Genomic DNA, 229,056 nt, shown 5'->3' with positions numbered 1-229,056 from the left:
GACAATAATAACCTGACAATTTCATTCAGATGTGGATTACACATAACTAAGGCAAATAAAATAACAAAAGCAAAATAGATACCTATTTTGCTCTCTCAGAAACGAGGGAGACTGATACAGGGAAAGGAACAAGAGGAAAGGTGGGTGGAATGAGAGGTGTAAGCTGAGGGTCTTGGCTAGTGGGATGGTAGTGGGACTCTGGCAGTGATACATATGACACATATATCATATAAACAATTTTTTGTGGGGACATATCCAGCAGTGCTCAGAGGTTACTCCTGGCTCTGCACTCAGAAATAACTCCTGAAAGGTTCAGGGGGACAAATGGGATGCAAATGCACTACCCAATGAGCTCTGGCCCATCTGAACAATTTTTAATAGAAGAATTATTGGCTTAGAATCAAATATATAAATTGTTCCTATATGCAGAAACACATTTCACTATTGAAAAAAAAAGAGAGAGCACAAACAGCTTTCTGTATGAAAAAAAAAAAATAAATAAACCAGGGGCCAGAGTGGTGGTGCAAGTGGTAAGGAGTCTGCCTTGCATTGCACTAGCCTAGGTTCGATCCCCTGGGGTCCCATATGGTCCTCCAAGCCAGGAGCAATTTCTGAGCATGTAGTCAGGACTAACCAAAAAACAACCCACAAAACAAAAAACAAAACAAAACGAAACAAAAAAAGTTAAAATAAGATAAAAACACCAGGGGGCAGCATTTTACAGCAGTATAAAAGGAAAGCAAAGATTTGCAAAGGTACCATCCAAGAAACCCCAGAAATTCTAAGCATTGTGTGGACACCCCCAACAAGAATAAATTAGGAAAGGCTTAGAGCTTAACTAGATAAAATGAGAGCCTAACAAAGCATACCCACAAAACGTAGTTTATTTACTAGTCAGAGTTCTCCAGAACTACAGAACCAAAAGTTGTATATATAAACATGCTATTACAGAAGTATGCATGAGTATATGTTTATGTATGCTCTTGTTTGTATATGCAAATGACTATACTTTTGATTATTATGAGTGTTTGCCTACTACAAATTATTTTTGGATTTGAGGTTAGCAAACTCAAAATCTTCATGTTGGCCTGGCAGATGACAGACCCAGGAAGAGTCAATTTAGTTCAAAGGCAATTAGCAGAATCCTCTCTTTGCTCAGAGAAGGAGCCCTTAAGAACTTCAAGTTGGGGCCGGAGAGATAGCATGGAAGTAAGGCGTTTGTCTTGCATGCAGAAGGTCGGTGATTTGAATCCCAGCATCCCATAAAGGTCCCCTGAGCCTGCCAGGAGCAATTTCTGAGCTCAGAGCCAGTAGTAACCCCTGAGCCTGACGCTGCTGGGTGTGGCCCCAAACCCCCCCTCCCCCCAAAAAGAAGGAAAGTAAAGAACACCACTTAGATGAAAGTCTTATGTCTCTCTTACAGGAGGTTAAACCTAAGTGTGGATTGTATGGTAATGCATTGTCTTGATGTTTATTGTGGATTGGAATTCTCCTGGTCATTAATTTACTCTGAGACATTCTTATCTCTTTTCCAGTCTCTCTTTCCCAAGAATAGAGACCTTTGAGATTGGAGGTCACTTGATTCATTTAAATCTTGGAATGAAAAGAAAGTGGAAAATAATCCCTAACTCTTCACCATAGACAACATGAGGCAGAATAAAATCCTGTTGCTTGACTAGCCAGGGATGCTTATTAGGATAGGATAGCCTGTGGAGTTTAACCATTTCAATGCAAGCTAAAATACTGAGGTTTCGAATGCACACACGTGTGTCTGAATCAGGAGACAAAAATGGATCTCTGCATAGGATAATCAAAAATGTTGATAGTCTGAGATGGAGCTTGCACTTTTTCTTCTATCAGAACAAAGAATGGAAATAAAAAAAAAAAGAAGAGGGGCTGGAGTGATAGCACAGCAGTAGGGAGGTTGCCTTTCATGCTGCCTACCTGGGACAGACCTGGATTCAATCCCTGGAATCCCATATGGTCTCCTGAGCCTGCCAGGAGTGATTTCTGAGTGCAGAGCCAGTAATAATCCCTAAGCACTGCTGGCTGTGGCAAAAAAAAAAAAAATGAAAGAAGAAATCATGTAATGCATTGCACTCTTTTCAGAAATGAGGAAAAAACAGGCAAAAAGTGAAGCTGAAAGAGGTCAAATCATTTACCTGAGTCTCAGAGTGACCAGGAGAAGTTTAATCCACAATAAGCTTCAAGCTAAAGCTTTACCATAAAACCCACATGTAAATACTTTCAACACGATAAAGCCCCATAAAAATGCCAAGGGAGAGTATTATCAAGCAAGCAGGGAGAAGGTGGTGCAGAAGGACCGTGGCTCTGACACACTGGCTTTCAAATTTGCCTCTCCTGCTAATAGGCTGTGTGACCTTGAGATATGACTATGTCTTTGAATCTGTTTCTTTCTTTGTACAATGAGGGTAACTTGCTTATCTCATACTTTCAGATGTGTATATGAGAAAATGAACATCAAGTGCTTATCGCAGTGTCTGACCCCTATTAAGTGTTAATAAATTATTTGGGGGTAAATATAATATCAAGGAATTTCTTTTCTCTTTTAAATAAGTAAAAAAAAAACTTGAGATTAGAAAGTGTTAGGATTTATTGGTCAAATACAAAATTTCAATGCAGCACCAATAAAACTTAGGATTGATTCCTTTTTTGAGGTGGGGCTACGCTGGGCATGGTAGGAGGTTTAGGAAAAATCTGACATTTGGGCTGGGTAATGCTTTGTGATGGGATTCATAAGAAAGGGGTATTTTAGAACATATAGCCTTAAATATTGTCTCAATTCAGTAGAAGCTAATAGCACCTACTTGTAATAACCAAGGATATATCCAGACATTACGAGATGTCTCCTGGCAGTAAAGTCTCTTTCAATTTAAAAATCACTATTGCAGGCTAGAGAGGTGGCTCTCGCTGGAACAGGGGTCTTCAAACTTTTTAAAGTGGGGGCCGGATTACCATCCCTTAGAGAGCTGGAGGGCCGGACTATATGAGCTACTAATTCCTACTCACACTGCACATATCTTATATAAATAAAATGAAAACCATTTATAAATAAACAGATCATGCATCAGTATTTCAATGGGAACTGTGGGCCTGCTTTTTGGCTAAAGAGATGGTCAATGTCTGGTTCCATATTTGTCACTGCCAGCCGTAACAAGTGATGCATCAGTTAATCTTGATCTGGTTGGAGATTTCAGATGTTTCATTCTTGAAAAAGTCTGTTCACAGGCATAAGTGCTACCAAAGACAGTTACCATTTTGAGTGCATGGTTCCTGATATTTGGATATACACTGAGTGTATATGCTGGCAGGTATCTTGGCAACCAAACAGCGCTCACTGCTGGCAGGCCGGATCAGACTCCTCTGTGGGCTGCATGTGGCCCGCGGGCTGTAGTTTGAAGACCCCTGCGCTGGAACATGTGGAGCATATGCCCTGCATGTGCGAGGCATAGAATCAATGCATGGCCAAGATCCATGAGCACCACCACGAGCAAGCAGCCCCTGGCATGGAGCCATGAATATCCCCTGAGCATCACCAGGTGTGCCCCACATTCCTCCTCCCCCGAGAAATAAGAGGAGTGTTTAGATAGTTTCAATCACTTCTTCCTAGTAAACAACAAAAAACAAATATCAAAATTAGCCTTCTTGAAAAGTCTCCAAGCTTTACTATTCTACTTTATAAGTTTCTTGCTTAACCTCTACTTGTCCTCCTGGAATAAATACTTCATGAAGGTTCAGTTTCCATACTCTGTCCTCAGGCGGCACACCCACAATAGAGCAGAGTTTCAGTAAAATACTCAGATCAATAGATGGCAGTCCTTCCCCCTCTTCCCCACTTCCATTTCTTTGTACTACCTAGCTAAGAGTTCTGCAAGATACCTGAGCCTGGAGTGATAATATCATTAGTGTTCTTGCTTTGCAAGACTTGAGTTGGACTCCCTAATGTTTCCCAAGCCTGCCAGAATTGATTCCTGAGTACAGAGCCAGGAATAAGCCCTGAGCATCTAGGATTGTGGTAAGTCCATTTCTTGCTCCCATCATTTGGAAAGAAACTATTCTTCCCAAACAGCACCAACTTCCAAGCACAAGTTCTTGTTTGAGGGTGGGAATGGGCTGAAAACTGGTTTAAGCTAATTTAGCACACAGCGGATTCCTTTCTGGTCAAACTTACAGAAAAACAGGACCCAAAATAACTTCATGGGACTAGATCAATAATACAGCAGGTAGGGTACTTGTCTTGCATGCAGTCAACCAGGGTTCAATCCATTACACCCCATATGGTCTCACAAGCACTGCCAGGAGTAAGACCTGAGTGCAGAACCAGAAGTAAGCCCTGAACATCCCCTAGTGTGCCCCCACCCCCTCCAAACAAAACCACAAAATAACTTTCCAACTGTCTGCAGTCATTAAGGCATATCAAGAAGGTGGAGCTCTGACTTCAGCCAGTTCCTGCTATTCAGGGTTAGGGCCACTCCCCAGGAACAGGGCAGCCCTGACTCATGATGGATTTTGTTCTCAACTTCACTGTGTCCTTGTTAATTCTCACCTGTGGTGGTTGAATGAACCTGAAAGAAAAGGCTGCTCCCTTTCTTCTGTTTGAAAGCCATGCATTCCACTCAAGGACTTCACAGCCCTGACTCCAGACACAAGATTAACAAAGAACTGTTCTGTTCCTTCTAACCTCTTTTTGGATGCTTCCCAGGAAAACACAATTCTCCCCACCCCACCCCCAAAATCTCCTGGCAATCATGAATATTCTCTGGTAGGTTAAGCTTTCTCGGTTGAGTGGATTCTTATGATTCTTGCTGGTGATTTCAACCAGAGCTCCCATTCTGGCTTTCTTGTTTTCAACAGCTGGACCCAATCTCTGTCTGTGGTTTCTGGAGCCCCCCCAAATTTAAGCTTCGTGTCTACTCCCCTTTCCCAGTAGGTTTGGGGCCCACATTAATCATCTTCTACACACTTACATGCACATTTTCTCCCTTTGTCTTAAACAGAAATAATAGCCAATTTTGCCCTAACAAAGATGGTCTATTTGAAAGAACTTTTGGTCTCTCCAATAACCTATTGGTAAAGAAAGGATTCTCTGGATGACCCAATGAAAATGAGTAATAAATTGAAAACATCTTCTCAAAGGATGTCTAGATGGTCAATAAACCTGAAAATGTGCTTAGTAACATTGGTATTCAGCTATTTTTGTTCTTAGACTCATCTCACAATGTGAACCTTTCAGCATTGTCTCTAGTTTTACATGTTAGTTTTCTCTTCCTCTATAAAAGCTGTTGGCAAATATATCGTTCAACCCCATGGGGCCCCTCAGATCTTGCATCTTATCACTGACTTGCAGAATGTACCTCCAAAGGTTCAGGATGTAGTTAGGAAAGGCAGAGCTGGGGAGATAGAAGGCAGAGGTCATTGGTGCATGCTTAGCACGCCTAATCTCTGAGCTTGATTACCAGCATTGCATGAGCCCTGAACATTGCCACTTAGAGGCTCCCAGCTTTGATGAGTTGAAGCTTTGAACCTGATTGGCTGAATGGCCCCTGGGCTATCTGAGAACTGCTTGAGAGAGAAAGAGAGAGACAAAGAGAGAGAAGTCCACTTATCTTGACTCAGACAAACCCAATTAATTTCTAGTTCTGCCAACCAGTGTTACAAGTGTATACTTCTGAAACTATGCTTTAGTGCATAGTCCTAAAATTATGAACCTAGTAGCTTCCCAAAGTCTTTACTCACTGTCTTTACTTACACAATGATCAGTTCCATGATGGTGATTTTTCTAGAAGCAACTAGTTGTTTCCAAATATATATATATTTGGATTTTGAGTCACACCCGGCAGCTCTCAGGGGTTACTCCTGGCTCTACGCTCAGAAAAGCTCCTGGCAGGCTTGGGGGACCATATGGGATGCCAGGATTTGAACCACTGTCCTTCTGCATGCAAGGCAAATGCCCTACCTCCATGCTAGCTCTCCGGCCCCCAAATATATTTTCAACAATAGCAAATAAGCTCCCCGATCGTAGTTGCTTAAGCACTCACATCTTGGTTTCTGTTCCCTTCCCAACCCTATGTGAGTTCTCCCTCCATGAGGCAGGAACCCGATCCTTTCCATCAAGTTGCTTCTCCCTGGCAGAACACACCTCTTCCATATTGGGAGAATACGTGATTTCAGTGGAGAATTGATAGAGGTTTTAAAGCAATGTTCACAACTTCTCCCCAAACACCATTGGCCAGAACTGAGAGATGTTGTCTTGCCCAGATGCAAGGGAAGGGGCAGTTGAAAATATGGCTGTCCCCTAAACCCAGGAAGAGAAAGCAAGATAGGGGAATCAGTATGTAATGAGCCCTCCACATTCACACTATCCATCAAGATAGTGTTTATTAGGGGGAGAGAGAGAGAGAGAGAAAGAGAGATAGAGAGAGAGATAGTATAGCCAGTAGGATACTATTTGGTGCATGGTTGACCTGGGTTCTATGCCACAAGCATGACCATAAATGACTATAGAATCTGAGCCAGGAGAAAGCCCAAAGCACAACTGGTTATGGCCCAAACACATCTATCCAAATAGATATTGTATATTTATTGTAATAAGTAGAATGATATTAGGCATTTATTGGACAAGCATTTATTAAATTCTTGGACTAGGGACATAGCTCAAAGGGTATCTTTGGATATCCCAAGGGCTGATGTGATGCTTTGCATGAGGAACACCCAACTTCAATTCCCCACACTGTATGCGCCTCTGAACTGAATTACAAATAATAAAGTTATATACAAGGGATTCTGGGACATTCCAAGCTGAGACTGTTGCACTTATAAGAGAAACTAACTATACTGATTGAATTAATGGAAAGCAGGCAATTATAGAGGCATAAAGGTAAGTCAGCTTAAGTCGTGCTGAATTTAACTGGTTAATTTAGAAAGGGTTTGTTTGTTTGGTTGGTTGGTTGGTTGGTTTTTGGTTTTTGGGACACACCTGGTGGTGCTCAAGGGTTTTTGGTTTTGCCCTCAAAAATCACTCCTGATGGGGGCTGGAGAGATAGCATGGAGGTAGGGCATTTGCCTTGCATGCAGAAAGATGGTGTTTCGAATCCCGGCATCCCATATGGTCTCCCGAGCCTGCCAGGGGCAATTTCTCCTGAGTGCTGCCGGTGTGATACAAACCCCCCCCCAAATCACTCCTGATGATGCTCAGGGGACCATATGAAATGTCAGGAATTGAACCTGGGTATGTTCCGGGTCAGCAGCTTGCAAGGCAAGTGCCCTACCTCTGTGCTATCACTCCAGCCCCAGAACAGCATTTCTTTCTGAAATGTTCACATAGGCTTTTCCTTTTTTTTAATTAAGATCTTTATTTAAGCACCTTGATTACAAATATGATTGTAGGGGCCGGGCGGTGGTGCTGGAGGTAAGGTGCCTGCCTTGCCTGCGCTAGCCTAGGACGGACCGAGGTTCGATCCCCCGGCATTCCATATGGTCCCCCAAGAAGCCAGGAGCAACTTCTGAGCGCATAGCCATATGGTCCCCCAAGAAGCCAGGAGCAACTTCTGAGCGCATAGCCAGGAGTAACCCCTGAGCCTCACAGGGTGTGGCCCAAAAACCAAAAAAAAAAACAAAACAAACAAACAAACAAAAAAAAACAAATATGATTGTAGTTGGGTTTCAGTCATGTAAAGAACACCCCCCATCACTGGTGCAACATTCCCACCACCAATGTCCCAAATCTCCTTCCTCCCCACCCCACCCCCAACTGTACTCTAGACAGGCTTTTCACTTCCCTCATTCATTCACATTGTTATGATAGTTCTCAGTCACACAGACTTTTTCTAAGGTGCCCAGAGCAGACCTGAATTTCCTGGGAGAGGGGAGGTTCATTCCTAAGTGTGTTTGGGAGACAATACAGTAATTGTGATTGAACTTGGGCTTCCTGCATGTGCTCCAACCCTTTGGGCCTCTATCTGTCTTTTAGTGCATGTTTGCCTTTTTTTGTTTTGTTTTGTTTGGTTTTTGGGCCACACCCGGCAGTGCTCAGGGGTTACTCCTGGCTGTCTGCTCAGAAATAGCTCCTGGCAGGCACGGGGGGGGGGGGGGGGGCATATGGGACACCGGGATTCAAAACAACCACCTTTGGTCCTGGATTGGCTGCTTGCAAGGCAAACGCCGCTGTGCTATCTCTCCGGGCCCATGTTTGCCTTTTTTAAGGATGTAATTTTTGGCTTAATTCCCTTGTTCATATCCTACAACAGCCCTTGTCTCTTGGCATCTTTTTCTATTGCCTAGACACTACTCTTTGACCCTAGTTCTTTTCTTTCTTTTTGTTTGTTTTTTGTTTTTGGGTCACACCCGGCAGCACTCAGGGGTTACTCCTGGCTCTATGCTCAGAAATCATTCCTGGCAAGCTTGGGGGACCTAGGGGATGCCGGGATTTGAACCACCATCCTTCTGCACACAAGGTGCCTACCTGCACGCAAGCCCTACCTCCGTGCTATTTCTCCAGCCCTGACTCTAGTTCTTTTTGTCATCCTACACAACAAAACTGACAACAGATACATTCTCTTAGCAAGGGTTCCCCAGCATTCTATACCTACACCTTTGCCTGATAATCATTCAGGCCAACTGGTATCCCATAGATAAAGTTCAGTGTTCCAGTGCTAGAAGAAGCTGTGAGAAACTGATAAAGATAAATAACAAATTTCAAGTCAAAATGGGGAAGAAAAGAGTCAAAGAGAGGGGAAAGTCAGTTGGTGGTTAAGGGAGTGAAATGCTAAGGAGATCAAGGGAAATAACCTTGCACTGTAAATCTCTCCACCAGCATAAATTTGACAAAGAGAAGGGTTGCTTAAATTTAGTGGGGAGTCTAGACATTTATTGTAAAGAAAATTCAGCAGGAAAGGAGAGTAGTGAATGAGAAGCTCTGCAAAGGCTATTTTAATTTTTCTATAGTGGAATTCCTTGGGATTGTTGGTGTTAGAAGTATGTTAAGACTAGAGAGGGCAAATGAGAGATGGTCTCTGTTCTGTTCTGAGACTCTGACTTCACACAACTCTCCAATTGTCTCAGTCCACCAGACTTGTCGGACAAACCAATGCAGGCTTTGTTTCTTTATTTGCTCTTTTTCATATTAAAAGATTGATGTCATCCCAAGGCACCCACAACACAGTGGATGTGAACAGAGACCAATTGCGAGGAGTAAGAAAAGGGAATGTTAGTGAGTAATTGGGCATGGCTAAAGGCAGTAATGTGCATTCTGTTCCTTCTGCATATGTGGGGAGCTGAAGTCAGGAGACCCCACAAATATAGGCATTGTAGTAAGAAACTATCAAGATGCATAGCCATATTGAGCATTTCTTGTTTAGGGCACTATTAATCTTGGATTGTGAACAGCCATTTTTTTCCTCCTTATAAAGCTCTACAGTGGTCAGTAATTTAGCTTGGAGATTGAAGTTGCCCTTAAGATCCTTCAAATGGTGACTAGTATTTGAAATATGTTACTTAGCATAATGTACACAAGACCCTTAGTCTGTACATCCATCTAGTGGGCATTTGATATTTATCACTATTAGTGAGGGAAGAAACATTTTAGAGGCCTAGAATAATGAGGAGTTGCCTTGATTCCTTTGGTGTTAGGTCTGTTACCACAAACCTCTTCTTCTCACAGAAAGAGGTTTCTTTGGCTCTTCTCTATCCTGTCTGAAAGCTCATTTCTTCCCTCAAAGCACCATGGATAGAAAATCTTCTGTGTTCCAGTAGATGTCAGTCTGGCCTTGCTAGAGAATGTGGGCAAATGTAAGTCCTGGCCTACTTCCAGGAATGAATGAAAAGGAGGGCAGAATGTCTTTTATTAGTCATCCACAAAGGGAAATGGGAAAGAAAAGACATCAGTAAGACATTTCTGCTATTCTATTCTAGGCCCACTTCTATTTCAGCAAAGTGCATAGTAAATTTGGGGAGAGAGAAAGAGACAGAGACTAAGAGAAATTTAATTTAATGCACTGTGATGAAGAGGTTATTGCATGCTGATTTTCTTCTTAGAACCCTGGAGATGGAGAATTTTTTGGGATAGTTAATTCTTTTTTTTTTGTTTTGTTTTTTGTTTTCTGTTTTTTTTTGTTGTTGTTGTTTTGGGCCACACCTGTTTGATGCTCAGGGGTTACTCTTGGCTAAGTGCTCAGAAATTGTCCCTGGCTTGGGGGACCATATGGGACGTCGTGGGATCGAACCGCGGTCCTTCCTTGGCTAGCCCTTGCAAGGCAGACACCTTACCTCTAGCGCCACCTCACCAGCCCCTGGAATAGTTAATACTTAGCCTCAGATGACATGACTTTTTGGTTGCCCACCCAGGGGAGTAACTCTACTTACCATAGCAACAGCAGGCATTCAATATTATAAGTTGAATCAATGAAATTAAATGTATACATGGAAAAAAGGATTGGAGTGTTTGCTTCCATAAGGACATCTAAAAGGAAGCTGGAAAAATAACTACTAATTTACTTTGAAGCAAAGCAAACTTGAAGACTAAACCAAATGGCAGGGAATAATGTTCAGAAAAAGAAAAGAAGGGGAATCACCAACAACCACAGGAAGAAAGTGAGGATGTCAATGTAATTCCTACTTGAGAGGAAGGGCCTTAGAATGGAGCACCACTGCTTAAAAGGAGACACAAGTATGGCTTCTCCCCCAGCAGCATTAAAAGAAGAAAATTCTGACTCTAGAATGCTTCTCTGCCACTCTACGAATATGTGACTGCACATATAGGCAAACTGGATGTCACAGGAGAATTACTGTAGTGGTTTAAAAAAAAGTTCTGGGGCCAGAGAGATAGCATGAAGATAAGGCGTTTGCCTTTCATGCAGAAGGTCATTAGTTCAAATCTCGACACCCCACATGGTCCCCCAAGCCTGCCAGGAGCAATTTCTGAGCGTGGAGCCAGGAGTAACCCCTGAGCACAGGCGGGTGTGACCCCCCCCCCCCAAAAAAAAAAGTTCTAATCCCAAGATAAGTGGCATTGTGACACTGACCTGATCATGTTAGAGAGTTGGGTTCCTTGTCTCTAAAATGAGTTTTACTAAAACTATTTTTTTCTTCAGTGCCAGGGATCAAACCAGGGCTTCACTAATCAAGTCAAGTATATTCTCACAAACTACATCCCCAATTAGAACCTTATTCATGGAATTTTTTGAGGATCAAATAAAACCATTTACAAAAAATATTCATAGGAATAACTAGCAAATGCTCAGATAATAATACATATTAACTATTACTATTGTCATAATTATTCATTTTTTTCACAAGCCATAAACCATAAACAAGACATAGCAAACCAGTGGGTTTACAAAGTCACTTACAGATTAAAAATATGATTCTGCTCTCACGCCTTTGTTTTCATTTATGGAAAAGAATGGGAGTCTGTAACCTAAAACCTTAAAAACCATAAAGCCGGGCATGGAGGTAAGATGTTTGCCTTTCATGCAGAAGGTCATTAGTTCGAACCCCGGCATCCCATATGGTCCCCCGAGCCTGCCAGGAGCGATTTCTGAGCCTGGAGCCAGGAGTAACCCTTGAGCGCTGCCGAGTGTGACCCAAAAACAAAACCAAAATAAAACAAAACAAAAACCATAAAGCTTCTATTTAAGCAAAAAAGAAGGAAAGTAAAGCAAGTGATTGGTCATCAAGGGAGCAAAGACAAGAATGAGTAGACTATCTTGTGATTGTGGTAGAAAAATATACTCTCCAAGTATGAGGTATACCACTACCTCCACTCCTTCCATTTCAAGCAAGGAAAGCACAAGAAATGTTTTCCTCAGAAAAAGATTAGATAATCCCCAGTGGAAACAAACCCTAAGATATGATTAACAGAACTGGGACCTGAAAAGGTGAGGAAAGAGGGGGAAGTCAATATAGGACAATGGTGGTGAGATCTTAGAACAATGATGCAGAGATTGGTGTAGTGTTCTACAAATATATATAAAAAAATAACTAGCTTGATATTGCCAACTAGGATACCTCAATAAAGGAGAGAGTTCCTCACATCTGACTTAGCTCAGATTGACTGCAAGAAACCCTGGAAAAACCAAAACAGAACAACAGCATAATTTCATTGTGTAACAGACACTGGCAGATGTAGACTCTAACCTTTCTGTAGCTTTCTGTAGCTCACTTGCCATCCTTTTTTGTGATAAACCAGACCTGGGAGTTTCACTGCTTAATCATTAACTAACCTTGATGTTCCCCAAAGCCTGTGGTCCATGAGCTACCCAGGTTTGAAAGTCAGAAAAAATGTGCTGCTCCTTCACCTTTCATGGTCACAAAACTATACAGACCTTTTAAAATTGAGGCAGAAACCTAAGTAGTCATTTTCAAAGATGAGCTACAGAACAAATAAAATGTCTTCCTGCTCCTTCCTGTCTCCACACTGAACTGCTAACCTTAGATTGAACCTCATGAGTGCCATGCACCACCTTCAACAGAATCATATTCTGACTCAGCCTGGGTGGCTGCAGGTATTTCCAATCAGGTAGAAATGAGTTTAATATTTAACCCAAAGGGAGCAAAGGTCATTGAGAATAAGCTATGGTACCCTGAGAAGGCAAAAAAAGGAAAATCACATAGGCAGAAGGAAGAACTGTTGTTAAATCCCAGATTAAGAACACACGATGTGTTGGCCCGATTCTTTACAGATCACGTCTTTGCTTGCTCAGTACAGCACACAGGGCAGCCACAGCCTGAACTCCCACTTGGCCTGGAGCTGGTGCCAACCACAGGCTGGTGGTTTTGCTTACACAATTCCAGCACAAAAACGTCTAAACCTCTAAACTTTGGAAGCTATCCACAAAAGACAAGATGTCCCTATCGTGCTGAGCTCAGAAAAAGAACTACCTTTATTTCACTTTTGTTTGTTGGTTTTGGGGCCACACCCAACGGTGCTCAGAACTTATTTCTGGCTCTTCACTCAGGTAGGTATCACTCTTGGCAGGATTTGGGTCACCATATGAAACATCAAAGGTCATATCCAGGTTGACTCATGCAAGAAAAGAAACTTATTTGCTGTACTACCACTCCAGCCCCAAGAACCCCCTTTATAATCAAGATGAGGTAGTATACTACCCCCTGAGAAATATAGCATGCAAGACACAGGTGATTTGCTTTGTACTTATTTTTCCCATTAAAATTTTTAAATTAGTTTTATAAAACCTTGGAATTGAGCTTTCATTTGTCTCAGCAACTCCTCTTCTTGGAATATATACCAAGCCTCCACCCCCCCCCCCCGCCCCCTGCAATGTAGAAAGATACTTACATCTATGTTTCTTGTAGCCCTATCCACAACAGCCAAAATCTGGAAACAACCCAAGTGTCCAGGAATAGAAGATTAGATAATGTAACCATGGCACATGTACACATAAAATAATACATGAAAATAAAGTGTTGAATTAAATAATTAACGATGGGGCTGGATGGAGGTGGATGGCGATGGATTTCTCTCTGCCATCCCAGGCCACGTGGCTCCGCAACCCCATCCAGCCGGTGGGTCCCAGGCCCAGGTGAAAGGCGAAAACACTCACTCACAGGCAGGCATCAGGAAGCATTAACTTTATTCATGCCCTATTCACCACATGTGTGTGGCCTACTCATAACCTTTCAAGCACTAGTTATTCTTGGCCCTGCATCTAAACTCCTTTCAGCCATCTTCCCTTCGGGCTCCACGCTGGTCAAAGACCAGAACGCAGAGACCCAAAAGCCAGTGAGCGCAGCAGGGCAGAGACACCCCCTAATCCCCTGGCTCCAGGGTTTATCTACCTATTCCAAGACCCCTCCCAGGAATGGGCGGGGTCTAGCAGGTAAGGTCACACCTAATATTCAGTTCCCAAGACCCTCCTAGAAATGGGTGGGTCTCAGGTATCTACACCTAAATCCAGGGTCTCAGATAGGTACACCTACAATAAAGAATGAATGTAAGAAACTAGAATTCAGTAGTAAGCAAGCTGATTGAAGACCCCTGGGGATAGAAGGAGTGGAGTCTGGAACAGCTTATGGCTGAAGAAAGTGTTCGGTCAGGGTGTAATAAAAGGTGGTAAAATGTTATGTACAAAACAGTCACATCAAGAGTATTGTAAACCAGAGAGCAAAAGTCTATATACGTATTTTGTGAAAAGTACTTCTTGTAGAAGCTGAGTGGGAAGGGGGGAGGTAAATGGAATTGGCGGGGATTGATGGGGGAAGTGAGCGCTGGTATAGGGGTCAGTGTTGAAACATTGTATACTGAAACCCAATGATGAATAACTTTGTAATTTCAGTGATAATTAAAAATAATGTTATAGTATGGAAAGAAAATTTTTACTTGGGAGCTATAATTTATAAATGTGCTCCTAATAGTGTTTCAGGCATACATTGTTCCAACACTAATTCCACCTCCAGAATCCCCTTTGTTCCACCGATGTCCCCAGGTCTCCTCCCTCCCCAGTCTACCACCTCAAAAGGTACATTTGAAGTTTAATTATTGTGGGTTGGGTCTCATGCTTATATTATAGTATTGATGACCCTGTGGTTTAGATAGATAGATGGAAATCACTTCTACAGCACCAACGTGTCTGAGGCCCTTAGCTCTTTTACCTCTCACCCATTACTTCTTACTTTCACCTCCATTTCTCTCCTTCTGGCCATTTCATTTTTATAATCAAGGACCAATGTTGCTTTCTTTCTTCTTTCTTCTTTCTTTCTTTCTTTCTTTCTTTCTTTCTTTCTTTCTTTCTTTCTTTCTTTCTTTCTTTCTATCTTTCTTTCTTTCTTTCTTTCTTTCTTTCTTTCTTTCTTTCTTTCTTTCTTTCTTTCTTTCTTTCTTTCTTTCTCTCTCTCTCTCTCTCTCTCTCTCTCTCTTTCTTTCTTTCTTTCTTTCTTTCTTTCTTCTTTCTTTCTTTCTTCTTCCTTCCTTCCTTCCTTCCTTCCTTCCTTCCTTCCTTCCTTCCTTCCTTCCTTCCTTCCTTCCTTCTTTCTTTCTTTTCTTTTCTTTCTTTTTTTTTTTTTTGTTTTTGGTTGGTTTTCGGGTTACTTCTGGCTCTACGCTCAGAAATCACTCCCGGCAGGCTCTGAGGACCAAATGGGATGCTGGGATTCGAACCACCGTCCTTCTGCATGCTAGGCAAACACCCTACCTCCATGCTATGTCTCTGGTCTCACTTCCTTTTTTCTTTTAAATTAATATCTTTATGTAAGCACCATGATTACAAATATGTTTGTAGTTGGGTTTCAGTCATAAAAGGAATACACCCCCCCTTCACCAGTGCAACATTCCCACCACCAATGCTCCTCATCTCCCTCCTCCCCCCACAACCTGCCTGTGTTCCAGACAGGCATTCTACTTCTCTCACTCATTGACACTGTCATGATAGTTGTCAATGTAGTTGTTTCTCTAATTGCACTCACCACTCTTTGTGGTAAGCTTCATGTCATGGGCTGGTCCTTCCAGCCCTCATCTCTATTGTCTCTGGGTATTATTACAAGAATGTTTTTAATTTTTTTTAAATCCCATAGATGAGTGAGACTATTCTGAGGCTATCTCTCATCCTCTGACTTATTTCACTCAGCATAAGTTTCTATGTCCATTCATGTATAGGAAAATTTCATGACTTCATTTTTCCTAACAGCTACATATTATTCCATTGTGTATATGTACCAGTTTCTTTTTTTATATTTTATTTTTTACAGTTGCTTTTTAGATGTGAGCATGCATAAGTATATCACATATTTTTTACTTTTTTGTTGTTTTGTTTTGTTTTTGGGCCTCACCCGTTTGACACTCAGGGGTTACTCCTGGCTATGCGCTCAGAAATTGCCTCTGGCTTGGGGGGACCATATGGGACGCCGGGGGATCAAACTGCGGTCCATCCTACGCTAGCGCTTGCAAGGCAGACATCTTACCTCTAGCGCCACCTTCCCGGCCCCATTTTTATACATACAGATATACACAAATTCATACAAGTTGTGAGACTATTTGAGCATGAACATGAGATCATCTGGGATCAAATCTAGGTATTGACACAGAACCACATCTCTAGCTTCCTCCTCTTCTTTTCTTTTTTCTTCTCTTCTTTTTCTTCTTCCTCTTTCTCCTTTTCTTTTCTTCCTCTTCCTCTTCTTTTTATTCATCCTCCTCTTCTTCCTCCTCCTCTTCCCTTTCTTTCTATTCTTCTCCCCATTCTTTTCTCTTCTTCCTTTTTCCTTCTTTTACTTCTCACTCTTCTTCCAATTCCTCTTATCATTATTCTCTTTCTGGGACTTCAAGTATTCCTGTGTTGTTTCTGTTGAGTTTATCAAAGACTTCTATTTTCACCTGTTCACATTCTTTGAATTGTTTATCCATTGTCTGATCTTTGCTTTAATGTTCTCTTCCAATCTCTTCTGCTGTATGGAGTTGTTCTGCATCTTATTCTCTGGCTAACTGACCCTGTCTGCAGCTGCTGATACTCCATTGAAGAGGCTTTCCATAAAGATTTTCATTTCATCTACCGAGTTTTTCAGACCTATTATTTCAGTACGAAGTTTTCTGATTTCATCTTCATATCTTCTCGATAATCTTATTTATGTTCCATTAAAGTCTATCTATGCTTTCTTTGAGCTGCATGAACATCCTACATATTTTTTCTCTTTAGCACTTTATCTGAGAGTAGACCTAGTTGGTTGGTACTTTTTGGGTAATTAGGGCTGCCATCTTCATTTTATCTACATGGGGTTGTCCTGAATAGTTTCCGGACTTGCCACACTTGTAGTGTGGTTGTTAGTATGTGCTGTGGTGGTTTAAAAGATGCACGTGGCTCCACCGGGTTTGGGCTCTGGAGAGATTATGTTCTCTGGTGTCTTCTGTGCTGCCTCACCCGAATAGGAGGCAGGGATCAAGGCAGCATACCTATATAATGGCTCTCATGTGCCCAAACACAGCAGAAATTAGCTCCCACATTTATTGGGTGGGGGACATCTCACCAGGTTTGGGCTCTCGAGAGATCAAGTTTGCAGGTGTCTTCTGTGCTGATTCACCCAAAAAAAAGCCAATGCTACATTTTTTGTTTTATTTTGTTTTTGGGTCACACCAGCAAGGCTCAGGGGTTACTCCTGGCTCTACACTCTGAAATCGCTCCTGCCAGGCTCAGGGGACCATTAGGGATGCCGGGATTCGAACCACCGACCTTCTGCATGCAAGGCAAAATGCCTTACCTCCATGCTATCTCTCCGGCCCCATATGTTACTTTCTTAATGGGCTATAACACATCTAGAAGTCTGAGCATTTAATAAATATGTAATATAAAGGATTTTAATGGGATCATTAAATATGAATTCTTGAAAATCTTGAGTTTTAAAGATATCTGATAATATATGTATATGTATGTGTATATGCCTTAAAAAATAGGTATCTGAATAAGGGTCCCATGCAAAATTATTTTTTCTCTTTCCCAGTTTAAAGCCACAAATCCAGAATTACATTTTCTATTCTTTTTTTGTTTTGTTTGTTTGTTTGTTTTTGGTCACACCCAACAGTGCTCAGGGGTTACTCCTGACTCCAGGCTCAGAAATCGCTCTTGGCAGGCTTGGGAGACCATATGGGATGCCGGGATTCAAACATCCATCCTTCTGCATGCAAGGCAAATGCTTTACCTCCATGCTATCTCTCCGCCCTCTCCCCCTTTTTTTTGATTTTTGGCTATACTTGGCAGTGCTCAGGGATTACTCTTGGTTTAGCACCTTACCACTGTACTATCTCTCTGGCTCCCAGAGCTATATTTTTTAAACCCTTATGAATCTCTTTGCTCCTGAATATCTGATAACTCTGGTAGTTTTGATCTATTCCTTGAAATTTATATGTATACATTTTAAATATCTCATCTTAAAATTAAAAATGTATAGTGATGAAAATATATATGTCAAAGCACTCAGTCTTATAGATTTGGACTCTTCAAGGTGACAGATTATTAGCATGCTATTATTATTGCCGTATTAATAACAATCATCTTTTGGAGCTTTTTTAGTTTATGTATGTTTGTTTATAGGCCATTCCTGGTGATGCTCAAAGTTTATTTCTGGCAATATAATAATATGGAGCTGGGACAGAACTTGGGTTGATTGTATGTACTGTATTCTGACCCCTGATGGCTATTCTTAAATATGTTACCCTGACTCTTCCCCCCCCCCCCAGTAATCCTTGCTTCATCACAATTGGTGTAGAATAAAAACACATTGAACATCTGAAAGACTGCCATAATAAATTAAAATACAAATTGCTTCTTTGATTTTCTGTGCTTTAAAACAAATTAGGACTCAAGATATTGACCAAATAGATATTTATTTGACAAAAAATTAATGAGTCTCAGAATATCAACACTTGAAGAACATACTGATCAATATATTTCACTTTTGCATTCTAGATGGAATATGCATTGGTTTAAACATTGTGGAAACTTATTAGAAATAATGTCACAAAGTTAACTTGCACATTTCCTATCTCTCAGTAATTCTCCTAAGAAATTCTTTCATATGTTCCCAGGGGATGGCATGACAATATTATAATCACTTAACTTATGACAACAATGATAGACAAAAATATTCACTGATGAGAGAAAGGCTGAATAATTTGAGCTCTGGACATTTATAAAGCTGTGAGAAATTAGCTAATGGCAACCATAAAAATCTAGAATCTTAGTAATAAGATTGTAATACTGAATGAAAATCACATCTCTGAAGATTATATGAAATTTTATGCTCTTTTAACAAGTTAGTTAAAAAATAAAAACAATTATTAATAAGAGAATGGAACATATCCCTTCTCCATGTAGAAAAGACTTCTATGAGGCAGGCACAGATACTACTCCTAAAGGATGAGCTGGATTCAGGACCAGATATACTAAGTTTTAAATTCCCCTTCCAGTAGAGCAGAAGAAGAAAGTAATGAGGTTTCTGAATTGAATAAGAGAATAAATGAGAGAAAAATGTAGTTTAACGAGTTAATAGAGTCTAAATAATGAACCATCTCTGTACCTTGCTCCCTGTAGAGGGAGGGAGGGAGAGAGGGAGGGAGAGAGGGAGGGAGGGAGGGAGGAAGGAAGGAAGGAAGGAAGGAAGGAAGGAAGGAAGGAAGGAAGGAAGGAAGGAAGGAAGGAAGGAAGGAAGGAAGGAAGGAAGGAAGGAAGGAAGGAATTTGGCACAACATTGAGCAATACTGGACTGTGTAAGAACATGATTCCAAATAAATACAACACAGAAAAAGTCATCTAATGCTACTTTTTAGGCAGAAGAGATCCATAAAATAGCCATCATCATATAGTTTCTCATGTACTGCTTTAGTTATGACTCCCATTTTCTTTAGTTAGTTAGTAATAGATCAGCTGTACTGTGCAATCCTTTCTTAGATAGTTGAGACTCTAGTCATTGTCTAGGTGCTGGGGACTGAGCTCAGGGCCTCACACATGTCAAGCAAACACCAAGCACTACTCTTTAGTCTTTGTATTTTAATTTGGGGGGAGACACATCTGGCTGTACTCAAGGATTACTGCTGGCTATGTGTCCAAGAATCTCTCCTAGAAGCATAAAACCATCCATGCTGCTAGGGAATAAACTAAAATTGGCTGCAACAGGCAAGTGCCTAAACCACTGTGCCATCTCTTTGGCCATGTTTTGAAATGTTCAACATTTATTTCATATAATGCTATTTTTTTCATATAAATATTTTAGGTAGTATGCTATAATTTTTTTTTTTTGGTTTTTCGGGCCACACCCTTTTGATGCTCAAGGGTTACTCCTGGCTACGCGCTCAGAAATTGCCCCTGGCTTGGGAGGACCATATGGGGCGCCAGGGGATCAAACCGTGGTCCTTTCCTTGGCTAGCGCTTGCAAGGCAGACACCTTACCTCTAGCGCCACCTCGCCGGCCCCATATGCTATAATTTTTAATAAAGGGAGAAAATTAATTTTAACAAAACTTAAAAATAAGTATTTTAACTAATACTATTTAATTTATTGATACCATCTGCCAACTCTGACAATGAAATTAATATTTGTATACTGAAGATCTGTCCTGTAACTGAGCTGAAGAAAAATACATTATACCTATAATTCTGTTTTATAAAAATAAAACAATTAAAGACATTAAGACACCCTATTTAGAAAAACTAAAATTCCAAGTTTCTCTGATCACTTATAATAAAAATAAAACGAGATTGGTTTCTAAATTGTCAATTAAAAACAGATCTTAAAAGTGGAATATTTCACAACATAGTTTAGTGGAATGAGTGCTTGGAAATGTGATATTCAATTTGAACTGAAAGCAGCAGTTCTGAAATCATCAGTTGCTATCACTCCAAAGTATTTACCTCTATAAGAAACTATTGATAAAATCTAATCTATTCAGAAGTGAATGTCATCTTCATGTTATCCACCATTCCTAAACTGTCTCTTTAATCAGTTTATAAAATTACTTCACAGGAATTGCTAACAAACATCAGACAATAGAACCAATATAAATGTTACACATTTTTCCTCTCTAAGTCAATGAACAAACATGGTTTTTAATTTCTTTTTTTTTTTTATTTTTGGGCCACACCCGGTAATGCTCAGGGGTTACTCCTGGCTATGTGCTCAGAAGTTGCTCCTGGCTTGGGGGACCATATGGGACACCGGGGGATCGAACCGCGGTCCGTCCAAGGCTAGCGCAGGCAAGGCAGGCACCTTACCTTTAGCGCCACCGCCCGGCCCCGGTTTTTAATTTCTTACTAAATTTTTTTTACTACATTGTGTGCTAATGAAGAAACAAACCATTTCCATTTCTGTCACAGAAACATAAACACAAAAGCCAAGCCACTGAAAAATAAATGTGCTGTATGGAAACAAACCCATTTTGGGGATTCTCAAGAAGGGAAACTTCACTTCCAATCCACTATTACAGACATCTACACGACTATAAAGCAGGAGTTCTCAGAAAACAACACTTGCTGTTAATTTAGTATAATTCATGGTTTTGTACATAAGAATAGCATTTCAAACTAGTTCAATGGCTAAAATATGCAAAGAACTTTTTTAAGTGATATATATCAACCCAAGAACTCAATTAATTACAATTAACCTGCATAATGCCTGGATACTACTTGGTCTTTAATGAATAATTCAAAATAAAGGCCTTTTACTTTGCAGGAAGAAAAAGTATAGCCCAGGCTTTACTCCTAACAAGCCTAATGAAATCAGGTGCTCTGTCTGATGATTCCATACTTTAGTTTCCTTGTCCATAAAATGAGACTAAATTACTCACTGGGGCTGCAAGTGGTACTATAATTTTAGCATTTTTCTAAGTTTGAAGTTTTTGTTAGACATTGTTGTTTTTATTTTATTTTTTGGTTTTTGGGCCACACTGGCAGCACTCAGGGGTTATTCCTCTCTCTGCTCAGAGATTGCTCCTGGCAGGTATGGAGACTGTATGGGATGCTGGGATTCAAACCACCGTTGGTCCTGGGTTGGCCACTTGCAAGGCAAATGCCCTACCACTGTGCTATCTCTCCGGCCCCTAGATATTGGTTTTTAATCACAATGTAACACTATCCTACCAGAGACTGCTCAGTAATTAACATTGGAGAGCTGACGTCTTTTAATAATTTGGTAACTTGTTTCTTATCTAAAAAATTTTTTATTCTTGGTGGATTAAACTTGGTCACTAATTTTTACAGCTTCACGAACCAAAAGGTAAAGTCTGCTCCTTCATCTCTTGATTCTCGGCTACTTCTGTGATTTACTTTGGTCAATAAAACACCATTGAAAGTGACTGTAGTTTTTCCAAGTCAAGTCCACAAAATTCACAATAAAAAGTGCTATGATTTCTGGTCTTGTCCCATTTGATCTTGTGAAGCTTGGGTTAGGTCTGGGAAAAGGCCACAAGAATTGGATCTGGGACACTCTGGCCACCGTCAACCGAGATACATGCACGACTCCATCACAAACCCCATTCGGTCTGCTCACTGACCACACGTATTTGTCTAAGCCATAAAAGTACCACACTGTGCAGTAGTTGGCCATCTCGCAGAACTACGTCCAGCCTACAAGCCCCAAGAACACAAGCACACACAGAGTATTTATGAGGCAGAAATAGCTGGCACACTAATACTCTATATGAGGGAAAGGGGATACCCTGTGTATCAAGATAGTCCTTGAACTGCAGAGAATTAGGGGGTAGTCAGGGAGGAAGCATTGTAGAAAAATCTCAAAGTCAATGTGCTACAATCCAGAAGAATTTAGAGAAAGGTGGGGGCCAGAGCAATAGCACAGCAGGGAGGGTGTTTGCCTTGGACATGGCCAACCCAGATCTATCCTCAACATCCCACATGGTCCCCTTCCCCGAGCCTGTCAGGAGCGATTTCTGAACGCAGAGCGAGGAGTAAACTCTCCTCGCCACAGCAGGGCGTGCCCCCCCCCCAAACCAAACAACAACAACAAAATAATTTAGAGAAAGGGCATCAGTCTAGAACTAGAACACTGGCAATGGTTTCTCAGAGAAGTTGATATCTGAGTGGGATTTGGAAGAGATTATTTCCAGGCAACAAAAGAGAAAGACTATTCTAGGGAGGAAAAACTGGGATGACAAGAGTGGAGAACAGTAGATAGCCCCCCCCCCCAAGGGTAGGGGTGGAATATGAACACTCAGTTACAGCACTAGGTTGCCAGTATCCTCATCATCTGGAAGAGTGGCTGGCTCCAAAGTGACATTATTTTGACTGCTAAGTAAAATTCTTCACCACTGATTTTGAAACAGTGATGAGAAATGAGAACCAATGAAAGAAACCAGATCCTCTCACTCACTCCAGTCTTCTCTCCTTACCTTCTTTTCTTCATTCCAGTATTCAGATGGCAAAAACCAAAATGGCAGTCTCTGAATCAAAGAGATTTCACAGGCAAAGAGACTATATGGAACAGATACAGACAGACATCTCTCTGATGCTTATCATGGAAATGGGGGAGGTAATATTGTGCCAGGGTCTAAGTTGAGAGGCACTGAGTAAGAAGTAGCAGTAGTGGGTAAGAAGAGGCCTCTTTTTGTCAATTGTGAATGTCGAACAGAGGGAACACAGTGGATTCGTCTTTGAAAGATGTTTAAAAATATGTTTTAAAGTTGAATGGCATATGTGAAATATAAATAACCAAAGCAAACAAATTGGCAAAACACAGCAAAAATAACTCGCATACTGTGAAAACTATGGTGGTTAGCAGAGGGAAAGGGAAAAGGACAGGCAGAAATGGGTAGTGTGGTAGCACTATGACTCCAGGGAATAGTGTGGCAAGACATGCAAATACAGAGAAGTTAAACTGTTCTTCCCACATTTTACTGTGTTTTATACTTAGTAAACCAATACATTTTTTTTTTTAAGGAAGGACCAGGCCAAAGTGATAGTATAGTGGACATGGTTCTTGCTTTCCCCTTGACTGGCCAAACAGAGCTTAATACCCAATCAATACCACATATGATTCCCCTAGCACTGCAAGAAGTGATTCCTGAGTGTAGAGTCAGGAATAAGCCCTTACTCTACTGGGTGTGCCCCCCCACAGAAAACCCCAAAAAGTTAGAAAAGGATTATAAAGAAAATTCAGAAATACTTTTGGTTTTTAGTTTTGGTTTTTGGGTCACACCCGGCAACGCTCAGGGGCTACTCCCGGTTCTACACTCAGAAATCATCCCTGGCAGGCTCGGGGGGGGGGGGGGGGAGACGGGACGACCATATGGGATGCTGGGATTCGAACCACCATCCTTCTGTATGCAAGGCAAACACCCTATCACTGTGTTATCTCTCTGGCCACCAGAAATCTTTAAAAAAAAAAGTTGAATGATAAAGTTTCCTGCTTAATTGTGTGGCCTTAGGCATAAGACTTTTTCTAGTGTCAGAAACCTGTTAGAAAATGCGGACAATGACCATATTGACCTAACAGGCAAGATGCAGTTTTAACACAGCACCTATGTTTCAAAGAGTACAGAAAAAGCCCTTGAGAGAAAGTCCTTAAATGCAAAAAGACTGAGGTAGGGGGTTAGGGAGGAAGAGATTAATAAAGTTTGCATCTAGTTTCATTAATTCTGTCAGTGTTCTGAACTTAAGAGACCATTTTTGAGCTTGTTCAAGCTTAAGTTTCCACACCCCAAAAAGTGAGGTGACAGTCCTTCCTTTGCAGGACTATGTTCCACATTCTAGGTCACATATGTTAAATATCACAGTACAAAGCCTAGCCTATGGTAAAATGTATGTATACATTTGCATGCACACACATATACATGAAGACAATAGTATTTCTCAAAGCTAGAGCAAAGGTGTTAATGTGAGACCTTTCTATTACTTCAAAATCCTATTCTCCATCTAAATCTACACAGAAGAAAAGCTGAATTTCCAGATACATAGAGGGAAATATGAATTTATAATGTCTTTAACATGGTGTATCCATTCTGTCAGTATCGACTCATTAGAGAACTTATGAAAAATGATTGAGATACAGTATTAATCTTTTATTTTGCTATCACATAGTAGGAACTATAATTCAGAATGCATTGTATTAAATTAAGAAGAAAATAGCACTCCATAATTTGGCACTTTGAAGAGTTTCTGCTGTATAATAAGCCCCCAAATGCATTCTTTTATACACTAAAAAAGAAACATGCATATATACAAATGAATAGAAAAAAATCACAACATAAGACCATGTTTTGGGGAAAAATAATCCCATTAATTCAGCAGCATGTTATTTCCTCAGAATATGTTACACCAGAAAGTTAGCAAAATTTCAGGCCAGTAAGGCAATTTAGAGTTTCAAGTTTTATCACATACAGGTCAAGTCCTAGACTACTTCCCTTCAAAGTAAAATCTTACTAGAATGCTTGACTTTTAATTATGTCTATATACAAACTTCTATATTTTGACATTCAACATATTCAGGATTAATTCTAGAAAGCTGCTCACATGATTCATAGGGCAAAATAATTTCAGTTTAGAAAGAGAAATTACAACATTACTTGGTATCTCTCTAACTACTTTATCAATCCATATCATCGCAAAGCTTTGTTTCTGTTTTTTTAAACTAATGTCATAATTGAGGACATAAGTTAAAGGTTGATAGTAAAGGAAAAGATTAAGGGGAAAATCTTTTTTCCATGGCTGTTAAGCACTTACATGTACGAGAGCCTTCCCCTAAATGCTGGTAAACAGGGCCAAGCAGTTGTTTTAATCTGCAGCTCAGTGATTTTGAACTAAAAGTTTAAAACAACAACAACAACAACAACAACAAAACTATGGACTCCTAAGATTTTAGCACATTGACATTCAACAAGAAAAATATTGCAAATGAAAATATATGCAATATTATATTGCAAAGAAAAATATATGCAAATTTTGCAAACCAAAATTAACAACAAAAAAAAAGAGAAACATTGAATTCTAGAGAATTAGAACTACAAATAGAAATTGAGTAAGGCAGTTCTACCACATAAGAAAATTCTATTTCTCTATATCCTTTTCTACACTAAGAGAATCTGTGTGTTTCTTTTTTTTTTTTTTTTTTTGTGGTTTTTGGGTCACACCCGGCAGTGCTCAGGGGTTACTCCTGGCTCCATGCTCAGAAATTGCTCCTGGCAGGCACAGGGGACCATATGGGACGCCGGGATTCGAACCGATGACCTTCTGCATGAAAGGCAAACACCTTACCTCCATGCTATCTCTCCGGCCCCATGTTTCTTTTTTTTAAAGATGTGTCACCCGGCACATCCACATTCAAACCATGTTTGATACTTAAAATAAAAATGTGGGTGTGGGGCCCGGAGAGATAGCACAGCGGTGTTTGCCTTGCAAGCAGCCGATCCAGGACCTAAGGTGGTTGGTTCGAATCCCGGTGTCCCATATGGTCCCTCGTGCCTGCCAGGAGTAACCCCTGAGCACTGCCGGGTGTGACCCAAAAACCAAAAAAAAAAAAAAAATGTGGGTGTGTGGTTTATGAATTTCTATTTTGTCCAAAGCCATTATTTCCAACAGAAGTTATCGTTGTTTTGCTTTGTGCTCTCTAAACACGTGAAAGGCCAAAAAGCTTCCTCTTCAACATTCCAATTCCTCCATCACCTCCATGACAATTGTACGGGGCCCTGTCAGGATCAAGTTGCTCACGGTCCGGTAGTCAGCATGAAGTACATTGAGCCCATTTACAGAGACCACAAACTGGCAGACCTAGAAAAAAGACAGAGAACAGAGCAGTGAGAGTTCAGCCTCTACACAGACCTCACATCAAGACACTCCTAATCTTCAACAGGTCATATAGGTCTTTAAAGATCCAACTGTGCCAAGCTAACAATGCCAACTAAACACTTTCCAAGAAATGACACTTGGCTGCCAAAGTCATGCTCCTGGAAAAAGCAACTTTCAGCATTTTACCAAATTGGGTGTCAATCCAAACTTAGCAGTTGACTAGCTTCAGTTAGATAACTGAATTTATTGGCTTGATTTCCCTCAACTCTGAAACAGGAATGAGAAGTACAAATCAAATAATAATTAAATAAGGTAAGGCATAGAAAGCTTTCTGCTATTGTGCTCTGAACTTATGGTATTCAACATATTTCATGAAGAGACAGTTGCTATTATTCATTCAAACTCAATGTATGGGGATATCATGTGGTCTAATGTTCCCAGGATCATCCTTCTTTAAGCATAATATCACTGCATAATTATTAATAATGTCTCCCTTCACTTGTCAAGAGGTCCCAGTTGAGATGATAAATTCTACAACTCTTCTTCTTTCTCTCCTTATAAAAATGAACAAAGTAATAAAGGTCAGTTTTTATACCCAGAACAAATGAACCATGGTAGAGACAAATTCAAAACACTAAATACACCATTTAGTAATGAGTTCTCTTCTTCAGATATGTCAAAGTGAGATTGATTGTGACCCACAGCTACTTCCCCAAGTAAAGGTAGTTCATGTGAGATTCAGTGACCAGGATGCTGGCCACTTTCCACTGAGCTGCACGAATCACCAGATGGTATATTTGCTGTGATTTTAACTAGGCATACATTGGACACAACCAATATGTCACACCAATAGAAAAGCAGGAGCCACACAAATCTCCAACTATGCTTCTATTATTATTATTATTATTATTATTATTATTATTATTATTATTATTATTATTAATTATTATTATTATTTTTGTTTTCGGGCCAGACACAGTGGCACTCAGGGGTTACTCCTGGCTATGTGCTCAGAAACAGCTCCAGGCTTGGGGGACCATATGGGACGCTGAGGGATTGAACCGCAGTCCATCCTAGGTTAGCGCACACAAGGCAAACACCCTACTGCCTGCGCCACTGTTCTGGATTAATATTATTATATTATTTGGTTTTGGGGTCACACCCAGCGGTGCTCAGGGGTTACTCTGGGTTCTGCACTCAGAAATCACTCCTGGCAGGCTGAAGGGACCATATGGGATGCCGGGAATCGAACTACCATCAGTCCTGGGTTGGACGTGTGCAATGCAAATGCCCTACCACATGCTATCTATCCAGCCCCCAACTATGCTTCTAATTAGTAAATACACCCAGAGTATAAGTACATACAAAGTCTGGGAAATAGTGAGTAGCAAGGACAGCGTGGTGGTGCAAGAGGTAAGGTGTCCTGCCTTGCCAGCGCTAGCCTAGGATGGACCACGGTTCGATCTCCCAGCATCCCATATGGTCCCCCAAGCCAGGAGTGATTTCTGAGCGCATAGCCAGGAGTAACCCCTGAGCATCACTGGGTGTGGTCCAAAAACAAAAACAAAAACAAAAAAAATCCCAAAATACCCAAAATATCTGTGACTTAAACACCAGAACCTTCTAATAATGCTTGTTTACTTGGTAGTAAATTAAAATTGCAGGTGAAAGTGGCTTGCAGATAGATGTAAAATCACCCCATGCACCATATTTCCAACCTTGGGTGAATGAGTATGAATCACGGTCACACATGAAATAATGCAAACCAGGCTGAGGATGAAACACGTATAGTCTGGCAATCTTCTACCTCTTACAGATAGACACATGCTTGCCAGAACGGTCATTTGTATTGAGTGCAGAGATCACCCCCCATGTGGGAAAGTAAGAACAGAGTAAGGACAGATAGCTCAAGCTATCCTGAGCCAGTCCCACCCAGGTTTACATGTAAGACAATCTCTATTTTGGGATAAAACCAAGTTGTAAACAAATAGATGCAAAGGAACCAGGGATGATCTTTGTTTTGGGTGAAAGCTATAAACAACCAGATACAAAAAAACTAGGGATGGTCTTTGTTTTGGGTAGAATAAGGTATAATCTAATAAATAGGTTATTTTTTACATAGATGTTATCCTATATTAAACTTATGGGCCCAATGTAATCAAAAGAGCTTACATAAGAGGGAGATAAGAAAGTTGAGGGCAGTTGTAGAGATAAACCAGCATTTTTTGATAATAATAATTACTTTTATTTACATAAAAACAAAAAATATCATGCCATTGCAACATAAATAACTGGGGATTACTGCAACAAAAGTGTTCTAGGTCTTTAAATTTAAAGTACAAAAGGCAGAGATTACAAATAAAACTGACTTTATTATGCCATTTACCTATCAAAATAAAAAGTATTACCACCAAAAAAATGAATTAGATTAATTTCCTTTTTTTTAAAATTTTCTATGGAAACCATGTGATTTACAAAGTTCTTTATAAAACCAGCACTTTTTAAAAAATAAGTGAGGGCCAGAGAGATTGCTCAAAGGGCAGGAACACACATTTTTTCATGATGGAGACCCAGGATCCATCCCCTGCATTGTCCTCCAGCACATCAAGCGGCAACGGTCATGCAAAGAGCTGGGAGAAGCACCTGGACACCATCAGGTGTAGTCTCCAAAACAGAACCAAAACAAAACAAATGTTCAGTCATCTATTCTTGGATATTTGCTGCTGTGTGGATGGATTTAGAGAGTATCACATTGCATGAAATCAGTCAGAGGGAGAACAGGCTCAGAATGATCTCTCTCAGAAGTGGTATATAAAAGAAGGGGATATCAAATGTAATAACCAAAGAGCAGTAGAACTGTTCTTCAGTAGGAAACTGCCACTGGGGCAGGGATGAAGGTGGAGGATAAGTTAGGGAAGGGAACACTATTATAATCGGGCTTGGGCTCAGGAGGGAAACTGGGAACACTGGTGGAAGGACTGGTGCATGTCTGGACAATGTATGTCTGAATCTTGATCACAGCTATCCTTGTAGGTTTGCAATGCAATAAAAAAGAATAAATTTAAAAAAATTTAAATTAAAATAAATTAAACATAAATATTTACCTATATAAATCATATAATTTATGTATAAATACCATATTTGCCGGCGTATAAGACGACCCCCTAATTTTGCAGTTAAAACATAGGTTTAGGCCTATATTTGCTGTATCAGACAGAGCGTTCCTGTGCTGCAACTGTATGTACCACAGTGAGCCAATCACAACAAGGTTATATTGTAATTGACTTCCTCTCTGACTCTGGCCAATCTGAGCAGGCTTTTTACAGTGTAGATTGGGGCACAGAACATTGTCTAATTTGTATGCACAAAAAGCCTTCTTGGATTGGCTGAGTTAGAGAGGCAGTCCGAGCAGCCTTGCAGTGATTGGTGCAGGATCGAGTTGGAAAATTCGTTTTGTGGCAATAGTCAGACAATTTTCCTTTAGCAGCATATTGAAACATTTTTCGGGATATACTCAGCGTATAAGATGACCCCTGATTTTCAGTTGACTTTTTTTTGTTTCAAAAGTCGTCTTATATGCTGGAATATACAGTAGAAGAATTTCACTTTCTCCTGATTCTGAGTTAGATTCCAGATCTTTTCTATAGCCTTTTTGTGTTGCCTAATGAGAAGAAAGTAGATGGGAGGTGGGCTGACACTAAAATAACTCTTCAGAGATTCCCAAAATGAGAGTTTTTCTCTGAATCACCCAGGGATCACTTTGAGGCTGGCTTCTTCTTAAAGCATCAGGCAATACCTAAAATTTGGTCAGTTACAGATAACTATTTTCCGAAACTAATCCAATTACCTTACATATTTTATCAAAATTAATTTATCAATCATGTGATAATAACTGTTGGATTTGGGACAACCCATTGCCATTTTTTCCAAACCTTAAAAAATTGATATCCTGGGGCCGGGCGGTGGCGCTAAAGGTAAGGTGCCTGCCTTGCCTTCGCTAGCCTTGGACGGACCGCGGTTCGATCCCCCGGTGTCCCATATGGTCCCCCAAGCCAGGAGCAACTTCTGAGCGCATAGCCAGGAGTAACCCCTGAGCGTTACCGGGTGTGGCCCAAAAACCAAAAAAAAAAAAAAATTGATATCCTTTGCCAGTGCAATTGTCCCCTACTCTCTGAATCTGAGTAGGTCAGACAATGCTAATAAAGGTCCCCAGCTCTATCCATGGGTCATCTTTCTTATACACGGCAATAATATTCTCTATCCTAGAGCCCTGAATCTGAAACTGAGTAACCAGAAGAGAAAGTTCATTCACTCTGGCAATTACCTTATTTTTCATACCACAAGACACACTTTTTACCACCCCTAAGACAGGGGGAAATGTCTGTGCATCTTATGAAGCGAATACCACCTGGAGCATAAAAAATGTTTTTTATTTTCCGATGCCAAAAAGAAAGTTAGGTAAATGTATTTAACCAGGTGTGGACCAATGTATTGTATATATACTTAGGCCTCACAGGCTAGTTGTTCCTAGAAGCCATCTCGCATTGCATGATTTGCTTTAGAATATTTTTTTCTTGTTTTCCTCTTCTAAAAACTATGTGCGTCTTATGGTCAGGTGTGTCTTATACAGTGAAAAATACTGTAGATACTTATAGAGCGAAAAATACTGTAGACCTTCCCCAGTGCCTTTGCTTTGTCAAGGCTACCTCTCTAGACCTTCCTTTGTCTCTCTGACATTCTTGACATCCTTCCAATATATTTCTTGCTTTCTTAAGATAACTGTTTAATATTATGAGTAACCCATGATGGCCAAGTACAATCCTTAGGTACGAATTTCATTTCTGGGAGTTTAGGTTTTACTTGTCACACAACTAAGTGGCAAGACTGGAATTTAAACTCGATGACTCCACAGCCCTCCATAAATGCGATTTATCAAGTGCTCTCTTTTTATATATATTCAAGTTCTGAAGAATGCAGAGAATCGTGTAAGACAAACATCTTTATTTTTGCGTTAACTGTTAAACAATCTAGGGCTATTCAAACTAACCTTAGTGTTTAGAATTTTGTTTTCATTCTCAGAAGGGTTTTACTGAGTTGAAGTCAGGCTGCTTTTTGTGTCACTGAAAATCCTCAAAAATATGTAAGCTTAGATATTTTCAGAAAGTAAAAGAAGGAAGGAAGGAATGAAAGAGGGAGGCAGGTAAAAAGGGAGGGAGGGAGGGAAGGAATTAAGGAAAGAAGAAAGGAGGGAAGGAAAGAGAAAGGAAAGAAGAAAGGAAAGAAGGAATGAATGGAGGAAAGAAGGAAAATGGAAAGGGGAAGAAAGAGGATGGGAAGAAAGAAGAAAAAAGAAATTAAGAAAGAAAGGAAAGCTTTTCAGACATTTATCAAGCTTACACTCCAGATAGTATTTTTAGATTCAGGCTGTGAGGAAGAACGTCACCATTCCCTAAGTGGTCCCAACACTGCTGCAGATCCTGACAGATCCAACATCCTGTTACTAAAAATGTGCAAACTGATCTAGACATGCAGGTAAGACTACGTCATACTTTCAGTTATAATGAGCTTTGAATAAGCATCTATAGAACATTGTGTTCTGCAAATCAGCGCACATTATGAGTAACCACAGGAAAGCACACAGCCTGGGGGAAATAATTTCTCTGCTCTGTTGAAAGACATTTACAACCCAACATTAAGAACACCTAAATGGACATTGCTTAAGTTTCCTCCTCCTACCTGGGCCCAGAAAATTCAGATGCCACCTATCTACACCTACCACAAGGCCACAAGGGAAAGAGGAGATGCTTGTTTTCTGCTTGATTTTTATTTTAATATTCTTTTCAAAGATTTTAGCACTACCCTCATGTCCTCCATTCATAGAAAAGAGTTCAGTCATGAACAATTACTCTGAAGCCATCACTTACTGGAAAGCTTTATAAAGAAGGAAGTTGAAAGATACTCATTAATAAAAAGGAAGGACAAAATATTCACATCATAATGAGCCTCAGTAACTGATGTATGAGCAAAAGTATTGTGGAAAAAATTTTAAAAATAAAAATTTGGAGGTAGGAGAGATAGTACAAGATTTAAGACACTCGGGGCTGGAGCGGTGGTGCAAGCCTTGCACAAGCTAGCCTAGGATAGACCGCAGTTCGATCCCCCGGGGTCCCATATGGTCCCCCAAGCCAGGAATGATTTCTGAGTGCATAACCAGGAGTAACCCCTGAGTGTCACCAGGTGTGGCCAAAAAACCAAATAAGTAAATAAAAAAAAAAAGATTTAAGACACTTGATTTGCATATAGCCAAGCCAGCTTTGATCTGGCAACACACATGGTTCCCTGAGTTCTATCAGGAGTGACTTCTAAGCTAGAAGTAGTCCTTGAGTACTGTTGATTTTGATGATCATCCCCTGTCTTCCTCCCCCACCACGAACACAGAAATTGTCTGGTCAGAGTTAACAGGAAGAGGGAGGGAGGATTACTGCATTTTAAGGTGTGATCCGGCGAGAATAAATACCCTTCAGGGGTCTCAAACTCGCAGCCCTCGGTCAGCAAACGGCCCTCTGTACAATATTTTGTGGCCCTGCCCTAGAGAAATCTTTTTTTTTTGTTGTTTTGTTTTGTTTTAGTTGTTTGGGTCACACCCCCCAGTGTTCAAGGCTTACTACTGACTTTTCACTCAAGGATCACCTTGACTTTGCCTCCTGCGGTCCCCAGGTAAATTGAGTTTGAGACCCCTGCATAAACTGCAGCCTATTCTGAGAAGGGATCAGAGCACCTACAGAATTTTGTGTCTAAATCCTCTCCCTGCTCTAGTTCTGGAAGAGGTACAACAACCCTTCAGACAGACAGGGTGCCCAAGGAATTGTGCAACTGCACATTTGTTCCTGTATGTCTGGAGCTTGACAAACAATGATTCAATTGTTTCACCCAAAGGGGCAAGGAGACTGGGAGAAACACTACACCAATAATAGCCTAAGTGCTTTCTCACTGCCATGGAAATCTCTTTCCCAAGTCACCTGCATCCCTGTGTTCATGTAAATGGCATTATAGCTTTTCTTTCTATGTTTTCCTTTCTCATGTGAAGAAAACACTGGAAATAAAGATGCAGCAAACTTTCCTTGAAATGGACAAAAACACTTATTAAAGTAGAAACTAAGGGAAAGAGTGTCATATACAGAAGAAAAAAAAGAGAGAAAAAATGATCAGGAACAAGCTAGGTCTTGGTTAGTAGGACATGGAAGTTTAGTACACCAAGTGATACAGAAATGATTCAGAAAGCAGAACCATGAGGTTAAGAAGCAAGATATCCCTTAAATTCCTAATCAAATGTATTTTAGTGATCATACTAATGTCTGTTAAAAGTAAAAACTGGAGCCAGAGCGATAGCACAACGGGTAGGGCGATTGCCTTGCACATGGCTGACCAGGGTTGGACCCCCTGTATACCATATGGTCCCCCTGCCAGGAGTAATTTGAGTACAGAGCCAGAAGTGGTTCCTGAGTACTGATGGGTATGGCCCACAACCCCCTCCCCCGCCAAAGTAAAAACGGTGGTGGTGGTGGTGGTGGGTGTGTGTAGTTCCCAAACTACACTCAAGGGGCTCAGGCAGCACTCTTGGCTCCTGGGTGGTATTCAGAGACCTCCAGAGCTGAACAGTGATGGTAAAGGGACTATTTAGAGGTGGTAGAGCTTGACTTGGGGCCAGTCACTTGCAAGGTGTGTGCTATAATCCTTATGCTATCTCTCTGGTCTTAAAGTTTCCAGCTAATCAGATGCTTTGTAATGCAGGAGACCTGGGATCGATGCCCAGCTCCAGGTCTACTGAGTACCATTGGTACTGGCCACCATGCCCAAAGCTGGGGGTAGCCCCTGAGCATTGCTGGAGTATTGCCCCACCAGGAGAAATAAAGCTAATAAAAAGTAGGGGCTGGAGTGATAGCACAGCCCACCTTGCATGCAGCTGACCTGGGTTGGATCCCCAGCATCAATATGGTTTCCCAAGCCTGCCAGAGCAATTTCTGAGAGCAGAGCCAGGAGTAACTCCCGAGTGCCTCCGAGTGTGGCCCCCAAACAAAAACAAAAACAAACCAAAAAAAAAAAAAAAGTAACAGGCTTAAGTTACTGGAGTTAGTAAGCAGAGCAGCCAGGATTCTGACTTGTAACCCATCTACTTGCGCCCTAACCTATACTGCCTTCCAAGTAGCAAATAGTATACGACCCTAAATTGGTAATGGCAGTCCAAAAATAAAGGTCTCAATCTGGTATTTCTCACAATAAATTTTTTTCACAATAAATTTCTTGGAAAGTGTTGTATTTGATTTTTCCTTAGAAACAGAATAATATCTTCTAGATCATCATTATCACACCAACACCATCATCAAGGAAGAAAAGTAAGTGCAGCAGTAAAGAAGCATTTTCTCCTTTGTAAGAATGATTCAAGCTGATCTTTATAATTACGCCAGGGATACAAACTTATCTTTCTCCTTAACAAGTTCAAATAACTACTTTATACTTGAGAAGAAAGGAGCTCCCTCTTACTACAGGTTCCTTTCCTTAGCTAGAGTGGTGAAGATTAATGATAACTCCTGATGAACATTTTGTTTTATTTTATCTTATTACTTTTTTTGTTTTGGAGTCTGGCAGTGTTCAGGGATTATTGCAGATTGTGTACTTAGGGGTGATTCAGGATGGCGCTCAGGGGTTATAGGAGGTACCCAGGGATCAAACCAGATTCTCAGCACTCGAGACAAGCACCCTACCTTTTGTACTATGTATACTCCAGTCTCCCAAATGATCATTTAAATATCCAGAGGAGAAAATACATACTATGAATAAAGGATGTAACATTATCTTCTTTAAAAAAAAAACTGCATACTTTTTAGCCAAGTAAACTCCCTCAAACCACACTATATGTCATAGAGATTGCATTTCCTAAATTGGTCTTACTAATTTCACTCAAATTCCTTTTTTGTTGTTGCAATCTTGGCTTCACAACAGAAAAAGGACAACAGAAAATGCAATGTGCCATCTGTCTGCCGTAGGTGGGTGAGAATGTCAGCATCAGGTGATCCATACAGCATGGGTGGTTACAAAGCTCACAGGAGGCACTTGCCCAGAAAACCTGACTCATCCACAGCAAAAATGGATTTCCTAGTAAGTGTCTCTCCAGAGATACTCTCATTTGTTCCTTCCTCTGCCCTTCCAACACAGAGCAATGGAGAAAGCAGAAATTACCCACTGGGGGGTCAGAGTAAGTTCTAGTCTCAGCTCATCACCAACATGCTAAGTTCATGCTGAGCACACATTATTTTTATTATTTATTATTTTTATTTATATTTATAATTATTTATAATTTATAATATAATTATTTATATTTATTATTTTTTGCTATACTTTCTCCATTTTCTTTCTTTTTTAAAAATAATATATTTAAGCATCATGATTACAAACATATTTGAAGTTGGTTTTCAGTTCAGTCATAAAAAGTACACCCCCTTCACCAATGCAACCTTCCTGCCACCAATGCCCCCCCACAACTTCCTCCTCCTCCACTACTTTTAGTACTTCTCCAAGTACTAGATCTTTCTAAATTGCCTACAAAACAAAAATATGAAATTGGAACTTAAAATGACTACTTAGTGGGGCTGGAGAGATAGCACAGTGATAGGGCATTTGCCTGGCAAGCAGCTGATACAGACAGGATGGTGGTTTGAATCCCAGCCTCCTTGTGGTCCCCCGTGCCTCCCTGGAGTGATTTCTGAGCATAGAGCCAGGAGAAACCCCTGAGCCAGCGATGTAGCTGCTCAATTAATAGAATTCAGGCCTACTATGTTTGAGGCCCTGGGTTGGATCCTTCTATTATGGTAACAATATGATTAAAACACAAAAACTCCACAAGTAATCCTAAAACGTGAATACCCCAGTATTTCTTACTGTATTGTCCAGAGCTGTGTATAAATAATTTGCATATTTTCTATGTAGAGCAATAAAACAGTGTTAATTCTTATTTCTTCAATGTACTGTTTATGGACTAGTTACAAATTCTTTGTATTTTACCCATTTGTACAATGGAGACAAAGTTTATTTTTGAGGAACAAACCTGATTAAAAATTAAACCCAGTATGTAGTGCCAATAAGTATGAAATAAATAGTCGGTTTTCAGGGCTGAGTAGTGGTGCAAGCTGTAAGGTGTCTCCCTTGCCCGAGCTAGCCTAGGATGGACCATGGTTTGATCCACTGGCGCCCCATATGGTCCACCAAGCCAGGAGGGATTTCTGAGCACATAGCCAGGAGTAACCCCTGAGCATCACCTGGTGTGGCCCCAAAACAAACAAACAAAAAAAAATTGTGGGTTTTCCTTTTTTATTCCTCTTTTTGCATAATCTCTTCCCTGCAAACTGCCTAGAGCATGCAGGTTGTTGAAAGAAAGGCAATTCAGGGCCCGGAGAGATAGCACAGCAGCGTTTGCCTCGCAAGCAGCCGATCCAGGACCAAAGGTGGTTGGTTCGAATCCCGGTGTCCCATATGGTCCCCTGTGCCTGCCAGGAGCTATTTCTGAGCAGACAGCCAGGAGTAACCCCTGAGCACTGCCGGGTATGGCCCAAATAACAAAACCAAAAACAAAAAAAAGAAAGGCAATTCATTGCATGGGTCCATACTTACTGGAACCAGTTTGGGTTCCAGTGTAGAAAATGGAAACAGATGTCAGGTTGAGTTGTTCAGATAGATAAAAATGAAAATGAAAAGCAATAGAAGATAATAAGAGAAATTTTGCAATCCAGGACAATCTGATATGGTTAGAGAACCCCAAAACACTTTAATCAATCAGTGTCATACAAATAAATAATAGAAAAATTTGGTGGAAGAATCTCTTGGTCTAGTCCATAAGTAATTCACTAGAACAAAGTTATTTTCCACTGAAGTAGTCAATGCCATAAATACAAGTGAAATGGGGATCTATGAATGGTCCTTCAGAAAAATATAGATAATATAATACTCTGTCTCAGAGTAGTTGCTTTGGTTACAGGTTTGATCTCTGGCATTGATAAAACTATTTATCTATTTATATATGTATATATATATCTGTATCCATCTTCTATTATATATAAGCCAGAGATATAAATTGGGCCAAGATTTGTGGAGTATGTTACAATTCGAAGATATTATATTGATTGAAGTAAACCAGAAGAAAGATAATCACCGGATAATCCTACTTATATATTAGTATATAAAATAATTGTATTAGAAAATGCAATGTAGGGCCCGGAGAGATAGCACAGCGGTGTTTGCCTTGCAAGCAGCCGATCCAGGACCTAAGGTGGTTGGTTCGAATCTCGGTGTCCCATATGGTCCCGTGTGCCTTCCAGGAGCTATTTCTGAGCAGATAGCCAGGAGTAACCCCTGAGCACCACCAGGTGTGGCCCAAAAACCAAAAAAAAAAAAAAAAAAAGAAAGTGCAATGTAGGGGCCGGCAAGGTGGCGCTAGAGGTAAGGTGTCTGCCTTGCAAGTGCTAGCCAAGGAAGGTCCGAGGTTCGATCCCCCAGCGTCCCATATGGTCCCCCCAAGCCAGGGGCAATTTCTGAGCACTTAGCCAGGAGTAACCCCTGAGCATCAAACGGGTGTGGCCCGAAAACAAACAAACAAACAAACAAAATGCAATGTATGGGGCCGGAGAGATAGCATGGAGGTAGAGTGTTTGCCTTGCATGCAGAAAGATGGTGGTTCAAATTCTGGCACCCCATATAGTCCCCCGTGCCTGCTAGGGGCAATTTCGAAGCCTGGAGCCAGGAGTAACCCCTGAGCATTGCTGGGTGTGACCCAAAAACCAAAAAATAAAAAATAAAAAAAGAAAGAAAATGCAATGTAGGGCCGAAGAGATAACACAGCGGTAGGGCGATTGCCTTGCAAGCAGCAGATCCAGGATGGACAGTGGTTCAAATCCTGGCATCCCATATGGTCCCCTGTGCCTGCCAGGAATGATTTCTGAGCACAGAAATCTGTAACCCTGAGCGCCACTGAGTGTATCCAAACCAAAAAAAAAAAAAAAAAAAAAAGAAAGGAAAAAAGAAAATGCAATGTAGCAAAGTGAGGATCTTTAGATCACCCTTGACCCCAGAGTCCAGGCAGAAAAAGGACAAAGAAAAGAAATCAAGATAGGAAGGAAGAGCTTGAGAAAGGGAGGTAATGGGAAAACAGGAGTCTGAGCTTCAGTTATACTGGAGATGTGGGAGAGTAGTCAAGCATACATCCAAACTATGGACTCAATAACACTGAAAACATGGTTTGTAAGCTGAAACTACCAAAATTTGTAATGTGCCTGTCAAGATGGCAGGCAGGGGGTAAGGTATGTAGGTTGTGGGATTGAAGATGATGGTATATGGGAGCACTGGTGATGGGAACTGACACTGGTGGTGGGATTGGTACACAATTATCAATGACTTTGTAAACCACAGTGGTTTAATTAAATAAAAAATTAGAAATAAAGATTTGTTAGAGTAAATCTACAAGTAAAACTTCCTTGCATTTAGATTAAAACTTATTTTTACAAAATCTGCATTCAGCAAGGAATTTAAGAGTTTTTCATACCACTTTAATAAATTACCTGTGTGTGGCTGTGTTTAGGGCACAACAACAGAACCGTGATTTAAGCGGGGGAGAAATAAAAAGAAAATCTGCAGCTGTGTGTTTGGTCACATAAATCAGCAACTGGCTGATGAGCAACTAGGGCTGAGAGGAGGCAAAGATTTAGTTCTTGGACAAACACAAGACTCTTTCTCCAGAGAATGAGTCTTCCTCTAAACTCAATGTTTTTGTAACATACTATATGGTTTTGTGGTGTCCCCAAAGAACAGACAAAACAATTAGCCTTGAAGGAAAGCCAACTGTGAGGAAGAAAGACTTTACATTAAAACCACCACAACATGTAATCTTGAAAAATATGTTTCAGATCGAAAAATTCAAAGTGTCTCCTTGTTTTAAATAGAATCTCTCTCCTTCTGGCCAAAATTCAAACAATTCTGCTTCAGACCTGGGCTGTCCATTGTTCATTCTGCTCACATGAGTGGGTCCATGATAGGGAGTTTGTGCACTTGAAGAAGGGGGACATCTGGGGAACCCTATCTTGGTTCATAGAACTTGGACTCCCAAAGTTAAGAAGAGCCCTTTCTTGCTGGGAATTTGCTCCAGAGATATCGATTGGGTTGAATGGAAGATCAGCGGCTCCTTCCACTCTCCTCCAGGCAGCTCTTGGCTGCACTTGATCCTGACTCTTGAGTCAGTATGTGCCAAGGCAGATACTCTAAGCCTGATGGCTTTCCAAGGTCACAAAATGAGCTAATGCACCAAAGAGAAATAACAAATGCCTTCTCAGATCCAAGGTTTCAGGCTTCCCTCTATTGACAAGGGAACTGTCGCCTGGAGCCTTTCTATTGGACAACATGCCAATCCCCTACAGTCCAAAGTTGGCTACTTCTATGGATACAGAAAGTTCCTTAGTGTTCCCTAATTGAGAATTGGGGTTTCCAAAAGCAGGAGACACGTTCTCAGAATATGTATGAACTCCCACAAGAGTTTCTGAGAGGAAAAAGGTTTCCGAGATCATACTTTTGCCCTGACCCTAAATTCTTTCCTCCACAGAACCTTTGACCCAATTAGCTGTTTTCCCTTGGAATGTTTGTATGTAGGCACGTAGCACCCAGAAATCCTTGTACTTTTTTTTGGATGATTTTAAAAAGCAAAATTAAAATGCCAATTTTTTTTTAAAACAGGGGCACACCCAACAATGCTGGGAAAAGGGTATGGAGGTCTATTATCCCCAATAGAGCTTGTCAAAGAGCTGCCACAAGGCCATATCAATGGCAAGCCTGGACGGGCTTGTAGGGGATACCTCTACTGTTTTCAGGAGGCCATATAGTAGCAGAAGTCAAACTCAGGGTCTTGTATATGCTAGGCATGTGCTCTACCTCTAGTGCCATTTCCACTATCCCAAAGATTTTAAAAAAGCTCTATCTGGGCCCAGAGAGATAGCACAGTGGCGTTTGCCTTGCAAGCAGCCGATCCAGGACCAAAGGTGGTTGGTTCGAATTCCGGTGTCCCATATGGTTCCCTGTGCCTGCCAGGAGCTATTTCTGAGCAGATAGCCAGGAGTAACCCCTGAGCGCCGCCGGGTGTGGCCCAAAAACCAAAACCAAAACAAAACAAACAAAAAAAAAGCTCTATCTATATAAGATGGAATGTTAATTAGGGTTTTTCTTCATGCAGATAATTATACCATAATTTTGTGCAAGTGCAATAGATTATTATTTCCTTCACTGGAAACAACTTTATAAGTGTACTAGTGACATGAGTAGGATCAAAGAGGATCAAAGACTCATTGTTCAGGACCCAAGAGAGTATAGCAGTAGGGCATTTGCCTTGCACACAACAGATCCTGGTTTGATCCCTGGCATGGCAACTATAAGATCTCTTGAGCACCATCAGGAGTAACTGCTGTGTGCAAAGCCAGGGGTAACCTCAAACTTCAATGGGTATGCCTTCCCTGAAGACAAGAGGAGATAATATATATTCAACAACTAGGACACCACCCAGGAAAAGACCCAATATAAATGGATGTTGTGGGTTCAGTCTCCCCAAAAAAGGTTCAGATGGCTTTCCCCAAGCTACCCAGAAGAACTTTCCATGCACATAATTCATTGTCACACATAATTAATTAAAAGTCAGCTATAATCCCATAAGCCTCTGGAGAGACTATCCAGAGCCTTCCGAGAAGAAGATGATCTTTGCTCACTGTAAAACTGACATGACCAGAGGCTGGAGTGAAAGCACAGCGGTAGGGTGTTTGCCTTGCATGCAGCTGATGTGGGATGGATGTGGGTTCGATTCCAGACAACCCAGGAGTGATTTCTGAGTGAAGAGCCAGGAGTAAGTCCTGAGCGCCGCCAACAAAACAAAACAAAAAACAAACAAAAACACCTGGCATGACCAAACAAGGAATATGTGGAAGTAATGAAGCGTTGGTACAGAAGTAACATTAGGACAGTGGTAGAGGGTCATGGTATGTTTAGGGGGTTGCAGTAACTGTTGTACATCAGAATCATAAACATTGACATACTGTAAACAAGTTACCTAGACTATATTCTTTCATCTTTTCCTGGTTTTTGTTTTTGGGCCACACCCGATGGCGCTCAGGGTTTACTCCTGGCTCTGCACTCAGAAATCACTCCTTGCAAGCTTGTGGGGGGACCATATGGAATGCTGGAAATTGAACCTGGGTCCATCCTGGATCAGCAGCCTGCAAGGCAAATGCCCTACCACTGTACTATCACTTCAGCCCCCTTTTCCTTGATTTTTAAGTAGAAAGATTCCCTAGATTTAGAAATCTCTCTGAAATAATCTTATTATCTATCTGGACAATTCTTTTTTATCGGAGTGAGAGGGGTTTGTTTCCAGTTTGGGACCATGTCTAGCAGTACCAGGGTACAAATGGGCTTCAATGCTGGGTTCCTACCAGTGATGCTCCAGACACTGCGTGAGGCTCCCTCATGCAAATCATGTAGTTCATGCTTTGTCCTCTATTCCTAACATAAGACAGACTTCTAGAAGAAAGTCTATGTCATTTACAGTCAACCCCTCATCTTCAGTCACTTAACAAAATCCCTTTTTCTCTTTGATACTATAGTTTATTAGATCCAAGATCTGTTACTGTAGAAACTACTTCCATGTATATTGATAAAATTTGATTATTCTTTCCACTAATATGTTTTGTTCTATTCTGAGCACCCAGTTCTGGGTGCTCTGGGATCACTGCTGATAGGGACTGGAGGACCTTTTGCAATGCCAAGGATCAAATGGTAGTGTGCAAGCTCGTTACTTGGCCCTGGAATGCTAGTTATCTAGCCTGTAAGGCTTTGTTCTGTTTTGATTTGGGGGTGTTGATTTGTCTGTTGTTAAATCTTCTGTTGTTATTTGGTCTCAGAAGGAGCCAGAGGGGTGATGGAAATTTCTTCCCATGTCTCAACAGTTTCTTGCTACTCTCTCCACAGAACACAGAACAGATATGAATTGATATTAAGTGATTTTGACTCTAGGCTGGCTTCCATACCAGTGAATATTTACTTCTGACGCTAAACCACTAGATTCTAGCCAAGACCAATCTCCTTTGAGAAGTTCTTATGCAAGAAACGGATTAATTTATAGCCTAACTCTTGAAAATTGACTTCCATTTTGGGCATTTAAAAGTGTTTCCAGCAAAACTTTCTGACTGGTCATATCCTTCTGTCTTTTATAAAGTAGCCAAAATAAGCCAAGTTGTGCACACAAGTAGAGTTTGCTAGAATTAGCACTTTTTAAAAGTTGGAGAGTAAAGTCTGAACAGACAATTCCTATCTTAAACACTTTATTTCATTTAGGGGTCATTGTCCCAAGTAGTCTGAGAACAAAAAGGGATGGTTTCTGTTGACAGAGACAAGGTAAAAGCATGCTATGACTAATGCTAGTCATGCAAAACTAATGTAATACAATCCCATAGGTAGCAGCAAGAACTTGCCACAACAGTCAAGGAAAGGCCCATGCACCCGTTGTCAGTGCAAACTTATCTTTTTTTTTTTTTTTTTGGTTTTTGGGCCACACCTGGCGGTGCTCAGGGGTTACTCCTGGCTGTCTGCTCAGAAATAGCTCCTGGCAGGCACGGGGGACCATATGGGACAACGGGATTCGAACCAACCACCTTTGGTCCTGGATTAGCTGCTTGCAAGGCAAATGCCGCTGTGCTATCTCTCCGGGCCCAAACTTGTCTTTTTTGACTCTTATTTTCATTCTCCTAGTCCCTTTCTCATTTGTAATGAGGACATTTTGGTGATCAGTTATTAGGAGGAGGAACATGAATAAGAAGGTAAAGTTTTTGGAGATCAAATTGGTCAAATCAGAACTACATTTCCCAGACTCCTTCTCTGTCCAGCCCAGTTCCATATTCCAGTGCGCCACAGTAGAAATTATTATCTGCATGGTGAAAGTGAAGCAGTGAACAGCATCCTCTCTCAAGTCCCTCGAAAGTCCTACTAACCCATAGTGGCCAATGTGGTGAGAACAGTTTTTTTTTGTTGGTGGGGAGGGAGTAGGGTACACTCTGGGACCATACCAGACTTCTCAGGCATTGTTCCTGGCTCTATGTTCAGGGATTGCTACTGATGGTTCAAGGAACCAGGCATCAAATTAGAGTCAACTGCATGCAAACAAGTTCCTTTTTTCCTGTACTATATCTCTGGCTCATAGTCCTTTGGACATATTATTTCCCTTGGCTTCCCTTACTGTTCCATTCCAGAAACTTTACGGATGCAAATTAGGGCCACCTATTCAAAAATACAAGTTTTAGAACCGCAAATAACTTAGGTGGTTGTGATGGTCCAGGGAATATGAATGCAGCATAGAAAAGAAGTTATTAACAGATATTCAAGACCTTGTGGCCTTGAAGATGAGAGACAAAAGCAGAAAGGCTTATTGTTCTTGCTTTTCCACATCCAAGATAAAGTTCTCCATCTCAACTGTCTGCTCTATTTAAGAGAAGACATCTCCTGCTCACCACCATAAGATCTTAGATATGTATTCAAGAAAGACTGAGTATAACAGGGCTTGATAGTGGAGAGATAGTAAGTTGGACCTTTAGAGGTGCCTGACCCACGTTTAGCTTTCTTTGTCTGTTTGTCTGGTTTTGGGCCACAGCCAAAACAAACTCAGGTTTGTGGTGTTTAGGACATATTCTTGGCTCTGTGCTTAGGATCACTCCAGAACTGAAGCTGCATTCTTGTGTAAAAAAAAAGGAAGGTGTAAATATGAACCCAACTACTTAGACAGGGCTGTTAGGTCTGAGCCTAAAAGATGGAGATGAGCAGGAGAAGCAAATTTAGGGCAAAAGATGAACAGATTTGGCGATGTAGTTGTGCAGGTCCATGGACACTGTTTTCAAAGTAAGATGGGCCTTAAGTCACAACTGCAAAAGTGAAACAAATTATAGATCCCTTCTAGCTCCTTCCATATATATCCTATTTCCACAAGATCAAAAGCTCCTGAAAGAAACAACTTTGGTCTCTTTACTAAGTCTGCGATGGTCAGATCTGTCCTACTACTGGGCCATAGTATAAGATTCCAGCTGACCCAGACATAGGGTAAACAGAGTCCCCTGCATTCCCTGGCTGAGCCAAGGCAGAAGACAGCCAAGCACATCTGGGCCTCCAGAGATAATCTGTGCTTTGTCTTGATTTCACTGTCTCTGTGATGTGGAATTTAATTTTCTCAGTCCCAGCTGTGGGTACAAGCGAGACAGCAAAGGCAATGTGGGCTCATGGCAGGGGACAGCTGGTCACACAGGGCTGTGCCATGACAAAGGCAGTTTTCCTCAGAGAGCTGCAGAAGGATTCTGTGGGGTACCCCGTGCATGGACTGCACCCTTCCCCACTCCACTACTTTGCCCAAATCAGAAAGTGAGCCCCATTTAAAACTATGTTCCGTGAACTTTTCAACAGTCAGCACAAACTTCTGCCAAACAGAGGAGGCTACAGGTCGAAGTATGAAGAGGGAGGGACAAAATAAACATTTTTCTCCTTGGCAGAGAAACTTCTATAATTTACAAGGAGAGACACTCCCCCCTACCACCAGACTGGAATGTCAAAGAAATTGACCTGGTACTGCATAGTTCCCTCTGATTTTAAGAAAAAGTCCTTTACTTCTCTTAGGAGTAAAGTCCTTTACTTCTGATAAGGACCAAACAGGACCTTCCTATGGCACAAGCCCACAGCTGTTCCCTGGCAGCTTTATCACCAAATGGTGCAGAAAATCCACCCTGGAATTCCATCCTGAGTTAGGGACATGGTACAAGAGATGTGTTTACACTGCCCTTGAAGGGAGGCTGTGCTTCTGGAGTGCCGTGAGGCCTAGTTGTCTTGACTGAAAGAAACTAGGATGAGCCAGTGACCAAGACTGGCTTCTGGGCTGTGGTTCTGAAGTTTAGGGACTACTTCTTTGACTGTGCTAATTTTGACATCAAGAGCAGATAATGGGGGCCGGGCGGTGGCGCTAAAGGTAAGGTGCCTGCCTTGCCTGCGCTAGCCTCGGACGGACCCTGGTTCGATCCCCCGGCGTCCCATATGGTCCCCCAAGCCAGGAGCGACTTCTGAGCGCATAGCCAGGAGTAACCCCTGAGCGTCACCGGGTGTGGCCCAAAAACCAAAAAAAAAAAAAAAAAAAAAAAGAGCAGATAATGTCTTTCTAAAGATGCTAGTTAAGTGAAACATTACCAGGACATGCTCTAGTGTAAATTCATACTACCCAAGTGCCTGTCTCTTTCCCTCCATGTCTATCTCTTTCACACAGACACACGCGCGCACACACACACACACACCTAGCTTGTTTCCCTGGGAAGAGGGTCCATAGCTATCTGATTTTCATTTTTTCACACATACACATACACACACACACACCTAGCTTTTTTCCCTGGGTAGAGGGTCCATAGCTATCTGGATTTTCATTTTTTCATCTATAAAAAAAGCAGACAAAGCATATGTCCCAAGATTCTTTTACAATTGATAAAATAGCAATAATACACCTATCATGGTGCCTAGCATGTAATATTATTCAATAAATATTGCTGTAATTTATCTTTGTACAATTTTCACTATGTTTAGTCTATAGACAGAGAATAACCTGTGCCCAGACTATTATATGAAAAAATTACCTTTGGGTACAGGAGGTTTTCACATAAATTTTTTACTTGGTGTTGGTCTGCAATAGATTTTATATTTGTCCCTTTGTCTTTTGGGGTATATGTATTTGTGTAAATGTAAATAAAATGGATGACAGGATCTAAAGTACAAAGGTTTGTTATAAAACAGGCCTTGGAGGATAAAATATGACTATAGTTAATAATATAATACTGCATAGTTGAAGTTTAATAGAATAGTCATGAAAATTCTCATTATGAGAGCTAGAAAGATTGCTCAATGAGTGGAGGCATATACTTTGCAAGAGGGAGGCCTAAGTTACAAACCCTACCGCTTCCTGACTACTGCTAATAGTGACTCCAGAGTAGTCCCTGAGGACTACTAGGTTTGGTCCAACAGCAAAAAATAAAACTGTAATAGAGGGGCCAGGAAGGTGGTGCTAGAGGTAAGGTGTCTGCCTTACAAGCGCTAGCGTAGGACGGACCGAGGTTTGATCCCCTGGCATCCCATATGGTCCCCCTAAGCCAGGAGTCTGAGCAGATAGCCAGGAGTAACCCCTGAGTGTCAAATGGGTGTGGACCCCCCCCCAAAAAAAACCTGTAATAGAATGATGAGGAAAATTCTTAGATTTATTATGTTCATTTCACAATGCATGTAAATAGTGTATCATTAAGTTGTACTGGAAATTCATATATGTTACATGTGAATGAGCTGCCTCAGTAAAAATTCCACTAAATAATCACATCTCTAAGGTGGTGCTTTTATACAGTAATGAAGCTTCCAAGAATTTACTTAATCTGGGGCTGGAGTGATAGCACTGTGGTAAGGCCTTGCATGCGGCCAGCACAGGATGGATGTGGATCCTGGTTCGAATCCCCGTATCCCATATGGTCACCAGATCCTGCCAGGAGCAACTTCTGAGTGCAGAGCCAGGAGTAATCAACCCTGAGCACTGCAGGGTGTGACCTAAAAACAAAATGAAACAAGACAAACCAATAAAAAATACCAAAAAGAATTCACGTAATCTGAGAAATACATAGATGGCCAAAGGAGACAGTACAAATAGATAGGTTAAACTGGTGAAAGAGGGGTATCCTTTTTTTATCTAAGTTATTTCCATTGGTTAGGGGCAGTGTTTGGACCACACCTGGTGGTACACAGGATCTATTCCAGGCTCTCAATTTAGGTGTGGCCTCTGGCAGTGCTCAGGGGATTCCAAATATGGTCAGTAAGTCAACCCAATATTGTACTATCCTTGTACTATCTCTCTTTTTTTAATCAAAATATTTATTTATTTATCATTATAAACATGTCTGTAGTTGGGTTTCAGTAATAAAAAATGTATACCCCCCCATCACCAGTTTAATCTATCTACTTGTACTGTCTCCTTTGGCCATCTATGTATTTCTCAGATTAAGTAAATTCTCTTTGGTTTTGTTTGTTTGTTTGTCTTGTTTCATTTTGTTTTTAGGTCACACCCTGCAGTGCTCAGGGTTGATTACTCCTGGCTCTGCACTCAGAAGTTGCTCCTGGCAGGATCTGGTGACCATATGGGATACGGGGATTCGAACCAGGATCCACATCCATCCTGTGTTGGCCGCGTGCAAGGCCTTACCACAGTGCTATCACTCCAGCCACAGATTAAGTAAATTCTTGGAAGCTCCATTACTATATATTTAATAAATATTTTGATTTCCATGAAGTATGAGAGGTGTTAACATATGTGCTTGTGTGTGTGTGGTGCTGAGGATTGAATTCAGGTCATATGCATGCCTGGCATGAACTTTGCTGTTGAGTCACATCCCAATTCCTGGCTATCTGCAAAAAAAAATGATTTTATTTTTTTTTTTGGTTTTGGGTTTTTTGGCCACACTCGGTGATGCCCAAGGATTACTCCTGGCTATGTGCTCAGAAATCGCTCCTGGCTTGGGGGACCATATGGGATGCTGGGGATAGAACTGAGGTCCATTCTGGATCAGCCATGCATAAGACAAATGCCCTACTGATGCACTATCACTCCGGTCCTCAAAATGATTTTTTTAAATCTAGTGAAACAGAGTTAATGCCTAAATTAGTATGTCCACTGTCTTTAGTCACATAATAAACATTTATTGTGAAAATATTAAAAATAATTAGACAAAGTTTCTATATATGCAGAGTGTATGATCTAGAGGTGAGCTAGAAAAATATGTACATATTTATGCAAAAACAAATTGGGGGGACTAGAGAGAAGACAGAGGGTTCTGGCAAATATTGTAGAATTGATTTTCTAGGCACACACTGAATCTGAGCTTATGGGGATCATAGGATGGACCATAAGCCAAGGGAATGTAGTGGGACAAGTGGAAGAGAGGATGGCAACTAGCCAGGCACAGTCAGAGATGCCTGTGAGAAATTTCTGAAAGTGGGGCTCAGGGGTTGGTGGTAATAGGTTACAGGATGAGATGGGGGTATATGGGACCCTGTATCTCCAACACCAGTGAAGCAAGGCAGTGGCATTCCAGTGAGCTGATAGTATTAGGCAGAACAAAATGATGTAGGAATGGGAGGAGCAGGGTAAATTCTAGGTTCGCCAGGCTTGTATTGGAAAGGTGGGAAAGCAAGGTGTTGGATTACTGGTCCCACCCTAATCAATATTCATACTCAACCCTGGGGTGTGACCTGGTGATGGGATTATTGGATTATTCCCTACACTGTGTTCCTCTCCTACCCTAGTTCTGATTCTTGCTAATGAAAGCTGGGTTTCAGGAAGGCAAGAGCTCAATCTTTGGTCATCTTCCACTAAGCTGCTTTCTTCTTAGGAGCAGAAAGCTTGTGGTGGTTGGATCCCTTGCTTGCATGCTGGATTTCTTGAACCTGTTCTTGTACCTTTTCACTGTGTGAATTATTTCCCGAGTCAACATTTTCTCCCAGACCTGCTTCTCACCAAATCCGAGTTTTGGAGCTTGGGGATCCACTTATAGAAAGGGATTCAGCCTTCTTCCCAAACCTCCAGAAGGGGTCACATCTGCCTCATTTAACAAGAAAGAGGCCTAGAGAAACACAGCTATTTGCCAGATGTCACAAAGGCCTAAGGAGTGAAGCCAGAGTTCTGTCTGACTCATGAAAATTAAATTAATTTTTGGAGAGAGAAATCCTAACACTCTCCTCTAAGGAAGGGAATTGATTTGGAAAGGACACAATGAGGTAACTTTTTGGAGTCGTGGACATGTTCTGTGCTGATGGGCACATATACCAGTGTATACATTTGTCAAAAGTCATCAATATGGAAGTTTTGAATGTGTCATAGGAAGGTTATGGCGCTTTATAAAAGACAAGCTTGTGAGTTCTTGGAGCTTTCCTCCCTAAACTAAGGCATTCTCTTCAGGCATGCATTTACCCTCAAAAGGAAAAACATTGCCTCTTGGAGTACAAAACCTTTCTTTGTAATGTATAAGGCACAAAAATACATGCAGTACAATTAGGAATAGTTCATCTATGGACTCCAAGTTTCATAGGTATAGATAATTGGGTGAAATGCAAAAAAACTCCTCCTAGGGGACAGATAAATATGATGGTGAGGAGGGGGGGTTGCCTACCATGCGGCCAACTACAGTTAAATCTTTGGCACTTCATCTGGTCCCATTAGCTCTATCAGGAGTAGAGTAAGATCTGAGCATGACCACTAAGTGTGAACGCCCCTCCCCAAGCAAAACAACAACAAAATAAAAAACCTCCTAATAGGTGTGGTCATAAAATCAGCTGGCAAACACTGATTCAACTCATGGCTGTTCCCTCTCCAAAATTGTTTTGCAACATAAACACCCCTCTAGGACACCTCTGGTTTGTGATCCCTATGTGTTCACATGAATGTAGTTTCATACAGGTGAATCCATATGAGAGCATGTGCTTTGTCGAACTGTCATACTTCTTCAAGTCCTCTCTTCTTGATTCAGCCTTCGCAGCCATCTCTCACACTGACTTTCAACAATGAGAAACACAGGCCCTCCTGCTCCCAGTTCAATTGATCAGACCAGAGTATCTGATCAAGGTCAATTCCTCTCTAGACTCTCCCTCCCATGAAAGCTGAGCATAATGCCCAGCACACAATGGTTGGCTAATAAATACAGTTAGCAGAAAGAGTGGGGCAGAGCTGACCCTTTGTCCAGCGCTGGCATGAAAGATAATACTTTGCTAAAAGAAAGCTTGCAACAAAGAGAGACCTAAGGCACTTATCAATTAGTTCAGTAGGTAAGGTGTTTGCCTTGTAAGCAACTGACCTAGGCTCAATCCTTGGCATTCTGTATGGCTCCAGAAATACACCAGAAGTAATTCTTTTTTTTTATCTTTATTTAAACACCGTGATTACAAACATGATTATACTTGTATGATTACAGTCATGTAAAGAACACCCCCCTTCACCAGTGCAACATTCCCACCACCAATTTCCCAGATCTCCCTCCTTAGAAGTAATTCTTAGCAGAACCAAGAGTAGGAATCCCTGAGCAGCACTAGGTGTGGCCCAAAAATCAAACCAAAAGAGGTGAAAGCTGAGCAGAGGAACTAACACATCACAGACCACCTACCCATCCATTGATGGTAAGCAAAGGAACCTGAGTTCCATTACTTTTTCAATGAGCAAGAAACCCAAAGTTCAAAATTGAGATAGCTCTCAGGGCCACAAACAGCACCTTAACCCCACCCTGAGCTCAAGTAGAAAGAAAAGACCACAACCAGAAAGAAATGACTTTTAAAACATTCCCAAGTGTATTTTCTTGTCGTCATATTTGGTCCTTCCACAACCAGTGAATTCGTTCCATGTAGGGCACAGCCAGTCATGAGCATGTGGATGAGGATGAGCATGAGCAATGAGAATGAGGAGTACCAGGTCAGTGAAGAAGGAAAAATTCCATGCAATAGCCAGGTTTGCTCCATGGAGAGGGCAGATTAAAAAAAACAAAAAACAAAAACAAAAAACAAAAAGTTTAATGTTTTTCTTTCATCTGAAGAATAGGAATTTTGATGGGGGAAGGGAATCAAATGAGCATAAATCCTATACTCAGAGGCAGATAGTTCTGTTTCTATATAAATGGCCAGAAAACAAACAGATGCAGCAGAGAAGCCCAATGAGACCACATCCATCAATTGATCACAGCAGGAAACGAGAAGCTAGGAGTCTTGAAATGCCTCTGAAAGTTGGCACAGGTTGTTCAAAAATTTGAATACTGTTTCTCTCAAGATTTAATGATTCCCATCAGAAAAATAAACTATCAAGGGAAGAAAAAAAAGGCAGTGATAGCTTTTGTTACAGTGCTGAAGAATAGTTCAAATTCCTTCATAGCTTCAAGGCGGCAAGTTTTGTTCTGACGAGTGTTTCATTAAACTAATGAGAGTAAATATTTTGCATCTTTCTCGTGGACAACCCTACCAGATCTAGTCCTGGCTGAAGTGAGGGGCTGGTGCCATGAATAAGGCTTATTTATTTAATCTCCTTTGAGTTAACACAAAGGTGAATGTATTCTCAGAATACAATTCCAAATTCTCAGAAAACAAATTCTCTCTACAAAAAAGAACTGAAAGAAATCGAGCACCGGGGCCCGGAGAGATAGCACAGCGGTGTTTGCCTTGCAAGCGGCTGATCCAGGACCAAAGGTGGTTGGTTTGAATCCCGGTGTCCCATATGGTCCCCCGTGCCTGCCAGGAGCTATTTCTGAGCAGACAGCCAGGAGTAACCCCTGAGCACCGCTGGGTGTGGCCCCTCCACCAAAAAAAAAAAAAGAAAAAAGAAATTGAGCACCCAGGAGCAGATAAAAGGGGTTTAAGATCTTGACACAAATCTATCAACTGCTGGGCTCTCATGAACTTGAATTTATTTAACTTTTGGGGGCCACATCCTGGCTCTGTGCTTATAGCTCACTTCTGGCAGTGCTTTGAGGTCCAGGGATCAAACCCAAGTGCTGTGGAAAGCCAGAAATTGAACCTCAGTCAGCCACACGGAAGGCCAGTGCCTTACCAATTATACCTATTGCTCTGGCACACATTTTTTTTTAAAGTTAACTAAAAAGTGTTTGTGGTGGTTCAGAAAATCAAACATTGGTCCTCACACCTGGAAGGCTAATGTTCTACTGCCAAACTATTTCCTTAATCCATATTAGTTTTTCTTTTTCCCTTTTCCTTTTCTTTTTTTTCAAATAATGCAGAAAGAAGGAAGCATTATGGGGATTTGGGACAGAGAGGCTAGGTCTAAGTGTAGATCTGCTATTTACAAGCTATTGACCTTGGAAAGGCATTACAATGTCTCCATTTGCTCATTTACAAAGTTTGGAGAATACAACCCACTGGCCTCAAGAACTGTGAAAAGAGTAACAGAAATGAACATCCTGAATGTGTGAAAGAAACCACATGTGCTTGTTCAATTTATAAACAGGAGCAACAGTACATAGGCTCATTCAACAGATTTGTCTCCAGCACTTACTATATACCAGGAATTTTGCTGTGTACTAGGAAGAAAGTTGTTGAGACAGACAAGCTTCCTACATTTATGGAGCTACTGAAGACAGATAATAATAATAACAACATGTATGTAGTATTATCAGGTTCTGATTATTACGCTGGCTTGAAAAAATAAGACAGGGCAATATGATAAAGAGTGACTAGAAGAACACAAAAATGCATAGCAAGTCATTTAAAGGGGGCTTCCCTGAAAGACTGACTGGAATAATGACAGTGTAACCAGCCAGTCTCAAACAAGAAAGAATGCAGTATTTGGGAAGCAAGATTGATAAGTTCGAAATAGCACAGAAAATAATATAATCAGCCAGACCATGAAGTTTGTAACAAAGAAAGTATCTGGACATTTTTCCCATTGTAAAAGTGGGGAGCCCTTAGAGGATTTTAAATGCCAGTGTGACTTAATTAGACTTACTTGGGAGACAGCTACAGATGTAGTCATGACGCATTTGTGAACTATAAAAATTCTGTCTTGGGTAAAGGAGACAGTTCAGTAGTAGAATATATGCCAGGCATGTATGAAGCCCTGGGTTCCATCAACACCAGAGTAGACCAAATGGCTTGTGCTCATGATCCAGTGGTGCATAAAGACTTCCAGAGACACATGTCCTGGCTTCCTGCTCGCTCTTTCACTCAGGGATCACTCCTTGTGGGCTCATATGAGATGCCAGAGACTAAACTTAGGTTGGCAGCATGCAAGGCAAACCTCTACCTGCACTGTACTATTACTATGGTCACTTTTCTGGAATGCTTTCAGACTCTTCACAAAAGTATATTTGATCACATGCCTAAGTCAATCCTTTGCCATGGATTAAAGACTCATTCATGTTTAAATGAAGCAAATTTTTCTTCATTAGGTGAAAAACAAAAATGTTTACAGTAGAGAAGGAATCTCAGATTCCTCCACCTGGGGTCTATTCTATCATATATATCTTTGGGCCACAACTTCAAACTTCTTGATCCCCTTGATGGTAAAATAAAGTGAGAAATAGCAAAAACAACAATATTAAAAATGCTCTCTACTTAAGGGGCCAGAGTGGTGATGCAAGTGGTAAGCTGTTTGCCTTGCACACACTAGCCTAGTGTGGACTGCAGTTTGATTCCCTGGCATCCCATATGGTCCCCCAAGCCAGGAGCGATTTCTGAGCACATAGCCAGGAGTAAACCTGAGCATCACTTGCAAAAAAAATAACACTATGATTTGATCCTTAGCACCACATATGGTCAGCTGAGTCTGACTAGTAGTGTTTCTTGAGTGTTGGAATAATTTTAGTGTTGGAATGATGTGCTTTCATTCTATTCAGGATAATTTTTCTTTGTTGGTGCTTGTCACTCATTAGACTGGAAGTAACTTTGGATTGAAGTTCTCTTGGAATTGGTCCCTTACCTTACCTGTTCTCCACCCTAGGGGGGAGTGGGTCTTTTGTTTCCCAATAAAAACTTTGGGTCTTGGGCCAGAGAGATAGCATAGAGATAGAATATTTGCCTTGCATGCAGAAGGATGATTATTTGAATCCCGGCATCCCATATGGTCCCCCGAGCCTGCCAGGAGCTATTTCTAAGTGTAGAGCCAGGAGTAACCCCTGAGCACTGCTGGGTGTGACCCAAAAATCCAAAACAACAACAACAACAACAACAACAGAAAACCCTTGGGTCTCAGGGAGAAAAGTAGAAGCAAAGTAGAAGCTTCAGCCCCAACCCCAAGGAATTGGGGAAGATGCAGGTCTGGAAGCAACACCGAAATAGGAAATAATCCACACAGTTAGGGAGATAAAACAAGTTCAGGAACTTCCACCACAAGCTATTTGCCAGCTGACAACTTAGCTGTAGAAAAGAAACCTAAAGCAGTTTCTCCATGAAACCAGATGTCTTTATTGGGAAGCGAAAGACCAGCCCCTAGGATGGAGAATAGTTAAGGTAAGGGACCACTTTGATATCAGGCCTGAAACCATAAGGTATATAGAACAACATGTGGGCCGAACACTTTATGACATTGAGACTAAAGGCATCTTCAAGGAGAAAACAGCACTCTCCAAATAAGTGGAAGCAGAGATAAACATATGGGACTATATTAAGCTGAGAAGCTTCTGCACCTCAAAGGAAACTGTGCCTAAGATACAAGCACCACAGAATGGGAGAAAATATTCATCTACTACCTACCAGACAAGGGGCTAATATCAAAAGTATACAAGGTACTGACAGAACTTTACAAGAAAAAAAAAACATATAGCCCCATCAAAAAATGGGGAGAAGAAATGAACAGATACTTCATCAAAGAAGAAATACAAATGGCCAAAAGACACATAAAAAATGCTCCACACTACTAATCATCAGGGAGATGCAAATCAAAACAGCAATGAGGTACCATCTCACACCACAGAGACTGGCACACATAACAAAGAACAAGAACAATCAGTGTTGGCGGGGATGTGGAGAGAAAGGAACTCTTATTCACTGCTGGTGGGAATGCCTTCTAGTCCAGCCTTTATGGAAAACAATATGGAGATTCCTCAAAAAACAGGAAATCGAGCTCCCATATGATCCAGCTATACCACTCCTAGGGATATACCTTAGGGGCACAAAAATACAATTCAAAAATCCCTTCCTCACACCTATATTCATTGCAGTGCTATTTACAATAGCCAGACTCTGGAAACAACCAAGATGCCCTTCAACAGATTAATGGCTAAAGAAACTGTGGTATGGGGTTGGAGAGATAGCATGGAGGTAAGGCATTTACCTTTCATGCAGAAGGATAGTGGTTCGAACCCCAGCATTCCCTATGGTCCCCCGTGCCTGCCAGGGGCGATTTCTGAGCATAGAGCCAGGAGTAACCCCTGAGCGCTGCTAGATGTGACCCAAAAAGTAAAAAAAAAAAAAGAAAAGAAAAGAAAAGAAAGAAAAACTGTGGTACATATACACAATGGAATATTATGCAGCTGTTAGGAGAGATGAAGTCATGAAATTTTCCTATACATGGATATACATGGAATTTAATTATGCTGGGTGAAATAAGACAGAGGGTGAGAGATAGAAACAAAATAGTATCACTCATTATTTGTTTTAAGAAAAATAAAAACATTTGGGGCCGGAGATATCTCTCCGGTATGGAGATAAGGTATTTGGAGGTAAGGTGTTTGCCTTTCATGCAGGAGGTCATCAGTTCGAATCCGGCATCCCATATGGTCCCCGGTGCCTGCCAGGAGCAATTTCTGAGCGTGAAGCCAGGAATAACCCCTGAGCACTGCCGGGTGTGGCCCAAAAACCACAAAAAAAAAAATTGGGGGGGGGGGCCGGGTAGGTGGCGCTGGAGGTAAGGTGTCTGCCTTGCAAGCGCTAGCCAAGGAAGGACCGTGGTTCGATCCCCTGGCATCCCATATGGTCTCCCCAAGCCAGGGGCGATTTCTGAGCACATAGCCAGGAGTAACCCCTGAGTATCAAACGGGTGTGGCCCAAAAACCAAAAAAAAAAAAAAAAAACATTTTTGTAATAATTCTCAGAGACAATAAAGGTGAGGGCTGGAAGGTTCAACTCATGATATGAAGCTCACCACAAAGAGTGGTGAGTGCAGTTAGAGAAATAGCTACACTGACAACTATCATAACAATGTGAATGAATGAGGGAAGTAGAAAGCCTGTCTCAAATACAAGGTGGGGTGGGGAGGAGGGAGATTTAGGGCATTGGTGATGGGAATGTTGCACTGGTGAAGGTGGGTGTTCTTGATATGACTGAAACCCAACTACAATCATGTTTGTAATTAGGGTGTCTAAATAAAGATATAAAAAAGAAAAGGTGCTTCAGGGGCCAGAGAGATAGCACAGTGGAGTTTGCCTTGCAAGCAGCCAATCCAGGACCTAAGGTGGTTGGTTGGAATCCTGGCATCCAATATGGTCTCCCGTGCCTGCCAGGGGCTATTTCTGAGCAGATAGCCAGGAGTAACCCCTGAGCAGGTGTGGCCCAAAAACAAAAATAAGACAAAACCATAAGGTGCTTCAATCCAAAGGTACTTCCAGCCCAATAAGTGACAAGCACCAGTAAAGAAGAATTATCCTGTCTCTTATACATGGTGCCTGTCTCTCCTGAAAGATAAATAATAAAGGGCCCGGAGAGATAGCACAGTGGCGTTTGCCTTGCAAGCAGCCGATCCAGGACCAAAGGTGATTGGTTTGAATCCCGGTGTCCCATATGGTCCCCCGTGCCTGCCAGGAGCTATTTCTGAGCAGACAGCCAGGAGTAACCCCTGAGCACCGCCGGGTGTGACCCAAAAACCAAAAAAAAAAAAAAAAAAAAAGAATTATCCTGAATAGAATGAAAACTCCATTATCTCAACACTTGAGTATTTCAGGGTGTGATACCCCCTACACACATATACATAAATTATCCCTAATTGAACAAGTAAAGTCATGAAATGAAGCAGCTATATTAAAAGGTTAAAAACAACGCTTCAAGGACAGAAGCAATAGCACAGTGGTAGGGCATTTGCCTTACATGCGTCCGACCCAGGAGGAACTTGGGTTTGAAGCCAAGCATTCCATATAATCCCCCATGCCTGTCAGGGGCAATTTCTGAGCACAGAGTCAGGATAACCCCTGGGCACCGCTGGATGTGGCCCAAAAACCAAAACTAAAACAATGCTCAATTTTGAAAAAATAAAGAAGAAAATAATCCTTCTGAAGAGAAAAGTCTCAAGGCCCAGATATAAGGCCTGGACCCCACTAGAACTCAGGATAAAGTCAGGGCCAAAATCCTGACCTGGGTGCTGGGCTTGATGTTCTATGTTGAGTGACTGAGAGCAGAGCTTGGCCCCTCGGGGGGCCAATAAAGCCACTCAGGTACCCAAAGGAGATCACAACCAGCTGTAATCCAATCTTTTCTACTATCCAGACTAAGCAGGACAACTAAGGCACAAGCCCCTTAGAATCTTACTCTCAGGGAATAGTCCCTGGAAAAACACTAGTAGCAATCCTGGGCCCTTCCAGTGCCCAGTGCCCTGCAGTTCCTCTCTATACACAATGGCAGAGAAAGACAAGTGGTTGGGAAACAGCCTCTGGGACTATAATGTTAGGACCTGAGGGACACCATTTTGTAAAGACCACATGGTGTAAGTCACATGCTAGGTTTCCTCAAGCCTATTTCCACAGACACCACCCCAAGCTACTTGGCCATAGCAGGTAGCCTATCAGGAAAGGACAAGGGAGCAGTAGGAAGGTACCCCTAGATAAGAGCCAATCATTTTAAGAATTATCAGAAAGCTATATCCTTCCCCTATATAATCCTCCTCATGACCTTGGGTGGGGCTCATCTCCTTCAGAAGATGGCCCTGGCTGGCCAGTGTGGGGTCTTTTTTTGGCAGACAGATTAAAGTATTAAACTATTCCAGTTGTGTGATCTCGTCCTTCGACTCTGGACCCTAGCAACGGTAGTATAGGGATTCAGATTCTTGCCCTGCATGTGGCACCAGAATGTGGATGGACTCTGATTTATTCCTAGCGTTGCTTATAGTGCTCTGAGCCCCACCAGGAGTGATCCCAGAAAACAGAGCCAGAAGCAAGCCCAGAGCACCACTGGATATGGCTTCAATCCCAAATTTAAAAAAGAATAATGATAATACGCATGGAAAACAGGAAATCATTTTGTCAATGTTTTGAATAAGAAAATAATGCGGGGCCGGGCGGTGGCGCTAGAGGTAAGGTGCCTGCCTTGCCTGCGCTAGCCTTGGATGGACCGAGGTTCGATCCCCCGGTTTCCCATATGGTCCCCCAAGCCAGGAGCAACTTCTGAGCGCATAGCCAGGAGTAACCCCTGAGCGTCACAGGGTGTGGCCCAAAAACCAAAAAAAAAAAAAAAAGAAAAGAAAAAAATGCTGGGGCCGGAGTGATAGCATGGAGGTAAGGTGTTTGCCTTTCATGCAGAAGGTCGGTGGTTTGAATCCCGGCATCCCATATGGTCCCCTGAGTCTGCCAGGAGCAATTTCTGAGCATAGAGCCAGGAATAATCCCTGAGCGCTACCGCTGTGACCCAAAAACCAAAAACCAAAAGAGAAAAAAAAAAAGAAAAGAATGCTTAGGGGTTAGAGCAATAGCATAAAGGGTACGGTGTTTGTCTTGCATAGGCCAAGCTGGATTTGATCCTCCCATATAATCCCCTGAGTATGCCAGGATTAATTCTGAGTATAAAGCTAAGAGTAACCCCTGAACACCACCAAGTGTGACCCCCAAACAAAACAAAACAAAAGAGAAAATAATAGTCATTCATATGACTTTAATATGTAATAGCAATCTACATGTAAGGACATGTTATTTCCTGTAGTTTCCTATTTTAACCAATATTATGATCAAAACTTTATGTGTTAATTTCAATAAAGATTATAACAACAAGCATCTTCTTAAACTAAAGATAATAGGTAGGGAAAGGTATTTGCCTTAGCCTCAGCACCCTGAGCACAGAGCTGGAAGTAGGTATCCAAAAATAATTTAAAAAATAAACCAAGGGGTCACAGTGATAGTATACCAGGCTGGGTACTTGACTTGCAGATGGTCAATCTGGTTTCCAATCCCGGCATCCTATATGATCCCATGAACCCTGCTAAGAGTAATTCCTGCATGCAGAGTAAGAAATAACTCCTAAGCATTGATAGATGTGGTCCTAAAACAAAACAAAAATAAATAAACCAAAAGTAGCTTCCTATGAGTTTTAGTGTTGTATGGTAACAATCTTAGGATTCCATTTGAGTACTTCTATCCCATAATTATTGCTGTGTTGGAACATCTAAACAGGTTTATTTGCCTGAAGAAATTTCCAGAATATTTTAATATGCTAAATGTGCTTTGTGAATTTCCAAGAGAAGGATAAAGTGTACAGCAATTTAAAACTGCTTTGAACCTCAGGACAGGATGTTTAGCTGAGCCAGAGTGCTGTATAATGCAGTTTTAGAAATACTGCTCCAGTAAATTCTGTACTGTTCTTCAACTTAGGAAAAACCATGACACACTCCCTGAGAAATTAAGAATATAAACTCTGAGAAGTATTAGCTTGTGATGTTGAAAAAATACATAGATATAGGTAAATCAAGCTGGGCATGGTATGTAGCATGTGGTGGAGCTGACACTTAGCATGTGTGTTGTTCTGAGTTTGAGCTCAGGTACCAAAACAAAACATAAACTATCAGGATATGCTGTGTTGACTATCTAAACATCTATTTCCATGCAGGATTTAATCTATTAAGGAGTTAATTCATTAACCAATGGACAATGTCTAGACCATGCATTCATGTTAATCAATAAGGATGAGCTAACATCAATTTAATCCACTTTGCAAAGAAAAGCTTTCACCTATCACAAGACTACAACTTCTCCCTAGGGAAAGGGGCAAAGCCTCAGAACTGAACCTCTCTGCCAAAAATCACCTCTCCTTGGTCCTTTACTGCAGAAATAAAATCATAACCTTTTCTTACTGCCAAGAATTCCATTAGAAAATAAAAAATTTCATAGGCTGGAGTGATAGCACAGTGAGAAGCAGTGTGGCCAACTTGGGCATCACATATGGTCCGTTAAGCGGGCCAGAAGTGATCCCTGAATGCAGAGCCCAGCAGTAAGCCCTGAGCTGCTGGGTATGGCCTAGACTCACCTACCACCACCACCACCACCACCACCCAAAAAACAAACAACAACAAAAAAAAAACAAACAAAAATAAAAATTCAGCCTCTGCACAGATACAAATTCTTGTTCTTTCTGCTCCTGGCCAAGGTTCTTGTTTTGAACTGCAATGGTGCTATGCCCTCAGGGTGTTGAGGAGGGAGCAGAGCCCTCTCGACCATTCGGCTGCTGGCATCTTCCCAACACACACACACACACACACACACACACACTGGCATCTTCCCAACACACGCAAACACACACACACACACCCTCCCAATACAGGTGTACACCACACCCAGCACATTAATATCCCAAGTGTACACACATACACAAACACATGCACACCCTGGAACAATATACACACCACGATACAAACTAGCTAGCATACCCACAAACACACACAACACATCCAGCACACATGAAAACACTCCCCATTCAGAGCACACACACACATCCCACCAGGAGCCTGAGCAAGATGTTTAAGACAGGGGCAAAGCCAGGTCCAGTGCTGCCAGTGCTGGGCCCACCCTGGCCATGTCTGTGCCCTCTGTTTTCCTGAGCCTGTCTTTCCTGCTTACCTTTCTTTTCCAAGATTGCAAATCATAGTAGAAGGTACCTGAGAGAAGTCAGAAGGATTCAGAACTAAACCAGGCCTACTGCATTCCTGTGTTATGACTCTCCAGCAAGGATTGATGGAGGAGATGAAAGTTTTATAGAAATGAGGTGCGAATGATTAGCAGCTTCCAAGCCTTCTGGGTAGAGATGAGTGCCTTCTTTGCAACATTATGCAGATGATAAAACAAAGCAGTGCTTGATGGAGGTGTTTGGGAGCAAAAAAACTCTTTAATAGTTCTAGATTAATAGAATTCATAAATATAAAAAGTTTGAAAGGTTATAAGTCAGAATTTAAATGGTACTATACTTAATTGTGTGTGGGTGATACTTCAATAAGTCTGCTTTTAAAACACTGACAATGCAGGGCCGTAGAGAGAATACAGTGGTAGGGCACTTGCCTTGCATATGGTCGACCCAGGTTTCATCCTCCAGCATCCTATATGGTTTCCCCCAAACCCAACCAGGAGTGATCTGTGAGAGTGATCTTGGATCTTGTAGAACCAAAAATAACCTTTGAGCACTGCATGGTGCAGCCACAAAACAAAACTGACAAAAGCAAAATAAAACTAAACTAACAAGGGGCCGGAGAGATAGCATGGAGGTAAGGTGTTTGCCTTGCATGCAGAAGGTCGGTGGTTCGAATTCCAGCATCCCATATGGTCCCCTGAGCCTGCCAGGAGTGATTTCTGAGCATAGAGCCAGGAGTAACCCCTGAGTGCTGCCGGGTTTGACTCAAAAACCAAAAACCAAACAAAAACCAAACAAAAAAACTAAACTAACAAATATTGACTGCTTACTGCTGACCTGGGAAAGATCATAGATAATTAAAAAGTATCTGTCAGATGTAGATTGGAAGTGACATCACTGCAGTGATAGAAGGTCCTGAGCATGAGAGAGATGGTGATGGGGGGGTGGCAACTGGATAGTAAAACCATAAATGTGAACACTACTCACATTTATGTGTATTTATTTTTTAGGTTTTCTCTTGGCTGTATATGTCTTACTTTAGTACTAAATATATATGTATATACTTATATACATATAAACTTATTTTAGAGAATCCCATTTGTGTGTGTATTTATGTGTAGGGGAACCACAACCAGTAATGTTCAGGGGTTATTCCTGACTCTGCACTCAGGGATCACACCTGGCAGGGCTTAGAAGACCATATGAGATGCCAAGGATTAAACCCTGTTTGGTTGTATGCAAGAAAAGCATCTTAACCACTGTCTCTCCAGCTCCAATTCATTTTATTTTTTAATGCTCACTTAGTCTTTGTATTTTACAAGATTTTTCACATATTCTATCTATACAAAAGAAGGAAATACTATAATGTTTTAGAGAGGATGAAACAGGAAAAGAGATATAAAAGAAGTCATTTAAAGTCAAGAGCGTATAGCTAAAAGAACCAAATACACGAGTCCATGTCTTCCCTTCCAAATATCATGACTTGGGACCAGAGCAATAGCACAATGGTAGGACGTTTGCCTCGCTCACCCAGGACAGACCTGAGGTCAATCACCAGCATCCCATACAGTCTCCCAAGCCAGGAGTGATTTCTGAGTACATAGCCAGGAGTAACCCCTGAGTGTCACCAGGTGTGTTCCAAAAACAAACCAAATGCCATGACTCTTATTATCTTTTTCACTATTTGCTGATTCTTCAGGCCTAGCATGCTCTATGACTGTACAAACCAATAGAACTATATCTGATATAGACCAGAAACAATAGAGTTCATAAGGTACATAAAACACATAAAGTTAAAAAATAGAGCATATAAGAATAAAGCAGGGGCCAGAGAGATAGCACAGTGGTAGGGCATTTGCCTTGCAAGCGGCCAACCCAGGACCAAAGGTGGTTAGAATCCGGGCATTTCATATGGTCCCCCATGCCTGCCAGGAGCTATTTCTGAGCACAGAGCCAAGAGCAACTCCTGAGAGTTGGGCCAGGTGTGGCCCAAAACCCCCGCAAAAAAAAAAAAAAAAAAGAGTAAAGCAAACAGGTTGGAGTGATAGTACTATGGTAGGGTATTTTGCCTTGCATGCAGCCAACCTGGGAGTGACCCAGATTTGATCTGGTCTTTTGAGCCTGCCAGGAGTGATTTCTGAGCCCAGAGCCAGGAGTAAACCCCTGAGCACCTCTGGATATGGCCCAAAACAAAACAAACAAAAAGAGTAAAGCAAAAAGAAGTTTGTTTTCAAGCTCAGTACCAGGTAAGGAGAGAAATAGGAAACATCGGAAGAGGTGTGGGGACATCAGAGGGTATAGCCAGAGGCTAAGGGAAAACTTTTCCTTCTAGTTACAACATCATCACTCTTGGCTTCATTTCTATCCTATTCGAAAAGGGAAAGGAAACATTCACAAAATTGGGAGCTAAGCCTAGATCAGGCAGGAGGGTCAGACACTGCTCTGCAGGAAGTACCTTCATTCCAGCTGCAGCAGCAGGTCCACTGGGGTCCACGGCCTGGATGTGGCATGGCTTACTTCCTCGTACCACGAAGCCCCAGCCAACAGCATCGCCAACAATCTAGAGAGAAAAACCACAATTAGCAACCAGAGATAATGGGCCAACTTGCCCATCCTAAGGGAGAAAGAAGAGTAACTCAGGATCAAGCATGGACCATTTCTGATCTCAGTTTATGGCTGTGCCATTGGGGAATACAAAACTTTGCTTTTATTTCTGTGGAAAATGTAGTCAAGGACCACCTGTTTGACAGGAGAAGTTTCTGCTGTAAAATCTCTCTCAATCAATAACTGGCTGATTGCCTGTTCTCTTAGGCAGCTCTGCAATTTAATATCAGTCTCAAGTGTAAGGTCTAGCAGATTTTAAAATTAGGGTTGACTCCCCCGACTCTCTCCAGACCAATTCCTATTCCAATTGTGAGCTTTTCCCTTGAATCCAAATGACACTTTGCTAATGATCTTGCCATGTCACTGAAGTCTAGATTGCAATTTAAGTCACAACTGAAGAGAAATCTGAAAAGCCTTGGTTTTCTGGAAACAATTTTCTCTACCAAGAAAAGAAAATGAAAAGTACATCAAGCTCACAATTTGTAAGTAGATACTGGCCTACAAATTGTTTGGAACTGTGGGTGCATTTTGGGGGGAAGAATCATTAGAAATGGTGGCCCCCAGGGGAAACTGCTATATACATCCTTATTTCACATCCCACCTGAAACTGCAAAACACATGTTCTGAATCAATGACCAGCAATGTTGACATTTCTATTGGAAACCAAAAGAATTATGCATTTAAATAATAAAACTGAGGGCCATAATCATAGCACAGCTTGTAGGGCATTTACCTTGCAGGCTGACGACCCGGGTTCAATCCCCAGAATCCCATATATTACTTTGAGCCTTCCAGGAGTAATTTCTGAGCATGGAGCCAGGAGTGCCCCTGTGCATTGGTAGATTTGGCCCAAGAACCAAAAAAAAATGTGGTTGGACCCTGAGAGGTTAAGGCATTTGCCTTGCATGTATTGGACCTTGGTTTGATCCCTGGTACCACATAATGGTCTCTGGAGCACCAGAGGAAGTGATCCCTGATTACTAGGGAAAAGCAGGAAAGCAAATGGAAAGTTGGGTGGACAAGCCCACTCCCCATGAAGCCTAAAGGCTTCATTAAAATGCAGATCTTTGACTTTAGAATTATGCATTTATTTATTTATTTTTGTTTTGTGGGGGGCCACATCTGTGGTGCTCAGGGGTTACTCCTGGCTCTGCACTCAGAAACTGCTCCTGGCAGGCTTGGGGACCATGTGGGATGTTGGGGATTGAACCTGGGTCTATCCTGGATCAGCCACATGTAGGCAAGCATGCTACCACTGTACAATAGCTCTGGGCCACAGAATTATGCATTTATTTCACCTAATGTCACTCCCACACATGCCTGACCTTTTCACTGATATTGACATATTGCCAAAGCCTTTCTCAGATATGAGTCAACCCTTCCTAGTTTCACTCCTCAATGCTCAGCCCACAAATGTTGTCAGGTGAAAAGTTGTGGAAAACAGTTGTCCCCACTGAGGTCACAAAAAAAGGTCAACAGATAAGAAAGAGAAGTGTTCATTGAGGGTTGGGAGCACTGGGGACAGCTCAGTGGGCTCAGAGCACCCGCTTCCAAGAATGAGGAATGAATGAATGATTCCAAGAATGAGTTAGATTCCAGGCACTTCCCCAGATCCCCAGCAAAGCTCTCCTAGCCCTATTGTGAGGAATATCCTGTATACTCTAGCTTTGCACTATTGGTACTACTAAAAGCAGACAAACACTGAAACTAAAGCTCCTGTGTCCTGTGAACTGGAAGCTAACCTCCGGAAGCATGTGTGTAAACAGCACAACAGAAGGGTGCATAAATTCCAGTGTACATCATGGCTGAGTGAAGTTGTATGGAAGTACACAACTTCTGGCAAGTACTACACAAATACAATCATTTATGAGAATGACACAATCAAGGTTGCATGTCCCCTTGCTATCATGATATCAAATGGAAGCTGGGGACATAAAGAGGCTGTTGGGATTGATGTGAGGAGGCTGAAAGGAAGAGGTAGAGAAAGTTAATGGAGTGATTCCAAACAAGCACTTACTTTGTTGGGAAAGAATCATTGGGACCAGTGGAGTGAAAAGGCCAAAGAGCCCCCACCAAGACCCAGCAAACATCCACTCACAGGAATTCATGTTATCAAGTTAGGTGCCTGTACAGATCACCCTAGCCCCATCCCCATGTTAACATTGTCAGTAGCACCATTCTCTACGGTGGAATAATCAAGCCATAATTTTCTTTTTCAATTTTTTTTGGGTTTCTGGATGATGCTCAGGGGTTACTTCTGGCTCTGTGCTCAGAAATCGCTCCTGGCAGGCTCAGGTGACCATATGGAATGCTGGGAATCGAATCAAGGTTCGTTCCAGGTCAGCTGCTTGCAAGGCAAATGCCCTACCACTGTGCTATCTCTCCTGTCCCTTCTTTCTCAATCTTAAGATTACTAGGGCCAGAGAGATAGGACAATGGGTAAAGGCTTTGCTTTACATGTAGCTGACCCAGGCTTGATTTCGAGAACCTCATATTGTCCGGTGAGCTCTCCCTGAGTCCAGCCAGAGCCAGGAGTGAGCATCATTGGATGTGGCCCTCAAACCAAAATAAACAAAAACAACCCCCCCCAAAAAACCCAAATATTTTAAGATTTTAAAATTTTTCTAAACCAATTTTTCTTAAAACCAAAGATTTTAAGATTTTTCTGCTACCTTCAGTGTTTTTCAGTTTCATGTAGAAAGAATCATTGACTTTATTTGACTTGCAATCTATTATCTTATTAGAATAAGAGAATAATGGGCTTTGTTTTCAGGACATCTCAAAAGAAATTTAAAGTATAATATAGAAAAAAAATATATATACATACTAGAGTTGAATGATAGCATAGTGGTAAGGTGTTTGCATTGCATGTGGCCAACACTGGATAGATAGAGAATATTGGGCTTTGTTTTCAGGACACCTCAAAAGAAATTTAAAATATAATATAAAAAAATATACATATACACACACATACTAGAGTCGAATGATAGCATAGTGGTAAGGTGTTTGCATTGCATGTGGCCAACAGTGGATAGATACAGGTTCAATCTTCTGGCATCCCATATGGTCCCCTGAGCCTGCCAGGAGAAATTTCTAAGCTCAGAGCCAGGAGTAACCCCTGAACACCGCCAAGTGTGGCCCCAAAACCAGGAAAAAGTAATAATAAAAATAAAAATATTGTACTAGCATTCACTCTGGAATCATCTGAATCCCACCTTGGGGAGTGCAGTTCTTTCTTTCACTCCATGGGATACCCTCTTTCCCATATCTCTGAAACCATTTTATTTTCCACATAAGAATAATATTTAGAATCAGTAGTAATACATATTGCCCTTTTGTTCTAATGTCTTGTAGTGCTTGGGTGCAAGACTTGCTTGAATTCTATGTCACTATATACTTAAAAATTTTACTATAAATGACTTGTAATACACTTTTGTCAAAATAAAAATTATTATATATAAAAAAGTGGTAATATAAAAGAAAAAGACTTGCTTGAAATGGAGCGACAAAAGCGACATGTGGAGTTTTCAATTCCATCCCTAAACCACAAAGGGACACAGTGACATGTCCTGGCACAAAGAACAGCACAAAGGTGAACCCAAGTTGAGCCTACCGTGAATGTCTTCCTGGCATAAGGGGCCCCAGGGGTCAGAAGTTCCTCAGTAGTAACTGGTCTCTTCAGCACTGTAAGATAGACACCAAGTCAAAACATAGCTTCTCACATCCTTAGTTCATTCATTCAGCCCTGATCCACTGATTGTCTCATCTGTGAATGCCCATAAAGAACAACAAGGAAGAAAGTCCTTGACTCGGTTTATATTTGAGAGACAGAACAGCAGAAAACATAAAAAATCATGCCTTTCTGATGGGAGAGAAGTCCATGTGCAGGGGAAATGAAGTGAGCTAAACTGTTTCTATATATTTTTTAAAGATCACATTTTGTTTGTTTTTGGAGGGTTCACACCTGGCAGTGCTCAGGGGTTACTCCTGGCTCTATGCTCAGAAATCACTCCTGGCAGGCACAGGGGACCATATGGGATGCTGGGATTCAAACGATCGTTCTTCTGCATGCAAGGCAAATGCCCTACCTACAGGCTATCTCTCGGGCCTTGAGATCACATTTTTTTTAGAACACATTTCTTTATTCTTACATTCACTTCTTTTAAGTCCCAACATGTACTCAACATCTCAAAAGTAATAAACAACCTAATTCTGAGTGTTTGAGACACATTTCCAAGCCTCACAACCCCACCACACCTCTCCCCCATAACACACTTTACTATTTCTTCTTTCTCCTTTTTTCTCTTCTTGTTTTGATTTTTTTTTGGTCACACTGGTGTTGTTCAGAAATTACTCTGCCACTATGCTCAGAGATCACCCATAGCAGTGCTTAAAGGACCATATTTAGTGCTAAAGAATGAATCTTGGGACAGCTGGGTGCAATGCAAGTGCCTTACTCACTATACTATATCATCAGGTCCTATAATTTTCTTTTTAATATCACACACACCTATGGCCTTGGCCTGTGAAATAATACTGGCAAACTTTCTATCTGCTCCACTTTAGCTGGGCACTTTCAATCTGTTCCCTCATTTAATCACCACCAGAACTAATGAGCTAGCTTCATCTTTGTCCTTATTTTATGAGGGAGAAAAGAAGCTTAGAAAAGATAATAAAGTGTGTACCTAAGATTGCCCGCTAATGGGGAGCAGAACTAAGATCCAAGTCCAGCCACTGCACTATAGATCTCCTTCCAAACCCTGAGACAGAAAAGGGGTCAGAGGTTCTAGTCTGTGCCCTGGGTTATTATCCTAAAAGATTGGTCTTACACATAGCCTCTTAGTGCTGATGGCAAAAACATAGGCCAAATCTTGACTTACCAGCTGCCCCCAAATCTATCAGCCTGGAACTTCCTCATCCACCTCACACTCACTAAGAACTGGGGTGGTGCAGCTGTTCTGAGGACCCAATGGATTGGGGCCTGTATTGATGAACTTTGCAGAACTCATGAACTTGTATGCCGCAAAGAAATTAGAGGGACCTGGGACTAGAGTGATAGCACAGCAGTAGGGTGTTTGCCTTTCATGCGGCTGACCTGGACTGGACCTGGGTTCGATCCCTGGCATCCCATATGGTCCGCCGAGCCTGCCAGGAGTGATTTCTGAGTGCAGAGCCAGGATTAAACCCTAAGCACTGACAGGTGTTGCCCCAAAACAAAAAATACAAATATACTTAAAGAAATTGGAAAGACCAAACCAGGAGGAATGCCAGACTTCAGAAAACTTAGCTCATGGCACTCAGAGGTCAGATACCAGTCCTGGAACAGGTGTGTGACAGAGAAAGGAAAGGCATTATGGGGAGAGGCCTGGATGATCCATCAGACATGCTCCTTCTCCATTAAAGCCAATGAACTGCTTCTTGTTGAGCTGACAGGTGGCTGGGATTATTGCCTTTGCTTTCAGAAAGCTCTTTAAAAGGAAAATAAATTTATGTCCCAAACAAAAGGGAGTATTTCAGATGTGGAGGACAGAACCTCTTAACAGATGAATGGGAGGTAAGAAAGCAGGTGCTTAGTTAAAGACTGAGACATTTTTATTCCCTCTCAGAAAACTCCCTCCCATATTCCATAAATCCTCCCTAGCCTTATGGATTTGGACCTAAGAATAACACTAAACTTTATGATTTGGAGCAAAATTACCCATTTATTTCAATATGCTCTTCTTTGAGATAAAAACTACTGTGTTAGTTTGACATAAACAACATAGTCATACATATGTATTTGTTGTAAAATAGTCACCATAATAACCCTAGTCAGTACATAACACATAATTATAAATTTTTTGTGTGATGGGAACTTTTAAGATATTTCATCTTAGCAACTGTCAAATATATAATCCAATGTTAATGACTATAAGCTCACCACATGTTGTGGTTCAAGAATGATGATCTCTCTCAGTTTATCTTACTAGCAAAGCTCTATTAATGGAAAAACCCAGTAGTAATGAAGTTTCTATGATTTTCTGGTCAGTCAGTTTAGAGGCACATCACTTGATTTATTTGCCAAGTGCAACTTTATTCTTAGAGTTAACCACCCAGAAAAGAGAAGGGGAAAAGAAATGAAAAAAAGACTCACCTGCCTTGATAATAGCAATAGAAAAAGTTTTCTCTAGTATTCATTGTCACTAACACACATGCATTTCTTTCTAAAGAGATGGTGTGTTCATGAGCAAGGGACCAGGGTCTCTCATCTTTGCATCTATACTATCTTGAGATGAGGAAACAGCAAAAGGAGCAAAGTCTCTTCTTAGAGAGACACACTGGACAAAGCGCCCTAAACAAATGAGTTAAGGGTGTTTCTTGGTGGCTTTCTGTTTTGCTGTTTGGGGACCATACCCAGCTGTGCTCAGGGCTCATTCCTGGCTCTGTGCACAGAGATTGTGTAGGAATTGAACCTGAGTTACCTTACCCACTATACTATCTTTCCTGCTTCAAGATAAGGGCTTTTTTGAGGCCATGAGTATAGTGATGGGCCATGTGGTGCAAACCTAGAAAGGAGGTGGATAAGAAACAGTGAGAAATGTGTTACTCAAAATGGAAAAACAACAAAAACAACAACAACAACAACAACAACAAATTAGCTATGAACAAATGCCTAATTATGTGTTTATAAGATGTAATGTCAGCTCATTGACTCATTTTACTATCAAAAAAAAGATGTAAATCTAGCTGCTAAAAATCATGGGTATACCCGTCTCACAGCTGAAAACTGAGCCAGTGCCAGGAGGAGGTGTGGGCCAATTAACTGCCATATTGAAGCCTCAGCAGCTGCATCCACAATCCACAATCACAGATACACCAATGGCCCAACTTAACTGCTTTACCATTGATCTCTGCAGAGACACCTTGCTGACCAAAACTTCAGATATGCTGGTCTTTGGGCTGAGAGTGCTAGGATCTTCTTGGAGTGAATGTAGGCAACCTCACACTGCCTTTCTGAACTTACAAAAGCCCTAGCAGTCACAGACACATTCCATAATCACTTCCATGTCAACCAGAGAACTTGAGATTCTGGACAGAGCTGCCCAGCTGTGTGATAACTCCAAATTTTTCAATGCTTACACCACATTAGGAACATACAAAATTAGATGTCAAAGTAGCATTAAGTCATCTAAGCTTAACAAAAATAACAGAATGATCAACTAGCAACAAATAGCTTAGTAAACCTTTAGATAATGACTTATTGAGCCCATATGAGATATAACAACTACAAATTTTCTTTTGCTGAAGTTTTCTATTCTCAATTATTACATTAGCACTTGATTGTAAATAAGCAATATAATTAAATTATTTTGTACCTGACAAGGGGGCTTGCTTGGGGGTGTATAGGAATCTGGGATAATGGTGGAAAGAATGTTACACTGATGATAGGATTGGTGTTGGCACATGAAATGGCATAAATAACTGTATTATGAGCAATTTTGTAAACCATTGTGTGTAAATAAAGTAACAAAAATATTTAAGAAAACAAAAACAAAAACAAAAAAGGAACAGTGAGAGGCATTAGTGCCTGAGGGTCACAGGTTCTGTAAGGAAGAAGTTTCCAAGTTCAACAACAGTCTTTATACCTAAACACTCTTCTGGAATGTCACAGCCATGGAGGTTGGCCAGTGGTGATTGGCCTCAACCAGCACTCTTGAGTATGCAAAGATACACACTATTTCTTTAGGAGAGTAGGACTCTTAGAGATTTTCGCATCTACTGAATTCTGAGTTAAGTGTCATGCTCCCTACTACAGAAAATACTGAAGAGCTGCTCAAAACCTCCTCCAGGGTTAACAGTGTTTCTAGGACACTAATGACAAAAGACCCTCAGTTCTCTTGAGGGATCATCTTCCAGAAAGGAGACATCTTATCCACAGTCAAGGCCTTCTCCCAAGGCCTATCAACAGCTAACAGTGGATCGGCAAAAGGGCCTAATGGCCATGCCGTCCAGTCTCTTCAGAATAGCTCTGACAGCCTACATAACTCCAAAGTTCTCCAAACACTCTTGTCCAGTTCTTCCTCTTCCCCATGCTATGACTCAAGAGACCTCAAACCTATAAGCATGGTCTCCTCAGATTTCCAAACACTTGTCACCCCACTTGTCTCAGAGCATGTTGTTTCCAACAAGCTAGCCCAAACAACCATTTCTAGTTCTGACAACAGATAGGTTGAGGCCACTCACCAGACTTGGGGTTGCAGAGCACAGGGGGGCTGCTGCTCAGGGTGGGGCTGCTGCTGAAGTAGCCGCTGCTGCCACAGCTGCTCATGCTGCTCCTCCTCACAGCCGACACGATCTTGATCTCCTTGCTGGGGCTGACTGCATGGACAGAACACACAGTCACTTTGGAGACTGCCCTAGTCCCCCCAGAGCATGCAGCGGCCCACTGTGAGTATTTCAAGGGAATCAGTGCCAGGGAAAATGAAGCCAAAAAACAAGGATACGTGTGCAGCTCTACCATTCCCACAGCCCAAAGCAGGGCTATTCTCTCCAGTTCCTGGGCCTCACTTTCCCCAACTCTTTTTGTGTGTTTTGGGTTTTGGCCACACTTGGTGCTACTCTAGGGCTTTTCCTGGTTCTGCACTCAGGAATCACTCTAGGGTCAGAGGACCATAGGGGATGCTGGGGATCGAGCCTAGATCTACCACGTGCAACACAAATGCTCTACTCACAGTGCTATTGCTCTGTCCCCAGCTTCCCCAACTTTAGAGTGGAATTATGCAATCTCATATGTGTGGGTCAATATAATGTAGTGAAAGTCCTTGGCTATAGAAATAAAATTTCAAGTAGTACCAAGTCCATGCTGAGCAGCCCCTGAAAAGATGTAAAATAAGTGCTGACTAGACACTTAATGACTTAAAAGAAAGAGTCTGTTTAGTACATAGGATGCACAAAACAAATGCTAGACTGAGGTTCATGTGATTATGTAGATTTCTTCATATAACCAAGAATCTACTGTGCAACTTCAAAAACACACTGACCTCAGTACTAGTGAGAAAAGGAAGAGTTACTCTGTTTGCAGAAGACCAACTACAAAGGCAGGTTTGATGGAGGGATGCATGTGAGCATTGGCTTTGGCTCCAGGCCCTTGGCCCATGCTTACTGTCATAGAGCAGTGACAGTGACATAGAGCACTCTCTGTCAAGGACGTTTCTAAGAAACCAGCAAAAACCATTTTGGGAGCAGAAAGTATAACAAAGCATTGTCCTAAGACTGGCAGTGTAGGGGCTGAAGAGATAGCATGGAGGTAAGGCATTTGCCTTTCATGCAGAAGGACGGTGGTTCGAATCCCGGCATCCCATATGGTCCCCTGTGCCTGCCAGGGGCGATTTCTGAGCATAGAGCCAGGAGTAACCCCTGAGCACTGCCGGGTGTAACCCAAAACCCAAAAACAAACAAACAAAAAAAGACTGACAATGTGGTGAGCCAGAGAACAACAGCTCAAGTATTTCCTTTGCACACTGCCCACCCAGGTTTGCTCCCTGGCACCCAATGTTTTCCCTCAAGCATTTCCAGGAGTGATCCCTAAGTGCAGAGCCAGGAGTAATCCCTGATCACCAACAGGTGTGGCCCCCAAAACAATAACCACAACACAACAACAACTGGACTACTAATACTATCTAAGAACAGTCACATATGAAAAGTAATGTTGAACAGTCTATATATATTTAATAACTAATTTTAAACAACAACTATACAATACTATATAACAACTATTATAAATAAAGTTATATAAAGTTTTCTATATGTGTCTAGTTACTCATTTGGGAGAGCAGATCTCATGACATCTAGTTATATGCATGCTACTAGGATTTTTTCTTAGTAGGAGAGGCATTGTTTTTATTTATAATCAATAAAATTTTCACTGAGTGAAATTTCAAAATCAGGAATTGTCACTTTGCCGGATTTCAAGAGGCACATATCTGGGATGAAACACAGTGAGCAACCTGGCATACCTGACATGAAACTAGTGGATTTCCGGTTGTCATGGCTCTGCTTCCTCAGGCAGAAAGGGCTGTCATGAGTCTCCTGGGAGGTGGGCGACTTTTCATGGAGCAGCTCCATCAGCCGTCGCCTCCGACGGAAGTTCATTCGAAACAGGTAGAGAAGATTGCTGTCCACAAATGAGTGTTTGTTGGACACTGAGGAGAAGGAAGGACAGATGATGAGTGCCTGGCATCCTGTTCATTGAGCACTGAAGCCAACAAGGCCAAAGGTCTGAGGAATAAGCTTAGTTCCACAGCAGGCACAGGGACCTTGGAGACTGTGTAAGATATTCTTCTCACAGGCTAGGTACTTTAAATGTGCTCACAGGTGCTCTAGGGCACCTTAATCAACCTCATAATCTAAATGTGTCCCCTGTGCCCAAATGTGCTTGTCCCCTAGCAATATATCCATTCAGCCTTTAACTTTTTACTCTGAAACAAAAATGAACTCAGACTCACAGGGAGTTACAATAGTAACAGAGACCACTCAGTCTACAGTTCTACTCATGAAATAATCAGAACAAGAAAATCTATATATAGTGCAGGAATGGTAGAGGCCAGGGGCTAAGTTGGAGGGTGCAGTTGTTGTAGGGGGTTGGGAAGTGTTAGCTAAAGCACGGATCCCTTTGTAAGATGATAAAATGATCTAAAAATGTACCAAGGTGATAACTGCACATCTGTGAATATGCTAAACATTAAAGAATTCACTATATCTCAATATATCTCTTTAACACCTCAACTGCTAGGTTAGAGAGATAAGCGCACACTCTAAAAATGACAGGCCTGGGACGAGAGTTTCATCCCCAACATTGCATAGTCCCCCAGCACTGTACAGAACAACCACTGAGAACAGAGTTGGGAATAAGTCCCAGCAACACTGGGTGTGGACCCCAAATAAGCAACCAAACTTCAATAGCAGTAAAAAATAGCACACAGATAGACCTCCTATGTATCCTTGACACAGATTCCTTATTGTTACCATTTTATTTTTATTTTATTTACTATTTTATTTTGGTTTTTGAATCACACCCATAGTATTCAAGAACTACTCTTGGCTCTATACCCAGGTGTCACTACTGATGATTATCAGGAGACCCCAAGATAGCACGAAACCAAACATAGATTTTCTTGTGTGCAAAGATGCATTGAGCTTTGAGCTCTCTCAGCTCAAAGGTACCATTTTATATAAGAAATTTTAATGCAATATCACATCAGGATACTAAAATTAGTGCAGGTGACAGACCTAATTCATTTTCATCAGACTTTATGTGCTTTCATTTTGTATGGATGTACATAATTTCATGAAATTTCATCAAGGCACAGCACTCCATCGTGATAAAGGATGCTACTACTTTATAGACACTAATGCCTAGCAACTACAAATATATTCTTCCTCTCCATAATTTTCATATTTTGATAACATTAGCTATATAGAACCATACAACATGTAGCCAGTTACGATTAATGTCTAGTAAATTGATGATTATCAAATGGTAAAAACTGGTTAGCTCCTAAGAGAAAAAAAAATCTATGTTAGAGATTCAGTATATGGATATTTCACAATATTTTTGGTTATGGAAGATTTAACATGTAGATTTAACACAGGAGGTAATAGCACCACCAGATGGTATTGCAAGTGAAAATACTGATGTAACACTTACAGATGAGCACCTGAGTCCCTTTATAAAATGTAACGTATTTTCTTTTCCTTTTCTTTTTTTTTTTTTTTTTTTTGGTTTTTGAGTCACAACGGCAGCACTCAGGGATTACTCCTGGCTTTATGCTCGGAAATCACTCCTGGCAGGCTCGGGGGACCATATCGGGTGCCGGGATTCGAACCACCGACCTTCTGCATGCAAGGCAAATGCCCTACCTCCATGCTATCTATCCGGCCCCTTCTTTTCTTCTTTTAAGCCATAGTTCTTCAAATAGGAGACTGATTCACTGATCAATAGGGTTAATTCAGACTAGAGTGCCTTATAAATTCTTGGCACAAGGAACCGGAGATATAGCATGGAGGTGGGGTGTTTGCCTTGCATGCAGAAGGACCGTGGTTCGAATCCCAGCATCCTCCATATGGTCCCCCATGCCTGCTGGGGCAATTTCTGAGCACAGAACCAGGATTAACCCCTGAGTGCTGCCTGGTGTGATCTAAAAGAAAAAGAAAAAAAGAAAAAAAAAAAAGAACTGAGATTAGCGACCAAGACAAACAGAATTAATAACTATTCTGCATGTTCTTAGTAATTAGCACATTCTCGGATTCAGAAACTACTTCGTACATTCTGTATCAAGAGATAAGCCACTTACTCTTTGATATGGTATCTATCCTGTATGTAATCAAAGTTTTATTTAGTTTTGTTTGAGGCTACACCTGGCAATGTTCAGGGGCTCTTCCTAGCTATGCTCAGGAAAGAGCCCTAGCTATACCCAGGTGATTAAATGAATTATCAGCCAGAGATCAAACAATCAAGCATCAGCAGCATGTAAAGCAAGCATCTTACCGTTTCTACTAATCTCCAGCTCTTATATAGTCAATGCTATACTTAAATGTACCATATAACTATAATCACTAATATTGTCATAAAATGTAGTAGGTATGTTATTTATTTCTGGCAATTTTTTGATTATATATAGTCATTTATAAAATTTTCAAGTTGCACAGGGGCTGGAGAGATAACATGGAGTTAGGGCGTTTGCCTTGCATTCAGAAGGACTGTGGTTAGAATCCTGGCATCCCATATGGTCCCCGAGCCTGCCAGGAGCGATTTCTGAGCATAGAGCCAGAAGTAACCCCTGACGCTGCTGGACGTGACCCAAAAACCAAAAATAAAATAAAATAAAATAATAATAATAATAATAATAATAATTTTTTCAAGTTGCATCTAGTAGTCATATCTCAAACTGTAACATGACAATACTGACATAGCTCAGGGGTAGAACACACACAGTCACATAAAAAGGTTCACATAAAAAGGTTCTGCATTCAATCCTTGGCACCAAAAAGCATAAAAACACAGAAAACAAAAACACTCTTTATATTTATAAACACCTACTGTTTTTTCTTTGCCACTATTCATTACATAAAACTCTTGTTCTAATATAAATAAAACCAGAGAAGTACTCTAAACCCAAACTAATTCCATAACAAAATCACTTGAAAATCATATTAAATTGGGGTGTGAACTGACTGCTAATTCAGTCAAGTCTCAGCAGGATTCAACCACCAATTTAGAATTTAATTCACATTCAACTAAGTTAACAACTAATTGACACCTAATCCTCAGTCTTGACTTCCCTGATTCTCTATGTTTGTTGCTAAAACAGTATATAAGCTAAGTTAAAAACTGTTAGATTTAACTTGTCCTTAACCATCACAGTCCTAATGTCAATGACCTTAAATGTAACCAAGCCAGGGGCCGGGCGGTGGCGCTGGAGGTAAGGTGCCTGCCTTACCTGCGCTAGCCTAGGAGACGGACCGCGGTTCGATCCCCCGGCGTCCCATATGGTCCCCCAAGCCAGGAGCGACTTCTGAGCGCATAGCCAGGAGTAACCCCTGAGCGTTACCGGGTGTGGCCCAAAAACCAAAAAAAAAAAAAAAATGTAACCAAGCCAGGAATATGAGAATTGTATGAAATATTCCTTATGTCAAGGATGATGTCAAGTGAACTCAGTGTGTTGTACCATCGTTATCTTAGAACCACTGTTGTTTTCACTCTAACTGTCATTTACTGAAAATACACTGTTGGCTTACGGGAATTCAATTTCACAAGAATCTCTATTTAAGGTTCTTCTTCTATTTTCAAGAACTTATTTGAATTTTAGTGCCTCAGGAGAATTCATACTGTGAGCATCACCGTGTTTCAATCTTCCAGCTGTGGGAATGGCACAGGTGGAATCAAATTCTCCTTTCAGTATTTCTAGCACCACTTACACTGTTTTTTTTTTTTTTAATAAACTATTTTGCTTTTAAAAGTGTTCTTTTTCCTCCTCTCATTAAATGTTTAATTGCATGAACAGTGAGTTTCATTTTGTTTTGTTTGAGTATAGCCGTGGTATTTCAGTTAACAAAAGCTGAAAGTGCAGGCAGACAGCTCTAATATAAACTGTAGCAATCTATCACATGTGACTTCCATTCCTTTGCTCAGCAAACTGAGCACTAAAAGCATTGTACTGTCCAATTATCTATCTTTTTGGTGATTGGAATAGAATGCCTTCATCTGCTCCACCTGGCAAGCCTGCCAATACCCAAATCCATGAAAAGAAATACCATTTATATATGAACAAAACAAATTAAATTGGAACTTAATTGAAAACTTCATACTGCGTAATGAAATGCTAAGGCTATAGGATAGATGGTCCTCAAATTTTTGTGTGTTTTGGTTTGGTTTGGTTTCAGTTTGGGGGCCACATCCAACTCTGCAAGGGTTATTCCTGGTTTGGCATTTGCTGAGGATCCAACCAAAGCAACTGCCATATTTTTCACTCTATAAGACACACCTGACCATAAGACATAGTTTTTAGATGTTTTCCTCCCCTAAACTCAGTCTTTAGCTCCAGGCAGCATTCGTTCCAACAGACACAATTTTGGGGGGAAAAAAGTTGTCTTGTGGTATGGAAAATATGGTACCTGCAAGGCAAAACTCCTATCTACTATGCTATCTCTTCTAGCACAAGATAACCTCAGCTTTTACCTCTGCTCTGCCATCATTGGTGAATGAATTGGTAAACTTAAATGTTTTTTAAGCCTCACTTTATTTTGCTGTGAAGAAGAAATGTGAATACCTGTGTAGATTATGATCATATGGATAATCAATGGAGTTGTATCCATTGATTAGTATGTTATGGGTGAACTCTTAGAGGCTAAGTTCAGTGTTTGACCTTTTATTATTCTACACAGACCACATTTCATCTATTCTTTATGTGCTTCCTTTGAAGAAAAATTTCCTTAACTACCATGAATAGTTCTGTTACCTCTCTACACACACACACACACACACACACACACACACACACACACACACACACAAGCAAACAAACCTTAAACAGACCAAGTTTAGTAAAGTCTCCTGATAGTTATTTAAACCTCAGAAAACAAAAAAAAATTTGAAAACAGAAAAAATTAGATCAAGGTACAGAAAGGTTTTGAAAGTAACTAAAACGCGAAAGTAAAAGGTTTTTGTTGGTTTGTGTTTTAGTTTTGGCGTCACACCCAGGGATTATTCCTGGCTCTCCACTCAGGATTCACTCCTGGTAGTGCATGAGAGACCATACAGGATGCCAGAGATCAAACCCAGGGGAACCACATGCAAGGCAATAAATAGCCTTACTCAATGTGCTATTGCTCCAGACCCCAAAGACTTTTTTTTTATAGTTATATAGTTTTTTATAGTCATAAAGTACACATCAAGTCTCAAGAAATAATTGCCAGAGATATGACTTAGACTTTGTATTCCAGAGAGAAATGAATGAATTTTTCTGCATTAAAAAAAAAAAAAAACAATCGGGCCCGGAGAGATAGCACAGTGGCGTTTGCCTTGCAAGCAGCCGATCCAGGACCAAAGGTGGTTGGTTCGAATCCCGATGTCCCATATGGTCCCCCGTGCCTGCCAGGAACTATTTCTGAGCAGACAGCCAGGAGTGACCCCTGAGCATTGCCAGGTGTGGCCCAAAAACCAAAAAACAAACAAACAAAAAAGAAACAAACAAACAAAAAAACAATCCCCAAATTGCATGCAAAACTCAATTTAGTAAGCGATTTCTTTTCTTCTATTAATTCACTTGCATCCCACACACTGTCAGGGACCCAGTGGGGTTCTTCTGGTGATTCTCAGCCTGGCTATGCAGACTGGAGAATTCGGTGCTTGGCCTAACCATGCAGTGCTGCTTGGGCCCAGCAGTGCCAGTGCCCTTGTACAATGGCTACACCCTTCAGTACTCATAGACAAGCAGTGAAGGGAACTGAATTTGGGGTCTCATGCATGCCCAGGAACTACTCCTTTGAGCTCAAAACCCTTTGAGTTCTTTCTCTAGCACCAATTTTCTCTTATCTTAAGATAATTAGCGGGGACAGAGGGGATGGCAAATGAAAGAAAAGTAAACAAAAGCCAAGAAGAACAGTGATGTCTAATTCTGAGGTTGTTTCAGTTCTTCAGCTCTAGCTATCAAAGCTAGAGGACCTTTACATTCTAGTAAATATTGTGACATACAAAATCTAACAATTTTCATTCTTTGTGCCTTGAGAATATTAATGTCTCAACAGAAACAAATAAGAGGGGTCGGAGTGACAGCACAGCAGCAGGGCATTTGCCTTGCACAGGGCCGATCCCAAAGTGCCCAGGTTCAGTTCCAGGCATCCCATAAGGTTCCCCAAATCTGCCAGGAGCAATTTCTGAATGCACAGTCAGGAGTAACCCCTAAGCACCGCCAGGTGTGGCCCAAAAAACAAACAAACAAAAAAAAAAAAAAAAAGAGAAAGAGAAATCAGAAAAGACAATACTCAAAATTTAGGCTTACTAAGATTCCAGCAATTTCTTGTAATGAAAGCTATTAGTTTTTTTATGCTTTCAGTGTATCATTCAAGGGAGTTTCCAAGTTTAACCTTTCACTGGCAATTCTCTAAATGCATGGCTTGGCATGGTATTTAAATGGGACATAAAATAATAAGAAAAACAGCCAGAAAGCTGAAGCAATGTAAATTCTGATGGTCTTTTACTCCAAAAAGGAGGACTCCAGAAGCAAATCCATATTACTATTGCCATTTGATCAACAAAAGCCAATCCTTAAGGAACTATAGCTTTACTTTCCAAGAGCATAAAAGAAGCATCATGGAGCCTACCAAAAATAAAATAACATGGTTTACATATAGTTTCCTATTTGTAATAGTTTATTTTTTGATAAATTATTAAGATCATTTAAGAAATAAAAAGCCACTTATATAAGAGGGGGGAGACTGGCTTCTGCTCCTTTCACATACACAGCATAAGCTGTACAATGAAAACTTATTGTCTTTAGAGCCCTACAAATTGAGAAGAGCGTAAAAGACATTGTAAGTCATTTATCTAAATGGAGGGAGGCAGGTTCCAGATCTCCAGTCTTCCTTGGTATGTTTGTTGGCAAATGAGAGAACACAGGAGAGAAGTGGACAGACTTTAGAGGTCTGCCAACATCCCTTTGAATTCTGATAGAGGCCAAGGATGAATATGTGACAGATCTATTCTTCACATTAGGGTTTCTATAAAGCAACTTCCATGCTGCCTATGAAGATGTTGTAATTCCTTTCTACCAACAAGACAAAATCTTTCTCTTTTGCCCTCCTGCTCTTCCAATCAAATCCACACAGCTGATGCAATTTCTAACACAGAAACCATCAAGACCAAAAAATATCACTGTGATCATTAAGTCTGTGTTTGATGGAAAACATAGTGCTTCAAATCCAACAGAAGATTAAAGTTATTAAAATAAATAAAAGAGGAACAGTGAGTTATCTTTAAGGCCATATCTAACATCTCAAAGCATACATAAGAGATCTCTAGCTGTAGATAAAAGAGCCTTGTTTTCTAAAGCAGCCCAAGTCCTTGATTCAAGAACATCAGAGAATTGCATTTAAGTGTGGACACATCAGGACAATGGTTAGGTGCTTGGGATACAAATCTTTTCAAATGGCAGTAACAAGGGTGAGTCACAGAACTAAAATAATTACTTCCTGAGCACTAACAGCATTGCAAAGAGGATATGAAAGCAGGAAATTGACTTTTTGAAAAACAAAGTTGTATTAACAGATGCTACTTAGTTACAAAAGGACGTAGTTACTACTGCAGTCACAAAGTTAAAATATTAGTAATTATGCTTACTTAACTAAAGGGAGAAGAGGTCTAAGAAAATGGAAAAGAAAAAATGAGATTCAGTGTTGCACTGGTGAAGGGGGGTGTTCTTTACATGACTATAATCATACAACTATAATCATATTTGTAATCACGGTGTTTAAATAAAGATAATTATAAAAAAATGAGATTCAGTCACTCCAATGAAAATAGCAGGAAAGAAGAACTAATCTGAGCAGTACAATTACAGAAGTTTCTGCTGCTGCTGCTGCTTCTTCCTTGTCTTTCTGCCAAAAATGTAAAGGTAATAATCAGTGGAAATTCAAGTTATTTTTATTTATTTTTATTTTTTTTCTCTCTCTTCTTTTGGATCAGAAGAGAGCTCAGTGAGTAGAATCAATGGAAGGAAGGGAGGGAGGATGGAAAGGAGGGAGAAGAAAGGAAGGAACGAAGGGAGGGAGGGAGGGAGGGAGGGAGGGAGGGAGGAAAGAAGGAAGAAAGGAGGGAGGGAAGAAGAAAGGAAGGAAGGAGGAAGAAAGAAGGAAGAAAGGAGGGAGGGAAGAAGGAAGGAAGGAGGAAGAAAGAAGGAAGGAAGGGAAGGAGGGAGGAAGGAAAGAAGGGAGGGAGGGAGTTAGGAAAGAAAAGATAGAGGGAGGAAAGAAAGGAGAAAGGGAGGGGAGGGAAGGAATGGTGGAAGGAGGGAATGAAGGAAAGGAGGATGGAAGGAGGAAAGGGGAGGGAGGGAGAGAAGAATTCAAGTTATTTTTGTCTTCTCTATGCATCATTAAATAATAGCTGGGATCAGTCCAAAGACTAGAGCTTATTGCTGCTGATAACATTCAGGGGTGGAAGGACATGTTTTTCAGAGATAAAATAGTTTCTCAGTCTAAACTGGACTGGAGGTCTAAAACAAACTTATTTTTTCAGGTAAGTGGAACATCAGGCCTGCAATTCAAAGAAAGACATCTCTGACTCCCTTCTAGACCTTTTGGAATTTGGGGCATAAATTCAAAGGCCTAATTAAAACACTTGGGTGTTGATTTCATTAACAAGTATATACTTAGCACAGTTTGTATGACTACTATTTAAGAAGTGCTATGGATGAGGCCACTAAAGTTATATTAAGCTCTACCCAGCCAGGCATCTGATGAGTAGGATGCTGATGATAAGACCAATGATGATAATAATAATCAGAGAACATTTATTGAGTCACACTTTAGGCTGAGTACAATGCATGATGATGCCACTTCATTCTCATAACAGCACTGGGAACTATAATTATTCCCATTTCACAGATGTGGAGATGATATTATAATTCCTTAAAAGTGCAAGATGGGGGCGTGGTAGATAGATTATAAAGTGGATAAAGCACTTGCCTTGTATGCAGTCGACCTGAATTCTATCCCTAGAGTGCCATGTGCTCCGCTGACACCACCAAGAGTGATCCCTGAGTGCAGAGCCAGGAGTAATCAAAGAATAACTGAGTGTGGCCCCCAAACAAAAACAAAAGCAAAAATATTCTAGACAGAAACTCTGTCCAAACCATATCCCCTTAATCTTTCTTCATTATCTCACACTCAAAGACAAGCTAAATGAGGGGATAGCAGAGCTATCCTTTAGCACAAAAACAAGAAGTTTGCTTTCCCTCATTTATTCTTGCCAGGTTACAGAGGGAAACTCACCTAGTTTCCACAAAGAAGCCAGAGAGATAGTATAGTGGGTAGGGCACAATCCCAAGCATCCCATATGGTCCCTCAAACACCCCCGAAGTAATTCCTGAGTGCAGAGCCAGGAATAATACCTGAGCATTGCTGTCTGTGACCCAAAAACAAAAACAGAAAAAAAAAATTTCCACAAAAACTTTACTTGTTAAAAAAACTTAGTGACACTACAGAAAAATCTCTCAGACTTCAGATGGCCCTGAATCGAAAATTAGCTTCATTATTTACCAAATTACTTAACTGCTCAGAGCTTCAATTCTATTCATCTTTCAAATGAGATGAAGGAACAATGAAACAATATACACATCTATGTGAAAGGCCTATTAGATTTCCTAAGAAAGGCAACCCGGGGCCGGAGAGATAGCATGGAGGTAAGGCGTTTGCCTTTCATGCAGGAGGTCATCGGTTCGAATCCCGGCGCCCCATATGGTCCCCTGTGCCTGCCAGGAGCAATTTCTGAGCCTGGAGCCAGGAATAACCCCTGAGCACTGCCAGGTGTGACCCAAAAAACCAAAAAAAAAAAAAAAAAAAAAAAAAAAAAGAAAGGCAACCCATCACCCATGAGGGCAGTTAAATAATGTTAGTCATAAGTGGGTTTCTAATGAAGGGTCCAGCCCTTGAAGTGTGGCAAGACCAAATAATCATTGATATTTTTTATACTAATCAGACCTTTTTAATTTAGTACTTGGATTCTCACACATGCAAAGCAAGTATTCTACCACTTGCTTAATTGCGGGGGGGGGGGGGAGGGGGCTTCCAAGCAGTTCTCAGGAGGTCTGGGTCACCACTGGCCATTCTCAGCTAACTGGACAGGGCAGTTAAATACAAGGTACCAAGTATGGGGGCCTGAGCAATAGCACAATAGTAGGGCATATGCCTTGCATTTGGCAGACCCAAGGATATCCAGGTCACACTGGTGATACACAGAGCCTCCAAGACTGCAACAGGTAATGCTCAGGGGACCACATGGTGCCAGGAATTGAACCCAGGTTATGTATGTCAGGCATGCAGCCTAACTGCTTTTCTGTCTCCCTACTCCTACAATGCATTATTAAGGGGTAATTAAGAGATAGCTACTAAGAGATTACTAAGCAATAGCTCAATGGTCTGATTGCATTTTTTTACAAGTAGAGGTTCTGAGTTCAACCTCTGGCACCATACGGTTTCCCCAATAACTAGTGAACCCCAGTCACAGAGTCTGGAGTAGCCCCTGGTAGTGCTTGATATGACCTTAAAACCAAATAAGAATAAATACAAAAGATGTTATATAATTAACTTCACCTGTTCCTTTTTTATTTTTTCCCATTTTCTGCCATTGCTATTAGAAAATTTAAAACAAGGGGCCGGAGCAGTGGCACAAGATGTAAGGCGTCTGCCTTGCCCGCGCTAGCCTAGGACGGACCGCAGTTCAATCCCCCGGCATCCCATATGGTCCCCCAAGCCAAGAGCAATTTCTGAGCTCATAGCCAGGAGTAACCCCTGAGCATCAAACATGTGTGGCCCAAAAAACAAACAAACAAAAAAAATTAAAACGAGGGGCTGGAGTGATAGCACAGTGGTAGGGCATTTGCCTTGCACGCAGCTTACCTGGGACGGGCCTGAGTTCAATCCCTGGCACCCTATATGGTCCCCTGAACCTGCCAGGGGTGGTTTATGAGCGCAGAGCCAGGAGTAAACCCTGAGTGCTACCAGGTATAGCCCCCCCCCCAAAACAAAAAAAAAAAGAAAAGAAAATGAAAAAAAAGAAAATCTAAAATGACATGCTTAGATTACATGTGTAATCTATGGGAAGCTTGAGATTAATCTAAGGGGCTATATCCTAACTGAAATAGATTAGGCAGCCAACACATCACGACCAACAGTTGAAACTGTTAGTTCCAGCCAGAACATCCTTTTTTGTTTATTTGTTTGTTTTTGTTGTTTATGGGCCACACTTAGGGGTTACTCCTGGCAGGCTCGTGGGACTATAGGGGATGCCAGGGATCAAACCGTGGTCTGTCTGGGTCAGCAGTGCTGTGCTATCACCTGACAAAGGACATCTGAAGAGGTGCTAATAAACCTGAGATTCTGTCTCCACATATCACTAAAATGATGGTGGCAAGAATCAGCAAGAGTAAGCATGGGCCCAGCATGGTCTGTATATACAAAATTGTTTTCTGTACACATGACTAAAATAATACATATGTCAGTAAAGAAAGTAATCATTATCATGACAATTACTAAAAGAAAACTTTCTCTTTGTACACAGCATTCTAGTTAGTGAAGATGGCACAATATAGGCATTTTTCATGCCTTTCATTTTATCTAACAGTTAAAGTTGTTTTCCTTTAACCCAGACCAATACTACTATGTTGTATGACAATGTGGTGTTAGTCCTTAGCTTTACCAGGCAACCTTGTTCCCAATGTTTACAATGCAACAGAATTCTGGCTGAGCCCCTTTCCCCTCCTGCTTTGGATTCAATTATAATAAAAAGTGAAACAAAGCCAAAGCATATCAGAGGTTACACAAGGGAGTAAATTTCCAGAAATTCTAAGTTGAGAAAAAATTGTATGAAATTATGGCTAACTGAGAAAGATTCTATTTGGAATCATAACTATAGACAGTAGCTTGAGAAAACATTCTATGCACTATTACATTTTCTGCTTCGAGTTTTTAACATATAGTAGCTAAGGAGGACTATACCAATTGCAAATGTCTCAACAGCCTCATCTAAGACAATAGGGATAACTTTCCAATAACATTGATTATTGAGGGGAATGAAATTAGCCAATGGGAGTAAAGAATAGTCTATTTTTTCAGTATTCCTTTTCCTGTGGAAACAGAACTTTAAATATGTAAAAATGGTGTGTGTGTGTGTGTGTGTGTGTGTGTGTGTGTGTGTGTGTGTGTGTAAGAGAGAGAGAGACAAAGAGAGAGGATAGATAAATACACTCCCTTTCCTATTTGGTGAATTTGTCCAACAAGGTCAGATGGTCAGGAGATGTGACTCAGGTTCAGTGTATTTGAGTAGCTTGCTCCAGTTCAGGATGTGAAGAGAATTGTACAGACTAGAAAATGTCTAGAAATTTGTTGATTTGTCTACTGTTGTGTCAGAAGGAATTTTCCAAAGTGGCTCATTTTTGTAACCTATGTGCCCACCATTGGTCTGTTCTTCAGATAGTCTCTTTTCCAGAGTTCTGCTCATCTGTCTGTCATCTCTTCGATGTATTTGAAGCAACTGATGCTTCACTTAAAGAAGGCAGTGACTATTAGTGATTATTTTGTTTTTGTTTTTCTGAAAAAGGGGTAGAATGCCAAATAAATTTGAGGCTCTCTAGTGCAAAGAAAGACTATGGTACCTAGACTCAACTGCAATGGAGAATATCCACACTTTATTGGTGTCAAGAAATGCAAAACAAAGAATATGGTAGGAGAGGGCTGATGGAGACACAAGAAAGATAGGAGGACATGGGTGAGTGGGGCAGCTGCCATTCATGAAGACTTTTTCCTTGTCTTAACATTAGTCTGGCTCTTTGGTGCCCTAATTCCAACTAGAATTTGGCCTAGTAGATTCTGTTTGTGATCTGCTAAAGTTAGCCTGACAAATAATCCTGCCAAGTCGGTTTAGTAAGAATCCCTTCCCCCACTTTGATATTTGAATACTTTTGATAATCAAACAAATTCCTCATTCCAGAGCAGGAGTAATAGTACAGACAGGAGGGCACTTGCCTTACATCAAGCAAATCCTGGTTCAATCCCCAGCATCCCAATATGGTCCCCCAAGCACCATCAGGAGGAATTCCTGAGTGCAGAGCCAGGAGAATTGCTCAAGCATCACTGGGTGTGATCCCAAAATATACCAAAAAAAAAAAAAAATCCTTGATTTCCCTTCCTTTCATCTCCATTCCTTTCTTTTTCCTTCTTTCTCTCTCCCTGTCCCCTCTTTTTGTTTTTGTTAGGCTACTCCAGGCTTAGGTTGAACTGTCAGTGGCCTTAATTACAGAAAAGAGAGCAATGGTTCCTATTTGGATCCGGCATCAACCTTTCTTTGAAGACATTCTGAGTTCTCTCTTCATGACTATCAGGATGAATATCTCAGCTACTGTCTTTCTGTGCTCTACTGGAGAATGATATCATCATAACCAACTACTCTCAGTAGCTGAAAGGATTAGAAAAATAATATACATAAGACAACTTTGTGTATTGCCTAGTGTTATATAAATATGCTTTTAAAACAAAAGAAAAAGAAAAAGGACTTTATGAAGTGTTAAACTATTGATGTGTACTGACTAAATCTCTAAAAGAGGAAATTATATGCCTGAACACAGCAGCAGTAGCCTGATTATCCTGGGTCAGCTGCCACAGCTGTAAGCAATTTGCCCACGTGATTATCTGAAGTCCATCTCCCTTCATTTAAGGATAAGATAGCTGGGGAGCAGCAAAGGGCTGTTAAGGGAGTTTTTCTAAACAAGAGTCAAAAAATGTGCTCACCACTTGCAAAAAAGAAGATACACAAAAGCTCAAGGCACTGGTCATTATTTGGTGAAAGGCAATCTTAAATATTTCATAGGCTGTTAAATTTTATGGTTGTAGTATCTACCAGTCTGTAAGTCTAATGTTACAAAAGTTGAGGGTTTTTTTTTCTTAATATAGGATAGGCATTCAATCTTACTTAGTGGATAAGAGCCAGGCTATCTTGACTTGAATTCTGAGCCTACATTTTGCTACTCTTGCCTTCAGCAAGTAGCATGATCTCATCTTACCAATAAAAAAAGATCATAATGCCTTATTCATAGTTATTGATGGGAATAAATGAATAAATGCATAGGGTGTTTAGAACAGCAGCAAGCAGAAAGTAAATTGTTTAGAGTTGCTTAGTTGACACACGTTACCTAGCATTTGATGGCCATAAGCGGTAGATACTGCGCAAAAAACTTTTGCCTACTACTAACACTTAATTCTCTTAACAGATCTGTGCAGGAAAGTTACCATTGCAGCTCTTACAAGAATGTTCTGCTGTGGAGCTAGCCAAAGACTATGGGAGCCTGACTTTGGAATGGTTCTCTAAGTTACTGATGTAGCAACTCTGCCCACCTGGGACACCAAATTCTGCTTACAAGTCTGTCCACACTACACAAACACTTTGATTTACAAAGAACAAGAGTTTCCTTCTGAGAGTCTTGAACGCTGACAGTTGGGATTGAGTAGAAAAAAATGGATACTTCATGCACACTGCCTGCCTTCCCAGAAAACTCTTGCTCTGAGTCTTGAAAAGGCTTCCTGACATGGGTATTGCACAAATAATACCTACGTATGGCTATGGAAGGAAAGAGCCAGCAATTGTGCTCCTAGGAGAAATAACTGTGGAAACCTGCTCCTGGTTTCCCCCTGATAAACACCTGATGTATTTTCCTCTCTTGCTGGTCCTCTTTCATGTCCTTTTGTTGTAACACATTTTACTATGAGTCCAACTATATGGTGAGTCCTTCCTTTATATGTGGGTAACCATAGGATCTCAAAACAAAACAACTGAAAGGTATATAATGTGATTCTCACTTCATAAATTAAAACACCCAAATATCAACACTGTCACTCAGCAGATGAGAATCTCCATTCTAATTCTGTCTTCAATGATCATGCTCATTCCATGGTTCCTGGTAGCCATGCCCAATGACATTCATTCGGAATCAAGGAAAATGTCTTTCTTTTTTGTTTGTTTTCGTTTGTTTGTTTGTTTGTTTGGGGGCCACACCTGGTGACGCTCAAGGTTATTACTGGCTCTGTGCTCAGAAATCACACCTAGCAGACTCGGGGGAGGGGGACATATGAAATGCCAGGGAACCCAGGTCTGTCCCAGGTCAGCCACATGCAAAGCAAATGACGTACCACTGTGCTATTGCTCCAGCCTGGAAAATGTCTTTCTAAGACACTATACCTAGTAGTAAATGGCTACCTATGCAACCTTGGAAAAACATCTTCAAGGCTTTGAAACTATAAAGTCAGAGTAATGATACCAATACACAAAACTGCCAAAAAGTGATATAAAACTAGTTAAAATTTCCTAAGCGGGTCTAACGTAGAATTCCTGATTTGAATCTAGGAAGCCAACTTTATCCACAAAGTATAAAGGTGGTTTTCCTTAATAATAAACTTAAGACCTTATTTTTTATTTTATTTTATTTTGGTTTTGGGGTCACACCCAGCAGTGCTCAGGGGTTACTCCTGACTCTACACTCTGAAATTGCTTCTGGCAGGCTCGGGGGACCATATGGAATGCTGGGATTCAAACCACCGTCCTTCTGCATGCAAATGCCCTACACCATGCTATCTCTCCAGCCCCAAGACCATATTTATTTATTTATTTATTTTGGTTTCTGGGTCACACCCGACGGGGCTCAGGGGTTACATCTGGCTCTGAGCTCAGAAATTGATCCTGGCAGGCTCTCTCAGGGAACCATATAGGATGCCGGAATTCGAACCACCATCCTTTCGCATGCAAGGCAAATGCCCTATCTCCATGCTATCTCTTCGGCCCCAAGACCTTATTTTTTTAATTGAATCACCATGAGACTCAGAGTTAAAACGTTATTGATGATTGAGTTTCAGTCATACAATGTTTCAATACCTACCCCTTCACAAATTAAATTTCCTGCCACCAATGTCCCCAGTTTCCTTTTTGTTCCCCACCCTTAGCATGTCTCTATGGCACACTTCTCTCTCTCTCTCTCTCTCTCTCTCTCTCTCTCTCTCTCTCTCTCTCTCTCTCTCTCTCTCTCTCCTCTCTCTCTCTGTGGCACACTTTTCTCTTCTCTCTCTCTCTCTCCCCCCTCTCTCCCTCTCCCCCTTCTCTCTCTTCCTTTATTCTTGTTGGGCACCATGGTTTGCAATACTGCTACTGAATGGATATCATACATATCACTCTACCTCCTTTCAGTACCTAGTTCTTGTCCCTTTCCAACTATCATTGACCTTAGTTATTAACATAATATTTCAGAGCTTTGCATAAGTCACTAACTGCCATTTGTGATCAGTATTAACACATATATAGTATGGCCATATTTCATAAAACAAAGATGAAAAATTAACTGCTATGTTAGGAAGGAAGCTAGGACTCCATTGGACTCCCCACTTCCTACAGAGAATACAATCCTCCTGCAGCTGTAGAAAGCCAACTTTAGTGGTTAAGACTTGCTACCAACCATGCCTATTTTATCCTTTACAAGGAGACTTTATGGCATTTGTGTTGATAGCATTACAAAATTATGGCACAATTGAAATTTAATGAGTCACACTTTGAAAATAATTTGGAAACAATCCCTGGCATCCTCTACCTTCTAAGTGGGGTTGTATGGAATGAGTCACAATATAAATGGTAACTTTCTTCCCAGAACCTGGTATTACCTTTTGCTGTCTGGAGTAAAGACAGAAGAGCCTACTCTCACTTGAACCCACAGTGTTCACTGGAAACTCCTTCCCATTACTACAATTTTGAGTTCATAGTCTAAGCAATCACATTTTGAATATTACTACCAAGTGACTTCTGACAAAAGAGTGTACAGATAATATGAAAGATTAAAATATTTGATATATTTGTATTATAAATATTTTATCTAAATATATTTTATATATTATCTATATAGAATATCCTTGTTTTCTTATCTGTAAAACGGAGAGGTGATAAAAAAGCTCTGCCCTCTATTTAACAATACTATATTATTTATTTTCAAAATCTGGTATAAGAGCTCATAGACAGGGTTATTATGTATGCTTTGCACGCAAGAGGCCCAAGTTCAACCCCCCAAACACTGCTGAGAGCAATCGCTGCGCAAAGTGCAGATATCAACCCCTGAATAACAGTCTGTGTACACCCATCCAAAAAATGTGTTAAGGTGTTGAAGCAATAGTACAGCAAGCACAAGAGTACAGCTGTCTTGCATATGGCTAAAGTGGGTTCCATTTCTGAGCTTAAGACCCACTAGGAGTGATCCATGAGTGCAGAGGCAGAAGTAAGACTTGAGCACTATGGCATATGGTGCCCAGATAAACAAACAAAACAAACATACAAAATATATTAAGATGGTGGTTCTTATGCTTTATGTTCTTATTTCGATGAAATAAAATCTAACAACTTTTAGAATATATAAATCTAGATAACCTAGATAATTTAGATAAATCTAGATAATTTAGAACATCTTCCTCAAAGAGTTTGAGAAATTTATAAGTTGGTGTCATTAAATGATTAAAATAGTGCTGTAAAAATAAAAAAGTAAACCATAAACCATAAAACTCCCTTTCTACTGTTGCCCAACTCCTTTATGTAAGGGCTATAGTCTCCTTAAATGTCCCAACTAGACTATAAGATATTCAGATCCAGATATAAGATATTCAGATACAGATATAAGATATCCAGATCTGTATAGTTTTAAATTTTATTTCCTAAGATCAACACTGGGTAAAATCCTGGTGGCCCCAGAAACTCTGGTCATTTGTCTTGAGCATTAAACTGGCCAACCCACACATCTGGGTCACTAAGCACCACTTAGAAGGTTCCTACTTCCAAACCCCTTTCCCAATGATACAAGTATTAGTTTTTATATTGACTTTTAGGATGAAAATCTGGTCCCCAGTTCTTTTCTAGCTGTGAAAGGCCTACATATTTCAGTTATATTAGTAAATCTGGCTGTGGAAGACACATGTCAAGGTCACTAGTGAAGGGGCCCAGGAGATCAAATGGTGCCGAAGTTTGAACCCTGATAGGCCCTTGAAAGACAAGCACCTTATTCCCTTATTTCTCTGGCTCTCAGCTATATTAATAAATGGACAAGACACTTTAAGGTGGGAGGAGGAATGCTGGTTACAAACCCAACTCCCCATACATGTGAAGTATATATGCTACCACTCAGTAATCTCCCCAGTTCTGCCTGAACTTGCTTTATATCTGCCTATTTCCTCCAATTGGGTTTCTCTGAGATTATCTTCACTATACTGATCAGATTAGGTAAATGACTAATAACTGGGGAAGTGGGAGTCCAGAATCTATACTTGATTCCAGCTGTCCTCTAGTTGTTACAGCAGCCTTTGCCTCTAGGCATTCATACCCTTATGTAATTCTCTCTCATGTTCAATAGGGCTGACCTGGTATTTCAACAGCACACTGAGACAAAGGCAGCCTGGACAGCATGTGACCTCAAGGCCCAGCTAGAAAACACTGAGGCATCTGTCTCGCATTCTCTTAGACCACTCCCTCTACAAGAAGCCAGGTGGCTTGTCACGAGAATTTCCAAGTAGTCTGATGAAGAGGTCCATACAGCGATGGACTTCAGATTCTTGCCAAGAGCCAGCAACAGCTTCTTAGGCACACAGTGAGCCACTGTGGAAGAAAATCCCTGTCTGCCAAACCTCCTAATGACTGTTACCCTGAGTGACATCTTGAGTAGATCTTCAGGGGAGACCCCATTCCAGAACCACCCAACTAAAACTCTCTCAAATTCCTCATCCACAGAAATGGTATGAGGCAATAGGTCCTTATTAATGTTTTATGCCATGACATTTGAGCCAATTGCTTATGGAATAATACGTAACCAATTTAGTCTTTAAGCAACAGGTCATGTTGCACCACTAAGAGGTGGCCCTAAAAGGAAAGTGAAACTCCAGTGGACCATGGTTCAACAAAATTTCCATTATCCCTTTCCAATAAACCTTGTAAGAGGCATCTACTTGCCATCTGGGTCTGACCAGCTGGCTTCCTGGAGTAGTTGTATATGGAAATTGTGAAGCTAACTCATATCCAGCAGAAGTTTTTAGAAACAGGACAAAAATATGCTGTTCTCTTTATGTCTGTCCTCATTTGTAAAACGTAACATATCCAGAGTAGATGCTTCTTAGATCTGGGTCCTGGAAGGCACTTACATGGACATAAATCTTGGTATATGCCTGGATACCATGTGTCCATTCAGAGGCACAGGTAAATTCTAGAAGTATAAATGAAATAAATTCTTGCTGTAAGTCTCAGGTGTGGGGATGGGTGCAGAGAAGGAAGAGATGGATGGGAAGGGAAATAGGCAAGGCTGGTTCAATATATGCAAATCAATTAATATACCATATCAACAAAAATAAAGATAAAAATCAATATAGTCATGTCAATTGATACAAAGATAAGATAGAATCAAATATCAATTCATGATTTAAAAATAACCTCTAGAAATTAAGGATAGGGAATGGAGAGATAATACAGCAGACAAGGTTCTTGCCTTCCATGTGGCTGACCCACATTCAGTCCCTGGTGTTTGTATGGTCCCCTGCACCTACCAACAGTGTACTCTGAGAGCTTGGAGTAATACCAAAAAACAGCCAGATGTGGTCCAAAAGGCAACAACCAACATTTAAACAAATAAACAAACAAAAATAATAGAAGGAACATAGTTTAAGACAGTAATGGCCATCTACAAGAAACTCACAAATAACATAATAATAAAAAATCCTGGTTTAAAAAAAATCCTGGGTTTGACAACCATGACTGTACAGAACTTACTCTGGGACCAATAAAAAAGCCCTAGTCTAGACTTTGGTCTATGACCTGCACAACAACCAAGATCTCTAATTCCAGAGGTCTGACTAAGACAACTGCAACTGAACAGGTCTTCTGGAAACATAATAAAAGACTCTATCCTACACTTCATCCTAGGATAAGTGCAAAAACCAAGACCAACAACTACAGAAGACTGATTAAAACAACAGTGATGGAACAGAACTTCTAGAACTGTAAAGAAAGACTTCATCATAGGCTCCATTCTTTGACCTGTGCAGATACCAAGATCTCTAGATACAGAGGTCTGATTTTATCATCCATGACTGAACAGAAGTTTTCCATAGACCACAAAAGGACCTAGGGGAGAGTAAATGAACATATATGGAGTCTGTAGTTATTCCCATGACAATATATTTCAAGGGCAGAGAAACCCTGTATCTCTTAGGCCAAGGAATCCCCTATCTAATTTCCTCAATATTTACTGTGCCTATGCAGAAAGGAAAAAAAAAAAGAAGCAGCACAAAATAATTTGGGGGGGGGCAGAGAGATAGCACAGCAGCGTTTGCCTTGCAAGCAGCTGATTCAGGACCAAAGGTGGTTGGTTCGAATCCCCGTGTCCCATATGGCTCCCCGTGCCTGCCAGGAGCTATTTCTGAGCAGACAGCCAGGAGTAACCCCTGAGCGCCGCCAGGTGTGACCCAAAAACCAAAAAAATAAAAATAAAAAAATTGGGGGGGGGGTTGTTATTGTTGTTGCTGTTATTGTTTTCATTTTGTGTGCTTTTTTTTGTCTTTATTTCAGGACCGTGGTTATTGTGTGGTGGTTGTCTTTATTGCTGTGGTGCTTTTTGGATTTTTTTTTTGTTTCATTTTTCTTTTTGTATTGTGTTTCTCTTCCTTTTTCCCTTTCTTCTCTCAAATTAATATTTAATATTTATAGCCTCTAGAAGGACTCTGCTCATTGTTTGATTTTTTACCCTACTTACAGTACATGCCTCGCATATGAATAAATGGGGTTCGATTTCATTATCCCATATGGTATCTCAAGTAACACTAGGAGTAATTCCTGAGGGTAGAACCAGGAGTAACCACTAAGTATTGCTTGTATGGCCCCAAAACAACAAAATGTAACCATTGTCACTCATAATTAGGGAAATGCAAACTAAAACAATAGTGAGATAGCATCTTATGGCAGTGAGAATAGCACATATCAAGTATGGAAATAGCCAGTGTTGAAGGGCTTGTGTCTCTCATCCACTGTTGGTGGGTATGTCATCTGGTTTAGCCTTCATGGAAGGCAGTAGAAAGATCTTGTCCCTCTCACCTCCTGAGCGCTGCCAGGTGTGACCCAAAAACCAAAACCAAAAAAAAAGAAGTTGTGGTACATACAGAATATCATGCAACTCTAACAAAGAAGAAAATCTTGCCATTTGCCATGACATAGATGGAGCTAGAGGATAACAGGCTGAGAAGAGTGAGTCATATGGAAAGGGATAAATACAGAATGACCTCTCCCATGTGTGGGATTTAAAGATACACAGCAAAATGGGCCAGACCCAGATTCGATTCTTGACATTCCTATATGGTCTCTGAGCCCACCAGGAACAATTTCTGAGTGCAGAACCAGGAGTAACCTCTGAGTGCTGCCAGGTATGGCCCACCCAACCCACAAAAGAAAGATACACAGCAAAGTGGCCACAATGGATCCAAGGCAACACAATGGGAGAACTGATGCACAAAACTGAATTGGGGGGCTGGAGAGATAGCACAAGCGTAGGGTGTTTGCCTTGCACGCGGCCAACCTGGACAGACTCGGGTTCAATCCCTGGCATCCCATATGGTCCAATGAGCCTGCCAAAAGTGATTTCTGAGGACAGAGCCAGGAGTAGCCACTGAGTGCTGCCGGGTGTGGTCCAAAAATCAAAAACAACAACAGCAAAAAAAAAAAAAAATCTGAGTTGGGGCAAGTGTAGCAAGATACAAACACTAGAGTCCTGGGTGAAGAGATGTGGGTTCACTGATGATGGGTGGTATTGGAATTATTTACAATATTATTAATAATATCATAGATCACACTACCTCAATCAATATAAAAAGGAAAAATCGGGGCCGGAGAGATAGCACAGTGGCGTTTGCCTTGCAAGCAGCCATCCCAGGACCAAAGGTGGTTGGTTCAAATCCCAGCGTCCCATATGGTCCCCCATGCCTGCCAGGAGCTATTCTTGAGTAGATAGCCAGGAGTAACCCCTGAGCATCGCCGGGTGTGGCCAAAAAAACCAAAAGAAAAAGAAAAAAAAAAAGGAGAAATAGAAAGCCTGTCTAGAGTACAGGCGGGGGTTGGGTGGGGAGGAGGGAGATTTGGGACATTGGTGATGGGAATGTTGCACTGGTGATGGGTGATGGGTGATGGGTGGTGTTCTTTACATGACTGAAACCCAAACACAATCATGTATGTAATAAAGTTGTTTAAATAGAAAAAAGTATCAAAAATTATTTTAAACTTTTGTTTTGTTTTTGTTTTGGGGTCACACCTGACAGTGTTCAGGGGTTTTCCTGGCTCTACGCTCAGAAATCGCTCCTGGCAGGCTCAGAGGACCATATGGGATGCCGGGATTCGAACCACCATCCTTCTGCATGCAAGGCAAACACCCTACCTCCATGCTATCTCTCCGGTCCCTAAACTTTATTTTTTTTTAATATAAAAAGTATTTACCAAAACACTGAAATAAAATAAAAGATGGGAGGGGGTAGTGGTGTTCCCATAGCAAAAGCAACCCCATCTACTCACCATGCTGTATGATGCCATGATCCATGAGGCGGTGACAAAGTTGCTCACCTTCTTTCCTGGTGGTAGCTTCCCCTTCCTGGACTAACCAGTCCAGAAATTCAGATGCCATGAAGGTGCGCTCGTACTTAACTCCTTCCTCTTCCCGGGGCTGCAGAAGTGTGTTTTCAGGGCTCATCAACCTGAAAGAGAAGACACAAAACCAATGCAAACAGGAAAATAGCTCATCTTAAACCCAGTATTATAGGTTTTTTGGTGAAGCGTCACAACAACTTTATCAGATCAATGTGGTTGTCAGGTGATGCGCAAGAAAAGGAAGTTTACTGTTTCAGAAGTAAACAAGATGCCTTTTTTTTTTCTCCTGGAAATGAGAAAAACTGGACATGTGAACCAAAATAAAGTTTATCCATCTTGAAAAGGAGTTAACAATTTATTGACTAAGCCCACTTAACCTTTTAGAAAGGTCACTGTTTTGGGACTGAGAGAAACAACTCTAAGAACCAGAGTGAATGTTTTGCATGCAGGAGCCCCAGGTTCAATCCCTGGTATCACACGGTTCTTGAGCAAAATTTTGAGGTCCCTCCATAACTACCAGGTATGGCACCAAATAAAAACAAATTAATTAATTAAAAGGCTACTATTTCTTTTTTTCTTTTCTTCCTTTCTTTTGCTTTATTTCTCCTTCCTTCCTTTCTTTTTGTTTGTTGTTTTATAGCTACGCCCATTGTGCTCAGTGTTTACTTCTGGTTCTAAAATCAGAACTCACTCTTGTCAGGGCTCTGGGAGACCATATCTGGGACTGCCAGTCAAATTAACATTGACCACCTGATCTGTTGTCTTATCACTCCAGCCCTTACCATTTCTTAAATGCATTACTTCTTTTGTGAAATCACTGTGCTAACAGGAAGACTACTGCTATTAATGAACCTATCTTTCCAAATTCCCATGTTGAAATGTTAAGCCCCAGAATGACTTCGCAGTTTCTAGTCCATGGGAACAAAGTGCTCAGTAGTAGATATCCAGTCTAAGGCATTTCTGTTAAATCAGCTTCACTAAGACAACTCCATGAATCATTCCATTACAATCTTGCTTCTCACCACCACCTGCTGCAGGATCTTTTGACTTGTCCTCACCATCTCCAAAATAATTCCCACTGGGGTCATGCATGGACCTCATTCTGATCAACCTGGAGGCCATTAGAAAGCCATCAGCCTCCTTTTCTCTACCATTCTGCCTATGTTTCCCTCCTTTTTCCCCCTGCCTCTTTCTTAGTTATTTTAGTGTTGCAATACTATCTTCCTGTCTTCACAGCTTTAAAGACTACCCTCCTTTGAGAGCCCAATTACCAAATGTCTCTATTCAGGGTCCAGAGATGGTACAGTGAGTAGAGCTTTTGTCTTGAACAAGGCCAAGCTAGGTTCAATCCCCAACATTCCCCCAAGGACCCCCTGAACATTGGAAAGTATTGCCTACAACCAAAATCAGATGTCTCTTTTCTAATCCCATAGTCCCTCAGTAAATGTTTTCATTCCTATGGCTTTAATGACGATCTCTGTTCCAAGATCCCCAAATATATAGCCTTAAATCAGGCAAAAAACAAAACAAAACAAAACAAAAAAAAAAACACCTCAATTCCAACTCTTTATAACCACATAGACACTTCAAACCGACAAGACCCAAGCTTTATTTGAGGTGAGGGTTGGGGGGGGGTCATATCTAGCAATGCTCAAGGATTACTTTTGGCTCTACCCTCAGGTAGAGGTGCTTAGCACCCTAAGGTGCTAAGGGGGATTATTTGGGATGCTGGAGATTGAACCCCAGTCAGTTACATGCAAAGCAAATAAATGCCTCACCCACTGTGCTATCACGCCAGTCCAATTTCAACTCTTCTTCTTCCAAAGAGTGCTTTCATTATTCAACCAAAAAAACCAAAACCTTGTGTCTCCATCCTCCTCATGCCCATTTAACCAATCAGCACAAACTCTAAATGTTATCCTACAAATGACTCCCATAATTTTCCCATCATTGGTACCTCTACTACCGTACACCAATATACCTTTAACGTAAGTACTTAGCATTGTCACAATAGGACCATATCCAGAACTCAGTCTTGTTCTCAACCCAACTTAAGTTCACACAAAGAAAATTCATTATCTTTTAAATACTATCACCTCAAAGTAAAATACTCCAGTTCAAGGGAAACCTCAGTATCTTCTCATTGTTTATATATAGCTGAAGAGAAAAATCCTCTCTATGGCCTATAGTGAATACATGCATGATCATGCCCACTGCTGCTTTATGACAATTCTTATCTCTGACTTTTATCAGTTGCTCAGTCATATCATGATTCATGTACCACTGGGTCTATGGAATGCTCTTTCCCTTCTTCTGCTATTCTTTAACTCGTCTACTTACTCCTTATCCTCTGTATCTCCGTTAATGTCAGTCATTATTAGACCACTCTCTGTACAATGAATTTTGATGATTATCAAATGATAGGCTATCTCTCCTACTTATGTTCCAATATTATAGACTTCTTGTTTGTCCATAAAACTCATCCTCATAGAACCTGCAACAATTACTATGCTATCTTCCTCTTTAAAATAACTTCTTGATAAAACTACTCCTGTCCTTTCAACGTAAGCTCATTTCTCCCTTTTAGAAAATCATTCCAAGGACTGGGGCAGAGCTCAGTGATTTTAATTACCCCCTGTCTTACAAGTCTTAAAGCTTGCAAATCTGTGATTTCTGGCACCAGGAGTGATTTCTGGCTGTACTTCAGTCAACTACATGACAACACCACAACTAAAGGGGTGTAAGCTCTAGCAATGACCGCAAGTAAAATGTCTTAGCAACACAACAAGGAAATGACTCCTGGCAAGCACCTGTGTGAACATCACAACTAGAGAATGAGAACCCAAGCAAGCACTGGAACTAGAATATATGTGTGTGCGCTTCAACTGAAGAATTCCCTGGGGCCAGAGAGATAATTCAGCAGGTAGGGCGCTTGCCTTTCAGATTCAATCCCCAGCACTGCAGAGCCCCACTAGGCTGACTGTAGATTCAAGAGTAAGCCCTCTACACATCTGGATGTGCTTCCCCCCAAATAAAAAATAAACAAAAAAGTAGCCTGGCTAGTACTAACGTCAACAGAGCAAGCACCTGAATCCAATGGTGTGACCTGCCTATGAGTTACACAGCTAAAATGAGTGATGGCATCACAACATCAACCATGAAGGTGGAGTAAAGCAATACATACCTACATACCTCTGCTCTTCACAAATGAACAATAACTGGCAGAACAAATTTTACCATTTCCTTCTAGAGCAGGAAGAAACATTAGGGGAAACTGTAATGCAGTTTCTGCCACCACTTGAGAAAAATGTCATTCTCATTAAAATGAAAAAAGAATGAATCACAGAACTCAGTTGCAAGGCAGAGACTAGGGTCATTTAAATGCAAATAATTTTTTGCAAATAAATTTTTATATGGTTCTATAAATTATTCTTTTGGAGGTAACTGGCTTATTAAACAAATGACTATTCATATGTAATTATTTTTTTTGTTTGTGGGCTACTTCCACCTGTACTCAGGTTTTGCTCCTAATTCTATGCTCAAGGTTCACTCCTGGCAGGCTCAGGAAACCATATAGTAGGGTGTCAGAAATTGAACCTGGGTAAGCAACATGCAAGGCAAGCACCTTACTTGGTGTGTTATTACCCCAGCCACCATATGTAAGTGATCACTTTTTTCTTTATTTTGGGGCCACACCTGGTGATGCTCAGGGGTTACTCCTGGCTACGTGCTCAGAAATTGCTCCTGGCTTAGGGGACCATATGGGATGTTAGTGTGGGCAAGGCAGATGCCTTATATCTTGCGCCACCACTCCGGCCCCATATGTGATCACTTTTAATGCTTTCTAACTTAGGTCCCAAACCTATTGAGGAAAAAACACGAGGCTAGATTTTTGAAGACTTACGTTGATTCTTAGTTTAAGAAGGGATTATTTAGAAGCTGCCAGATGTAAAGCAAGGTGCTTTTCCCTTTTTTCTCACAATTTCCTCTAATAAATATCTTCACCCAGATGTTATGAAAAGCATGTGACTGAAATAACTTTTTAATACAGAAGACAATTTTTAAACAAAGTGTTACTAATCTCACCTGTGTGCCTACATGAGGTAAAATGAATTTATGCCCAATTGCTGGAAACTGATGAAAATAGGAACTCCTTAGTTTGTTCCCCTCTTCCTACAAGAATACTTAGAGTTCTGCAAGTCTATAATTTGGAAGTCATGGGAAGGGTCCACCCTGCAATAAGAAAATAAAGCAGACAGAGCTCTGCCACAAATAAATCACTGAATATTTCCTGGCTTCTGTGCCCACAGACTCATTCTATATGGTAAGGATCCCACAGTGTGGGGTTGTCAGGATTCCCTCAGTGCATGCAGATTTATTTTATAAAACTATCTTCTTTCACCCCACCCCAAACCTAGGTAATATCTATTGTATTTCCTTCTCTGAGTTGTTGTTTATCAAAAATTTTTGCAAAACCACTCTATCACCACTAATGCCCTAAGTATCTAAATCTTTGCTTTTATTGTAAGATTATTTATAGGGGCTGGAGTGATAGCAATAGCAGGGCATTTGCCTTGCATGTGGCCAACCTGAGACAGACCCGGGTTCAATTCCTGGCATTCCATATGGTCCGCAGAGCCTTCCAGGAATGATTTCTGAGTGCAGAGCCTCCTAGGAGTAAACCCCCGAGTGCCATTGCGTGTGGCCCAAAAACAAACAAAAATCTATTTATAGTCTATTGGAGAATAAAACTCATTATAAAACTTTGTTTTTCACCACAGAAGATGGATTAAAATGACACGGAGGTAACAGAACCTCTAGAACCACAAAGACTGACTTCATCATAAGTCCCACCTCAGGATCTGTGCAGATACTGAGACCTCTAAACACAGAACAGAAGTCTTCCACACACCAAAAAAAAAAAAAAAAAAAAACCACCACCGGGAGAGTAAAGGTTCCTGAGCAAAGTCTAGTGTTGATCCCATGACAGTATGCTCCAAGGACGGAGAAACCCCATATCTCTTAGGCCAAGTGAATTCCTTTTCGAATGACCCCAATATTTACTGTGCCAGGGCAGGAGGGAAAAAATAAAAATACAAAAAGCACAAAACCTTGGTTATCTATATATTTTTTTACCTCCATTTATTATTGTTATTACTATTTTTATTCACCTATCTATTTTGGTCGATTTCTCTGTTTGGGAATGAGTATTGAAATTGTCCCCAATCATACTTATATTTTCTCTTCCTTTCTTTTCTTTCGTTATGTGCTATGCCATGTTTCTCATTTCAAGACCATGGCGTGTTTTTTTTGTTTGTTTGTTTTTGTTTGTTTTTTTTTTGTTTTGCTTTTTGTTGTTTGTTGGTTTGCCTGTTTTTTTTTTGTTTTTTTTTTTTTTTTTGTGGTGCTTATCGATATAGCTCGAGCCCTCACTGGATATTTGACACTTCTTTTGGTACTGGTGGAGTATTTCACCTTCTTTTTCTCCATCTCTCATATCGTTGATGAGAGCCTCTAGAAGGATTCCGCCCAGTTTCGGGGTATTAGACCCTTACCCCAGTTTATTACTTTTCTCTTTTTCAAACAAAACCACGCAACTTGAACTAGCTAGTCCTGCCTCCAGTTAGAGGGGGAACTAAGGGAGGCATCAAGACCAAACAGGTGCAAGACTACTAAGTTGTGGGTTAGATACAGAGGGGACCACATATTCTAGCTGACCTGGGGTGAGGGAAGAGGAAATGGGAGGTAGGACAGAAACGGAGGTGTAGGGAGGACAATTTGGTGATGGGAATCCCCCCTGATTTTATGTAAATATGTACCTAAAATATTATTGTCAACACTATGTAAACCACTATGATCAAAATAAAAATTAAAAAAAAAAACTTTGGGGCCGGGCGGTGGCACTGGAGGTAAGGTGCCTGCCTTACCTGCGCTAGCCTAGGAGACGGACAGCGGTTCGATCCCCCGGCGTCCCATATGGTCCCCCAAGCCAGGAGCGACTTCTGAGCGCATAGCCAGGAGTAACCCCTGAGCGTTACTGGGTGTGGCCCAAAAACAAAAACAAAAACAAAAACAAAAAAAAAAACTTTGTTTTTCAGCATGCAGCAGTATTCATTGAAATTTTTTATTGAGGGAATGGGAAAGAAAGTGGCAATCACCACAGGGCATTTAAAGGCTTCTTCTGATGCAGAGCTCAGGGATTTATCCCATAAGGCTTAGAGAAGCATGCCAGAGATAGAACTTGGGGCTCTTGCTTGCAAAGCATGTGCTCTAGTACTTGAGTTTTCTTCCCAACTCCCAAACAGCAAAGCTTAACTTAGAGACCAAAGGGATAGTAGAGAAACTTAAAGCCCCTGTCTTGTGACATGTGGTCAAAAGTGCAAATCCCTGTTATCCTACATGGGCTATGTATGATCCTATAAGTCCTGTTTATGTCTAACAGTTCTGCTATCTCTGATTTAAAGAAATTTCCATGTGCACCACAGGCAGGAGTGTGTGAGCACCATATAAATGGTATGATGATACACCACTGAAGTTACAGTGATATCTCAGTGCCACACCCAGAGTACTGGACCTCCAGCCAGTACATGTTTGAGCACCACTGTTGGGTTACACCTTATTTTACCTAAAACAAAGTTTACCTCTGGTTTCTTTGTATCTGTTTGTTTACAACTTAGTTTCACCCAAAACAAAGATTGTTTTACTTGTAAACCAGAGTGGATTTACTGCCCCACCCAGGGGTAATCTCTGTACTCAATAAAAACAGTAGTTCTGGCAGGGAGCTAGGCTTCATACTAGGTAGAAGACGGCCAGATTAACACATTTCACCCTCTGCCTGTCCTGGATTATTTCTTGTGTGACTCTGATTCAGACTCGTTCTCCTAGGCTTGGAGATACAGCGTGTGGGGTGATTTTACACACCACAACCATAAGTTTGTGCCTCAACCAACACATCCACCAGAGAGCACATGTACAAACTCACCTAAAGGGATGCAAACCTCAATATCACTATATTTGAGTGTGCAAGCACCACACATAAGAGCCCCAATGATATAGCAACAATATCAACAACAATATCAACATTTTATTTTATTTATTTTTTTGGTTTTTGGGTCACACTGGCAGCGCTCAGGGGTTACTTCTGGCTCTGCGCTCAGAATTTGCTCCTGGCAGGCTCGCTTGGGGGACCATATAGGATACTGGGATTCAAACCACCATCCTTCTGCATGCAAGGCAAAAGCCCTACCTCCATGCTCAGGCCCTGATATCAACATTTTAAAACAACAAAAACAACAACATTTTGGAGCTGGAGTGATAGTAATGCAGGTATGGCATTTGCCTTGCACATGACCAACGTGAGTTCACTCTCTAACATTTATATGATCTACTGAACACTGCTAGGAGTGATCCCTCAGTACAGAGCCAGGAACAAGCCCTGAGCACAGCTGGGTGTGACCCCACAACAAACTAAACTTTTTTTAAAAGAAAAATATCAGAAGTGTATGCATGGGTAGAAAATGATTAAATGATCATTTTTTAATCTTACTTATTCTTTTTCAAGTTAATCCTTTTCTGTAATTTAATATATCATTAGAAATAGATAAAAACCGGCTATCCTTTGCAAAAGCTGGCTCCCTGTGTGTGACACCAGGCGGGGAAAATCCGCGAAAGTACACCGGCCCAGTGGGGCTCAGCTGTGAAAGACTGTGAGTGTGACCTGTCTATGTCTGTCTACTGTCCTCTTGCGTGAAACTCTTGCGAGTGGGGCAAAAAGAGGCTCAGAGGAGCACGGCCGCTCCGCTTCGCTACGCGGCCGTGCACTCTTTCTAAGGAAAGAACTCCATTGCAACAAGAAGGAAAAATCACACTAAGAACGGCGCTATATCACAGAAGCAAACATTTCTCTCTGGACTGTCTTCTCTGTTACATGCTCGGGCCTAAGATTTGACCCAGTGTGAGGCTTCATCCACGGAGGACTCCCCTCCCTTAGAGGCAAGTCAGCCCATCCAGAAAGGGAGGAGCCAGAGGAGTGTGCTGCCTACATCATATAGACAATGAATACCACTACAACACGTAGAAAAACCCACAATACAAATGTGACAATGGGGAAACAGCGCAGGCCAGCATCAGACATAGAGAATGAAGATGACAATTCTGAGGACCAGATAATGACTGAACAACTAATCAACCTCTCAGATAAGGACTTTAGACTAGCAATATGGAAGGTGCTCAACAGACTCCAAGAAACCATGGATCGAGTTGAACAGAACACTAATAAGAACCAAGAAAATATGAAGGCAGAAATGACAAAACTCCAAACTGAAATAACATGTCAACTAACAGGCCTGAAAAACTCAGTAAACGAAGTGAATGACAAAATGGATAAGCTCTGGGACAGGGTATCAGAAGCTGAGAATAGACTTGGTGCTGTGGAAGATGAGATACATAACAATTCCATACAGCAGGAGAGATTGGACAAAAAACTTAAAGCAAATGAGCAGACAATGGAAAAATTAGTCAAAGAATGGGAACAGACGAAAATAGAAGTCTATGATAAGATCAACAGAAACAACTTAAGAATCATTGGAGTCCCAGAGACCCAGGAAGAAAATTTCCAGGAAGAATCAATGGTCAAGAACATCATTAAAGAGAAACTTCCAGAGCTAAAGAATATATGTGATCAAATCCTGCATGCCCGAAGAGTACCGACCAAAAGAGACCCCAGAAAAACCACCCCAAGACACATCCTAGTCACAATGACAAATCCCACAGATAGAGACAGAATTCTGAAAACAGCAAGATCAAAAGGGGAAATCATGTTCAAGCAAGCTTCCCTGAGATTTACAGCAGACCTGTCACCAGAAACGCTCAATGCCAGAAAGCAGTGGTGGGATATTGTGACAAGACTGAATGAAATGAATGCTTCACCCAGAATACTATACCCAGCAAAACTCACTTTCCGGTTTGATGGAAGAATACATGGTTTCACAGACAAAAAACAGCTCAGAAACTTCACAGACACAAAACCAGTCTTAAGAGAAAAACTGAAAGACCTAATCTAAGACAAGACTACCCAAAAGACACACCAAATTTTGAAATAAAGATGGCGTTAAATCCCAGGACAATTCTTTCTCTCAACGTCAATGGACTAAATGCACCAGTTAAGAGACACAGAGTGGCTAAATGGATCAAAAAACTCAATCCAACCTTCTGCTGCCTACAAGAAACGCACCTGAATAGTCAGAACAAACATAGACTCAAAATAAAAGGCTGGAGAAAAGTTATCCAAGCAAACAACACCCATAAAAAAGCTGGAGTGGCCATACTAATATCAGATAATGCAAACTTTATACTCAGGAAGGTTGTAAGGGACAAAGACGGACATTTTATATTAATCAAGGGGTACGTAGAGCAGGAAGAATTCACTCTCCTAAACATATATGCACCGAATGAGGGGCCAGCAAAATATTTAATACAACTGCTGACAAATCTGAAAAATAATATCAACAACAACACAATAATTGTGGGGGACCTAAACACGGCTTTGTCAACACTGGACAGGTCAACCAGACTGAAACCCAACAAGAATATACTAGACCTGAGGAGAGAAATGGAAGAAAGAGGCCTAGTGGATATATATAGGACACTCCATCCCCAGAAACCTGGATACACATTCTTCTCCAATGTACATGGGACATTCTCCAGGATAGACTACATGCTGGCACATAAAACATACCTCCATAAGATCAAGAGGATAGAAATTTTGCAGGCTACCTTCGCTGACCACAAGGCTCTGAAATTATTTGTGAACTCCAAAGGGACTCAGAAGAAACACTTTAACACCTGGAAGTTAAACAGCCTCATGCTCAATAACCAGTGGGTCCGAGATGAAATCAAGGAGGAAATCAAAAGGTTCCTGGAAACAAATGACAATAAAGACACAAACTCTCAGAACTTATGGGACACAGCAAAAGCAGTACTGAGAGGAAAATTTATAGCTTTGCAAGCACACATCAGGAAGGAAGAAGGAGCTTACCTGAGTAGCTTAATGACACAGCTAATAGAACTAGAAAATGCTCAACAAAAGGACCCAAGAACAGGAAGACAGAAGGAAATAACAAAGCTGAGAGCAGAAATCAACGAAGTGGAAACTCAAAAAACAATCCGAAAGATCAACGAAAGCAGAAGTTGGTTCTTTGAAAAAATAAACAAGATTGATAGACCACTGGCAAACCTAACAAAGAAAGAGAGAGAGAGAAACTTGATAACTCGTATCAGGAATGAAAAAGGAGAGATCACTACTGATATGACAGAGATTCAAAGGGTAATCAGAAACTACTTTGAAAAACTCTACGCCACTAAAAATGAGAACCTGGAAGAAATGGATAAATTCTTGGACTCTTATAATCTTCCACGGTTGAAGGAAGAGGATGTAGCATATCTAAACACCCCCATCACCATTGATGAAATTAAAACAGTAATCAAATGTCTGCCGAAAAACAAAAGCCCAGGTCCAGATGGATTCACTAATGAATTCTATCAAACTTTCCAAGAGGAACTACTGCCAATCTTGGCAAGACTCTTTCATGAAATTGAACAAACAGAAACACTTCCAAATAGCTTTTATGAAGCCAACATCACCTTGATACCTAAACCAGACAGAGACGCTACCAAAAAAGAAAATTACAGACCAATATCACTGATGAATGCAGATGCAAAGATCCTCAACAAAATCCTGGCAAATAGGATTCAATGCCTCATTAAGAAGATCATCCACTACGATCAAGTAGGTTTCATCCCAGGAATGCAAGGCTGGTTTAACATCCGTAAATCTATCAACATAATACACAACATCAATAACAAGAAAAATAAAAACCACATGATCATATCAATAGATGCAGAGAAAGCATTTGATAAGGTCCAACACCCATTCTTGATCAAAACTCTCAGCAAGATGGGAATGGAGGGAACCTTTCTCAATATAGTGAAGGCCATCTACCACAAGCCAGTGGCAAATATTATCCTCAATGGAGAAAAACTGAAAGCCTTCCCTCTAAATTCTGGCACAAGACAAGGCTGTCCTCTCTCACCACTCCTATTCAACATAGCACTGGAAGTACTTGCTATAGCGATTAGGCAAGAAAAGGATATCAAGGGAATCCAGATAGGAAAGGAAGAAGTCAAGCTCTCACTGTTTGCAGATGACATGATACTCTACTTAGAAAACCCTAAAGACTCTATCAAAAAGCTTCTAGAAACAATAGACTCATATAGCAAGGTGGCAGGCTACAAAATTAACACACAAAAATCAATGGCCTTTCTATACACCAACAGTAATAAAGAAGAAATGGACATTAAGAAAACAACCCCATTCACAATAGTACCACACAAACTCAAATATCTTGGAATCAACTTGACTAAATATGTGAAGGACCTATACAAAGAAAACTATAAAACTCTGCTCCAAGAAATAAGAGAGGACACACGGAAATGGAAACACATACCCTGCTCATGGATTGGCAGGATTAACATCATCAAAATGTCAATACTCCCCAAGGCATTATACAGATTTAATGCCATCCCTCTAAAGATACCCATGACATTCTTCAAAGAAGTGGATCAGACACTTTTGAAATTCATTTGGAACAATAAACACCCTCGAATAGCTAAAGCAATCATTGGGAAAAAGAATATGGGAGGAATTACTTTTCCCAACTTTAAACTGTACTACAAAGCAACAGTTATCAAAACAGCATGGTATTGGAATAAGGATAGGTCCTCAGATCAGTGGAATAGGCTTGAATACTCAGAAAATGTTCCCCAGAGATACAACCATCTAATTTTTGATAAAGGAGCAGGAATTCCTAAATGGAGCAGAGAAAGCCTCTTCAACAAGTGGTGTTGGCACAATTGGATAGCCACTTGCAAAAAATTAAACTTAGACCCCCAGCTAACATCATGTACAAAGGTAAAATCCAAATGGATTAAAGACCTCGATATCAGCCCCAAAACCATAAGATATATAGAACAGCACATAGGCAAAACACTACAGGACATTACAGGCATCTTCAAGGAGGAAACTGCACTCTCCAAGCAAGTGAAAGCAGAGATTAACAGATGGGAATATATTAAGCTGAGAAGCTTCTGCACCTCAAAGGAAATAGTGCCCAGGATACAAGAGCCACCCACTGAGTGGGAGAAACTATTCACCCAATACCCATCAGATAAGGGGCTAATCTCCAAAATATACAAGGCACTGACAGAACTTTACAAGAAAAAAACATCTAACCCCATCAAAAAATGGGGAGAAGAAATGAACAGACACTTTGACAAAGAAGAAATACGCATGGCCAAAAGACACATGAAAAAATGTTCCACATCACTAATCATCAGGGAGATGCAAATCAAAACAACGATGAGATACCACCTCACACCCCAGAGAATGGCACACATCACAAAGAATGAGAATAAACAGTGTTGGCGGGGATGTGGAGAGAAAGGAACTCTTATCCACTGCTGGTGGGAATGCTGTCTAGTTCAACCTTTATGGAAAGCGATATGGAGATTCCTCCAAAAACTGGAAATCGAGCTCCCATACGATCCAGCTATACCACTCCTAGGAATATACCCTAGGAACACAAAAATACAATACAAAAACCCCTTCCTTACACCTATATTCATTGCAGCTCTATTTACCATAGCAAGACTCTGGAAACAACCAAGATGCCCTTCAACAGATGAATGGCTAAAGAAACTGTGGTACATATACACAATGGAATATTATGCAGCTGTCAGGAGAGATGAAGTCATGAAATTTTCCTATACATGGATGTACATGGAATCTATTATGCTGAGTGAAATAAGTCAGAGAGAGAGAGAAAAACGCAGAATGGTCTCACTCATCTATGGGTTTTAAGAAAAATGAAAGACACCCTTGTAATAATAATTTTCAGACACAAAAGAGAAAAGAGCTGGAAGTTCCAGCTCACCTCAGGAAGCTCACCACAAAGAGTGATGAGTTTAGTTAGAGAAATAACTACATTTTGAACTGTCCTAATATTGAGAATGTATGAGGGAAATGTAGAGCCTGTTTAGGGTACAGGCGGGGGTTGGGTGGGGAGGAGGGTGATTTGGGACTTGGGTGATGGGAATGTTGCACTGGTGATGGGTGGTGTTCCTTTTATGACTGAAACCCAAACACAATCATGTATGTAATCAAGGTGTTTAAATAAAAAAAAAATTAAAAAAAAAAAAAAAAAAAAAAAGAAATAGCTACTAGGCTGCTTTCCTAGGATTAGTAACAACTAAGCTAGTCTGAGCAATGAGAACTATTTTTGATGTAGTAAAGCCAAGGTACTTTGCAGAATGTGGAGCCAACAGCTGCCATACGTCTACTGTCACAGTGATAACATAGACAGCACAGGGGTGTCTGAGTAGATGACCACAGCAGTTCTGCTTATGGGTCTTTCCTATGCCACTTCACTGCTTCTGCCATTACTAAGTTGGGTCTATTTCTCTTTGAGATTTGCATGATCAACAAAAGGCAACGAATGTGACTTTATATGCCATGTAAGGTAAAATAAGTAAAAATATTTTTTAAAGATAAACTATAAAAAGTAAAATATGAATTTGCTAAACAGAGCCAATGACACTGTCAACATGGTAACAAAACTTCCTGGTAAGAAAATGGGCTGGTGGGTAGAAGGGAGGCTGGGGCATTAGTGAAGGGAAGTTAACAGTGGTGATGGCATTGGTTTTAGAACACTGTATGCCTGAAACTTTCAACAAATATTTATGTGGCCTTAATAAAAGTATCAACAATTTAAAAAAAAAACTGTTGTTATCGGGGCCAGAGAGAAGCATGGAGGTAGGGCATTTGCTTTGCATGCAGAGGACGGTAGTTCGAGTCCCGGCATCCCATATGGTTCCCCGAGTCTGCCAGGAGCAATTTCTGAGCATAGAGACATGAGTGTCCCCTGAGCGCTACTGGGTGTGAACCAACCCCCCCCCAAAAAAAAAACCAACAACAACAACAAAAATGTTACTATCTGGTTTGTTTGGGATTGTGTGCCATACTAAGGGGTGTTCAGAGATTAATTCTGGCTCTGTACTTCTTCCTGGCAGTGTTGAAGGGACATGTAGACCAGGGTTTAAATATGAAATTTAGGGGCTGGAGAGATAGCATGGAGGTAAGGCATTTGCCTTTCATACAGAAGGTCGGTGGTTCAAATTCTGGCATCCCATATGGTCCCGAGCCTGCCAGGAGCGAATTCTGAGCATGGAGCCAGGAGGAACCCCTAGGCACTGCCGGGTGTGACCCAAAGAAACAACAAAAATAAATAATAAATAAATAAATAAATAAATAAATATGACATGTATATGCCTGCAATCTGGACATCAGGCCATTTTAGTTATCCCTCCAACCAGGACTCTTTTGCATTTATTAGTTGAATATCATTATATACCCTGTACAGTTCCTTGACCAGACATATGACTTGCAAGTGTTTTCATCTCATTCCATTGTAAAACTTCAATCCTAGTGCAATCAATGTACACCACAGCTAGAACAGAACATGATTTAGCTACAATGATGATGATGTTGGAAAGTTTTCTAAATTGAGCCATATTTCCCCCCACTTTCTTAATGCCATTGTTTGTAGCCCCACCAGTTTTAACTTAACAGTTCAAGTTACTTATTTTTCTCTTTTATCACTGCATTTTGGTGTTCCATTTCAAAAACCTAACTCAAGGTTAAACATTGCCTAACTCAAGCCCACAATTTATTTTAATTTTTCTTTCCTTTTAAGGATTTTACTATTTTAGTTCATTTTTTGTTTATTTTTGCTTTATTTTGTTTCCTTCTAAGGATTTTACTATTTTAGTTGATATAGTTAGTCCAAGATCCATTTCAAGTTTTTTTTTTTTCTGTAAGGCAAAGGGAAAGAATAAAAACTCATTCTTGGGGCCAGAGAGATAGCATGGAGGTAAGGCGTTTGCCTTTCATGCAGAAGGTCATCGGTTCGAATCCTGTCATCCCATATGGTCCCCCGTGCCTGCCAGGAGCAATTTCTGAGAATGGAGCCAGGAGCAACCCCTGAGCACTGCCAGGTGTGACCCAAAAACCACAAAAAAAAAAAAAAAAAAAAAAAAAACCTCATTCTTTTGCAAGTGGATATCCAGAACTCATTAACATGTCTTAAAAAGACAGTATAGGAGGTAAGTAATGGTTTTGTATGCTACCAACCACAGGTCAATCCTCAGTACCACATATGGAGCCCCTAGATCCATCAAGACTGTAGTCCAAGACCCTTCCCTAAAAAATCTACCAGGTTTGGTCCAAAAAATAGCATGCAATAGGATCAAGGATGTGAGTTAGCACATGAGCACAAACCTTACATGTGTGAAGTCATAGTTTAGATCCCCAGCACTTTAATATCCATACATGCAATTCAATCAACCATGTTTAGGCTCAGCATATTAACTTCCCTGAGTTATTTATTCCCCGAATATATTAACTTCCCTGTGTCAGGTCTTCATGGAAAGAACAACAGGCCCATGTGCATAAAGGTAAAATGTTTGAGGCCATCTTTATTTATTTGTTTATTATTTTTTGGGCTACACCCAGTAACACTCAGGGGTTACTCCTGGCTATGTGCTCAGAAATCGCTTCTGGCTTGGGGAAGATATGGGATGCCGAGGGATCACACCGCAGTCTGTCCTAGGTCACCGAGTGCAAGGCAAACACCCTACCACTTGTGCCACTGCTCTGGCTCCGAGGCCATCTTTAGAAACTAGTTAACATACTTATATTTCACTGGTCAGCAGAAAGGCTATATTGCTTTTGTCTTGGGGAACACACCTGAAGGTGCTCAAGAATTATTTCTCACTGTGTGATTAAGTGTTGTGTATGTAAATATTTTAGGGGATTATTATGTTACTGACCCTAACCTGATTGGTGATTGTGCCCTACCCTAGGGTGTGACCTGGCATTCTGCCCCCACCCTAGGGTAGTACTGATTCTACTTCCACCATTGGTTGGTATCTGATCCCACCACTGGGTGGTACCTGATTCTGGGGGATAAAAACAAGGGTCTGTGGAAGGCGAGAGGCTTTTTGCTGGAACTGAGGCTGAGTCTTTGGACTTCAGTCTTGTCCACCGAATAAAGGTAATATTTTTACAAGCCTGACTGTCTGCAAGCTGTTTACCCGCCATTTCACCTCAGAACCGTCAGCTAGACAGGGTAGCAGATGCGTGCTCCGAGCTGGAAGAGAAAGGCCTCATCCTCCATCCCTCAATCAGTCAACCTCTTCAGGGGCTGACTTGCAACAATTAAGAATCACTCGGGGGGCCGGAGCATTAGAACAGTGGGTAGGGCTCTTGCCTTGCACGCGCTCGACCTGAGTTCGGTCATCGGCATCCCACATGCCCCCCACCCCCCCCCCCCGTGCATGCCAGGAAGGCGTCCTGAGCAAAGCTAGGAATAGCCCCTGAGTATAGCCGGGTGTGGTTAAAAAAAGAAAAAAAAAAAAGAATCACTCCAGCGAGTCCAGAGATATAGCATGAAGATAAGGCGGTTGCCTTTCATGCAGAAGGTCATTGGTTCAAATCCCAGTGTCCCATATGGTCCCCCGTGCCTGCCAGGAGCAATTTCTGAGCCTGGAGCCAGAAATAACCCCTGAGCACAGCCAGGTGTGACCCAAAAACCACAAAAAAAAAAAAAAAAAAAAAGAATCACTCGGGCACTTCTGTGCCTGTCTGCCTGTGTTTCTGAATCCCTGAAAGTCTTCTCAAAGGCCTAGGGAGCGCACCCCAAAAAAACTGCATTTTGAAGCAGCCCAGTGAGTAAATACTGGCTGAAGGGTTGCCTTACAATAAACTGAGCTCTCTGGCCAGCAGAGACTCACCCTCCTGTGCCTTTGTTCACTCTGAGGACTTCAAGGGAAACTTCTCCTGCACCTGTCTGGCTCTGTTTCTGAATCCCTGAAGGTCTCCTCAGAGGCCTAGGGAGTGCACCCGCAAAAAACTGTCAACTAGAGGCAGCAGAAGAGCGCTTCGAGGCAGCGCACTCTTTCTAACCAATGAACCCCACCAAAACACGCAGAAAAAACCACACTACAAGCGTGACATTGGGGAAACCTGGCAGGCGAAAACCATGCACAGAGAATGAAGACGAAAGCTCTGATGACCTAATAAATTCCAACCACCTGATTAACCTCTCGGATTAGGAACTTAAAATAGCAATATGGAAGATGTTTGAAGAACTCAAAGAAAGCATAGATTGATCTGAACAAAACACAAAGAAATCAGAAAACGCCAAACTGAAATAACAGATTTAAAACACACGGTAGTTCAACTGAAAACCTCAATGGATGGCCTCGCCAGCAGGGTATCAGCAGCTGAGGAGAGAATCAGAGTACTGGAAGATGTGATGCAGAAAAACTCAACATAACAGAAGAAATTGGAAAAGAACCTTAAGACAAATGAACAGGGGCCCGGAGAGATAGCACAGCGGCGTTTGCCTTGCAAGCAGCTCATGCAGGACCAAAGGTGGTGGGTTCGAATCCTGGTGTCCCATATGGTCCCCCGTGTTTGCCAGGAGCTATTTCTGAGCAGACAGCCAGGAGTAACCCTTCAACAATGCCGGGTGTGGCCCAAAAACCAAAAAAAAAAAAAAAAAAAAGACAAACAAACAGGCAATGGAAAAAGTACTCAAGAAATGCGAACAGATGAAAATAGAAGTCTTTGATAAACTCACCAGAAACAACAAAAGTATCATTGGAGTCCCAGAGACCCAGGTAGGAGATCTCCAGGAAGAATCAACTGTCAAAGACATCATCAAAGAGATACTCCCAGAGTTAAAGACTACATGCAATCAAATCCTGCATGCCCAAAGAGTATCAGCTAAAAGAGACCAAAAGAAAAACACTCCAAGTCACATCCTCATCACGATGGCAAATCCCACAGATAGAGATAGAATACTGAAAGCAGCAAGATCAAAAAGGGAATTTACATTCAAAGGAGCATCCCTAAGACTTAGCGCAGACATGTCACAAGAAACTCTCAAGGCCAGAAGACAGTGGTGGAATATTATTACAAGACTGAATGAAATGAATGCCTCACCGAAAATACTGCACCCAGCCCGACTCACATTCAGGTTTGAAGGAAGAATACATAGCTTCATGGATAAACAGCAGCTCAGAAACTTCACAGATGATAAACTAGCCTTAAGACAAAAGAGACCAACAAACACAGCAAACTTACCCACAAAGATGACATCAAATCCTATGACAATCATCTCAATCTCAATCATCTCAATCATCTCCCTCAATGTCAATGGACTAAATTCACCAATTAAAAGACACAGAGTGGCAAAATGGGTCAAAAATTTGAAACCAACCATCTGCTGCCTACAAGAAACACATCTGAATAGTGAGAACAAACAGACTCAAAATCAAAGGTTGGAGGAAAATCATCCAAGCAAACAACACCCTCAAAAAAGCTGGGGTGGCCATAGTAATTTCTGATGACACCAACTTTATACTCAGAAAAGTGGTAAGGGACAAAGATGGACACTATGTACTAATCAAGGGATATGTGCAACAGGAAGAAATCAGACTATTAAACATATATACACCCAATGAGAGACCAGCAAATTATCTAATACAATTACTGACAAATCAAAAAGAAAACATCAATAATAAAAAAATAATTGTGGGAGACCTCAACATGGCCCTAAGTCAACCAGACTGAAACCCAACAAAAACATACTAGCCCTGAAAAGAGTAATGGAAGAAAGAGGACTAGTAGATATAGGACACTCCATCCCAAAAAAACCTGGACACATTCTTCTCCAATGTACATTCTCCAGGATAGACTACATGCTGACACATAAAACATACTTCCATAAAATCAAGAGGATAGAAATCCTTCAGGCTAGCTTTGCTGACCACAAGACTCTGAAATTAGATGTGAACTACAAAGCCACACAGAAGAAAAACTTTAACAATTGGAAATTAAACACCCTGCTCCTGAATAACCAGTGGGTCCGAGATGAAATCTAAAAGAAAATAAAATCTTTTGTGGAAACAGATGATAAGACACAAACTGCCAGAATCTATGGGACACAGCAAAAGCGGTACTGAGAGGAAAATGTATAGCTCTACAAGCACACATCAGAAAGGAAGGAGCATACCTGAATAACTTAATGACGCAGCTCAAAAAATTAGAAAATGACCAACAAGAGGAACCAAAAATAGGGAGACAGAAGGAAATAACAAAGCTGAAAGCAGAACTCAATGAAGTGGAAAACCAAAAAACAACCCAAAAGATCAACAAAAGCAGAAGTTGGTTCTTTGAAAAAATAAACAAGATTGATATAACATTGGCAAAACTCACAAAGAAAGAGAGAGAGGGGCCGGCGAGGTGGCGCTAGAGGTAAGGTGTCTGCCTTGCAAGTGCTAGCCAAGGAAAGGACCACGGTTCGATCCCCTGGCATCCCATATGGTCCCCCCAAGCCAGAGGCAATTTCTGAGCGTGTAGCCAGGAGTAACCCCTGAGCATCAAAAGGGTGTGGCCCGAAAAACCAAAAAAAAAAAAAAAGAGAGAGAGAGAGAAATATCTAATAACCTGTATTAGAAATGGAAAGGGGGAGATCACGACAGATATTGTTGCAGAGATCCAAAGGGTATCAGAGACCACTTTGTGAAACTTTATGCTACTAAACATGAGAACCTAGAAAAAATGGAAAAACTTGTGGACACTTATAACCTTCCACATTTAAGTAAGGAGGATGTAGCATGTCTAAACACCTCCTTCACTACTGAGGAAATTGAATTGAATCTGTACTCAAACATCTGCCCAAAAAGAAAAGCCCAGGCCCAGATGAATTTCCTAATAAATTTTTTCAAATTTTTCAAGAGGAGTTAATACCAATCCTAGCCAGGCTCTTCCATGAAATTGAAAAAACAGGAACACTCCCAAACAGCTTTAATGAATTCAATATCACCTTAATACCAAAACCAGACAGAGATGCTACCCAAAAAGAAAATTACAGACCAATATCCCTGATGAATGCTGATGCAAAGATCTTCAACAAAATCCTGGCAAATAGGATCCAATGCATCATCAAGAAGATCATACACTACGACCAAGTAGGTTTCATCCCAGGAATGCAAGGATGGTTTAACATCCATAAATCTATCAACATCATACACAACATCAACAACAAGAAAAATAAAAATCACATGATCATATCAATAGACACAAAGAAAGCATTTGATAAGTTCCAACACCCATTCTTTTTTTTTGTTTTTTTTTGTTTTTTGGGCCACACCCAGTAACACTCAGGGGTTACTCCTGGCTATGTGCTCAGAAGTTGCTCCTGGCTTGGGGGACCATATGGGACACCGGGGGATCAAACCGCGGTCCGTCCAAGGCTAGCGCAGGCAAGGCAGGCACCTTACCTTTAGCGCCACCGCCCGGCCCCCCCAACACCCATTCTTGATCAAAACTCTCAGCAAGATAGGAATGGAAGGATCCTTTCTCAATCTAGCTGAAGCCATCTACCACAAGCCAATGGCAAATATTATCCTCAATGGAAAAAAACTAAAAGCCTTTCCTCTAAATTCTGGAACAAGACAAGGCTATTAGCTCTCACCACTCCTCTTCAACATAGTACTGGAAGTTCTTGCTATAGCAATCAGGCAAAAAAAATATATCAAGGGAATTCAGATAGGAAAGGAAGAAGTTAAACTCTCATTGTTTGTAGACGACATGATACTCTACTTAGAAAACCCTAAAGACTACCAAAAAGCTTTTTAGAAACAATAGACTCATATAGCAAGGTGGCAGGCTACAAAATTAACACACAGAAATCAATGGCCTTTTTACACACCAATAATGATAGGGAAGAGAAGGAAGTCAAGAAGGCAATCCCATTCATAATAGCACCACAAAAACTCAAATATCTTGAAGTCAACTTGACCAAAGACATGAAGGACCTATACAAAGAAAACTATAAAGCCCTGCTCCAAGAAATAAGAAAGGACACACGGAAATGGAAACAATACCCTGCTCATGGATTGGCAGGATTAACATCATTAAAATGGCAATACTCCCCAGAGCATTATACAGATTTAATGCGATCCCCTTAAAAATACCCATGACATTCTTCAAAGAAGTGGATCAAATACTTATGAAGTTCATCTGGAACAATAAACACCCTTGAATAGCTAAAGCACTCCTAGGGAAAAGTAAAATGGGAGGCATTACTTTCCCCAACTTTAAACTGCACTACAAAGCAATAGTTATCAAAACAGCATGGTATTGGAATAAAGGCAGACCCTCAGGTCAGTGGAATAGGCTTGAGCTCTCAGACATTGTCCCCCAGACATATATTTGCCTAATTTTTGACAAAGGAGCAAGAAATCCTGCGTGGAGCAGGGAAAACCTCTTCAACAAGTGGTGCTGGCAGAACTGGTTAGCCACTTGCAAAAAAGCGAACATAGACCCCCACTTAACATCATGTACGAAGGTAAAATCCAAATAGATTAAAGACCTTGATATCAGACCTGATACCATAAGGTATATAGAACAACACATCGGTAAAACATTCCATGACATTGAGACTAAAGGCATCTTCAAGATTGAAACTGCACTTTCAAAACAAGTGGAAGCAGAGATCAACAGATGGGAATACATTAAACTGAGAAGCTTTTGCACCTCAAAAGAAATAGTGCTTAGGATACAAGAGTCACCCACCAACTGGGAGAAACTATTCACCCAACACCCATCAGATAAGAGGCTAATATCCAAAATATACAGGGCACTGACAAAACTTTACAAGAAAAAAACATCTAATCCCATCAAAAAATGGGGATAAGAAATGAACAAACACTTTGATAAAAAAGAAATACAAATGGCCAAAGGGCACATGAAAAAATGCTCCTCGTCACTAATCATCAGGGAGATGCAAATCAAAACAATGATGAGATACCACCTCACACCACAGAGATTGGCGCACATCACAAAGAATGAGAACAATCAGTGCTGGTAGGGATGTGGAGAGACAGGAACTCTTATCCACTGCTGGTGGGAATGCTGTCTAGTTCAACCTCTATGGGAAGTGATATGGAGATTCCTCCAAAATCTGGAAATTGAGCTTCCATTCGACCCAGCTATTCCACTCCTAGGGATATACCTTAAGAACACAAGAACACAATACAAAAACCCCTTCCTCACACCTATATTTATTGCAGCACTATTCACAATTGCCAGGATCTGGAAACAACCAAGATGCCCTTCAACAGACGAATGGCTAAAGAAACTGTGGTATATATACACAGTGGAATATTATGCAGCCGTCAGGAGAGATGAAGTCATGAAATTTTCCTATACATGGATGTACATGGAATCTATCGTGCTGAGTGAAGTAAATCAGAGGGAGAGAGAGAGAGACGCAGAATAGTTTTACTCATCTATGGGTTCTAAGAAAAATAAAAGTCATTTTTGCAACAATCCTAGAGACAATGAGAGGAGGGCTAAAACTTCAAGCTCACTTCATGAAGCTCACCACAAAGTGTAGTGAGTGCAGTTAAAGAAATAACTACACAGAGAACTACCATAATGTGAATGAATGAGGGAACTGGAAAGCCTGTCTAGAGTACAGTGGGGGTGGAGTGGGATGAAGGAAGATTTGGGCCATTGGTGGTGGGAATGTTGCACTGGTGAATGGGGTGTTCTTTACATGACTGAAACCTAATCACTAGGACATATGTAATCAAGATGTTTAAATAAAGAAAAAAGTTTCAAAAAAAATCCCTCAGAAAAGGATTCAAGGGCCACATGGGATGTGGAGGATCCAATTTAAGTCAATTATGTGTAAGCAAGGTTACTACTCATGTAATATGGCATCGAAAAGGCAATTTTAATGTAATTTTATCTCAATCACAGTTACATGCAATTTCATTATATTAAATTTTGTTGAATTATAATATTTTCACTATAATTCTATTTTGTTTTACTTAATACTTATTGAGCATGAGACTCAAAAACAAAATGAGTTTCCAATACTAGCTCTGCACCTGTACTGGCTACATAGCTGCTTTTCCAAGTATAAATAGGGAGTACCAGTAGTGTTGACTTAGGACTTGACAGCTTAAGTGTGATAATGCATGGAATGCTTCAATCCTGGTGCTAAGTACACCACAGCTAAAATGGAACATGGTATAGCTACAGTGATGATGGTGTTAGTAAGTTCTTTCTAGATTTGATCAAATTCAAATCTGTCTTCACAGTAGAATTTATCAAACATCTGTGTGTATGTATATATACATACATCTGTGTTATGTATATCTCCAGATATAAATAACTTCCACTTTAACCAGAAATAAAAAATGTGCTTAATACTATGAAATTCTTATATTGTATAAAACAAGTTCATTTGTAGCCTAAAATTGTCATGTGGTTGCCCCGATTATGTCTCCCAACCTATAAGGTGATGAGAACTAACAACCCTGGCCTCCTGCAAGACCTGATCTGATTTTCATTGTGTGACAGAGTTAGGTGCAACTTTTCCTGGATCTACATCTGAGTCAGAAATCCCAAACTCACTTTAATCCAGAAGGAAGGCGGCATCACAATAGAAGGAACTGCTACAGTTAGGGGCAAGTACTGGAATAGAAATAAACTGATAGCTATCTCCTTGCACATTGAAAGAAAATTCAAAAGAGCTGAAAAAGTACTATGAAATGTGGGAATGTGTGGAAATAATACACAAAGGTACAAACTAGGTATAAGAATTCAATTGTCCTATTTGGCTATTAGGACAAAATGTTGCTTTAAAATTTAGAGAAGAGAGCTTAAAGTGCATACATAATTTAAGTAATTTAAAAGCAAAACCTAAAATTCTTTATACTCTATTAACTATGAACAATTAAAAATTCATTCATCCAAATATTTAATGACACTTACCTCTGAGGGTAACTTACAAATTATTTTTATTTCTAAAAATAATTCACTTTGGGGGCTGGAGCAATAGTAGAGCAGACAGGGCACATGTCTTACACGTGCCAACTCAAGTTCGATCCCTTATACTTCATATGATCCCCTGAATCAACAAGGAATGATCCTGAGTGTAGAGCCAGGAGTCAAGCCCAAGTGTTTCTGTGTGTGGCCCCCAAACAAAAACAAAAAAAAAAAAAGGAAACTGGGTTCTAAAATACACCGTATGTGCTCTTTTTTTCAGGGAATAATTATAATTTATTTTGGTTTTTCCATAACTATTAAAAAGATAAGAAGGTTTGCTGCCAAAATTAGAGAAAAAAATTCAGGACAGATGATATGAAGTTATAATGAAGAATTGAAATTACTGGGGCCGGAGAGATAGCGTGGAGGTAAGGTGTTTGCCTTTCATGCAGAAGGTCATCGGTTCGAATCCCGGCATCCCATATGGTCCCCCGTGCCTGCCAGGAGCAATTTCTGAGCATGGAGCCAGGAGTAACTCCTGAGCACTGCCAGGTGTGACCCAAAGAACACACACACACACACACACACACACACACACACACACACACACACAAAGAACTGAAATTACTATCAAATAAAAAAAATAAAATGAATCTATTTCAAAGTGGTAAGAGATAAATGAGCTGAACACATCAATGATATGTGTTGCAAGTCACCCCCTAAAGGACCAGTTTGTTACACGATAATGGACAGTCTACAGATAGTAGGACTGCCTTGTCCTGTATAGCTACTGGGAGAATGAAAACTCCTTTCTTTTAACCAGGGTCTAACATTGTACATGAGACTTTCTCTCTTATTTTTTTAGATTTCCTCTTTTTTTTTGTTTTTTGTTTTTTGTTTTTGGGTCACACCGGCAGTGCTCAGGGGTTACTCCTGGCTGTCTGCTCAGAAATAGCTCCTGGCAGGCACGGGGGACCATATGGGACACCGGGATTCAAACCAACCACCTTAGGTTCTGGATCCACTGCTTGCAAGGCAAACACCGCTGTGCTATCTCTCCGGGCCCAGATTTCCTCTTTTAAATAAATTTTTAAATCACTACTTGGATACCTATGTGGTCAAAAGATTTCTGACACAGGTGTCAATGTGTCCAAGTGGGAAAGGATTAGTATTTCAACAAATGGAGCTGGGACAATTAAGCAGAAGCAAAAGAATAAAAATAGTCCCTTGCCTCAAACCTTATAAAAATTTAACTCAAAATACACTTAAAAGAAAACTTACATGTGGTGCCAGAGTGATAGCACAGCAATAAGGCGTGCGCTTGTCTTGCATGCAACAGCGGTTCGAATCCCGGCATCCAATATGGTCCCCCAAGCCTGCCAGGGGTAATGTCTGAGCACAAAGTCAGGAATAACCCCTGAGCGCCACCGAGTGTGACCCAAAAACAAACAAAAACAAAACAAGAAAACCTTACATGTAAGAGCGAATACTATAAAACTTTTATAAAACCACACACTCAATCTCTGTGACTTTGGATTTCACAAAAAAATTCTTAAATTTGACCGAAAGTACAAATGACAAATAAGACACTATCAAGAAGTGTACCAATAATCTCACTATACCAGAGAAAATATGTACCGTATTTGCCGGCATATAAGATGACCCTCAACACATGAAAAACTTCCTAAAAGTCGGGAGTCATATTATATGCTGGTATACGGCATGCTGAAACTTGTTCCAGCTTCAGGGATGAGTGATCCGCACCCCTCTTACTTTTAAGAAGTAACTTATGGGCCGGGTAGGTGGCGCTGGAGGTAAGGTGTCTGCCTTGTAAGCTCTAGCCAAGGAAGGACCGCGGTTTGATCCCCCGGCGTCCCATATGGTCCCCCCAAGCCAGGGCCGATTTCTGAGCACATAGCCAGGAGTAACCCCTGAGCATCAAACGGGTGTGGCCCAAAAACCAAAAAAAAAAAAAAAAAAAAAAAAGTAACTTACTTTTAAGACTTTTAGGAAGTTTTTCATGGGTTGAAGGGTCATCTTATACGCCGGCAAAAATGTACATATTTAATTATAAATATATCAAAAGAGACTGAAAATATATATAAATATATAATATAAATAATATAATATAAATTTATATATATATTTATATATTATATATATAATATAATATAAATATAAATATATCAAAAGAGACTGAAAATCACTGGTCACCAGAGAACTGAGAAGCAAAACCACAGTGAGATATATTTATGGGCTGGCTAGAATTCAAAAGTGAGATAACAGAGCTCCAGCAGTTGTTTTTCTGTTGCCAAGGTTTCTACCACAGATGCAAAAAATAAATAAAAATGTCCTTGACCTTTCAGTCTGTCTGACTGTGGCAGCCCAGATGAAATATGGGCATATAGGAGAAAAACAGGGAATGTAAAAATTCAGAAATCTTGTGATCAGTAAGAACGTCTTGTTTTTTTCCAAAGAATAATATTAAATTTCATTTTACAAGGATTTGGGGAAATTACTTCCCTGATTCTTGTCTAACTGCACTTACAAAAACTAAAAAGAATTAAGGCTAAATTAAAAGAAATGAAGGAAAAAATTAAGACGAGGTGGCTAGGAGGTTAACAGAGGTAGGAGTCAGTAGCCTTGAACACAGTGGTGGGGTAGAAGTATGGTTTATCTGGTTATCTAAACCAGAGAACCAACAACACTATAAGCAGGAAATCCAAACTACAACAACCAAATTTAAAATGTGCTTGTCAAGAAGATAGGGGTGGAAGGGAGGGGAGAAGACTTAGAGACATTGGTGGAGCAAAGCTGACACTGGTGCGGGGGATTGATGTTGAAACACTATATGCCCAAAATTCAACTTGTGTAAATTAGTATGCTTTAGTAAATCTTGTAAACCACTGTACCTTAATAAAAAATGATTAATAAAAAGCGTCTGAATTCTGTTTTTTTTTTTTTTTTGGTTTTTGGGCCACACCCAGTAACGCTCAGGGGTTACTCCTGGCTATGCGCTCAGAAGTTGCTCCTGGCTTGGGGGACCATATGGGACACCGGGGGATCGAACTGCGGTCCGTCCAAGGTTAGCGCAGGCAAGGCAGGCACCTTACCTTTAGCGCCACCGCCCGGCCCCTCTGAATTCTTAAAAAAAAATAAGTCAAGGGGGAAGCCGCTGAACTCTGCTGGAACTCAGAGGCCAGCACCCCTATCTGCCTGTCTTCTGTGCTGTGCTCCATTTTTGGCCTGATTTCATCCTGTGTGGCTCATCTGCGGACCGCTCGCCTTCCCTGGAGCCTTCCCTGGAGGCGAGTTTACAAGCCCAGAAAGGGGAAGCCACTGAACTCAGCTGGAACTCAGATGCCAGCACCCCTATCTGCCTGTCTTCTATGCTGTGCTCCATTTTCGGCCTGATTTCATCCTGTGTGTGGCTCATCTGAGGATGGCTCGCCTTTCCTGGAGCATTCCCTAGAGGTGAGCTTACAAGCCCAGAAAGGGGAAGCCGCTGAACTCTGCTGGAACTCAGATGCCAGCACCCCTATCTGCCTGTCTTTTGTGCTGTGCTCCTCCTATAAAATGAAGGTCTGAGGGGCCTGAGCCATAGCACAGCAGTAGGACATTTGCCTTGCATGTGGCAAGGCAATCCCCAGCATCCCATATGGTCTCCTGAGCCTGCCAGGAGCGATTTCTGAGTATAGAACCAGGAGTAACCCCTGCTGCTGGGTGTGACCCAACCCTCTCCCACAAAAAAGGCCATATCTAAAGTAATGGCAGATCAAATCAGGGTATACAGCACAGGTAAGGTAAGCAACTTTACCACTATGGCCCCTATTATCAAATTTTAATATCTTCAAAGAATATAATAAAAGATAGAGAGAAACATTTCACAAATCTTAAAATATTTAAAGCATGCATTCTGGCTAAAATAATATAGGATGGGAAGTATCAAAACTAAAATCCATGAAAAGATGATTTCTGAACAAAATTAACTATTCATTTCTCAACATTATTTTTCTTAAATCATCTATAATTTATAAAATTGGGGCCGGAGTGATAGCATGGAGGTAAGGCATTTGCCTTGCATGCAGAAGGTTGGTGGTTCGAATCCCGACATCAGATATGGTCCCCCGAGCCTGCCAGGAGTGATTTCTGAGCGTAGAGCCAGGAGTAACCCCTGAGCGCTGCTGCGTGTGACCCAAAAACCAAAAAAAAAAAAAAAATAAACAAAATTTATAAAAGAATATGCTAGGATCTATAAGAGCAACGAACAGAGAATAGCAAGAAGAGAGGACAGGAACAGGGGTTAGGGTGCACCTCAATTCCTGCATTGGTGTCCAGCATCACATGTCCCACCTTCACTGAATCACTGCTAGGTGTGGTTCTGAGGGCCCTTGAGGATCCCCAGTGGCCTACGGGGATCTCCTACTCAGCAGAGCCTGAGCTGCACCAAATCCTGAAGTTCCCACACTGAATCACCAGCCTGGTTTGTCTAAGAAGTCCTTGGGAGCACTCCTGTTAACCCCCACCAGCAGATGATGGCCAGGGAAACAAGAAAATTATTAATAAATAACAAATAATTAATCATCTATACTTAGCAAAACTGAGATCAATAGTTAAATGAACTAAATGCCCTTGTTTTTTCCATGCCTGCTCCAACAATCAAAAATGAAGACTTCTGACTTTTTGAAAATTGGCAAGGTAGCAGCTAGATTATGCAAGGATTCAAGTTACTTTGCCTAATGTGAATTTACCTGGCAGTTTTATGACGCAACTTTTTTTGGTTCTTTTGGTTTTGGGGTTTTGGGGGAGATTGTTTCTGGGTTTGGGGCACATCTGGTGGCACTCAGGGTTATTCCTGGCTCTGCATTCAAAAATCACTTCTGGAAGGCTTGGGGGACCATATGAGATGCTAGGGATCAAACCCAGGTTGGTCACATTCAAGGCAAATGCCCTACCCACTGTGCTACAGTCCCAGCCCATTATGAGATAAATTGATTTGAATGTACATCACTGAACACCAATGACAAAAAAAAGCAATAGTTCCACAGGGGTGAGGGGAATACTGATCAAGTTATCTAGGGATCAAAACTGTACTCAATTTTCAATAAATATTTATCATCCACCAGTGGCCAAGTTGATGCAAAGCCAGAAGAACTACAAAAATAAAGCAGTTCATGGGCCCGGAGAGATAGCACAGCGGCATTTGCCTTGCAAGCAGCCAATCCAGGACCAAAGGTGGTTGGTTCGAATCCCGGTGTCCCATATGGTCCCCCAGGCCTGCCAGGAGCTATTCTGAGCAGAGAGCCAGGAGTAACCCCTGAGGACCGCCGGGTGTGGCCCAAAAAACCAACAACAACAAAAAAAATAATAAAAATAAAGCAATTCCTTCATCTGATGCAGTAAACACATGAAGACAAAATGTTAGTATGGCCAATTCAGTTCTAAGAGGATGCAAAAGATTCCCATAAAGCCAAGAAGAGTCATGTGAGCTAGAAATGGGCATGAAAAGTCTCCCAGGGAAAAGAACAGCAATTGCAAAAACCGCATTTGCTCCCCACTCCTTCCTTTCCAATGACTTTTCATTGTACATAACATTCTCAAGTTCATTCGTGGCCAAACAGGTCTTAAAGGAACTGGCCTAGATTCATTTCCTACTTTGGTCCCCTTTTATTTCCTGTCCTTTGGGCACTATGGTCTTACTATTGTCCTAAAATATGTGCAGTACATTTCCCCTTCTAGGTTTTTTTTTCACTTGTTGTCAGATTTGCTCTTCCAACAGATATCTACAACGCTCACTTGTCCAAATAACATGCCTTCCTTGTCTCTGTATCTCTATCTCTCCCTCTGTCTCTGTGCCTCTGTCTCTCTCTCTCTTTTGGTGTTGCCACACTCTGTAGCACTGAGGGGTTACTCCTAACTCTGTGCTGTGAATTTACTCTTGGCAGGCTCAATGGACCATACAGAATATTAGGGATCAAATCCAGGTCAGCCACGCACAAGACAAATGCCCTACCTGCTGTGCTGGTATATATATATTTTCAACTCCCTAAAGCTTTGGACAGCAGTTGGGGTCTCAAACTCAATTTACCTGGGGGCCGCAAAAAGCAAAGTCGGGGTGATCCTTGAGTGCAAAGTCAGTAGTAAGCCTTGAACTTGGGGGGTGTGACCAAACAACTAAAACAAAACGAAACAAAAAAGATTCCTCTAGGGCAGGGCCACAATGTTGTATGAAGGGCCGTTTGCGGCCCGAGGGCCACGAGTTTGAGACCCCTGAAGAGTTAAGGAGGATTCTGCACATTATTCTCTATGGTTCTATATGACATCCTCTATTGAGAATTCTTTATTGAGAACATTGCACAAGAAATAAAGGAAAAACGTGAAAGGACTTATAGAAATATAAACAAATTGGGGCCAGAGTGCTAGCACAGTTGTAGGTCGTTTGCCTTGCACACTGCTGACCCAGGACAGACCGTGGTTCGATCCCCCTGGCGTCCCATATGGTCCCTCAAGCCAGGAGCAATTTCTGAACGCATAGCCAGGAGTAACCCCTTAGCGTCACTGGGTGTGATACAAAAAACAATAAAAGGGGGACTACAAAAAAAAAGAAATATAAACAGATTGGCTCAGAGACAAAGCACTAGGGAAAGACAAGATCCACCAACCATAGACGGACTCTGGACTTTTTTGCTTTGTTTTGGTTGGGAGCCGCACCTGGCAATGTTTAGGGGTTACTTGAAACTGCACTCAGGAATCATTCCTGGTGGTCCTGAAGGATCATAGGGGATTCCAGGGATTGAACACTGGTCAGCCACAAACAAGGCAAGTGTCTTATTTACTGTACTGTTAGGTTATACCTTATTTTACCTAAAACAAAGAGCATCCCTGGTTACTTTATATGTTTGTTTACAACTTGTATTCACTCCAAAACAGAGATTGTCTTACTTGTAAACATGAGTGGGATTGGCTCAGGATTGACTGAACTATTAGTCCTTACTCTGTCCTTACTGCCCTACCTGGAGTGGCCTCAGTACTCAATAAAAATGTTAATGGTAGTTCTGGAGCCAAAGAGATAGCACAGCGGTAGGGCATTTGCCATGCATGCGGCCAACACAGGACAGATGGTAGTTCAAATCCTGGCAACCCATATGGTCCCCATGCCTGCAGGAGCGATTTCTGAGCACAGAGCCAGAAGTAACCCCTGAGCACTGCTGGGTAAGTAACCCAAAAATAACAACATCAACAAAATCACAAATGAAAGATATTCTAAGAGCTAAAATTCTCTCACTTCGCATCCCTTAACCTGAACTTAAACTTAACCCTGCTCATTGACCACCAACAAACCTGAAATTGCAAGTTATACAGCAATATCTAAAAAGAAAAAGGTAACCATAGCATTTGGTGGCAAACATCAAGCTCTATATTTTTGTTTTGCCTCCAAGTTGGGTAAAATTGACTAAAATCAGAAAACACAATTTAAATAAATTCTTCGTTAAAAATTGTATGAAACCAACTGAATTTCTGGCGAGGAGAAAAGCAAATGAGTGATAAAAGTTTTCTCATTTTAAAAGAACAGTTATATAACCAGCCCACATGGAAAAGCCAGGCTGAAGTCAAAAGGATAAAAGACCAAAATAGCCCCACTTATCTCTGCAAGTAAACATGATAATGGGAGATTTCATGGTGACCACTTACTTCTCATAAAGCCTCTGTCCTCTCATGAAGGCCTTTACTTCATTGTCCAAAGGGAAGGTGCCATCATCCTTTCTAAAGCGGTAGAAGAGCTTGACATCCTTGAATTCTTTGTGTTCATCACAAACTGAAACACAAAATATACCAAGAGGCAAATGAAGAAAAGACAAGTCATTTATTTATTACTCAAATGAAGTAAGATGCGAAGAATTGTTGCACTCCTTAATATTTCAAACACACAGATACCTACTCTATGAGATCATACATGTAAAGTTTGTAAGAAAGTAAGTGCTCAGCATAGTTAGCTATCGCTAAAAGCATCATTATCCTTATCTGATGAAGGGGTCACAAAATTTGAAGCCAAAGCAATAATATAACAGACAAGGCACTTGTATTGCATGCAACGAATCCAGATTTGATCTCTGGTCTCCCATATGGTCCTCTAAGTAATGTCTGAGTGCAAAGTCTGAAGTAACTCCTGAGCATTGCTGAATGTGGTCCAAAAGTCAAAACAAACAATAAAAAACTTAATTCAGCATTCATTCCACAAATTCTTCTTAAATGGGTATCAGTTTCAAAGACTGTGAAGTCTAGAGAGATAGAAATGTCAACATTTAATTAAAAGAAGGTGTGATAAGACCATGAAAAGGTGAAGAAATTGCATAGAAAACTAAAGAAAGTTCCCAGAAACCTAGTGCTAAGGAATGAATGTTTCTCTGAAGAATCAGCCTCCAAGTGGGGTTCTCAAAAATGAGTAGAAATTGTTCCAGAAATTAAAAAAAAAAAAAAAAAAAAGGTCATGGTGGACTAAGAAAATAACATATGAAGAATTTCAACCAGGTTTCAAGATTTCAAGGAAATAGGATTAGGGCCATTGAGAATACCAGAAAAAAACTTGGAAATGACTAAAATGTCAGCCTGGTTAGAATGGATATGTGTGTGGGTTCCTACTTATATATGGTAGAAAACAGCAATAACGATGCTATCACAATGCGTGAGTCTCACTATCATTGGGCAGATTGAGTTTCAAAAGAATAAACATGGTGGGGCTGAAGAAATAAGGAAATTAAGGCCCTTGACCTCTGCATGCAACTTCATCAGATCCCACTTTGTTTGGAATCCTAGCATCAAATAAGGTCCCCACCAGGGCTCACTTAAGCACACTAAGTCAGAAATAGTCTCTGCACACTACCACGTATGGCCCAAACGTCCAATAAATATTTAAAGAATAGATATGCAGGGGCCGGAGAGGTGGCGCTAAAGGTAAGGCATCTGCCTTGCAAGCACTAGCCTAGGACTGACTGCAATTGGATCCCCTAGCATCCCCTCTGGTCCCCCCAAGCCAGGAGCGATTTCTGAGCACATAGCCAGGAGTAACCCCTGAGTATCACCTGGTGTGGCCCCCCCAAAAAAAAACAAAAACAAAGAAAAAGAATAGATATGCATTTAAAAAATGGTTTCAGAACATTTACAACAATATTATAGAGGCCAAAGAGATAGTGCAGTGGGTTGGGTGCTTCTCTTGCACACAGACAACTCGAGCTCAATCCCCAGCATCTCATATGGTCCCCAAACCCATCAGGAGAGACTCCTGGATGCAGAGCCAAGAGTAATCTCTGAGTACCACCAGGTGTGGCACAAAAAAGAAAGAAAGAAAGAAAGAAAGAAAGAAAGAAAGAAAGAAAGAAAGAAAGAAAGAAAGAAAGAAAGAAAGAAAGAAAGAAAGAAAGAAAGAAAGAGAAGGGAGGGAGGGAGGGAGGGAGGGAGGGAGGGAGGGAGGGAGGGAGGGAGGGAGGGAGGGAGGGAGGGAGGGAGGGAGGGAGAGAGAGAGAGAGAGAGAGAGAGAGAGAGAGAGAGAGAGAGAAAGAAAGAAAGAAAGAAAGAAAGAAAGAAAGAAAGAAAGAAAGAAAGAAAGAAAGAAAGAAAGAAAGAAAGAAAGAAAGAAAGAAAGAAAGAAAGAAAGAAAGAAAGAAAGAAAGAAAGAAAGAAAGAAAGAAAGAAAGAAAGAAAACAAGGCCATAAAACTTACACATTCTTTTTGTTTGTTTGTTTGTTTGTTTGTTTTGGGGTCACACCCAGTGACACTCAGGGGCTACTCCTGGCTATGCACTCAGAAATCGCTCCTGACTTGAGGGACTATATGGGATGCCAAGGGATCGAACCGAGATCCATCCTGAATCAGCCGCATACAAGACAAACGCCCTACCACTACAATAAGGCTCTGGCCCAAAAATTAGGCATTCTTAAGAAACATATAGCAGAAAGAAAAGTTAAGAATAAGTTTCTTTATGTAAATGTACCATAGTTTCTTTATCCACTCATCTTTTCTAGGGTACCTGGGTTGTTTATAAAATCTGTTAGGAAAAACAAAGTCATGAAATTTGCTAATACATGGATGGTTATGTAGAGTATTATGCTGAGGGAAATGAGTCAGAAGGAGAGGAATAGACACAGAATGATTGTACTCACTTGTAGGATATAAAAATAAGAGATAGTATGGTAATAATATCCAAAGATAATAGAAATGAGGAACAAGAGGACCAGTCCATGGAAGGATGCTTGCCACAAAGAGAAGGGAGATGCAGTTACAGCAGAGAAGAGACCACTATGACAATGATAGTTGGAAATGATCATTGGACAAGAACTGGGTGCTGAAAGGAGATAAAGTGGCATGCATGATATCCCTTCAGCAATATTACAAACCTTAGTGTCTAAAAGAAAAAAAAGAAATAAAAATGTCATAAAAGCAGGTGGGGGAGGACAGGTGGAAAGGTAAGAGGGAAACTAGAAACATGGGAGAGGAAAATATACAATGGTGGAATGATGGGTGTAGGACATTGTATGACTGAAATACAAATATGAATAAGTCTGCAGCTGTGTATCTCATGGTGATTCAATTAAAGATTTATTTTTAAAAAGTCTCTTGATTAAGACCTGAGCATTAGCATTACCAGGTTGTTTTCAGGAATCACACCTGGTAGGTTCAGGGGATCATAGGAATGCTGGGTTCAAACACACAATTGGCCACATGCAAGGCAAATGCCCAACCTACTGGGCAGATCAATTTCTGGTATAGAAGATCTAGTCCTTTACTTCCTTTTTTTGTGTGTGTGTGTGGTTTTTGGGTCACACCCAGCAGTGTTCAGGGGTTATTCCTGGTTCCATGCTCAGAAATTGCTCCTGGCAGGCACGGGGGACCATATGGGATGCCGGAATTCGAACCGATGACCTTCTGCATGAAAGGCAAATGTCTTACCTCCATGCTATCTCTCCGGCCCCCCTTTACTTCCTCTTTGCACCTTGACTATGACCACCTACTCACCATGATGAATAATACCCCGGTCTGCTAGTTTCTGCATGAGCTTAATGGCCGTTTCTCGGTCAGAAGCCTCCTTGTGCTCAATTAACCAGTCAATCAGTTCTTTGGCAACAAAACAGTTTGGGTAGGTCTTGAGATGATGCCGTCTATCTTTAATGACTTTTTCTTCATGCAGCCTGAGCCTAAAAAAAATATTAGCAGACACTTTAGGAATTTTGGTGGCAATACGAAGTAGTAAACCAGCCCCAAAGTGTAACATAATTGAAGTTCTAAATACGTCTTAGTGCTCTTCAAATATTTCTCTGGAAGAGGACAATTTCCTTATACTGTCAGAACTCAGAGTATAATAAAAACCTCAGGCTCCAGGGTTCGGAGCTGTGGCACAGCTGTATGGCGTTTGCCTTGCATGCAACTGCTCCAGGATGGACCTCAGTTTGATCCCCAGTATCCCATATGGTCCCCCATGCCAGGAGCAATTTCTGAGCACATAGCCAGGAGTAAGTCCTGTGGCCCAAAACCAAAATAAATAAATAAATAAATAAATAAATAAATAAATAAATAAATAAATAAATAAATAAATAAAAGAAAACCTCGGGCTCCAAAACTAGGATCTGGAGAGATGCAGGTCTGGAAGCAAATGTCAATGCAGAAAATAATCCACACAGTGAAAGGGTGTGAGAATGAGTTCAGGAATTCCAACACTTAAGCCAGGAAACCCACCACACAAGCCTTCCTCTCCTAAGATGGAAAGCAGCTCAGTGGAGGAAGACCAAAGAATGAGTGACTGCTTTCCTGAAACCTGGGCTTTTATTAGTAAGAACGAAATCACACCCTAGGGTGAAGGAATACTGAGTTGGGAGGAACATCCAGTAATCCAATCACCAGATCACATCCTAGGACGGAGAATCAAGACTGAGTAGGGTAGGACCCAGTAATCCAACCAGAGGATCTGAAAAGGGACTACCCTCATCATGAGAGATGAGAGAGAAATGGGTAGAAGAACAGATATCCTGCCATTGGGGGAGAGTACAAAGCCTTCCTACCCCCACTCTGCACTCACTCCCTTCTCTTCCTGTCTCCTCAAGTGGTCTATAGTTATAACCAAGTAACCAACCAACCACCAAATTCTAGCCACTTGGATCAAGGTTCTTTTTCATCACCAACTGTTTTTGGTCCATCATATTTGTATTCATTCATCTACGGAACAAAGAGGACAGACATACTGGATTCCATATGTTGATTTGGACATATGACACAGATTGACTAAATGCTCATGACAGTTTCACTGAAAGTCATTATTAATAACTATGTTTATTTTTATTTGTTTGGTTTCTTTTAGAAGAAGAGAAAAAAGGGGCCTTGAAGAATTTTAAGAAACTTGTGTGGGGCCGGGCGGTGGCGCTAAAGGTAAGGTGCGCCTGCCTTGCCTGCGCTAGCCTTGGACGGACCGCGGTTCGATCCCCCGGTGTCCCATATGGTCCCCCAAGCCAGGAGCAACTTCTGAGCGCATAGCCAGGAGTAACCCCTGAGCGTTACCGGGTGTGGCCCAAAAACCAAAAAAAAAAAAAAAAAAGAAACTTGTGTAAGACCACCCACCTAACCATTATGAAAATGAGATGTGAACCCTAACAGTCTCAATTCAGAGATCTGCTTTCTAATTGCCACATTGTCCTGACTCTAGCAAGGGAGAGATTAAAAAAAGAATAGATTGAAACTCTAGAATAAACACAATTTATTTTCAGACTGATAGATTTGCATGGAGAAAAAAAAATGGGGGGGGGGGGGTTGGGTCACACCTGGCAGGGCTCAGGGGTTACTCCTGGCTCTATGCTCAGAAATCACTCCTGGCAGGCTCGGGGGAGGGGGGACCATATGGGATGCCGGGATTCAAACCAAGTACTGAACAGAACTGAGTTTAGTTTAATGTCTCCAGAGATGGTCCAAAGGATCAGGGAAGCCCAGCAGGAAAAGAGCTTGAATGTTGTTCTGGGCTGAACATGTATTTATTGGGGGATGCAGTGCTCAGAAGTCGTGGAGCCACTCAAACAATGTATGGCTCATTGGGCTAGTGGAACCAACACTAAAGTCTGAAAAAGGACACTGAACGAGCCCTGGTACAGGGCTCACCAGGCTGGTCAGGTGGTGATCAGGGTGTCAGGATGTCTAGAACATTGCAGAGTTCTGAGAACTATGTGATCCCTGGATTCATACTTGGATCCTGGATCATGTATATCGAAACCCTACACTAAAATTCTTTTAAGGGTAGTGGGGGGAAATGGGCATATTCAGAGGGGCTATGCTTGCAGAAGGCTATTCTCTGCTCTGTGCTCAGGGACCAAAAGCTGGCCTCTAGCTCATTATGCTCTTTTCTCTTCCCTTTCCTTCTCTCCATTCCCTTCCTTACTTCCAAGTCCCCCTTTCCCTTCCCCTTCTGCCCTAGCTGTGACATCTGGGACTAATTAGTTGGTTGCAGCAATTTCTAGTGTTCACATAGGCCATACAGATGCCTGTGCCAGGAATAGAACTGTGGCCTCATGTACATGAGGCAATCAGTCAGTCCCTCTACCACTGACCACATCCCCAGGCTCCAGAAAAGATCATTCCACTTTGATTTATTTAGTTTAAAGGCCAGAGAGGCTACTCCTCTCTGTTGTTCAGAGGCTAGTTCTGGTTTGTTTTTCTGGATTGTTCCTAATGATGTAGGGGGAAGGGGCATATGGTGCCAGAACTCAAATTGAGGTCTCCCAAAAGCAAAGTATGAGCTCAGTACTTCACTTGGGGCTTGGGACACCCTACTGTACTCAGGGGATCTAACCAACACAGTTAACTGCCTAGCCCAGAAGGTCATTTTATTGGGGGGGGGGGGGGCGCACCACACCCAGAAGTGCTCAGGGATCACTCTTGGCTCTGCACTCAGAAATCTCTTGTGGCAGGCTCGGGGGACCATATGGGATGCTGGGAATTGAACCTAGGTCCATCTCAGGTCATCAGTGTGCAAGGCAAATGCCCTACCGTTGTGCTATCGCTCTGGCCCCCAGAAGGTCATATTATCATTAAGCATTTTTACACATTCTGACTTAACTAGTACCTATAGTCTAAATGAGGCAGCTCCTCAAAATTCATACCCCAAAATACCAAGCTTCAAAATTTCAATAATAAAAACCATCTGGAAAACAGGAGATAAGATATAAAGAGTTAGCTTTTGTTCAGACACAATCCATTACTCTAGACAAGTTTCTGAGCGTCAGGAAGATGGGGAGATAAAATCTACCTGATTCCCTTATCGGGCTGTCACAAATCTCATTAGTAAAGACAATTGTGACACTTGAGCCTCTTATGTGTGCTGGGCCGAGTTTGAATGCTTTCTTGGCATTATTACTCATGACAACTCCTATGGCAGGTAATATCAAAACTAAAAATAGCACCCACGTAGAGATATAATTATTAATACAAAATAAATGAACCCTCATTAAAAAAACACATTCACTTAAGCGTGCTTAAGTCTTCACATGAATCCTTCTAATTAATTCAGTGACAATGACACTGAGTAATTTGTTTAACATGCTCATGGTGGCACCATGTGAAACATTAATTCTTAGATGTGATGTCTGTCAGGAATCCAGGAATAAAGAAGAACAATTTATTTAGAAATAAAAATGTGGAACAAACTACCCTATAATTTGGTGGAGGAGGAATATATTATGAGCCAAGAGGGGTTTCTCAGCTCCTGTAATCATTCCAACTTAAAAAAAAATTATTAGGTAAGGATTTTCTTTAAATACTACAGGATAGAACCTCTCAGTGACTAAAATTCTGTAAACCCTGAACATGGGGCTAATTCTTGAGCATAATGATTTCCATTCTGCATGGGGAGAAACACTAGATTCTGCCTTATGACCCCACCAGGCCCCAAAATATTTCCATGCTCAGAAAATTGGACATCAGGGCTGGAGCAATAGCACAGTGGCAGGGTATTTCCCTTGTGCATGACTATCCGGACCCAGCATATGGTCCCCCGAGCCTGCCAGGAGCAATTTCTGAGCACAGAAATAGAAATAAATGAGTGCTGCCAGGTGTGGCCAAAAAAAGGAAGGAAAGAAAGAAAATTGGACAACTGAGGCTGGAATAATAGCACATGGGTAGGACATTTGCCTTGAATGTAGCTAATCCAGGTTCATTCTCTGGCATCCCACATGGTCCTCCAAATTTCTCATGAGTGATTTCTGAGATCAGAGCCAGGAGAAGCCCTTGAGCACCACAGTGTGTGGCCCAAGAAGCAAAAAAAAAAAAAAAAAAAAAAAAAAAAAAAAAAAAAATTCAATATGCCAACAACTATTATTTTATTAATGCTATATTTATAGTTAGAAACATCAAATCCTAAAAATGTGTATTATAAATAAAATATTCCAGAAGAGGGACCGGAGCGGTGGCATGAGCCTTAAGGTGTCTGCCTTACGCATGTCAGCCTAGGACATATGGTTTTAGGTCATGTCAGCCTAGGACATATGGTCAGCCTAGGTCCCATATGGTCCTCCCAGCCAGGAGCGATTTCTGAGCACATAGCCAGGAGTAACCCCTGAGCATCACAGGGTAAGGCCCAAAAGCCAAACAGAGAGAGAGAGAGAGAGAGAGAGAGAGAGAGAGAGAGAGAGAGAGAGAGCGAGAGATTCCAGAATAACTATTCTAACAAAGATAAACAAGAATATTCATACTGCAGACACATGTGTTTTTTTTTCTGACTCTTGGGTACTTAATATTTGATGAACAAATGAATATACAAGAGCACTGATAAAAATGACACCATTAATCCCATTAACATTAGTGTCACACAAACTCAAATACCTTAGAGTCAACTAAAGAGGTGAAGGACCTATAGAAAGAAAAGTACAAATCCCTGCTTCAAGAAATAAAAGAGGACACAAGGAAATGGAGACACATACTCTGCTCATGGATCGAAAGGATTAACATCAAAGCATTGTATAGATTTAATGCAATCCCTCTACGGATGCACATGACATACTTCAAAGAAGTGAATCAAAAACACTTGAAATTCATTTAGAACAATAAACACCCAAGAATAGCTAGAGCAATCCTGGGAAAGGGGATATGAAAGGCATCACTTTCCCGAATTTTAAATTGTGTTACAAAGCAGTAGTTGGGCCCAGAGAGATAGCACAGCGGCATTTGCCTTGCAAGTAGCCAATCCAGGACCAAAGGTGGTTGGTTCGAATCCCGGTGTCCCATATGGTCCCCCGTGCCTGCCAGGAGCTATTTCTGAGCAGACAGCCAGGAGTAACCCCTGAGCACCGCCGGGTGTGGCCAAAAAAACAAACAAACAAAAACAAAACAAAGCAGTAGTCATTAAAACAGCAAGGTATTGGAATAAAGACAGACCCTCAGATCAATGGAATATACTTGAGTATGCAGAAAATGTTCCCCAGACATACAATCAACTAATCTTTGAGAAAGGGGCAAGGAGTGTAAAATGGAGCAAGGAAAGTCTCTTCAACAAGTGGTATTGGGACAACTGGTAAGCCACTTGCAAAAAAGCAAGCTCAGACCTCCATCTAACAACATGCGCAAAGGTCAAATACAAATGGATTAAAGACATTGATATCAGACCAAAAACCATAAAGTATATAGAACGTAGGTAAACATTCCATAACATTGAGATTAACCATGTCTTCAAGGAGGAAACCTAACTCTCCAAACAAGTGGAAGTGGAGATAAATCAATGTGACTACAGATATTAATCTGAGAAACTTTTGCACTTCAAGGGAAAGAGTGACTAGGATACAAAGGCCACCTACAGAATGGGTGACACTATTCACCAACACCCAGATAAGGGGCTAATATCTAAGATATACAGGTACTGACAGAACTTAACAAGAAAAAAAAATCTAACCCCATTAAAAATTGGGAAAAGAAATGAACAGACACTTTCTCAAAGAAAAAATACAAATGGTCAAAAGGCATATAAAAATGCTACACATCTCTAATCATCAGGGAGATGTAAATCAAAACAATGAGGTACCATCTTACACCACAGAGACTGGCTCACATCACAAAGAACAAGAACAATCAGTGCTGGTGGAAATGTGGAGAGAAAGAAACTCATATTCACTACAGGTGGGACTGCCGTCTAGTCCAACCTTTATGGAATACAATATGGAGATTCCTCAAAATTGAGCTCCCATATGATCCAGCTATTCCACTCCTAGGAATATACCCTAGGAAAACAAAACACAATGCAAAAAATGCCTTCCTCACACCTATATTCATTGCAGCACTATTTACAATAGCCAGACTCTGAGAACAACCTAGATACCCTTCAACATATGAATGGCTAAAGAAACTGTGGTACATATACACAATAGAATATTATGTGGCCATCAGGAGAGATGAAGTCATGAAATTTTCCTATACATGGATGGACATGGCAACTATTATGCTGAGTGAAATAAGTCAAAGGGAGAAAGATAAACAAAGAATAGTCTCACTCATCTATGGGTTTTAAGAAAAATAAAAGACATTATTGTAATAATGCCCAGAGACAATAGAGATGAAGGCGGGAAGGACCAGCTTATGAGATGAAGCTCACCTTAAAGAGTGGTGAATGCAGCTAGAGAAATAACTACATTGACAACTATCATGGCAGTATTAATGAGTGAGAGAAGTAGAATGCCTGTCACAAATACAGGCAGGGGTGGGAAGGGAGGGAGATGGGAGCACTGGTGGTAGGAATGTTGTAGTTGTGAAGGGGGGGTTCTTTTTATGACTGAAACACAAATACAATCATGTTTTTTTTAACTTTATTTTTGATTGATTGGTTTTGGGTCCACAACCATCAGTGCTCAGGAGTTACTCCTGGCTCTACACTCAGAAATCGCCCCAGGCAGGCTGGGGGATCACATATGATCCCATAGGATGCTGGGAATCGAACCGGGTCCCTCCCAGTTCAGACAAATGCAAGCAAACACCCCACCATTGTGCCTTCTCTCCGGCCCCTACAATCATGTTTTTTAATCATAGTGCTTAAATAAAAATATTATTAAAAAATAATGCCATTTTTAAAACTACAAAGACCCCCCACTCATCACTGAGTGACAATCTATCATCATGGAACTGATGTAATCTTTGTTCAAGCATTAAAAAGGTACTAATTCAAGCTTAATCCATTTGCAAGTATTTCCCTATTATTTATGCATGTCTATAATTTTATTTTTTATTGTTTTATACAAATTAACAGGTACACAGGTCTTCAGGGGTATATTCACCTCTCTTCAAAAATCTTTTACCCCCCAACAACTGAAGTATCAATATCTCTCTACTGTAGTCCACTGGGCCCTCTGATAAATCAGTTCTGCAGCCAGAGCCCAAGGATTTGGTTTTAGTTACTTTGTCTTCCCTTTATTGTTATTCCACATATGTGAAAGGTCATTTGGTATTTGTCTCTTTCCTTAGACTTCTTTTAATTAGCATGACCCTCTCCAGTTCCATCTATGTTGTGTAAAAAGAGCGACTTCATCTTTTCTTTTAGCTTCATAATAGTCTATTGTGTGCGTGTACCACATCTTCTTTAAATGTCCATCTCTGATTGAACCCTTGTGTGGTTTTTAGATCTCGGCTGTCATCAATAGTTTCGTAATGAATACAGTTATTGTGTGTGTTTGCTTCTTAAAGAATATTCCCTTGTGCTTGTCTGTGCCTTGCCAGTTTCACAGCTTCTAGTACACTAGTCTACATGGAAAACCCCTAACATGGAATAGAGTAAATGCTGGTTCAAGGTTTCCTGGTTAAAGGAATAACTTGTGGAGCTGGACCTCTTTTAGATTTCCCTACAAAGATGCCTTCAAATTCTGAGAGAGGAGTTAAAGACTCCACTTTTGATTTAAGCTTTGTTTGGTTTTATTTGGGGGATGTACCTGATATTAATCAAAGCTCATTTCTGACAGTGCTCATGGAACTATATGCAGTTTAGCGTCAGTCATGTGCAGGCACCTTAAACACTGAACTATCTCTCCAGCCCAGGGTCACACTATTTATCTTTATATTGCTTATTGAAATAAAGTAGATATTACATAAATACATTTTATATATACACAACATGATCATTTGATACAGGCATTATAAAATTATAGCCAGAAGAAGGTTAGTTAGAACTATTACTTTACATAGTTATCATTATTTTGTATATGGTTATATCAGTAAGATCTATGCTTTTTGCAGCTGTCACATATGTAATACAATGTTTGTTAGGCCACACCCCACAGGACTCAGAAATTATTACTGGCTCTGCACTCAGGAATTACTCCTGAGTGCTTGGGGGACCATATGGATATTAGGGATCAAACCTGAGTCCTCGGGGCCAGAGCGGTGGCGCAAGACATAAGGCATCTGTCTGCCTTGCGTGTGCCAGCCTAGGATGAATGGCGGCTCGATCCCCCAGCATCCCATATGGTCCCCCAACCCAGGAGCGATTTCTGAGCGCATAACTAGGAGTAACTCCTGAGTGTCACCGGGTGTGGCCCAAAAACCAAAACCAAAACCAAACAAAATAAAAAACTTGAGTCCTTTGTGTGTAAGGAAAAGCACTTTATATGCTGTACTATTGCTTTGGTCAACCTACCCTGGAGTTCCTGTGAAAAACAGAGCTATGTGGGGGTGTGTTGGGATTCAAAAAGGGGAGCTCCTTCAAGTCTAAAAATCCAGGTTTTTCCATGCCAGGTATGACCCAAAATCCAAAAAAAGAAAAAAGAAAAAAGTGTGACCCTCAAATAGTACACATTCCAGCTAATCTACCTATAAAATGAATGGATTTGGGGATTCTAATGCATTGATCAGAGACTACAATTAGAATGGAAAAATGTGGAAATATGTGGTAAAATAAAGAACGCTCGTTTTAAGTGGAAACCTACCTTGGGGTTCCTGTGAAAAACAGAGCTATGTGGGGGGGGGGGGTGTTAGGATTCAAAAAGGGGAGCACCTTCAAGTCTAAAAAATCCTGGTTTTTTCCATTCAGTTGACCTAGTCGCCACATCCCATAGACTAGCATGGTATTCCTGGGACAACAGTTAACAAGTGCAGGACCAGTCAACAGAGAATAAGTAAATAAGAGGACATGAAACAATGGACCCAGAGAAGCATAAAGACAAAGAATTGATGTGGCCAAAGAAAGCCAAGACCCTGGGCACACTGGAGCGCCTTTGTTCTGTAGACCAGTATTTCTCTCTTTTTTTTTTTTAGACCAGTATTTCTCAACCCAGGCCATATGGCTAAGCCAAGGGTGCAAAACAGGTGAAACTCATGTAAATGGAGGTCATAGTTCAAGACAAGGGGCCCAACTAGTAGGATGGGGAGGGGAAACAGCAAAGAAACAAAAATCACAAAGGGTCAGGAAAATGTTGATAAATCCTGCTTTAGAGTCTCCTAGTTTTTTTTTCCTGGTTATCCACACACTAATAATAACCAGATTAGTACCAATTCCAGTGAGGAGCTATGCATGCCGCAATTCCTTGGCTCCAAAACATCTCAGAGCCTCCTCTGATTCCATGAAGCCTTCCTGGTATAGCATTCTCTCCACCCCAACTCTGGCCCCCTACCAGGATTCCTCACCTTCCCCTTCAATCAACAGCAGACTTGCCTGGTTCTCCAGCACACTGGCTCTTGTATAGCTTGAGTCAACCACCACCCTTTAAGCATCTTCTCCAAAGACCCCTTTGCTTCCAAGGACCTCCTGGTGTTTTCAACACTCTAAAAAAAAAAAAAAAACTACTTTCTCTGCTGCCAGAAAGGCACTTCCTGAGCAACATTTTATCGCCTTCTGGAGCCAGAGAGAAGAACCTTTTCTTCTCTGTTCTCCCACAAAATTTTAGTGCCACTTGCAAAGTATTTCTCCCATTGTGATACTCAGGCAGATATTTATTTTTGGCAATCCTTGTGCTTAGCATGGAGAAGGGGACTGGCCTACATTGATGTGAAGCTTTGATTACTGCAAACCATACATCCAGTGACAAGAGGCAACTGAAAACATAACATTCTGATTCAAGTTATCCAAGTCAATCCACAATGGATCACAGAAAGAAAGAACTGGCTTTATTTTTCCTGCATTTTCATTCCCACTTGCAATAGAATTTAAGTACAAAAACCACCTTGCCATCATTCATCTCAGACAACTGGTTCCCAGGCGTTAGATTCAAGGTGATTTGGTAATGTTCTATTCCTGGTCTCCTAACCAGCTACAGAAATTGCATCAGCCAATTTCCTTTTTCAGCCCTAAAGAACAAACACCACTGAGTACAGTATGTTAATAAACGCTACAAAATTATCATCCATATGAACAAAATGTAGAAAAATGTTTTAAAATAGTAATAATAATAATACTTGCATTATTGTTGGAGTCCTCACTGGATATTTGACACTCTTATTCTACTGTTGGGGTGTTTCACCTTCTTTTTCTCCTTCGTATCTCAAACTGATGATGAGAGCCTCTAGAAGGATTCCGCCCATTTTCAGCATATTAGACTTTTACCCAGTTTATTACTTTTCTCTTCTTCAAACAAAACCACATAACTTGAATTATCTAGTCCTGCCTCCCAGCTAGAGGGGGAAATAAGGGAGGCACCAAGACCAAACAGGTGCAAGACTACTAAGTAGTAAGCTAGGTACAGAGGGACCACATATTCTAGCAGCCCCAGGGGTGAGGGAGGAGGATATGGGAGGTAGGACGAAAACGGAGGAGTAGGGAGTACAAATTGGTGATAGGAATCCCCCCTGATTTTATGAAAATATGTACCTAAAATATTATTGTCAACAATATATAAGCCACTATGATCAAAATAAAAATTATATTAAAAATAGTAATAGCAGACACATGTCATCTTTTCCTTTTCGCTTTCATGGATTTTTCTCTTCACTTTTCATGGCTTAGATGTCTTCTCCATGGTCACATAGAGGGGTAATAATATTTGACCGAGGCTGTGGACTCAAACCTTCAAGAGGCCCTTTATGCAGTGTGACTGTTTCCTTGAAGGTTTCATGTCTAAATTCACAAGTGACACAAGCGCTGCTATATAACCAAAAGATTGTAATTCCTATTTTTCACTTCTGCCCCAATATGAATAACATTTCTGGAGCTGAGAAGAGGTCTCAGTAAAGCTTTGCCAACAGACATTTTTCCAGGACCACCAGGAATAGTCTTGGTGGCTCCTGAGCTGTGCAGAGAGTGGACCCTCTACAGACATAAGAAACTGAGCACGGTGAGTAAGAAATGGCTGACTGTGGGGACTGCCAGGTGGAGTGCTGTTTGCTCTACCTGTGGAGTCTCTGCCCTGCTGTGCTTCTTCTAAGGAAACTGAGGATGTGAACAGAGCCCTGTCCTGTACTTCTCTGTCTTTTCTGAATCCTTGAAGCTCTCATCAGAGCCCTGGAAAGCAAACCCCCAAAAAATTGCATTCTGAAGCTACCTGTGAGCCAGTGAATGAGTAAGAAATGGCTGACTGTGGGGATGGCCAGGTGGAGTGCTGATTGCTCTACCTGTGGAGTCTCTGCCCTGCTGTGCTTCTGCTGAGGAAACGATGCACATCATTTAGCCAATGAATACATCCACAACACGTGGAAAAACCCACAATACAAGTGTGACAATGGGGAAACAACCGAGGCCAGTGTGAGACATAGAGAATGACAATGGCAACTCTGATGACTTGAATATGGCCAACCAACTAGTCAGTCTCTCAGATAAGGAATTTAGAGTTGCAATATGGAAGATATTCAAAGAACTCAAAGAAAGTATAGAAGAGAACACTAATAAGAATCAAGAGAATATGAAGATAGAAATCAGAAAACTCCAAACTGAAATTTCAGGTCAAATAACAGGTCTGAAAAACTCAGTAGATGAATTGAAGAAAAACAAGGTTGAGCTTTCCCACGGGTGAACAGTAGATGAGGATAGAATTAGTACACTGGAAGATGAGATGAATAACAATTCCATACAGCAGAAAAAATTGGGAAAAAGCCTTAAAGCAAATGATCAAACAATGAAAAAATTACTCAAAGAGTGGGAACAGGGCCCGGAGAGATAGCACAGGAGCGTTTGCCTTGCAAGCAGCCGACCCAGGACCAAAGGTGGTTGGTTCAAATCCCGGTGTCCCACATGGACCCCCGTGCCTGCCAGGAGCTATTTCTGAGCAGACAGCCAGAAGTAACTCCTGAGCACCGCTGGGTGTGGCCCAAAAAAAAAAAAAAAAAAAAAAAAGAATGGGAACAGATGAAAATAGAAGTCTATGATAAGCTCAACAGAAACAACTTAAGAATCATTGGAGTCGGGCCCGGAGAGATAGCACAGCAGTGTTTGCCTTGCAAGCAGCCCATCCAGAACCAAAGGTGGTTGGTTCGAATCCCGGTGTCCCATATGGTCTCCCGTGCCTGCCAGGAGCTATTTCTGAGCAGACAGCCAGGAGTAGCCCCTGAGCACTGCCGGGTGTGGCCCAAAAACGAAAAAAAAAAAAAAAAAGAATCATTGGAGTCCCAGAGACCCAGGAAGAAAATCTCCAGGAAGAATCAATGGTCAAGAACATCATTAAAGAGAAACTACCAGAGCTAATGAATACATGTGATCAAATCCTGCATGCCCAAAGACTACCAACTAAAAGAGACCCCAGAAAAAACAACCCAAGACACATCATAGTCACAATGATAGAGTCACAGATAGAGACAGAATTCTGAAAGCAGCAAGATCGAAAAGAGAAATTACATTCAAGGGAACATCCTTGAGATTTACGGCAGACCTGTCACCGGAAACACTCAAGGCCAGAAGGCAGTGGTGGAACATAGTGACAAAACTCAATGAAATAAATGCTTCGTGTAGAATACTGCACCGAGCAAAACTCACTTTCAGGTTTGAAAGAACAATACATGGTTTCACAGACAAAAAACAGTTCAGAAACTTTACAGACTCAAAACCATTCTTAAAAGAAAAACCGAATGGCCTACTTTAAGACAAGACTGACCAACAGACACACCAAACTTCGATATAAAGATGGCATGAACTCCCAGGACAATTCTTTCTCTCAATGTCAATGGACTAAATGCACCAGTTAAGAGACACAGAGTGGCTAAATGGATCAAAAAACTCAATCCAACCTTCTGCTGCCTACAAGAAACTCACCTGAATAGTCAGAACAAACATAGACTCAAAATAAAAGGCTGGAGGAAAATCATCCAAGCAAACAACACACATAAAAAAGCTGGAGTGACCATACTAATATCAGATGAGTTGTAAGGGACAAAGATGGACATTTTGTATTAATCAAGGGATACATACAGAAGGAAGAAATCACTCTCTAAACATATATGCACCGAATGAGGGACCAGAAAAATATTTAGTACAATTGTTGACAAATCTGAAAAATACTATCAATAAAAGCACAATAATTGTGGGAGACCTCAACACGGCATTGTCAACACTTGACAGGTCAACTAGACTGAAACCCAACAAGAATATACTAGACCTGAAAAGAGAACTGGAAGAAAGAGGCCTAGTAGATATATACAGGACATTCCACCCCCAGAAGCCTGGATACACATTCTTCTCTAATGTACATGGGACATTCTCCAGGATAAACTACATGCTAGCACATAAAACATACCTCCATAATATCAAGAGGATAGAAATTTTGCAGGCTACCTTCGCTGACCAAAAGGCCCTGAAACTATATGTGAACTACAAAGAAACACAGAAGAAAAACTTTAAAACCTGGAAATTAAACAGCATAATACTGAATAACCAGTGGGTCTGAGATGAAATCTAAGAGGAAATCAAGGGCCCGGAGAGATAGCACAGCGGCGTTTGCCTTGCAAGCAGCCGATCCAGGACCAAAGGTGGTTGGTTCGAATCCCGGTGTCCCATATGGTCCCCCGTGCCTGCCAGGAGCTATTTCTGAGCAGACAGCCAGGAGTAACCCCTGAGCACTGCCCGGTGTGACCCAAAAAACAAAAAACAAAAAAAAAAAAAAAAAAAAAAGAGGAAATAAAAACCTTCCTAGAAACAAATGACAATGGAGACACAATCTATCAGAAACTATGGGACAGAGCAATAGCGGTACTGAGAGGAAAATTTATAGCTTTGCAAGCACACATCAGGAAAGAAGAATGAGCATACCTGAATAGCTTAATCACGCAGTTCATAGAATTAGAAAGTACTCAACCAAAGGACCCAAAAATAGGGAGACAGAAGGAAATAACAAAGCTGAGAGCAGAAATCAATGAAGTAGAAACAAAAAATAATCCAAAAGATCAACGAAAGCAGAAGTTAGTTTTTTGAAAAAAATAAACAAGATTGATAGACCACTGGCAAAACTAACAAAGAGAGAGAGAAAGAGAAACTTGATAACTCGTATTAGGAATGAAAAAGGAGAGATCACTACTGATACGATAGAGATCCAAAGGGTAATCAGAAACTACTTTGAGAAACTCTATGCCACTAAAAATGAAAACCTGGAAGAATTGGATACATTTTTGGACTCTTATAATCTTCCACGGTTGAATGAAAAGGATGTAGCATATCTAAACACCCCCATCACTATTGAGGAAATTAAGACAGTAATCAAATGTCTGCCCCAAAACAAAAGTCCAGGCCAAGATGGATTTATTAATGAATTCTTTCAAACTTTTCAAGAGGAACTTCTACCAATCCAGGCAAGACTCTTTCATGAAATTTAAAAAGACAGGAACACTTCCAAATAGCTTTTATGAAGCCAACATCATCTTGATACCTAAAGCAGACAGAGATGCTACCAAAAAAGAAAATTACAGACCAATATCGCAGATGAATACAAATGCAAAGATCCTCAACAAAATCCTGGCAAATAGGATTCAAATGCCTCATTAAGAAGATCATCCACTACGATCAAGTAGGTTTCATCCCAGGAATGCAAGGCTGGTTTAACATCCGTAAATCTATCAACATAATACACATCAACAGGAAGATAAATAAAAATCACATGATCATATCAATTGATGCAGAGAAAGCATTTGACAAGGTCCAACACCATTACTTGATCAAAACTCTCAGCAAGATGGGAATGGAAGGAACCTTTCTCAATATAGTTAAGGCCATCTACCACAAGCCAGAGGCAAATATTGTCCTCAATGGAGAAAAACTGAAAGCCTTTCCTCTAAATTCTGGCACAAGACAAGGCTGTCCTCTCTCACCACTCCTATTCAACATAGCACTGGAAGTACTTGCTATAGCGATTAGGCAAGAAAAAGATATCAAGGGAATCCAGATAGGAAAGGAAGAAGTCAAGCTCTCGCTGTTTGCAGATGACATGATATTCTACCTAGAAAACCCTAAAGTCTCTACGAAAAAGCTTATAGAATTTGAATCCCGGTGTCCCATATGGTCCTCGTGCCTGCCAGGAGGTATTTCTGAGCGGACAGCCAGGAGTAACTCCTGAGCATAGCTGGTTTGGGCCCCCCAAAAAAAGAAGAAGAAGAAAAAAAAAAGCTTCTAGAAACAATAGACTCATATAGCTAGGTGGCAGGCTACAAAATTAACACATAAAAATCAATGGCCTTTCTATACATCAATAGTAATAAGGAAGAAATAGACATTAAGAAAACAACCCCATTCACAATAGTGCCACACAAACTCAAATATTTTGGAATCAACTTGACTAAAAATGTGAAGACCTATACAAAGAAAACTATAAAACTCTGCTCCAATAAATAAGAGAGGACACACGGAAATGGAAGCACATACCCTGCTCATGGATTGGCAGGATTAACATCATTAAAATGGCAATAAATCCCAAAGCATGGTACAGATGTAATGCGATCCCTCTAAAGATACCCATGACATTCTTCAAAGAAGTGGATCAGGCACTTTTGAAATTCATTTGGAACAATAAACACCCTAGAATAGCTAAAGCAATCATGGGAAAAAGAATATGGGAGGAATTACTTTCCCCAACTGTAAACTGTACTACAAAGCAATAGTTATCAAAACAGCATGGTGTTGGCATAAAGACAGGCCCTCAGATCAGTGGAATAGGCTTGAATACTCAGAGAATGTTCCCCAGACATACAATCACCCAATTTTTGATAAAGGAGCAAGACATCCTAAATGGAGCAAAGAAAGCCTCTTCAACAAGTGGTGTTGGCACAACTGGCTAGCCACTTGCAAAAAATTGAACTTACACCCCCAGCTAACATCATGTACGAAGGTTAAATCCAAATTGATGAAAGACCTCGGTATCAGACCTGAAACCATAAGATATATAGAACAACACGTAGGTAAAACACTCCAGGACATTGAGACTAAAGGCATCTTCAAAGAGGAAACTGCACTCTCCAAGCAAAGATTAACAGATGGGAATATATTAAACTGAGAAGCTTCTGCACCTCAAAAGAAATAGCGCCCAGGATACAAGAGCCTCCCACTGAGTGGGAGAAACTATTCACCCAATACCCATCACAGAAGGGGCTAATCTCCAAATTATACAAGGCACTGACAGAAATTTACAAGAAAAAAAAACATTTAATCCCATCAAAAAATGGGGAGAAGAAATGGACAGACACTTTGGCAAAGAAGAAATACAAATGGCCAAAAGACACATGAAAAAATGCTCCACATCCCTAATCATCAGGGAGATGCAAATCAAAACAGCTCTGAGGTACCACCTCACACCCCAGAGATTGGCACACATCACAAAGAATGAGAACAAGCAGTGTTGGCGGGGATGTGGAGAGAAAGGAACGCTTATCCACTGCTGTGGGAGTGCCGTCTAGTTCAACCTTTATGGAAAGCAATATGGAGATTCCTCCAAAAACTGGAAATCGAGCTCCCATACGACCCAGCTATACCACTCCTAGGAATATACCCTAGGAACACAAAAATACAATACAAAAATCCCTTCCTTACACCTATATTCATTGCAGCACTATTTTCCCTAGCAAGACTCTGGAAACAGCCAAGATACCCTTCAACAGATGAATGGCTAAAGAAACTGTGGTACATATACACAATGGAATATTATGCAGCTGTCAGGAGAGATGAAGTCATGACTTTTTCCTACACATGGATGTACATGGAATCTATTATGCTGAGTGAAATAAGTCAGAGAGAGAGAAAGACGCAGAATGGTCTCACTCATCTATGGGTTTTAAGAAAAATGAAAGACATTCTTGCAATAATAACTCTCAGACACAAAAGAGAAAAGAGCTGGAAGTTACAGCTCACCTCATGAAGCTTACCACAAACAGGGATGAGTTTAGTTAGAGAAATAACTACGTTTTAAACTATCCTAATAATGAGAATGTACGAGGGAAATAGAAAGCCTGTCTAGAGTACAAGCAGGGGTTGGGTGGGGAGGAGGGAGATTTGGGACATTGGTGATGGAAATGTTGCACTCTTGATGGGTGGTGTTCTTTACATGACTGAAACCCAAACACAATCATGTATGTAATAAAGTTGTTTAAATAAAAAAAATTTTAAAAATGGTCATAATAATAATAATACTTGCAGAGAGCTTCAGCAGTTTGTAGATCCAGAGAAACAAAAGAGAGAGAAACTATGTATTCTCATTTAAAAACAGTGTAATAAATCTCAGCCAAAGTAAACAGTTTAATTAAAAACCTTGACAAGCGAAACAGCAGGCCTGACTGTGAGCCTTGAGTAACAGACTGACATCCCAGAGCTCTAAACCCTGGCTGTGGCCTTTCTAGATGTTTAGGAAGAACCAGCCCTGAGGGATCAGAAAGCTTAGAAAATCACTCTTAAATACCTGCCTTTGAAAAGCCCAACAGAAGAGGAAAAAGAAAGGAACCAATGAAATCTAACACATTATGTTTCCTTCCAATGTTCTCAGTTACTTTATGATCAAAATTTCAAGACAGAAATACTACTTATGGTAGATAAAAATTTAAGTATGTGTACTACTAAACTGAATAGCTGGGGAGTAACTGATCATTGTTTATTAGTTTTGCTTCTTTTGGGGCCATCTACAGCAATACTCACAGACTATTCCCAACTCTGTCCTCAGTCACTCTACAAGGCCTCAAGGACCATGTGTAGGTAGGATCAAATACAGGCCTCACACCTACAAAGTGTGAACCTATTGAACTAGGATTGATCATTCAAAAGGCTAAAACAAGGTTATAGGGTACAGAGGTGGTGATGGTGTTTCTAGCATCTAAACCCCCTTTCCAAAGGAGCTCAGAATTTAATTACTTTGTATTCTTGCAGAAGTCTTCTTTTACTTCTACATACAAAATATCAGTGTGAATCTTTTTTATATGAAACAAGATCCTAATACTTATTGCATATATAGTTTTGATTAAATTCTTAAATTCTCTCCACCAGATCATACAAAAATATTTTTAAAAAATGTGTTGGATGGGAGAGATAGTTCAGCAGGTATGGCACTTGCCTTACAATGCCACCAACCTAGGTTTTATTCTTGCCACCCATATGCTGATCTCAAATAGCCCATCAGCCCCCAGCTTGAACCTCTGTGTCACTAAAGGTGTTCTGTTCCCTCCCAAAATCCTTTTCCAAGAAACTTGAGATATTTTTTCTGAAAAATCACTGTTTACACCCCTATACACACACACACACACACACACACACACACACACACACACACACACACACACACACACACACACACACACACACACCAGCGTCCTGAACTATAATTGCCATTTTCCAGGTGAAGAAACGAATCCAAAATGGTCTGAAATTGCTGAGGTCATAGTGACGCACAATGAGGACCAGCGCTAGTTACTGTGGCAACTGGTGCTTGTAGTCTTTAAGAGCTTGTTGGCAGAGGCTTCCCATCCCGGTCCCCAGGCCTACTGCTCTCTCCAGGGGAGGATGCTGAAGCTTCCCTTCAAAAAGCACAGTCTTACCAAGGCCAAACTCTGAGCCCTCAGCCTACTCAGGTGGCCCAATTATTGTTGGGAGGAAGTCCTGGGTCCCTGGAGAACTAGGATGTTGAATTACTGGTCCCACTCTAATCAGTATTTATACTCCACTTCCCTCCCTACTTGGTATTTCTCTCCCACCCTAGGGTGTGGCCTGATTCTTATGAATAAAAGCCTGGGTTTCAGGCAGAAAAGGACTCATTCTTGGGACTTCCTCCACTAAGCTGCTTTCCTTCTTTGGAGCAGAAGACTTGTGTTGTGGGATTCGTGGATTGAGTGCTTGATTGCCTGAACCCAGCCTTGTGCCTTTTCACTGTGTGGATTATTTCCTACATCAAAATTTGCTTCTAGAACTGTGTCTCCCAAAATCCTAATTTTGGAGCCTGGGGCTCCGATTATACTTGGAGCCCCTCCCCCACTCCCCAATACACCATAAGGGATTACTTTTCATTGTAGATCTCAGCCAGAGATCTGAAGCAACAACTTTGCAAGCAGCTAGCCCAGGTTCAAGTACATCAAGGAGCAACTCCCAAGCAGGAAGCTGGGAGTAAACTCTGAGAAGCACTACGACAAGAATCCATATCAAGCTTAGGCAATACTGTGCCTGTATCCCCATCTCTGGCATGGGCTCAAACAAAAAGTGATGCTATTCAAGTGGTGGCCAGTAAGAAAACAGTAAGACTTTCAGGTAGGAAGAGCACTCAGTTGTTTGAGTCACCAAAATCACTTCCTGTCCTCTTCATTTGTGATTCATCCTTTACTCATAGCAGAACTGAGCCAGACCATCTGGGGTTAAAGCTAAGCTCCATTACGATGTATGTAAATTGTGGCACCCATTATTCAATTGTTTGGTGCCTCAACTTTCTCATCTGCCAAATGGGAAAATAAAAAGTGCCTCATCTCGGAAGAAATGAAAATCTATATGATAATATTACCTAGAGACGATAGAGATGAGGACTGGAAAGACCGGCCCATGATATGAAAGAGTGGTGAGCACAGTTAAAGAAATAACTACACCAACAACTGTCATGATAATGGTAGTGAGAGACCAGCAGAGTATGGGGGAGGAGGGTGATGGGGGGCATTGGTGGTGGAAAGGTTGTACTGGTGAAGGGGGTGTCTTCTTTTTGATGACTGAAACCCAACTACAAACATGTTTGTAATCATGGTGCTTAAATAAAGTTATTATAAAAATAAAAGAAAAGGAATAGGTCAGAAAATAAAGGAAGTCTATGTGAAATGCACAGCACCTAACAAGTACTCAATAAATGTCAAATCTTACTGCTATTATTTATTTTTTATTATCTAGGATGGGTCTGCAGTGTCATGAAATGTCAGGCTTTAACTTAAGCTTTTCTCTATGTGTAAAATTTTCATTAAACGAGCCATCAGAGTGTCAATACCACCCACCCAAAATGAGCCTTCCGCCATCCCGTCCTCCTTCCCTTTGACATTTCCCTCAATTACCACCCTAATTTTTACTTAGTCAGTATCACTGCTGTTAGGTTTGGGCCAGTGTAACTATTTCACATATCTTTCACATGTGTATCTTATATTCCACATGAATGAAACTATCATGTAACTGGCTTTTATTTCCTTAATTCTCTTAGTATAATCTTGAGTTTTTTTTCCTTTTTTTCCCTCAAGATCTGAGTTCATTTTTTTCATGGTAGAGTACTATTCTGGTCCATTTAGCATATACACCACACATGCCTTAATCCAGTAATCATCTATCAATGGCCACTCAGGTTAACCTCATGACCTGCCTAGTGTCAATTATGCTCCTAGAACTCAAAGAAGCAAATATTTCAAACTAGTGTCCTTCATTTTCTTTTTTAAAAAATTTGTTTATTTTGGGGCTAGAGTGATAGCAGAGTGGTAAGGTGTTTTCCTTGCTTGCGACCAACACAGGACAGACTCCAGTTCGAATTCCGGCATTCCATATGGTCCTCTGAACCTGCCTGGTGTGACCCAAAAACCAAAAGAAGAAAAAAATATTTGTTTATTTTTTATTGATATTCTATGGCTTATAAAACTATTATTGTCACCACTTCAGATAAATGCACAGGAGAGACACACTGCATAAGATACATTTTACATTTTACATTTTGTTTTGTTTTGTTTTTGTTTTTGTGTCACATCTGGCAGTGCTCAGGGGTTACTCCTGGTTCTGCACTCAGAAATCACTCTTGGTAGGCACAGAGGACTATGTGGGATATGCCAGGGATCCGAACCCAAATCAGTCTCATGTCGGCCAAGTAAAAGGCAAATGTCCTGCCACTGTGCTATCTCTCCAGCCCATACTTTACATTGTTATTTATTTATTTTGAGGTTATTTGGAGGTAGACACACCTAGCTGTGCTCAGCTTGCTTTCTATTTTTTTCTCTCTTTTCTCTTTTTTTTTTTTCCTGAGATCAGTTGAGACTATTTGAGGAAAGGAAGGGTGGCAAAACTGGAGAATGGGTAGCCTTAGTAGGAAGTCCAGGAATTATGGGAAATCTTCTCTTTTTATAATTCTCTTTGATGTGGGGATAGATGAGATCTCTTCATTGGGCTTAAGACATATGAACATACTTTATCTTAAAGAAACTTCATACCAGTTTTTTTTTTTCATCCCACACCCCACTTCATACCAGTTTTACCTCAAGGCTATACCAATTTATATCCCCTCCAACAGGGTGCTAGAATTCCATGTTCTTCACACCTCCAATAATACTTCTGCTGACCTTTCTGACACAGACCATTCTCAACAATGTGATGAGTTATTTCATTGTGGTTTTGATTTGCATTTCTCTGACAATAAGTTATATAGCTTTTCTTCATGCATCTGTGGATCATCTATCTTTGTTAAAGAAGTATTAAAGATGTATTTACTGGACCTATTTTTATAGAGTTGTTTACTTTTCTATTGTTGATTTGTCTGAGTTATTTATATAGTTTAGACATTAATTCCTTTTGGGTGTATGATAAGCAAATATCTTTTCCTAGTTACTAGGTTGTCTTTTTGAGTTTTTTGTTTAATTTTGGGGTATTTTGGGGGGTGGGTTAACTTCTGACTCTTTACTCAGGGACCACACTTGGCAGAGTTCAAAAGACCTCTGGGTTGCCAGGGATTAAACCTGGTTGGCCAAGTGCAGCACAAGCACCCTAACTTCTGTACTACTGCTCAAGTACCATCTTTTTGTTTTATGATAACTTCTTTTGCTGTGTAAAAGCTTTTCATAATTTGACATGATTCAATTTGTTTATGCTTCATTTGGTTCCTATGCCAAAGGTGTTAAGTTTAAACTTTTAAACTTTTTTTAAACAAACTTTTTGTTTGTTTGTTTGTTTTTGGGTCACACCCAGAGGCACCAGGGGTTACTCCTGGCTCTGTTCTCAGAAATTGCTTCTGGTAGATACAGGGGACCATATGGGATGCCCGGATTTGAACCACCGTTGGTCCTGTATAGGTTGTGAACAAAGCAAACGCCCTACGGCAGTGCTATCTCTCTGGCCCCTTAAACATATCTTTAATGTTGATTCCCTAGATAAATGATAATGTTTTCTTCTGTGAATTTTTCTGATGTCTGGCAGAAATCCTTTTTGAGTTCATTCTTATGCATGTGCTAAATAGCAATCAAGTGTCATCTCGTTGCATGGAGCAGCCCAGTTTTCCCAACACCATTTGCTGAAAAACTTTTTTGTGCTCTTCTGTGTGGTCTTGGCTCCTTTATCATAAAATAGATGTCCACATGTGTATGATTTATTTCTGGGCTCTCTATTCTTTTCCATCAGTCTGCATGCCTGTTTTGTTCCAATACCATGCTATTTTAATTACTATTGTTTTAAAACATGCTGCTTTTATTATTATTTTATTATTTTATTGTTTTAGAACATGCTGCTTTTATTATTATTTTATTATTTTATTATTATTTATTATTATTATTTCATGACCAAATTTGGCCAGAAGTACCATCAAAAAGCCCACAAAATTTGCACCTTAGTTGCTTCCTAGAAGATATGTATAACTTGGTTACTAGCTATTGTTTTCCAACAGGAAAGCTATAATTTGTACTATATTTGTTTCAAGTGTCTAATAGTGAATCAAAGAGCCTCTGCAGTGGGCTGACTATGACCAGAGAGATGTGGCTATTCTTTTTTAAAGGTTGAAAGTCAGTACTGAAGTCAGAGTGAGAGAACTGGAGGTGAGAGAGAGTCCACTCCCTGAAGGACAGGAGGTTTGCTTCCTATGAGGTTAGCTTTGAGAAAAAAATAGAGGGAGGTAGAACCAAAGAGACAGCACAGCAAGGAGGGCACTTGATTGGCATGCAACAAAGCTATATTTGGTCGCCAGCACTTCATATGGTCCCTTGGAGACCCATCAGAAGTGACTCCTGAGCCCAGAGCAGGAGTAAGTCCTGAGTACCATGAGGTGTGGTGTGGCCCAAAAACCAAAACTCTAAAAATAAGTAATCTTTTCTTATGCCAATGTTCTTGTCTCACTCTTTCTAACTCTCCATAAACTTCCAATATGGTCTAATTCCTGGCCTCTCCTTTGCTAGCAAATGGTGCTGGGAAAACTGGGCTGCTCCATGCAAAGAGATGGCACTTGATCACTATTTAGCAAGATGCATAAAAATGAGCTCAAAATGGATTTTTGCCAGACATCAAAACATCTATAGAAGAAAACACTGATCCATTTACCTAGGACTTCAACATCAAAGATATTCATCCATTCATGAATTATCTAATAAAGCCAATTCTATTTCTGTATTTGTGAATATTGGGACTAACCATTAGAAACAACCTTATCTCTATGCTCTAAACTAGACACAGAAATTGTTGACTATGAATCAATTGTTGATTGAAGGAAAGAACCTTCAATCAAAATGACAAATAGAACAAGCCCTCCCTGAGATCTGGTTAAAAGAAAAGAAACCTGAAGCTGAGAGACACAGCAGGACCTGCCTACCTTCTCTCAGTGGAACACAACCTTGGCTTAATCACAGACCAGACTGCAGGACAGCCTGGGAATAGACTCAGCTGCCATAAAAGGGCTTGCCCCAAGAGTGACCCAAGGAGGACAGAACTGTCTGGGTTCTACCACCAGGACCATTACTAGCCATGTCTGATAGCCTTCAGGCCTACACCATCTTGGCAAAGACTCCTCATTAGAGTTGGAAACTAAAATCTTCATCTCTGAAAGGAACAGCATTGTGGTAAATTTTAAGCAAAGATGAAAAAGCATTGAGAAATGTTAAATGGGGACCGGGAAGGTGGCGCTAGAGGTAAGGTGTCTGCCTTGCAAGCGCTAGTGTAGGACGGACCTCGGTTCGATCCCCCGGTGTCCCATATGGTCCCCCCAAGCCAGGGGCAATTTCTGAGCGCACAGCCAGGAGTAACCCCTGAGCATCAAATGGGTGTGGCCCAAAAACCAAAAAAAAAGAGAAATGTTAAATGCACAAAAAAGGGAAATAACAAAAATGTTATTCATGTTCCCCAATGAAATATAAAAAATACTTGGTGATCCACAAGACAGAGGACTACTCAAGACAAAGGAATGCTCAAGAAGGTGAGACCACTGTGCTGAGAGATTGCATTAAGGTTATCTGGCCAGTGCTACAAAAAGGACCAGGACTGATGTGTTTGTCTTGCTTTTTAACCAACTCTACTGCAATCCCAGCACTGCCAGGAATTGCTCCAGAGCTCAGAGCCAGTAATAGTCCTTGAACACTACTATGTCTGAGTCCCAATATCCCCCTCCCCAATAACAAATTAGGAGGCCAGGGAGCTAGTTTAAAACTCATGCTTTGCATACAGGAGCCCAAGCTTGATTTCCTAGCACTATATGGTCCCCTGAGCACCTAGGTCAGGAATAGACTCCAACACCAATGCATGTAACTCCCAAGCAAAAAAAGAAAACAAAAACAATCAGAGAAATAGCTCAGCTAGCTAAGTGTATGATTTGTACATAGAAGGCCTAAGTTCAATATCTAGTACTACATAAAGTTATTATCAGGACTGAACCCCAAACAAAGCACCAGTGCAGTGCCAAGTATGACCCCACTAAAATAAAATAAAATAAAATAAAATAAAATAAAACCAGAAAAAAAAATAAGATAACCAAAACCAAACCAAACCCCAAAAGGATCATATGGATAGCTGTTAAACCACAGGTGCTGGCTCTTCTCCTTAAGTCTCTAACCGCAACTCTGGGACTACCTAGGAACTTGCATCTGTACCACACATAGGGGTGCAATGTTGCACATCAGGCAACATGTTTTGGAGTCACTGGGTTGGAGGGAAACACACTTGACTTACACCATATGTTAGAGAATAAAACAAAAAATAGGAGGAACAGGCAGGAGAGGGGCCATAGCCCCAGGGGCAGTCTCCAGGCCCCTGCAGGCTTCCAAGCACACCTCTGGGAATCCTTTACCTTGCAAAAATTCTAAAAAAAAACCCTGAAAAGTGAACTTCTATTGAGGGACAGCATAAAATCTGGGCCAGAGAGAGAGAGTACAGAGGCTGAGGTTAAGGCTCTTACCTGGAAGGTAACCCACCCAGGGTTCTTTATCTATGGCTCCACATAAGGTCACCTGAGCTCCACTTGGAGTGAGCTCTAAGTGCAGAACCAAGAGTAAGCCCTGAGTTTATGATGGATGTAGCCCCAAAATTGAAAAACAAGAAAACAAAAGTAAGCCTATGTCAGAAAGGCTCAGCATGAAGGACCACGACAGGTGTCATATTATCTCTAAAAGTCTACAGACAGAATACCCTGGGGAAATCTGTCTGGATGGGGAGTTCAGGGGAGTTCTTTTACCAAATTAGGATCTCAGTTTCCTCTGTGGAAATGAGGAAGTGGACAAGATTTTTATTTTTATTTTTATTTTTATTTTTTTTTTTGGTTTTCAGTTTGGGGACCACACCCAGTGGTGCTCAGGGGTTACTCCTGGCTCTGCACTCAGAAGTCACTCCTGGTAGACTCAGGGGACCTATGGGATGCCAGGGATTGAACCAGGGCCCACCTCATGTAGCAAACTCCCTACCACTGTATTATCTCTCTAGCTCCTAGATTTATATCTTTAACTTCTGTTTTTATAGTCACTCTGATGATCCAGAGGGTAAATTCTCACTCAAGGGACCAAAATAGTCCGAGGCACATTTTGTACTGAAAAGACCTACCACAAACCACAAAGCCAAGACACACACAAAAGCAAATTTCATTTCCTGTGGGCTTCCAAACAAGGATGAACATCTCAAAGCAAACCTGTGTTATGCATGCTAGGCAAACCCTTATCTAGAATAACAATCCTCTATTTACAGCTCACAGGACAGAGGGGGGAAGCTACCTAAGTGTTGCAGGCATTGGGAATGAGGGATTAGACTGAATTTCTTGGGGTATCTTGAGGTGTGTGGGATCTTATCCAGGTCTCCTACATGCAAATCATATACTTTACTACAGAACTAAACCCTGAGTACAGTTTATTTTGTTTTTAAAATAGTTGAAGACTCCTTGGCGCCAGAGAGATAGTACAGCACAAAGGGTTCTTACCTTGCAATTCACCAACCCAGTTTTGATCCCTGGCATTCCATATAGTCCCCTGAGCACTGCCAGGTAATTCCTGAATTCAGAGCCAGGAATAATCCCTGAGCATCAACTAAGGTGATCCAAAAATGAAAATAAAAATATTCCACGAATCCTCAAAAGCAGTCAGAGACCTGATCTTCAAGCCTGTGATCTCCCTTGAACATGTATCTCGCTTCCTTGTGTCCTCGCTTGCATTTTTCACTCTGGAGAAGTCTGTGTTCTTTGGAACCTGTATATCCTCTCTTTCTTTCTTATTTTTTAATTTTTATTGTGACCAAAGTGCATTACAAATCTTTCACTGCATCATTTATGGTATATAGTGACAATGAATGAGGGGCATTCCCACCACCAGTGCTGTCCTCCCTCCACCCCTGTTCCCAGAATGTATCCCATATCTCCCTCCGTTACCCCCCAGAATGCTAGTGCAACTGGTCTCCACTTTATAGCTTGTTGTAGATTGAGCATCCATATCCTCTCTTTCTTTCCCTTCAGATCTAAGTTTCATTAAAAAAAAGAAACTATCTTGCTTCACTAAAAACAATAACTCAAGTAGTAAGACAAAAGGTATAAGGGCATCTGCAACTAGATTAGTGGGACTTCATAACCTAAGTACAATTATGGGACACCCACTGAAAATCAACCATTACTTAAGTTACAACTGCTGGGGTTGAAAAGTTTACTGCACAATTCTAAAACAAAGTCACTAAAGCAAGAATTGTTTCTTCAAAATGAAAATACTATATCACCTGGAAGCAATCCTCTACCACGGAAGACTCTACCACTGCTCAGACATCAACCTGCTCAAAAGAGACTTCCCTTAACACTGAGAAGACTTAACAACAACGACCTGCTTACAGGACAGGGCTTCCTGAATTGCCCTTTAATGGTGAGATGAAACGAGAGGACGCTCCACACCCTGACTTCTATGTAGGATATGCAGATTCCAGGATCTTTAATACAGAAACATGATACCAACAACAGAGACTGTATGAAAAGTGTGTTGGCATTATGGACAATGTCTTGGATTGGACGATCTAACTTGCCTGGAGCCTAGAGTTGGTTTTATGCCAGGAAACTTCAGGGGTAGGGTCTCTTTGTATTTAGGCCAAGGTTATTCCTTTCCATGCCTCTCATATTTTGGTGGGCCTATGCAAACAACAATTGCCACTCTAACACCGTTTTTACTGTGCTCCTTTGACTCTAGTCCTTAAAAAAAACCCACTTAAAATTTGAGATTAATTTAAGCTAATATGCATTTACAGGGAAATGTAAAAAATACTATGCCTCTAATGTTTAAGGAGTTATGTAAGTTTTATGGCTTTAGATTGCCTTGTGAGTTGTTATGAAATATTATAATGTGTTACAATCTGGGGACTTGAGGGACAAAGTAATTGTATATGGATTCTATTTTGTTTGTCTTAATGTTCTTTGGCTGAAGGTTCAAAGTTAAGATATCAGCAAGGGGACTTCTTCTGAGAATTATGTTATGGGTGATTGTCCTTCCACTGTAACTTTACCTTGTCCTCTTTCTTTGCATCTTTGTTCTCATAATTAAAAAAAAAAAAAAGAAAGAAAATACTATATCACATAGAATATGTAGGATACCTACACATACACACAAACACAAACACACACACTTCTCCATCAAGGTCTCCTTCATAATGTGTTAATAAGGAGCATCTAGGAGCAAGAGAAGTTGTGTATCTTGCTTGTGACTGGTTTAGTTTCATTCTGCCACTGTATACAGACCTCTGAGCAAGGAGACAGGACTGAGCCCTGAGCAATGCTGGGTGTGGCCAAACAACTGAATCCATTCAGCATGTTCCTCTTCTTTTTTATTTTTTGTCTTTGTTTGGTTTTTAGGCCACACCCAGGAATCACTTCTGGTAGTGATCTAGAGACCACATGGGATGCTAGTGATCTAACCTGGGTCAACTGACTGCAAGACTAGAGCCTTACTTGCTCTCCTGTTGTTTTCAGCCCCTTCTATCATCTGTTTTAGCCAGATGCATCATCACCTTTATTTCTGCCTTTGTCCCTGATTTATGCTATTCCATTTTCAAGATATGCTTCTTCCTCCTTTTTCCTATCGATTTGATAAGCCTAACTTAATTCAGGCTTCATACTATCTTTTCTCATCTAATCCAATAAAATCTAGCTTCTCTGATTCACCCTTTTTTAATTTTCTTATTGAGACTATTGCGAATTACAAGTTCTTATAGTTAGATTTCAGGCATACAATGAGAGTGAATTTGGGCAATTCCCATCACAGTGTTGATCTCCCTCCACCAAAGTTCCCAGCATGTATCCCATACCTCCACCCTTAGACCCCAGCCTACCAGTGTAACAAATCCATTTTAAGTTTAGATTGTTATAGTTTAGGTCTCTTGATTCTAATGTTGTTGACTTTAGCTTAGGCATTTAATTCTGACTTTTTTTTTCTCCATGACTGCTCCTGAGACCAGTGGGACCCTGGGCCCTATTCTCTTTTTTTCTTTCCCTCTAAATTTGTAGAAAGACATAGAAATATAAGGTAAAACTAAGTAATTCATGACCCAAAGTCCTATGAAAAAGGAGGGAGCCCCTATCTAGAAGATACAAATAAAATTTTTTTCAAAAGGAAGTGGTAATGACAAGTGGTTTTTTTGTTTGTTTGTTTGTTTGTTTTTGTTTTTCCTGCATAGGAGCAGCAAACATTAGGGAAATTAGAAAGGAGATATCCTTAGCCTAAAAAAATGAGGTGTCTCTACCCAGAAGCATCCTTTTATAAGACCAACTACAGGCTCTGGGTATACCAACCCAAGGTCTTTCTTCATGGTTCCAGGAAAAGTTCTACTTAATCATGGTTGTCACAGTCAGGCTTCTATAATGAGATCTTGGTTTTTGCACAGATCCTATGTTGAAGCCAGGGTGTAATTAATGAAGTGTCTTCTGATTTCATCTCGCTGTTAGGTGGCGATGTAGGGAAACCTGCCCTGAAAGCAAGTTGTTGCTATTTCCTGGTCTTCATGGTGAACCTACATGTCATGTGAACCTACACTGGAGCAAGTTTGTGCCAGGATGGCATTAGGGCCTCCTCCACTTTAAATTTGATTCCTGGTGCTGATGCAGAAAATCATGCTGGTTCCAAGGATGGGATACAGAGTCCGGGGTTGGAGTACTGATGTCCAATCAACTGAGGCCTAAGTGAGTCACTATGATAAATGTTCAGGATGAAAGGCATCCCTGCCCTATAAAATTTATGATTTTCTATCCCTATCAGAGAAGAACTTCTTCCTATACGTTTTAAATGTGCCTATGCAAAAAGAACAATGCTACATGATACTACTGGTGCATATGGGGGTAAAAATAACAAGCTAAACCTCTCTAAAACCTGTTTCTAACCTGACCTCAGATCTCAAGAGAGATTTACTACTAAATTAAACTAGAATTTCCTACTAAACAGATCAAAAAAAAAAAAAAAAAAGGAATGGGGAAAGCTACATCTACATATAGAAATATATACTAAGAATTATAACTACTAAAGAAATGCATCTGAAGAAATATACAAAGGAAATACAGATATTCCCTTTAAGTCTTTTGATATAGTCTGCTCCCCCATGTTTTTAATATTTGACCTTATGTATGGCATTTTCTTTTTTTGTTTTGTTTTGTTTTGTTTTGGGGCCACACCTGGCGTTGCTCAGGGGTTACTCCTGGCTCTTCTCAGAAATAGCTCCTGGCAGACACAGGGGACCATATGGGACACCGGGATTCGAACCAACCACCTTTAGTCCTGGATTGGCTGCTTGCAAGGCAAACACCGCTGTGCTATCTCTCCGGGCCCATGTATGGCATTTTCTAATGTTCCTGCTCATGCATATTTCTTTGTTATTTCTTTCCTTTGGTTTAAATCGATTCTCTCCAACAATACTAAAAATTCTACAAGTAAAGAATTGTCCCATTTTTTCCTATTTCCCAAAGGCAGAGCTAAAGATAAATGATACTTAATATAAATGTTTTGGTTTTCAGTGAGAAACATTAGCATAGAACAGAAGGCAGTTTGTCTAGTCTTAGACTCTTTGATGGTTTGCTAACTCATCCAAGTTTAACATAACTAGGAGATTTTGTTGTTTCTGCCAATGCCTTCATATTAGCAGGAAGAAATACTTAAACTACATGTGTGTGTTAGAGTTCCCCTGGAAATGAAATGTTAAATAGAGGCTGAAAGGATAGTACAATGTCTGAGATGCTTGACTTGCACATGGGCTACCTAGGTTTGATCCAGCATCCCATATGGTTCCCTGAACCTGCCACAAGTGATTTCTGAGTAGAGTCAGGAGTAATCAACCCAAGAACACCACTGGGTGTGGTCCAAAGTTTAAAAAAATTAACATTCTTTAAAAAAAATGTTTGGGACCAGAGCAATAACACAGAGGGCAGGGCATTTGCCTGGCATGTGGTCAACCCAGGTTCTATCCCTGGCATACCATATGGCCCCATGATGCTGCCAGAAGTAATTTCTGAGCAAGAGCTATGAGTAACCCCTAAGCAATGCCAGGTGCTCTCCCTCCCCAAAACAAAATTTCAAAAATATTAAGAAATGTTAAATATATGGGGCCGAAGCAATAGCACAGCGGTAAGGCATTTGCTTTGCACGTGGCCAACACAGGATGAATGCCAGCATCCCATAAGGTCCCCCAAACATGCCAGGAGCGACTTCTAACTGCAAAGCCATGTTTTTGTTTCTTTGTTTAGTATCTTTTTAAAAACAATTTTAATTGAATCACTGTGAGATGATTAGGTTTCAGTCATAGATGTACAATAAATACTGTTCATCAGTATACATTTCTCACCACCAGTGTCCCCAGTTTTTATCCCATTCTCCCTCTATAGCAGACATTTCTCTCTCTCTCTTTCTCTCTCTCTGTCTATTTTAGACATTGGTTTACATTATTGTTATTGAATATCACTTTACATCCTTTTAGCAGCCAGTTCTTGTTCAGAGTGATCATTTTCAATTATCATTGTCCCTTCTCTACCCTAAATGCATCCTCCCCACTCTTTGTGGCATGCTTCCTACAATGGACCAGTTCTCATGGGCCTTGTCTCTATTGTCTTTTAGTATTATTACCATACTATCTTTTTTAAAAAAACAATTCCACAAGTGAGTGTGATCATTCTATATTTGTCCCTCTCCCTCAGACTCATTTCTCTCAGAATATCCATCCATGTTAAGAAAATTTCATGACTTAATTTTTCCTAAAAGCTACATAGTATTCCATTGTGCAGATGTAGCATAGTTTCTTTATCCATTCATCTATTATCAGGTATTTAGGTTGTTTCCGGATTCTAGTTATTGTGAATAGTGTTGCAATGAACATAGGAGTGCAGAAGGCTTTTCTGCATTGTGCTTTTGGGCTCGTAGGTTATATTCCTAGAAATGGTATTGCTAGGTTACATGGAACCTCAATTTCAAGTTTTTTGAGGAATATCCATATTGTTTCCAAAAAAGCTGAACCATTCGGTGTTCGCAGCAGCAGTGAATGAGAGTCCCTATCTCCGTGAACAATACATGTTTGAATGGCATGGGCACAATTATTCATGGATTTTTCTACCCATGATGGGTTCTACATTCACAAATTCAACCAGCCACACATTAATTAGTTTATGTACTCCTCTGATATGAAACATGTCTAACCCAAGAACTGACTATAAATTATCCTGATATTTGTCTGCACTGGTCTCAGCAACCCTCACCCTCTGAGCCAGTCAGGAGTGGATTATATTTCTATCTCCAGGAAAAACTCACATTGTTCCTTGCAGAATGTGTACACATGGGCAGGCAATTAGTTCAAAGGGCAGGAACATAGCTTTGCATGCAGGGATTCAGGGTTTGACTTCCTGCTCCAAATGGTTCCCTAAAGTACTTCTGGAAGTGACCCCAAGTGTTACCAGCTGTGGCCCCCTCCAAATGCATAGAAAGCTGCTGGGGTCTGAGTTTCAGCTCCATGTCTATCTGCTGGCAGAGCCAACAACTTTGGACAGATATAGCAGAAAAATATCTGATAGCCCCAAACATATTTTTGACAAAATACATTTCACAGGAGGAACCCAGAAGCCAAAAGCCAGGATGCTTTTCAGAAAGAACAACTCAAAGGGCAACAGCTCAAATTGCTTTTCATATGTGAGGTCAGGGTTCATTTCCCACCACTGGTAGAAAAAAAACAAAGAACTGGGAGTAAGGGCTAGATACAAGCTAAAGGAGGCCCCAAAATAAAACAAACAAAAGGTATTTACATGAATTCTTCCTCAGAAGGACCTCTCCCCAGGCCTCCTCTCTTTATCTTTTCCCTAGAGAAAAATGATTTAAATCTACAGGCCTTAGTTTATAGCCCCACTTCCCTGATAACCTATCTGCCCAGCCTTCCCCTTCTGCTGAAGTTTCCTGGTCTAGGCTAAGGTATTATAGATGAAATCTAAAATCACAAGAAGCTTTGATCAGTCTCTTCCATGGGTAGAGGAAGTCAATAAACTCTTTTCTATATTTTTTTATTTGCTTTTTGGGCCACACCCAGCAATGTTCAGAAGTCACTCCTGGCTATGTGCTCAGAAATCACTCCTGGCTTGGGGAACCAGATGGGATGCCGGGGGATTGAACCACAATCCGTCCTAGGTTGGTGCATGCAAGGCAGATGCCCTACCACTTGTGTCGCCACTCTGGCCCCTTTTCTATTTTTATTGGTGATTCTTTTGACTATCTGGTCTTGGAAAATCCAGTCTGGAGAGGTAAGGGATAATATCATTTACATGTGCCCTTGCATGGTATGGGCTCACGCTCGTAGATACCCTCCAGGAATCAGCTGACAGCTCAGTGAAGAAGCCAGAACAGAGCAGGAGGGCAACTTGGAGGTGGCCACTCTTCCTTGGTCAACTTCAAGAAGAAAGACAAAGAATAAAGCTGACAGTGAAATATTATAAGGCCATAGGCCAGAGATAGCCCTACTGTGGAGAAAATCAACAAAGCACATGGACATCAAAGAGCACTGAGTGTGTCAGGTGCAAAGAGACAAAAGTAAAGAAGAATCACAAGAGGCAGAGACATAACTCTGAGGGCTAGGTTCATGCAGGAGGCTTAGCTTTTGTTCAAAGGCCAGAGGCCTGATCTGAAACCAGTCCAAAGAGCACCACCGGGTGTGGCCCCTCAAGAAACAAATCAAAAACAAAAATCAACATTAGACAAGAACAACTATCCTTATCCCCAAGCCTAGTGATAAAGATAGCTTATCCTTAGTTTCCCCTTCCTCCAAAAGCCTAATACTATTTATATATTTTGTTTAGGCTTGTAGGTAGAATGGAGTGTCTGTAGGTAAAATGTAGTGTCCTTAGCCCAAAGAGGATCTTATTGTTCTTTAAGAAACTCACTTTATAGTCCACTCCTTATTCCCAAGTCTTCCCCCTGTAAAATAAACTCAGCTTAGACTGTGCAGATAAAAGACATTTTGAGTCTGCCATCTTCCAATCAGCCAGTTTGGTGCTGATAAAGTTCTTCCTTGAGTCTTCCACAGTATCTCTCATTTAACAAATCCCCTAGTGCAGGGGTCTCAAACTCAATTTACCTGGGGGCCGCAGGAGGCAAAGTTGGGGTGAGGCAGGGCCGCATAAGGGATTTTGCTTACCGAATATTTGCAATAAAAAATTGAATTAGAGTGGCCGGCGTGGTGGCACTAGAGGTAAGGTGTCTGCCTTGCCAGCGCTAGTCTAGGACGGATTGCGATTCGATCTCCCAGTGTCCCATATGGTTCCCCAAGCCAGGAGCGACTTCTGAGTGCATAGCCAGGAGTAATCCCTGAGCGTTACTGGGTATGGCCCAAAAACCAAAATAAATAAATAAATAAAAAATCGGGTTAGTAAGAAAAAAAATCGCAAAAAAATCTCATTAAACATTTGCATACCCCAACAGAACTGCTGTGGTTTTTTTTTTTTTTTTTTTTTTTTTTTTTTTTTTGGTTTTTGGGTCACACCCGGCGGTGCTCAGGGGTTACTCCTGGCTGTCTGCTCAGAAATAGCTCCTGGCAGGCACGGGGGACCATATGGGACACCGGGATTCGAACCAACCACCTTTAGTCCTGGATCGGCTGCTTGTAAGGCAAACACCACTGTGCTATCTCTCCGGGCCCCCTTACTAATGAGATTTTTACTGCAATTATTTGGTAAGTGAATAATCGAGAATACTGCGGTATTTGAAGGCCAGCCATTGTCCATTTGAGACCCCTACCCTAGTGACACTGGACTTCACAAATACAGCACCTGAGGGTTCCATGGCAAGCAAATTCCAAGTTCCTTCTTCTAAGTGTGGCTTCAAAACAAACCAAAAGATCCCAGAAACTCAAAAAGGGTTATTGAGAAGCATCTAAAGCCACTTTCAAATAAATTATCTGTAGGGGATTAGGTACCTCTTATAGGTACTCAATACACTTTATAGTCATTATAAACATTAGACTCAAATGCCTATGCCCTATTTCATAGCTCTTCTAGATACCTAATAAACTTGATATTGTGGGTTTTTTAATGACTAACAGAATGTGAGTTTAAAACAAAACCTGAGTGCCTTCTTTTATGACTCAGAAAACACAAAGGTTTCTCAACACTAACTACTCCTTCCCTTATCTGATGTACCCTCAAGAAAATCAACACAACTGTCAGAGACACAGTGAATGAGAAGAAACATATCTAAATATTAGCTTATGATAGCTTAGTGTCTCTTTCATAGTCTGACCTTTACATATTTAAAGCTAAAATTTTTGAACTGTGGGTCCCTGAATACACTTAGTAGGCTGATTTTATTTAAATAAACTATTTTTTGTTTATTTTGGGGGGTCACACCCAGTGATGCTCAGGAGTTACTTCTGGCTATGTGTTCAGAAATCGCTCCTGGCTTGGGGGTGATCAAACCGAGGTCCATCTGGGTCAGCTGTGTGTAAGGCAAATGCCCTGCCGCTGCACTATTGCTCTGGCCCCAATTTAAAGAAATTTTTGTACATATGATGTTATAACTCTAGACACACACCCAGAGCTACCCTGTAAAAATCTGTTTGAGGAGCAGAAGAGAGGAATTGGTAGGTAACACAGAGGTTAGGGCACCTGCTGAGTATGCATCTAACCCAGGTTTGATTCCCATCACCATATGGTATAGAACTTTATCAGGTCCAATCCTAGAGGCCACCAAGTGACCCAGGTATCCCCAGAACTGCAGGTACCACACAGCACCACATCCTCAGGCCCTTGTCTTAAACTATACATTGAGAATTGCTAGTGGGGTCCCAAGACCATTATTTTAAAAAGGCTGTGGGTAGCAACCTTAAAATGATCTGTTTTCTTTATATCCGAGTCTCAGTGAGATTTTATCTAATAACAAATTCACATTTGTGCTTAGTACACTCTGGCTTATCATTTTTCCGCTCGTTCTAATACATTTGATTTTGTAAATAATCATGTGAGGTGGATAAGGGAGAGCTGAATAAACTCTGCCTGCTGATTTGTTCATTCTGCTGATTAGAATTGTTGACAAACATCTTTGAGGATGAAGAAACTGAGGAACTCACACACACACACACACACACACACACACACACACTTAGAAAAGAGTGGAACCTCTCAGATAATGAGAAGCTTCACAATTTATTAGAGAAAATATTCAAAGAAAATTTCAAAGTTCTGAGAGCTAGCACAGCAGGTAGGATATTTACCTTGCACACAGTCAATCTGGGCCAGATCCTGGCCATCCCATAGGGTTCCCCGAGCCTGCCAGGAGTGATTTCTGAGCACAGAACCAGGAGTAACCCCTGAGCACCACCAGGTGTGGCTCCAAAACAATAAAACCAACAAAAACGTCAAAGTATTTTGACAATAATACCCTACATTAACTCTTATGATTTCAGAACTCCAGTCCAAGGCAATTTGGAGAGTATTCATACATAACACCTCCCCAAAAGCCTCTGCTGAGAATTAATCTCTCTCTTGAACATATAATTCTCTCTCCTTCCATCCCCCATCACCTATATTCCCTCAATAAAACATTTCACTAAAAAAAAAAAAAAAACATTTCACTTCCTTACAATCTCCTCTTGGCATTCTTTGAAACAACCTTAAAAAAGGGGGGGGGGGGCAGAGAGATAGCACAGCAGCGTTTGCCTTGCAAGTAGCCAATCCAGGACCAAAGGTGGTTGGTTTGAATCCCAGTGTCCCATATGGTCCCCCGTGCCTGCCAGGAGCTATTTCTGAGCAGACAGCCTGGAGTAACCCCTGAGCACCGCCGGGTGTGGCCAAAAACAAACAAACAAAAAAAAAACTGTATATACATATAAATAAAGTACTGTGGCCCACAAACAAACAAAAGAATCCTGGATAAAGACACTTATCCTGATTTTTTTTTTCTTCAGCAAAGAACAATCTCTTGATCTAGCCTGAGGCCATGACTCCAGAAAAGTGGGGTGGTAGGAATCAGCTCCTATGTCCTGCTGATAAAGTGGATTCAGAGGGCCAGGAGAGATAACACAGCACAGTGGCTTTTGCCTTGCAAGCAGCTGATCCAGGACCAAAGGTAGTTGGTTCGAATCCCGGTGTCCCATATGGTCCCCTGTGCCTGCCAGGAGCTATTTCTGAGCAGACAGCCAGGAGTAACCCCTGAGCACCGCTGGGTGTGACCCAAAAACCAAAAAAAAAAAAGTGGATTCAGAGTGCAGTATGATAGGGGCATCCTCTCCAGACAGGTTCTCCAGACATTTTAACAGCTCTAGTGACCCCAATAGATTGTTTTTGTTTTTGTTTTTGGGCCACGCCCTGTGCCACTCAGGGGTTACTCTTGGCTCTGCGCTCAGAAATTGCTCCTGGCAGGCTCTGGGGCACATGGGATGCCAGGGATTGAACCTGAGTTGGCCACATGCAAGGATATGTTGGCCACACCCTACAGCTATGCTATAAATCCAGCTCCCCTCCCCCCACATAGATTGAGAAGGGTCATGCAAAGGCAGTAGTTCTTTCTCTCAGTCTCTATCTATCTATCTCTCTATCTCTCTCTCTCTCTCTGTTATTTTTGAGCCATACTTGACAGTGCTCAGGGCTTACTCCTAGCTTTGCACTCAGGGAACATCTGTGGCACTAGGGACCAAGCCCAGGTTGGCCATGTGCAAAGCAAGTCACTTAACTGATTGCTCTAGACCCATCCTCCATATTTTATAAGGACTCTAAAGACTAGGTCCTTTTGAAATATTAGTACTTGTCAAGCAAAAGCCAGTAACTAAAGATAGCAGGATAACTAAGCATCTTGTCAGCTCTCAGCTAGACTCTTCAGGCAGCTGTCATGTGTATTGTAGTAACATTTGGCAATAGCTAAAAAGTCCGGCTAATTATCAGACTCTCAGAGGGAAGTTAGGAAGACTGAGTGAAAGAGGACTCCTAAAATCAGTAAGATTCTAGGGACCTTTGATAGATTTTTTTTAAGTTAATGTCACTAGCCTTCTCTGCTGGTCTCTACTGTCCTTCCACTCCAGCATTTGTTTTATTATATGCAAGATGACAGGAAGCAAAACCAACATAAACTCTCACTCAGAGGTGCCAAGAAATAAATGACACTGTGTTCTGTGACTGTGTGGGCTGTCCATCAAGGGTTTTACATCAGCCCCAAGAATCTGTGTAAGGGCCTGAAGAGATAGCACGGTGGCATTTGCCTTGCAAGCAGACGATCCAGGACCAAAGGTGGTCAGTTCAAATCCCAGTGTCCATATGGTCCCCCGTGCCTGCCAGGAGCTATTTCTGAGCAGAAAGCCAGGAGTAACCCCTGAGCACCACCGGGTGTGGCCCAAAAAAAAACAAAAAGAAAAGAAAAAGAATCTGTGTAAGCCTAGGAGACTGTGCTGCTAAATGATTTACATCACAATTACATCTGCCCTGGGGAGTCTGTCTGGTGGTTTCCAGGAGAAACCTTAATGCCTGGTCCAGCAATCCTACCATATTCAAACTTGTAATTTCCCACTGATTATACAAGGGAGGAACAAATATTTGATCTGATTTAATTCCCATTTGATTCAGTAGCAAGTCAAGTTTACACTTCCTTTGTTTTAAGGAAGGAATTGCAGACAGAAAGTAAAACCAGCCCAGATGAAGACAATGAAACATGGATATTCAAAAAATAATATCAAATGAATCTTCAAAGCAGGAGATTATGTTAATTAGATAACAGTAAAAATGATCAAAATGCAATCAATTTGATAAGCTAGTGACCATGAGCTATTGAGCAAAAAAAATTTAAATGACATGTCTATCTTCAGAAAATTACAATACTTTACAATCCTTCCTGGATTATCATGGCTATTTTTAAAACTTTTGCATAGAAAAAAAATCTTTCTCCCTCCTATCTTCTCTCCCACTTTCTTTTTTAAAAATTTTTGGGGGTCACATCCGACCGCATTCAGAGGTTACTCTTGACTCTGCACTCAGAAATCATTCTTGGTAGGCTCAGGGACCATAAGGGATGCCGGGATTCGAACTACCATCCATCCTGGGTCAGCTGCATGCAAGGCAAATGTCCTACTGTTGTGTTATCTCTCCAACCCCATTTTTTTCTATTTTTATGGGGGAGGGGAGTTGGGCAACACTTGACAGTGCTCAGGGATCACTCCAAGAGGTGCTGAGGGAACCAAATAGAGTGTTGAGGACTAAATGATGGTTGACCAGTACAAGGCAAGTGCCTCAACCCATATGATCTTTGGCTACTCCCCCTAATTTTCTGTAAATTTTTTATTTTTTTTTTATTTAAAAAACTTTATTACATACATGATTGTGTTTGGGTTTCAGTCATGTAAAGAAAACCACCCATCACCAGTGCAACATTTCCATCACCAATGTCCCAAATCTCCCTCCTCTCCACCCAAACCTGGCCTGTACTCTAGATAGGCTTTCTATTTCCCTCGTACATTCTCATTATTAGGATAGTTCAAAACGTAGTTATTTCTCTAACTAAACTCATCCCTGTTTGTGGTGAGCTTCATGAGGTGAGCTGTAACTTCCAGCTCTTTTCTCTTTTGTGTCTGAAAGTTATTATTGCAAGAATGTCTTTCATTTTTCTTAAAACCCATAGATGAGTGAGACCATTCTGCGTCTTTCTCTCTCTCTCTGACTTATTTCACTCAGCGTAATAGATTCCATTTACATCCATGTATAGGAAAATTTCATGACTTCATCTCTCCTGACAGCTGCATAATATTCCATTGTGTATATGTACCACAGTTTCTTTAGCCATTCATCTGTTGAAGGGTATCTTGGCTGTTTCCAGAGTCTTGCTATGGTAAATAGTGCTGCAATGAATATAGGTGTAAGGAAGGGATTTTTGTATTGTATTTTTGTGATCCTAGGGTATATTCCGAGGAGTGGTATAGCTGGGTGGTATGGGAGCTCGATTTCCAGTTTTTGGAGGAATCTCCATATCGCTTTCCATAAAGGTTGAACTAGACAGCATTCCCACCAGCAGTGGATAAGAGTTCCTTTCTCTCCACATCCCTGCCAACAGTTTGTTCTCATTCTTTGTGATGTGTGCCAATCTCTGGGGTGTGAGGTGGTAACTCAGAGCTGTTTTGATTTGCATCTCCCTGATGATTAGAGATGTGGAGCATTTTTTCATGTGTCTTTTGGCCATTTGTATTTCTTCTTTGCCAAAGTGTCTGTCCATTTCTTCTCCCCATTTTTTGATGGGATTAAATGTTTTTTTCTTGTAAATTTCTGTCAGTGCCTTGTATAATTTGGAGATTAGCCCCTTCTGTGATGGGTATTGGGTGAATAGTTTCTCCCACTCAGTGGGGGGCTCTTGTATCCTGGGCGCTATTTCTTTTGAGGTGCAGAAGCTTCTCAGTTTAATATATTCCCATCTGTTAATCTTTGCTTGGAGAGTGCAGTTTCCTCTTTGAAGATGCCTTTAGTCTCAATGTCCTGGAGTGTTTTACCTACGTGTTGTTCTATATATCTTATGGTTTCAGGTCTGATACCGAGGTCTTTCATCAATTTGGATTTAACCTTCGTACATGATGTTAGCTGGGGGTGTAAGTTCAATTTTTTGCAAGTGGCTAGCCAGTTGTGCCAACACCACTTGTTGAAGAGGCTTTCTTTGCTCCATTTAGGATGTCTTGCTCCTTTATCAAAAGTTGGGTGATTGTATGTCTGGGGAACATTCTCTGAGTATTCAAGCCTATTCCACTGATCTGAGGGCCTGTATTCCAACACCATGCTGTTTTGATAACTATTGCTTTGTAGTACAGTTTACAGTTGGGGAAAGTAATTCCTCCCATATTCTTTTTCCCATGATTGCTTTAGCTATTCTAGGGTGTTTATTGTTCCAAATGAATTTCAAAAGTGACTGATCCACTTCTTTGAAGAATGTCATGGGTATCTTTAGAGGGATCGCATTACATCTGTACCATGCTTTGGGATTTATTGCCATTTTAATGATGTTAATCCTGCCAATCCATGAGCAGGGTATGTGCTTCCATTTCCGCGTGTCCTCTCTTATTTATTGGAGCAGAGTTTTATAGTTTTCTTTGTATAGGTCTTCACATTTTTAGTCAAGTTGATTCCAAAATATTTGAGTTTGTGTGGCACTATTGTGAATGGGGTTGTTTTCTTAATGTCTATTTCTTCCTTATTACTATTGATGTATAGAAAGGCCATTGATTTTTATGTGTTAATTTTGTAGCCTGCCACCTAGCTATATGAGTCTATTGTTTCTAGAAGCTTTTTTTTCTTCTTCTTTTTTTGGGGGGGCCAAATCTGCTATGCTCAGGAGTTACTCCTGGCTGTCTGCTCAGAAATACCTCCTGGCAGGCACGAGGACCATATGGGACACCGGTATTCGAATTCTATAAGCTTTTTCGTAGAGACTTTAGGGTTTTCTAGGTAGAATATCATGTCATCTGCAAACAGCGAGAGCTTGACTTCTTCCTTTCCTATCTGGATTCCCTTGATATCTTTTTCTTGCCTAATCGCTATAGCAAGTACTTCCAGTGCTATGTTGAATAGGAGTGGTGAGAGAGGACAGCCTTGTCTTGTGCCAGAATTTAGAGGAAAGGCTTTCAGTTTTTCTCCATTGAGGACAATATTTGCCTCTGGCTTGTGGTAGATGGCCTTAACTATATTGAGAAAGGTTCCTTCCATTCCCATCTTGCTGAGAGTTTTGATCAAGAATGGATGTTGGACCTTATAAATGCTTTCTCTGTGTCTGTTGATATGATCATGTGATTTTTATTTTTCTTGTTGTTGATGTTGTGTATTATGTTGATAGACTTACGGATGTTAAACCATCCTTGCATTCCTGGGATAAACCTACTTGATCGTAGTGGATGATCTTCTTAATGAAGCATTGAATCCTATTTGCCAGGATTTTGTTGAGGATCTTTGCATCTGTATTCATCAGCGATATTGGTCTGTAATTTTCTTTTTTGGTAGCATCTCTGTCTGCTTTAGGTATCAAGATGATGTTGGCTTCATAAAAGCTATTTGGAAGTGTTCCTGTCTTTTCGATTTCATGAAAGAGTCTTGCCAGGATTGGTAGAAGTTCCTCTTGAAAAGTTTGAAAGAATTCATCAGTAAATCCATCTGGGCCTGGACTTTTGTTTTTGGGCAGACATTTGATTACTGTCTTAATTTCCTCAATAGTGATGGGGGTGTTTAGATATGCTACATCCTTTTCATTCAACCGTGGAAGATTATAAGAGTCCAAAAATGTATCCAATTCTTCCAGGTTTTCATTTTTAGTGGCATAGAGTTTCTCAAAGTAGTTTCTGATTACCCTTTGGATCTCTATCGTATCAGTAGTGCTCTCCTTTTTCATTCCTAATACGAGTTATCAAGTTTCTCTCTCTCTCTTTCTTTGTTAGTTTTGCCAGTGGTCTATCAATCTTGTTTATTTTTTCAAAGAACTAACTTCTGCTTTAATTGATCTTTTGGATTGTTTTTCGGTTTCCACTTCATTAATTTCTGCTCTCAGCTTTGTTATTTCCTTCTGTCTCCCTATTTTTGGGTCCTTTGGTTGAGTACTTTCTAATTCTATGAGCTGCGTCATTAAGCTATTCAGGTATGCACCTTCTTCTTTCCTGATGTGTGCTTGCAAAGCTATAAATTTTCCTCTCAGTACCGCTATTGCTGTGTCCCATAGGTTCTGATAGTTTGTGTCTCCATTGTCATTTGTTTCTAGGAAGGTTTTGATTTCCTCTTTGATTTCATCTCGGACCCACTGGTTATTCAGTATTAGGCTGTTTAACTTCCAGGTATTAAAGTTTTTCTTCTGTGTCCCTTTATAATTCACATATAATTTCAGGGCCTTGTGGTCAGTGAAGGTAGCCTGCAAAATTTCTATCCTCTTGATATTATGGAGGTATGTTTTATGTGCTAGCATGTAGTCTATCCTGGAGAATGTCCCAGGTACATTAGAGCAGAATGTGTATCCAGGCTTCTGGGGATGGAGTGTCCTGTATATATCTACTAGACCTCTTTCTTCCATTTCTCTTTTCAGGTCTAGTATATTCTTGTTGGGTTTCAGTCTGGTTGACCTGTCAAGTGTTGACAATGCCATGTTGAGGTCTCCCACTGTAATTTTTTTTTTCATTTGCTTCAATGACTACACTAATCTAGTTCCCTAAAACTTCTTTGCTGAACATTTAATAAGGAGGATGAGGAAGCACTACCAAGCCAATTGCATCCACTGGGATGTTCTATAATGAATCATGTACCAAAGAGTAAAATCCAGGTACAATACTGGATGCATTTATGATGGAACTAGAACTACCTAAAAATAAATCCCATTTGTCTTTATAATGTTTTGCTGATATTTTAACTTTATGTTGCCATAGATCTGTTGAACTTTTACTTAAATTATATTGTTTTTATTCTGCATTTCTTTTGTTCATTTGTTTTGGGGGCCACACTCAGTGGTGCTCAGAGCTTATAACTGGCTCTGTGCTCATGATCATTCCTGGCCTGCTCTGAGAAACATGCAGTGCCAGGGATTGAACCCCACCAGTCAGTTATGTGCAAGACAAGCATCACACAACTGTACTATCACCTATTCTGTATTTCTTAAATTCCCCTTTCTTTTAATGAGTTGAAGGCCATTAAACAAAGAGGTGTGGGGCTAGAGGGACAGCACAGCAGTAGGGTGTTTGCCTTGCATGTGGCCAACCCAGAACAGACTGGGGTTTGATCCCTAGTATCCCATATGATCTCCCAAGCCTGCCAGGAGCAATTTTTGAGCACAGAGCCAGGAGTAACCCTTGAGAGTTGTTACTGGGTTTGACCAAAAAACCAGAAACCAAAAAAAAAAAAAAAAAAAAAAAAAGAGGTGTGTCTCAGCATTAAAGTGGATAGGTTGTTTGGCTTGCATGTGGCAAACCAGGGTTTGATCCTTGGTGTAAAATAAATATCCACGTGTGGGTGAGACCACCCCACACACCATGTTTCTAACCCCTTAGGCCAGTGGTCGGCAACCTTTTTTTTTCAACTGAGCCAAATCTCGCCGAAACCACTATTGAAATTTATTTTGAGAGCCACACAGGGCGCGCACTGACAGAGACTAGAGGCAGAGTCCTGACTCCTGGAGCGGCCGCCCTGCACACAGAAGTGCCAAATTAAAAGTGTAAAGAGCTACATGTGGCTCGCAAGACGCAGGCTGCCGACCACTGCAGGCAGACGAGTCTGATGAAGCAAGGTAGTGGTGGAGAAATAATACACACCAAGCATTCAGGAAAAGATTCATCAGAATCAGTCTGCTTTACACTGGCCTTTCTTTCTGCCATGCGTTCCCTCTGCAGCAATGAAAGCTCTCAGAGAGCTTCTCTTTTCTCCCCACTATCCACCATGAGTACCCATTCTAGGCTTTTAAAATTCCAGGCTTTTACTGCATTGGAGCAGGAACAAACTGCATGTTATTTCTGTGTCTTTGCCAAAGGAAATCCCACTATCAGGAATTCCATCCTCTTCCATGGCTGAAAAGTTGGCTCATTTTTCCTCGTGTCCCATATTACCAAAAGATCTTTTTCTGGGTCACAAAAATTACTGCTTCAATTCAATAGGGTTCTTCAGGATATTTTGCTGAAATGTCATTTATATTTACTTACAGATTCTTCTATTATTTCTCTACCTAAAAAGCCTCTTTCCAGAGAGATAATTCCAGAAAGATAATTCAATGAGCTGAGCAAATGCTTTGCATACAGGGGGCACAAATTAAATCCCTTGTACTGAATATGGTTCCCCAGACACTGCCAGGAGCTATCCCTGAGCAGAGAACCAAAAATAGATTGATGAGATCTGCCAGGTGTGCTCCAGAAACCAAGTCATCTTTCTGAAGGAGTTCTCTTGCTATCTACCTTGTCCAATCTACAGAAAAGCTGGCTCCACAGGGTCTGGATAAATACCTGTGGACTACTTAACTAAAGATAAAATATTATCAGCATGTATATGTATGAGAAAATTCTCTGGGAAGACAGATGCAAAAGGCCCTATCCAGGTTTCTCTGGAAACTGCTGGAGAAATCTGTGCTCTATGTGCAAGAGTATGTCATTTTAACTAATCCATAGGGAAATATATATATATATGGAAATATATATATATATTTACTATACTTTAAAATTCACACACAGAGGAACCAGAGTGATAGCATAGCAGTAGGGCATTTGCCTTGCATGCTGCCGACCTAGGATGAACCCAGGTTCGATTCCCAGCATCCTATATGGTCCTCTGAGCCTGCCAGAAGTAATATCTGAGAGCAAGCCAGGAGTAAGTACTGAGCATGTCAGTGTGGCCCAAAAGCCAAAAATAAATAAATAATAAATAAAATACAAGTTCACACACAGCTTTATATCATGTGAGACAGACCTTGTTTTGGGTGCTGCCATAAGGAAATAAAAAAGACAATTCTATTGCTAAACATCCTAGACCCTTGGATTCAAAAGTTAAACAGGAAAAAAAATGACTTTTGATGTTGTTTTCATTACCACTAAGAGCCATGATGTAGGAGGAAGAATGGCCTTCATTCTCTCAGCCAACCCAGACAAGGGCTAGTTACTATGTTGACAGGCCTTTTATCAAAGCCAAGTGCTTCACAATATCACTTTTATTTTTCACTCTCTGTCAGCTCCACGTGATACTCAGGAACATTAACATCCCCTTAGAGCAGTGTGGATGCCCTCCGGAGATACAGAGAAATTATGCCCATCTTGAGATAAATAGAGGGAGTAAGAAGCTGAATTCAAAACATTGGTGTCCTGCTTCATCAGAGGCTGAAGACAAGCTTGCCAGTTCATTGCTGAAGGCAAATTCTCTGACACAACTGAAAATCAGCTCAAGGGCTGAGAGGTAAAGAGGCTAAGTGTGTGCTTTGTATGCAGGAGTTTCTATTCTATTTACAAAACTAGGAGTAACCTCAGACAGTTTCAAGTGAAAGTGTTTGGAATAGCCTCTGAGACAAGCCCAAACAAAACACAAAACAAAAGTTGAAGGCAAATTAAAGGCAATGTCTAAAAAAGTAAAATAATAAAAAATAAACTCAGTGCCTTGGGTGCCTACTATTTGTACTAATTGTACCAGATGAGGAAAATACAGCCAAGATTTAGACATATCTAAATACTTAGAAATGGAAAAGTCCTCAAAAAACTAGAAATTGAGCTCCTATAAGACCCAGAAATATCACTCCTAGAAATATACCCTAGAAATTGAGCTCCTATAAGACCCAGAAATATCACTACTAGAAATATACCCTAGAAAAAGACAATGTAGAAAAGCCCTAAGTCCATGCACTGAAAACAACTCAAGTGCCCAAGATCAGATCAGTAGAAAAAGAAACTGTTACAACTACACAATGGAATAGTATGCACTGTAAGGAAAAAATGAAGTCATGAAATTTTCTTATACACGGATGGTTATAGTCAGAGGAAGGACAGACGGAATGACCACACTCATTTGTGGAATATATTTATATTAAAAAAAAAAAAAGATAGTATGGGGGCTGGAGAGATAGCACAGCAGTAAGGCATTTGCCTTGCATGCAGAAGGATGGTGGTTCGAATCCTGGAATCCCATATGGTCCCCTGAGCCTGCCAGGAGCGATTTCTGAGCATAGAGCCAGGAGTAACCCCTGAGCACTGCCGGGTGTGACCCAAAAACCAAAACCAAAAAAAAAAAAAGATAGTATGGTAATAATACTCAAAGACAATAGAGTCGAGGCCAGGAGAACTGGTCCACAGAAGGAAGTCTGTTTGCATCAAAGAGGAGGGTCGTGCAGTTAGGGCAGAGAAAGGACCATTATGACAATGATAGTTGGACAAGAACTGGGTGCTAAAAGGAGATAAAGCAACATACATGGTTCCCCTTCAGTAAAAATGTTGCAAACCACAGTGACTAAATATTTTTTAAAGAGGGGCCCAAGAGGACTGGAGAGATAAGCACAACAGTAGAATATTTGCCTTGCATGTGGCCAACCCAGGACAGACCTCTGAGTTCAATTCCTAACACCCCCCGCCCCCACCCCCACAGCGCACCAAGTGCGATTTCTGAGTGCAGAGCCAGGAGTAACCCTGAGTGCCACCAAGTGTGGACCAAACTCCTTTTCCTTTTTGAGGGTTAAGAGTGCCATGCTTAGTGAAGCTCAGGAGATAATCCTGATTCTGTGTTTTGGGATTACTGGTGATTAGTGGTGCTCAAAGAATCAAATGCAGTACCAGGAATTGAAATGGGGTTGGTGGTGATGTGCAGGGCAAATGTCTTTCTCCAGTCATTATCCTACCTTAAAATGGACTGAAGGGCCACAGAGATAGTACAGGGCATAAGGCACTTGCTTTGCAGACAGCAGTCCCCACTTCAATCCCCAGCATCCCATATGGGTCCCCAAGCACCACTAGGAGCAATTCCTGAGGGCAGAGCCAGAAGTAACCCCTGAGCACTGCTGGATTTGGCTAAAAAAAAAAAAAAAAAAGATTAAATTAAATTAAAAAAATGTATAATAAAAGGACTTAAATTCTTATTTTATTTTCTGTGTTTATTATATATGCATATATAATGCACCATGACAATGTACCAGGGATCCCTCCATGCTCAGGATGTTTTTGATAAGCATAGAGGTAAACAAGTTAAAACATTTGAAAATCAATGGGCTGCACGACTGGACTTTCTTGAAGAGGCCATGACAGTTCACCTCTTGGAGCCTTTCTACTTACTCTTTGCTCTAGTTGACCCTGTGCCTGCTCTATTCAGAATAAACTCCTTCAAAGCCCAGCTCAGCTGTCACCTGCTCCGAGATAGCCCGGGACATTTTCAGTGTCCCATACTCACCCTCATCATTGGATGTCTGTCCCTTCCCTGCAATACTCTTGCACTGATGACAGTCTTTTTTTTTTTTTTTTTTTTTTTGGTTTTTGGGCCACACCCATTTGACGCTCAGGGGTTACTCCTGGCTATGTGCTCAGAAATCGCCCCTGGCTTGGGGGGACCATATGGGACGCCGGGGGATCGAACCGCAGTCCTTCCTTGGCTAGCGCTTGCAAGGCAGACACCTTACCTCCAGCGCCACCTACCCGGCCCCTGATGACAGTCTTCTAGCGAAGAACTTACAATGCTGATCCGGGGTGATAGCACAGTGGTAGGGCATTTACCCTGCATGCTGCCAACCCAGGATGAACCTGGTTTGATCCCTGGCATCCCATATGGTCCCCTGAGCCTGCCAGGAGTGATTTCTGAGCACAGAACCAGAAGTAACCCCTGAGTGCTACTGGGTGTAGCCCAATAACCAAAAACAACTTACAATGCTGCATGAGTATCAACTGTAGTTCTATCAAAAGTGCCAACTGCCTGGAATCCATGGGGGAACAAGGAAACCAGAGGTCAAACCTGTGTCTTCTGCAAGCAAAACGTGCACTTTACCATAGAGTCACAAATCCCTAGCAAATGTCTAGTCCATGTCAACTATGCACATGTGTTGAGCACGTGGAACCTCAGGGTGAACAAGAGATGGGGAGGGAGGTCAAGTAGTAGAACACATGCCTTATACATTCAATGCCCTGAATCCATCACTGGAAATGCGGGGATCCCCAAGCACCAATTATCACTGGAAGTGGACTCTACAGATCTATATAAATAAAAATGAGTAAACAAGTATAACTTGTTTATAAGTAAACTACCCCCAAGAAGCCAGAGAGATAGTATAGCAAGTGGGGTACTTGCCAGTGGGGCTGACCAGATGTGATCATCAGCATCCACTATGGTCCTCTGAGTCCATCAAGAATGATTCTTCAGCACAGAGTCAGGGCGTAATCCCTGAGCACTGTCAGATGTGACTCAAAAACCCAATAAATTTTAAAAAAAGACCTGGGGGGGTAGAACAGTAGCACACTGGGGAGGGTGTTTGCCTTGCATGCTGCTGACCCATGTTTGATCCCCAGCATCCCATATGGTTCTCTGAGCACAGAGACCAGGAGTAACCCTGAATACTGCCACTGGATCTGGCCTAAAAAACAAGCAAACAAACAAAAAAAGATCTCTGAGTAGGAATCAAGCAAGAAGGAACCTCTGGAGATAAGTGGAAGACTACTGGGATGGTGGGTGGGGGGACAGTGCAATAGCTAGCATTGCATGTACAAAAATATGAATAAATACTATTATAATAAAATATATCAATAAATAAAAGATAATTGAAATATGTCTTCTGAATTCACAGGCTAAGGATAGTATATATTGCAGATAACATTTCTGAAAGATATGATGCTACTCCAATGTTATCTGCTTATTTTATATCACAAATGTATCTCACAAAATCAAGATAAAGGAAAGAATAATTACTATGGAAAGTGTGAAATTCCCTTATATTTTCAACTCATCCAGAAAGTGTTTGATGTGATCCACAGACCTCACAGAAAATCACAGTCTGGCCTATTCCTGTTTTGTTGAGAAACATTTCAGCCACTGATAATTACTGTGCAACTATGGGGCTGAAACTGTCTAATATCTCACTAACAGATCAGTGAAAGCTAAAAATACCACATGTTTGTGTATTTTCTTACCTGTGACTGCATAATGAGCTGACTTTAAAGTAGGATTTTTTTGTTTGTACCAAAATATTTAGCAATTACAATGGCACATCAAAGTGATAGACAAAAATATAAAAAGGCCAAATAATGTTACAGGCTTATGATAGAATTGCATAAGTATACTTATTCATGGAGGAAAAAACCTGAAACTGTAACCAAATAAAGTCAATTAAATGCAGTGCTCTGGTGTCTTACTCCCAACATAAACTTCAAAACATGGAGAAATCTGGTAAATATAAACTTCAGATTTGTTGTTGTTGTCGTTTTGGGCCACACTCGGTGATGCTCAGGGGTTACTCCTGGCCATGTGCTCAGAAATCGCTCCTGGCTTGGGGGACCATATGGGACGCCAGGGGGATCGAACCACGATCCGTCCTAGGCAAGTGCCCGCAAGGCAGACACCTTACTGCTCCACGCCACCGATCCAGCCTCTAAACTTCAGATTGTGTGTGTGTGTGTGTGTGTGTGGTAGGCCAGTGGGAGATAAATACTGGGGATCAAACCCCCCAGAGCCAAATATGTGGCAGGCAGTCTTATACTAACTTTGAGGGTTTTTTTTTTTTTTTTAACAAAATTAGGCCAGTACTCATGACTTATTCCTGGTTCTGTGTTCAGTGAGCCTGGAGAAACTTAAGAGGTTCCTTGGGAATTGAACTTGGATCAACCATGTGCAAGATAAATGCCTTATCCATTGTATTATCTCTCAGACCCCATGATTACCTTTACTTTTATTTTTAATTTTTGGGTCATACTCGGCTGTGCTAAGGGGTAACTCCTGGCTCTGTGTTCAGGAATTACTCCTAGTGGGCTCAGGAGAACCTATAGAATGCTGGGGATAGAACTTAGGTCTAAATGTCATGAATGCCAAACACCCTATCTGCTGTACTATCACTCTGGCCCCCAAGATTACCTATTTTTTTTTGTTGTTTTTTGGGGGGAGCCACACCCGTTTTGATGCCCAAGGGTTACTCCTGGCTAAGTGCTCAGAAATTGCCCCTGGCTTGGGGGGACCATATGGGACGTCGGGGGATCGAATCGTGGTCCTTCCTTGGCTAGCGCTTGTAAGGTAGACACCTTACCTCTAGCGCCACCTCACCAGCCCCCCCCTTTTGTTTTTTTTGGTTTTTGGGCCATACCCGGCGGTGCTCATGGGTTACTCCTGGCTATCTGCTCAGAAATAGCTACTGGCCCCATATGGGACGCCGGATTCAAACCAACCACCTTAGGTCCTAGATCAGCCGTTTACAAGGCAAACTCTACTGTGCTATCTCTCCGGCCAAGATTACCTATTTTTAAAGAGAAAAGGAGAAACTAAAATTGTTCATGAAACTAAAATAAATTTTCCTTTCCACAGGGATCAATCAATATTATTTACATCTACCCTATTCCTAGAACATAGGAAATGCCATGAGAATTCCAAAATAGGATAACATATGGCCATCTATAAAACAAACTTGGCTAGGAAAACAAAATCTCTACATACTGAGGCTCAAACAACTGTGAGGGCTCCTAAGCATGACTATTCTGAATATAAAATGTATTCTACGGGGCCGAAGAGATAGCACAGCAGTAGGGCATTTGCCTTGCATGCAGCCAATTCAGGGTGAATGGTAGTTTGAATCCTAGCATCCCGTATGATTCCCATGCCTGCCAGGAGCAATTTCTTTTTTTTTTTTTTTTTTTCGGTTTTTGGGCCATACCCAGTGATGCTCAGGGGTTACTCCTGGCTACGTGCTCAGAAGTCGCTCCTGGCTTGGGGGACCATATGGGACACCGGGGGATCGAACCATGGTCTGTCCAAGGCTAGTGCAGGCAAGGCAAGGCACCTTACCTCTAGCGTCACTGCCCGGCCCCAGTAATTTCTGAGTACAGAACCAGGAGTAACCCCTGAGCACCACTGGGTGTGACCCAAAAACTAAAATGTATTCTAGAGGCTAAATAGACAGGGTTAAGGCACTTGCAGACACCCTGGATGACTCCCTGCAATGCCTGTAGCCCCTAAACACCACCTGGGATTACTCATGTGCACAGAGTCAGGACAGCCTCTGAACATTATTAGGTCTTGCTCCAGATAAAAGACTATTACAAGGGCCAGAGTGATAGCACAGCTGTAAGATATTTGCCTTGCACACTGCCAACCCAGAACAGACCAGGGTTTGATCCCCAGCATCCCACATGGTCCCCGGAGCCTGCCAGGAGATATTTCTGAGAGCAGAGTCAAGAATAACTTCTGAGTATTAACAGATATGCCCCCCAAAAAAACAACAAACAAACAAAAATAACAAAAACAAGCCTTATTCTTTTTTTTTTTTTTTGGTTTTTGGGCCACACCCGGCGGTGCTCAGGGGTTACTCTTGGCTGTCTGCTCAGAAATAGCTCCTGGCAGGCACAGGGGACCATATGGGACACCGGGATTCAAACCAACCACCTTTGGTCCTGGATCAGCTGCTTGCAAGGCAAACGCCACTGTGCTATCTCTCCGGGCCCACAAGCTTTATTCTATACTGTCTTTATTTACATCTTTTAAACACATAATAAATTTTTCTCCCCATGTTGCAGATACGTTTCTTTCATCTTTACTGGGGAACTGTGGTTTACAATACTGTTCAAAATTATTTATATATCATTATATCCCTGGTCCCACAGGAGAAAAATACATCATTATTTATAGATATATAAATGTATATATATCATTTTATATAATGGATTATATACTAGTATATATCCCACCATATCACAGCCATTATAAGTAGGTCTAATTTTATAGAAGTGTCTCTATCTATAAGCTATTAGCAAAAAAATTAAGTAATTAAAAATATAAAAGATAGGACTTTGAACTAAATAGCAGTTATAAACCTCTTTGGGAATACTAATTTCTGTGTCAATAATGATTATCAGAAACAGAAACTAATTCAAGTCAACTTAAGCAATAAAGGATTTACTGAAAGAAAAAAGATGATCAAATAAAGAATACATTGTATTAAGGAATAGGAAAATATTAAAGACTGACTTTTTTTTCTACAATACTATTCTGAACTTGGTAATGACTGAAAGAAGATTGGGTGAAAAAAAAAGACATGGGAGAAATTAAAGTCAACAGTTCTTTTCCTTTTTGATAACATGCAGTCTTGTTATGGGCTTTACTTAAAGAAATATGAGCTGGGACCGGAGCAGTGGCGCTAGAGGTAAGGCGTCTGCCTTGCAAGCTCTAGCCTAGGACGGACAGGACGAACTGCAATTCAATCCCCCCCTCCCCGAGTCCCATATGGTCCCCCCAAGCAAGGAGTGATTTCTGGGCACATAGCCAGGAGTAACCTCTGAGCGTCAACAAGTGTGGCCCCGCCAAAACAAAACAAAACAAAACAAAAGACATATGGGCTGCACAGAGAACATTTCTATTAGTTCATAGCTACTTACAAGACCTGCTATAGCAGTACAACTAATATTAGACATTCATGACAGGTGATATAATTTGAAAACAAAGGGTTTAGGATTCTATTTGGCTAATTACTCAAGTCTTCAGGTTTACTGGTGGAGATTAAAAAAGGACAGAACTAAACATCTGAGCCAAAATCAATGACAATGGAATCAAGAGATCCAAACTCTAATAATCTAAACTGTAATACTGGCAGGTTGGGGAGCAAAGGGTGGTAGTCTAGGATATACTCTGGGAACATGGTGGTGGGAGGCCAACACTGTTGGTGGGATTGGCCCGATTCACTGGGTGTCTGAAATCCAACTAAGAAGGACTTTGTAAATCAGTGGTTTTAATAACATAAAATAAAATAAAAAAGAAAAGAAAAATGGTGGAAGGAAGTCAACACTGGTGGAGGTGTGTGGTTCAGGTTCATTTTTTGCATGATGATCTATCATTTACAGTTTGTAAATAAAGACACTCAAGTAATTTTTTTCTTAAAAATATTATCAGTCTTTCTAAACTTATTTTCCTACCATAAAAGGTCATTTCAAATATAAACAATCAGGCTGGGGAGAGGACTTGAAGGTGTGGAGGGCATGCTTGTAATTGGAAGCCCTAGGTTTGTTCTGAGGCACTGCATGGCCCCCAAAGGAAAACAAAACAAACAAAAACATTAATTAAAAGTAAATAAAGTGGGCCGGGCGGTGGCGCTGGAGGTAAGGTGCCTGCCTTGCCTGCGCTAGCCTAGGACGGACCGCGGTTCGATCCCCCGGTGTCCCATATGGTCCCCCAAGAAGCCAGGAGCAACTTCTGAGCGCATAGCCAGGAGTAACCCCTCAGCGGCACAGGGTGTGGCCCAAAAACCAAAAAAAAAAAAAAAAGTAAATAAAGAAAATAGAGGGGCCTGAGTGGTAGCACAGTATTAGGGCATTTGCCTTGCATGCAGCTGACCCAGGAGAGACTCAGGTTTGATCCCCCTGCATCCCATATGATCCCCCGAGCCAGGAGCGATTTCTGAATGCAGATCCAGAACTAATCCCTGAGCACTGCCGGGTGTGACCCAAAAAAAAACAGAAGAAAGAAAAAAATAAAAGAAAATTGGTTTACTCAATACCACAACTTCTCAAGATCATATATATATATATATATATATATATATATATATATATATATATATATCAGAAATACAAACTAAAGTTTAAAATTTTACCAATCGGGGCCAGAGCGATGGTGCAGTGGTAGGGCATTTGCCTTGCATGCTGCTGACCCAGGACGAACCTGGATTAGATCCCCAGCAACCCATATGGCCCCTGAGCCAGGAGCAATTTCTGAGTGCATAGCCAGGAGTAACCCGAGGATGACCGGGTGTGGCCCAAAAACAAAAACAAAAAAAATTTACCAAATACCCTATTCTCACTTTCCACAAGAGCATGATTTTGATGAGCAGCTACAGAACCTGGGTGGCCCAACTCTTCCATCTGTTGACCTTGTATGTCTCTAAAAAATTTCCTAGGGCTCTTATTATTATTGTTGTTGTTGTTGTTTTTGTTGGTTTATGGGTCATACCCAGCGGCACTCAGGGGTTACTCCTGCCTCTGTGCTCAGAAATTGCTCCTGGCAGGCATAGGGGACCATATGGGATGTCAGGATTCAAACCACCGTTGGTCCTGGGTCTGCTACTTGCAAGGCAAATGCCCTACCACTGTGCTATCTCTCTGGCTCCTTTTTCTTATTATTTTGCTCATTTGTTTTGTTTTCCTGTTTCTTTGCTGGGATGGCATGGACTGTGTTTTATCCCTCATTCCTGTCTCCTTTTTCCCAGGTATGTGTCTTTGTGTCCTCATCTTTTTTCCCTCTCTCCCCCCACCCATCCCTTCCCACCCCGTGGGACCAGAGATCAATCCAGGGACTCACACATGCACCAGGCCTTGTGCCTCTCACTCTGGAAAGCAATCAAAGACACCCTATTCAGAACTAATGAATAAACTATATATAAACTAATGATCACAAGGGTTCAGGCCAATAATACAGCAGGTATGGCATTTGCTTTGCATGAGGCCAACCTAGGTTTGAACCCCAACATCCCTTCAGGCAGCCAGAAGTGATTCCTAAAGTGTAGAGCCAGGAGTAAATCCTAAGCATTGACAGATGTGCCCCATCCCAAATCGTCCTACCTAATGCACAGTAAAAATTACTGGCTATTATTATACCATTTCTGTTATTGTGGTTTGAGAAAGCTACAGGAAAATGAAGGACTGTTGCCCTAAATAGCAATAATAAAGCTTGTAATAAACCTACTGCTGGGAATGATTGATTCATCTATCTTGGAAGTAGGCAGCTCAGTATTAAGAAACTACTAATAAAGCCAGAGGTTAAGTTATGCGACCTAGATTAGCCTTGAAACTAAACCTCCTTCTTTATTTAAAAAAAAAAAAGGCAAAATTTAACATCTTCATTTCAAAATTTCAAAGCAAACCCTAATGGCTTTGGAGCACTGAAATAAGGATATGTGCCTTCCAGGACTGGTGGAAGGCAACTCTGATGGAACAATGAAGCCTGCACTGGATATCACCTTGCAGAGAGCAGAGACCTGCCAGCTGGGGCTGCACCCACAGAAAGTACGGATTGAACTTGCCATGACACGAGGCCTAGATTGGCTCAAGAAGGAGGCACAGCACACAAATCCCCCTTTACCTAAGACTGGTGACCTGCTTCTCCCAGCAGAACAGATTGTGGCTTCAAGCCAGGGCACCAGGTCCCAGGTGCTATGCACCTGGTGTTTCCCTAACCCGAACCTTTCAGTGCCAGAGGGCACAGTCCATCACCTCCCTTGATAAAGCCAGTGAAGCAGAGAGCAACTTGCTGACTGCTCAGCAACTTGGCCAGCTCTTTGTAGGCTTATGTGAGCAGCAGCAGCCTCTTTTAGTTGATGCTTTGCACTTATGGGTCCCCAGGAAAGGGGTTCCTAAACACCTAACTGTCCCCCAAATACCCTAAAACATAGCATTCACTGTCACCCCTCTAACCACACTGGTGTAAAAGGTAGATGCCCTGAAGGAAGGGTGTTGGAGGCTGGTCTCTGCAGCCCTGAGAACAACAAGCAGTACAGTGAGTTGGACTTCCCTTTAGAAATCCAACTGCTGACACCCCCTATTCCTAAAATTCTAAAAGCGAAAAAGGCACAAGCCTGACACCCTTTTGAACTCCTGCCAGGAGAATCAGCAACTTACACAGAGGTCCTGGGAAAAGAAAATATCTGCCTTAAAAAACACAAGACAATCCTTCAGCTGTGGGAGATATTTCAAGTCACAATGATGAGACTTTTAAAACTAAGAAGAGGCTAGAACTCTATATAGCACAGCAGGTAGAGATAATGCTTGACTTTCATGTGGTAGATCAGACTTCCATCCTCTGCATCCCATATGGCTTCCTGAGTCTGCCAGGAGTTATTCCTGAGTGTAGAGCTAGGAAAAACCCCTAAGCATCACCTAGTGTAGCTAAATAAAATAAACACACAAAAGATAAATAAAAATAAGAACATCTCTATGTCGTCCCTCTCCCCTTCATTGTGGTTGATGTCTTTGCAATAACTAGGGATGACACATATGTACAAGTTCTTACACATTCTAATGAGTATACACAGATCCAAACATGCACTTATCTACACTTACAGGCACACATATGTATGCCTGACTGTGGTGCTTCCAGATTTTTTTTAGCAGTGGTGCTTGCCAGGATGGCCCATGAAAAGGCCAGTGTTTGCACACAGGGTCTTGGTGTCCCCTAAGGTTTATACTCTCCCCCCCACCCCAGTCATAGAGCTTGCACACAAGGGCACTGGAAGCCACAGTCTTTGGTGAGGCACACAAATTATAGTGTGGTGCATGGTCAAGAGTAATGAATGCTCACATGTGAACTTGCCAGAGGCTGAACTTTCTATTCATGGTGCACACGCATCTATTTAGTTGGTGGTGTTTCTAGTGGCCACATCCCATTTTGTGGCACTCACATACATGGCAGCAATTTAGCCAGAAATTGCAGTGATTACAGAGAGCACAGTTGTCAGGATGAAGGAGGGTCACCAGGAATTTGAACTCAGTACCCTCAGTCATTGTTCGATGCCTCCAGATCCAGAGAAGCTCATTTTCATGGCCTAATTTCTGTAAAACGTCTGCATTCCAAAATATACAGCTTTAAATTACCAACTGAATATCTCAGCCTTTAACCTTCAAATAAGTCTCTGAATAGATTTGCAACCTATAAATTTTTTTTTTTTTTTTTGGTTTTTCGGGCCACACCCGTTTGATGCTCAGGGGTTACTCCTGGCTAAGCGCTCAGAAATTGCCCCTGGCTTGGGGGGACCATATGGGACGCCGGGGGAACGAATCGCGGTCCTCCTTTGGCTAGCGCTTGCAAGGCAGACACCTTACCTCTAGCGCCACCTTGCCAGCCCCAACAACCTATATAATTTTAAATAAAGGTTTTCTTTGTTCGGCATAATAATCTTCATCTCCTGACTTGCACTTTTCAAGTCTGTATTCTCCCTGACATTTATCTTCTATTTCTCTTGGCTTGTTTGCTTGTTCTTCCAAGCTCCTGTTCTCTCCTGAACACATGTTCTTTTTCCTTCTTCCCCACTATTACTTCTTAAGAAAATTTCGTTCAATAAGAACTATTTGCTCCACTCAGAAAAAGAAATCGTAATAATCATCTTCATTTCCCAGGCTCCCTGGATTATCTATAATTATATTAAATCTATGCTGCTTTGCTCTATCAAGAATGGCATTGGGGGGGGCAGAGAGATAGCAAAGCGGTAGGGCATTTGTCTTGCACGCAGCCTATCCAGGAAGGACTTGGTTTGAATCCCGATGCCTGCCAGGAGCGATTTCTGAGCGCAAATACAGGAGTAATCCCTGAGCGCTGCCTGGTGTGACCCAAAAACAAAAACAAAAAAAGAATGGCACTTTGGGGGCCAGAGTCTGTGTACTTGCTTTGCACACAGCTGTCCTGGATTTGTTCCACACATCCCATTTGGTCCTCCGAACCCACCAGGAGTGATTCTTGAACTTAGATCCAGGAATAGCAAAAGTTACCAGGCATGGCCCCAAAGCAAACCAATAATCAGACAAACAACAAATAAATAATGGCATTTGGAAAGTCAGGGAGGTAGCTCAGCAGTAGATCACTTGCCTTATATCTGTGAGGCCCTGAGTTTGAGTCCCCAGTATTTGTGGGATGGGAAGAATGGTTATAATTTTTGGGTCACAGCAAATGGTGCTCAGAGGTTAATCCAAATGGTGTCTAGGAAGCATATGGTAAGGGTTTCAATCTGAGCCTTGCACATAAAAGCATGTATTTCAGACTATCTCTCTAGCATAAGGCTGGCAGTTTTGGGGCCACACACAGCAGCGCTCAGGGATTACTCCTGGTTTTGCGCTCAGAAGTTGCTCCTGACAGATTCAGGGGACCATACAGAATGCCGGGGATCAGTCCTAGGTCTGTCCTGGGTCAGCAGGACGTGCAAGGCAAATGCCCTACCGCTGTGTTATATCACTCCAGTCCCCAAGATTGATCTTTTTTTTTTTTCAACTACAAAGTAAAACAAACTCAAAACAACACAAATTACTGTTCTTTTCGGATCTGCTGGGTGAAATTTCAAAAGATCTTCATTAAACATTAGCCACCAGTAAAGGTTGTGATCATTTTTAAATGTAATTAATTAAAATTTGGTGGGTCTGTTGTTTTTGTTTGGTTTGACTTTGGAGCCACACCAGGCAGTGCTCAGGGGTTACTCCTGGCTCTGCACTCAGGAATCTTTCAGGGCCTCATATGAAATACCAGGTCACCCATATACAAAGCATGTGCTATACTTACTGTAACTATCTCTAGTCGCCCATAGTTAACTGAAATTTGTATGCAGGCCTGTTGTGCTGGTAGTGGCCTTGCCCACTTCAACCAAAGATTGCACGCTGGCCACCATTAAGTATTTTTCTGGAAGAAGCAGGCGGGCAGCAGACTGTGGTAAGGTAGAAAAGTAATGTCAAGATGCTGTTTTCTCAAATTCATGATCTGAGCCAGAGCAATAGCACAGTGGGTAGGGCGTCTGCCTTGCATCCTCGGCAACCCATATGATCCTCTAAGCCTGCCAGGCATACTTCTTTTTTTTTTTTAATTTAATAATATCTTTATTTAAGTACCATGATTACAAACATGTTTGTAGTTGGGTTCAGTCATAAAAAATACACCTCCTTCACCAGTGCAACCTTCCCACCACCAACTCCCTCATCTCTCTCCTCCCCTCTTCCTTTACCTGTATTCAAGACAGGCATTCTATTTCTCTCACTCATAATCTTTGTCAGGACAGTTGTTAGTGTAGGTTTTTTGCTTTTTTTGTTTTTGTGTCACACTAGGCAGCACTCAGGAATTACTCCTGGTTTTGCACTCAGAAATCGCTCTTGGCAGCACAGGGGACCATCTGGGATGCTGGGATTCGAACCACCATCTACCAGGGGTCCTCAAACTGTTTAAACAGGGGGCCAGTTCACTGTCCCTCAGACCATTGGAGGGTCTGACTATAGTAAAAATAAAACTTATGAACGAATTCTTATGCACACTGCATATATCTTATTTTGCAATGAAGAAACAAAACAGATACAAATACAATATGTGGCCCGCAGGCCATAGTTTGAGGACCATTGACTATGTGCAAGACAAATGCTCTACTGCTGTGCTATCTCTCTGGCCCATAGTGTAGTTATTTTTCTAACTGTACTCAAAACTCTAAATTTTCCTATAGTTCAGTGGTTCTCAAATAGTGGGGCATGCCCCCCAAGGGGAGTGCATTTGGCCTGGGCAAATACTGTCATAACAAGCTAAGCCCGTATTTATGTCTCTGTATGCCTCTGGAGCTGAGAGTTACTGTATCGTGCTTCAAACCCCACTTGGAAAAGTTTCACATTGCAAAATGTGTTCATTGTGGCCATTAATCCACACATCACCTCTGTTTAAAAAATCATCTCAAATTATTTTATATATTTTTGTTTTGCAGGTTAAAGTTTCTTTTTAATAAAGATACTATTTACAGTTGCATGGGGGCATGAAAAATGTTTTCTTCGTCCTAGGGGTTATGACAGAAAATAACTGAGAAGCACTGCTATACATGGATGAACATGGAAACTATTATGTTGAGTGAAATAATTTAGAGGGAGAGAGACAGACACAGACTTATCTGTGGGATTAAAAAAAAAAAAAAAAAGACAGTGTTGTAGTAATACCCAGAGACAACAAAGATGAGTGCTGGAAGGACCATTCCAGGATATGAAGCAGGAGTTACTTCTGAATGCAAAACCAGGAGTAATCCCTGAGTGCCGCAGGGTGTGGCCCCAAAACAAACCAAAACAAAAAAATCAATCATGGGCCTGGAGAGATAGCACAGCGGCATTTGCCTTGCAAGCAGACGATCCAGGACCAAAGGTGGTTGGTTCGAATCCCGGTGTCCCATATGGTCCCCTGTGCCTGCCAGGAGCTATTTCTGAGCAGACAGCCAGGAATAACCCCTGAGCACTGCCAGGTGTGGCCCAAAAACAAACAAACAAAAAAAAAAATCAATCATGAACTGAGGGCTATTCTCTCAAATACTTCAGGAGGTTTGGCTCCAGCCAGAAAAGTCTCAGAATATATATGGGAGAGGGAACAATACGAATGAATGGAAAAGACCTTATTAATTTCTAAATTGTCTTGAATTTCTAAATTTCCTTGAATAAATATCCTTCTAAAAATGCTAACAAATAACCAAATCTACTTCCTCCCCTCCCCACAGGGAGACTGTATTCCCTTTTAAAAATAAAAAAGATGGAGCAGCAAAATAACCACTAATGTGGAATTAATAGGAAGACAATTGAAGAAATTCCGTCTGGCTAATTAAGTATATAATTAATCAAACTGAATTGTCCTCTGATAAACAAACAATTCGAGAACCCCTAGCGCATTGGAGCTGTGTTTTCTGTGGAATTCCTGGCCCGAATCACTGCACCTTCACTTGCAAGATGTAATTGTAAATTAAAATAGAGTCCTGAGTAATCAGACTCTGATTTTCTTGGCTTCCAGCCCTCAGCAGTGCAAAGTCAGCAAGTGGCAAACGTGTAGACAAATAAGTTGGCTTGCAGCCCAGCTTCTTAGATTTCATGGCTGCTTTACAATGGGTTTCACTGGAGCTTCTCACTTTTGCAGTCAACACATGTATAAGAAAAATCATGTCTTTGCTATCGTTTCCATGAGTACAAAAGGTTGAGTACAAAAAGGTTTGCTGCCACTATCCACACACCACCCATTTTGGAGAACACAGGCTAATGTGGTGCAGCATTATCCACAAATAAAGTGCTTTTATTTGCTCTGATTGCCATCACTTATCTTTTATGCTAAGTGAGACAAAAGCAATGCCAAAGTAATGTCAGTGTCATGGCACCCTGAGATGTAACTTGCCTAGCAACAGGAGAGAAAAACCTGTCTTCTGGATCATCAAGGGTAGCTACCATTTTCAGTGCATGGAAAAGGGAGAGAGAAAAAATTGGCCAACTTATATTGAAACATGTGACCTCGTGGCTTCTCTTTGTGGAATTGCATAAGAAAAGAAACTTTTGCAATTTTCCCAGGAAGTCTGCCTTTTAATCATTTCTAAAACAGCTTTGCTTAAACAAAGAGGGAACTTTTATACAGCTTTGTAGCTGGGATTATTTCTCTGGGTGGAGGTGTTACAGAGAAACACATCCAAACTCAATGAGCCCAAACTCATTTTTTGTTATTTGAACCCCAGCCCTATGTTAACATATGTTGAATATTCTGTTGTACTCCAATCACCAAGTAAATTCTGAATATCAGAGACATATCTTCCAAATGGGGGTGGAGGATAAAATGTTAGAGGGAACCGATGATAAAGAGGTCATGGTGGTGAAGTTTACATTGAAGATAAACACTGAAAATAGAGTCTAAAAATAATGCTAAAAGGCCTAGACCATGGTTCTTCTCTCTCTATCTTGGGATTCTCTCTTTTCTAGAACTTTCCCAACCTAAAGTAATTTATTTTAAAATGTCTATATTGAGCTGGAGATGGCTCATTGTGAAACAGGTTTTGCATATTTGATATCCAGGAACTATCCTAATATTCTATGGATGCAATATTATTTCAGAAAGAACAAATTCTATATACACTCAGTATTACTTGGTTATTCTATCTAGAAATGACATTTCTCTCTTCTACATGAAAATGCTGTCCTTTCCTCCAATAAAACAGATTATTTGAAAATAAATTCCATGGTTGCTTAGGGGCAGAGTAGGGGTGGGAAAGGTTGTTAGGGCCTACATTTACACCTGGCAATTACACCTGGCTCTTCAGTCTTGGCTGTTCTTGGATGGGGGTGGGGGAGGGCTATCTTGGGTGCTGTCGATCAAATGCAGGTTGGTCATATGCAAAGCAATTGATCTACTTGTTCTCTCTTCAGCACTCCATGGTAACTTTAAAAAATATACAATAGGGCCCAGAGAGATGGCACAGCGGCATTTGCCTTGCAAGCAGCCGATCCAAGACCAAAGGTGGTTGGTTCGAATCCCGGTGTCCCATATGGTCCCCTGTGCCTGCCAGGAGCTATTTCTGAGCAGACAGCCAGGAGTAACCCCTGAGCACCGCCGGGTGTGGCCCAAAAACCAAAAAAAAAAAAAAATATATATATATATATATATTTTATATATATATAATAGAGGCCAGAGAGATAGCATGGAGTAGGGCATTTGCCTTTCATGCAGAAGGTCACTGGTTCAAATCTCAGCATCCCATATGGTCCCCCGAGACTGCCAGGAGTGATTTCTGAGCATGGAGCCAGGGGTAACCCCTGAGAACTGCCAGGTGTGACCCAAAAACCAATATACACACACACACATATATACGTATATATGTATATATGAATATACAATATATACAATAAAAATTAAAAATACAATAGTTAAAAGTGCATATATAATTTTCTCTAGTTCCCTATGTCTTAGTGATAAATATAATGCCTGGTTTATTTCTCAGTTGAGGTCTTTTTCTTGTTTGTTTCTATAATGCCAGAGATCAAACCCAGACATTCATTTTACTGCTAAGCAGCCACTTTTCTGGCTTTTATCATGCCTGCCATTAATATAATATGATTTTAGATATTTAATCCTATGTATATATTATTTTTAAGATTGCACAGAATATTTGCTAAGAACTATGCTTCTTACAGAGCTGGGGAAAGTCCATGTTTTTCACAGAAGGTCAGGGTCTCCTCTATAATACCAGGAATTACCCCAAACCAAAACCAAGCAAACAATCCCAAGAGCTCCTCTTATTTCTTTACAATACTTATCTTTTACAGTACTGTAGTGCCTGACAGAGTTGATGTTCAATAAATGAGCTGCAAAAGAAATAGCACCTACAAAAATAAGTTATTTTAAAGAAATTCTTGTAAAATAAAGCTTCAGGGGGGCCGGAGAGGTGGTGCAGCAGTAGGGTGTTTGCCTTAGATGCGGCTGACTTAGGACGAACCTCGGTTCAATCCCCTGGTGTCCCATACGGTCCCCAAGCCAGGACTGATTTCTGAGTGCAGAGCCAGGAGTAACCCCTGAGCATCACTGGATGTGCCCCGCCCCCCACCAAAAAAAAAAAAAAAAAAAAAAAAGGTTTCAGGGTAATGTGCAGGCACCAGAGCGCCGCCGGGTGTGACCAAAAAAAAAAAAAAAAGAATATCATATCCAAGTCAAAGTCAATGACAATAGAATCAAGACACCTAAAATTTAACAATCTAACCTTAAATGGGCCTGTTATACTGGCAGAACAGGGGGCAGAGGGTGATGGGAATAGAATACACTCTGGGATCATTGGTGGAGGTAGGTCGACACTGGTGATGTGAATGGCCTGATTCACTGTATATCTGAAATTCAACTATGAAGGACTTTGTGGATCACATTGGACTCAACAAAATAAAAATTTAAAAATATAAAAATAAGGGCCCGGAGAGATAGCACAGTGGCGTTTGTCTTGCAAGCTGCCGATCCAGAACCAAAGGTGGTTGGTTCGAATCCCGGTGTCCCATATGGTCCCCCGTGCCGGCCAGGAGCTATTTCTGAGCAGACAGCCAGGAGTGACCCCTGAGCACCGCCGGGTGTGGCCCAAAAAAAAAAAAAAAAAAAAATATATAAAAATAAATGTGGATTAAAAAATAATGAATACTGAGGCCGAAGAAATAGCATGGAGGTAAGGCGTTTGCATGCAGAAGGTCATCAGTTCAAATCCCGGCATCCCATAAGGTCCCCTGTGCCTGCCAGGAGCAATTTCTGAGCATGGAGCCAAGAGTAATTCCTGAGCACTGCCAGGTATGACTCAAAAATCACCAAAAAAAAAATAAATATTACAGTAACATTAAGTAATTTGCCTTATACACGGTCATCCTGGGTTATATCCCTGGCATCTCATATGGTCCCAAGCCTTCCAGGAATAATTCCTGAGGGTAGAACCAGGAGTAAGCTCTGGGCACTGATGGATTTGGCCTCAAAACAATAATAATAGAAATAATAATAACAATAATAATTAAAACTTGTTATTACCTTTCAGATTAAAGGCTTTAGGGGTAGTATATAATAATGTCTTTGGCTTACTACCAAATGTAAAAAAGATAATGAATTGATGGCTACATAGAAGTAGAAGAATATCGTATAATATAATATATTTACTATAAATGTAAACTCTCTATATCTTCAAAAATGTTCATAATAAAGTGTTGTGAAGTAAGGTTCTATCTAGAACAGGGACCAGTGAGCTAGTACAGTGTATAAAATCACAGGCCTTCTACATAGCCAGCACTGTTCTGATTCTCTCATAGGTCCACAGAGGTACCTCTAGAAGTGATCCTCGGGGACCGGAGAGATAGCATGGAGGTAAGGCATTTGCCTTTCATGCAGAAGGATGGTGGTTCGAATCCCGGCATCCCATATGGTCCCCTGTGCCTGCCAGGGGCAATTTCTGAGCATAGAGCCAGGAGTAACCCTTGAGCGCTGCCAGGTGTGACCCAAAATAAAAAACAAAAACTAAAACAGAAGTGATCCTCGAGGAAAGAGCCAAGAGAAAACCCTGAGACTTTCTGGGTGTGACCCAAGATACTAAAAAGGGAAAAGAAAGAGGCTCCAGTTCATTCATGCTCTTTCTATTTGGATGCCCTTAAATCTATGATGGGGGGTAGGGAATTGGGGGACAATGTTGGTGAGAAAGTTGCACTGGTGAAGGAGGGTGTGCATTTTATGGTTAAAGCCAATGACGAAAATGTTTGTGACCATCGTGCTTAAATAAAGATATTATTAATAAAAAAAATCTATGATGGTAGTCTCAGGCTCCTGTAAATTCAGCAGCAGCACAACTTATCTTTATCATGACAGTTAAGGTCTATTTATATTTCTCCTAAAACTTAGTTTATGGCCACAGCTATGTTTGACTTCCAGATTCTATGAACCAGTCATTAATGGAACAAATTCCAACAAATGTGACAGGAAATGACTATGCATTAAATCACTACTTTACAACCTTATCTCTAAACTATTTTTTGTTGTCCTTCTTTATAAAGAAAATAGTGCATAAATGGAATCTTTGGTAAGGTTTGAGTCTATGAACCTTGTGATATCTTAAATAATGTTGAATAAGGGATTAATTAACATCAGTGTAAAAACACAGTTATATGTTACCATGGAGGATAGACCCTGCTCTTTGTAGTGAATATATCCTCTGAAAATCACTTTCATCTACAGAAACATTAAATACATTAAAGAAAAAATTAGACTTCTTTTATTGAACAAAAACTTTTAAAAACAAAACTAGCAATGGATTGGAAAGAGCTCAACAAACTGGGGCAAATGCTTTGCATTTGAGAAGCCCAGGTTTAATTTCTACCACCATATGGTCCCAGGAGCACTGCCAGCAGCAACTTTCAAGCATGAAGTTTGGCAGAGTAGCCACTGACCATCACTAAGTGTGCTCCCAAAACAATAACAACAAAAATCAGTGGAAACAAGGCTCAAGGTGGCTAGAGAGGTAGCACAGCAGTAGGGTCAAACCCAGGTCAGACCCGGGTTTGATTCCTGACATCCCAGGGTTCAATCCCCAGCATCCCATACAGTCCCCAAGCCTGCCAGGAGCAATTTCTGAACACAGAACCAGGAGTAACCCCTGAGTGCCACCAGGTGTGGCCCAAAAATAAAAAAATAAAAAAGAGTATACAAGCCATATTTAAAAAGAAAAAAAAGAAAAATAAACATCCATTAATGTATCATCAAAAAAAAAAAAAAAAAGAAAAAAGAAAAAAAGAAAAGAGGGCTCAAGCTCACCCTGGGAGCAAAACAATATTTCTACAATCCAAGTTACTCATGCTTTATCAAGATAAATCAACTTGGGCCGGGAAGGTGGCGCTAGAGGTAAGGTGTCTGCCTTGCAAGCGCTAGCCAAGGAAAGGACCGCGGTTCGATCCCCCGGCGTCCCATATGGTCCCCCCAAGCCAGGGGCGATTTCTGAGCGCATAGCCAGGAGTAACCCCTGAGCGTCAAACGGGTGTGGCCCAAAAAAAAAAAAAAAAAAAGATAAATCAACTTATTTGGATATAGAAATTGTACTTTAAGTAGCAAACTAATCCAGGATTCTCAGTGGAAATATGTAAAATCCTTCTTTAAGGTAGAAAAGTGATCCTTGGGGCCAGAGAGATAGCATGAGGTAAGGCATTTGCCTTTCATGCAGAAGGATGGTGGTTCGAATCCCGGCATCCCATATGGTCCCCTGTGCCTGCCAGGGGCGATTTCTGCGCATAGAGCCAGGAGTAACCCCTGAGCGCTGCCAGGTGTGACCCAAAAAAAAAAAAAAAAGTGATCCTTTCTTCATATCTTTGTTTTCATGTATTAATTATTCTGAGATTAGCACATTATTAGGTATCTCTACACTGCCCACTTAGTTTTTTTTCTCTCAAAACAGAGGTATTCCCAAATTTTATAAATTACTAAAACATGACCAGTCATATCTTGTATTGAATACAAATGCCCTGAGGAGTCTAATCCTAAGGGAAAAAAAACATGACAAAAATACATGTAATAAAAAAAATACATGTAATTGGCAGAGTCTGCTATCAAGAAAGTTAGTGGGTTTTTTTTTGGGGGGGGGGGTTGGATTTTTGGTTTTTGGCTTTCCTGGCTCTGGCTCTGGCTCTGCACTCAGAAATCACTCCTGACAGGGCTGGGGAACCATATGGTCCTGGATCGGCTGCATCCAAGGCAAACACCCTACTGCTGTGCTATCTCTCCTTAATGGGTTTCTTTTTTTTGTTTTTGTTTGTTTGTTTGTTTGTTTTTTTGGTTTTGGTTTTGGGGTCACACCCAGCAGCGCTCAGGGGTTACTCCTGGCTCTACGCTCAGAAATCGCTCCTGGCAGGCACAGGGGACCATATGGGATGCCGGATTCACTGTCCTTCTGCATGGAAGGCAGACGCCTTACCTCCAGACTATCTCTCCAGCCCCTCCTTAGTGGTTTTTTTAAAGACAGTTTTTAAAATACCGAAAATGAGGGCCAATGAAATGGTTCAAAGGGCTGAAACACATCGTGATTCAATTTCCTGCAGTTTGGTCTCCTGAGTACTGCCAGCCTTTTCTATCTCCCACCCAAATAAAATAAAATACAAAAGAAAACAATCTACAACAGGTCATCTACAAGCAAGTGTAATTAGATTATTAAATATTATCTAAATGAAAAGACAATTGATTCAAATTGTTAACTATATTATTTGTATCATGTTAGAAGCAGCTCTCAGTTTTCTGTCAATGAAATTTTCTTAGCTAGAAAAATAATATTGTCTCCTAATAAGAGGAGATTCACCAAAAAACTCATTGATTTCTAACATCTACTGTGGAAATCAAAATAACTTTTTAGCATTCTGTGTTAGGATTGGTTCTTCTGAATTCCATCCAATGGGTCACAAAGCAAGAGCAAAATGCAATTTTCTCGGTTATATTAGATTTACAACCCAAAGGGTAGCCTCACAAAACTAGATGATCTAAAGAGACTAGGCTTAAGTGGGTGCTAACCTCAATAAAGAGATATTTATATCAGTATTAGAAATCTGCAGGATAAAAGTATCTTGGGCTCAGACACTGCAGGGAAACAGTGTCAACAAGAATAAAACAATAAGTAAAAATCACCAACATCAACAAAAACAGAATCACAAGCAGAGGGGCAGAGGGTGAGGAACAGAAAGCTTGAATCTCTGAGGAATCTGCTAACTCCCTCCTCATCTGCAGCTGTCCTGGGCTTTCCCAGCCTTGTGCTCTGATTAGTTGTCCCTTTATGCTTAGCAACAGCTGTTATCTGAAAATAGGATATAAAAGAATGTTATCCTATGCCCGTGGGCATGTCATTTCTCTCCAGCTCTCCACTCCCATGCAATTTTTAGAAACTTTAAAAGCTCTAAAGAAGTGATTGGGCAGCCATGAGTAAGTCAGTACTTTATTTATATGTATATACAGTATTTTTTTTTTTTTTTTTGGTTTTTTGGGCCACACCCGGTGGTGCTCAGGGGTTACTCTAGGCTGTCTGCTCAGAAATAGCTCCTGGCAGGCACGGGGGACCACATGGGACACCAGGATTTGAACCAACGACCTTTGGTCCTGGAAAGGCTGCTTTGCAAGGCAAATGCCGCTGTGCTATCTCTCCGGGCCCCAGTATTTTTTTTTTTTAATATATAAAACTCTTCCAAGATCCAACTATCGAAGTCAACCACCAGCTCCTGCCTCTCTGTAAAGGGAACAGCTGCTGGCAAACCTGCAGTTGGCACCTTAAGTCTTCTGTCCACCCACCCTCTCCCTCCCCTCACTACTCTTGCCCTGCAAGTATCTAATAATCCATGGCAAGAGTTCCTAACATAGATTCCAAGTCAGGTTAAGAATATTAAATACCTGAACAGGATCTCAGATCTGGAAGTCGTCTCTTTCCTCAGTTGCTAATAAAGGGAACGTGAAACTTGCTAGGAAGAAAGATTGATTGTGTGTATTTTTCTAATCACTAAAACTCACAACTTCACAGCATCTATAAAAGGAAATGAATTGGGGCCAGGAAGGTGGCGCTAGAGGTAAGGTGTCTGCCTTGCAAGCGCTAGCAGAGGATGGACCAAGGTTCGATCCCCCGGTGTCCCATATGGTCCCACCAAGCTGGGGCAATTTCTGAGCCCTTAGCCAGGAGTAATCCCTGAGCGTCGAATGGGTGTGGCCCAAAAACCAAAAAAAAAAAAAAAAAAAAAGGAAATGAATTTCCATCCTAAGAAATACCAGAAATAACTGGAAAACCTATTTCCTTCACCCGATATTCTCTAAGCTTCCTCTCCCCTATACATACCTCCCCCGCCCCAGGGCATTTAACTTATCTTCAGGTTCCTGAAGTCCAAAGTCAAAAGAAACCATAATTAAATTGTGAGCATGGCCTTTCAGAGTAGTAATCACAAATATATTATTTATAAACTAACACTATATAAAAACAAAAAGATTTACTAAAGAATAAAAGTATAGGGACCGGAGAGATAGTGTGGAGGTAGGGCATTTGCCTTGCATGCAGAAGGACAGTGGTTCAAATTCTGGCAGCCCATATGATCCCCCTTTTATTTATTATCTAAATGAAACACCCTACCACTGTGCTATCTCTCCTTAGTGGGTTTTTTTTTTGTTTTTTTGTTTTTTGTTTTTTTTTTTTGTTTTTTGTTTTTTGTTTTTGATTTTTTTGGTTTTGGGGTCACACCCAGCAGCGCTCAGGGGTTACTTCTGGCTCTACACTCAGAAATCGCCCCTGGCAGGCACAGGGGACCATATGGGATGCAGGGATTCCCTGTCCTTCTGCATGGAAGGCAGATAACTTACCTCCAGGCTATCTCTCTGGCCCCTCCTTAGTAGTTTTTTAAGACAGTTTTTTTTTTTTTTTTTTTTTTGGAACACAGAGCCAGGAACAATTTCTGAGCGCAGACCCAGGAGTAACTCCTGAGTGCAGCCATTGGGTGTGGCCCAAAAACAAACAAAGAGAAGAATAAAAGTATAAAGTTATAAAATAATCCTTCAAACATTTACTAAAGATTTATTAAGAGTGTTCCAATTGCATGATAGTTCTTGCAAATGAAAAATCATTTTTATTATTGTTTTGGAGCCATATCTGGCTTACTCCTGGCTCTTTGCTCTGGGATAAACCTAGTAGTTCTTGGGGAACCATAAGAGATGCTCAGGGGACCATATGGAGTGCCAGGGATAGAACCGAGGTCAGTTGTATGCAAAAAACTAATAATAATAAAACAAAACAAAACAAAAAAAACTGTCCTACCCTCCATATTATCTCTCCAGCCCCTGAAAAAAGTACTTTTTTTTTTTAGATCAAAGCATTTTATTTTATTGGGGTGTGGGGGAATCTTCAGGGAAGGATAAGCTGATGTCCTCGGCGAGCCAGGATCTCTGGGCTGTACGGCCGCAGAAAGCCGAAAAAAGTACTTTTTTAAGCTCTCGCTCCAGGTGAGAATTTCTCACCTTAACATACTTAGATCCTAGGAAGTGTTTGGTATGTGCTCACTGCCTTCACATTCAATTTGTGAAGTACAAAAATACACATTCAAATGAAAAGGATCTTTATATTTATTTATTTTGGTTTTTGGGCCACACTTAGGGGTGGTCAGGGGTTATTTCTGGCTCTGCACTCAGAAGTTGCTCCTGGCAGGCTCAGGAAACCATATGGTATGCCAGGGATAGAACCTGGGTCCATCCTGGGTCGTTCTCGTGCAAGACAAATGCCCTACTGCTGACTCTTGGCCCAGGATGTTTATATTTAAAGGACTCAGAGATTGGAAAGAGGGTTCAAAGGGCTGAGTGCATGCTTTGCATTGGGTTCAGTCTCCTGCATGTATGGTCCCCCAAGTACTGATGAGCTTGGGTGAAGGCGGCACATGAAATGAAAAATAAAACAAAACAAACAAAAAGGTCTTTGATTCAGCATGGTTGTGTGGCTTGATGAGAGCATGTGTACCATGCATGCATGTATAAGACTTGAATTGCATTCCTGGCATGGCCACAAAACAAAAAATCAGCTGGGGGCATAGCTCAAAGGGTTGAGCACATGCTCTGCATGTGAGAAGATCAGGTTTGCTCTTCCACATGTCCCTCTGAGTGCTGCCAGAGTGATCCCCAAACATGAGCCAGTTCCTTTAGCACCACTGAGTGTGACCAAATAATAGAACAGAGATCCAAAACATAACAAAATAAAACAAAAATTCTATTAATTAAAGGCAAGCCAAGAGCTAGAGAAATGAGAAAAAGTTGTAGTGGGAGTTCCTGGTTAGATCTCTGGTCCCTAGCACTGCATGGTCCCTAAAGCATCACCACAAGGTATCAATAGGGGTGAGGGAGCACAAACATCTTTCCTCCAGCATCACCACCCCCAACACAGAACAGAGCCCTCTGGATATGTGCCCCATTCTCCATTTTCTAAAAGCTCCCTTCTCTCTCGACTTTGTATATGAAAGGAAATAATATCCTGATTCCAGATTTGGTCTCTGAATGTTTAGAAGGAAAAAGTGCATTCCTCTGTGTAGATCCAAGATTACCCTAGTAACTAGAGAAAGGTAGTAGCTTTCCTGCCATTCTCTTATGACAGGATCTAATGAGCTCAAATATATATTGAGGGGGCCACACCCGGAGGTGCTCAGGTGTTATTCCTGGCTCTGTGCTCTGAAATAGCTTCTGGCAGGCTCGGGGGACCATATGGGATGCCAGGGATAGAATCCGGTCCATCCCAGGTTGGCCACAAATGCCCATTCTATCACTCCCATTCCAATCTTGGATTTTAAAGGCAGTAGGGGTGACCCCTTATGATATCCTTTATGCCAATCTCAGTTTCTTGAGGTTCAAATTTCAATGAAAATATTCCTTCTTTTGTTATTCTGTACTTCCTCAGTTTTCTCTCTACTTTATAAATAAAAATAAAAATATTTACTTTATTGTAGAAAGATTTTTGGTACAATGGACCACACCCTGCGGTGTTCAGGGCTTATTAATAGTTCTTCACTCAGCGATCACTCCTGGTGAGGCTTGGAGACCACCTGGGGAGCTGAAAACTAAACTCCGTTAGCTAACTGCAAGCCAAATGCAATACCTGATTTACTATCACTCCAACCGATATTTTTACATGTTATATACATACTACATTAATATTTAGGAAGCAAATTCAGGAAAGCAACTTAATATTTTTTATTTTATTTTTTTAAAGATGAATAATTTTATATGGAGATAAAATTGTGATTGTATAATTATGCTATATTAGCATTAAAAAGGAAAGCATTTCTCAACTGTATACTCCTAATTATTTTACCAGTTTTCATAGTATGTAGTATCTTTTTTGTTTCCTTTGGACTGTTTTTGTTTTTGTTTTAGTAATTTTTATTGTGACCAAAGTGCATTACAAATCTTTCACTGCATCATTTATGTGGTACATAGTGACAATGAATGAGGGACATTCTCACCACCAGTGCTGCCCTCCCTCCGCCCCTGTTCCCAGTATGCATCCCATATCTCCCTCCTCTACCCCCCAGTATGCTAGTGCAACTGGTCTCCACTTTAAAGCTTGTTGTAGATTGAGCATCCATTCCACCATCATTGGAGATAAAAAGGATAAGAAAAAGGGGAGAAAAAAAATTTGGTGACAACTACCAAAAAAAGAAAGAAGAGAGAAAAAAAAGAAAGTGTTAGTCCAATCTGAAACCCCAGATCCCCGAGGTAGAAATGATACAGCTCCGGGCAACACCACCAGGAACTAAGCTCCATTGGGAGATTTATAACACTACTCTGGCACCAACTTGTGCCAGTTTTGATATGACAACGAGGAAAGAAAAACTTGACCTAAGATCAGGCTGTCCTATCACATCACCTAACACTAAATGGAAATCAGAAGAGCTATCGTCCTTTGAACTGTGAAAAATAAGAGCACCAACAACAGAAAACTGACTTTGACAACAGTGACTGAGCAGAGCCTACCTTGGGACTAATAAGGAAAATCCTACCCTAGGCTGTAGTCCAGGACACATAAAAAAACAACAACAAGATGTCTTATTGCAGAGGTCCAACTTGGACAACAGAGACTGAGCAGAACCTTTGAATCCATAATATCCTAGGCTTCGGCTTAGGGACTGAACAAAAACAGGGAGCAAGTGTTACAGAAGACTGAACACCACAACAACAATGGATAGGAACCTCTAGAACCTAGAGACTCTATCCTAGACCCTGACCTATAACCTGCGCAAATACCAAGATCTCTAGCTACAGTGGCTTGATTTTCTCACACACAACTGAGAGGAAACTTTCCTGGCATCACAAAAAAAGCCTTTGGGATGGGGTAACGAGTATATATGGAGCCAGGGGTTGATCCCATGATGGTATGCTTCAAGGATGGAGAAACCCTGAATCTCTTAGGCCACGGGAATTCCCTTTCTTCCCCAATGCTTACTGTGCCTATGCAAAAAAAAAAAAAAAAAAAAAAAAGTGGGGGGAACGCCAAACCCTACCACTCCAGCACCCATACTTTTTCTTGTTTTGTTTTGATTTGTTAGTTTTTTACTTTATTTTCCTTCTCTTTTTTCTTCCCTTTTCTCTTTCTTTTTCATGCTTGTGGTTATTATTTAGAGATTTATCTTGGGGCCGGAAAGGTGGCGCTACAGGTAAGGTGTCTGCCTTGCAAGTGCTAGCGTAGGACGGACCGTGGTTCGATCCCCCGGCGTCCCATATGGTCCCCCCAAGCCAGGAGCGACTTCTGAGCGCATAGCCAGGAGTAACCCCTGAGCATCAAACGAGTGTGGCCCAAAAACCAAAAAAAATAAATAAATAATAAAAAAAATAAATAGAGATTTATCTTTATTTTTATTTGACAGGTCCATTTTTTAACTTAATATTTTTTAAACATGCCACTAAGGAGTTGGAGTGATAGCACAGTGGTAGGGAGTTTGCCTTTCATGCGGCTGACCTAGGACAGACCTGGGTTTGATCCCCAGCATCCCATATGGTCCCCCAAGCCTCCCAGGAGTGATTTCTGAGTGCAGAGCACTGCAAGGTATAGCCCCACAACCCCCAAAATAAAACAAAACAAAATGCACTATGAAAAGGCAATATCAAGGCCCCAAGATCCTGAAAAAGCAAAAGTCTGTTAGAGCAAAAGGTCAATCCATCAAACAGTTTGAAACATCTCTATACAGTCCCCAACAAATTAACTCACATTTATTGCCTTTAGGGAGCCACTGTAGTGATTGGATAGGATTCCTGTCATTAGCAGCAATTTAGTCGAGGTGGATGAGCATAACTGAAATGCTGGAAATGTGTTCTCTTAATTAAGCAAACTTCATTGTGTTCTTAATTCTCCTCCCAACCAGTGCCATCTCCACACAGATGGCAAAATACGGAACTGCAATTTATCTTTCCATTAAAATGATTGCAAATTTACAGTGAGTACAGTTCAAATGAATTTTTCAAAACCAAATGGTAATGAAAACCCTGTTTAATGGTGAAGAAAGGTACCAACCTATCTTGTCAAAATATAAACACTTCCAGGAATGAGCTAGAATTTCACCAACAGGGTGGAAATAAAAAACAAAGACATTTCGGGGCCGGAGAGACAGCATGGAGGTAAGGCGTTTGCCTTTCATGCAGGAGGTCATCGGTTCGAATTCCGGTGTCCCATATTATTCCCCATGCCTGCCAGGAGCAATTTCTGAGCCTGGAGCCAGAAATTACCCCTGAACACTGCCGGGTGTGACCCCCCCCCAAAACACACACACACACACACACACAAAACAAAGACATTACTTTATGGGTTGCAAATGTTGTCATCTTAGAATGTGATATATGTATATACATGATTCTGTTCTACAGTTTCCCTCTTTTATTTCATTATTTACTCTGTGGTACCAGGATGGAACCAAGGCTTCAAACATACCAGACATATGCATTATCCACTGAGCTATATCCCCATCTGCTTCCCTCTATTATTTTATCTTTTAACCCTTTAACTCTCTACTAAGTTCACCATTAAATTTCAGTTTAACATCCTGTTTAAAAATAAGGACTCATGGGCCAGAGAGATAGTATGAAGGTAGGGTGTTTGCCTTGCATATAGAAGGACAGTGGTTTGAATCCCAGCATCCCATAATATGGTCCCCAAGCCTGCCAGGAGTGATTTCTGAGCATAGAGCCAGGAGTAACCCCTGAGTGCTGCCGGGGTGACCCAAAAACAAGAACAAACAAAGAAAATGACTCAGGGGCTGCAGAGATAGTACAGTGGGGAAGATATTTGCCTTGCACATGGCTGACCAGGTTCAATCCTTTGCTTTCCAGATGGTACCCCCCACTACCTGCTAGGAGTAATTTCTGAGCACAGAGCCATGGGTAGCCCCTGAGTGTCACTAAGCATACCCAAAAACCAAAAAAATACAAAATAAACAAGGACTCTGATCTGGCTGTGACATGAAGAATAAGTTTAAATACTGTGTTGCTCAGTTTTATCATCTGTAAAATGAGGACAAAGTAAGTATATCCTTCATACAGTTTCTTTAACAGGACTAGGAATTTTCACATAAATTAATGAGAATAGCACTTTCTGAATCACGCCACCTACCATACTGTAATGTTAAACAACCAAAAATCTACCAAATTCGGAATATTGTAATATTGGAAAATAAGAGAAACCTATATTATTTATGGTCAATTCTCTTGAAACCCAAAATCCATTCCTCAAATTGAGCAGTTTTTGATTACTTTCCTTTGTTTTCCTTGTACCAAGAAAAATAGTATTATCAACATAGATCCAGGTCCACAACTCAGACCCTTTTCTTGGTCATTCAACCTTCCGTGAGGTTAACTTCCCAACTGACATCCCCAAGGTCCTTTTGGAACCTAAAGTAGATTTCCTTCCCTTCCAGTTAAGTCCAGACAGCCTCCATACCTGACCTCTGCCATCTTAGCAGACCAACCTCCACATCTCAGACCCTCTGTTCGTTACTTCAAGCAGCTGCTTGTATCCTGAATCATCACATCTCACACTGCACATACTTATGCTTCCAACAAGGAAAGAAAAGAGCAACACACAGTTTAATCCCTTCCAATGGGGCTAACAGCAAAGTTTCGCTCAGCACAGCAACTATACCAAGCACAATAAGTAAAGAGAATATTACAGAAGGCTTTGCCAGTAGCAACCAGCTCTTTAAACTGAGCTTGCCTTTAGTGACACTATGTTAAGAATGTTAAGTGAGCTTAAAAGAAAATAGCACAGGTAGTCATCAAGTCACAAAATGGATTGAGAAAATTAAGACCCTAAGTGGCAGAAATTAAGAATAAGGTAGGTGGGGCTGGAGAGATAGCATGGAAGTAAGGCGTTTGCCTTTCATGCAGGAGGTCATCGGTTCGAATCCCGGTGTCCCATATGGTCCCCTGTGCCTGCCAGGAGCAATTTCTGAGCCTGGAGTCAGGGATAACCCCTGAGCACTGCCGGGTGTGACCCAAAAACCATAAAAACAAAACAAACAAAAAAAAAAAAAAAACAAGAATAAGATAGGTGATTTAAAAAAATTCAACAGAAGGTCTGAGCAGCAGAATCCCAACATAAGAAGAAAAGGTAAGTAAGCTTTAAGGTGAGATACAGGAAACCTCTAAGGGAAAAAAATAATGGGAATAATTTTGAAAAGAAATTAACAGCATCCAGTATTCTGGGATAAATTTAAGAGCCACATAAAAGGATCATTGGGGGCCCTGAAGAATAGGAAGACGAATTTAACGAAGATTCATTAGTTAAAGAAAATCATAGCTAAAACTAATTCTCACAGTAACAAAAGTGAGAAATGGTTTTTAAGAGGAAGCATATTATTGTAGGGGAAATGGAAGAAAGGGGGTGGGGTGATGGACACTGGGACATGATAGAAGAAAGCAGAAGCAGAACTCTGCTGGAGAGTTTGATGTTGAGCTCTTTCTGCATAAAATCCTGCCATTATCAATGTTGTAAATCACAGTGCCTAAAATTTTAAGGCAATAAATAGGGCTGGGTTCAATGGGTAGGGTACTTGCCTTGCATGTGTCTGATCAGGCTTTGATCCCTGGCATCTCATATGGTCTCTTAAGACTGCTAGAAGAGATCCCTGAGAATAGAGCCTGAAGTAAGTCCAAATCACTGCTGGGTGTGCCTGCCCCTCCCATTAAAAATAAATAAATAAAGCAATTTATTCATTTGGAGGGGGATTAGATAAGAATTTTCTAGAGACTCCAGCTATAGTTCAGCAGGTAAGCAAAGTTCTTATTTTGCATGCAGCTGACCTGTTTTCCATCCCCTGCATCTCAAAAGGTCTCTGAGCCCTGGGGTACCCCGGGGTGATTCCTGAGTATAGAGTTAAGACTAATCCTTGAGTAGCACCGGGTATGGCCCAAAAACCAAAAGAAAGGAATTTTCTAAAGAAGGGAGCCAGAAAGACAAGGAATTTGCCTTACCCAGCTGGAAGTGATCCCTGAGCAATAGAGGATATGGCACAAAAACCAAAGAAAAAAAATTTGCCCAGAGTTGATTAGTGCAGGCATCCAAAGGTCCCAAAAAAATAAACTCAGACATACAAACTCCAAGACACACTGTACTCAGAATGACAAAAGCCAAAGATAAAGTCTGAGTAATGAAACCAGCAATATCAAGAAAAAGGAAGGTCCGTAAGATTCACAGCAGGTCTACCCAAAGAAATCTATTCACGAGAAGAGAAAAATTAGATGGAGTAGAACACCCAAAGAAATGAACAACTCACCAACTCATTACAAATGAACAACTCATCCAGCCAGATTATCATTCACAGTTTGAAAGAACAATACAAACCTTCAAGGGCAGGCAACAGTTTGGGGAAATTCATAACCTTGAAACCAGTTTTTCAAGCTTTAAGTGAGCTTCTTTGAAAGACAAGACAAATCTCAGCACTTTGGCATGGAATATGACATTCACTTTGGCGCTTAGGGTTGTGCATACCAGATTAAGAGTGATCTGTTTAGTCCTATACTAAAGTTTTTAAATACTTTTTAAATAAGGAACTAATGTTTCACTTATATTACATTTTCTATGTCTATTTAGATATTGTTGCACTGTTGGTTTTTAAGCCTTATAAAATCAATATTTCACTTTTAGAATAAAAGTGATATAACTATTCAAATTTTCCTTTAAAATTTTGCTGTTTTCTGTTTGGGGGGGGGTCACAGACAGCAATGCACAGGGTTACTTCTGGTTTTGCACTCAGAAAATACTCCTGTGGGACACAGCGGTAGGGTGCTTGCCTTGCACGCGGGCGACCTGGGACTGACCTGGGTTTGATCCCCAGCATCCCATATGGTCCCCTGAGCCTGCCCAGGGCTAGTTCTGAGCTCAGGACCAGGAGTAACCCCAGAGTGCTGCTGGGTGTAGCCCAAAAACCAAAATAAAATAAAATAAAATATTCCTGGCAGTGCTTGGGGGACAATATGGGATGCCAGAGATCAAATCTGGGTCAGCCATGTGCAAAATAAACACTCTACCTGCTGTACCTGCTCTGGACAATTTTTTAAGATTTTTAAATTTTTCTCCTCCTCCCTCATTAAATTGTATATCTGTTGAAGTTATTTTTTTCATGTAAGTTTTTAAATGTAAGAGCATAGAATGATTAATACTATTAGATTTTCAATTTATACATCTGTAAAAATAAAGAGATGCAGGTCTAAAAATATGCATCAAATTATAATTTACATACAATTTTGTGGAATTTCAGTTTAGTTTTATTAATCTCTATTGTGTAGGTATCACCACCTCCACATACAACTCTCTCATATGTAGGATATAAAGAACATTGTATGGAAACAATAAATGATCAAAGGCATCAGAGGTGGACATTTGTTCTAGAAAACTGAGCTTACTTAGGAGGGAGGACAGCTGGAGAGGGGCCTTTGGGACATTGGTAGAGAGAAGCAAGTACTCTGGTGATGGGTGTGGTGTTGAAATGATGTATACATAAAAAATATAACTGTTGGGGCTGGAGAGATAGCATGGAGGTAAGGCATTTGCCTTTCATGCAGAAGGACGGTAGTTCAAATCTCAGTATCCCATATGGTCCCCCGTGCCTGCCAGGGGTGATTTCTGAGCATAGAACCAGGAGTAACCCCTGAGCGATGCCGGGTGTGACCCAAAAACTAAATATATATATAACTGTTGTAAATGCTGCTACCTCAATCAAAATGACAAAGAAAAATCAATATAAAAGATCAGTCCCACCTGATGGTTCTGTAATGATGTGTTACTGAATTAATGATAAGTATCGTTGCATTTTTTGGCCAATCAAAACAGAAAGCAAAGATTTTATATAAGTTTTAGCACTTTGTCTTTTATCATTCTAATATGTCACCTAAATTCATTTTTGTTATACGGTTGAGATGCAATTTAACTCCACAAAATGCATATAACATATATAACTCAATGCTTTAAAATCTATCTGCAGAGCTGGAAGGATGATTTAAGAACCAGAACATATGGTCCCTTGAGCACCATTAGGAGAAACCCTTGAGCACTGGGTCAGGAGTAGATCCTACACACTGCCAGGTATAACCCCCAAACTAAAACAATATATAAAATAAAATATCCACAGAGTTATGACACTATCAGCACAATCTTGTTTAGAATATGTTTGTTGGGCCCGGAGAGATAGCACAGCGGTGTTTGCCTTGCAAGCAGCCGATCCAGGACCAAAGGTGGTTGGTTCGAATCCCGGTGTCCCATATGGTCCCCCGTGCCTGCCAGGAGCTATTTCTGAGCAGACAGCCAGGAGTAACCCCTGAGCAATGCCGGGTGTGGCCCAAAAACCAGAAAAAAAAAAAAAAAAGAATATGTTTGTTGTTGTTGTTTTGGTTTATTGGGTTTTTTGGGGTCACACCTGGTGATGCTCAGGGTCACTCCTGGCATTGTGCTCAGAAATCGCTCCCTTCCAAAAAAAAAAACAAAAAATCAAAAACAAAAACAAAGGGGTTGGAGAGATATTATGGAGGTAGGGCATTTGCCTTGCATGCAGAAGGACAGTGATTCAAATCCCGGCATCCCATATGGTCCCCCGAGCTTGCCAGGAGCGATTTCTGAGCACAGAGCCAGAAGTAACTAACCCCTTAGTGTTGCCGGGTGTGATTCAAAAAAAAAAAAGGGGGGGGGCGCGGAGAGATAGCATGGAGGTAAGGCATTTGCCTTTCATGCATGAGGTCATCGGTTTGAATCCTGGCGCCCCATATGGTCCCCTGTGCCTGCCAGGAGCAATTTCTGAGCCTGGAACCAGGAATAACCCCTGAGCACTGCCGGGTGTGACCCAAAAACCACAAAAACAAAACAAAAAAAGACCAAAAAAAAAACAAAACAGAAATTGCTCCTGGCAGGCATGGGAAACCATATGGGATCCCGGGACTAGAACCACCGTTCGGCTGCTTGCAAGGCAAAAGTCCTACTGCTCACTGTGCTATCTCTCTGGCCCCTTGTTTAAAATATTCTTAATATCCTAAACAGAAACTCTGTATCCTTTGACAAACATTCTCATTCTTCTTCCCATTACCACTGGCACCCACTTTCTACCTCTAATTGTGCCTGCTCTAGGTATCCATTGGAATAATCTAGTATGGGATCATTTTTCACTGAGTTATTTTACTTCTGACACAGGTATCAATATTTTTCATATAGCCAGACAAGATTTCTTTTTTGTTTGTTTGTTTGTTTGTTTTATTGGTTTTTTTGTTTAGATCTGGCAGCACTTAAGGGTTACTCCTGGCTCTACGCTCAGAAATCGCCCCTGGCAGGCTGCTAAGGGACTAAAATGTGGTTTCAGAGATTGAACCAGGGTAGGTTATGTGCAACTCTCTGGCCTTAACTCCTTCAATATTTCTCTGGCCTTGGGTATACCACATTTTCTACTTGCTTATTCACTAATGGATATATTTTTAAGCTACCAGAAACATTTAATTGCAGGTTTGTTTTTGTTTTTGTTTTGCAGTCCCAAGACCTTACCAATGAAAGGCAAATGTTCTACCTCTGAGTAATATCTCTGGCTCTGTATGTAATTTTTTATGTGGACATAAGTTTTGGAGTTTAAGGGATGTAGTTTGGGCCTCATCTAGTGGTGTTGCACTGCATGCATTACTGGGAATTAAACCCAGGCCTCCCACATGCAAAGCGCATGGTCCAGCCTACTGAACTATCTCCAGTCCTGAACATATGTTTTCATTTCTCTTTAATATATATACATACATGTGATATATATATAGGAATGAAATTGCTAAGTTACCCAGTAAATATATGTTTAGTCTTGAAAAGATACCAAACTGCTGTCCAAAGTGACTTTCCACCAGCAGTACATGAGAGTTCCAGTATACCCAAATCTCCACCAACATTCTTTATCATCTTTTTTATTACAGCGATAATAAGGGTATGAAGCAGTGCCCAACTACACTTGCTGGTTTAAAGCTGAGGTAACTGTACATTAAAACTGTAAGAGTTAGGTCTGGAGCAATAGTACAACCCAGGTCTTGGCTGACCTGGGTCCAATCCCTGGCAACCCATATGGTCCCCTGAGCCTGCTAGGGTTGATTCCTGAGCACAGAGCCAGGAAAAAAACTAGAACACAGAAACACAAATAAAATCTATAGAAATTGGGAGCCTTAGGTCACTGGATATTGAGATTGGTGGTGCCTTTGGATTTGGAATCATCAATGCTCCAAATTTTGTTATTAAAAAATTTGAAAATCAGGCCCGGAGAGATAGCACAGCGGCATTTGCCTTGCAAGCAGCCGATCCAGGACCAAAGGTGGTTGGTTCGAATCCCGGTGTCCCATATGGTCCCCTGTGCCTGCCAGGAGCTATTTCTGAGCAGACAGCCTGGAGTAACCCCTGAGCACCACTGGGTGTGGCCCAATAACAACAACAACAACAACAACAAAAAATTTGAAAATCGGGGCCGGAGAGATAGCAAGGAGGTAAGGCGTTTGCCTTTCATGCAGAAGGTCATCGGTTCGAATCCCGGCGTCTCATATGGTCCCCCTGCCTGCCAGGAGCAATTTCTGAGCAGGGAGCCAGGAGTAACCCCTGAGCACTGCTGGGTGTGACCCAAAAACCACACACACAAAAAAAAAAGTGAAAATCGTGCTCGCTTCGGCGCACATATACTAAAATTAGAACGACACAGAGAAGATTAGCATGGCCCCTGAGCAATGATGACATACAAATTTGTGAAGCATACCATATTTAAAACAACAACAACAACTTTGAAAATCGGGGACCTGGGGCCAGAGAGATAGAGCAGCAGCATTTGCCTTGCAAGCAGCCGACCCAGGACCTAAAGTGGTTGGTTCGAATCCCGATGTCCCATATGATCCCCTGTGCCTGCCAGGAGCTATTTCTGAGCAGTTAGCCAGGAGTAACTCCTGAGCACTGCCGGGTGTGGCCCAGAGTGATAGACAGTGGTAGGGCATTTGCCTTGCATGCAACCAACCCTAGATGGACCTGAGTTCGATTCCTGGCATCCTATGTGGTCCCCCGAGCCAGACAGGAGCGATTTCTGAGCTCAGAGCCAGGAGTAACCCCTGAATGCCACTAGATGTGCCTCCTCCAAAAAAAAAACCCTTGAAAATCATGGTGCCTAAAAACTAAGTAAAGATGCAAAAATAATTGGGCATGGAAATAAAATCTTTCCTGAAAAGGAAAAAGCATGAAGAGATAAGGGGAAAAGTCAGGCTAGAAAAGAAAGAAGAAAAACTGTATGTCTGTTATTCAATGTATATCTTATACAGTTGACCAACAGCAGGATTTTGGGGGGAGGCACCCCCAGATATGCTCAAAGGGTGCTGAGGTCTACTGATGAGCTCAGGAAGCCATATATGGGTGCTGGGAATCAAACCCAGGCAAGTTGCATCCAAGACAAAATATATTTCTCTGACAGCCTTAAATTCTGTTCTCTGAATATTATACAACTTTTTACTGACAGTAGTGTATTTAATTACACATACAACTCATTCAAATGCATGAGAAATCATCATATGCTAGGCACAGTGCTAAAATAGTAGAGATTTAAAAAGCAATGATTTCAATTTTCCCAAGTAAAATTCAATAGCTAACATTGACATGTAATGTTACATCTAATCGTCTCAAAACTGCTGCAAGAGAAATGAACATTGGGAGACAAATAACTGAAGTAAATTGGCCCAAGTCAAAGAATTGAAAAATGGACAGGAAGAATCAAAACCGAGCAGCCTGTTTTTATACTGGTGTGTTCTAAACTTCCACCCAGCCCCTTCCTGCCAGATCCTGCTCTGCTGGAAGTCACATGTAGTGACACATGGCATCCAAATAACACTAACCAATTCCAGGAACCATTCGTTGAATGCTCATTAATACAAGAAACCCAGGGGCAAATTCTCATAACCCAAGAAGTGGTTTATCCTTGTTGGCATTTCACAGGTAAGAAAGCAGCTCAGAGAAGGAAATTCATTTGATTAAGAGTCAAAGGTACCTACCATACACACCACGGACTGTCCCAAGCACCAGCTCACCTACCTTCTCAGCAATGTCTATCCCTTTTTTACTTAGTTCAAGGCCATGGTCATGATCTCACAGAAGTGTGGAAACCAGGGATTAGTTTGGCTTAAAGTCAAAATAAGTTTAATGCCAACTCCTAGCTTCAACGTGGCTGAGCAAATTACCACATCTGCCTAACTCTTGAGAAAGAGCTCTTTATGTTCTCACACACATGCTAAGCACTTCGCTCAAACTCGCTGCAGTGTAGGGAGGGTGCTAAGGTGCTTAAAGGAGCATGTTTGTTTACATGTTTGTATCTTGAAGGAGCATGCACCTTGCAAAGGAAGACACCAACAAGTTTCCTTTTCTTCTGGCCTCCTACATTAAAATAGCACTATTGGGAAATTGCCTTTTCAGGCTTCAACTCAGCTCTAACTACCAATATTCACTTCTTCATCCCGTAGCTAAGCAAACTGGCAGAGACCTTTATGAGTCCCTTTTCTTTCGAGTCCTAAAGCACGGACTATTTTAGTTTAGAACTCAAAATGAGTTTGAGGAGTCAGGCAATAACGTGAAGGAAAGAAGACTTTCTGGCAGGGATGGGGGAGAAGTCAGCGTGCAACTTATGTTCTGAGGCCAGCCGGGGATCTGAGCTGGCAAAGGGGTTCATGGCCACATGCAGGTCAGACCATAGGCACGATCTGCAAAGGAGAAGCATGAAAAAACGGGAAGGGGCATGGGCAGCGGGGACCAGGGAGGAAAGTATAGGGGAGAAGCCGGCGACAGTCCTGCAAGCGGCGCGACCTGTCAGTCCTGATTCTTGCCAGCTGGTTCCAGGGGCCAGGCGCAAATGTGAGCGCGGAGTTGCCGGCCGGCCCAGCACCCGGGGCACCCGCACGAGGTGCCTCCACGCCCCCTTGCGTACTCCATCTCTGAGGGAGGGGACATGCCAACCAAGGGCCAGGGGACGTATTTCGGACCTGATTGATAGCTTGGTCTCTACCCCAGGACGACCCTTGCAGAGAGTCGCAGTGGGGGCTGCTCCGATTTTGCAGATGACAGCGGTGAGGCTCGGCGAAGTGCTTCCAAACGCCGAGCCTCACCGCTGTCATCTGCAAAATCGAAGCAGCCCCCACTACGGCGGGGCTGGCTTCCTAGCCCCCCGCGGGACTCGCCCGGGCCCGATGCTCAGTGCCCCGACCCCTCAGGGCGCGCGGCTCGCGAGGCTGGCAGTGCCCGGGGAACGGGCGCGCGTCGACGGGGCGCTGGACTGCTGCAGCCGCGCTCGGGAACAGTCCCGGAGCCTGCAGCGCGCTACACGGCCGTCCCGGGGCCCCGCGCGGGTGCAGCCACCGGCCACCGGCCAGGGCGCGAGTGCCGGGACTCGGCTGACCGCGGCCCCGCGAGCCCCCGCAGCGCCCCTCGCCTCACCGGAGTTGCTCCCCGGTGACCAGCACCTCGGCCATGCGCTCCAGCTCCCTTTGCTGCTCCCCGCCGCTGTGGCCGTTGCTGCCGTCGCCGCCCGCGCCGCCGCCGCCGCCCTCTTCCATGGTCGGGCAGGCCGTGCCGCTGCCGCTGCCCCTCGCTGTCCTCCGCCCCGGGTTCGGGTGTGGGATCAGCTCGCCCTCGCCGATGCCTTCCCCGCCATCTTTCTTAAGGACGGGACTAGCGCTGAGACGTGATTGGCTGGAGAGGGACTCGTCCCGCCTCGAAGCTCCGCCTTGAGGCGTGGCCAAAGCCCTCGCGTGGCTTGAGGGCGGAGCCAAGAGAGGAAATATAAACATGTGGGCGGGGCTCCGGGTTCGGTCTGTGTGTATAGTCTGGTGAAGGTCGAATTCCAAAAAGTTCTGCGTTTCTTGGTCCACAAACCTCAGACTTTGGAATGCAGGCTATCAAAATCCTAGATTTTTCTCTTCGTTGGAGACTATTTTTTTAAACTATATTTTTCATTCCTCCAAGCCAGCGCAAAAAATATTGCACTAATAAAAAATACTATATGGAGCACTGCCGGGCTCAGAATTTCAGTGTTCTTCTCACCGCAGCCCCATCAGTTTGCTTTATGGTGGATTCAGTAAAGGACGCTGGCCTGCAAGTTAAACCAAAGGCCCAAACCCACACCTGTAATTTCCTATCTAAATCTGTTTAACCCTAGGTGTTGTCCTTTACAAAAATAAAAGCAAATGTGGCTACCTCTTGCTAAAATCTGCTGCACTAATCATGCCTCGGGTAATTGTTAACCTTCTTTAATTATGACAACAAATCATGAAATGGGTGTTTCCTCGTTTGCATCAGCAAAGCATTAGTAGAGAGATGGGGACATTGGCCAAAGCGAACAAGTAACATCTAAGAAGAATCAGAGACCCATCTAGTTTCAACTTTATGCTCTTAGAAGACCTCTTTCTTTACTTTGGCTAAGAAAACAGCAAAAAAAAATGCACACACACACACATACACACACACACACACACACACACACACACACACACACACACACACACACATCAATCCCAGGTACTCCTGAACTGTAAAATAAATGACACTAAAATAGTTCAAGAGGGTCCGGAGCGGTGGCTCCGAGCAGTAAGGCGTCTGCCTTGCCGGCGCTAGCCTAGGACAGACCTTGGTTTTCTATTCCCCGGCGTCCCATATGGTCCCCCAAGCCAGGAGGGATTTCTGAGCTTATAGCTAGGAGTAACCCCTGAGCGTCACCGGGTGTGGCCCAAAAATAATAAAATAAAATAGTTCAAGAGATAACTCAGCCAACTGAGCCATGCTCTGCCTGCTGGAGATCCCCTTTACCCTCAGCACCATTGTCAGGTGTGATCCCAGAACATAAGTTAATTAATTAATAATGAATGAATGAATGAATGAAAATATACCCTAATGGTTGGAAGAAAATAAATTGACTAACCACATATGTGACGAAGGGTATATAAAGCATTCACAAAACTTAACAATATATGAAACAAACAATCCCATCAAAAAGTGTGGAGAAGGGGCTGGAGAGAGAGCACAATGGTAGGGTATTTGCCTTACACTCAGCCGATCCAGTACCGACCATGTTCGAATCCCGGCATCCTATATGGTTCCGGAGCCTGCCAGGAATGACTTCTGAGTGCAGAGCGAGCCAGAAGTAAACCCTGAGCACCACCGGGTGTGACCACCACCCCCCCCCCAAAAAAAAAAGTGAGGATGAGAGAGGGCCCTTAGGCATACTGGAAAGTGCTCAGTGTCACTGATTGTTAGTGGAATGCAGATCAAAAGGATAATGAGGATTGGAGAGAGAGAACATTTGCCTTTCATTCCAACCACTCAGTTTTTTGTGCCTAGAACCATACAAGGTCCCCACAGTGCCATCAGGAGTTGTCCTTGAGCACAGACCTAGGAATGAGCCCTGAGCACCTCCAGATGTGACCCCCCACAAAAACAAAGGTTAAAAATAAAATGTTTAGCGGCTGGAACGATAGCACAGTAGGTAGGGCCCTTACATTGCACACAGCCCACCTGGGTTCAATCCTCAGCATCCCATATGGTCTCCTGAGCCTGCCAGGAGTAATTTCTGAGCAGAGTCAGGAGTAACTCCTGAATACGAACCGCTGTGGCCCCAAAACAAAACAAACAAGTGCTTATCAGGTAAGCAGTGAAAAGGGAACCCTCACTCTTGATAGTTCAGCCTCTATGGAAAATGGTATGTGACATGAAAAAATTAAGAATAGAGCTGCCACTCCCCTGCAAAAAAATTTTTTCCTAGGTCATTCAAAAGTGACACATGAGCGCATAGTCAAAATTATTCCCTGAACACTGCAGGGTGTGCTCCCCCACAAAATACTTAAGCCAAGTGCTTCCATATATCATCATAATTTAGTGATGCCACTTTTGGATATCTTCCTCAAGAACACGAAACCAAAAGCACTAATTTAAAAATATTTTCTCACTCCTGTGTTCATTACCATTCTAGTTATAATAGCCAAAATCTGGAAACAATTCAAATGCCTCACAACAGGCGAGTGCATAAACTAAGGTGTGTGTGTGTGTGTGTGTATATTTACACACTGCATATATACACACACAGTATAGGACTACTCAGCTATAAGATGAAATCTTTTTTTTTTTTTTGGTTTTTGGGCCACACCCGGTGACGCTCAGGGGTTACTCCTGGCTATGCGCTCAGAAGTCGCTCCTGGCTTGGGGGACCATATGGGACGCCGGGGGATCGAACCGCGGTCCGTCCGAGGCTAGCGCAGGCAAGGCAGGCACCTTACCTTTAGCGCCACCGCCCGGCCCCAAGATGAAATCTTTTTTTTTTTTTTTTTTTTTTTTTTTTTTTTTTTTTTTTTTTTTTTTGGTTTTTGGGCCACACCCTGTGACGCTCAGGGGTTACTCCTGGCTATGCGCTCAGAAGTTGCTCCTGGCTTCTTGGGGGACCATATGGGATGCCGGGGGATCGAACCGCGGTCCATCCTAGGCTAGCGCAGGCACCTTACCTCCAGCGCCACCACCCGGCCCCAAGATGAAATCTTAAAGTGTGATGCAACCTAGATAAAATTGGAGGCTATCCTGCTCAGCTGATTCAAAGTGAGAAGATCCAACAATAAAGGGCCTTCCTCATGTGTGTTAACAGAGTGAAGGAATAAACAGCAGCCGTCATAGACCTTAACAGATCCTGCTTACAGGATTCATTCTTCTAGGGGAGAAAATGGGGAATATTCATATATATATGTATATGTATATAAACACATATATATGTGTGCATATATACATATAGATGTGTGTATTTACCTTTATATATAATGTATATAAATTATATATTTTTATATATAAATATATTACAAATATATGTTACAAAATGTTGAGAAATTGCATGGACTTTGCTAACATGCAGTTTCTGTTTTGATTTTGCCATTTCTTAATTTGCAATCATATACTAATTACTTAACTTTCTGGAGCTCCATTTCTTATTAATAAATGAGTAATAACTTCAACCTTATAACATAGACCTGTTATGTGCATTCATATAATCTTTCCATTTACATGATGGCTTTTTTCTTTTATCTTACTGCAATATGAAAAAGAAGGAAAGAGGAAAATAAGTAAAAATTCTTGCCAGAGTTATTATTATTATAGGGGCCAAAGTGGTGGCATGGAGCAGTAAGGCATCTGCCATGCCTGAACTAGCCTAGGATGGAGCACTGTTCAATCTCTCGGTTTCCCATATGGTCCCCCAAGCAAGAGCAATTTCTTTTTTTTTTTTAAATATTTTTATTTAAACATCTTGGTTACAAACATGATTGTGGTTGGGTTTCAGTCATATAAGATGACACCCCCCCCCCATCACCAGTGCAACATTGCCACCACCAATGTCCCAAATATCCCTCCTCCCCTCCTCGCCCCCACCTGTACTCTAGACAGGCTTTCTATTTCCCTCATATATTCTCATTGTTAGAATAGTTTGCAATGTAGTTATTTCTCTAACTAAACACATTACTCTTTGTGGTGAGGTTCATGAGGTGGGCTGTAACGTCCAGCCCTCCTCTCTTTTGTCTCTGAAAATTGTTGAGAAATGTCTTTCATTTTTCTTAAAACCCATAGATGAGTGAGACCATTTTGCGTCTCTCTCTCTCTCTCTCTCTCTCTCTCTCTCTCTCTCTCTCTGATTTATTTCACTCAGCATAATAGATTCCATGTACATCCATGTATAGGAAAATTTCATGACTTCATCTCTCCTGACAGCTGCATAATATTCCATTGTGTATATGTACCACAGTTTCTTTAGTCATTCATCTGTTGAAGGGCATCTTGGTTGTTTCCAGAGTCTTGCTATGGTAAATAGTGCTGCAATAAATATAGGTGTAAGAAAAGGGTTTTTGTCTTTTTTGTGTGTGTGTTCCTAGGGTATATTCCTAGGAGTGGTATAGCTGGATCATATGGGAGCTCAATTTCTAGTTTTTAGAGGAATCTCCATATCATTCTCCAGAAAGGTAGAACTAGGGCCCGGAGAGATAGCACAGGGGCATTTGCCTTGCAAGCAGCCAATCCAGGACCAAAGGTGGTTGGTTCCAATCCCGGTGTCCCTTATGGTCCCCCGTGCCTGCCAGGAGCTATTTCTGAGCAGACAGCTAGGAGTAACCCCTGAGCACCGCTGGGTGTGGCCCAAAAACAAACAAACAAACAAAAAACAAAAAAAAAGAAAGGTAGAACTAGTCGGCATTCCCACCAGCGGGAGAGATAGCACAGCAGCGTTTGTCTTGCAAGCAGCCGATCCAGAACCTAAGCCAGAAGCAATTTCTAAGTGCATAGCCAGGACCAACCCCTGAGTGTCATCAGGTGTGCCCTCCCACAAAAAAGTTATTATTGCCTGACAAAGCATTTTTTTCAAGTTATCTTTAATTTGTTTTTAAAACTATCACTAGGCTTTCAAAGATAAAAAGAGAAGGACAAACCTGCCCCCACTAAATCTTCCTTTGATTAATGGTTTTAAGCTTTTTGAAAGTACAGAATGAAAATAATGTTACACATTTCTTTTTTGTTGTTGTTGTTGTTGTTGTTTTTGGGTCACACGCAGCAGTACTCAGGGGTTACTCCTGGCTCTATGCTCAGAAATCACTCCTGGTGAGCTCGGGGGACCATATGGGATGCCGGGGTTTGAACCACCATCCTTTTGCATGCAAGGCAAACACCTCACCTCCATGCTATCTCTCCAGCCCCCTGTTACACATTTCTAATTATCCATTGTTCAAGCTACACTTTGAGCCAAACCCTTTATAAACCTGGTTGAAAATCACTATTGTAACTTTTTAGGTTTTTGTTTTTTGTTTGTTTGTTTGTTTTTGGGTCACATCTGGTGGGGCTCAGGGGTTACTCCTGGCAGACTTAGGGAACCATATGGGATGCTGGGAATCAAACCAATTTCGTCCTGTGTTGGCTGTGTGCAAGGCAAACACCCTACTGCTCTGCTATCTCTCTGGCCCTCTTTCTCTGTCTTTTTCTTTCTTTTCTTTGGTTTTTTTTTTGTTTGTTTGTTTTTTGGGGGTCACACCGAGCAGCGCTCAGGGGTTATACTCCTGGCTCCATGCTCAGAAATCGCTCCTGTCAGGCTCAGAGGACCATACGGGATGCCAAGATTCGAACCACCATCCTTCTGCATGCAAGGCATGCTATTTCTCCATGCATGCCTCCATAATATCTCTCCGGTCCCCCTCTTTCTCTCTTTAAATCCTGTCAGGTTTTCATTTAAATTCAAGGATCTCTCTTTTTATAAAAATAATAAATATTATATGAATGAATAAAATAAATATATTATATATATAAAATGAATGCTTACATGTATAACTTTGTTTCAAGAGTCTCTGAGGAAAAACGTTAAAGATTTATATCATAAAGTTATGAGTTTAAAAATTCATTCAACAGAGGGGAGATTTATGTCTAGAAATCACCTGATACTATTACTAGGAAGGTAATGGGTGAGAAAATTTTATTTTTCTTGATTGATTAGAAGAGTTTTTTTTTTTTTTTTTTTTTTTTTTTGGTTTTTGGGTCACACCCGGTAACGCTCAGGGGTTACTCCTGGCTATGTGCTCAGAAGTTGCTCCTGGCTTGGGGGACCATATGGGACACCGGGGGATTGAACCGCGGTCCGTCCAAGGTTAGCGCAGGCAAGGCAGGCACCTTACCTTTAGCGCCACCGCCCGGCCCCATAGAAGAGTTTTTGTAAAAACAAAAACAAACAGTTTTTGTGTATGTGCAGATGTAAACAGGAGCTGGGAACTACTTTTCTGTTATTGTTGGTTTTGCTATTTTTTTATCTTTGCTTTATTTAGAAGACATGACAGGTTTCATTGAGTTAAAATACTCTTTTCCCTACTTAGGGAAATTGGCAAACCAACACCTTTGCAGGTTTGAGCACCAATACGAGAACTGTAAACTCTAGCAACTGATAGAATATAGTGGCGTACACTGGGTGTCGCTAGGGTGTTGCTTAGAAGGGGAGACACCTACATGGCAATCAGTCCAGTGTAGAGATTTTAGAAAAACAGGAACATCCAAAAACTTCCTTTTCATTGCTGCTCTATTGGGGTCAGTTCTGAACGTTCGGTTTTCGATTGGAAAACAATCCCATGAAATTACAGTTACTAATAGACTTAATTAAAAGTTAAGGAGGGAACAGGAGAGATAACACGACTATAGGGCATTTGCCTCGCATGTGGCTGACCAGGGAGGGACCTGGTTTGATTCCCAGCATCCCTAGCCTGCCAAGAGTGATTTCTGAGTGCAGAGCCAGGAGCGACACCTGTTGGGTGTGGTCCAATAAATAAATAAAGTTAAACAAAAAAGTTAAGGAGCACTTTAATTCCCGGTGGAAAGTATTAATGTGAGCTTTTTCCTTCAGCTTGCTCCATTCACCTGCTTCCTGGAATGTAATCTGGCTCCTAAAATCAGAGCTTCTAGAAACGTTGGTGTAGAAGGACTGTGTTGTATGTATATGTGTATTGCACATGTGTGTATCTGTGTGTATCCAATCCATTGAAGACTAATACGTCTGTAAAACATAATAAAAATTAAATGAGGGGCTGGAGAGATAGCACAGCAGTAGGGCGTCTGTCTTGCATGCAGCCAACCTGGGAGGGACCTGGTTCAATTCCCACCATCCCATGTTGTCCCCCAGCCTTGGGGGGGGGGGGGTTATTTCTGTGTGCAGAACCAGGAGTATCCCGTATCCCTTGAGTACCGCTGGGTGTGGACCAACAACCAATCATTAAATAAAGTTTAAAACAAAGAAAAAAATTAAATAATTAAATTCGGAAAACACAATTTTCTATTATTGTGGTCAAAAAGCTGAAAATTGTAGAATTGCTGTCCCTGCTGCACTGCTTCTCATTATCAAGAATGATCAACAGCTGGCAGAACAAGCTTTGATATGGTGAGCAGCAATGTAAACCCCAGTAAAACATGTGGAAGAATATTGTTATCGTTCATGCTTAGTAACATCTTAATAATATGGTTATGGGTTTCGCTCATGACATACCTGTGAGTTTTCTGCATAGCCTTTTGGGTGTGGGGAGCGGGAAAGACTAAACCTGGTGATGCTCAATGCCTCCTCCTGGCTGTCCCCAGGGATCACCCCTAGCAGGGCTTGATGGCCTTTGGGATGCTGAGGATCAATGACTGGCTGATGATATGCATAGCAAGTGCCCTATCTGTTGTATTGTTGCTTTAGCCCTATCCTTCCCACTTTTAAAAACAGGCTCAAATTCCACATTTTCCAAGTAATCATGCATTCCCTTATATGCAACTGTTGTTGTTGTTGGGTCATACGCTTTGAGCTCAGAAATCACTCCTGGCAGACTCGGGGGACCATATGGGATGCCGGGGATCAAACCCGAGTCTGTCCCTGGTAGGCCGCATGCAAGGCAAATGCCCTACTACTGTGTTATCGCTCTGCCCCCCCATTATGTTACTTTTATTGATAACTTTTTTGGGGGGGTCACACCCGGCAGGGCTCAGGGTTTACTCCTGGCTTTATGCTAGAAATTGCTCCTGGCAGGCTCAGGGGACCATATGGGATGCCAGGATCCCAACCACCGACCTTCTGCATGCAAGGCAAACACCTTATCTCTCCGGCCCCTAATGATTTCCAAAGTATCAGAAAATTTTCAGTACTCTCTTCATCTGTAATGAAAGTCTGAATTTCTCAGCTATCTCTATTTTTTAATTCTCTCTGTGAGTGAAATAAAAAGGTGAATGGCTTACCAAGTCATTCAGATATTTCTATAAAGGAAATATATCCAGAAATGTATATGTTTATAAACTCATGTTCACCATTCATAACCTTGTAAAATATTTTTGATGTGTTTAATTCAATTTTTGTAGCAATAGAAACAAAGTACTATAAATATAAGCCAAGTCTCTTATCCTACTCATTAACCAGAATTCTTGTTTCTTTTCTTTTCTTTTTTTGGTTTTTGGGTCACACCCAGCAGTGCTCAGGGGTTATTCCTGGCTCCAGGCTCAGAAATTGCTCCTGGCAGGCACGGGGGACCATATGGGACGCTGGGATTTGAACCGATGACCTCCTGCATGAAAGGCAAACACCTTACCTCCATGCTATCTCTCCGGCCCAGTTTCTTTTCTTATTTGGTGGGGTGGGGGGGATGAGTAATATCCAGGTTTAAACCATGTCTAACTCAGGGCAAGCACATTAACCCCAGTGTTCTATTTTCAACACAGAAGTAATTCTAATCTTAAACCTTTTCTCTGCAGTTTTTTTGATGCAAAAGGCCTGGTCAAGCAGGGAGATACATCGGTCTATGCTGCCACCTAGTGATTTCCTTCGCAGTCACGTTAAATATGTAGTCACAGAGGCAAAGGGCTACTTAGGAAATTACTACATCATTGAAGATGCTTCTAACTTTTAGTGGGGAAGAACCTGTGGTGCGTGTTTGTTTAGGACCATGTCTCTCAAAGATTTATTTCAAAGTCCTATTTCATGCAGCCATATGATCTCCCAACCTGCCAGGAGTGATTTCTGAGCACATAGCCAGGAGTAACATGAGTCCCATCAGGTGTGGCCCCAAACAGACAAAACTGTACCAAATCTCAAATAGAATATTTACCTGTACATAAAAAATGATTTTTAGAAATGTAAGAGTGGAGAGGGATTGGTGCAAAAGCACTGTGAGAAAGAACACTACAGTCAGAGAATATCCATGAGTCTCAGATCCAAAGAAGAATGACTTTCCACTCCCAGAACCTGGGAGTGTACTTCAAGGAAAAGGAGATGCTGGAATGTGCCAGTGTGACAGTCACAGATGTGACCCCTAGTGAGCAACACCACCTAAATACTACAGTAACACACACGCGTATAATTTACAATATGTAATACATATAATAATGTATTTATTACACATGGTTACATATGGTATACTTTGTTATAAATTATATACCATGTACATAATTAATGTTTTATTAATATGCATTTTATATAGTCAGTAGTCATTAGTTTAAAAGCTTGTTCATTTTGGCTTTGTTATTTTGGTTTTGGTTTGGGGGCCACATTCGGTGGTGCTCAGGGGTTACTCCTGGCTCTGTGCTCAGAAATTGCTCCTGGCAGGCTTGAGGGGGGTTCGTATGGGATTCCAGGAATCAAACCCAGGTCCATCTCTGGTTGGTGAGTGCAAGGCAATTGCTCTACAGCTGTGCTATCGCTTCAGCCCTGAGCTTTTTCATATTTATGTGGATTTTACTTTATTTGGAGGAGGGATCACACTCAGTGCTCAGGATTAATTCCTAGCTCTGCACTTAGGAATTACTCCTAGCAGGGCTCAGGGGCTCATATGGGATGCTGATATCAAACCCATGTAGGTCACATGCTAAGCAAGCACCCTACCTGTTATATTATTTTGGAATTAAATATTTCTGTGTTTTAGAGGTAAAATGTTCTAAATACCATCCCCCACCACAAATCATGGTTCCATAATGACCATTCTACTCACCCTGACTATCTCAGTTATGTCATCAGAATCTAAGGGTTTGTTTTTAATGGACACTGTTCTTTTACTTTGCTTCTTTAGATACCACACATGAGCAAATTCATCAACATTTGTTTCTCTTTCTGACTTCTTTTGCTCAGTTCAACCTTCTTAAGTTTCATTCACATTGCATCTAAAGGAACTCTTTAATATATTCCTGGATCAATTTTGGGAAGTCATTCTTGGTAGTTCTTAAGGTGACATACAGAACTGGGGACGGAACTCAGATCTCCTGCATGTCAAACACATAATCCAGCTTGTTGAGCAATTTCTTCATCCCTTTCATGATGGTTGTGTATATGCCACAAAGTCCTTATCAACTCCTCTGTTGTTGGGCACTTGGGTTGTTTCCGGATCTCGGCCATTATAAATAGCACTACAATGAATAGATGTGTTCCTATGTCCTTTTGAATGAGTGTTTTTGTATTCTTGAATGTCTCCAGTAGAATTGTTGGATCATATGAAAGTTTCCAACTTTTGCCCGGAAAGATAGCACAGCGGCGTTTGCCTTGTGCAAGCAGCCGATCCAGGACCAAAGGTGGTTGGTTCGAATCCCGGTGTCCCATATGGTCCCCCGTGCCTGCCAGGAGCTATTTCTGAGCAGACAGCCAGGAGTAACCCCTGAGCACCAACGGGTGTGCCCCCCCCCCAAAAAAAAAGTTTCCAATTTTTGTTTGTTGAGGGTTTGAGGCCACACCTGGTGATGCTCAGGAGTTAGTCCCAGCTGTGAACTCAGGAATCATTCTTGGCAGTATTCAGAAACCACAGGGCAGGGGTCTCAAACTCGCGGCCCTCCGGACATTTTGTGGCCCGCGGCCGGCCTTCAAATATTGCAGTATTCGCGATTATTCGCTTACCGAATAATCGCAATAAAAATCGCATTAGTAAGAAAAAAAATCGCATTAAACATTCGCATACCCAGAGCAGTTCCATTCGGGGTATGCAAATGTTTAATGCGATTTTTTTCTTACTAAGCGATTTTTTATTGCGAATATTCGGTAAGTGAAATCCCTTAAGCGGCCCTGCCTCACCCCGACTTTGCCTCCTGTGGCCCCCAGGTAAATTGAGTTTGAGACCACTGCCATATGGGATCTAAAGCAGGAATTTTTTTGGTTTTGTTTTTGTTTTTTCGGGCCACACCCGTTTGATGCTCAGGGGTTATTCCTGGCTAAGCCCTCAGAAATTGCCCCTGGCTTGGGGAGACCATATGGGACACCGGGGGATCGAACCGTGGTCCTGATCTTTGGCTAGCGCTTGCAAGGCTACCTTACCTCTAGCGCCACCTCGCCAGCCCCTAAAGCATGAATTTTACCTGCTGTGCTTTCTCCCCAGCCTGTAAAGTTCTGTTAAATTTTTTAACTTATTGAATCATGAGTGATTTGTACAAAATTACAAAGTTGTTCGAGAATAAGTTACATTTGTACAATGGCCAAACACCCATTATTTTACCAGTGTCCACTTCCCTCCACTAATGTGCCCAGTTTCTCTCCCATTCCCCAGCCTGCCTCTTTGACAGACTTTTCTTTTTTCTTTTTTAGACACAGTGGCTTGCAATACTCTTACAGAACAGATACCTTGAATATCATTTTTACCTCCTTTCAGCATCTAGTTCTTTTGTTTTTTTGTTTTTGGACCACACCCAGTGTGCTCAGGGGTTACTCCTGGCTGTCTGCTCAGAAATACCTACTGGCAGGCACGGGGGTAGGGTGGGGGGGTCATATGGGACATCGGAATTCGAACCAACCACCTTTGGTCCTGGATCGGCTGCTTGCAAGGCAAACGCCGCTGTGCTATCTCTCCGGGCCCAGCATCTAGTTCTTATCCATAGCAATCTCTATCATTGTTAGTGTTTTTTCTCTCACCTAACCACCCTCCCCCACATTGTGGCAAATTTTCTACCAAGGACCATTTCTTTTGGCCTTTATTTCTATTTTTTTTTTTTTTTTTGGTTTTTGGGCCACACCCTGTGACGCTCAGGGGTTACTCCTGGCTATGTGCTCAGAAGTTGCTCCTGGCTTCTTGGGGGACCATATGGGACACCGGGGGATCGAACCGCGGTCCGTCCTAGGCTAGCGCAGGCAAGGCAGGCACCTTACCTCCAGCGCCACCGCCCGGCCCCTATTTCTATTATTTTTGGATATTATGATCCTACTATGTTTCTTTATATTTCACAAATGAGTGTGATCAGTCTATGTCTGTCCCTCTTTTCTTTTTTTTTTTTTTCTTTTGGTTTTTTTGGGCCACACCCGGTGGTGCTCAGGGGTTCCTCCTGGCTATCTGCTCAGAAATAGCTCCTGGCAGGCACGGGGGACCATATGGGACACCGGGATTCGAACCAACCACCTTTGGTCCTGGATCGGCTGCTTGCAAGGCAAACGCCGCTGTGCTATCTCTCCGGGCCCTCCCTCTTTTCTTAGTCATTTCACTAGCCATGATTCTCTCTATGTTCATCCACATATCAGCACATCTCATTACTTCATCATTTTTTCTAATTTCTGTATAGTATTCCATTTTGTAACTTCTTTATTCACTTTTCTGTTCTTGAACAGTTGGATTGTTTCCATATTCTGGCTATTGTGAATACTACTACAATGAATATCAGAGCGCAGATGTCTTTTCTAGATTGTGTTTTGGGACCCTTTGAACTCTTAGAAATTCTCAGGAATTTTGCTAGGCTATATGAAAGCTCAATTTCTAGTTTTTTTAAAC

General features: G+C 41.3%; 1 protein-coding gene and 1 non-coding gene across 2 annotated transcripts; one reads left to right on the top strand and one right to left on the bottom strand.

Moving 5' to 3' along the window:
- Window positions 1–25,996: 25,996 nt before the first annotated feature.
- Window positions 25,997–216,497, bottom strand: DEPTOR (DEP domain containing MTOR interacting protein). Its single transcript, XM_049773454.1, has 9 exons — window positions 216,254–216,497; window positions 131,186–131,364; window positions 127,867–127,990; window positions 96,138–96,316; window positions 73,270–73,455; window positions 71,498–71,632; window positions 66,888–66,958; window positions 63,126–63,230; window positions 25,997–26,230 (listed from the first exon to the last, which is right to left on the bottom strand). Exons 1-9 carry the CDS (start codon window positions 216,370–216,372, stop codon window positions 26,102–26,104), a joined length of 1,227 nt encoding a protein of 408 aa, XP_049629411.1. The 5' UTR covers window positions 216,373–216,497; the 3' UTR covers window positions 25,997–26,101.
- LOC126010678 (U6 spliceosomal RNA) lies at window positions 213,452–213,557 on the top strand. Its single transcript, XR_007496694.1, has one exon. It is a non-coding gene; the product is annotated as a U6 spliceosomal RNA (small nuclear RNA).
- Window positions 216,498–229,056: the final 12,559 nt, after the last annotated feature.

Source organism: Suncus etruscus, chromosome 5, assembly GCF_024139225.1.
Source record: "Suncus etruscus isolate mSunEtr1 chromosome 5, mSunEtr1.pri.cur, whole genome shotgun sequence".
In the NCBI taxonomy this organism is placed as follows: domain Eukaryota; kingdom Metazoa; phylum Chordata; class Mammalia; order Eulipotyphla; family Soricidae; genus Suncus; species Suncus etruscus.
The sequence above is the reverse complement of the archived record's forward strand: the minus strand, read 5'-3'. Positions and strand labels throughout refer to the sequence as shown.

What these genes read in the sequence shown, in the direction of transcription:
- DEPTOR (XM_049773454.1), bottom strand. Translation starts at nt 216,372, where the DNA reads ATGGAAGAGGGCGGCGGCGGCGGCGCGGGCGGCGACGGCAGCAACGGC. An exon ending in CCGGGGTATTATTCATCATG is followed by an intron (nt 127,991 to 131,185) that starts GTGAGTAGGTGG and finishes TTTGTGTTTCAG; the next exon opens with TTTGTGATGAACACAAAGAA. An exon ending in TCATGGCATCATACAGCATG is followed by an intron (nt 73,456 to 96,137) that starts GTGAGTAGATGG and finishes CCTTCTCCTCAG; the next exon opens with TGTCCAACAAACACTCATTT.